At 41.8% G+C, this 236,403-nt stretch overlaps 3 protein-coding genes across 11 annotated transcripts; 2 read left to right on the forward strand and 1 right to left on the reverse strand.

Moving 5' to 3' along the window:
- Positions 1–25,668: 25,668 nt before the first annotated feature.
- Positions 25,669–148,755, forward strand: APC (APC regulator of WNT signaling pathway). Of its 7 annotated transcripts, none has more exons than XM_055340102.1 (17): positions 25,669–25,952; positions 77,152–77,304; positions 80,989–81,073; positions 82,262–82,463; positions 88,337–88,445; positions 91,031–91,144; positions 103,334–103,417; positions 111,237–111,341; positions 123,749–123,847; positions 126,319–126,697; positions 128,426–128,521; positions 129,819–129,872; positions 133,508–133,647; positions 134,180–134,257; positions 134,544–134,660; positions 139,041–139,255; positions 141,328–148,755. In XM_055340102.1, exons 2-17 carry the CDS (start codon positions 77,170–77,172, stop codon positions 147,902–147,904), a joined length of 8,589 nt encoding a protein of 2,862 aa, XP_055196077.1. In that variant the 5' UTR covers positions 25,669–25,952; positions 77,152–77,169; the 3' UTR covers positions 147,905–148,755. The 7 variants fall into 7 exon arrangements, with proteins under 7 accessions (XP_055196077.1, XP_055196124.1, XP_055196095.1 ...); XM_055340149.1 differs by having other exon boundaries at positions 126,622–126,697; XM_055340111.1 differs by lacking the exon at positions 25,669–25,952 and adding an exon at positions 60,456–60,549.
- Positions 148,756–156,829: 8,074 nt separating this feature from the next.
- On the forward strand, positions 156,830–162,191 carry SRP19 (signal recognition particle 19). 2 transcript variants are annotated; one of them, XM_055341698.1, is made up of 5 exons: positions 156,830–156,930; positions 157,233–157,308; positions 159,453–159,524; positions 159,633–159,744; positions 161,704–162,191. In XM_055341698.1, the coding sequence occupies exons 1-5, from the start codon at positions 156,890–156,892 to the stop codon at positions 161,835–161,837; spliced, it is 435 nt and encodes a 144-aa protein (XP_055197673.1). In that variant the 5' UTR covers positions 156,830–156,889; the 3' UTR covers positions 161,838–162,191. The 2 variants fall into 2 exon arrangements, with proteins under 2 accessions (XP_055197673.1, XP_055197679.1); XM_055341704.1 differs by lacking the exons at positions 156,830–156,930; positions 157,233–157,308 and adding an exon at positions 157,315–157,655.
- Positions 162,192–168,152: 5,961 nt separating this feature from the next.
- Positions 168,153–199,815, reverse strand: REEP5 (receptor accessory protein 5). 2 transcript variants are annotated; one of them, XM_055340752.1, is made up of 6 exons: positions 199,626–199,815; positions 199,081–199,174; positions 181,735–181,873; positions 172,909–173,077; positions 170,469–170,529; positions 168,153–168,573 (listed from the first exon to the last, which is right to left on the reverse strand). In XM_055340752.1, the coding sequence occupies exons 1-5, from the start codon at positions 199,741–199,743 to the stop codon at positions 170,480–170,482; spliced, it is 570 nt and encodes a 189-aa protein (XP_055196727.1). In that variant the 5' UTR covers positions 199,744–199,815; the 3' UTR covers positions 168,153–168,573; positions 170,469–170,479. The 2 variants fall into 2 exon arrangements, with proteins under 2 accessions (XP_055196727.1, XP_055196721.1); XM_055340746.1 differs by having other exon boundaries at positions 168,153–170,529.
- Positions 199,816–236,403: the final 36,588 nt, after the last annotated feature.

A 236,403-nucleotide genomic window follows, 5' to 3' on the forward strand; every position in this document is an offset into this window, starting at 1 on the left:
AACAGGTTTGTTTAACTTTTTAGGCCGGGTGCCCCAGGCGGTGGCTCCCCCCTGTAGGGCGCACACACCTGTTCAGTGCACACCTCCCAGCCTGTCACATTCAACATCGAGCAGGGAAGGAGATGGCTCCATCAGGCAGTGTCATAGGAGATAAATGTGTCCAAATCACTCGTCAACAATGCTTAGTGAGCATCAGAAGAGGTGGGTTCTGCTTTCCAAATTACTAAGCAGACTATTGAGAAGTATTGAAACATTCATTTTTCACTGCAGAGTGTTGACTAGAAGCCAGAGACGGCCCATAATGACGCCCACAGGAACCGTCTCCCTTCGGTATTCAACCCACTAAAAGGTGTGAGAGGATATGCATCATTTAGTGACCCTGACACCTCGGATGTGACTGACGAGTTTTATGCACAGAAAACCTATGGATCCTGGAAGCTCAGTTGTCTACTTTTTAGATGAATTTGTTTCAGTAATATCAACTTGTCTGGTTTTCTCTCAAGAAAAACGCTGAAATAAATTATCACCATCCGCCTATGTATGCTATGCATGTGTGTGTCATAGTCCCTATGTGTGCATCTTTCTGGAAGGCAGGGCCTAGATTTAAGCCATGATATACTTAAATGAGGTAGAATGGAGACCTCAGCCATCTCTCATGCACTGTTTTGAAAATGAGATCCAAGGACTATCTGCATCAGAATTATCTGGCTTTTTAAAAAAATTCAGATTTCAGGGCCCCAGGTAGGACCTAGGACCGTACCCCAGAAGATTCTGATGCCGGTGATCCCGTCATCTCTCAACTGAGTGACACCGCCCTGAGACCCAGCAGAGTCCTGAGAAGAGCTGAGCCCTCCTCTCCCCCTTGTTGTCCTTGGTGAAGGACAGAACTGAGCGTCTCTACTGCTGAGTATTTTACGAGGAAGTACTCATAAGAGAGTTAAGAGCAGTTAGTTTGACTCTATCAATTTCGCCATCTTCTTTTTTCATTCTGGTATTTCTTTAATTTTTCTCCACAATGAAATGAACCCTTGTACTCCAGGCATAGACCTCAGTTATCCTCTTTTATTTTTCACTAAAGAGCAGAGAATGATCCACCATGGCCACTATGTTGAGGGAATGATTGAATTATTATGATTATTTCTTTATTTGTAACTAATAGTGAGGGACTCTAGCTAGCTTTTTCCTTCTGACCACTATACACTTTGAAGAGAAAGTATACAGTAGGAGATACAGGAGAATATAGGAGGTATAGAACATTCTCTGAAACCACATCTTAAGGAACTTGGATAAAGGGATGCCTGGGGAGCTTAGCGGTTGAGCGCCTGCCGTAGGCCCAGGCTATGACTCCAGGGTCCCGGGATCGAGTCCCGTGTCGGGTCCCCGCAGGGAGCCTGCTTCTCCCTCTGCCTGTGTCTCTGCCTCTCTCTGTGTCTCTCATGAATAAATAAATAAAATATTTAAAAAATATAAAAATAAATAAAATTAGGATGACATAATAGCTTTCACCTATTCGATTGGCAAAAACATAAAAATCTTATAATACACTATATTGGTGGCATGAAGAAATAGATATTCTCAAACATCTCAAGAGAAGGTGAATTGGGACAATATCTATGAAGAGAAATTTGGCAATACTATCAAAATTAGAAATATGCATATTCCTTGCAATTCTAATTCTAGGACTTTACTCCATAGCTATACGAATACACGTGCAAGTGTACAAAAATGATGTTCATTGCAGTGTTGTTGGTAATAGAAAACTATTGGAAGTAACAAATTTCCACCAATAAGGGATTTGTTAAATAAATCATTGTACATTCATATACATAATGCAATACTCTGCAACTCTAAAAGAGAATTAGGAAACTGAAGATATGGAAAAGATTTCTAAGATATAAAGTTTTTTAAGTTGATGCAGAAGAGTATATGTTACAATTCCTGTTTTTTAAAAAGGGAATACAAATTTATATTTGATTATATTTGTATAAAATACATCCAGAAAGATACATGAGAAATTAATAATACTGATTGCCTCTGGAGACGTGTCTAGCCAGAAGTTGCTGCAGCCGAAGTCACAGAGGTTGCTGCCTGTGTTCTCTTCTAGAATTTTGTTGGATTCCTGTCTCACATTTAGGTCTCCAAAGGCAAGGGAAACAAAGGCAAAATGAACTATTGGGACGTCATCAGGATAAAAAGCTTCCACACAGCAAAAGAAACAGTCGACAAAACCAAAAGACAACCTACAGAATGGGAGGAGATTTTTGCAAATGTCTTACCAGGTAAAGGGCTAGTATCCAAGATCTATAAAGAACTCAGCAAACTCAACACGCAAAGAACAAACAATCCAGTCAAAAGTGGGCAGAAGACATGAACAGACATTTCTCCAAAGAAGATAAACAAATGGTCACAGACACATAAAAAAATGCTCAGCATCATTCGGCATCAGGGAAATACAAATCACAACCACAATGAGATACCATCTCACACCTGTCAGAAGGGCTAAAATTACCAAGTCAGGAAACAACACCTGTTGGTGAGGATGTGGAGAGATATGGTGGGAATGCAAGCTGGTGCAGCCGCTCTGGAACACAGGATGGATGTTCCTCAAAAAGCTAAAAATAGAGCTGCCCTATGACTCAGCAGTTGCACTACTAGATATTTACGTTGAAGGGGCACCTGCACCCCAATGTTCATAGCAGCAATGTCTACAGTAGCCAAGCTATGGAAAGAGACCAGATGCCCATCAATAAATGAATGGATAAAGAAGATGTGGTCTACATACACCATGGAATATTACTCGGTCATCAAAAAGCTCCCAAAATCTTGCCATTTGCAACAACGTGGAAGGAACTAGAAGGTATTACACTAGGAAAACTAAATCAATCAGAGAAAGACAAATACCACATGATTTCACCCCTTGTGGAATTTAATAAACAAATCAGAGGAGTATGGAGGAAAGGAGGGAAAAATAAAACAAGACATAATCAGAGAGGGAGACAAACCATAAGAGACTCTTAATGATAAGAAACAAACTGAGGGTCGCTGGAGGGGAGGGGGGTGAGGGGGTGGAGGAACTGGGTGACAGGCATTAAGGAGGGCACATGATGTGATGAGTACTGGGCATTATAGACTGATGAGTCACTGACCTCTACCTCCGAAACTAATAATAATAATAGTAATAATAATAATAATAATAATCTGAAACTAATAATAATAATAATCGAATATAATAAACTAATAGCTAATGATGCTAATTAATTGAATTTAAATTTAAAAAAATTTAAAAATATAGTAAATCTCTTTTAAAAAAATAGTGAATGCCTTTGGAAAGGGGAATTGGGTGGCTGGGAAAGGATGTCTTTCCACTGTATATCTCCGTTCATCAGGATTCTGCTGCAACTCCTAGAAACCCTCTGGCTAGTTTCAACAGAAGTGCCTTTAAGGTAAAAATTTAGATTCTTACAAAACCCACTGTAAATGCTGGAAGAGTAGACTCTAGAATAGACTCCCCCCAAAAAGCTCCCAGTTAAACACCAATAATGCTCCGGGACACGCTAGCTCTTCCACTATCGGGAAACTGGGGTGAGGGCAGTGGGGAAGAGAAATCCATGGGCCTGACTTCTGGTTCCTGGGCCATCCAGTGTTGCTCCATTGCACAGATCAGCAGCCAGAGTCAGAGCCACGACTGCTGACTAGAGGGAACTGGCTTAGCTGCAATTTGGCATCAACTAACACCATTCTCATCAGCAAAATGGGTGACTTCCATGCCATTTCTTTCCCCACATATTTCCAAGGTCACATTTTATAAAGCTCTATTTGATTTGTGTGTCTATTTCATATCTGAAACTCTACTTTCAAGGATCTATTTTTTTTGAGGTTTTATTTATTTATTCATGAGAGACACACAGAGAGAGGCAGAGACCCAGGCCGAGGGAGAAGCAGGCTCCATGCAGGGAGCCCGATGGGGGACTCGATCGCGGGACCCCAGGATCACCCCCTGCGTCAAAGCCAGGTGCTAAACCGCTGAGCCACCAGGGCTGCCCTCAAGGATCTATTTAAATGTAGTTTCCACTTTTCAGCTTGAACCCCATGGAAGGTTGGAGCACATGCTGAACAAGCCCACCTATTGGACTCACTACAACATTACTTTTTTTCTTTTTTTTCTTTTCTTTTTTTTTTTTACTTTTTATTTTCTTGAGCCACAAAAATGTGTTAGCTATTTTTAAAAATTAAATTAAAAATTAAAAGCGTACTAAGTCTGGCTTATGACAGCTTATTCATAATCACAAAAATAAAAACCACCCAAATGTCCTTGCATCAGTCTTCTGAGGCTGCTATCATCAAACACCGCAGCCTAGGTGGCTTAAACTGCAGAAGTTTACTTTTTAATAGTTTTGGGGTCTAGAAGGTCCCAGGTAAGGTACAAGCCAATTCAGTTTCTGGTGAGGACTCTCTTCTTGGTTTGTGGATCACAGCCTTCTATGTGCTCACGTGGCTTTTCCCCAGCCTGTGTGCTCAGAGAGGGAGCTCGGGTGTCTGTTCCTCCTATAGAGGCACCAGCCCTATGGATTAGGGGCCCACCCTTCTGACATCACGCAACCTTGATCACCTCCTAAAGGCCTGTCTCCAAATACTGTTACATTAAGGGTCAAGTCAACATATGAATTTTGAAGAGACACAATTCAGTGCATAGCAGTCCTTTATCTGGGCAATAAATACACAAAATCTGTTAAATCCACACAATGTGATACGACTCAACAATGAGAAGGGACAGATTATTGAGATGTAAAACAATGTGGATGAATCTCAGACGCATTATGAGGCTCTATGTACTGTATGACCCCATTTATGTGATGTTCTGGAAAAAGCAAACATATAGGAGCAGAAAACAGATCAGGGATTGTTCAGGCATTGACACCAAGGGATGTGAAGGAATTTTTTGGTGTGATAAGATTATTTTAAATCTTGGTTGTAGTGGTAGTTACAAGACTGTTTGCATTTGTCAACACTTCCAGAACTGTACATTAAAAAGGATGAAATTATAAATCATATTTAGTTTTCAAGATGAAGAAAATCCCTTTTCTGTGTCCTACATCCCATTAACCAGTCATCATATTACAATGTCTAATATTGATATAAAATAGTTCTTCCCGGCCAAGCATTTTTTATTTTTGCTTTTTGAATTTACTTTTTTATTCTTTTATTTTTTTTGCAAACACACGAGGGTTTATTTACAAGCTCGAGCTTGGGTCCAAGTGTACCCGACACAGCAGAGCAGGGACTTGGACCGCTTTTTGAATTTAATAGAACCTTCTAGGAGAAGATAATGACTTGACTAAAGACTGAATGTCAGTGAAAGTTTAGAGAAAGTGTTTGGTTTTGGTTTTGGTTAAGATGTCCTTTGTGATTAGATCCCATAAATAGAAAGTCACGTACATGGTGCCCAAGTCCATGAACTAGTAATAATCAAGTAGGAATCTGTGTAAACCGTCCTGAGCTTTCTTCCTTGGAGGCAGGTTTTTGAAAGAATGAGTGGGAAATATCAGAAAGGGAGACAGAACATAAAGACTCCTAACTCTGGGAAACAAACTAGGGGTGGTGGAAGGGGAGGAGGGCAGGGGGTGGGGGTGACTGGGTGACAGGCACTGAGGGGGGCACTTGACGGGATGAGCACTGGGTGTTATTCTGTATGTTGGCAAATTGAACACCGATAAAAAATAAATTTGTTATTTTTTAAAAAAGTCCTGCTCATCCATTTTTCAGAAAATTATCATTATTATCTATTCAGGAGGTTTGGATACATCTGAGTATGTGAGGCTATAACAGCAAAAACTTTTATTAAATATAAAATAAAATAGGGATCCCTGGGTGGCGCAGCGGTTTAGCGCCTGCCTTTGGCCCAGGGCGTGATCCTGGAGACCCGGGATCGAATCCCACATCGGGCTCCCGGTGCATGGAGCCTGCTTCTCCCTCTGCCTATGTCTCTGCCTCTCTCTCTCTCTCTCTCTGTGTGTGTGTGTGTGTGTGACTATCATAAATAAATAAAAATTAAAAAAAAATTAAAAATAAAATAAAATATGTTGCCACTCATCCTTCAAAAAAAAAAAAAGGCATCAAAGGGATTCAGAGAACGTGAACCCGACCCGCTGTGTCCTAGAGCAGCACCTGCTCAGAAGCAGAGAGCCAGGTTTCCATTTCTCAACTGATTCCCTCCCCTCCCTTCCCTCCATTCCCCTGCCATCTGCCCAGTGTCCACACAGTAACCAAATACTATTCCTACCATGTTTTACCATCAATAAAAGAAAAACAAACCAGTGAACAAAGCCTTTGTTATAGCAACATTAGAACAATTTTTAAACCTCACCAGACAGGAAATAACAGATGAAAACCACAGTCTCTAATGGAAAGAAAACAAGGAGTGCAGCACTGATGGCCTATCAGCTTGAGGACGTGGAAAATGTGCAGGCGAATTTCTGGCACATTATTCCCCAGACAGTTTCTCCATGTATTTGATATGCAGCGAAATTTATTTAAAATATTTTGAGGCCGTCATCCGAAAGAATCATCCAAGTAGAAGGGCCCGCCGACCCAGACGGAGAGCAAGAGCTCACACCTGTGCTCGCAGGTGCAGCACGCGCCCTGCTGCTGTGCGCTCAGGTGCGGCCCATCGACTCCAGGGGGTCGCGCTGCAGAAGGAGGAGAACGAGTCTGTTGCACAGACTTTCCCTGAGCCGGAAAGTTGCTTTGCAGAGCAGGTGGCAGTGGGGGTGGGGCTGTGCGACTGGGCGGTTCCTGGGGGACTGTCACCTGCCTTCCCTGTGGGAGCCGGGCCTGAGTCAAGGGCTGGACGCCCCTGGGTCTGAACTGCCAGGAGGCAGGTCGTGGCCGGAGTGGGCCTGCGTGTGCCGGGTTCCCATGGCTGCCGGCTAGGTGCTCCCTGCAGGTGCACGGCTGCACCTCGAGCATGGCCCTGGTCCCCATCAGGAGGCACAAAGGCCCACGTCATAGTTTCAAGACCAACGTCTGCTTTGCACAAAGCCACGGGCCGGAGACCACCGTCCCCCTGCCTGCTCCCGGGTGTGAGGAGAGGTCAGTGTTTACACTCCTGGGCCTGCGGACGGGCCACATCTGTTGTGGATCATAGAAGCGCGTGTGCAACTGTTGTGAATGTGACCGTGTGACCGGGTGGGGGACCCTCCGCTTCTTTCAACTTAGGATCGTTTTTAGTCGTTCAGCCTTGCAGCTCCCATCCTCAGCCGCCCCCCACCCCGCAGCAGCTGCTCTTGGGGGAATGCTGCCCGATGTGGGATGCTTGGGGAGAACCAGCTAGAGTCATTGAATGCACAGATGAAGTTCGTTTTATAGATATTTAAATTAAGAGAATGCCCACCTTAAAGAAACCCACTCGATCTTCCACAACAGAAACCATTTTTTTAGCATACTCGGTTTATTATGAACAATTTTTTTTTCCTGGTAGAAGGCGGCTCTGTTTTCCGTTTATGGGGAGAGCTCGACTGTGCCTGCGCTGCCCCGGGGTCCATCCTGCAGCCTGAAGCAGGTCACGCCCGGGGCCGCCCGGCCCTTCCCCCGACCGGGTGAGGCCTCCTCTGCGCAGTGCCAGGTGCTGCCACTCGGTGCTTCCCGGCCCCACAGGCGGGAGCGGAGTTCGTTGGCATTCGCTCGGCCCGGCAGGCCCAGGCCTCTGCGCTCTCTGGGTACAGACCAGGCTGGAGCCTGTTTGACCAGGACAGGAAACTATAGACAGATGTGTGATTCTGGGGGGGCAGAGGCACTGATGGGCTCCAAAAGCCCACCTTCATCCGGGATGTCCCACGCTAGCGCCCAACCCGGGGGAGCCACTGTCACCGTCAGGACTACTCCTCTCGACCTTACGGCCCGTGCACACTCGTCCCTACAACCTCCCGGCAGCGAGCTGTCCTCTGTCGTTTGCTCCTCATAAACGCTACAGTCAAATGTCCTCTAGCAGCTTTGTCCGTTTTAACACACTTTCCAAAAGGATCACTTTAACCTTCAGCCCCACCCACGAAATGATGTGAGTGTCCTGTGATCCGGGACAATCCACAAAGACCACGTATGCTTCGCCGCTGTGTGGCCGAGCAAAAGTATAATCTTGAAAGAACTACTCAGAGCATTTGCCTCAATTTTCAGAGTCGCTTTGATCCAGCTGATGCTCTGGTGGGTTTAGGTCTGGAGGACCCCTGCCAATGGCTCGCCAGGGGCCCTAAGTGCAACGAAAAGGCGTCCAGTGGGAGCTAGTGGGACCTGGGGGCGAAGCACACCGCACGGCCCTGCCCGCTGCCGCCCAGGACGGGAGGCCATCGAGGCCGCTCAGCCCCTGCGAGTCACGAAGCTCAGGGCAGCCCTGCCTGTCCTGATCCCTGGCATCAGGGTTGGTGGCTCCAGTCCGGAGGCCTCACCCGCCTTCCCTGCCCCGTTCCCAGGAGCAAGCGGCCGGATCACATCCCTCCCACCTGCGCCCCTAACAAATTCAACCCAGTTTTGTGCCCTTACTAAAGGTCAGTCTAGCGTCTTCTTCATTTACCCCCAAAAGGGCAGTTTGTGGGCGGGATCCGCAGGTGACAGACCGAGGAGCAGCACATCCCAATATCTCCTCCCAGGAGACTTCACCAAAAAGTGCTCCGTCACCCGTACGTCACATCCATGAGCTCATTTGTGAAATAAGATTTGGTTCCAAGCACAGTTCTTGGAAGTAAATATGAGATTTGATGGAAAATATTATGCAGCTTCCTCGGAAGCTTACTACTCGGTATCCCCTTTGCTATAGGTTTTTAAAGCTGTTGTAAAAATATCGTGTTTTGAAGGGAGCTTTGTTTTTTCTCAGCTCTTCCTCCCATCTGTTACTTTCTGTAACAAAGCCATAATCCGGTGTTTAGGAAACTAGTTGCTGTGGAGATTAGTTTAATGCTCTGCTATTCGTGTCTTACCGGGACAGCATGGATCAGGAGAGGGGTTTGAAACATAAGCATCAAACTACCGCGAGCATTTGGAAAAAGTAAAACGTTTATTTTATTTTATTTTTTTTAAAACGTCTAATAGTATCAATGTTAGGAATAACACGCACTGACCTCTGGCTCGCGTTATTGCTTAGTTGCACAGACACTGTAAGGGTTAGACCAAAGCAAATTCTGTGTGAAAAGACCTATTACTTGAAAAATGAAATTGCGTACACATGAAGAGGAGAGGCTGTTGTATTTTAAAGTGACATCCAAAAAAAATAAATAAATAAAGTGACATCCACCGCATGTGGCGGCGGCACAAGGTATTCCTACAAAGATAACCGACCTGTCCCCGGGAATCCTAGGCGACTAATGGGCTGCACGGTCACACAGATCGCTAGTGTCTCCGGGTCGGGGCGGGGCGGGGGGAGGGGTTTGATGCAGTGTCTTGTAAGACAAGACACTTCTGCCTTAAATAATAATTTTCTTAAAGCCTATTATTCCCTCAAATCGAGTGAAAGGAAACCATACGTGTCCGGTGATCCCAGTGAAGCCCTGGGATCCGGTGCAGATAAGCAGCCCAGGGGTAAGGCAGGTGTCATGGCTATCATGGGTCGTCTGCTGAGGGAGGAGGTGGGCAGTGGAGAAGGTGGGAGGAAGCTCCGAGTGCTGTGTGCCTCCAGCTATGGAAACCACAGATACTTCATGAGGTCCCCACAGAACTGCTAGCGATTAGGTGTAGGCTCTGAGGATATGGTTCCTGGGAAACTCGGCTCCCGGTGACCCTTGAGGGGCTTCCAGGCCACAGCCTGTGCATTCCTCCAGCTGAGTTGGCTTGTCCACTGTTGAGCAGAGGGCATCCTGCTGGCCTCAATACCCCCTACTAGCCCCCATCCCCACATACCAAAAGTACCCAGGACTAGTTTCAAGATCATAGCTTTCTGTTCCAGGAGCACCTTGGGGAGAAATTGCTTGGGAATGGATGGGTTAGACGCACTGGAACTATTAATGATCAAAGACTTGTCTACTGCTGGCCCTTAACCCATAGGAAAGAAGCTGAGACCAGCAAGAACCACTTGCTGCATGAGAAGCCCAGGGCTTCACTAGGATCACCGGACATGTATGACTGCGAGGATGGGCACCAAGGCCTGACCCCAGTGACTCGCACCTGAGTAGCTCAAGAGAGAAATTGTCAGCATCCACCTGTTGACTGGATTCATTATGTCCAAGGGAGAAGGCCCCTACTCTACACCAGCATGAGGGCTTCTGTCTGCAAATGGCAACAGAATCCACACCAGTACCCAACCTCCACCAAGAACGTAGCATCTAGTGACGCTACTGCTACTCTTTCTTATTGGTGGGACTTTTCTTTGTTGCCCATTCCCCTTGGCCTGGGGCAGGGCTCTCCCAATATTCACATCGAGGGCTGAGAGCACCGTCAACAGTCCCTGTCACAGGAGGACTGAGTATAGGTGAGAGTGAACAGCAGGTAGCCTGAACTCTTCAGGCAGGAGATGCCGTGCAAGGAAAATCCTCCGTGCCTAGCTTGGAACTCACCCGTCATCGGCAGCTCTGTGACATTGGAGACGGACTCTAAATACGTGTCCTCTGCCGAGTAGCGTGATGTTTGGTCTGCGGAAGGGCCTCGTCACCTAAGAGCTCATGGCCTAGTGGGGAGCACACGTGTGCACACACACAGACGCCTTCCCACGGGACACGGGGGAGATGGGACAGGGCGAGGACCTGGACAGGACACCCTGAGGTGTCCACGCCAGCTCAGCTGTATGATACACGTGGCCTTCCAAAGAGAAATATGGAGGCTTTCAGAAGACACAGTGAAGGAGGCTTAAGGCAGGCTCTCCTGGTTGTCTTCAGGAGCTTGAGCAGAGGACAAGCCGCCTTCGGTGAGACCCTCGCTGCTCTCCACTTCACCGGGCTCCCTGAAGGCGGCCGAGTCGGAGGACAGAAATTAAAGCCCAAGACTTGCAAATGAGCCATCACAATATAAGCCCACTCGTGCTGGTCGGGGATGTTGGGGAAACTTTGGATTCTGAATCCAGCTTGCTTCATCAGGCAAGGAGCAAAGCACCCCCCAAACCTCAGACTGTCCTTATCACCCTACAGCCCAGGATGCTTCACTTTCCCCCCATGGCTCGCTATCTGCCCCATGAAGGTGTTCCTGGGAGGTGACTCGACCCCGTTGATCAGTCCCTGTTCCTCAGTTTCCCATCTGCACAATCCCTGCTCTGAGTCTTAGGGGGTTTAGCGCCTTTCTTTTCTCCCCTTTGTACCACTATCCTTCTTGGTAGGGAGACTGGAAGAGGCATAATAAAATTCCTAGATGCATTTTCTTAAAAGAAAGAAACCCACTGTAAATAGTTATGGGGTAGAACTCATGAATGCATGAGTTGAGAATGAATAAAAATTTCAGCTACTCTAAATGTTAGGCAAATAGGTGCTTGTGGCTTGTGCTAATATTGCCGAAGACAGCTTCACGCAGAGCCTCAGATATGTATTTCACGTACATAGAGGTGCTGGTGTGCTCTGAAAAAACTAGGTTAGATGATGCAAGAAATGGATTCTGATAAATATACATGGGAAAAACTTAAGTAAAACTATGTCCTGATAAATAAGAAAAGAAAAAGCAACATTCCTAAATGTATATATCTTATTATATAATATGGGATTTTTTATAAGTAATTGTTAATTATAAAAAATGTTTTTTAATAATAAATTTATTTTTTATTGGTGTTCAATTTGCCAATAAAAAAGTTTTTTTTTTAAACAAAGAGAGATTTGACTGTTTTTTTTTTTTTTTTTTTTTTTTTTTTTTGTATCCCTGAAAGTATGTATCACATTCAAGTTGACCTAAAAAAGTCTTTGGAAATTATTTTATTGGAAAAAAATGGAGGATTTCCTTATATTCAGGATTGCCTTGTATTCAGATATATATGAAACCCAATCAGTAGGGTAGTTGGTAATCAACCAAAAAATGTGTGTCTTCTAGTTCACGGGAAAGCAAACCTAGTCCTGAGCCTTCCTCCAACCTTCCTGCTTCAAGAATTTCCTAAGCCCTGGGAAGATGAGGATAGTGTCTCTGGCCCTCGGACTTACTGCTTTTCTCCCCAGAAAACAGTCACTCATAGTCTCTGACGGAAAAGGCCTTACGTAAAAATTCTAACATAACCCATATACATACATAGAGTCAACTGTTTTTCAACAAAGATGCAAAGACAATTCAATGAAAAAACAATAGTCTTTCCAAAAATGATTCTGGAACAATTGGACGTACATACGCAAAAAAGATAAAAGAAAGAAAGCAAAAAAAAGAGAGAGAGAACCTCTCCTTTATCTTGTATCATATGCAAAAACAGATCAAGGCAGAAATATAAAACCTGTAACTGTAAAACTTAATGGAAAATATCATAGAAGAGTTTTGTGACCTTGGGTTGGGCAACATTTCTTATCTACAAACACTAAAAACATGACACAAAAAAAATAAAAAATAAAAGTAAATAAAAACATGACGCATTAAAAAAAACCCTGATAATTTGGACTTCATTAAGATTTTTTTTAAAGATTTATTTATTTATTTATTGGCGAGTGCTAGAGAGAGAGTGTGCAGGGGGCAGGGCAGAGGGAGAGTCTTGAGCAGACTCCGCGCTGAGCACAGAGCCTTGTGCAGGCCCCATTTCGCGACCCTGAGACCAGAACCTGAGCTGAAGCCAAGGGTTGGAGGCCCAACCAGCTGTGACACAGGTGCCCCCAAACCATGGAGACGATAAAACCTCAGGGGTGGCCGTAGCCTGCGGCGCAGGGATAATGCAGGATGGACTGTCAGAACCTAGCTCGTTAGGGCAGTGAAGGCACTGTGTGTAGGGTAGCGTCATGGATGTGGTCATTGCACATTTGTGCAAACCCAGAGACTATGCAACCCCAACGGTGAACCCGAAGGTGACCCATGGGCTTGAGGTGATTGTGACAGGGCCACGTAGCTTCCTGCCTGGTGGTAAAAGCACACCCCCTTAGTGCTGAGGTTGGTAGTCGGGGAGTCCAGCGAGGGGGGGCCTGGAGTATATGGGAAATCTCTGTACCGTCCTCTGTTTGGTGGTGTGAACCTAAAACTGCTCTTAAAAAATTGTGTTTTTGGACTCCCAGCTGCCTCAGTGGGTGGAGCATGTGAATCTTGATCTCAGGGTTGGGGGTTTGAACCCCATGTTGGGTGTAGAGATTACTTTAAAATAAAATCCTTTAAAAACAGCCTTTGAATAAATGAACAAACAAGCCAATTATTCCAGACTAAAAGCAATCCAAATGTTCTTCAGCCCAAGAATGGGTAACAAACTATGGTTCTGTAAACTGCAATCAGGTAGGGCAATAAAAAGAAATGAATGACTAATTCAACAAAAAAGATGAGCCCCAGAAAACTATTATATAGTATCTCCTCCGCCCTATAGATTAGCTAGATGGAAACAACACTAGCAACATAGGTAATAACAAAATGTGGTAAAACGATTAAAAAGTGATGAGTTTTGAGTATTTATTACCTTTGTTTTGAATATAATTTAATTGTAAGTTTATATCATTTAGGTTTTTTTTTTTAAGATTTTTATTTATGGGACACAGAGAGAGGCAGAGGGAGAAGCAGGGTCCCTGCGGGGAGCCCGACGCGGGACTCGATCCCGGGACCCGGGGGTCATGGCCTGGGCCGAGGGCAGCTGCTCAAGTGCTGAGCCCTCGGGGGCCCGTTTATGTCATTTAATTCTTAGTGATGACTGTGTTTGGTGACCAGCTCAGAGCTTCCCGAGACGCACCGGCCAGGCCCCCAGCCCTCCCGTAGCCCCCTCGCTGCCCAGGGTAGAGGGCACCAGCCCGGGGCGCCCCCGGGGCCACTACTGTCACTAGGCCACTCCTCGGCCTGGGCTCGGGGGTAACCGGCTTGGTGTCCCTCAGGAGGGTTCACCCACCGAAACACTCCATGGGGTTTGATGAGGGAGAAACACTATTAGGCCAAAATGCCTTTTACTTTTAGTGTCAAACGTGGGCAGACAGTCGTCAGAACGTGAATCTCGATGGTGATGTTTGTTCCTCCTTCTTGTGATTTTCTGTCGTTTCCAAAATTTCCGCAATAAATATATGACACAGCGGTAATATGAAAAAAATCTGAGGCAAATCTTGGGTAACTTGATATTTAAAGTGGCAGAGGTGCTGTCCTTTTAGAGACTAGAGGAATAGAGAGCATTTTCGGTAAAAGGATGCCCCGGGAACAGGCTCGCCGTGCTCAGCCCACTTGAAAGCCGGATGCCCAGGAGCTGGGCATGGAGCTGGGCATGGTTGATTATCAGTTTTCCCCCAGATGGAGTGTTTTCTTTCTTTCTGTCATTAGATGGAAAAGCCCAGCCTCTGCGGCTGCTTACTTCATCGCAGTCACTTGGGCTGGGAAGTCTCTATTTTTGACCAGGGCCAAAAGCATCGCTTCACAGTTGCCTCCAGCGTGGGGGCCACTGGAGCGTGGGGCACGTGTGCTACTTGTCACTCCGTGTGAACCGGGGGGGGGGGGGGGAGCGTGCAAGCTCTTACTAATAACCTTCTCCTACTTCTCTGCTAGAAACAAATAGAATTTATTATATTTTTGTGACCATAAGACAAGGTGTTAAACAATGTATTCTTATTGATTAAAGAAAGGTTATTAGCACAAGAATTAAAGTTTATTAGACATCAGCATCTTAATTTGCATAATGAGATGGAGTGGGGCATTTGTTGGGCACTGATTAATGTCACGCTTTGCCTCTGCGTGGCCTCCGGGTGGTGGATCACCGAGGGCTGCCTCTCTTCAGTGAGGTGGTGGGAGAGCTGTTGCAAAACCCCGAAACCTGAGCCCAGAAAGAAGAATCACCTTGACTCCTGATGCTGCTTTAGGGGAATCACTTTTAGAGACAGGCCACGTGAAACTTGGGAATCTGCAAGTTTCCGTACCCCGTTCCCTTACACGTAGTCTTACTCCCCACCTGTGCCAGGACGTGAAAAGGCTTAGGGAGCACTGGGTGGGCAGCACCGCGTGGAGCCACAGCTGCTCCGGAGCCCTTTGAGCATGGGGCCTCCTGCTACCGGCCCCGCTCACATTCGGATCCCAGGGTCTCCTGCACCTTAGTTCTTCCATCACTTTCTGTTTCCAGATAGTTGTCACAATCCTTCCTCAGTTGTCGGGACACTCTCCCGTTCCCCGCATTCACCGACATGTCCCGCTGGGAGCGGCACCAGCGTTGTAGGAGGCGCATGCAGGTGTTGGTCTGGAGCCTCTCAGGTGCGTTTCTGCATCAGCGGATAAGATCCTGTCTTTGCTTCTTTAGCCTATTGACATGCAAATCACAGTATAGACTTGTATGAATTGATTTTTGAATGTTGAGCCAGCCATGCGTACCTGCAACACATTCTGCTTGGTTATGCATATTTTTAATACGAAATTTTATAAAAATCCAAATAAAAATTTAATTAAAAGATACATTTTAATTGTTGGATTTGACTTGCTAACATTTTGTTGATGATATTTGCATCTGCATTTATGAGAGATGTTGCCCTGTAGTTTTGTTTTTTTTTATATACTGTTTTTTTCTAGTTTTGGTGTCAGAGTAACGCTGGCCTCACTAAGTAAGCAGAGAAATACTCCCTTCTCTTCTATTCTCTGGAAGAGACTGTATAAAATTGGTGTTACTGTTTCTCAAAGTGCTCAATGGACTGAGCCACCCAGGTACCCCCCCAGCATATTTTTTTTAATTGAAGTATAGTTGATATACAATATTATATTAGTTTGAAGTGCACAGCACAGTGATTCAGCAACTCTGTTCTGTACTATGCTCCCTACAAGCGTAACTGCTATCACCATGGAATATTATTATGATCCCAACGACTATCCTCTACACACACACACAGCATATGCTATCATATACGGACACACTTCTATAACACTTCTCCCCTGCATTTGGGGTGGGAGGTGTCTGGATGTGGGTTTTTTTGATTTGTGGATTTTTTTGGTCTGGATGTTTTTTAATTGGCTTTCCTTAGGATAGTGATTTTATTCTATCAAATTTTATAGGTTGAACAGAAAGATAATTCAGTCTTTCTTCAAGCATAGTTGAGCAAAAAAAAAAAACTGTTATTATGGATAGTTTTTTTTTCTTCAACTTTACAACTTTGTTATTAGTAGTAGCTTGTAATTCAAACAAATTGTATCTGAAACACAGCTTCCCTCTAGCTGGACCCCAAACATGACGACAGCCGCTGTAGTGCTACCTGACACGAGGAGAACTATGCCAGAGGGGAAATCAGAAGAGACAATGCCCTTAACCAATACAACCGAAATATATTGCTTTTTCATATTTTGTTTTATTATTTTTTTTCTTCTTCAGACTTTAAAAAAACTTGTAAATATGTGAGCATATTGCTAAGGCACCTTCCGGGACCTTGGAAAGCACCTGTGCAAGCAAGCGCCCTTGAAGTTTAACTTCCTCTAGTTTTGTGGAAAATTAAGCCCTACTGCTGGCATTTTAATGGGATGCAGAGAGAATTAAACTTGTTCCACTATCACAAAGGAGAGATTTCCTGGATTTTTTTTTTTGACTTTTTATTGTGAAAATTTCCAAGCAAAACCAAAAGTAATGAGAATAGGAATAATGGGTATTCATGGTACTCATTATTCAGTTTCTAGAATTATCAAATTTTGAGCCACCTGGCTGGCTCAGTTGGTGGAGTGTGTGGCTCTTGATCTCAATGTTCTGGTTTGAGTTCTACATTGAGCGGAGAGATTACCTAAAAATAAAATCTTAAAAGAAAATTACCAAATTTTGCTAATCTGGTTTGTCTGGATGCTTCCAGTTCAAGACAATGTGGGAGGATAGATTCAAAGATGAATGAGGGGCCCCTGGGCGGCTCAGTCGGTTAAGCATCAGGCTCTTGATTTTGGCTCAGGTCATCATCTCAGGGTCATGGGATCGAGCCCTGCGTCAGGCTCCGTGCTCAGCAGGAGTCTGCTTGAGATTCCCTCTGTCCCTCTCCCTCTGCCCCTCCCTCCCACTCTCTCAAAAAAATAAAAAATAAAAAAATAAATCTTTAAAGGAAAAAAAAAAGATGAATGAGATGTGGTCTCTGCCCTCATGTCTGTTCCCTGTGGAGATGAGGCATGAGTCCAACACACCAGGTCATATTGTCCAAAGGAGAGAACTCCGGACCATTGGAGAGACCACCTCCAGCCAGGAATGGCCAGGAGGAGGCCTCAAGGAAGAAATGGGCCATCGAAGAGACACATGCATATTTTTAGTTAAGTCTTTAATTTTGATTCCAGTATAGCTAACATGCGATGCTATATTACTTTCAGGTGTCCACTGCAGTGATTCCACATTCTGCACATTACTCGGTGCTCATGGGTAAGTGCCCTCTCCATCCCCATCACCTATTTCCCCCATGCCTCCCCTCCCCATAACCATCACTTTGTTCTCTAGAGTTAAGAGTCTGTTTCTTGGTTTGTCTCTCTCTTTTACCCCCTTTGTTCAATGAAACGAGTACGTGTTTTAACTGGTTCAAACCGAGGCAGAATTGAAATATCTGAAATACCTATTTCTAGCTTTTTTCTAGAGTATTTCTCTTGGCTTTGAGAAAGAGTTCAACCTCCTTACTGTTCATCTAAATCTCCACTAGATATTCAGCTTCAAGGAACATCTATTGAGTGCTTGTTAGCCGTTGTACATTTTCACACACCTTATTTCACTGAATCCTCACAAGCCTGGGACACAGATGTCATCATCCTCACTTCTGAACCTGAGAAGATTCCTAGAGGCGGCTTGCCTAAGGCTTCACAGATAGGAAGCCGTAACTAAAATGCAGGACTCCTAATTCCAATTTGAGTGTTCTTTTTTTTTTTTTTTAAGATTTTATTTATTTATTCATGAGAGACACACACAGAGAGAGAGGCAGAGACACAGGCTGAGGGAGAAGCAGGCTCCATGCAGGGAGCCCGACGCGGGACTGGATTCTGGGACCCGGGGTCACGATTGAGCCACAGGCAGATACCCAACCCCTGAGCCCCCCAGGCATCCCAATTCTAGTGTCCTTAAAGTTATACATACATCTACATGGTAACTTTCTTAAACTTTCCAAAGTATTTCCCCAGTTCAGAAATGGTCAATGACTCCCAGGAAGAGCACATTAAAATTAATAATAAAAGTCCTTCATTTTTTTTCTATAATCCCATTTTGGTTTTCATTCAAGTGTATCTTTCATCCACAAGATTGCATCCAAACCCCCTTCTCGTATTAGGGAAATGGCGTTCTTTATGAAGCCGAACCCACTTCTCACTGTGGAAATCACAAGTCTACCCACTTATTTTCTTGGCCTTCCTATTAGACCTGTACTGTCAAATATGATAACCACTGGCCACATAGCCATTGAACCTTTGAAAGCAGCTAGTGTCACATGTTGAAATGATAATATTTTGGAAATACTGGGTTAAATAAAATATATCATTAAAATTAATTTCACTTTTTTCTATGATTTTCTTAATGTGGCTACTAGGAAATTTAGGATTATGGATGCGGCTGGCATTATATTTCTATTGCACAGCATTGAGCTAGATGGTTAACATATGACTAGGCTGTGTTAATCATCTGCCCCCGGCTTGGGATGGAAAGCAAGTGTGGTTAAGTCACAGTGAGCCTCTGTCCTACTGAGAGCAGTGGCAGCAGATGAGACCGTGTCTAGCTTTCCAGGTGGGAGTGGCATCAGCCCGTGTCCAGGGCAAGGCCTAGTGTTGGTGGCTGTACCCCACAGTAGGTGCAGGGGTGGTTTCTTGGGACTGCTTGTGGGGCTAATGCTGAGGATCGGTCCCGAACACACTGCGGGTATCCAATAGTCTTCTAAAAAATCCCTTTATAAGCTAAGGTCCTTCATGAAGACTGTCTTCCCACCCCAGTCCACAGTGATCCTTCCTCCTTTTGATATCAATGGTGGATCAGGCCCCGAGCACGCACTTGGCGCTTGGCCTGTGCGACTCATCTTACACGGGAAAGGGCTCTGCAGCCAGACTGACATTCCCCAGGGCAGGCGGTAGCTGTTTCTCAGGAACTGTCAAGCCATCTCGGTCGCAGCACCTCTGAAGGAAGACTTGCTAGTTATCACTCAGATCTCTGAGGGAGGCAGAAGCTGTCATTACCCCTGTTCACACAGAGGAGGAGGCTTGCTCAGGGGATGGAGTGACCAGCCCAGGTCCTGCTGCTGGTCTGCTGCCAAATGGGGACAGTGGCCCAGACCTCCTCACTGTCCCCCTCCCCCCTCCAACATACCTAAGATGGTTTATGCACTTCTAGGGCTGCGGTAACAAAGAGCCACACACCAAGTGGCTTACAACAATGGAAATTTATTGTCTCACAGATCTGGAGGCTGTTGGTCTGAAGTCAAGGTGGCAGGGCCATCCTCCCTCTGAAAACTGGAGGGAAATTCTTGCTTGTCTTTTCCTAAGTTCTGGTGGTTTGCCAGCAGTCTTTAGTGTTTCTTGGCCTGTAGCTGCATAATTCTAGCTCCGCCTTTGTCACCACACGGCTTTCTCCCTGTGTCTCTTCCTTCATATGGCTGCTTCTCATGAGGACACTAGCTATTGGTCATCCGACTCCAGTATGACCTCATTTTAACGTAGTTAATTTTATATGCAACGATCCTATTCACATTCTTTACTACTAGAGTTTAGGACTCAACATTTCTTTCTTTTTTTTTTTTTTTTTTTGGTTGGGGGAGGCATGTTCAACTCATAACAGATGGTCACCATAGGAGGAGAGAATACCACAGAAACTGAAGATATCATCTTGTTTCTGGGATTTATTCCAAGGAGGAATTACACTACAGCGGGAAAGGTGAGGGAGTCTCCTCAGGTATGCATTCCCATTTGCTACTGGGCGTCCATATGGACTAACTGGGTTCAGTCGACAAGTGTGTATTATCAAGAGTTATCGTCTATTACTTCCCTCGTATAAGGACTGAATGGCCCCAGATATAAGACACCAGCCCCGTCCTTTCCTGTAGTTCTCCCCAGCTATCCCGAGGCAGCTATCCTGTTTAGAGGGAAATGATGGTATGTAATTCTGATGAGTAAATGGGGTAAGTGATTGTTGTGGTGAGCTGTCATTCTTTGCCAGAGAATTGTCTTGATGTGCAAAGTATTACTTGAGACCTGGATGAGAGAGCTAGCCATACGGGAATAAGCCTAACCAAGGGGATGCAGCTAGCATTTAGATACGCACCCAGATTTCTGGTATCTCTCTTTTCCTCTGATGAAACATATAGAACTTATTAATAAAAAGGAATAATTTTTTTTTAAAAAAACATGAAAAGGAACTGGTAAAATCAGCTCCGCTCCCAACCAAAAGAAAAGAATAACAGCAATTTCTAATCAGGCCCCTTGTTGAGAGCCTGCAAGAATAGCAACATGATCAGGATTTGTAAATGGCAGTAGCTCAAGTCTCTAATGAAAGCATGCTAATGATACAGAATCAAATCACCAAATAGGCTGTTTCCAAATCCAGTTTCTCTAGATGGGCAGAGCGTGGGCTTCAGGATTAGCATTATTTCTTAATATGTGACTTTGGGCAAGTGGCTTAATCTCTCTGAATTTTTCTATGTATCAAAATGAAGAGAACTATCTAGCAGGGCTGTGGTGAGGACTGAGGACCTAGCATTGTGCAGAGCACATAAAATAGACTCTCCATTAAATGGACGCCTTCCTCTTCCCAGTCTTGCAAACATATGCCCACTGCCCCACCATCACCTACTCTTCTCCATCTTATTCTTTCTCTCTCCCTCTCTCTTTTTAAAGTCCCTATTTGTAATCTAGTTGAGGAGATATATAAATAGGAAATGACTTGCATTTAATTTTAAAAACTAACAAGTGAAAAACAGTGTTGAATGTCACAGACTGCTTAGGTAACTGACAAACTTCCACATTCATTAATTCAGCCAACATTTATTGAGTGACTGCTCTTGCCAGGCATGGTGCTAGGCACAGGGTGTTCATTGGGAAACAGAATATCTTCACTTCTCATGGAGTTCACAATTTAATGGGACAGTGAAGAAACAATAAACATACAATTTAACAATATGTCAAACAGAAATGTGAGAGTGGACATCCTTGTCTTGTTCCTGACCATAGATGAGGAAAGGCTCTCAGTTTCTCAGCATTAACCGTGGGTTTTTCATATATAGCCTTTATCATGTTGAGCTGTGTTCCCTCTAGACCTACTTTGATGAGGGTTTTTATCATGAATGAATGCTGTACTTTGTCAGTGCTTTTTCTGTATCTACTGAGATGATCACATGTCTTTTATCCTTTCTCTTGTAGATATATCATGTTGATTGATTTGTGAATATTGAACTACCCTTACATCCCTGGAATAAATCCCACTTGATCATGATGAACGATTTTTTAATGTATTGCTGCAGTTGATTTGCTAACATTTTGTTGAGGATTTTTGCATCTGTGTTCATCGGAGATATTGGCCTGCAGTTTTGTGGGTTTTTTGTAGTGTTTTCATCTGATTTGGTATCCCGGTAACACTAGCCTTGTAGAATGAATTTGGAAGTTTCCCTTCCTCTCTTATTTTTTGGAATAGTTTGAGAAGAGGTATTAACTCTTCTTTAAACGTTTCATAGAACTTATTTGTGAAGCCATCTGGTCGTGGACTTTTGTTTGTTGGGAGATTTTTGATTACTGATTCAACTTCCTTGCTAGTACTTGATCTGTTCACGTTTCCTATTTCTTCCTGATTCAGTTTTGGAAGGTTGATGTTTCAAGGAGTCTACTCTCACTACTTCTATTCAGCATAGTACTGGAAGTCCTAGTGACACCAATCAGTTAACAAAAACAACAAAAATAAAAAGCCATCCACATGGCAGGGAAGAAGTAAAACTTTCACTATGTGCAGATTACATAACACTATATATAGGAAATTGAAGACTCCACCAAACAACTAGGATTAATAAATGAATTCAGTAAAGTCACAGAACACAAAATCAATATACAGAAATCTGTTGCATTTCTATACACTAATAATGAAGTAGCAGAAAGAGAAATTGAGAAAACAATCCCTTTATGATTGCACCAAAAATAATAAAATACCTTGGAATAAACTAATCAAGGAGGTGAAAGACTTGTACTCCAAAAACTATATAACATTGATGAAAGAAATTGAAGATGACACAAACACATGGAAATATATTGCATGCTCATTGTTGACTGGAAGCACCAGTATTGTTAAAATGTCCATATTACCCAGAGCAAACTACAGATTTAATGCAATCCTTATCAAAATATTAACATTTTTCATAGAACAAACATGTATGAACCACAAAAGACCCTGTATAGCCAAAGCAATTTTGAGAAAGAACAACAAACTGGAGGTATCACAATTCCAGATTTCAAGTTATACTATAAAGCTGTTGTAATCAAAACAGTATGGAAAAAAAAAACAGTATGGTACTGGCACAAAAACAGACACATAGATCAATGGAACAGAAGAGGCAGCCCAGAAACAAACCTACATATGGTCAATTAATCTGCAACAGAGGAGGCAAGAATATACAATGGGGAAAAAAAGGACAGTTTCTTCAACAAATGGCAGTGGGATAACTGGACAGCTACACGCAAAAGAATGAAACTGGATCACCTTCTTATACCACACACAAAAATAAACTCACAACGGATTAAAGACTTAAATTTGAGACCTGAAACCATAAAAATCCTAGAAGGAAATGTAGCCAGTGATTTTTTTAACATCAGCTGTAAAAACATTTTCTAGATATGTCTCCTCAGGCAAAGGAAAACAAAGACAAAATTAAACTATTGGGACTACACCAAAATAAAAGGCTTTTTACAGTGAAGGGAACCATCAATAAAATGAGAAAGCATCCTACTAAGTGAGAGAAGATTTTGCAAAAGACATATCCAGTAAGGGGCTAATAACCAAAATATATAAAGAATTTATACACTTCAATAGCAAAAACACCCCACAAATAATCCAATTTAAAAATGGGCAGGGGACTGAATAAGTATCTTTCGAAAACAAACATGCAGATGCCCGACAGACACATGAAAAGATGCTCAAGAAAGCAAAAACACTATTCTGAAAAAATAATGTGCCCCTATGTTATTGCAGCATTATTTACAGTAGCCCAGATATGGAAGCAACCCAAGTGTTCATCCACAGATGAATGGATACAGATGTGAGATATATATATGAAATGTAGTATTACTCAGCCATAAAAAAACAATGAGATCTTGCCATTTGCAACATGGATGGGCCTAGAGAGCATAACACTAAGTGAAAAAAGTTAGAGGCAGATACCTTTTATTCATGTGGAATTTAAGAAACAAAACAAATGAATAAACAAAGAAAAAAGGAGACAAAAAAACCAGATTTTTTTGTTTGTTTTTTGAAAGAAAGAGAGAGATAGTACATTCACGAGCGGAGAGGGGAGAGGAAGCCAGAGACTCTTAAGCAGGCTGCAAGCTGAGCACAGAGCATTATGCGGCCTCAACTGGGGTGAACTGGGGTGTGATCCCATCATCCTGAGATCATGACCTGGACCAAAACCAAGAGTCAGATCCTTAACTGACTGAGCCACCTGGGTGCCCCAAACCAGATTCTTAAATACAGAGAACACACTAGGTTACTGGAGGAGAAGCGGGGTGAGTGGATGGGTGAAATAGAAAAACAAAAGTGGAGGAAATGATTGGGTGCAATATTGGAACCTAATCGGAGAGCAGGAAGGAGATGTAGCTGAGGAACGATGGCCTTTCTCAGGTGGCAGCAGCGACGCTGAAACCTGAAGGATGACAAGCTAGACATGTAAAGGGTAGGGAGGCCTTCGAGGCCGCGGGATCAGCGAGTGCAGAGCAGTGGGACAGTCAGAAGCATCCGTACTTGAGAAGCGGTTGGAGCAGCGTCCACGAGGTGGCCCGGGCCTTGCAGGAAAACCCAACTCCTACCAGGGCCTCAACGCCCTACGTGACCTGACCCCCGCCTCTTCCCGTCTCTTCTCCCTCCACGGTCCATCCCACCCAGCGTCCGTTCCTCCCGGTCTTCATACCCAGCCCAGGCCTCTGCATTTGACGTGCGGGCTGCCCGGGAGGCTCTGCCCTGGCCCCGGCCCCGAGCTCAGCCCGCTGGGTCAGGCGTCCCCCTTGGAGCGCCAAGGCCCATGGCCGCGGGGCTCGCCCATCGCCTCGGAGATCGCCCATGGCCTCGGGGATCGCCCATCACCTTGGGGATCGCCCATCGCCTCGGGATCGCCCATGGCCGTGGGGATCGCCCATCACCTCGGGATCGCCCATGGCCGTGGGGATCGCCCATCACCTCGGGGATCGCCCATCACCTCGGGATCGCCCATCGCCTCGGAGATCGCCCATGGCCTCGGGGATCGCCCATCACCTCGTGGATCGCCCATCACCTCGGGATCGCCCATGGCCTCGGGGATCGCCCATCACCTCGGGGATCGCCCATCACCTCGGGATCGCCCATCACCTCGGGATCGCCCATGGCCGTGGGGATCGCCCATGGCCTCGGGATCGCCCATCGCCTCGGAGATCGCCCATCACCTCGGGATCGCCCATGGCCGTGGGGATCGCCCATGGCCTCGGGATCGCCCATCGCCTCGGAGATCGCCCATGGCCGTGGGGATCGCCCATCACCTCGGGATCGCCCATGGCCGTGGGGATCGCCCATCGCCTCGGGATCGCCCATCGCCTCGGGATCGCCCATCACCTCGGGGATCGCCCATCACCTCGGGACCGCCCATCACCTCGGGATCGCCCATGGCCTCGGGGATCGCCCATCACCTCGGGGATCGCCCATCACCTCGGGACCGCCCATCACCTCGGGGATCGCCCATCACCTCGGGATCGCCCATCGCCTCGGAGATCGCCCATCACCTCGGGGATCGCCCATCACCTCGGGATCGCCCATGGCCGTGGGGATCGCCCATCGCCTCGGGATCGCCCACGGCCGCGGGGATCGCCCTTTCCGGTCCTTACCCCCCCACACGGTGACCCTGCGAGGTCTTTCACTGCCCATTGTTTCCCGCTACAAGGTCAGGGCCGTGACTTCGTATTTCCTTCTACTATAAACCTGGAGCCTAGGTAACACTGTCAAGTACATAATAAAACTCAAATATTATTTGGTGAACTAATCTTGAATGAAATCACGCCAGAGGTAAAGGCGAAGGAACAGGCAGAACGGCGAGACACACGAGGACTGCCCAGAACACGTAGGCTTCGAGTTAAGATTGGGGGGAGCGCAGGTGCGCGCAGCTGCACCGGGATGCAGGGATGCAGGGCCGCACGCCGTCCCAGTCCCCTGCGGCCGGCCAGGTGCGCCGGGGCTTCGCCTGCGCCCGCCTGGGCGCCCACGCCGACCGAGTGACGCAGGGCGAGCAGGAGCGCTCTGTTCCTCGGCCTCGGAGCTCACAGCCGCAGCAGCCGGTCGCGCCACGCGGACCGCAAGCGCGGCGGGGACGGCTCCGTGACGTCACGGCCCGGGCCCCGCGACGTCACGGCCCGGGCCCCGCGGCGCGGCGCCTGCGCACTGCGGCCCCCGCGCGGAGCGGCACGCCGGCGCCCCTGGCGCACGCATGCGCGCTGCACTCCTCCCGCCTCCGGCAAGATGGCGGAGGCCAAGTAGCCAGGGGGCGGAGTGTGGCCCCCGGAAACCCGGCGGCTGCTGGGGGAGCGGCGGCCGCGGTGGCGCGATGCCGTGCCCGGGGGGCGCCGCGGGCCGCTGCTGAGGACGGGACGCGCGGCGCCGCCTATGTGCGCCTCGCTGGGCTCGGGTCCGGTCGCCGCTGCGCCTGCCTGTGGCCGCCCTGCGCCCGCGGCTCCCGGAGCCCCGGCGGCGGCGGCGGCTGCGTCCCGGCGGAGAGGAAGCGCCCGGCGGCGTCCGGCAGGTGAGTGGGGCGCGGCCGACGCGGGGGGGCTGCCGCTCGGAGCCGGGCGCTGGCGGCCCGACCCTGCCCCCCGCGCCTCCGCGGCCCCCCCGCCGGGGGACCCGGCCCGCCCCCTGTGACCCCCGCCCCCGTCCCCCCGTGACCTCCGCCCCCGCCCCCATCCCCCCGGGGACCCGGCCCGCGAGCCCCGCGGCCTCCCCCCCGGGTGCCCCGCCCCGCCCCCCGTGACCCCCGCCCCCATCCCCCCCGGGGACCCGGCCCGCGAGCCCCAAGCCCTCCGACGGTCGGGCGTCCCGGTGACCCCCGACTCCTCCCCCCGGAGACCCCGACACCCCCGTGCCCCCCGTGGGACCCCGGCCCGCGAGCCCCGCCCCCTCCCCCCCAGTGGGCCCTCCGAGTTGGGCGCCGGAGGTTCGCCCGGGAGGCTCACGGGGCCCCGCCCGGAGCGCCCCGAGGGCAGAGCGGCGGGGGGCGGGGGGGAGCGCGGAGCCCGACGCGACGTGGAGCTGGTCCGGGCGCCCCGGGGCGGCCCGCGCCCTCCCGGGCCTTCCGAGTCCGCTGTCCTGTCCCTGAGGCTTTGGCTTCCCGGGTGTACCAGCTCTTTGTTGTCCTTACCAAGGACGGGAATGGAGAAAAGGGTCTTAGACCCAGAACTTCCCCGACGTCTTGGATCCCCGATTGTTGCCGCTACTCGCCGGCCACGACGGGACTTGACACTGTGCGGCCGAAGGCGGTGGGCGGGTCGGCGCGGCCGGGGCTCCCCGCCTGGCGGGCAGGGCGCGGGGCCGTCCCAGCCCTCCCGGCCCGTCCTCCTGCGCGAGCCTCGTGGGGGCACCGGCTTCCCTCCGTGGAAAGTGGGCCGCCCGCGTACGGGTACCGATGACAGCTCCCCTGAGGCCGCCCACGGGCCGGCTCGCGGTGGACCGACGCGCGGGTCGCCCCGGGGCGGCGCTCGCCGTCCTTGCCCTCCTGCCCCGCGGCCTGCCGCGCCCGCCGCCTCGGAAGGGGTCTCCGGGTCAGCCCCCACCCCGCCTCTGGGCACGTGATCGGTGCTCCCCTCTGCTGCACGCTCGGACCTCTCCATGAATTGCCTTCTTTTAAGGTCTTAAATTTAGGGATAGGATTGTTTAGTTCGAGAAAGGCGGAGCGTTTCGAGGCTTGAGTCTTGTACGGGCTCGCGGGTTCCTTGTTTGTTTTGAGCCTTCACTTTTCTGCAGCCAAGGACAGAACGCTTCTAGAAGGGTTATCTCTCGGTTCTGTGGTTCTGGCTTAGGGGAAAGTAGGACTGCTGAGCTCCTGTCAGTGGCTCTTTGCCTCTGGCAAAATATCTTGAAGGCTTGCGTCCGAACACACCTCGGACCGCAAGCGCCCTTAAGCTCTTACTCTCCGGCTCTTAGGCTCTTAGCTAACGTGCTTGGTGCCCTCTCCCAGGGTCTCCCTGTTCATCCAGCCCGGTAGCCTACTGCTGATCTCGCTTGCCTCCGTGTGCAACCAGGGCCGCACTGTCATCAGGTTTCACTAAGCGCTCCTTGATGCCCTAGAATGCTTTGTTTTCTGTGGATTTTCCTTTCTAGTCCCCAGTCCAGAATAAGCCTCCTTGCTAGCTCTTTCAGCTTGACCCCTGAGATCCTGAAGGATAAAGAGACAGTTATGGGTGGATACCGGTTAGTTTTCATACCAGTTGGTGCTGTACTCTCCGCCGGGTCTTTAGTGCTGATTGTGTTTCTTTCTGTCTCATTTCCTGAAGGTTTTTATAGCAAGTAACTTGATCTCTTCCTTTCCTGAGAAAAAATCTCAACTGTCTGAGGTGTATATTCTTTTCTGTTCTCAGTATCATTTCCTTATTTACTGCTATCTCAGAGGAAGAACTGTCCTTCCTCTTTTGCAGGAGCAGTCCCCTGCAGATGTGTCCACAATCCTCCCTCCCCGCCTTCCTTTCTGTAGAACTGTCCTCTCTCATTCCTTCTCCAGCCTCTCCCTCCAGCCTACCTAGGTGCTCCTGACCTGGCTGCCAAACAGGGGGCTGTGTGCCATGCAACTCAAGGAACCCCAGTCTGGGTTTTGAGCCCACTGTGCCACTGCATTTTCATCCTTTAATTCCAGGAGAGCCTGGTGTAGTAGGAAGAACATTGACTTTTGAGTCTCTTAAAACCACTTAGTGGCTATGTGGCTGTGGGCAAGTTACTACTCACTCTATTCTTTATCTATAAAATAGAACATTAAACTTAGAGTCATAGTTGAAGGAGTTTAACACTTGTTAAATGTCCACCCGAGTGTTTGGTACGTTATGGAGTTCCTAATAAATATAAATAATTCTTTCCTTTGCACTCAGACTTCCTTTAAATTTCAACACTGAAGTTGCTACTCTAAAGGTCGCCTGTGACCTCCTGATCACCAAATCTGATGGCCTTTCCTCGGTTATCCTGGTTTCATAAGACCATATGTGAAATATACTCTGTAGGAATAAGATTATCTGATTCTCTCCCGTCTCTGAAAGTTTTTTCACATTTCCTACGCTGTTCTAACCCCCAAACGTAGTGGTTCCTACATTAGTTAGGATGCAAACTGGATTTGAAAGGAAAAATAATGTGTTGGCGTCTATAATTGGCAAGTGCATAGGTAGAATGGGCTTCAGGAACAGGCTTACATCATCGGGGCTGAAGTTCCATTTTTCTGCTATTATCTCAATTTTGTCCTCCTGTTTGGGCTTTGTGCTCAGACTAGCTTCCCCCCTAGTTTAAAAAAAAAAAAGTGGCTAATAACAATGTTTTTGATTTCCAAAGCAAGAGAGAGGGATTCTCGTCTAGCCTCTTCCCAAAAGCCCTAACCTCTATTCTGATTGAACCGATGGAGAAGGTCCTGCTGCCGAGTCTGTCACAGTATCTTTGTCAAGAGGGGTGGAATTATTTTAATTGGCCAAACTGGTAGATGAGCCTCATCTAAAATGACCATGGGTAAGGAGTATACTCAAGGATTTCTGTGCTTTTCATTGTGTTGTCTTGGTGGTTGTACCCTATTTTTAATGACCTGAATCACCATTTTTGTGTGGATGTTTTTCAGTTCTGTTAACTTGACTTCCCACCTACATTGCTTGCTCTCTATCTCTGACGTGTACTGTCATAAGCTTACCTCATACGAAACAGAATCAGATGAAGTTTGGTTTAGGCCACCTTCCCTCACCTAGTGTGTTTACATGTGCATGTGTGTATATGTGTTTCTCTTCCTTCTAATGTCTCTTTTGTAAACATCTTTCTCCTAGCCACCCACTCTAATCATGCAGTCATCTTGGTTCTCCCACTTTGAGCAGCTGTCAGATCTTGAATATATCTTATGTTAGTTTGGCCTTGGGTTACATAATAGCAACCAACAGTAAACAATATTTCACATAAAAAGAAGTCCAGAGTTAGAGGATTCCTGGTCATCCAGTGTAGCTGTACAGTGATGTTATATCAAGGATCGAGGTGCTTTTCATCTTCATCCTTAGTGTGTTGATCCTTGGGCTCAGGCTCTTCCTCTCCTTGTTGCACATTACTGTCTGCTCCAGACCTCACATTCTCACACAGTTAAACAAAGATAGGGGGAAGTTTGCCCTCCAGTCTCTTGATTAGGCAAGTGATAAACCTTTCACAGAAGCCCTATGTCAGATGTCATCCTGGCAGGTTCATGCCCTGCTTGCAGGGGGCTGGAAAGATCATTATCTGGCATTTCAGTCTAGGAGGAAGTTACGTGAATGGCTGAGGGTAACGTGACCGACAAGATCAGTGACGTATCTCTATCGTGTTTTATGGAGAAGTAAATGTAAATAAGAACTTTCCAGTAGTAGGAGCATACTTACAGCACTGTTTATCCCAAGAGTTGATTGAAGCTATATGTATGATTTTGGTCAAACATTGAGATAGTCATAAATGACTGATTAAAACTGGATTATGCATCCCTGTTCTTCTAAGGTTGTTGTTAAGTACACTTATGTGTACCTGGTGGAACCACTGAGGTAAATGGGTACATATAAAACTATTAGGAAATTGTTTTTCTCATTGGGATTGGGAGGAATTTGGAAAATATATGGGGACATTTTTGGTTGTCACAGTGGTTTTGCTTTTTGAAAGAATTCATAGACATTAACTTGTATTCTTAATATTGCAGGTGATAGAAAACCAAATTCAAGCTGCTTAAACAATAAAGGGAATGATTAGATCTTGTAGCTAAACTTTATCTAAGGCTTTATCCAGCCTGAAATCATCAAGGACTTGGCTCAGTTTCTCTGTGATTTGTTCAGCTGTGTCATTCCCCTTGTTTTGGTTTCACTCTCGGGCTAGCTTATCTCATGGTAGCAAATAACTATAGCTCTTTAAGACTTAAAACCCTCATTTCACATATAAAGTAAACAGAAGAATACCTTCTGTTATTTGATTTTGGGAGTATTTGTAATCATCACTGCTAAACGCCCTAAACGCCTACCTTAAAAATGTTGATTATATCCCCTGTTGCACTACAATTTTATAATCTATATTTGTATCTCTGGTGTATGTCATATCCTGTAAGTGTTATTTTTATCTACTCAATGCATTACTTTGTCTTATTTTTGTGTTCTTAATGTCTAGAATACTCTGGCTAAAAGATACACATTGACCATTTATTGAAAGAATTAATGAAGGACACAGGACGGAAGGATGTGGAAAGGGATAGAGAATTTTAAGAAGGCCCCACTCCTCAGTTGTTATTGAACCCTCAATTACGTACATCGTACTCCTTTTACCACCAAAGCATATATGTAATGCTCTTGTAATTAATAGAGTATAAATTCATTCGAAAGCCTTACTGAATTCTAGCAGTGTTTTTTCATTATTTTCTCAACAAAACTAAAAGCAGTTACCATCATTTATCCCGTAAATATTCTTGAGGGTCTGCTGTGTGCATATAATGTGGCAACAATGGTGAACAAAACCAGGCCCGTGCCTCTCTGAGTGTAAATGTTAGGGGTGCTGTCAGTAAACATTATCCATGTGAACACACACACACACACACACACACACACACACGGTAGTTAATGGACTTTGACATAAATAAAGCAGGTTCAGTGGGTAAAAGAGTAACAGCATGCTACGTTAGATAGGTTGGTGAGGGAAGGGCTTGTTGAGAAGCCCTTTGAGCTGAGAGACCTGAAGGCAGTGACAGGGGTAAGCCGGGGAGCTCTCTGAGGGGAAATGTTCAGTTAGAGGGAGTAGCACCTTCTGAGACGGAGTGTTTGTCACGTTGGAGAACAACAGGGAGGCCAGTGTGGCTGAAGCAGTGAGTGAAGGGGGGCGGGTGGTAGGACAGTTGGTAGGACAGGCGGAGGCTAGATCAAGTAGGGCACTGAAGGTCATTTAAAGATTCGATTTTACTCCAAGTGAAATGAAAATCATTGAAGTGTTTCAAGCATGGAAATATCCAGATTGAACTGGATGGTTTGTTTTGTTTTGTTTTAGAATTACTCTGATTATATGTTGAAAGTTGAAGGCAAGAATGGAAGCAGGAAAACCAGTTAGGAAAATTTTAGGATAACCTACATTGGAAATGCGCTGCTTGGAGAAGGTAGTAGTGATAGAGGAGCAAAGAAGTGGTCATGTTTGTGATATACTGGAAAGGAGAGGGGCGCCAGGGTGGCCCAGTCGGTTAAGTGTCCAACTCTCGATTCTGGCTCCGGTCAGGACCTCAGGTGTGTGAGATCAAGCCCCATGTCAGGCTCCATGCCCAGCCTTCAGTCTGCTTGAGAGTCTCTCCTCTGCCCCTCCCCCACTCACACCCTCTCCCTCCCTCTCTCTCTCAAAATAAAATCTTTAAAGAAAAAAAGGTAGAGTAATTAGGATTCACTGATGGATTAGATGTGTAGTGTGAGGGAAACAGAAGTAAAGGGTGATTCCCAAGGTTTTCAACATGAGCAACTGGGTGAAAAGTGGCGCATTTTACTGAAATGGGGGCTTTGGGGAAGGGAATAGGTGGAAAACGGGTTTGAAAATGTAAATGAGGGGTTTTGTGTGGGGTGTGGCCGTGTTTTTTTTTTAATTTAAAAACATATCTTTATTTTTATTTTTTATTTTTATTTTTTTTATTGGAGTTCAATTTGCCAACATTTAGCATAACAACCAGTGCTCATCCCATAAGTGCCCCCCCCCCTCAGTGCCCATCACCCAGTCACCCCAACGCCCCGCCCACCTCCCCTTCCACTACCCTTTGTTTGTTTCCCGGAGTTAGGAGTCTCTCGTGTTCTGTCTCCCTCACTGATGTGGCCGTGTTTAAGTGGAGACGTTGAATAGGCATGTCTATTAGGAGTTCAAGGGAGAGGTGGAGCTGGAGGTATATGTTTGAAAGTTATCACTGTATAGATGGTATTTAGGGTCATGGGACCAGATGAGATCACCTGAAGAGTGAGAATGAGATTCATGAAACATTGTGATAATAAAAATGACTGCTGACCTTAAAGATTGGAGGCCATTGGGTTGGATAATAATACTTACAGCATTCAGATTATGAAGAGGATAATGAGTAGTTCTCTGAGAAAGAAATGGAACTCAATCTGGACTTCAAAGAACAGAAAGATTAGAAAAGGCTTTTTCCTTCTCATTTCAAGTGCAGTGGCTGGCCTATGGTGAGAATTCTACAGATGCTGGTGAGTGAACAAAAAGCACTTAGGCTGGGGAGCAGCCTGAGCAGAGGTTTAGCAGCAAGGAAGGCTAGAATATCAGAGAACTAGGAAAAAAAGTTTGTGCTGGCAAGTAGTGAAAAGTAGGATTCGGTTAGTCTAGTCAAAGCTTTAAATTGTAAAATGACAGTTATATTTAACCTTGTGACCTAATAATTTTCAATTGTTTATGTTGTTTGCACAGGGCCTTTAGTTACTGGCCTCTAATAGATGCTCAGTAAATGTTGAATAAGTGAGTGTGGAATTCCCAAAGTGTAAGGTTTATCTCTGTTGTGTTCTTTCCATCTCATCAAAGTGTACTGGAATGTTCCAGACTGTGATAAGCATTAAACACATTTATACTTTATGATTGATAACAAGTTACTTTTGAGACATACCTCACAGCTGGTCAGAAAATACCAGGGTATTGGCACAACTGAGGTGGAAAATGGCTGTTCAAGAAAGTGAGGAGCTATAACCGTCTTTTATTTAGAGACTAACAGTTATTTTGCTTTTACAGAAATGACTGCTGGAAGCCTATTTATAAATCATTTTCTCTTTTAGTTATCAAAGAGTAATCTGGTTTAGAATTATGGCCAGAAATCTGGAGATGATATGTCTTTAGAGGTCTAATTATTATTTTTAATGTTATATGATTTAAAGCACTAAATATAATTAGAAATTATTATAAATAGCAAATTATAGACTTAACACGGCTTAACTGCTAGGAAATAATTTACTTGAATAAAATCACACTGAGATAAAAATTGACTGAAATTTTAGTTACATTTTGAAGTAATTAAAATAAGATACTTTGGCTTCTGATTATTTTCTTCAGTTCTTATATACCCAGTTATTAAAGCTTTATACAGTCATCACAGGAAGTTCAGGAAATAAAAAGTACAGATAATATCCATAAACTCATCATATAAAGAAAACCAGTAGAGCTTTTGTCTCCCCCATTCCCTCTCACCCGCCTTCTCATTCTTTTTTCTGTGCCTAAGACATATCCCCCCTTTAGTCATAGTATGTTGTTTGTGTATATTTCCAATTAAAAAAATTAGACTATGTACTTTGTTAGACTCCTGTAAATCATATTTTTATTGACTGTTTAATCCATTGTAAGAATTATTTTTAACTATTCCCCATGGTTGGTTACTTAGTTGTTTTCCATTTTATTTTCATGTGTGCAGTGAACATCTTAGCATATTACAGATTTCTTTTTCTCTTTATCTTGGCTTTTTTCTTTAAGATGGGTTCATAGATAATGGAGTTACTGGATGATCTAGGCTACAGACATCTTTAAGGATAACAATGCATGTTGCCAAGATTGTACAATGTCTTATAGGCCCAATAAATGTTCATTGATTTTAAATTAATCATAATGGGGGAAAAATTAGGACCTACAGAGTTGCTGAGCTTTAGTGATAGTCTTAAATCAGCCTTTTGTCCATCTCCAAGTATTATCCTTTTTTTCTATAACATATATTCCAGATTGTACATAAAACATAAAATAAAGGGCAGCCCAGGTGGCTCAGCGGTTTAGCGCTGCCTTCAGCCCAGGATGTGATCCTGGAGACCCGGGATTGAGTTCCACGTCTGGCTCCCTACATGGAGCTTACTTTTCCCTCAGCCTGTGTCTGTCTGTCTGTCTGTCTCTCTCTCTCATGAAGGAATAAATAAAATCTTAAAAAAAAGTAAAGAGATTAATATTTTATTGTAAACACACATGAAATTATTACCCAGGTTAAGAAATAGAACACTGCATCATCCCAGGGCTGCTCTCCCTGTCTTGTTCCTGATCTCAAAGAGAAAGGTTTTAATATTTCACTTTCAAGTACATTTGCTGAAGTTATGTTTTTTGTTTTTGTTAAAACCTTTATCATATTAAAGAAGTTCCCTTCTCAAAATCTGTCTGCAGAAATTTATTGCATTTCTATACACCAATAATGAAGCAGCAGAAAGAGAAATTAAGAAAACCATTGCATTTACAATTACACCAAAAATAATAAGATACCCAGGAGTAAACCTAACCAAAGAGGTAAAAGACATGTACTCTGAAAACTATAAAACACTGATGAAAGATATTGAAAACAACAATTAACATTCTATACTCATGGATTGGAAGAACAGATACTGTTAAAATGTCTCTACTGCCCAAAACAATCTACACATTTAATGCGATCCCTATACAAATACCAGTGGCATTTTTCACAGAAGTAGAACAAATAATCCTAAAATGTGTGTAAGACCACAAAAGACCCTGAATAGCCAAAACAATCTTTTTTTTTTTTTAATTTTTATTTATTTATGATAGTCACAGAGAGAGAGGCAGAAGCAGGCTCCATGCACCGGAAGCCCGACGTGGGATTCGATCCGAGGTCTCCAGGATCGCGCCCTGGGCCAAAGGCAGGCGCCAAACTACTGCGCCACCCAGGGATCCCGCCAAAACAATCTTGAAAAAGAAAAGCTAAGCTGGAGGTATCACAATTCTAGAATTTGAAATCATATTACAAAGCTGTAATAATCAAAATAGTATGGAATTGGCACAATAGACATATGGATTAATAATCCCACAAGAATATGGTCAGTTAATCTTCAACCAAGCAGGAATAGATTATGCAATGGGAAAAAGACAGTCTCTTCAACAGATGGTGTTGGGAAAACTGGACAGCAACATAAAGAAGAAAAAAAGGACAACTTTCTTACACCAAACACAAAACTAAATTCAAAATGGTTGAACGACCTGAACGTGAGACCTGAAACCATACAAATCCTAGAAAAGAACACAGGCAAGAATTTCTTTGACATTAGCAACTCTTCTCTGACAGCAACTTTTTTTCTAGATAGGTCCCCTGAGATAAGGGGAACAAACGTAAAAATTAACTATTGGGACTACATCAAAATAAAAAGCTTGCACAGCAAAGGAAGCAGTCAGTGAAACTAAAAGATAACTTCCGGAATGAGAGAAGATATTTGCACATGACATCTGATAAAGAGTATCCAAAATATAAAAAGAACACATACAACTCGACACTCAAAAACCAAATAATCCCATGAAAAAATGGGCTGAAGGTGTGAATAGACATTTCCCCAAAGAAGACATACAGATGATCAACAGACACATGAAAAGATGCTCACATCTCTCATCATCAGGGAAATACGAATCAAAACTACAATGAGATATCACTTCACACCTGTCAGAATGGCTAAATAGCAACAGGTGTCGGTGAGGCTGTGGAGAAACGGTGCACCCTTGTGCACTGTTGGTGGGGAATGCAAACTGGTGCAGCCACTGTGGAAAAGCAGAATGGAGTTTCCTCAAAAGGTTAAAAATAGAATTACCCTACAAAATCAGTGATCACAGTACTGGGTATTTACCCAAAGGATACAAAAACGCTAATTCAAAGGAATACATGTACCCCTGTGTTTATTGCAGCATTATTTACAATGGCCAAGGTACAGAAGCAGCCCAAGTGTTCATCCATTGATGAATGGATAAAGAAATGGTGTGTGTGTGTATATATATGATGAAATGTTATTCAGCCATTAAAGATAATGAAATCTTGCCATTTGCAATGACACGGATGGAGCTAAAGAGTATAATGCTAAGCAAATAAGTTTCAGACAAGTACCATATGATCTCACTCATATGTGGTATTTAAGAAACAAAACAAATGAGCAAAAAAAAAAAAAAAAAAGACCAACCAAGAAAGAGACTCTTAACTTTAAAAAATATATGAATATTTATTTATTCATGAGAGAGGCAGAGACAGGCAGAGGGAGAAGCAGGCTCCCTTTGCCCCGATGTGGGACTCCATCCCTGGACTCCTGGAACAGGCAATGAGCCAAGCGGAAGCAGAAGATCAACCACTGAGCCACCCAGGCGTCCCAACAGGCTCTTAACTTAAGAGAACAAACAAACTGATGGTTACCAGAGGGGAGGTGGGTGGGAGGATGGGGGAAATAGATGAGGTTGGGATATGAGTACACTTCTCATAATGAGCACTGGGTGATTAAAATAAAAACTAAAAAAAAATAAGTTCCCTCCTATATCTCATTTACTAACAATTTTGTGTCTTGTTCTGCTTGTTTGAATTTAATACTTTTTTATTTTACGACTTTTTATTACCATATGGATTTTCTCTTAGTGTGTTAATATATTGAATTTTATTTAACTGTTTACTGATAAACCTAATTTAGTTTTACTGTACTTTGTTTTCAAATTGTTCCTGGTTTGTTCAGTTTATTAATATTTTCCTGAAAGTTTGCATCAATGTTCAGGAATGAGATGGCCTACATTGTTCTTCTCAAGATTTGAAATCATTGTTGTGCTAGCCTCATAAGGTAAACTCACCCGTATTTTCTATTCTGGAAAAGTTTGTGTATGATTAGATTTATTTGTTCCTCAAATTTTTACTGCAATCTGGCAGAGGAGCCATCTGAGCTGAGAATTTTCTTTTTGGAAAGGTTTTGATTGATTTCCCCTTTCTAATAAGCCTATTCAGGTTTTCGGTCTCTTGATTATTTTGTAATTTTTCCCTTAAGAGGTTGTTTTTTTCATCCACATTTTTTAATTTACCTTCACAAAATTATATATTAATGGCTTCAAGAAAGAAACCCCTTCTTATGTCTGATATAGTCTATAAGATAACCTCTTTTTCCTTTTTCAGTCTTATCAGAGATTTAGTAGTCTTTCAAAAGAACTAAATTTTGAGTCTTGCTGATCCTTTTTATTGCATGTTTGTGTTCTTTTGCACTAATTTCTGCTTTATTTCCTTCCTTTTCCTTTTTTTGGGGTTACTTTTTTGTTCTTTTATTAATTTCTTATAGTTGACTACTTTCCAGCATTTCTTCCTTTTAATTTTATGCATTTAAGGCTAAGTGTTTCCCTCTAAGCACTGTTTTAGCTAGTTCTATTACTTAAATTATGATGTGTAGTATTTTTATAATTCACGTAAAATGTTTTCTAATTTTTATTGGTATTAAACTTTGACTTTTAGATTAGTTGGAAGTTTTATATTTCTTAATTTCTAAACACATGGAGATAATCTAGTTACTTTTTAATAATTTTTTGATTTCTAACAACTGTAAAAGGTAGAGAATACAGTGATTCAACAGTCTGTGGTTTCAGACCTTTAAAATTTAAGATCCCGAGTCACCTGTCCCCACCAAATTACCTAGATAACCTTCAAACCATCCTGAAAATCTACGAATTCGGCCTGAGATGTAAAGAGAGACCAGCTGGAACGCTACAGTGAGAAGAGTTCACGCTTCTATCAAGGTAGGAAGACGGGGAAAAAGAAATAAAGGAACAAAAGGCCTCCGAGGGGGAGGGGCCCCGGAGGAGCCGGGCTGAGGCCGGGGCGAGTGTCCCCAGGACAGGAGAGCCCCGTCCCGGAGGAGCAGGAGCTGCACCAACCTTCCCGGGCGGGCGGAAAGGGGCTCGCAGGGAGTTGGAGCAGGACCCAGGAGGGCGGGGATGCCCTCGGGCTCCCGGGGACACTAACAGACACCTGCGCCCCCGGAGAGTGCAACGAGCTCCCTAAGGGCTGCAGCGCGCACGGCGGGGACCGACCGGAGCAGCTCGGAGGGGCTCGGGAGCGGCTCCAGGGAGGGAGCTGCAGGGCGGGAGCGCGAATCCAACAGCGCAGGCCCCGGAGCACAGGGCGCCGGGACACAGCCCAGGATCCGGCCTCCCCCGGGACAGGCAGAGGCCGGGAGGGCCCAGGACAGCAAGGACGCTCCTGCCCCGAGCTGAGCAGATCAGCGGCCCCGCCCCGGAGCCTCCAGGCCCTGCGGACGGAGAAGCCGAGAGCCCCGAGCCCCGTAGTTCCTGTGGAGGCTGAATCCAGGCTTCCAGAGTTGCCATAGCAACTGCGGCTGATCCTCCTGGGGCCCAACGGGGTAAACAACCCCCGCTGAGCCCTGCAGCAGGCAGGGGCAGAGCAGCTCCCCCAAGTGCTAACACCTGAGAATCAGCACAGCAGGCCCCTCCTCCAGAAGACCAGCTGGACGGACCAGTGATACTCCCCCGTGTTCCAATACAACTTGTTTCTGGCCACTCTGCACTGAGCAAAATGACTAGAAGGAAAACCTCAACTCAAAAGAAAGAATCAGAAACAGCCCTCTCTCCTACAGGGTTACAAAATCTGGATTACACTTCAATGTCAGAAAGCCAATTCAGAAGCACTATTCTACAGCTACTGGTGGCTCTAGAAAAAAGCATTAAGGACTCACGAGACTTCATGACTGCAGAATTTAGATCCAATCAGCAGAAATTAAAAATCAATTGAATGAGATGCAATCCAAACTAGAAGTCCTAACGACGAGGGTTAACGAGGTGGAAGAACGAGTGAGTGACATAGAAGACAAGTTAATGGCAAAGAGGGAAACTGAGGAAAAAAGAGACAATCAATTAAGGGACCATGAAGACAGATTAAGGCAAATAAATGACAGTCTAAGGAAGAAAAACCTACGTTTAATTGGGGTTCCCGAGGGTGCCGAAAGGGCCAGAGGGCCAGAATATGTATTTGAACAAATCCTAGCTGAAAACTTTCCCAATCTGGGAAGGGAAACAGGCATTCAGATCCAGGAAATAGAGAGATCCCCCCCTAAAATCAATAAAAACCGTTCAACACCTCGACATTTAATAGTGAAGCTTGCAAATTCCAAAGATAAAGAGAAGATCCTTAAAGCAGCAAGAGACAAGAAGTCCCTGACTTTCATGGGGAGGAATATTAGGGTAACAGCAGACCTCTCCACAGAGACGTGGCAGGCCAGAAAGGGCTGGCAGGATATATTCAGGGTCCTAAATGAGAAGAACATGCAACCAAGAATACTCTATCCAGCAAGGCTCTCATTCAAAATGGAAGGAGAGATAAAGAGCTTCCAAGACAGGCAGAAACTGAAAGAATACGTGACCTCCAAACCAGCTCTGCAAGAAATTTTAAGGGGGACTCTTAAAACTCCCCTTTAAGAAGAAGTTCAGTGGAACAATCCACAAAAACAAGGACTAAATAGATATCATGATGACACTAAACTCATATCTGTCAATAGTAACTCTGAACGTGAATGGGCTTAATGACCCCATCAAAAGGCGCAGGGTTTCAGACTGGATAAAAAAGCAGGACCCATCTATTTGCTGTCTACAAGAGACTCATTTTAGACAGAAGGACACCTACAACCTGAAAATAAAAGGTTGGAGAACCATTTACCATTCAAATGGTTCTCAAAATATACCCTAAAAACTATAGAACACTTCTGAAAGAAATTGAGGAAGACACAAAGAGATGGAAAAATATTCCATGCTCATGGATTGGCAGAATTAATATTGTGAAAATGTCAATGTTACCCAGGGCAATTTACACGTATAATGCAATCCCTATCAAAATACCATGGACTTTCTTCAGAGACTTAGAACAAATTATTTTAAGATTTGTGTGGAATCAGAAAAGACCCCAAACAGCCAGGGGAATTTTAAAAAAAGAAAACCATATCTGGGGGCATCACAATGCCAGATTTCAGGTTGTAATACAAAGCTGTGTTCATCAAGACAGTGTGATACTGGCACAAAAACAGACATATAGATCAATGGAACAGAACAGAGAACCCAGAAGTGGACCCTGAACTTTATGGTCAACTAATATTCGATAAAGGAGGAAAGACGATCCACTGGAAGAAAGACAGTCTCTTCAATAAATGGTGCTGTGCATTATGGCCCAGTATATTATCTTTTGTTCCTCTGCAGTTGAGTGCAGTGTTCCATATGTTTTCACTAGGTCATGTTTATTAATCTTGTAATTCATATCTTTAGCATCATTAGTGATCTTTTTTTGTTTATCAAATATAAAGGTATGTTAAAATATATCCCATTATGATTGTGGATTTGACTGTTTCCCCCTGTAGTTCTCTCAGTTTTTGTTTTATGTATTTGAGGCTGTGCTAGTAGATGCATGAAAATGCACAGTAATTATATCTTCTTTGTGACTTATAGTATGAAGTGTTCCTATTTTATTTGGATGGCCCTTTTTTTGCATTTAAGTTTAGTTTAGTTTGAGAGTGCTATAACACCAGCTTTCTCTTCATTATTGCTTGTGTGGTGTATCTTTTTCTATTCTTTTACCTTCAACTTCTTGCGTTCTTATGTATTTGGTGTGTCTCTTCTGTGACATGGTTGGATTTAACTCTCCCATCTTACTATATATTTTATATTTGCCCTGCTTGTTAGTTCCCTTTTCTCCACTTTCTTGCCATTTAGACAAGTTGACTATTTTTTTGTTTCAGATTTTTTTTTTCTCTTACTATTTGGAAGTTAGTTACAACCTCTTTCTTTTTTTCTTTCTTTCTTCTTTTACTAGTTTTTACTAGTTTTTCTTTTTTTCTTTCTTTCTTCTTTTACTAGTTACTAGAAGTTTTATTTTGTCCTTTTTCATATCTACCGTGTCACTTTATATAGTTTTCATTTCCATGCAAAAATAGTCAAGCTTCACTTTTAGATCCTTGAATGTTGTATTTTTCAGTCTGTGTCTTTTTTTTTTTTAAGATTTTATTTATTCATGAGAGACACACAGAGAGAGGCAGAGACATAGAGAGAGAAGTAGGCTCCCTGGGGGGAGCCCGATGCAGGACTGGATCCCAGGACCCTGGGATCACGCCCTGAGCTGAATGAATGCAGAGACACTCAACCAGTGAACCACCCAGGGGTCCCAGTCTGTGTTTTGTAATTCCAACATGTCAGCTCTCTGTGGACCTAAACTGTTGTCTTTGCAGAAATAATTTGATGTATAAGGTGAAGTTAATTTTTCTCCAGAGATTTTCATTTGCCGTTGCTAAGTGCCTTGGAGTGTGAGACCATGTTAATCCAATTCCAAATCTTTTAACTTTTCTGGGCTACCTTCTGGTTCCCTCTTATTTGCCTTAGGATGCATCCCTGTGGAGTCCAAGCCCAAAGCCAATGATGTTTTTATTACGGTCTTTATCATTGGTGGGTTCCAGATTCTAACTTTTGTTCCCTAGTCCTGGAAGTCAAGCAACGAATCACAAAGTTCAGCCTCCTAAATACTTCTTTTTTGACAAATCCATGGAAGACAAAAGCTGAGCTCACCTTTCTGGGTTTCAACTTCTGGTGGATTTGAGCTGGTTATTCTCCCCTCACCATGTTGTTAGTTATTTGATGCTTTTAAGAAGATAATTTTAATATTTTGTCTAGTTTTTAAAATTGACTTCAAAAGGATAACTGTTTGAATTGCATAGTCTGCAATTTCTACAATCAAGTCCAAATATTAATTTGACTAACTTGTTCAAGGAGAACTTGACATTTCTACAGTAGTCATTTCTTTGTGTTAAGGTTCCTTTTATGTTACAAATGAGATATCTGGAAAAGGTAAACATGAAGGTATGCTTGCCTTTTAATGCTCAGCATTGTTTATTACATTAGTCCATGTCTTTGCAAAGCCCCAAGGGAAGGAGACAGAGGATATTTTCTTTGACTGGAGAAGTCAGAAATAACGTGTAATGAAAATACGTGTAACGTGTAATGAAAACACGTGTAACGTAGGTAGTACATTGGGATAGGAATTGTCCTTTCCATGAACAAGGAGATGTAATGTGAACATTTTTTGAAGTGGAGATATGTGAAGAGGGAGGGAAAATGCACTGAGCTGAGGAAGGACTGCAAACATCTGTCCTTGAGTAATTTTGTTGGAAGTGAGGTTCGTTTCTAGTAATTGTGACAGCTTTCTATATGCCATATGGATGTTGTGATTTCTATTTTATTTTCCTAAATAATTTTTGGTATATCTCAGGGACAGAATATGAATTTTGAACCTTTGAACCCACATCTATTTAAAGTATTATATATATAATTTGCATTTGTTTTGGAAATTGAATCGATTAAATAGGTTAAACACACAGGTTAGAAATCTTACCATACAAACTAAACTGGAGTAGTTTATATAAATTGACATTCTGTGGTTGGAGAGGTGTTGAAAATTTTATATAACATACCAATATATTTTTATTTTAAAGATGTTTAACTTGATATTAATCACAGCTGTTACCATGAAATGCCATCTGTCACTTTGTGATTACATTGATGCATCCACAAAATACAAATGCAGTTCTCTTTTAAGGAAATCTAGAATTCTCCTGTTTGCTTATTTTTTCTCCTAAAAGAAAATACAAAGTTTCTTGTTAATTATAATTCCTTTCACTTTCCCGGCTGTGTCAGATTTAAACAGCTTCTTTGTTTTAGATTTGCTCACTGCCCTTCAAAGAACTGAAGAATGAAGTGAAGTGACAGAGAATTCTAGCACTGGGAAAGACAAGGCAGTGAGTCTTTCATGTGCCCTCTGTTCCTGCCCCTCTCCCATTTTAAATATGTTAAAACAGAGGCTCAAGGAAGTCTGGGTGACTTGATTTGCCTAAAGTTGTACTGACCCAATATCCACATCTCTTCCTTTTTATAGTTTCTTGAGTTTCTTTTCAGCCATATGATGCTATAGCTATTCCAGACACAACTAAGACAATGATTTATTAGCAACTATTAAGATCTGATAAAATATTAAAGCATCTTGATTATATATTTATTACAAATGCAACTAATTTTATACTTTCTAAATTCAATTTGTGGAGTCTAGTTTTTAATTTCTTTGCTGTCATTGATTAAATTCATATGAATTGGTCTCAGCATTCAGTCTCAGCATTTGTTAATGTCTGTACTGTTCCTAAATTGGACTTTCATATGTTTTTTGAAGATTTTTATTTTGATAATGTACAAAGCAGCTCTTAGGTTAGAGTAAGTACTTCTAGAGTGTGTTGTAGCATAATAACACAGTGTATTTCATCAATATACTTTTTTTTTTTAAAGATTTTATGTATTTATTCATGGGAGACCCAGAGAGAGGTAGAGAGACACAGGCAGAGGGAGAAGCAGGCTCCCCACAGAGAGCCTGAGGTGGGACTTGATCCTGGAACCCAGAGCTCAACCAGTGAGTCACCCAGGTGCCCCTTCATCAATGTACTCCTTAACTCTTGGTTCCAAAATCTTGGAATCCTTCCACACCACTGTAACACACATTTTCCGTGTTATATTCTTTTGTTCACTAGACCTGGATTTTAGTACCTCTGTTCAATTAGGCCTATGACATTCTACCCTTCTTATTCTAATCTTTCATTTCTTGTCTTCTTTTTCTTTGTTATAGTTTCAGTTCAGAGACTCTGATATCTTTTCTAATATTTCAATAACATTTCTTTTATAGCTTCATGCTAACACAAGAGTTCTTCCTCTGTTTTCTTTAACAAACATTAGTTTACGCATTAGCATCCTTGAAAAATGATGTTAGCTATCAGTTAAAATAAACTTGGAAAAAATGTCACACTGGACAAAACCTACAAATTCTTGTGCTCATTTGGTTGAACACTCACTCATAGAACATATATTTTGACGAATTGCAGAGTAACCTAAGTTGAAACAAGTTTCAAATTCTCACAGAAAGTTAATACCTACTCATAAAAACTGAGAAATATCAGTTCTGTTATACCAAAGTAATGTATTATGTCAGTTTTAAATCCAATTATTGCTTCACTTTCATAGAAATTTATATGCTGTCTTTTGGAAGTACGTATTGGTAGGATTTTCCCACCACAACTTTATGATATTTTATGTTACCACATGCTATGATTTTATATTAGTTTTTATTATACTAATGAGATTTTTCATTCATTGTAGAATTAGGTCTTTGACAAAGTTTTGTATCTCAATTCAGATAACTGCCTGCTAGCACTGAGAAGACTGGACTTAAACTGTGACAATTTTCTTGCCAAAATGTTAAATGTTAGGAACTTTTAAGAGCAACTGAATGGGAAAAGAGTTCTCATTTTCTGTGACCAGTGTTTGGTATGCTGCTTTATATGCCCCCCAAAAGCAGATTATTGTATGGGGGGTGGGGGAGGGGTAATTCTATTCCTAATGTATCTCACTGTTACTGAGTAGCAAATTAAAATCTTTCGTTTGTCTTTTATTGGTTCTTAATGAAGTTACTGAAGGCCCTCTATAAACCTAGTAGTGAAGGCTTCTGCTTTTATTACTTGTGTTACCCATGCTCATCATTTAATTTTAATTAGGGTATTTAACCTGATATTTACATAGTACATATATCCTCATTATAGTTGTCCATTTTTTATTGAGGTTAAGGACCAACCAGTGGTATAGGAAGACATCTCTATTTTAAGATAAATATATTTAGATTTCTAAATCAGAAATAACTACTTTGGTTCAGTGGAGAATGAAACCTGAAGTCAAATATTTTGTACTGTCTTTAGCTAGATCAGGACAAATCATTTGATCTTCTTTTTTTTAAGTATTTGAGAGCTTTTGTAGCCAATCACAATTTTTAAAAAATATTTTTTTATTTGACAGAGAGAGAGAGAGAGAGAGAGAGAGAGCGCGCGCGCGCGCACACACGCACGCACGCACAAGCAGGGGAAGGGCAGGCAGAAGGAGAGGGAGGGAGAAGCGACTCCCTGCCCAGCAGAGAGCCCAGTGTAAGGCTCCATCCCAGAACTGGGATCATGACCTGAGCCAAGGGCAGATGATTAAACAGTTGAGCCATCCGGGCACCCCTTACTTAACCTCCTTGTATATAATGTCTGTGTCTACAAAATGAGGGCATACTATATTTTAACTATGTTTTTTAAAAATATTTTTCTGAAGTGCTGTAAGGAACAGCCATCTCAAACAACTATTCTAAAGCTGATCTACATGTGAAATTTAAAAAATCATATTCTGTTTTTATGTTGTCAAAGCCAGATTGTTTCTTGTCATCATCTTGGTTGTTCCCAGAGTTGTAAAAAAAAAAAAAAAATAACTTGCTTCTTGGCCTCAAACTGAAATGTAGACACTATTAAGATACCAAGATAATGTCTTACTTAGCCAACTTAAAAAAAGTAACGAGCATGGTTTTGAATAAGTACTGAGGTTGTTTTAGGTGTCTCTCATTTTAAACAAAAAATATAGCTTCGTCAGAAAAAGAGACTTTATTATCTTTGAGCAGATACTCCATGCATATAGCACCCATTTCAAAAAGTACAAGAGAGTATGTATGAAATGAAAATAAATCTAGCCCTGTCCTTCAGCCACCTGCATCCTCTCTGCAGAAGCAAACACTGTTGCCATTTTCTTGTTTAGTCTTTCAAAGTGGAGTCCACAGAAACCAAAAATTTTAAAAACATTACTTGTGGATGCCCTTTAAGAAGGCAAATACATATGCTAATATGGTAGAATGATTTGCGTTTTCATAAAAAATTAGCATTCTGCAACATGATATACTTAAGAATTTTAAATCATAATGATAACTCTTATTCAAGCTCCAGAAGAGGTTTTACTTTAAAAAGTATAAAACAGATACTGCAAGGGGATAAACAACTTTCTATTTAAATCTAATTATCTGATACTTCTGTGTGAAAATCCTGCTGATTCGGAGTTTAACAAATGTGGTCCCATGATTAAAAGTTAATTTGGGAAAATCTGACTAGAGTAGCCCTTTTGCTAACCACACAAAAAAGGTGGTTGCTTGGAATTTCCATTGTGAATTACAATAGAGTGGAAGAATCTGTGTGTTCTACTTATTTCTTGTCTACATGAGGAACATTTGTTGACTTTCCTGGGCCTAGAGGATCTGCTTCCAAGATCACTCACTCACTCACTCACTCACTCACTCACTCACTCACTCACTCCCTCATTTGGCTGACAAGTTGGTGCTGGTTTGGGCCCCATGTTGGCCTTTCTTTAGGTTTACCGGAGTATCTTCATAGCATGGTTGCTGGCCTCAAGGTGGAAGCTGCAATGTCTTTGGGGACCTAGCCTCAGAAGTCACTTCTTCACTATCTTATTGATCTACAGGTCAGATCTATTAGGCACGGGACAACAGCATAACAGGCTTGAATACCAGCATTTTAAAGATTATTGGGTTTAATATTCCTTGGAATGTGATTGAAGTAGTACCTCCCAACCATAGCACCTGGCTCCATTTAAATAAGGATTGGACCAGCACTCTTACATTTGATGTTTGTGGTAATCTCAAGGTAGAATCATGCAGAAAAGCCTAAGGCTTTCAGGACACTCTATCCCTTTTATTTATGTGCTGCTCAGGAAAATTCATGTTTGATTGACAAGCTTGTTGCAATAATTTTTTTTTATCATGTTTGTTGTCTGATGAGAAGAAAAATCGTGTAAATGGGGACTATCTAAAGATACTAACACTAGCTTCCTCTTAGAAATTGTAGGATATGTGCTTTAGCTTTAACATATTACTGAAATCTTTGCTATGTCATCTACAGATGTTATTACTTTAATCTAGCCCTTGAATCCAGGTGTCATCTGGAAATTGGAGTGGATGTAGGGCATCTTTCACTTACAAAATAATCAATTCTGATTATAATCTGCAGAAATGTAAGGTGTTGGCATATTTATGCTGCTGGAATGGTATGGAAGAGTAAGGCTGCCACTGTAAGATAAGACAAAAAAAATTACCCATGTGTAATGTTTGAGAGTCTTTAGAGGAGTGAGAACTTGAGGATTTAAGTGTGGCAGGCTAGAGGCAGGGAGATTTGTAAATCAAGTGTCTGTTTAGTTTAAATGTCTTGGACATCAAATGACATATGAGATAGTTGGATATTCAGAGGAGAGGATTGGGATGGAGATACAAATTTGAGGTTCAGCATCATACGGATATTGGGACTAGGTGAGAAAACAACATGGAATCTTAAAAATGGATTAGCATTAGGTAAGTGAAAAAGTGGGGGTGAAAATCTTCCAGGAGATAAAATAGTATGAGTTGGTGGTGGGTGCAGAGGAGTCGAGTTGGTTGGAGTATAGCTAGAGTAGTTGGATGGCCTGGAGAGGTATGAAGGGCTCAGATCGTAAAGGACCTTACATGTGTTGCTAATGAGCTTGAACTTTTGTCATCAGTTGAACACCATGAAAGGTGGAAAAGGCTAATCTTAGAGGGTCTTTGTAAAAGCTAACAGTTATGGATTTTTTTAAAAAAGATTTAAAAATACATAAATTATTTTTTCATGAGAGACACAGGCAGAGGAGCCCAATGTGGGACTCGATCCCAGGACCCCAGGATCACACCCTGAGCCAAAGGCAGACGCTCAACCACTGAGCCACCCCGGCGTCCCTGGATTATTTTTTGTTAGGTATAGCTTAGAGTTTTTTTGTTTGTTAATGTAAAAGTAGTACAGATCACTATTAAAAATGTAAATAGTAAAGGGGGTGCTAGGCTGGCTCAGTTGGTAGAACATGGAAGCCTTCATCTTGGGGTTGTGAGTTCAAGCCCCACATTATTCGTAGCACTTACTTAAAAGAAAAAAAAAAGTTTAAGCAGTAAAAATTAAAGCACCACTCAATTCTCTTCCCCAGAGGAAACCACTCTTAAGTTCCTTGAGTAGTTTTTAAAACATTTCAAGCAGCATAGTGTTCTCAATACTAGAGTAGTATGAGACCAAAAAAAAAAAAAAAAAAAAAACTATTTCAAAAGAAGTGGGAACAGGGTGAGAATCAATCCTCCAAGCTTCCAGGCAAATGATATTTTATATAGACTGTTGGCATAAAATAAATGGTTGATAAATCCAGCCCAAATACCTTATCACTGCATAGGAGACTTTTTTTTTTTGTAAAGAATTTTGCATTCTCTGTTGTAAAAGAATGAATATCAAAAAGATCTCCTTTTTATGAAAGTCTAAAGTGTTTTAATGAGCAGATCCAACTGTTTGAATTAAATTGCAGACCTTCTTTGGGAAAGATTAAGAAAATGCCTTGTCTATATTGTGTTAGGTACAGGCTGGTTTGGGACCAAAATGCTTATTGATTGGGACGCCTGGGTGGCTCAGTGGGTTAAGTGTCTGCTTTCAGCTCAGGTCAGGATCCTGGGGTCCTGGGGTCAAGTCCCATGGCATTGGGCTCTCTGCTTAGCGACAGAATCTGCTTCTCCCCCTCCTTCTGCCCCTCCCCCTGCTTGTGCTCCAACTTGCTCACTCTGTCAAATAAATAAATAAAATGTTTGTTTTGTTTTGTTAAAGATTTTATTTATTCATAGAGACACACTCACACACACACACACACACACACATACACACACACACAGAGGCAGAGAGAGAGAGAAAGGGAAAGAGAGAGAGGCAGAGAGAGACCCAGGCAGAGGGAGAAGCAGGCTTCATGCCGGGAGCCCGACCTGGGACTCCATCCCGCGTCTCCAGGATCAGGCCCTGAGCCGAAGGTGGCGCTAAACCGCTGAGCCACCGGGGCTGCCCAATAAAATGTTTTTTTTTAAAAAAAAGATGTTTATGATTAATGATGTATACTGAGAAAGGTAGTGGAATGTGAAGTGAAATTTAGTCCAGTTCTTAAGTTTTTTTATTTCAATAAAAGCTATGACACCTCAAATAATTCTACCCAATCTTGGATGACTTGGCAAAGTAAGTTTAGAAAGACTCACAAAGTAAATGTGAAGTTCTAGTTTTGAAATCATTATATTGAAAGAGGGAATTACATTTTTTTCATTTGCCTTGGCTTTCCTTTCTCACTTCTCTCTTAAAACATAATATTAAGTATTCATTTTGAATTCTTTTATTAGATAACTCATTATCCTAAATCTTAAAATGAATCGGTATGTTAGGTGCTGTTAGGGGCACTCTAGGTGACCAGAAGTTTGATTGATATAGTCCAATAATGCTAGGTAGATCTTTTTTTCATTTTACTTAACATGTTTTGATGATTTAGCTTATAATAGCAAATATTTATCCCCAAGTGCTCAGAAGTGAAATAATTTTATAGTCTGTACTTTGTTTTATGTGTTTAAAATTCAGCAAAAAGCAAGAGGAAGGGAATATTTTCAAAAAGGAAGCAAATAACATAGAATTAGACAATACCAAACGCAATAGGTATATAGGTTGTTGAAAAAGTGATTGTTTCCTCATCTAAGGTAATGATATGAGGATATTGGTATGAGAATAAAAATCTTTACTCAAGTATTTGGTTTAAGATTGTAATAAAGTAAGCGCCACTATTAGGCTGTAATTTATTCTGTTGTGTACACCGATTTTTTTTTTTGAGATTTTATTTATTCATGAGAGACACAGAGAGAGAGGCAGAGACCCAGGCAGAGGGAGAAGCAGGCTTCATGCAGGGAGCCCGATGCAGGACTTGATCCAAGGACCCCAGGGTCATGCCCTGAGCTGAAGGCACACACTCAACCGCTGAGCTAGGTGTCCCCAAATTTTGTTTTTAACATTAATGTGTATGCTATAAATTGATAAATGATCCGTCGAGTAATATAGGTATTTTATGATAATTTAAATGTTAAAGTGATATTAATTTTTAATTATGTTTTCCTTGAAGAAAGTCTTTTATTTATTTTAAGAATTTTTAAAGATTTATCTAAAAATAAAAAGGTTTATCTATTTGAGAGAATGAGAGAGAAAGTGCAGAGGGGGAGGGGCAGAGGGAGAGCATCTCAAGCAGACTCCCCCACTGAGCACAAAGCTTGCTGCGGGGCTCAATCTTACAACCCAGAGATCATGACCTGAGCTGAAATCGAGAGTCTGATGCTTAACCAACTGAATCAGCCAGGCGCCCCTAAAGATTTTATTTTTAAGTAATCTCTACATCTGACATGAGGCTTGAATTTGTGACTACCAAGATCAAGAGTTAAATGCTTCACTGACTGAGCTAGCCAGTAGCCCCATGAGAAAGACTATTTTAAAAAACTCATTTTGTGTGCTTCTTTTTCTTGAATTGACATTGATACCATAAACATTTGGTGCTGTTTTGGTAACTGAATTCCATTGGCTATTACTATTAAAATGTATCTTTATGAATAGGGTTTATACGTTGTATTTTGGGGAACAATCTTACAGTTTTTCCATTTTCGGTAAAGATCAAAGTTAACAACATTAAACAAGACATACTTTTTTTTTTCTTTTTTTTAAAAGGGAAAGCACAAAGTCTTGTTTTAAACAGTTAGTTTTTAGAAAATTGGTCAGAATTTTTTCCCCCAAGAGGATAGTTTAAAACACTGGATACTCTAAACCTGGAACTTTACCTGCTTAAGATATGTTAAGAATTTAGAAAACAGGGGGCACCTGGGTGGCTCAGTGGTTGAACATCTGACTCTGGGTTTCAGCTAAGGTCACAATCTTGGGGTTGTGGGATTGAGCCTTATGTTGGGCTCCACGTTGGGTAGGGAATTTGCTTGGGATTCTCTTTCTCCCTCTTCCTCTGTGCCTTCCCCTGCCAGCCCCCCGTCACTCTCTAAAATAATAGATAAATCTTTTTTTTTAAAAAAAGGATTTAGAAAACAAAATATTCCCCTCTTAATGTGCAAATATTTTAATACTGTATTAGTTATAGAAAATGGCTACCAAAGATGACTTTGTGGGATTTTTGTTGTTGTTTTATTAGCAACATAAAATTAATAAACAGTGTTGTCAAAATTGCTAAAATAACACCAAATAAAGGAAAACTAAGTTTCTTGTAGAGTATAAAGTTGAGTGTTTCTCCCTGCCATTATATTTTGCAATTGAATAAGTCTTTGGTTATTAAATTTAACTATAAATTAGTAGTAATATACATATAATTTCTGATTATCCTCTTGAGTAGGAACTAGAAACTAGTTTAATTTTTATGGCTCGTCTCTAATCGTGTATCCTAATTTATTTGAAACGCCTGTATTTTTAATCGCCCATAAGGCAAAGTTAAATTTTTTAACCTAACAGACAAAATCAAAATCTTAGCCCTGAAAAATTCCTAAACACCTTTCGAGTCTAGTTCTATTCCTATTTTCTGAAATCTTTGTTGGTCACTTAGCCAGAAATCATGTAATCCCTTATCCTTTTATACACGTTGCCTTGTATTAAAACTTTGTTGTAAATGTTTAGGTCCCCTACTTGATTCTAAATTGATATCTTACTCATCTTTATATCAACTACATTCATACATTCAGCAGTATGTATTGAATGTGTATTGTGTACCAAGCACGTTCTAAGTGCAAAGGAAATAGCAGTGCACAAGAATCTAAACCAGTAGTAGACATTATGTTTGTCCTCATGGAATTTATATTCCAGTTTAGCAAGCAATGAGGGAGACAGAAAAATAAATGCATAGGTACAGAGATAGTGCCGTTCAGATCCTAAATGATTTGAGGAGAAAATAGCATGTTGTGGTAGAAAGTTTAAGGACAGTACCAATGTTCATAAGGTAATCATAGAAGCTCTTTTTGAAGATGTGACTTTTATGCCAAGAGACAAATGATAAGATGGAGCAGTCATTTGAAAATTTGGGAGCAGAGTTCTAAGGCTGAAGGAAAGGCAATACAGAAGCATAACACAGAGCAAGGAGAGGGTGAGGTAGGGGAAGAGAGTGGAAATGGAAGCAGAGGTTAGTTTTATACACCAAAGTAAAGATTTTGTAATTTATTTGAATTTCATTAGGAAGTCATTGACTGCTTAGAAGCTTTTGAGGGCTCATTTGTGGGCCCACCCCAGGACCATTCTTAAAAAATTCCAGTTATAGCTCCCTATTTTAAAATCAGCTAATTAATAACCTTAATTATATGTGTCGTCCTTTTTACCATGTAATGTAGCATATTCACCAGAATAACACTAGGGCATATTTAACCTAGTACATAGTTAGCATTTTTTAAGTCATTATGAGGGCAATGAAGCAGAATTAACTCAGAGTAGCCATGATTGAGTCATTCATGGCTTTTCTTTATTTCTTTTGCCTTTACTGATGTGCCTGCTACCATGCACACTGCCTTGTATTTGCCATACTGCCACAAAACGACCCCAGAATTACCCATAATAGCCAAGATATGGAAACAACCTAAGTGTTTATCAACGGATAAAGACAATGTGTGGGTGTGTGTGTGTATACATACACACAATGGAATATTATTCAACCATGGGAAAAAAACCCCTGCCATTTGCAACATGGATGGACCCTGAAAGCATTATCCTAAGTGAAATAAGACAGAGAAAGACTTGCTGCATGGTACCACTTCTGTGTGACATCTAAATAAAAAATCAAACCTCTGGGCGCCTGGGTGGCTCAGTTGGTTAATCTGCCTTCAGTTCAGGTCATGATCTCAGGGTCCTGGGTAGAGCCCTGCGAGCCCTGCGTCCTGCGTCGTTGGGCTCCCTGCTCAGTGGGGAGTCTGCTTCTTCCTCTCCTGCCCCTCCCCCCACTTGTGCTTTCTCTCTTTCAAATAAATGAAATCTTTAAAAACAAGGCCTAGGCACTAGTATGTTCTACCAGGATTGAGAAGTATGGAGCACTACTTTAGCTTCTGCTGCCAGAGTTCCTACTGTACGATGGGAGGGAGGCCATTCTGAAACGCCGTTAAATTAGAGTGTTACATAGCTCTCTCCTTCAAGTGTGATTTCAAATTGTGTCAACCTTAGAAGTATTTAACTTTATTTTTTATTTTTATTTTTTAAATATTTTATTTATTTATTCATGAGAGACACAGAGAGGCAGAGACCCAGGCAGAGGGAGAAGCAGGCTCCATGCAGGAAGCCTGATGCGGGACTCGATCCCAGGTCTCCAGGATCACGCCCTGGGCTGAAGGCAGGTGCTAAACCGCTGAGCCCCGGGGCTGCCCAGAAGTATTTGACTTTAAAAGAAAATTATAGATAATATGTATTGTGATGTGTGCTACATTGTGGAAATTTTGTAAAATCAGAAAAACTAGAATTTCTGTATTCCTACACCCAGGGATGACAAACTTGATATTTTGGTTTAGCTTCTCATCTTCTCTGTGCACATATATATCATTTTTTTTTAAAGAATAAGCTAATTGGTATCATATTAAGCATGTAGTATTCTACATTTTCACTCAGTATTATATGAATTATATGATATTTTGCAATAAACATGGGAGTACAGCTATCTCTTCCATATCCTGTTTTCATTTCCTTTGGATATATACGCAGAAATGGGATTGCTGGATCTTATGGTAGTTCTGTTTTTAATTTCTTGAAAATATTGTTTTCCTTAATGGCTCTATCATTTTACATCCATACCAATGGTGCACAAAGGTTGCCTTTTTTTTTAATATTTTATTTATTTATTCATGAGAGACACAGAGAGAGGCAGAGACCCAGGCAGAGGGAGAAGCAGGCTCCATGCAGGGAGCCCGATGTGGGACTCCATGCCAGGACCCCAGGGTCACACCCTGAGCCAAAGGCAGCCACTCACTGAGCCACCCAGGCTTCCCAAGGGTTGCCTTTTCACTGCATCCTCCCAATACCTATCTCTTGTCTTTTTTGATAATGGTCATTCTAATAGCTGAGAGGTGATAATTGTGGTTTTGATTTACATTTCCCTGAATGGTGAGTGATGTTGAGCACTTTTTCATGTACCCATATTGGCCATTTGGATGTCTTCTTTGGAAAAATGTCAGTTTCTCTTCCTATTTTTTAGTACAATTATTTGGATTTTTTGTTTGTGTTTTTTTGCTATTCAGTTCTGTGAGTTCTTTATCTAGGTTGGGTATTAACCCTTTACTGGATATATATATGATTTGCGGATATTTTCTCTCATTCAGTAGGTTGCCTTTTCATTTTGTTGATGGTTTCTTTTGCTATGCAGAAGCTTTTTAATTTGATGTAGCCCCACTTGTCTGTTTTTGCTTTTGGTGTCAAATTAAAAAAACCATTGCTTAGACCACTGTCAGGGATCCTATCCATTCTGTTTTCTTCTAGGAGTTTTATGCTTTCAGGTCTTAAATTTGAGTCTTGTTTAATCCATTTTGAGTTGATTTTTGTGTATGGTGCAAAATAGGGCATTCTTGGCACATGGCTGTCCAGTTTCCTCAGCACCTGGACTGTACTTTTCCCATTGTATATTCTTGGCTCCTTTGTTGTAAATTAACTTGACCATATGTGCATCCACTTATTTCTGGGCTTTGTTTTCGGTTCCATTGATAACTATGTCTGATTTTGTGTGTGAATTTTGTAAAGTAATCTCTACACCCAGGGTGAGGCTCAAACTCATTACCCTAAGATCAAGAGTCACATACTGTACTGACTGAGCCAGCCAGGCATCCCTATGCATCTGTTTTTATGCCAGTACTATATTGTTCTTATTACTCTAGCTTTGTAATACAATTTGAAATCAGAAAGTGAAATCAAGAACTCCAGCTTTGTTCTTTCTCAAGATCACTTTGGCTATTCAGGGTCTTTTGTGGTTTCATACAAATACTAGGCTTGTTCTGTTTCTGTGTAAAATGCTATTGGGGTTTTGATGGAGATTACGTTAAGTCTGTAGATTGCTTTGAGTAGTATAGACAGTTTAACAGTATTAATTCTTAAACAATCTATAATCATGGAATGTCTATGTGTTTTCTTTAACTTCTTTCATCAGTGTCTTACAGTTTTCAGTGTACACATCTTTCATCTGTTTGGTTAAATTTATTCCTAAGTATTTTATGCTTTTTTATGCAGTTGTATATCTGACATAATTTTAATCCTCTTTAAGTGTACCACAAGTATAATTAACCAAGTGGTTATCAATCATTGAGGTTGTTTCTAATATTTCACTAGTGTAAACAGTACTGTCTTTGATTTACCTCTTGGGCATGTATCTTAATTGTACATAGGATGATTTCTTTTAACTGAACTTCTATAGGCATTTTATTTTATTTTATTTTAAGATTTTATTTATTTATTCATGAGAGATACACAGACACACACACACACACACACACACACACACAGAGGCAGAGACAGGCGGAGGGAGAAGCAGGCTCCATGTAGGGAGCCTGATGTGGGACTTGATCCCAGGACCCCAGGATTATGCTTTGGGCGGAAGGCAGGCGCTAAACTGCTAAGCCCCTCCCCCCCAACCCCTTCTATAAGCATTTTAAACATTTTAAGGACCTTTGAAACTACTACCTATTTTCATGTATCCTCACTGACTCACAATATTATTTTAATTAAATATCACCTAATAGGAAATTTTTCTCCTGTAAGCAGATGCCTCAAGCTATATAACACCCTAATTTAAAGGCATTTCAGAATGGCCTCCGTCCCATCATACAGTAGGAACTTTGGCAGCAGAAGCTAAAGTAGTGCTCCATACTTCTCAATCCTGATAGCACATTCTAGTGCCTAGGGCTTGTTTGTAGAGATTCTGATGTAATGGTGTTTTAAATTCTTCAGGCTCCTAAAGTGATCCTACTATGCAGCCACATAACTTTAGAATCTTAGTCCCAAGGCTGCATCACATTTTTCCCATCTGCAAGACCCAGTGTTTTTTATTTAAAGCATTCTGTGTCCTCTGTAAAAAGTTGCATTTTGCAATAATACTCATTTTCAGCATTTGCTCTACTTTCCATGAGAGTATCTTCATTGGATGCCCTTTGGAGATTAATTTTAAATCACTCCTTATACTAATATTTAATGGATACCTGCAATGCACAAAATACTGTGATACACACCATGAGACACACAAGATGAAGTCAAGTGTGATTCTTCAAGATTGTTATAGTCAGGAATGGGAAAGGAGATGTGCACACCAAGGCACAAAATGTGTTTGTGCCACAAAAGAGATAGTACCAGTGGAGGAGAGGGAATGGATTCTAGATTCTAGATGGGATGGTAGATTACTTCATGGAATTGTATGTCTAAACGGAGTGTTGGTTTGGACCAACAGAACAATGAGTAATCCTTTAATTTAAAAAAGTCTTTTATAATTTATAAAATTTGTTTAGAATTATGCATTTGATCCTTAAACAGCTCTGTAAAATAAGCCAAACAGTTATTCTCATGTTACAGATGAAAAAGTAGCCAGAGCTTAGAGTGGTTAAGTGATTTACCAAAGTCATAGAGCTACAGAAATGATTCAGAACTTTGAACCTAAGTCTTCCATCTCCATATGCTGGAACCTTCTACTGTATCATATTAGAATAAAAACAAAAGCCCTACATTTAAGGTGAGTTATAGAAATGGCTAAGTATTTAGTGTGATTGTACTATTATTAGGATGCAAGTTCTGAAATAGTTGAAGATGAAGCTGTAGTGTGGTAGGCACAATAATGGCTCCCCAAAGGTGTCCACTTCTTAATCCCCAGAACCCGTAAATATGTTTGATTATGTAACAAAGGGGATTTAAGGTTGCAGATGGAAGAAAGTCTCTAATGAGGTGACCTGAAAATAGGGAGATTATCCTGGATTGTTGAGGTGGACCAGTGTAAGGGTCCTTGAAGTGAGTTTTTAAAAGTCTAAGAGGGAAGTAGAGCAAGGGCCAAAGAAAGAGAGGACAGTAGCAGCAAGATCAGAGTGCTATAAAGTGAAGACTCGATGCACTGTTGCTAGCTTTGAAGATAGAGGAAGGAGGCCTTGGGCCAAGGAGTGTATTCAGTCTCTGGAAACTGGAAAGGACAAGAAAACAGAATTTTCCTTTAGGGCCTCCAGAAAGGTGGGCAGCCCTGTAGAGATATACCTTGATTTTAGCTTAGAGTGAGACTCATCTGGGACTTCTGAACCACAAAAGTGTGAAATAACCCATTTTGTTGTTTTAAGGCATGAACGTTGTGGTAATTTGTTACGGCAGCCATAGGAAACTTAATACATGTAGGAAGCCTTTTAGTGTAGGAAGACTAATTAATATGCCATTCAGGGCACTCCATGATTAAACTCCAAGTTGTCTCAGTGCCACTGTTAGCAGTGGAAAGCCGTGAAATGTTCTTTGAGCCGGAGTGTAAAAAACTATTTTGGTATTTGCCGATTAGAGAGGAGAAAGATTGGAGGGAGAAAAACGATGTTAGCTTTTAGTATTAGTGCTAGGAAATTTTATTTTGAGAAATTTTTGCCTCTTGAGGTAACACAATATACAGATAAATCTATCTTGTAGAAGAGTGTGATTCTGTCTCCCACTTAGTTTATACATCACTAAAAGTCCCATTGCCATTGCAACAGTTCATCTCCTTCCCATGTCCTGTGAAAAAATACAGAAAAGATGGGAGAACTGGTCTTCATAACCAATTTGGCCTTTGAAATCGGTCTCATTTTTTTCTCTTCTTATGCTTTTTTGTCTTACTGTCAACCCAGTATAAATCTAAAGACCTGAGGTGTCTAAATGAATCTGAGCTTTTTTGGCTTAGCACCTGGAGAACATAGATTTATACTAGTATGTGCTTTTTCAATACATAATTTTTATTTTTAAAGAAAAAAGCTCTTGTTGATAGCTACATAGGCATAGATCTGTTCTATTTCGATATATCTGAGGTATCTAGTAAAGAGAAAGAGTTAAATGTTGACAAAGCACAAGAGTGAATTAAGACAACAGAAAGGAGCACTAATTTTTACTTCTTTTATATACTAGTTAATAATGTTGCACATATTCTTCTTGTCAGGCTTTGAAATTATAAGCCTTAAAATTAGGCCAAATGTGTCTGTTAAAATGGAATGCAAGATTTAAGACTTTAAAAATTCTTTTTTTTGACATTAAAAATTCTATTCATTTATTTAGTCATTAATTTTTTAAGCTGCCGAAGGTTTAGAAAGTTTTTTTTAAAGATGAACCATGTGTTTGTAATTATAACATTTACTTACATTTACTGAAAATAGTTGCAATGATCATAAATGAACAGATATATAAAATCAAAGAAAGGCATGTTAGGTGTAGTCTTGCAATAGCTTTAACATACATTCATTTCTGTAGTGTTTCATGTTAATCATGAAAATATTTTTAGTGCATACGTATATATGTAGTGTAAATGCTAACATTTTTATTTAAATAGGGTTGGCAGGAGTTCTGAGATACATAACAAACGTGGTAGCACCAGTTAATGTTTTAATGATCTTCCTTGTGTTCAAATTTGGCCCAATACATTTTGATTGTGTATGTCTTTAATTATTGTTTTTAAAATAGCTAAATATATTTTAAAAATAAAATTCAAATCAAATTTTGTGGAATCCTTAAGGAGAAAATCTTAATAATTCAGTTGGCAATATTGTGAAATGTGAAGTTTTTAGATTGGCTTGTTTTTAGATTTGAATTATGGTTAACGGACATGTAATGGTCAGAGCCTTCTTGAAAATTTTGTCATGTGAATCACTGATTGACTTGTGCAATACATAACAGTAAAAATTTAGACAAATATTTTGGCTACAACCTAGTTTATTGAATAACAACTTGAATCATAGTCTGAGTCAAGAGTAATAGAATTGTTTCTTAGGATACTCAAGTTATTTTTAGGAGCTTCTAAAGTGTATTCTTTGATTTGAAGGATATTTTTTTCTTTCCACAAGTATAGGCCTTATGAGGAATTGTCTATTCTGAATTTGTTACAAATAGTGACTATATAAATAATTAAGTCTTGTTCAGTGAATCATGCACTTTCAGTAAGGGACAGTTGAAAGCCTTTTGTAAAACTAAGTCATCCTGACGAAAGGGCCATTTGAAATACAATCAAATTGATGCACATTTCCTTTCAAATATGAAGGGGAACTGTTTCTAAATATATTTAAACCTTTAAAATACAATTTTTCTAGTTACTAGTAACAAGTGGTCAGTGTTTGCCCATATGTTCACCCAACAAATATTTGGAGGGTGTTTGCTATGTATATCAGGCATTATGAGATAGACACAAAGAGAAAAAAATACTCAGAAGCACAAAGGAAAAAGAGAAAAACGCTAAAAATCCCAATTTCCAAGGATGACCACTATGAGCACTGGTTGTATGCACATCCATGAGCATTTTGCAGTGTCTATTACTTTTCTAATTCATATAATTTTTAATAAAATGGAATTGCTTCAAAAATACTGTTGATAGCTTGCTGCTTTTCATGTTATTAATTTAACAAGTAAAAGATTATGATAAATAACATTTCATTTAAAAACCTGAAGTTAAATATCCTTTTACATTTGAAATAGATCATGGACACCGGTCTCCTCCCATTTAAACCAAAATTTAAATCTATTTTAAATTCTTGGCAATTTGAATTTGCCCTTCCAACTTATAAAAATTAGTAAGTTAAGCTTCACTCGGTTTGATTTAAATAAAATGTAGCGGGGCACCCTGGTGGCTCAGTGGGTTAAGCTAAGGCTGCCTTCCTCTGCCTTGGCCTTGGGCTCAGGGTCCCGGGATGGAGCCCTGCGTTGGGCTCTCTGCTCAGTGGGGAGTTTGCTGCTCCCTCTCCCTCTGGGGCTCTCCCCACACTTTCCCCCCTTCTCAAATAAAAATTTTGATAAATAAATAAATGAAACACAAAATTCGCATTAAGTAATTTGTTTCAGGTTAGTAGCAGATGACAGCACCGCGTCCTTTGTATTAACCCCTTTCTTCCATGCTTCTCCCATTTTGCAGAGGAAGTTGAAGCCCTGCGCCCGGGAATGACTAAAGTGCACACAAGCCCTAAGCCGGGAGCAGAGGCTCCTCCCGCATCCGCACCCCAGCCGGTCTGCTGCCACCAGAGCTTTAGTGGTCACTGTGTTTTTCATTCAAACAGATTGAGTCAGCGACTTGTGATCTATAACTATTTGTCACAACGCACTAATAGGGCTCCTCTCCTCTGTGCGGCCCATACGTGAATCTCAGCACAGGAGATAGAATGTACCCCCCCCCCCCCAGCATCCAGCATCTCGCACTAGCCTATCCACCCTGCGGACACCCCCCCCACCCCCACCCCCCCCCCCCCCGCTGGTCCGGGTCCGCGGCCAGGGGGCCGGCCGGGAGGTGAAGGGCACCCCCAGGGGCGCGGGGGCGGGGCGCGGGGCGGGCCGCGGGCGGGCGGCGGGGTGATGCGCTGGTGCCGCCGGGCGGATTGGCCGGCCGCGCGCGCACGTGACCCACCTGGGCTGTCCTGGCGCAGCCCGCCCGGGTGTCAGTGGAGACGGAATGGAGGTGCTGCGGGGCTCGGAGATGGGGTAGGTGCTGCGGCGGCGGGGGGCGCGGGGCTGGGGAGGGCCGGAGAGATGGGGCAGGTGCTGCGGCTGGGGAGACGGGGACATGGGGGGCGGGGAGGTGGGGCAGGTGCTGGGGCCGGGGCGGGGGAGATGGGGGACAGGGGTCAAGGGGATGGGGTAGGTGCTGGGGCGGCGGCAGGTGGGGGCCTGGCTGGCCAGGGTGGGGGGCAGGGGCCGGGGCTCCCTCGCACCCGCTGCACCTGCACCTGCGGCCCGGCCCGGCCCGGCAGGCGGGGGCCGGGGAGATGGGGAGATGGGGCAGGTGCTGGGGCCGCGGGGGAGGGGTCCGGGGACCGGGCAGGTGCTGGGGCCGCGGGGGGCGCCGGGGAGATGGGGTAGGTGCTGGGGCGGTGGCGGCGGGGGCCGGGGCTCCGTCGCACCCTGCACCTGCACCCGCGGCCCGGCCGCACAGCAGCCGGGAGGCAGGGGCGTCTCCCCGTCTGGGTCCCGGTCCCCGTCCCCCTCCTCCCCTCCCTCCCCCTCCTCCCCTCCCTCCCCCTCCTCGCCCTCCCCCTGGGTCTCCCCCTCCTCCCTTCCTCCCCCTCGTCCCCTCTCCCCCTCCCTCACCTCCCCCTCCACCTCCTCCCCCTCCCCCTCCTCCCCCTCCCCTCCCCCGCGACTGCGGCGCCGGGGATGGATTTCCTGCGCGGCTGGCCTGGGCTCCCCGCCCCGGAGGAAGCAGGGGGGAGGGGCAGGACTGTCGGGGAGTCTGCGGAAGGGGCTGCTGCGGGGCTACAGGGAGGTCTTGTGTTCATGATGCTGCTGCCCGAGTGCAGTAGCAGTATCTAAGGAAACGGGCTGAGGACAACAAAGAATGGGGCATATTCAAGGCGAGAAGCAAAGCCTGCAGCCTGCTGAAAGGCCTGTTCCCTCCCCGGCCACAGGGCCGAGGCGCTGGTGGCCGGGAGGGGCGACGAGCTGCTGGCCACGGTGATGGGCCGAGCGGCCCCGCGGCTTGCAAGGGGCGGCGGGAGGGGAGCAAGGGCAGGCACCGCGCTGGGGCTAGGGGAGGGCAGCAGGGGCAGGCACCGAGTAGGGGCGGGGGGAGGGGAGCAGGGGCAGGCTCCGCGCAGGGGCGAGGGGAGCAGAGGCAGGCACCCCGGGGCGCGCGCGGCGTTGGGTGGACTGAGACCCTGGTCCCCAGTGCCGGTGTGGGCGCCCATGCACCTGCACCTGCACCTGCGCGCGCAGGGCGGCCGGAGGCACCGGCCTGGGCCTGGTCAGCGAGGCCCTCCTGGGCGCCTGCGGCCTTGCCCTGCCCCCGCTGGGCCGACTCCGCGCTGGGGAGGGGGAGCGCCGGGGAGGGGAGCGCGGCCTGCAACAGGGCTTGCCGCAGGAGGGGCAGCGGGGGGCTCCGGGCCGCTGGCCGGACCCTGCGTCGGTAATCGTAATCGCAACCCGAATAGGAGGGAAAAACATGCTTCATTTCTTTAAAGTAGGAAAACTACCAAGCTGTGAATGTTTTGACAGTGGAATGTATCGGACGCTTTGATTCTGCATCACAGGACAGATGTTAGAATTCTTCGCTTTAACATAAATCCTATAGGAAATGTTAATAAATTATGTATGAAGCAGTGTGGCTCTTTTCCTTTGTTAGTTAGCTTTATGCCATCAACTGGGTTATTCAGGAATAAGTCACGATAATGTCAATTACTTTATGAAAAATTATAGTGACAAATTTTTCATAGGTTTAATATTTAAGATCTATATGTAATTTTATAGTACTCTTTGGCTACTTTTACATATTATTGAATAAACTGGAAAGCCAAATATTTTAAATTAAAGCTCCAAGGTTTTTCCTTTAGATGTATTTCTGTTTAGTCAGTACTCATAAGATATACTATTCATAGTGTTTTCATTGCACTTATTTTTTCTTTTTCTTAAATGTCTAAAAAATATGTCTTCAGATTAAATACAGTTTAAAATACCTTGTCTTTATGCATATTATGGTGGCCAGCCTGCCACACCTCCTTTCTCCCTGAACTGGATGGCAGTGGCTTTGTAAAGCCCTCCAAGATCAGTGACAGTGTCTCTTAAATAGTGCTTATATGGTGGAAAGTCTTCTGAGAGCCTGGAATTTCGTTTCAGTAATTTTTTTTCCAACATAATAAGGAATTGGACTTGAATAAATTAGTCTATATAAAGTTTCCACGGATAAATTAAACCAATTTTATTCTTTATTTAAATAATTGTCTCTGGGCAGCCCAGGTGGCTCAGCGGTTTAGCTCCGCCTTCAGCCCAGGGTGTGATCCTGGGGTCCTGGGATCGAGTCCCCCCTCTGGCTCCCTGCGTGGAACCTGCTTCTCCCTCTGCCTGTGTCTCTGCCTCTCTCTCTGTGTGTCTCTAATGAATGAATAAATAAAATCTTTTTTAAAATTTAAATAAATATTTCTGCTTTAAGAATTATTTGATCATAGATGGATACAAGGGTTAATAGTCCTTAAGATCTCTTTTTTAAATCTGATGGAAAATGTAGCTAGAATTAAAGACATCACACTAAAGTTTCAAATGAAGTTTAATAGCTAATACCATTCAGTCCTTTGAAACTCAGTTCTTTGGGATCCCTGGGTGGCGCAGCGGTTTGGCACCTGCCTTTGGCCCAGGGCGCGATCCTGGAGACCCGGGATGGAATCCCACGTCGGGCTCCCGGTGCATGGAGCCTGCTTCTCCCTCTGCCTGTGTCTCTGCCTCTCTCTCTCTCTGTGACTATCATAAATAAAAATAAAAAAAAAAAAAGAAACTCAGTTCTTTGAGTCTCAAAGAGTTTATGGTTCTTTTACTATCTAAATAGCTCAGTGTAGCATTATTTTCATTTTAAATATTAAGAGTATTTTAAGTTATGTTCTGACTTTATCCAAGGTCACGTATTGTATAAGGATGTAAAGAACATAGAGCTATAAAACTATTTCATAATATGTCTCATTACATAATGCACAAAATGGTAAATAATAGAAATTATTTGAAGAGCAATAGAAGCCATCGCAAATTATTCATTAAATGAAAAATTGTACTTGGTATTGAGTTTTTAACCATGATATAATAAGAATGCCTTGTAAAATACTTGATGGCTAAGCAAGTGGAGAGACAGCAGTTTTCATAATGACATTCGTAACATATTCCTTTTTAAAGATCATCTCATTAATCATATCCACAGTTCTAAATAGAATAGCAATAGATTGCGGTATTTTCTGCAATTAAATAAGAACTAAAATAAGAAAAGTTGATTTCTTTTCCCTTTTATAAAATACATAATATAAGACTAAACTACTGGTTTTTGTGGCCTTTGAAATTGAACTATTAAGGAACTAAAAAGTTAAATGTTCTTAAGTATGTCTGTGGACTGAAAGCTATTTTATTGATGTTGTGTGGACTTTTGTCTTAGCATTTTTCTCTATTTTTTACTCTCATTATTTACACATAATTTAACCAGCCTTTTAATATATATTTATAATTATATATTATATTTAATTTAATTTTTTAAAAAAGATTTTGAGAGTCACACAGAGAGAGAGAGAGAGAGAGAGGCAGAGACACAGGCAGAGGGAGAAGCAGGCTCCTTGCAGGGAGCCTGATGTGGGACTTGGTCCCAGAACTCCGGGATCATGCCCTGGGCCGAAGGCAGCACTAAACTGCTGAGCCACCCAGGGATCCCTATTCAATTTTAGTACATTAAAATGTTCTTCATTTTGACCTTCTCCCTCTCCTTTTTTTCCTTTCTCTTTTTCGCTTTCTTTTCTTTCTTTCTTTCTTTCTTTCTTTCTTTCTTTCTTTCTTTCTTTCTTTCTTTCTTTTTTTTTTTTGTATTACAGTCTGAATGAAACATTAAATAGCACATAAGATGAGATAGGGCGGTTTGATACAGAGAAGATGAATAACACCTGAGAGTGTCCACTCACTACATTTTTGAGTACCTAATAAATGCCAGACCTGTAATATGTGCTAGAGAGTCAGATAAGACATGGAAACTTATTTCTAAGACACATAATAGAACTGAGTGAAATGTTATTGCTAAGTTAAACATTGATTTCTTTGGCTACTCATAGTATCTTTAAAGGTTTACATCATCTAAAATATCTTCTAGTTTAGAGGAATCTGGTAGTTTGCTATTTGAAACACTGTGCTTTGTAAAGTCAGCTTGGAATCACAGATAATTCTGAAAAGTAAATTACTTTGAAGTATTAAGGGTCTTGAATGTAAAATGAGAAGGTTAGATGAAAGGATTTCTAAATCTAGTTCTAATAGACAGTAACCTATGGTTCTTGACTTCCGTAGGGTCAACTTCCAGAAGGAAAGTTACACCAGCTCTTGATTTGGTACAAATGGCATTTCACATGTTTATGTATTAGATATGTTCTTGAAAATTGTTTTTTGTAAATCAGATCATGATATCATCATTCCATATAGGGCAAGCTTTATCCCCTTTCTTCTCATACCATACACTCCCTTTTTGGGCGCTCATTCAGATGTGTTCTTAAATATGTATCAGTTCTTGTGAAATATTTAGTGTAATTTTGTGTGCCTATTTTTCCTGTAGTTAATGAGAATTTTTATTATGGTAAAATACATATACCTAAAATATACCATCTTAACCTTTATTGAGTACATAATAGTTCTGTGGTATTAAGTGCATTCATATTGTTGTGAATGTATCCAGTCCATCCCCAGAACTTTTTCATATTCCCCAACTGAAAGTCAGTACCCATTAAATACAATACAATATTTGTCTTTCTGTGACTTATTTCACTTGGCATCACGTCCTCAAGGTTCATCCATGTTGTAACATGTTCAATAATTCCTTTCCTTTTTAAGGCTAAGTAATATTGTATGTATACCACATTTTGTTTATCTGTTCATCTGTGGATGGACTCTTGGGTTGCTTCCAAAACCTTTCGCTATTGTGAATAATGCTGCTGTGAATGTGAGTGTACAGATAATCTCTTTAAGTCCCTGCTTTCATTTCTCTGGGGTATGTATCCAAATTTGGTTTTTCTTTGTCGGGGGTGGGGGGAGGTGGTGGTAGGGGCAGAGAGAGAGAGAGGATCTCAAGCAGGCTCCATGCCCAGCAGGGTTCCATCTCACAACCCCTGTGGTCATGATCTGAGCTGAAATCAAGAGTTGGATGCTAAACTGACTGAGCCACCCAGACACCCCATCCTAAATTTGATTTTTAGACTATGCTAGACATACTCATATAACAAATTATCTCAAATCTTAGTGGCTTAAACAACAAATACTTATTAGAGTTTCTATGGAGCAGAAATTCAAGAATGCCTTAATTGTGTGGTCTGGCTCAGAATCTTTTGTGAAGTTGCAGTCAAGATGTCAGCTAGGGCTGCAGTCATCTGAAGGCTTGACTAGATGAGCATCCACTTCCAAGATGGCTCACTCACATAGTCTTTTTCTTTTGACTGTTGGCAAGAGGCCTTAGTGCTTTGCCATAGGCCTCTCCGTGCAGCTGCTTGAATATCTTCATGACAGGGCAGCTGGCTTCTTCCACTGATCCCGGAGAGAAAGAACAAGATGGAAGCCATCTATGATATAGTCTCAAAAGCCATACTGCTACCATATTTTCTTTATTAGAAATGAGTCATTAAGTCTAGTCTACATGAGAAGAGATAAATTAAGCTCTACCTTTTGAAGGAATAGAGTCAAAGAAATTGTTGATATATTTTAAGATCACCGCATGGCCAGTATGAAGTTTCAGTGGAATTTATTCCTAGGAGAAGGATCACTGGATGATAGAGTATTTTTTCCTATTGCTGTTGTAACAAATAACCACAAATTTGGTGATTTAACACAGCACAAGTTTATTGTATTAAAACCCTAGAGGTCAGAAGCGTGAAATTGGTTTTCACTGGTTTCACAAAATCAAAATAGCAGCAGTGCTGCACTTCTTCCAGAGGCTGTTGGGGAGAATCCACTTCCTTTTTTTCTGGCTTCTAGAGGCTACCTGTACTGGCTTGTGGTCCCTTCCTCTATCTTCAGTGCCAGCAGCATTCTAAATCTCTCTCTGGCCCTTTGCTTCTCTGACTCTGACCCTACCATCTCCTTAAGAAGAACCCTTGTGCTTACCTTAGGTCCACCTAAGTCATTCAGGAAAATCTTCCTGTGTGTGATTAAGTCAAGACCCTTAACTTAATCACACATACAAAGTCCCTTTAACCATGTAAAATAACACATTCGTGGGTTTCAGGAATGAGAATGTGGATGTCTTCATGGGGCCATTATTCTGTCTACTAACGGCACATGTATATACACACACACACACATACAGTAGTTCTTTTAGGCTGACGTTTTTGAGAGGTTTCTTTTGAGTTATACTTTGGTGAATGAATGTTACTTTTTTAGGTAAATTCGCATTTTCGTTTACCAGATTTATTTAAATTGTAGTATATAATGTCACTCATATGGTAAATATAACATTGAAGAATATTAAAATATATTTCCACCAGCTATTTTTAGAGTCTTGGTTTTATTATCACTTAATCTATGTCATTGTGTTAGCTACTTCTGAGATAGTTTATAATAGAAACTGAGAAATGTTAAAGTGACTTGGCCTTGTACCTTTTAAGCTTTTTATCCCATCATTTCTGTAGCTACTCTATCCAGACCTCCTCTTCCTTACATTGTGAAATCACCTAGCCACTGTGTGGTTCCAGTTCATATTTATGCTCTTTCCCCTCCCTCTTTTCCCAAATTCCTCTACACTGAATTTCAGCTAAATTAAACTGCCATCTACTCCACCAAATAGACATCATTTTTCCAACCTCTGAACTTTGATTATGCTGTTCCGTTTTCTGAACTACTATTCACATTTATTAGCAATTATGCCATCTTTCAAGTCCTTTCTTAAATGCTTTTACATTCTGAAAGCTTTTCCTAATTTTCTGAGCAAGGTGTAACTGCCACAGTATTCTACCAAATGTTTTTGAATACAAATTTACCTTTGAATTATAGGTAATTTGTATCTTAGCCTAGGTTCCCCTGTAAGTCAGAATCTTGAGACAAGGTCTTGGGTGAAATACTTTTTTGGGAAGTGACCCAAGAGTGGAGGGCTACAAGGGAGTAAAGGTAGGGAAGAGGGACAGCCAGCAAAAGCAAATGTTCTCAAGTTGGTCACCACTTTGGACAACTGTGGCTTGATCTGTCAGGACTTTCTGAGGAACCAGAAAGTCCATGAAGGATTGTCCAACCACAGGAAATAATTATATATACTAGCTTCCATTTCCCTTTAGTCAAGGATTGCTCCATCAAATGTTCATTCTTTTATAGGTTGCACATGCATGGATGTTGGGGACCCATCCTGGGGTATCCCTAGGACACAATGCAAAAGATAGCCAGCTGGTGCAGCTAATGTACTGTCAGTTTACACCTGCAGTGAGCTGATTGATGCACTAGTGACTAGAGTTAAAGGAAGCCAAGGGAATGTAAGGTGGGGCACAAGCATCTGATACATTTATGTACTGACCCAATTTACCCTTGCTACTGAAATATTACTCCTTGCTAGATAATAAGATACTTGAGAATAAGGAATGTGTTAACCTGTTAACTTAGTGCTGTCGCCCCTCCCCCCCGCCCCAGTCTTGAAAGGCTTTTGTGACTGAGTACCACAGACTGGTGGCTTAAAACCATGGAAATCTATTCCCTCACAGTTCTGGAGGCTACAAGTGCAGAGTCAAGGTGTCAGCAAGGTTGGTTCCTTCTGGAGACACTGAAGGAGAATCTGTTCCATGCCTCTCTTCCTAGCTTCTGGTGGTTGCCGGCAGTCTTTGGCATTCCTTTCTTGCAGCTGACTCCCTGCAGTCTTTGCCTCCATCATCACAAGATGTTTTCCCCAGGTCTCTGTTTCCATTTCTTTTTTTTTTTTTTAATTTTTATTTATTTATGATAGTTACACACAGAGAGAGAGAGAGAGAGAGGCAGAGACATAGGCAGAGGGAGAAGCAGGCTCCATGCACTGGGAGCCCGATGTGGGATTTGATCCCGGGTCTCCAGGATCGCGCCCTGGGCCAAAGGCAGGCGCCAAACTGCCGCGCCACCCAGGGATCCCTCTGTGTCCATTTCTTCACATGACTTTCCTTTAAAGGTACCAGTCATTGGATTTAGAGCCCACCCTAATCCAGTAAGACTTCATCTCCACTTGATTACATGTGCAAAAACCCTTTTTCCAAATAAGGTCACTTTTCAGAGATACTAGGGTCTAGCTTACCTGTGACTCAACATATCTTTTTGGGGAACACAATTTAACCTACAAAATCTCCTTATAACATTTGTATGGTATCTTGTTAATAATAAGTTCTCAAATGTTCACTGATTTGAATTGTATAGCCACAGAGAGACATCTATCATCTTACTATTTTAATGGAAAAGTCATCTTACACATTCTTTGAATTTGTACCCTCTTTTTCTCTTCTTTGCCTTCCATAGCTCATAAAGCACTGCTTCAGTTTATTCTTGTGTGTATTTGTCTTTTTGTGGCTGTCACAGAATAAACCATTTTGGGAATTAGAAAAGCTAAGTATTCAATAATAAACCTGTCTTAAAGGTGGAGAAACAAAGCTCACCAGAGTAAAATGAAATATTTGGAGTAAGTAAGCCAAGTTTTATGTTACATAGTCAGCAGGGAGACTCATTGGCTGGAGGAGACAGGAAGTTTTTAAGTAAGGCTACAGAACTGGGCCTTAAAGGACGGAGATAATGTTAGCAAAGTAGAGGAAGAAAGGATGAGGCGTTCAAAAAGGAGTTGAATTGTGAACAAAAGTACAAGGGACTTGAGGAGGGTTATATTGAAACCTAATAGAAAATAAGTTTGGAAGGTAGACTGCTATCAGGATAACAGGTCATGAAAGCCCACACAAAGGTAGTATTATGTGGTCTTTAAAAGCATGAGCGTTAGAAACAGGAATCTAAATTCTGACTTAGCAACTTGATGTGTTCCTTAGGAAAGTTATGTAGCATTTTGAAGTCTCATCTCCTTTAACCCTAAGATGGTAAGTGATGCATGCCATACAATTTTGAAGAGTAAATGAGATATGTATGTAGGGCACTTATACTACATAGCATATTGTAAATATGCAATAAATGATGTAGGCCTTCTAAATTTCACATACCAAATACACAGAAAAACACATATATAGAGGATTTAAATGGTAGAACTTTTTATACTTTTTCCTATTAAAATTTCAGGGAGATATTTATGGAAATTAGTCACCTTCTTGGCTACACGACAAATATTTTTTAAAAAATTTCCAAATAATACTTTTGTAGGCAACAGTCTCTAATCAGTCTAATAAACAAAAAAAAATTAGTGGCAATAAAAAAATGACTCAAAAGTCCTTTTATACACCTAATAATTAGGAAGGATCTTCCAGATACCCCGTAGATCAAAGAGGAAATCTATTGAAATTATAAATTATCAAAAAATCAAGAGGAAAACACTTCATACTAAAGCTTAGGGAACATAGCCAAGGCTAAAGTGAGAAGAAAATTAATATCCTTAAGTATTTGTATTACTAAGGTAGGAACTGATAAATGAACATGTAAATAAGGAAATAAATGAATTAATATTCACTTTAACGATGGACAAAATAGATCTGTGGAAAATAAGAGAATATAATTAGTAAAGATAAATACAGAAGTGATACAGTAGTAAACAAAGTTGTACAAAAGATACAACGCCAAAAGTTGATTTTTTTTTTTGGTAAAGGTCAATAAAATAGATGAAACCCTACAAAGTCTGATTAAGAGAGCAAAAGAACAGAGCATGGATGAGAAAGGAGGCAAATTTTTAAATGAGAGAATATGTACAACTCTGCGGTAATACTCAGTTGAAAAGCTACAGGAAATAATTTACTGATGAACTATTAATGAATCAAATCTATACAGGAATATAAAGAAAACATGAAAAGACTTAACCACAGAAGAAATTTAAAATACTTAAAAGTATTTTCCTCTAAACCTTCTGATCTGAATTCCAGCTGACTTTCAAAGAATAGATAAGTTACTTAAACTATTAGGCCATATGAGATTAAGATGAGAAACTTCCTACCAATTCACTTTATAAATTTACCATAAACTTAATTCAGCACCTCTCATTGCAAGATATAAATTTTTCAAACTATATACTTGTTTCTTATAAAAATTAAAAATTCCATATGCAGTGTTGAAAAATGAACAAACTAGTAAAGTCATAAAACATGAATAAGTATGGTTTATTGTAGGAATGGAGGAGGACAATGGGTCAAAATGAGAAAATCTTGTAATTGACAGCAACAAATTAAAAGAAAAAACTGTATAGGTAATATGTTAAAAGGTGCTGTAAAAGCATTTAGAAACTACTCCTAATAAAAATTTTAAATACCTAAAAAATATTTATTGAGGGATCCCTGGTTGGCGCAGCGGTTTGGCGCCTGCCTTTGGCCCAGGGCGCGATCCTGGAGACCCAGGATCGAATCCCACGTCGGGCTCCCGGTGCATGGAGCCTGCTTCTCCCTCTGCCTATGTCTCTGCCTCTCTCTCTCTCTCTGTGTGTGTGACTATAATAAATTAAAAAAAAAAAATTAAAAAAATATTTATTGAAATCTTATGAGTAAGAGTATAAATGGTGAAACAACCATTCCTATTGAAATCAGGTATAAGATCACTATTCAACATTATTTTGAAGTTTCTAGCTAACAGTTAAGAAAAAGGAATGAAGTATAAATACTGGAAAAGAAGAGACAAGATGATCTTTACTTAAAAATTACATGATTATACCCAGAAAATCCACAAGAAAAGCTATTAGAATTCATGGAATAATTTGAAAAGGTGGATGCATAAGGGGTATGTATTAAATAAAATCAGTAGCTTTTGTCTGTATTAGCAGTATCTGGCATGGAATGGTGGGGTTTATTCAGGGCAAATCAAACAACAACAAAAAGCACCCAGAAATAAATTTGACAGAAAAGGCATAGGACCTTCCCTTGAAAAACAAAACAAAACAAAACAGCACTAGAAAATTTGATTGAAGGACCTGAATTATTCATAACACAGCTAAGATTATCATAGAAATGTAACCTTTTCAATATAAACGTAATGCAGTGACGGTTGTAAGTATATGTGAGAATTTAGGATATGATAAGAAACATTTCTGTTCAAGGGAAAGGAAATGGTTTAATAAATAGTGCTGATGTAATTGGTTATCCATATGAGAGACAATAAAGTTAAAGCACTACACTTACACCATATATAAAAATAAAAATTCTGTATGAATTAAAAATATGTGAAAAGGTATGTATTTATAATGCCAGAGAGTGAGAGGGAGCCAAATAAAGATTGCAACAAATTTCTGGAAGACAAAGAAATGGAAATTAAAAATGATTGCTGAAAATTAATCAAGGACCTTAAGACTTCCTAGTTCTCTGCTCTTTCCAGCATAGCAGTTTACTTCCTGTTATTTAAAAGTGAAATACTAATCTTAAGAACTTTTCAATAGCCTTTAAAATTATTTGGCATACCATGGGGTGTTTATTTTTATTTTTATTTTTTTTCCATGGGGTGTTTAAAAACCAGAATTAGGAATTCATCCTCTGGGTCAGGGGTCAGCAAACCACTACTGTTTTTGTAAACTAAGTTATTATATTGGAACATGGTCGTGCCCCTTACATGCATGCAAGTGGAAGGAGAAGCAGAGGGAGAGAGAGAATCTCAGGCAGACACTCTGCTCAGTGCAGAGCCCAATGTGGGGCTCCAGCCCGGGACCCCATGATCAAGCCTAAATCAAGAGCTGGACACTTAATCAGCTGAGCCACCCAGGCACCCCTGGTCATGCCCATTATTTATATATTATCTGTGGCTGCTTTTGTGTTAAAGCAACAAAGGTAGTTGTGACAGACATCATATGGCCCATAAAGCCTATTTTATTATCTGACCTTTGCAGGAAACGTTTGCCAACCTTTGCTTCATATAATTCTGGTGGCCATCTTGGAGCTTGTCCTCACTTGGGATGGGCTAGAGTGGAGTCTAGCCAAATTGAGTAGCCGTTTACAGGATGTAAGGAAGGAAGAAAGAAATGGCAGGGATCCCTGGGTGGCGCAGCGGTTTGGCACCTGCCTTTGGCCCAGGGCGCGATCCTGGATACCCGGGATCGAATCCCACGTCGGGCTCCCGGTGCATGGAGCCTGCTTCTCCCTCTGCCTGTGTCTCTGCCTCTCTCTCTCTCTCTCTCTCTGTGTGTGACTATCATAAATAAATAAAAATTAAAAAAAATGTTTACTGTAGCTTTTTGGAAGCTTCCCTTCTGTTTCCAGTTTATTAAGAGTTAATCTTGAATAGCTAATGACATATCAGATGTTTTTTGTATATTGAAATGATATGATTTTTTTCTTTAGTATTTAAATGTAGTGAATGTCATATCTAATGTTAAACTATCCTTGCATTCATAGGATAAATTCAACCTGATTCTGCTATACTTTCTTTACTGTATAATAATATATTCTGTTTCCTGATCCTTTGTTGAGGATTTTTGCATCAATGTTTATACTATTAGCCCTTAATTATTTTTCACACTACCTTTGACTTTTTTTTTTAAGATTTTATTTTTTTATTTGAGAGAAAGCAAGAACACACAAGGAGGGAGCTGCAGAGGGAGAGGGAGAAGCAGGCTCCCGCTGAGCAGGGGGCCAGATGCAGGGCTCCACCCAGGACCCTGGGATCATCACCTGAACTGGAGGCAGTCACTCAACTGACTGAACCACCCACGTGCCCCTAACCTTTGACTTTTATATCATAATTATATTGGCCTCATTGAATGCTTTGGGGGACTATTTCCTATTTATTTCTATTCTTGGGAAAGTTTTTATAAGGTTGAAAGGATTTGTTTCTTAAATGTTTGTTTTTTTGTGTGTGTGTGTTGGGAGAAGGGTGAAAATATTTAAGTACTGCTCTAATTTTTCAATAGTTACAGAACGATTAAGGTTTTCTCTTTCTTCTTAAATCAGCCTTCCCCACCCTCCACAATTTTGTTCAAGTTCTGTGTTTAGTTTCTTCTCTGTGTAATCATATTTAGCCTTTTCAAAGAACCAACTTTTTTGCTTTGATCTTCAAACTGTACAAAAGGGTAATCAGTAAAAAGGAAGGCTGCTTCTCAGACCTTGACCTTTTTTCTAGAGGCAATGGCTGTATTTTTGTATATCCTCTTAATGACATTTTTTATCCTCACACAGTTCTTTTAATATAACAGGGTGAACCATATGAGATGTAGTGACCTGCACTCTTTTTATTCTTTTGCCCTCTTTTTAACATCAGCCTCATTCTTTTTAATACCAATGTAGTATTCCACTGCTTGGTTGTACTCTATTTAGAAGTAGTTATGCTTGTGTACCAAATAAAAACTTTCCCACTTGCTTCATAACCCAGTATTGATAACAGATACCATCACTTCACAGAACTTCTTGAAACAGAGTATATTCCATTTAAATATCTTTAATTGAAAAAACAAAACTTTTCATTATTTAAATGCCATGTAATGTTCTTAAACATTAAATCTCTGTTCCTTTTGCAGTTTACCTTAGTATTTAGTATGAGGAGTAGATGCAGTTTTATCTTTTTTCTTATGGCTGCCTTGTTGCCCAGTGCCACTTAGTTCAAGTCCATCTTTTCACGTGTATTTGAGATGCTACCTTCATTATGACTAAATCTACATATATTTACTTTGTCATTTGTGTGTGTGTGTGCATCCACGTGTTCCCATAGTTGACCTATTCATATGACAATATCATAGCTTTTAAAAACTTTGGTATTTTTAAAATAACTTTGGGTTTACAAAACAGTTGGAAAAACAGAACCGTAAGTTTCCCTATACCCTTCACTCAGCTTCCCAGCTTTCCCTAATGTTAACATCTTACATATCCACAGTACAAGTATCAGGACTAAGAAATTAAGTAATTGATACAATGCATTTAACTGTTTTATTTATAAAGGCTTTGTACAGTATTTTATTTTATTTTTTTATTTTTATTTTTTTTAATTTTTTATTTTTTATTTATTTATGATAGTCACACACACACAGAGAGAGAGAGAGAGAGAGAGGCAGAGACATAGGCAGAGGGAGAAGCAGGCTCCATGCACTGGGAGCCCGATGTGGGATTCGATCCTGGGTCTCCAGGATCGCGCCCTGGGCCAAAGGCAGGTGCCAAACCGCTGCGCTACCCAGGGATCCCCTCAGTGAATATTTGAATAAAAATGTAAATAACAGTCCCTTTGCTTTCTTCTTCCCTACTCTACTCTTGGGTGAGAGTCTCTGTAATGGGCATCTTGACACTACAGAAAAATAAATTGGGATGTTTGTATACTCTCATCAAAGTGAAAGATTCAGAGGTTTTCCCCATTTCATGAGATAAATTTTGATTTTTTTAATGTTGAGTGGCTTGTAGTTAAGATATATTTCGTATGAAATTCTCATGATTGCATAAAAGGCATTCTAAAGTAAGTTTGTGATTTCTCAAATTTTACATAAAGCAGTTGTAAGTTAGGGAAAGGTGGTTGCAACATCTTAAACGGATACAAAGAGGCATTATTCCAGGGAGCAGCATCTTTTTTGCCATCAAATTATATGAAATATCTTGCATTCTAGAGCAGAAATGACTTTAATGCCTGTGATTCTGGAGGAACGAAAAGATGTTCAAATGTTTTTGTCCATTTAAAGAGTTGGATTTTCCCCCGTCAATAAAGAGCACGTAGTCTTTGCTCATTTTGCCCATCTGGCTTTTCTGTGATTGTGTAAGCTTATAACCTCCGTGTCTCAACCTGTGTGTATCTGTCTCTTCCTCTGTGTTACTACCTTTTATGTTGTTTTATTATTTTAGTGCAAAATAGCCTGCTAAAACTATTTGGGGTAAAGAATTTCAGGGCTTGCATTATTATATTGTCAGACCCAATTCTGTTACATAGTTTGTAATGTGCTATGTGTTTTCAGACCTGCTTGTTACTGGGATGAAGTGGAGCGGATGATCAAACCTGTGGATTTCTCCTTCATTTTTGAGATGTCTCTGTCCTTTTCAAGTAGCTGAATTATTTCCTTACCTCTTGTCCCTTGGTCAGGGGAGAGCAACTTGTAACAACACGTTGACATTAGGTCTTACTAAGGAAGACACGTTACATGGTTATTTTGATAATATAACTTAACCTTTACATATCACTTTTCAACCTGGCTTTTCATCCTTAATTCTAACAGTATTCCTGTAAATCATATTTGTGCTAGTAGATAATCATTTTACAAATGGTGAAATGAATTAAAATGGAGGGGCAAAGTAAATTATAACCAACCCTGAAATTAAGACCTGTGTCTCCAAATATAAATCCATTTCTCATTGTTTTCAATATAAAGACTTCTGTGAGTGATTGCCCACCTCCAGGACTCACTTCCTCTTCATTAACTCATTGGAGAGTGGCTACACCTGAGTCCTTTGATTTCCCTTGTTAAAGGTCTTCCAGTTGCTGAACCCCGATAACTGTAGTGACTAGCCAGTGTTAAACCCGTCTGCCTTATTTTGTAGTGGATTTTATTCCAGATGCATTTTCTTGCGTCAAGATCTTTAAGTATTGTTTATGAGAAAAATTTTGTAGTACTTTTTTTAGCTCTAAAAGAATTAAGATAGGCAGAATTTTGTTTATTCCAAATTGAGTTTGGGATTAAACTAAAAAGAGAATCTGGGTCTTCTGAATTTGGTTAGTCTTAGTCTAACTCCTAGCATTCTCTAGTTCATGCTAAAGACTTCTTACTACCTGGCTATCTTCTATATCTTGCTTTTCTCCCCCTTCTTTCACAGTGATATAATTAATTGCCAAACTCTGCCTCACTTCTCTTTGACAGTCTCTGCTTCTAAACTCATCCATTTTCTTTACGTGTCTTTTGACCTTAGTCTGAGCAAGACCACATGTGCTATAGGATGGCCTATTATATTCACCTTTTTGAATAAATGTAGAACTTTATATTAGTAGGTCTTACTTATCATCTTCCTATCAAAAAGATATGAAGTCTCAATCTAATGCTGTTCTGTGTATCTATACTTTGTTAAATGGCTGCCTTTTTAATGAGTCTTTCTTGGAAGTTCAGAAATACTTTCCGATGGATGATATTTAAGACTAGCTTTCTATCAAAGTGATAGACTATAATACCCAATCTCATTAATTCATTCTGGCTTTAAAATTACGTGATTGTTGAACAAAATCCATAAATAATATTACCAATATGAATTTCTTATCAATGATTACATTTCAATACATAAATTTTACCTATAACACCAGTTAAAGTATCTTTAAAAACTTGAAAAAAATTCTAGCCTGACAAATCTCATCCACCTATGGAAAAGGCGAATGTTATTAAGCACTACTGAGGTTCTTCTATTTTAGTTATCCTTGTCTTCAGCTAAAACTCTCGTGTTTCATCCTCTTAGGCGGTGCTGCTTGAACAAACAGTATTGTTATTAAATGTCTCCAGAGTTTTGTTTCTTTATCCCTTTCTTTGTAAACAAGCAGCCACAATATTTTTAGTAGTGAATTTCAAAATCCTTTTTAACCTTATAGGTCCAAGGGTAGCCAAGGATGGCTGCAGCTTCATATGATCAGTTGTTAAAGCAAGTTGAGGCATTGAAGATGGAGAACTCAAATCTTCGACAAGAGCTAGAAGATAATTCCAATCATCTTACAAAACTGGAAACTGAGGCATCTAATATGAAGGTATCAAGACTGTGACTTTTAATTGTAGTTTATCCATTTTTATTCAGTATTCCCTCCTATAAAGTTGGGGTTAGATACTTCACTTACTTAAAAGTGTATTTTAAGTTAAGCAGCAATATGTAAACTCTTTCTTGCAAAGTTAGCATGTATATTTTGAACAAAATGTATTTAACCCGGCGAATCATAGAAAATAATTGTAAAAACCCGAGGGCTAGTTTGTTCTTAGTTATTTTTAAGCTTAAAAATAAGGGACCAGCTTTAGCATCACTATACTGAGGCTGGGTGTTCTGTGTAATTCATAGAAACTAGTTTCACTTTAGAGTATCTCTTACTAAATACAGGCTTTTTCCCCCCACTCTCCCAGATCTTGTCTCCACTTCAGTGAAGCAGTCAGTGATAAATGATCAAGAAAAATAAAATGCCCTAGTAGGAAGAGTCCGGAACTGAAAGTCAGTACCTTGTCCTATTCCTTGTTTTGCCACGAGCCAAGCTATATCACCTTTAGGTACCCTTCTGGCGTGTCTTATTTGGAAAATACAGGCATCGCACTAGCCTAGACCATTTCCACGGCTCTCTCATGTCCTGAAATTGGTTTGCTGACTAGCATTGAAAAGTTGTGATAACCTCCAAGAAAAGTTATAAAATATTCAGTCTGCAGTGGGGAAGATACGTTCTAATTTCAAAATAATTGAGGTTAAAATTTTAGCTATTTTAATTTCCAGGTACTTAGGCAGATTCCCTTCTCCCTGAACTTAATAACTTTACAGATTTGGAAAACATTAACAAAACTGTTAACCTCTTTCTCTTTTAAAAAATCTTTCTGCTTTGTGTTGTTTCTGCCTCTTGGCTGTTTTAGCATCTGGGTGCCTCACCCTGTTCTTCCTGTCTTTTCACTACTCTTATTCCTTATTCATTGCCTATTTTCTTATAGTTCTTTTTTGTACAGTTTGAGGTCTCCCTTATTCTTCAAGCCTCTATACATCACTGAACTATTTTTGCTCCTCCTTTACCCTTTATTGTCAATATCCTAACAGTTCAACCTTTTACTTGTATGTATTATTCTATCTATCCATAAATCTTTTCTACTCTAACTACCTATTTCTATGGTTAAAAACTGTCCTTGATGAGCACAGGTCTCTAAGGTACCTACCTCCAGTCCTTTTGGAAATAAGGTAGACTTTAAGCAAACATGTTTTCTCACCACAAATTGGGTGACCTCAAAAACAGCCAAATCAGTTATCTAGTATTAAAGAATAGTTTGCTATTTTAACACTGATTAACACAATATATCTAAAATTATTGTACATGATATGTGGTTTTAAAAGTTTAAAGATAACAAAATTAAAAATTCCCAACAGGGCTACTCTTTCATCTACTTTGGGAGGTGTACTTAGCAAAAAATTCCTCTTGGCAAGCCCACCTGGAAGTCCTGTCTTATAGTGCACAATTCTGAGATCCCTTTTAAATTTTGCTTAAGTCCTTGAGCAAATTCAAAATTTATTTTTGGGAGACATTTTAACCTACCCTGGAGGAATGTCTTGGAGTAAAAATACAATTCAGACCCTTAAGTCTCTACCGTGGAATATCAGGTTGACCATTTATCCATGTGGTGTATCATATTACACATTATGAATATTGGTACTTAAGATATGTCTGAATTCAACCATGAATTGATTATTATTCAGTAAGTGCTTCTGCAGACATCCTTGCAGAGCCATCCACATAGTCCTTTAAGATTAGTCATATGGTATCATAGCAGTTACAACCTTATAATGAAATTATTTATGTATATAAGCTGTTCAAGAGCAGGAGCCATGACCATTTGTTTTGTCATAGAATATTGATTTGTGAAAAGACGCTTGGCACTTCCCACATTGGATTAAAGTCAATCCAAAACATTGGTTATTTGCCCGAAATCACTTATTATTCTTTGGACTACATTACATAATCTTGAATCCTGTTTCCTGCTCATTAACCTATTTACCGAAGAAAGGCAAGGTGGATCTGCTTCAACTAGGTAATTTAAGAATTTCTGAAACTTATGCAATAGTACCATCTAGTGGCAAAAGGAATACTGCTTTGCTGTTGATTACAAGGTATTGCTACAAACTGTTAAAATACTTGGTGTGTGTGTATGTGTGTGTGACAGAAATATGTGTAAAACAGGGAAATGTACTGAGAGGATACAGGGCAAAAAACAAATTGTAGTGGCACAAAATGATAGTTCTGGACATTTACATAGGAAGTCCATACCATCCAAATGTAAAGCATCTGTCACTCAAATTAGGAAAGTGAATCTTAAGTTTGCAAGTGATCTTAGGATTAGAGACATACAATTTGAAGTTATCTGCAGAAGGGTAGTTGTTGAATTATGAGGCTAGGGAGTATAAGAAATAGGGATAAGATTAAAGGATCACTGAAAGAGTACAAGTAGTAGCAGTGGATGGATGGAAGGAGAATTGGGATCCTAAAAAAACACAGATAACTTAATAAATGATAGTCCTCAATCATATCAAATGATAGTCCTTTATGGAGGAGATGGTGTCCTGAAGTTTATAATAGACATTGTAGAGTACCCTACATTCATTCAAGGATGGTGTCCCTGTACAGATTGCTTTCCTCTCCCACAGATGTGATACATTTCAGCCATAATAACCCAAACATGAATTATCAGTCACCTCCAATGTGGTCTAGAAGGTCAGATTTTAAGGCCACAGGCTTTCTTGTTAACGTGGGGATTCTTTTTTTAATGCTAATAATGTCACTCAAGGTAAACCAGTAAAATTGTCTTTGTTGGACTTATTTTTTGATAAATTTCCTTTTCAATCTGTTTATGGATCACTTTTCATATTGGAGAATACTGCGCATAGTTATAAGATCATAAACAAAGTCTTGTATTTGGAAACCTGATTGGCCAATAAGGACTCTGCTAGGAACTCGAATGGAAGGCCCTGGAATATGAAAGATAAAAATACAAATTATTATTAACGAACATGCAGAAAAACTGGTGGAAATGAGTTTCCAACATAATTTGAGGGAAATTTATCAAGAGAAGGATTTAAATGGGAAAGGAAACAATGTCATCAAAAGTCAGGAGGCAGTGAGCGTACGGTCATTGCAGTACCTGCTGAATGTAAATCAATATGCTAGTAGACTGTACTGAGATATGGAATATAAAAGCTCAAATATGTAAAATTAAACAGCACATTATAATTGCTTTTTTCCATCGGTTTTTGTTTATTTAAGTTCAATTTAGCTCATATTATAATTGTTAATTTGGTGTTTTTCATGGTCATGTTGGTATAAGCTTCAGAGACATGGATTCTAAACACATAACTGGCTTTTGCAGCTTGGGCAGGGGCTTTGAGTCTTGCTTGACCCACCTGAAAAATGAGAATAATTCACCTTGTTGTATTGTTTTAAAAGTTAGGGATAATGTGTCTTATGGAGACTCTCTGTAATCTCCATTATCACAAAATATCACTATTGTTGTGGGATGTAATTGATTATTCATAATTAATAATAGGTAATATACGTAAAGTGCTTTACAGCTTAACATATATTTTCAGGTTGATCTGAAACTTTTTTCCCCCAGCATACCGAAATGCCAAGAAACTTAGAATCATATCTTCAAGAAGTTATTTAAAATTTTGTCATGGTAATATGTTGTGTTCTTTTTTGCAGGAAGTACTTAAACAACTACAAGGAAGTATTGAAGATGAAGCTATGGCTTCTGCTGGACAGATTGACTTATTAGAGCGTCTCAAAGGTAGATTTTTTAAAAGTGTTTTAAAATAATTTTTTAGGGACACCTGGGTGGCTCAGTCAGTTAAGCATCTGCCTTCAGCTCAGGTCATGATCTCAAGGGTCCTGGGATGGAGCCCCATGTCATGCTGCTTGCTCATGGGAGAGTCTGCTCCTCCATCTCCCTCTACGGCTCCTCTTGCTTGTGTTCTCTTGCACACACACTCTTTTCTCAAATAAATAATAAATAAAAATATTTTAAAAATAATGTATATCCAAATACAGCTTCTTTGAATGTTGGTTTCAGTTTTCCTGGTTAAACAACCTTGTCTATTAGGATTCAGTTGGTAAAATATGGGTAATGTAAAATGTCTACTTGCTTGTCATTCCTTAAGTGAAGCATTTAACTGACTTTAAATTATTATAGATTCCTTATTTGATTATTTTCAGCTCTTTTTAAAGCTCATTGCTCTTCTTCCAGTCACTGTATAGACCTTGAGTAAGCTGTGTGCCACAGACTGGGCCTGTTGCCTTACTTAAAGGAATAGTGTCCTCCTCTGTTCCATCCAGAATACAAGTGTTTGATCTTCCCACTTATGTTAGCTGATTATATGCCATTTTTCATAGAATTTTGAAAAAATAACTTTCTCATTTTGTTGCTTAAAAATTCAGGTATCAAAACAGGAAGAGTGTTTAATTATTATAGTTGAAACTAGGCTGAGAAATTACCTTTGCGTCCTAAAATATATTATTATTTAGTCGGAATTTAAGGAAAGACATTTTGTGTGATTTTTCTTTAATGTATTCCTTTTTCTGTGACTGAAGCTATTTTGGAGGGAAAATTTAGTCATTCTATTCCTAAATAATTGTTTATTCAATCATGTGTCTTTGTGGCCTCCTCTATCAGAAATGTAGAGTTGCAGTGAACACTTTTTTAATGATTTGATATTTGTATATAGAACATTAGCATTTGTGGTAAGGATTCTCTGTTTCCTGCATAAATTTGCTGCTCTATAGCTGCCATAATTTAGTACTCCTGCAGGCTTTATGTAATATATATAATATATATTCAATTATATTATAAAATGGGTTAAAATTTGAGGACTAAAATCTGAATCTAATATTTTATTTCCAAGAGAATATAATTGCATTAGCAATATTTTAGATCCCTTAAAGCAATTGTTATATAAAAACTTGTCTCTCTTCCATTTAGAACTTAACTTAGATAGCAGTAATTTCCCTGGAGTGAAACTACGGTCAAAAATGTCCCTCCGTTCTTATGGAAGCCGCGAAGGATCTGTATCTAGTCGTTCGGGAGAGTGCAGTCCTGTTCCTATGGGTTCATTTCCAAGAAGAGGGTTTGTAAACGGAAGCAGAGAGAATACTGGTTATTTAGAGGAACTTGAGAAAGAGAGGTAACTTTTCTTCATTAAATCATAAACTTGTATACTCCCAATTTTTACTATTATTTTGTCATTTTGTAATATAGGAATTATGAAGCATGAATGGCAGGTGATCATGAACACTTAAGAGAGCTGTTTACATTTATTAATTCAAAGGTAGTATGTTACTGATCACACTTATATTAAATCCAAAAATGTAGGGATCCGTGGGTGGCACAGCGGTTTGGCGCCTGCCTTTGGCCCGGGGCGCGATCCTGGAGACCCAGGATCGAATCCCACGTTGGGCTCCCGGTGCATGGAGCCTGCTTCTCCCTCTGCCTGTGTCTCTGCCTCTCTCTCTCTTTCTCTCTGTGTGACTATCATAAATAAATAAAAATTAAAAAAAAAATAAATCCAAAAATGTAATGAGACAATATTAAATATGAAAATGTAGAGCACCTGGGTGCCTAAGTGATTGAGTGTCTGCCTTTGGCCCAGGTCGTGTTCCCAGGGTCCTGAAATCGAGTCCCCCATTGGGCTCCCTGCATGGAGCCTGCTTCTCCCTCTGCCTGTGTCTCTGCCTCTGTGTGTGTGTGTGTGTGTGTGTGTGTGTCTCATGCATAAATAAATAAAATCTTAAAAAAAAAAAAAGAAAATGTAAAGGAGGCAATTCTTGGGATTCTAAGACTTGTACTTTGTTACTTAAATACTTCACGTGCCCTGTAGGTTGAATAAGACACATGATCACAGTATTTAGGTCAGGTTAAAATATGTAACTGATTTTTAATTGAATTTTTTGTTACCTTTTGAAATAAATTGAGTAACTAGAGAGTCAGTCTGAGGTAACTGTTTCCATTAGGGAAGTCCTATTAAAAGTAGCCACAAATATAACATTTCTTAATTTATCAGTTTCAGTATCTTAAAAAACACTGCTTGACGTATATTATCTAGTTTCTCACAGTTAATTTATTAATTCTCTTACCGAAGTTAAAATCTTACTACAAATACTAGAATATATATCATTATCAAGAACTTTATCAAGTGTTTTGTAAAAGGTTATGGAATTCCTTAATGCATGAATAACTCACCATTTTTATATTCCTAAAAGTTTTATTAAACATTCAAGCAATGTTAAAATGTATAAACATTACATATTAGCTCTGTAACCTTGGTCATGTCATTAAATTTTGTGTTTTCTCCTGTAAAATAGGGATATGGTTGTACCTTGCAGAGTTGTGAAAAGTGGTGGTTTATGTAAAAATGTCCAGCATATCTAACTGAAAGGCAAAAGACTTTTTGCGTGCTGTCTCTCTAGTTTGAAGTGTGTGCATCTATAAAAATAGATGTAGCACTAAGCTTTATTTCCTCTTGAGTTTACATGAATCTGTTTCACACCTTGAACCAAGACTATTTCTATCAGACAACATAGGAAACACTATTGTGAATAGGAAGCTAACTGGGTCCACAGTCTTCCGTCTTTGTCCCCTTTGAACTCTGTTAAGAGACACAGGATATGTGACCATGCCCCCTTTCCTAGGAACATACTTTGCTCCATGTAGATAAAGTCCCAAGTTTATTAAGTAGAGACAGAGAGGAGCGTACGTGTGTATGTACTTCTAAGATGTCTTGCGTCCTCTTGGTTTTCACTACGTTGGAGGAGGATGTTGGGTCCTTGCATATATGACAGAACCGTTACTTTGCTCTCATGCAGTTGATAGGTTAGAGAGGTCTAGGCTCAAACTCATTTTCCTTCTTCATAATCATTGTCTTTGATGAGAAATTTAATACGAGTCTGATTCTCATTCCCATGAGGGTTGCCATTTTTCTTCTGTAGAAGCTTTTTTTTTTTTTTTTTTTTGTAGAAGCTTTTAGAATGCCTCAGTATATGTGTTTTCTTCATCTGTCATGCTGGGTACTCACTGTGCCCTTTTAATCTGGAAAATTTATTTTCAAAATTCTGTCATGTAATTTCTTTGATTTTCTCCCCTGTTTTTTCTCTTCTTTCTTTCTCTCTTTTAAGTTACAGGTTCACTGTCTCTCTGTCTCTTTTTTTTCTTGTTTTCTGTATTGCCCAAGGTAAGTGCTAGAAAGTAGTCAAGCCAGGGCTCAAACCTAGCTACACAGCTCTTTAACCTTTTTGAACCTCAGTTTTCCAGTCTGAAGAGTGAGCCTAAGAATAACTACCTCAAAGGATGTTGTAAGGATTAAATTAGATTTTAAAAAAATACTTAGTGCTATGTCTAGTTCTTAGAACATTCAAAAAATGTAAGCTGTTGTCATGTTAGCTATTCACTCATTTAACAAATATTTATTAAATGCATAGTACATAATGTGCCATGCTCTTTTAGGTGACCCTGAGTCAGCTAGAGGACTAAGATGACATGAAACTTGCATTTTAGAGAAGACTTAACAATTGTTTAAAAAAGTCTAAACCCTAAAGCCCTACCTGCCTCTGAGTCTAGACCTGGTTTCAGTTCTGAGCCTTAATAAGCACTGTTGTCAATCACTATCATTTAACCACTTGTTAACATTTTGGCTCAAAACACTGTAACCGTGCTTCCCCATAGCATTTTACCATTGTTCCACCCTAAACTTGACAATAACAGCTTGTCCCTATTCCCCATAGCCTCCCCTCACTCTACTGCCTTTATTAACATTGGCCTATCAATATAAACACTTATAATGCCCAGCTCTTAGCCCATTTATTGGAGAGTAATCAGAGGAAATAGTAGCATCACTATTTGTTCAGCACCTAAGTCCTGGTAGGTCCTGCTAGTTCTCACCAGGGAGCACTGAAAAATATAATTAAATCTTGTCTTACAACAGCTTGTAAAAGGGGTTCAGGCTTTCTCTGGTGCTTTTTCCTGCTTCTGTTGTCAGAAATGGGAGGGAGGAGGCAGCTTCTCATTGGTACCAAGGTTGCTACATCATAATAAGCAGGGGCTTACTATCTCATGGATTCCCTCACTGCTGACATTGCCACATCAAAAATGAAGGCTTATTTCTTATATTTTTAATTGTTTCTCAGTAAAGGAAAGGGAATTTTAGCAAGAATATAACCTTCCACATACTCACATGCAAACATATTTTCAAAACAGTATAATCAAACAAAATTTTAAAGTAACAATACTAGAGGGGAACATCTCTGTAGATGAGCAAACTCCAGAAGTGATGATAGAAAATATCCACAAATTTGACTACAAAAAAAAAAAAAAATCAGAATCTTCTACATGACAAAGACATTGTAAACAAAGTTAAAAGACAAGTGATAAACAGAGAAAATATATTTATAACCCATATAACCAAAAGTATAATCATTCTTAATATAGATGAGGCCCTATAAAAAAGTAAGAAAAAGCTATAGGTGAGGAAATACAAATGGTTTTTAAACTTGAAAAAAAAATGCTTAACCTTACACTAAAAGAAATCAAATTAAAAACTTAGTGATACACTATTAAAAAAAAAAAAAACTAGGGGATCCCTGGGTGGCGCAGCGGTTTGGCGCCTGCCTTTGGCCCAGGGCACGATCCTGGAGACCCGGGATCGAATCCCACGTCGGGCTCCCGGTGCATGGAGCCTGCTTGTGTCTCTGCCTCTCTCTCTCTCTCTCTCTCTCTCTCTCTGTCTCTCTCTCTGTGACTATCATAAATTAAAAAATAAAAAAAACTAGATATGCAGAAATAAAGTTTGGTCAAACATTTATGTTGGTGAAAGTGGTAGGAGCATACATTGGTACAACATCTAATAAGAGCAGTAAGTTAAAAATTTACATACCCTAGGAATTTATCTTATATACATGCTTGCACATTTGTGAAATGGGACTATCTATAAGCATATTCAGTGTAGCATTGTTGATAATAGCAAAAGATTAGGAAGGCCCTAAATGCCCTTTAAAACAAAACTGGTTAAAAAAAAAAAAACTGGTTATAGTGTATCCCATTATGGACTCATGAATACTACGCAGCTAACAAAAAATACGTAGGACCTTTTTCTTTTCTGACACAGAATGATCTCCCAAGATCGATTTTTAAGTGATAAAAAGTTAATAGGGCAATACAAAGAGTAATAAACTATTGTTCGTGTTTAAAAATGTACATGTAAGTATACATGTAGATCATTGCATTTTTGTAGAATCTCTGGGAATATGCACAATATTTTGTTTTAAAGTTTCTGCAACTAATCTTTTTCTTTCTTTTAATTGTAATATAGTTAACTATATGTTAGTTTCAGGTATACAATCTTTGGTGATTCACCAATTCTGTACATTAGTCGGTGCTCTTAATGATAGGTGTACTCTTAATCCCCTTCACCTATTCCGCCTCCCCTCCCCCCACCAACCTCTCCTCTTGTAACATCAGTTCGTTCTCTGTAGTCTGTTTTTTGGTTTGTCTCTTTTTTTCTTTTTCTTTTTCTTTTTCTTTCTCTTTTTCTTTTTCTTTTTCTTTTCTTCTTTTTTATATTGGTCATCATTGTAGCCCTTAATTCCACATGAGTGAGATCATATGGTATGTGTCTGAATGACTTATCTCGCTTAGCATTATGTTCTTTAGATTCATCCATATTTTGCAAATGGCAAGATTTCATTCTTTTTTATGGCTGAGTAATATTCTATAGTTTGTGTGTGTGTGTGTGTGTGTGTGTGTGTGTGGGTGTGTGTGGGTATGCCTTTACACGTATATATGTGTGTGTATATATAAATATATATCAGTTGATAAAGCAACTCTAACATGATTCTTCACATTCACTTTATTTTCCCATTTATCATTTCAGCCCTAGCCGTATACATATATGTATCTATTCTTCTTTATCCATTCATCTATCGATGGACACTTGGTTTACTTTCATGATTTGGCCATTATAAATAATGCCACAGTAAACATAGGGGTATATGTATGTTTGTGAATTAGTGTTTTCATATTCATTGGGTAAATACCCAGTAGTAGAATTACTGGAGCATAAGGTAGTTCTATTTTTTAATTTTTTGAGGACCCTCCATACTGTTTTCCACAGTAACTGCACCAGTTTGCATTCCCACCAAAGTGCAGGAAGGTTCCTTTTTATTCCCATCTTCACCAACACTTGTTTCTTGTGTTTTGGATTTCAGCCATTTTGACAAATGTGAAGTGATATCTTACTGTAGTTTTGATTTGCATTTCCCTGATGATGAATGATGTTGAGCATCTTTTCATGTGTTTGGCCATCTGTATGTCTTTGGAGAAGTGCACAGTGACAAAATATTTCCTATTATTTTGAGAAGCTGAAAGCCACATCTGTGTCCAGGGCAGTGGCTTCCTATACTCTAGGTTTGTTTTTTGTGTAATTACTGCTTTTCCGTACTCTTTTTATTCTTATATTAATTTTGGGGTTTTGTTATATCTGTACTTTTTTTCTGCAAACCATCATGATATCTTTAGACTGTAAATAAATGTGAAGAAAGCCTTAGGTTGAAATGTAAATGTTCTAATAAGGATGTTGAGTATCTTATTTAGGTGAAAAAGTAAGAATTTTTTTATTTTTTATTTTATTTTATTATTTTTTTAAAGATTTATTTATTTATTCATTCAGACAGAGCGAAGAGAGAGGCAGAGACACAGGCAGAGGGAGAAGCAGGCTCCATGCAGGAAGCCCCATGTGGGACTCTATCCTGGGTCTCCAGGATCACACCCGGGGCTGCAGGCGGCGCTGAACCGCTGCGCCACCGGGGCTGCCCAAGAATTTTTTAATATTCAAATTTTAATGATTATAATATTCTAAGTCCCACCTTCAAAAATCCAAAATCAAAGTGTTCTGCTTATTCATTATTAAAACTTTAGGTTAAGTAGAGAACATTATAATTGCAGCTGATAAGAATTACTGTTATGTACTCTATTGGCATTGTGTAAACTTGTCTTTTTTTTTAAAAACAGATCATTACTTCTTGCTGATCTTGACAAAGAAGAAAAGGAAAAAGATTGGTATTATGCTCAACTTCAGAATCTCACTAAAAGAATAGATAGTCTCCCTTTAACTGAAAATGTAAGTAACTTAGCATTATGACCTATTTTAGACTTTAATAACTTTGATCTCTTAAAAGTACCTACGTTACTCATTTAAAAAATTCAAGATAAAAAAAACATTCAAGATAATTGCATTTTTAGTTATTTGTAAACTGTAATGTTTTATCTAACTTTAAACTCAAATATATAGTAATTAATGAATTTTTGTTTGTAAAGGTGATATAAACTTCATTATGCTCAAGCAGATATTTATTTTAAACCACCAATTAAGAAAATCTATTAGGTTTGCATTCTAAAGGACTCAATTCAACTAGGTAACTGGTTTTTTAATTCTGTCTGTTGAATTACCAAACATACTCTGAAAATGTTTATTACCATCTATCTTTTGAACCACTTTACATGCCATATAGTTTTTATAATAAAAGTGTCTTTAAAGATAATTTGAGTGCTATTCCAGTTATTATAAATAACAAAATCTTTTGGCCAGGATCTTAAGACTTTTTACAAGTACAAAAGTGTGTTTATTTGCAAATATAACTATGTGAAAAAGAACTTCATCTTGTCAGCCTTTCTTTCCCCAAGCTTTCCATGTCAGCTATTTTATTCATGGGATAACATGAACATTCTGAATGTTCTGGAATACATTAATAATTTTGAACAAGATTGTATTCTAACTGTTGTCCATAAATATTTTTTAAAAAGAGAAAAATAGAATAAAAGATATATTGTCCTCTGTTAGCTTAGAGTTTTAATTTTCTAATAACACTTTTGTGAGGATATAAATGAAAAACAAAAGTAGAAAGGAGCACTTTCAAAACATGTACTTTACCAGATTTCCTGGGTGGGCATTGTCTGGAAGGAGCTTAGAACCGGAAGCTTACGTGTGTAGTTTCCTAGAACAATCGTATAAGATTTTGAGAGGAAGAAAAGGATCCCTTTTCCTGACAATGTCCTTGACATCTTCCTGGGAGTTGAGGAGACCCAGATAGTAAAAGAACAGTTAATGGAAAGTTACTGGCATACAAGGATTAGGAACTCAAGAAGTTTTGGTGGGATTTTTACTCAAATAAAAAATACCTGAGCATAGTTTTGCTCACCATTCTCATTGATACTTAAAATATACAAAATTTAGAGTCCAGTTGTCTATATTAAATCAGGTTTAGGAAAGAGCTCAAGTGTGTGTGACAGTTAGAAAGCAGTTGGCTAATATCTGAAACAAAGAGGAGTTGTCAAATAAATTCTTCCCATATTTATTAAATAATCACATTTATTTAATAGGATATGTAAAACATTATAGGCCATTTCACAACAGTAGCAAATGTAAACTGCTTATATGTCATAAATATTTTTTAATTTCACAAATTATGTGTTTATATTGGGAAGCAAGTTAACACTTTCATATGTAAATACTTATCAAGATATTAGACATTGCTTTTAAAATATCAGATCTAAACCACATTATTGCAACATTGTTATGTTCAACTTTTTTTTTGCAGGGGTTTTTGGGAAATGGAGAATAAATAAGTGGAGCTAGGACTGGCTCATTGGGACTTAGAAATAACATACAGACTATTTCATCTGTATTGCAACCCATAATTTGGGTATGCTTATAGAAATACATTATCTGTGGAATGTCATCTGCATTATTGCAAGGGAAAAGGGTGAGAGCTTCCCTGATTTAACTGACAGTGCAGTTTAGAATCCTTGGACCTATAGAATGTTACTCTGAGTCTGACATAGGTCTCGCACAGCTTTCTTCTGAGTATATAGAGCATAAAAAATCTATACCACTTTCTCATTTCCTTCATGGCCCATTATAATTTTATTTAATCAGACTTTAGGTATTATTACCTCCTGGAGCATGCGTTTATAAGTTACATTACCTTGTCCTTTTCATCCTTTTGTATGCCTAGCAGTTATCTCAGTGCCTGGAATTTTAATTACAGAGTTAATTGATTAGAGGGCTAAATGAATTAACAACCCCTGCATGAAGAAGTACTTCTTGTTTATTTCAACTTTGTTTCACTTTTGGATTTTTACCAGAAAGTTTGTGTTGTTTTGCAATTTATGATTATCTGCAATAAATAGTTTTTCCTTATACATTTTCTTCATCTTATGAACGATTTTCTCTGTTCAGTATGAACATTTATAACAATCCTTAAGTTGAGGAATAAACTTAAGGATGATGAACTGCTTCTTAATTTTTTTATGTTGTCTACATTAATGTACTAATTTCTAACAAAGTAGGACATGGGAACTGAAGAAGGTTTACCTTAGCTGGGCCAATTAGATGTTTTAAATGAATCAGTACAATTTACATAAAAACATTTATGGCTATGGGGCAATAAAAGTGTTTCTTTTTCTTTCTTTTTTTTTTTTTTTAATAAAAGTGTTTCAACTCAGCATTTCACATGAGGGACCCAGACTGAGCCCAGCACCTATAATCAAATTTTAGGATTCCTTAAAATAAAAAATAATCTAGTTATGTGCAATAACGTACATATTTGATACTTATTTTATTTATTGGTATTTTTATGCATTTTGCTTCTACTGATAAACACATAACATGAGATATTAACATTTCAATTTAATTTGTGGTTTTAGTTTTCCTTACAAACAGATATGACCAGAAGACAATTAGAATATGAAGCAAGGCAAATCAGAGTTGCAATGGAAGAACAACTAGGTACTTGCCAGGATATGGAAAAAAGAGCGCAGGTAAATTATTTATTATTAAACTATAAAACAGCAGAGGCTAGAGAAGAGCTATTAAGAATGTAATGAATTATAGCTCTGTTAACATTGATTAAATATTATTAAAGATATTTATAAGTCTACTTTCACTTTGGCAGAACTTCACAGTAATAATTTATCATGGCTCCTGGGCAACATAACCAATGTTCAAATAATTTCACCTTCACCATATTTCATTTCTCTGATACTGTTCAGCTCTGCCCTGGAATTATAAGAGAGAAAAAGGGTTAGGTGCTGGTCATCTGGTAAGTGATGGCTAACTTCACAGATTTTTACTTCCTGTAATCTAAGTATGTGTAATGACATTCAGAATATTTCTCTGCTGTTTAAGTTGCATATGAAAAGGGAATTCCTCATTTAAGGAAAGTAGAGAGGAAACATAGAACAGTGAGAAAGGTAAGATGAGTTGGATGGAGAACATTCCCATATATCTCCCCTCAACTGATGTCAAGAAAGAATAGTAAATAGCTTCACTATTTGCTATGCATTTTCATACATTATTGAATTTAGACTTTTATATTTACACAAGTATATTACTGGCTAATGTTTTTAAGCCCTGAGGAGGCTTTGCTGTTTACCTTGTCTGTTTCAAAGTAAGTACGAACATTTAAAAAGGAAAAAAAAAAGGAAAGGAAAACTTTTAGGAGAAATTTGTTAAGAAAACATTATTTGAAAGATTTTATTTAAAGGAATAGTAAATAACAGGGAGAATATACATTCATATGAGTGGTATAAATACATTTTTGTATTCTAAAGAGTTTATTTTATAGTTTTAAAATCATTCATACATGACATTTTACATCCCCAAAGTGTAGTCTTTATCTTTTATATAGTAGCTTTCTAAACATAATATATATTCATTTTATGCTACAGTATGGAAGTAGACTAAGAAGATACTTAAACACCAGTACCATGGTGCATTTTATAGTCCGTACCTATTGGTTTCACGATGAAGCTAGAGACTCAACTAATATATCTATGTTAGTTATGTTGTAATTCGTATATGTAATACACTTTTTAATTTCCTCTCACCGCCCCCCCAAAAAAAAGGGGATCCCTGGGTGGCGCAGCGGTTTAGCGCCTGCCTTTGGCCCAGGGTGTGATCCTGGAGGCCCGGGATCGAATCCCACGTCGGGCTCCCGGTGCATGGAGCCTGCTTCTCCCTCTGCCTGTGTCTCTGCCTCTTTCTCTCTCTCTCTGTGTGACTATCATAAAAAAAAAAAAAAATTTCCTCTCACCCCTGTTCCATTCAAGTTAGTGTCTTAAATGCCAAAAGTAAAACTTTAAAAATAAACCTTTTGGGTGCCCGGGTGGCTCAATTAAGTGTCCAACTCTTGGTTTCGGCTCAGTTCGTGATCTCAGGGTCTTGGGATGGAACTGCACATCATGCTGCCACTCAGCAGGGAGTCTGCCTCAGATTCCCTCTCTCCCCTTCTCCCTCTGCCCCTCCCCCGCTTGCGCTCTCTTTGTGTGTGTCTCTCTCTCTCTCTCTCTCTCTCTCTCAAATAAATCTTTACAAGAATAAGCCTTTCAGTAGAAAACCATACATGAATATCTTTCTAATATTGGAGTAATAAAGGATTTCCTAAAAAAGACACAAAGCACTATTTTTTAAAGAAAAAAGCTGGTAAATTTCACTGTATTGGATTCAGAATCCAATACAGGTACCTTAAACATACATAAATTTTGGGAAGAATGGTAAGTAACTTAGTAAATATATAGGTACAACTAGCAATCTACGTGGGAAAAATAAAATTAGATCCCTAACTCACATATTGTATAAGAAAAATTACAAATGGATTAAATATCTAAATGTGAAAAGTAAACCTATAATTAATGGAAGAAAATACAGGACAACAAATGTAAATGTCATAAAATTTTAAAACATTCTGCAGAAGATAAACTAAGGGAAAATATTTTTGACACATAAAAGAAGAACGGTCATTAGTCCTATAATGTAAGAATTCCTACAACTAGTAAGAAAAAGGCAACTCTTTTTTTAATGGGTAGAGGATGTAATCAATTTATTGAAAAGAAAATGCAGATGATTAGTAAACACAGATGACTGGTAAACAAGGGAAATTCAAAATAAAATCCATTCTTGCCTATGCCTGTGTGAGATTTTCTGTCTCCAGCTATCTCTGCTAACAGTCTGGTTATTTACTTACTTTTTATTTGTTCAGCATATATATGGACACTTAGTATGATGGTCTCTACTTTCTTATATACCTGTAAGCAAAGGCTGGGGAAATGTACACCAAGTTGTTACTAGAGCTAACTTTTGGGGACTAGGGATTGGTAGGGTGAAAGTTCTTTACACTTCCATTTTACTATAATTTTTCGTTTCTTCTATATGTCTCCAACACTTGGAGTCAGACTCATAATTAACAGTTGGTGGGCAATGAAACATTAGCTTGTTTAACTTATATTTTCCTGAATACTACTGAAGTTGAATATTTTTTCATATACTTATTAGACTTTTGAACTTCCTGTTATTCATCTTTTTCCCATTTTTCTATTATGTTAAATGTCTTACTCTTAAATACTTGCAAGTTGTATTAATATTCTTTTAATACCCCTCTGTTATAGATAATGCACATCACAACCCCTCCCTGCAAAATCTATTGCCTATTTTAGCTTTGTGATAACAAAAATTAGTTTTGTTGTAGAGCTAAATTAATTATATTGTCATAGTTGTGCTTTCTATGAATTACTTATACATCTTTTCCTTTTCCTATCTTGAAATCATAAGTTATCCTTCTATTATTTCTAATAGTTTTAATGTTTTATTTTTATTATTAGGTCTTTAATTCATCTCCAACATGCAACTGTGTGTGTTTTGGAAGTAGGGATCTAATTTTACATAGATACCCATGAGTATGTATATATACCTAATTATTTAATATATAACTTACATTTTAAATATTAGTCTTTATTACTATATGAGCAATTATATGTAATAATATATACACAGAGATACATGGCATATTTACGTTTTTAACTAAATTACTCATTATCTTTATTTGATATTCCACTATTTCCCCATTGATTAGTAACATCATCTCTGGCATATGGTAAGTTTATATTTGCTGAATATTTCTAGATTTTGTTCCACTCATTTATTTTAGTTTCTCTGTGCCTGCACTGACAATACATTTGTTTTATTTGCAGTAGTTTTATGAATCTTAGTACCAGGTAGAGTGAGTTCTCCTCTTTTTGTTTGTAAAAATCTAGTTATATTCCAGTTCATTACTTTTTCATCTGAAATTTATTATCAGCTTCTCTAATTAAAAAAACAGCCTGATACATTTTCTTTAGAATTACATTGAATTTATAAATTGATTTGAGGAGAATTCGTATCTTTACAATATAAAGATTAGTTCTTGTTTGAAAGGATGGCCTGTGGAGCCTGTCCTCCTGGGTTCTAATTCTAGACAAGCTACTTACACCAAGCACTGATTTTGGGTAAATTTTCTGCCTCAGTTTTCTCATTGGTAAAATCTAATGCTAAACTGAATGAGTTAATGAGTTAATACATGTAAAAGTACTTAGAATCTGGCCCATAGTAAACATTCAGTATATATTAGGTGTTATTAATTTTATTTCTTCACTCTTTTAGGTGTTATTTTATGTCCCTCAATAAAGTTTTGTGGTGTTCTCTATAAAGATTTTATACATCTTTTTCAATTTATTCCTAGATGTAATATAGTTTTTGTTACTGTTATAAATGAGATTAACTATGATTACTAAATTACTTTTAAGTAATAAGTATCCAGGAACTTTCTTGAGCTCTTTTATTAAATTGTCTCAGTAGTTTAAGATTTTCTTGCATTTTCCACATAACTATCAAATATGACAGTTGGATTTTTTTGTATTGTTTGCAAAATAATGATAATTTTGTTTGCCCTTTTCAGTTTTTTTTTCTATATATATATTACATAAGAACTCTAATACATATTTGAATAAGAAGCACTGATACTGGTCTTCTCTGTCTTATTATGACTCTAAAGGGACTCCTCTTAAAATTTCACTGTTAAATGTGTTGTTTACTCAGTTTTTGGTAGATAACCTTTCTCAAGTTGAGGAATTTACCTTCTGTTCCCAGTTTGTTAATAAGACTTATCCTGACTCTGTATTGAACTTTATTATAATTTTTTAAAATCAGTTTTTTGAAAGTCACACCAACTACATAACCCTGAACTTTTAAGCTACTTATTACTAAGCATAATTTCATAAATATTCAAGGTTATCATATTAAAAAAGGAAAGAAATACTACTGACTTCATTTTCATTTTGAGAAACAAAAGCACAGAAGTTACATTATTAGAAATCCTCCATCTCAGTGGGTTATCAAGACATAGAATGACTTCGAGATTTACTGGCATATTGGCAATACAGAAATCAAGAGGAATATTAGATATAATTTCCTATTTTCATCTTTTAAATATTAAAAATTTTAATTTAAGATTTTATTGGTTGGCCCCCCACCCCACCCCCAGGCTATGCTTCTAAGGAGCCCATTAGGCAGCTTTAAGCCCAGCACTGTAGGGCTTCTGGCACTGCCCCCTAGCTCTGTGCTATGGGAGACCTGCTCTCTCCAATACTGTCTTAGCCAGAGCCTATATAGGACAGTGCTGCAGGCCTGGCAGTGTGTGGGCAGCCCCTACAGTGACCAGCACACTCCATAATGACTCCTACCCCAGAGAAAGGGAAAGATAACCATACACACCATTTCAGAGGAGGCCCTGGCAGCAGGCTGGAAGCAGACAAGTGGTGTGACTGCAGGTTGCACCCACCAACAAAAGCTGCTCAGGACAACACAGGGGAAGCACACAGCAGTTTGATGCTATAGCATCTCTAGGAAACACCTGGTCTGACTCAACCTAAATCCAAGGCATCCCCAGACTGGCCCACTAACACCATAGGAACCAGACACTGCCCACAACAGGGGAAAGAGAGCCATTGCAGATAACTAGACTGAAGGGAAAAACAGCTCAGCTACAACAGCAGGGCACACACATCACACATAGAAGATAGCCTTAAAGCACCACATTCTGGTAAACATAGGACTTTGCACAGCAGGGCACTATAGGACCTCTTCTTCATAAGGCCATTACATTGAGGTGCAGGAAACATAGCTGTCTTTCCTAACACAGAGAAGCAGATGCAGAGAGCTATACAAAATGAAGAGACAGAAGAATATATCTGAAATGAAACAATAGGACAAAATCACAGCAGGAGCCCTAAGTAAAACAGAGATATGTAATGTGCCTGAGAATTCAAAAAAATGATCATTAATATACTCACTGGGCTTGAGAAAAGAGTGGAGAACATCAGTGAGACCCTTAACAATGAGATAAAAAAGAACCAGTCAGAGATGAAGAACACGATAAATGAATTAAAATTACACTAGATAGAATAAATAGTAGAAGCAGAAGAAAGAATCAGTGACTTAGAGGACAGAGTAATGAAAAGTAATCAAGCTGAGCAGATGAGAAAAAAATTATGCAAAATGAGAATAGACTTAAGGAACTCAGTGACACCATCAAACATGATAACATTTGCATCATAGAGATTCCATAAGGAAAAGAGAAAAGGGGGCAGAAAATTTATTTGAAGAAATAATAGCTGAAAACTAACTGAATCTGGGGAAGGAAACAGAAATCCACATCCAGGAGTCACAAAGATCCCCTAACAAAATCAGCCCAAGGACATCCACACCAAGACCCATAGTAATTAAGGTGGCAGAAAGTAGTGATGAAGAGAGAATTTTAAAAGCAGCAAGAGAAAAGAAAGCTGTTACATACAAGGGAAACCTTATAAGGCCATCAGATTTTTCAGCAGAAACTTTGTAGACCAGAAAGGAATAGCATGACATATTCAAAGTACTGAAAGGAAAAAAACAAAAAACAAAACAAAACAAAATACTGTCTCCAGCAAGGCTCATTCAGAATAAAAAGAGAGATCGAGTTTCCCAGACACACAGAAAAGTAAAGGAATTCATTTCCACTAAACCAGCCCTACGAGAAAAGTTAAAGGGGACTCTTCAAGTGGAAAGTAAAGACCATACACAAGAGTAAGGAAATAGGAAGCACAAAAATAGTAAAAATAAGTATATTGATCAAAATCAGCCAAAGGACTTAACAAAATAAAAAGATGTAAAGTATGATACCATATACCTAAAACATGGAGAGGAGAGGAGTTAAGAATGGGTTCTACTTAAGCAACCTTCATTTTAGTATAGACTGCTATATACAGAAGATGTTGCATACAAACCCAATGGTAACTACAAATCAAAAACCAATAATTTGCAAAAATAAAAAAGAAAGGAATCCAAGCATATCACTAAAGCAAGTCAACTAATCGTGAGAGAAGAGAGCAAGAGAAGAAAGAAACAGAGAAAAACTACAAGAACAACCATAACACAAGCAACAGAATGACAATAAATACATACCTATCAATAATTACTTTGCAAATGGACTAAATGCTCCAATCGTAAGACATAGGGTGACAAATGGATTAAAAAATAAACTCATCTATATGCTGGGTCTCATTTCAGACCTAAAAATACATGCAGATTGAAAGTAAAGGAATGGAGAAACATTATCATGCAAATGGATGTGAAAGAAGCTGAGATAGCAATACTTCTATCTGACAAAATAGACTGAAACAAGAGACAAAGGACACTATATAATCATTAAAAGGACGATCCGGTAGGGAAATCTAACAACTGTGAGTATTTTGGCACCCAAATATTTAAAGTGGTTACTAACAAGCGTAAAGGAAGTAATAGGTGGTAATACGATAATAGAAGGGACTTCAACCACCCTACTTACATCAATGGGCACCCTACTTACATCATCTAAACAAAATCAAGAAGGAAACTGGCTTTGAATGACACATTGGACTATGTGGATTTAACAGATACATATTCAGGACATTCTGTCCTAAAACAGCAAAATACACAATCTTTTCAAGTGCCCATGGAACCTTCTCCAGAGTAGATCACATATTAGGCCACAAAACAAGTCTCAACAAATACAAAAAAATCAAAATCAATTTATGCATCTTTTCTGACCACACCACCATGAAACCAGAAATGAACCACAAGAAAAAATCTGGAGGGATCCCTGGGTGGCGCAGCGGTTTGGCGCCTGCCTTTGGCCCAGGGCGCAGTCCTGGAGACCCGGGATCGAATCCCACGTCGGGCTCCCGGTGCATGGAGCCTGCTTCTCCCTCTGCCTATGTCTCTGCCTCTCTCTCTCTCTCTCTCTCTCTCTGTATGACTATTGTAAATAAGTTAAAAAAAAAAAAGAAAAAATCTGGAAAGACCACAGATATCTGAGGCTAAATAACATGCTACCAAACAATGTATGGAGTCAACCAAGAAATCAAAGAGGAAATCAAAAAAATACATGGAGACAAATAAAAATGAAAATACAATGGTCTGAAATCTTTGAGATTCAGCAAAAGCTATTCTAAAAGGGAAGTTTATAGCAATACAAGCCTACTTCAAGAAATATGAAAATCTCAAATCAAAAAATCTAGCTTTTCACTTACAGGAGCTGAAACAGAAGAACAAACAAAACCCAAAACTGGTAGAAGGAAGGAAATAATAAAAATTAGAGCAAAAATAAACAAAATAGAAACTTAAAAAAACCAATAGAACATATCAATGAAACCAGGAGCTGGTTCTTTGAAAAGATCAACAAACTAAAGGCTTCATAAGCCTTTAGTGAGACTCAAAGAGGACTCAAAATCAGAAATGAAAGAGAAGAAATAACAAATGATATCACAGGATTATAAGGGTGTTATAAAAAAATTATATGCCAACAAATTGGACAACCTAGAAGAAATGAATAAATTCTTAGAAATAAGAACCTTCCAGATTGAATCAGGAAGAAACAGAAAATTGGAACAGACCAGAAATTGAATTAGTAATCAAAAGACTGCCAGCAAGCACGTCCGGACTAGATGACTTCACAGCAGAATTCTACCAAACATTTAAAGAAGAGTTAATACCTATTCTTCTCAAACTTCCCAAAAATAAAAAAAAAAGGGGGAGAGAAAACTTCTAAATTCATGCATTACCCCAACATAATATTAGCAAGCTGAATCCAACAATACATTTTAAAAATCACTCATCACCATCAAGGGGGATTATTTCCAGGGTGCAAGGGTGGTTGGATATTTGCAAATCAATAAACATGATGCATCACATTAATAAGAGAAAGGGTAAAAACCCTTCACAAAGTAGGTCTCGACGGAACATACCTCAACATAATAAAAGCCTTATATGAAAAACCCAGAGTTAACATCATCCTCAATGGGAAAAAACTGAGAACTTTTTCCCTAAGTTGAAAAACATGGCAAGGATATCCACTCTCACTTTTATTAACATAATACTGGAAGTCCTAGCCACAGCAATCAGATAAGAAAAAAGAATAAAAGGCATCCAGATTGGTAAGGAAGAAGTAAAATTTTCATCATTTGCAGATTACATGACACTATATAGAAAACCCTGGAGACTCCACCAAAAAACTACTAGAATTGACAAATTCAGTAAGATCCTAGGATACAAAATCACTGCATAAAAACCTTTTGCATTTCAATACATCGATAATGAAGTAACAGAGAAGTTAAGAAAGCAATCCCATTTACAACTGCAGCAAAAATAATAAAATACTTAGGAATAAACCTAACCAAGGAGGTGAAAGACCTAAAACACTGATGAAAAGAGACTGAAGATGACACAAAGAAATGGGAAGACATTCCATGCTCATGGATTGGGAGAACAAATATTAAGATATCTTCACTACCCGAAGCAATGTAACACATTTAATGCAATCCAAATACCAATAGCATTTTTCACAGAACTAGAACAAACAATCCTAAAATGTATATGAAACCACAAAAGACCCAAATACCTAAAACAGTCTTGTAAAAAAATAGACAAAGCTGAAAGTATCATAATTCCAGATTTCAAGTTACTACAAAGCTGTAGAAATCAAAACAGTATGGAACTGGCACAAAGACAGACACATAGATCAGATGGAACAGTATAGAAAGCCCAGAAACAAACCCACAATTATATGGTCAATTAATCTTCAACAAAAGAGGCAAGAAATGCAATGGGGATAAAAGAGAGTCTCTTCATCAAATAGTGTTGAAAAAACTGGACAGCAGCATGCAAAAGATTGGACCACTTTCTTAGACCATGCACAAAATGAATTCAAAATGGATTAAAGACCTAAGTGTGAGACTTGAAACCATAAATAAAAATCCTAGAAAAGAGCATGGGCAGTAATCTCTCAGATATGGACTGTAGCAACTTTTTTTTCAAGATAGGTCCCCTGAAGCAAGGGAAACAAGCAAAAATAAACGATTGGGACTATATCAAAACAAAAAGCTTCTGCACAGCAAAGGAGACAACAAAACTAAAAGCCGACTGAATGAGAAAGTATATTTGCACATGACATATCTGATAAAGGGTCAATATCCAAAATACATAAAGAACTTATACAACTCAACACCCAAAAACCAGATAATCCAATGAAAAAATGGTCAGAAGACACGAACAGACGTTTCACCACAGAAGACATCCAGATGGCCAACAGACACATGAAAAGATGCACATCATCACTCATCATCAGGGAAATGCAAATCAAAACCACAGTGAGATTGCATGTCACACTTATCAGAATGGCTGAAATCAGAAACATGAGAAACAAGTGTTGGTGAGGATATGGAGAAAACGAACCCTCTTGCACTGTTGGTAGTAATTCAGACTGGTGCAGCCACTGTGGAAGACAGTATGGAGCTTCCTCATAAAGCTAAATACAGAATTACCCTACAATCAAGTAATTGCACTACTGGATATTTACCCAAAGGATATGAAAACACTAATTTAAAAATGTGCCTCACTGTGTTTCTTGCAACACTGTTTATAATAGCCAAATGAAAGAAACAGCTCAAGTGTCTACCAACACTAAATGGATAAAGAGTGTGCATGTGTGTATATATATATATATATATATATATATATATATATATATACAGTAGAATATTACTTATCCCTAAAAAAAAAAATGAAATCCAACCATTTTCAGTGACTTGGTTGGAGATAGAGTATAATGCTAAATGAAATAATTCAGAGAAAGACAAATGTCATATGACTTCATTCACATGTGGAGTTTAAGAAACAAATGAACAAAGGGAAAAAAAGAGACAAACCAAGGAACAGACTCTTAACTATAGAGAACAAACTGATGGTTACCAGAGGCGGGGGTCGGGGGGTGGGGGGCGATGAGTAAAATAAGTAATAGGGATTAAGGAGTGTACTTATAATGATGTGGACTGAGCAGTGTGTAGAACTACTGTATTATACACCTGAAACTAATACAGCACTGTATGTGTCCTATCCTGAAATTAAAATTAAAAATTTAACAAAAGATTTTATTGGTGGAGGGGCACTTGTTAGATAGAGAAAGGGAAAAACAAGTAGTATAAAGCTAATTGTGTAAAGCTTTGTTTCATATAAAGCCAGAAAATGTGTATCATCTGGTTGTAGAGGTGTTCAGTCATCGTCTCAGTATCTTTGGAAAACTACCAAAAATAGGGGCATTTCTCCTTCAGCATGTTTTCATGAGTAAATTAGATGTGGAAAGTTTTGTTAGTTAGAGAATATTATTTACATTAAGTTCACTATTTTCATAATCACAATACATAATCAGCATAGTTCTATTATGGGGAAAGGGAGAGGGGAAGGAAGGACTTAGTTTGGAGGCTGTTTTTTGAGTTTTTCTTGTGGTTGCTTATTGTAACATTGGGTAATAGTAGCAATAAGTGTTTTTCCTGGATAATAAAATCAAAGGGACATTGTATTTAAGCAAAACTAGATATGATCAGTGAGTAAATTTTATATGTAAGTTTTTTAACTATTAACTTTTTCCGTACTTCTAGTATTTATCTATTGGTATATACACACTCAGGCATCTTTTGTTGATGGAACACATAATTAGAAATAGTTCAGAAATGACTCCATGTAGCCTCTAACACATTCCCCCCCATCAAAACAATTATTCTTATAATTTCTGATGCCTTGATGTTAAGATGTCTACTGTAGAATTACTACTTGTTTCTAAAAGCTATGTATTCGTTGTCATGGAGGTAATTAAAATAATTTGAGTTTGCAAGGTTTTCAAATACAAATGATTTGATTTTTCTTACTTCCACTTGTGCTCATTAAATTAAAGCAAAATCTAGCTTTTTTTAAATTTTTTTTACAGAGAGCATGAGAACAGGGGTGGGGGAGGGGCAGAGGGAGAGAGAGAATTTTAAGCAGGCTCTCCAGGGAGCCACTGAGCCCAGAACCCAATGTAGGTTTCAATCTCATGAGCCTGAGATCATGATCTGAGCTGAAGTCAAGGGTTGGAGGCTTAACTGACCTCCAGTTGAAGGCTAACCAACCAGGCATCCCAAAATCTAGCCTTTTGTAAAAACACTTTTCCCACAGTTTCAATTCCATGCTGCTCCATCTATATAGTAAGTGCTTTGTGTTCACTTAATAGTGTTAGGATAGTGGGAAAGCATAAGCTAACAGCTTTCTGATCCTAGTGTTGGGAATCAAAATAATGTTTCACTGTAGAAGGTATTTGGGAAAGCTACATCTGAAAGATACTACTACTGTCTTGTAATAGGAGTAACTCTTGGACAGGTTAATCCTATAGTTTAAACCCTGATGTTTACTAAAACAAATCAGATGCTCTTTCCCTTTGTATACTATGCTTTCCATTAATCTATTACATTATACTGGCATTTGGATTAGTATAAAGATCAAATTTAGGTATACTTTTCTCTTTGTTGAACTATTTTTTGAGGATAACTTAAATACCAATTTTTGTACCACATGCATCATGCAATTTGATATGTGACTTTTATTGGTGCAGTTTTTCTAAACTGTTATATGGAATTATGAGTATTAAAAAACTGAACTGTACCGATATGTCATCAGTGTGTGAACATATATACATATCTAACTTCTAAAAATGATTTAGCATAACCCTAAGCTGTTAAATGATAGCCATAGTAAGACTATTTACACTAATGTTTTTAATAAAAGTAGATCTAATTTGGTCACTTACTTTCTTTTAGCGAAGAGTAACCAGAATTCAACAAATAGAGAAGGACATACTTCGTATACGACAGCTTTTACAGTCCCAAGCAACAGAAGCAGAGGTTAGTAAATTGAGTGTTCTTTTTGTTGTTGTTGTATATACGTATAGTTATATACATATAGTTATTCTAAGAAAAGAAAATATGTATAATTAATGTGGTATCATTGAAATATAGATGTTCTTATAGGGAACTGAGACACTTCCTAAGTTTTTCCATGAAATTAAATGAATTATCAAAAAGCTTGATTATATTGATCTTTTAATAACTCCTACTCAATTAAAATTTATAGAGCCATAAATAGATACTTTACTTCAGTGATCAGATTACATAGAATCTTTGGCTATTATCAACTAGGAAATAAGCTATTACCTGTATGCATTTCATGATTAAAACTGATCATACAAACTTAATGAGGATTGCTTTACAATCCTCATTAAAATTACAGTAAAAGGATAAAATGAAAAAGACACAAAGACAGGAGAGGTGACATAATAAAATTGGGGAAGGTGGACAGCAGGTAAATGGATGCACTGTTTTAGCATATGATAGTGGATTAACCCTGTAGTCAGCAGTAGGAAGCCATGAAGCAACTCATTTTATACCATGGAGTCCTAATACCTTCCAAAATAAGCACCTCTGGATGTGAGGACTAAAATTTAATAAGAGGATGATTGAAAATTTGTCAAGAAGCAGGTGGAGCTTCCAGAGGCTGTCTTGAATTCTTCGTAGCCAGGTAACGTCTTTCTAATCCCAGCAAAAAATGAGAGTCTTCTAGAAAGGGTAAAAAGAAAGGGTCTTTAGATAGGGGTAACCCTAGTGTAACTGAAGTTGGGGTATCATACTAAAAACTGAAATAAGTAAAAATTTACTCATTGGATGCCAAAACCCTCACTGGCATCTAGACTTATAATACAGGAAAGTTCCTAGAAGCAACTTCTCTAGGAAATGTGACTAACCCAAGAAAACAGATCTAAAGGTACTGACATTGGAGGGTCCCTCAATAAAATAACCCAGCTGGGACCACCCCATACAACAGCCTTAGTTGCCAGTCTTCATCCCTCATGCATAGAGTGTCGCTTAACCTTTTCATAGGCAGCCGGCCTGTTGTGAAGTAGGGATGGACAGCTAAAGACTACCAGGTATTTTAAGAAATTTCCTAATAAGAAAGATATAATGGAAAAAGATACTCTGCAGAGAGAAGAACACTTTAAAACCTAAAACTAACATTAATATTCTCAGATAAAGAGATGGCATCCATAGTGGAAGGAAACAATGGTATGCAAAACATTCAGAAAATTCAAGAAAGCGTTCTTGGGAATTAAAAGTGTGGTAGCGGAAATGAAAACTCAGGTTAGAAGATACATTTCTCAGAAAATGGAACAGAAAGATAAGAGATGGAAAACAGAAAAACAGAAAATCAGAGAATCATTCCTGGAAGGTTCACTGTCCAAATAAAACGGAGTTCGAGAAGAAGAATGGAAGAGCTAGAGAGAGGAAATGTCACAAATAAAATACCCTAGAATCGAGAGGCATAGTTTTCCAAATAAAATGGTCTCTTAAGTATCCAATACCACCAATGAAAATAGTCCCACAGCAGGCACATCATGATACAGTTATCATTTCACTAGAAATAAAAGGAAAGCCCTAAAACATTCTAAAAAAGGAAACGGAATCAAAAAAAACCAGCAAAACAGGAATGTAAATGTCTTAAGCTGTATAAATAACAACTGGAAGCTGGGAAGTAAGAATACCAATTCTGCAATGTTGATTCTTAAGGACTGGGTTCTGGGGAAAAGAGAACCGTATCTCTGCTTCTTTGTCCATTTCACTCTACTGTTGTATGGCAGGCAGTATTCTGGGTGTTGCTACCCCTTTGGCTTTCCAGTTTAGTTTATCTTTTTTCCCCTTGATTAAGCTTACTACACTCTATTTTTTAAACTATTTTTAAAGAGGCAGGCTTCTGTTTTTATTGAGCAGCACTACATTTTATATTTTCTCTTATATTTTCTACTCTGAGTTTTTGCTGCTGTTGTTTTTCTCGTTTCTTTAGTTACAGTTTTTTTTTTTCTCTGTCTTTCTAATATCCTGATTATTTCTTATATCCTGGTTGTCTACATCTAACAGGTTCTTCTATATTTCGGAATGAATATTCATATGTATTTTTTCTGGTTGATTGAATCTTTTATTTGCATGAAATAGCTTTCACTATTACATTTAATGCTCTTCACTTTGAATTTCATTTTGTTTGCTATTAATATTGTTACACAAGCCTTCTGTTATCATTTCCCCACTATGACATACTCCCTGCCAGTATTTCCAGTTTACCACCAACTTTCTGACCTGTGGAAAGCCCTAAGAAATTGTCATTTGTAAATTGCCAGCCTTATTTTCCAGCGTGGTTCTAAGTCTTTTGCAGGTGGAGACTTGTTCGTGTTTTTTGTATTTATTCAAAACTTTTTATTCATGTCATTGGATCTGGGACCAGCTGTCCACCGTCGTGATGCAGTGTCTTCTTACTTTCTTTTGTTATGAAAATGATTAGGTTAGTCATAGCCTACAGTGGTTACATTTAGTCTGTGTGTTCAGCAAATGTAGATTAAAGGAAGGTACCATGTTACATTTAAGAAAGAACAAAAACCGTTTTCTTAAATTTGCTTTTCAAAGTTTCTTTATTATTGTTGTTTAGCTCATATAGCTAAGTGGGAGAGGCTGGAAAATGGAGAAAACCAGGATTTGGACACTCATAAATTAGTTTATATATACAGTGTAGACAAGAAAAGATAGCTGTAAAATAATTTCTTCAGCATGAAGCATAGTGCTTTGTCCTACATGTTGACAACTCTAGATGTAGTACGTAATTCAAGTGATGTGATTATTGCACATGATTCAAATATCAAAAATCACAAAAAGATATGTGAGGCAACCAGTTCTACCACTTTCTTGTGTATCTTTTCAGAAAAGGTAGGTTATTCACTCACAAGCAAATACATTTGGGGAGATCAAAAAGATAGAAGTTGTGAGAACTGTAGCCTGGTTGTAAAGAGCCAGTGAGAGAGCCAAGTGGCTCAGTCAGTTAAGCATCTGACTCTTCATTTTAGCTTACGTCCTGAGATGGAGTCCTGTGTTGGTCCACTCTCAGCAGGAAGTCTGCTGGAGGTTATCTCCCTCTGCCCCTCCTCCCACTCTCACTGTCTTGTGTGCACACATACATGCATGTCTCTTATTTGAGACAAATAAGTAAATAAATCTTTTTTTTAAAAGAAGCCAGTGGAAATATTTATTAAAATCATATGCAAAGTACTTTTGCAACTCATTAATAAGGAAACAGCTCAATTTAAAAATGGGCAAAAGATTTGAATAGACATTTCACCAGAAAATATACAGGAAGGACTGGTAAGCAAATGAAAATATGCTCACCATCATTAGTCATTCAGGAAATCAAAATCAGAGTCACAGTGAGATACTACTTTACACCCATTAGGATGGCTATGATCATAAAGACAGATAATAAGCCCTGAAGGATGTGGATAAATAAAAGCTACCATACGTTGCTACTGGGAATGTAAAATGTACATCGCCTTGGAAAACAGTCTCGCAGTTAAGGATATTAAACATAGAGTTACCATGTGATGCAGCAGTTCCACTTCAGGGAGCCTCTCCAAGAGAAGTGAAAACATATGTTCACATGAAGACTTTAACTTGAATGTTCATAGAAGTATTACTCATAGTAGCCCCCAAAGAAGAAACCATGCAAATGTGTATCAACAGGTGAATGATTAAACACAATGTGGTATATATATCTTTACAACCAAACACTGTTCTGCAATAAAAAGGAACAGATTGGTGATGCATACTGTAGCATGGGTCAAGCTCAAAAACAGTGTGCTAAGTAAGAGAAAACAGACATCTAAGTCCACATATGTCATGTATAAGAAATGTCTTGAAAAGTCAAATTTATAAAGACAGTAAGTCAAGCCAGGGATATGAGTAGGAGTGTGGATTAGCTATAAATGAGCACAAGGGATTCTATTAAAATGATGAAAATGTTCTAAAACTGGATTGTGGTGATGCTTGGTACATTTACAAATAACTGGTACGCTTAAAATGAGTGAATGTTGTGGTATGTAAATATCTCAGTTTTTTTTTATTATTTTTTTAGTCGTATGGTAGAAAACTGGCAAGTTGTGCAGCGACTCTGGAAATGAGGATGCTAGTTAGGATTATTCTTTCATAGGAATCAGCAACAGTTTCTTTGCCTTTGATGTTAGCATCAAAGAGTGCTCACTTCAGCAGCACAGATACTAAAATTGGACAGTGGTAAAGTGCAGGCAGGCCTGTAGCCTAGGGTCAGTAAGAGAAAAGGGAAAAAGAAAAGAAGGAGGAGGAAAGAAGTAAAGATAGTAAGTGGTAGGGATTAGTTTGGGTCCTGGAGTCAGACTTGCCATCCCACCTCTGGCTCTGCCATTTACTAAATAAATATGTGACCTAAAGCCAGATTCTTATCTTCTCTGCCTCAGTTTCTTTATCTGCAAAGTGGGGATGGTAATACCTACCGCACAGGGTTGGTAGGATTAAATAAGTCAGGAGATGCCAAGAGATTAGTGCATAGGAAACAGACTTTTTTAACTTTATCATATTCATCATCCTTCATCAAACAGGCCTGGTAATCCTTCAGGACTGTGTTTCTGTGGGTCCCCCATTCTCCTCCCCTTGGAAATGACTTTACTAATCTCCCTGTCTCTAATAATTCCATTTCCTCCTTCAAAGAGAAAAATGGTACCTGTCATCACAACTGCCTGTCCCTCCTATCAGGAAGCATTTTCCCTTCCTGCCTATGCTTTGGATTTTCAACTCTCGCCTTTTCAGAAACTTCTTACTCTTGTCTCTTTTTTCCTCACAATTTATCTTCTTCCTCTTCTGTGACACGTTTGCCTTGACATTTTTTTTTTTAATTTTTATTTATTTATGATAGGCACACAGTGAGAGAGAGAGAGGCAGAGAGACACAGGCAGAGGGAGAAGCAGGCTCCATGCACCGGGAGCCCGACATGGGATTCGATCCCGGGTCTCCAGGATCGCGCCCTGGGCCAAAGGCAGGCGCCAAACCACTGCGCCACCCAGGGATCCCTGCCTTGACATTTAAACATGCTTATGTCTTACCTTTTGAAATACAAAGTGAACCCTCCTCAATTCTGCCTCTCCCTGCAACCATGTTCCTTCATCTGCCCCCTAACCTCCTTCTTCCTCTTGCCATTCACCTGCCCAAAGTGGGTTTCGAGACTCCCAGGTCTGTATTTCTTCCCCACCATTAACCCTTAAAACACACCAATCCAGATAGTCTCTACTTCCATCATGACTTCTGTGTTATTAATTAAATTGATACTTTCAGTCTTCATCTTGACATTTTCTACGTTATTGAACACTGATTATTCCTTGAAATATTCTTCTCTTGGAATTTATGGTAACACTTTTTGCTTTTTTCCTACCTCTTTGGCTTTTGGACATTAATTGTACACATTCCTTAAGTCTTTATTTCTTTTATCTGTATTATCTTTCACTTAAATGATCTCGTTTTTGCTTATAGCTTCACTTACCTTTTATACACTGTTGGCTCTGAGATGCATTTTTCTAGCCCTGAGTTCCAGACTCCTAAATGTATGTGCCTTCTCTCCATGTCCACTTAGATGTCTCAAAGATACCTTAAATCCAGCATATTCAAACATAATTAATGGTCTTCTCTTCCTAAGTCCTTCTTACTATGCTGTCTCCTCCAAAAAAACCTCATTTCCTTAGTATTATCTTCTTTGCAAGTGGCACCATCATTATTTAGTTGTGTGAGCTAAGGAATGTAGGAGTAATTCTTGATACCAGATCTTCTCTCCATATCCAGTAATATCAAGTCCTTCAGATTTACCTCTTTGTCCCTAATTCTTTTATCCCTGTCGCTGCTTGTGTAGTTTCAAGTACCATCATCTCATGCTTAAATTAATACATTAGCTTCCAAACTGGCCTGCTCTATGTTTCTTACTTGCTTAGACATTTAAAATTAAAATTTGACCTTAAAAAATCAATTTACGTGAACTTTTCCCATTAATAGTCTGGTATTTGTTATGTGAGGGCAGGAGTGACCTATGAGAATCACACTAAAATTCAACAAAATCAGTAAGATTTTTTTTTTTGTTACCATCTTTTTTTCTACTCTCTGCACCATGATTTTTCTGATATACTAGAACAAACCGCCCCCCTCGTACCCCAGGTCCTTTGCATATGATCTGTTTACCTAAAACCTTCCCCTAACCTTTTCCCTTTTCCCAGAACTCTTATTCTTTAGATCTCAGTTATTTATTTTTTTTAAGATTTTATTTATTTATTCATGAGAGACACACACAGAGAGAGAGGCAGAGACACAGGCAGAGGGAGGAGCAGGCTCCATGCAGGGAGTTCGATGCGGGACTCGATCCCGGGTCCCCAGGATCATGTCCTGGGCCAAAGGCAGGTGCTAAACCGCTGAGCTACCCAGGGATCCCCTAGATCTCAGTTTAAACAGCACTTCCTAAGAGGGCTGTTTCCCAAACTCTTAGGCCATGTGATATCCCCCCTCTGCTTGTATAGTCTCACAGCACCTTATACTCTTTTTTTCAGTGTGCTTATCAAAGTTTTTTAACTTTATTGTTTTCTCATTATTTGATAGTATGCCTGATGAGACTGTGAGCTTGAGGAGCATGTAGAACCGTGTCATGTGTTGCCAACACTGTATTCTGTGCTGTACAAGTAATTAACATAACAGATGCTCAGTAATTACTTTTACATTGACATCCTTAATTGTTTCAAATCTGTGTTTTTAGTGGGTTTTTAATTCATTTTGTCTCTGTTGATTTTGTAATGTGTCTACTTTGATTGAATTTGTTGAATTTTATAGTGTGATTTTCAGATGATACCGTTTTTTCTTCTATTTCTGAATTATTGGGCCTACTTCATTTTTGCCTATATATAACTTATACTAGTTTACTGATGGAAATATTGCATACAAATTAACTTCTAAGTCACATTTTAAATGGCCTAGGAAAGTTTGATGTTTAAAGAAGTCCCAGTGGAAGCCATTTTATAATCTAATTATCCATTATAAAACATGTCACGTATTTTAAAGTGTAATTTTTATTTTTGAGTATCCTTTTCCTAGAGCAAGCACATTTGTGTTTCCATAAAAGATAATGGAAAATTATTTTACTATTTTGATACTGCAGTGGTATTTTTATAGAGTGACTGCTTTATACTGGGTTATAATCTATCCTGAGATGCCTGCTTTCACTGGATATAATCTATCATTTTCATTTCATATAACAGATGGTGGTTACATTAGAAAGGGTTTTTGGTTTTATTCATATCAGAATCTGAGAGCTTATTGATTTCATATGACTTTTATTAGCAGAAGATGTATATATATATATATATATATATATATATTCTTTGTATAAATATACAGAATGTATTTGTAAGCTTAGGTAATGGTTTAACTGTTACATTTGCAACACCATTAAATGCCAGAACCATGTGACCTTGCGAAAGAGACAATTATTTGTTGTAGTTGGGTTATACCCCTGATAGTGATGTGAGCACAGCTGGTGGAAGATGGTGTTTCTGTGAGTCTCAGGAAATCCTTTGTCTTGTGCAGCTCTAATGCTCAAGGGACATACTTCACTTTCCTTTCACTGAAATAGTCAACTGCCAACCATGCTGGAGGTTATAAAGTGCAGCTCCGAGCTTTTGTAAACCTATATAATTGATGCATCCAAAGCTTTAATACAGGAAAGGAAAAAAGCTGTGGGCTAAGACAGCATTCACCATTTTTGTATGTAATGATGTTAACTCCGTATTAACAGAGATCATCTCAGAGCAAGCATGAAGCCGGCTCACATGAAGCTGAGCGGCAGAATGAAGGTCAAGGAGTGGGAGAAATCAACATGGCAACTTCTGGTAGTGCTCAGGTAAATACATCATCTCACTGGTTTTCTTTTTAGTTAGCTATTTAAATATTTTTAAAGGAATATGGTGTGAGATAGTCCTCAGAGTGATCTGTGAATCTTACCAATTTCCTTAGTCCTGAGTGGTTATCTCCAGAAGCGTTCAGTGCCAGATTGCTGTGTCATTTTTATTACATCTAACAATAATGCTTTCAGATTGTCTAAGTATGTTTTCTAGCTCTAAATTGTGTGTTTCTGTTTAGGCTTAAATGATAAGCGTGAGTAGAGGGCTTTTTGAAAAATAAATGCTAAGCTGCATTTTGGTTATATGTATGATTTGACCTAGTTATTATTGCTTGCATTGAACAGATTTGCTCTTTCTCTAAGGCATTCTTTGCAAAGACATTTTTATGTTTTTAAAAGTAATCATAAGGACTTTGTTATCATTTTTGTTTTCTGTTGTACTTCAAGGCTATGTAAATCTAGAAATCCAAATTTTGTAATTGAAAACAATGATACTAATGCTCCTAAAAAGTAGAGACATAGCCTGATTGTTTAATCATTATCACATGGTTTTTAGCAAAATTGTGGAAGTCAACTTGATTTTTTTTTTTAAATGTAGCACTGTTATCTTGTTTTTCTGCATTAGTCTTCTGTTAAAGTTTTATCTGAATGCATCATAATATGACAGAATTTTTGGGGGGTGTTTGATCTTCTCCATATTTTTTCCAATATTTTTATATTGTAAATGATTTTTTAAAATAGAATTTTACTAAGTTTTTAAAGATAACTTCCCCACTATTGATATAAAATATTCCTGTACTGCAGAGTCTAGGTTATTTTTGATGATAATATATATTTTTAAAAGAGCATGGATTAAAATTTAAAGCTTAAAATGTCTCATAGTTGAGTATTTAAATTTATTTTAGTGAGTTAAAAAAGATATTTCATTTTAGTATTACTAGTTAGCATTATACTGGGGAAAACTCTGGTTACAGATTGGTAAGTTGGGGCAAAAGAAATTATATTTAGCATATTTGAGTTATTTCTTTTCTACCTTTAGAGGGAAGTTTATGTTTTCCTAAGAAAAGAAAAGTGTTCTTGACAGAAAAAAGCTATTTGCTAGGATTAGACCAACTATTAATGCTTTGGGTCATATCCCACTTATTATGTATTTTAAAGTCTCACTGATCCAGTAAACTGGCTATCCATTTAAAAAATAATAATTGAATCCTTATCACACTTTTTACATCAGAATTAATTCTGAGATTAGATTTAATGTCAAAATGTAAACTATTAAATATAAAAAGATTAGAAAAATATGGATATAATTTTTATAATCAGGAGGTGAGTGGGAAAACTTAAAAGAAAAAATCAGCAGCTTTCACATAAAAATGTAAAACTTAAGTACATCCTAAAGTCACGGCAAGGTTACAAGACAAACAAAAACTAAGATCTCATTATCTACAAATATTTATAATAAGGAAAAAGTTGCATTTCCAAATACATGAAGCTTGTAAATTAACTAAAGATCATTAAAACATAAACTAATGACATGACATGAACAGGAACTAAAAGGAAAAATAGAATGACTTTTAAACATATGGAAAGGTGATAATTTTATTAGTAATGATTTGTAAATACAAACTACAGCCAAAATGATATATATTTTTTCTTTTTGTATGCCATTGAGTAAGCAGAGATCAATGACATTCAGTATTGGTAATGGTAGGTTGACAGGCATTCCTATATTCTCTTTTTAGTTGAAATGGAAGCTTTCCAAAGAGCAATTTTATATCTGCCCTGTGGTTCACCATTACAGTATCTTAAAATTTTATGCTTACGGGGTAGTAGGTGAAAATCTTCAGACATGTTTGGAAAGATTCATCATATTATTTGTAATAGCAAAAATTAGAAATAACTTGAATATATTAATCAGTTTGTAATTGATTAAAATATCAGTCATTTGACTGGGATAAGTGGTTAAATGGCCCTGTAGATGGGGATTAATCCCACTCCCCTACTATCTAGCTAAGAGACTAATCTTGGACAAGTATAAACACTGAATCTTATGAGTGGGAAAAATTAGAGAGGGAGACAGAACATGAGAGACTCCTAACTCTGGGAAACGAACAACGGGTAGTGGAAGGGGAGGTGGGCGGGGGGTTGGGGTGACTAGGTGACAGGCACTGATGGGGGGGGGACTTGACGGGATGAGCACTGGGTGTTATACTATATTTTGACAAATCAAACTTCAATAAAAAATATATAAATATAAAAAAACTGAATTTTAGTGTTTGCTCTTTAGCAATATAAGATGGTAGAGCTCTGAGAACTAAATACAATATGTACTTAACACAGTTCTTGGTATATAGTAGATACTCATTAAACATAATAGCTTATTTTTAATAACTAATAATTATTTTTCAAGTTAATATTATCTGCTGGGTGCTGTCTTGGACTCTGGAGATAGAGAATAGAAGAGGACAGATAGTCCAAGGCCTCACAGAGCCTTCATGGTACATCCATACAAATGTTAGAAATGATCATTTATATCTCTGCTTATATAGAGATCTAACTTTTATTTCAGCCTTGACTTTTCTAGTATATTTTTCATATTGTAATCAGAGTGGTCCTTCCAAAACACCATATAACTTAGTTGTTTAAACCTTTCAGTGCCCATAGAACAAAATCTAGATTCTTTGATGCCTGCTCTCTGATGATTTGCCCACATTTCTCACACTCACTCACCCTCCACACTCCCATCACACTCAGGTCCCTTGAGTGTGTTCAGGCTTTCTACGTGATGTGCTCTGCCTGGGACTCTCCTCTGTTTTAGTTCACTTGTATGTGTCCTACCTATCCTTCCCCCTTAGCTTAAACACCATTTCTTCCAGGACATTTTCCTTGTCCTCACTCCCCTAGAACTGATACAGTGCTCTCAGGTACTCTCTATTTATGTTCTCATAGAATTGAGCACAACTTGTAGGTTTAATTGCCTGTCCTTCTCTTTAAAATCCTATTAGCTGGGGCAGCCAGTCCGCTAAGCTTCTGACTCTTGATCTCCCCTCACTTCTTGATCTCAGGGTCATGAGTTCAAGCCCCATGTTGGACTCCACACTGGGCGTGGAGCCTACTTAAAAAAAAAAAATTTAAGCTGAACTGTATTTCCATTGCTCACCATAACATTTTTTTCTTTAAAACAAATATTCTGGGCTGCCCAGGTGGCTCAGTGGTTTAGCGCCACCTTCAGCCCAGGGCCTGATCCTGGAGTCCCAGGATCAAGTCCCATGTCGGGCTCCCTGCATGGAGCTTGCTTCTCCCTCTGCCTGTGTCTCTGCCTCTCTCTCTCTCTCTCTCTCTCTCTCTCTCTCTTTCTATCTCATGAATAAATAAATAATCTTTTTAAAAAATAAAACAAATATTCTTTCATATTACACATATGTATACATGTGTACGTGCATAGACGAATGTCTGGAGGAATGTTCAAAATGTTACCAATGTTATCTCTAATTGTTAGGATTTTTGTTGTTTTTACATTCATATTTACATTTTTATGTATTTGAATTTTTTGTAATGAGCATGAGATCTATTAAAAATAGTGAATCAGAGGCAAGCATTCATTCATTCTGCAAATGGTGAATTCTGATAGTTCTGTAGATTGCATGATAAACATGACAAGCACTTTTGTCTGGCAATATCAGCCATAGACCTTGCCACCAAATCAGTGTTTGCATGGCACTGCTATTGCCATTTATTGGTTACTTTTAGTTACTGTGAAAAACAGTACTACAGCTGCTCCAAATCCTGATGTAGCCAAGTGATATATGCCCATGGGGACTGTGATTGAATTAGCTGAGGTTCCTTTAAGCTATCTTCATAGGATCTCTACACATGACAGCCTCTTGGGATTTGTTCATTTATTTTATTTTTTGCTCCAGAAATTAAAACCATTGAAATAACTAAAAATGAAAATGAGTCTCTGACTTTCTCAGGATCAAAATAGCATCCAGCAAAGCTCCTATCCTGCTGCACTTGCCACTACTGCTACATGAAAGTTCATCCTACACCCTCTCTCCCCTGGTTTCCTGTCTACATCCAATCTGCCAGAATGATCATTGCAAAGAGTAAATCACCCTCTTTGTAAAACTTTATTGCTTTCCCTTGGCTCTTAGAGTAAGATGGTGCTTTACTATGACCTATACAACCTGGCTCCCACGTAATTTGTTGGCTTTACATCACACTTGGCTCTCACTGCTTCAGCAACCCTGGCCTTTCAGTACCTGATATTTATTGGGCCTCCCTTTCCTGCAGCCTGTGCACAGTCTACGTCCCTTCTTTTACAGTGCTCTTCTCATCCCGTTTCACTCCATTAACATCAGTTCAGGTGTCTTTGCACTTAAGCATGACTTTCTAACAGTTCAAATCCCACTGTCATAGACTGTCCTAGAACATTCCGCTCCTTTGAAGAGTACCACATTTGCAATTTTACATTTATTTGTGTGATTATTTGATTAATATTGATTACTCCCACTAGACAATAGCTCTAGGAGGGCAAAGATTTCATCTAGTTTTCATATCCTCACAGTCCCTTGGTAATAGTTGATAACAGTAAATAGATGTTGGTTGGAAGGAAGATCTGGCATCCCTTCTAGAAACAGTGGGGGTTTTTTTTGTTTTTGTTTTCTAAGATTTTATTTTATTTTATTTTTTTTAATATTAATTTTTTTTTAATTTTTTTTATTTTTATGATAGTCACACAGAGAGAGAGAGAGGCAGAGACACAGGCAGAGGGAGAAGCAGGCTCCATGCACCGGGAGCATGACGTGGGATTCGATCCCGGGTCTCCAGGATCGCGCCCTGGGCCAAAGGCAGGCGCTAAACCGCTGAGCCACCCAGGGATCCCTCTAAGATTTTATTTATTTGAAAGAGAGAAAGCGTGAGCAGGGGAAGGGGTTGAGGGAGAAGCAGATGCTCTGCTGAGCAGGAAGCCCGATTCCAGGACCCTAGGATCTTGGCCTGAACCAAAGGCAGATGCTTAACCGACTGAGCCACCCAGGCGCCCTAGAAATAGTGTTTCTTGGTCTGTGATTAATCTCCCCTGGAAATTAAATGGAAAGACAAAGATGGAAATAAATTATACAGGTCAGATCCCTGCTTTCTTAGTATATAACTACATGTGTAATTCATTTATGAATTAGTTCTTAGCTTTTCTATTTAAAGTTTAAAACCGATCTCTCGTGATAGCCAGTAAGTAGTGATGAAGTTCAGCCAAGAGTGGGAAAGAAATGAAATGATAGAACCTTTTGCTGCTAATAAGTGTTTGAAAACTTTTTACTATTAAAATTTTTCAAACATATACAGAGGCAGATAAAATAATAGAGTAATCCTCATATACCCTATTCTACTTTGCCCTCCTATTTTATTTTTGAGAATGATCTGACATTGTCATCAGTTCTTCCATAAATATTTCACTCCATATTTCCAAAAAATAAGAACACTTTTTAAAAATATATAACTGCGGGGCGGGGGGCACCTGGGTGGCTCAGTTGGTTGAGAGTCAGACGATTTCGGCTCAGGTTGTGATCTCTGTGTTGTAGAATAGAGCCCCAATATGGGCTCCACACTCCCATACTCAGCAGGGAATCTGCTCTAGATTCTCTGTCCCCCTGTGCCCCTCCCCCTACGCATGCGTGGGCATGCACACGCTCTTTCTCTAAAATAAATAAGTTTTAGAATATATTTTATATATATACACACAAAGCTGTTGGGGTGCCCTGTTGGGGTGCCTGGTTCAGCTGGTAGACCACGCGACTTGATCTTGGGGTTGTGAGTTCAAGCTCCAGATTAGGTGTAGAGCTTACTTTAAAAAAAAAAAAAAAAAAAGAACTAAAAGTATATAACGACACTCCCAAAGGAACTAACAGTAATAGCATCAATATCCAGTCAGTATTCAAATTTGGAATTGTTTCATAAATGTCATAATTTTTCAGTTTATTTGACTCTTTCCAGGTAGGGTTCATGCTTTGGAATTAGTTAATAAATCTCCAAATTTAGTCTACAGATTCTTTTTTGGCTCTTTTGTTTTCTGGATGTTTATTTGTTGAAGAACCAATTTTGAATTTTGTTTGTTTCATACAATTTTCCATAGTCTGGATTTCACTGGTAACATCTCTGTGGTGTGTAGTTTGACATTTTTCTCTATCCCCTGTATTTCCTATAAGTTGGTATTTGGATCTAGAGATAAAATCAGCTTTGGATTTTCAATTGTTTTCTGAACAAACTGGTTTTTTTTGTTGTTGTTTTGAGTTTCCAGTTCTTTTTCAGAGTGGCATTGTGGTCTTTTGGTCTTTAATCAGGAAATACATAATGTCTGGTTGTCTGTCTTTTTGTGATATTAAGAGTAACTGATAACTTATGCCCAGAACTATTAATTCATTAGGGGGGCACAAAATTAGCTGGGAAACTTCTATTAGAAATTTCTTGCATACTATTTGATTACTTCCACATACAATTTATATGGAAGGAAAAAAGGGTAAATGCTTGCTTCTTTCCTCCCCTCAGGCTAGGTCTCACAGTAACTCAGACTCCCACTGCCTGTGAAATAGAACCCCTGGAGTCACATTCTAAAGTGAGTAAGCAGGAGGAGAAAAGACAGAATCCAGAGCAGATTACCTGCTGAGTGCAGAGCCCAGCTGTGCTAAGTGCAGCCATCAGGCATAGACCTTCTGGGCCCCCTTTGTGAACTTTTGAGTGCTCGTCTATATTGACAGTGGATTTAAGGATGAATAAGCAGAAAATAAAGAGTTGTCACCACATACACCCTTCCTTCAGTTCCAAACTCAACTATCTAAGGGCCCAAATGTATTGGTACCCATAAATGTTAAATACACAGCATCCTGGAGAGTTGTGTTATTTTCTCACATGCTCAAATTTCTCAAATACTACTCAGCAGTCTTTATCAGGGTGTAGAAAAAACAGTGTTTGCAGGCAGGTGGGATGGAATAACCATGGAGTAAAGCTATTGAAAACTAGCAAGAACATTTGTTTATTTTCACTCCAAAGTACATGGCTCATTGGAGAGAAGGTGCAGGGAGAAGGGGTTTTCCCTGAGAGCCAGGTTTCAGGTAAGGCCAGGAGTAACACAAGAAACAAGTGACAAGTTGAGGGTTTGTGCAGCATGGAATCTGGGTTCCCCAAGGAAGGGTGGCAGAGAGAAGACAGTGAGGAAAAGCACTTCAGGGCTGAGAGTTGAGAATGAGGTAGAGAACACTTGCATCTTGAACAGCGAGCAAGGCCAATTCCAGAGATGTGCAACACGACTGCTTTAAATGGGTCTTGAGTTTGTGAGAGTTAATCACACTTAAGTTTCTTCAGAATTTACTCATGAGTTGGGTAGAAAACACTTCATAGAAAGTTACCATTTCTTATGGGTTATCATCTCTAAGTCACTCTGAAAGATGTTGGCACAGGTCTAGTAATAAAAGGGCCCAGGGAAGATTCTCAAGGCCCAAGTTTTAGGGCCATGTGTGTACTGGAATGTTCTCTTGGTATCTCTTTATAATACATCTGAATTTCTAGCTAGATAGATTGGAAGAAGAGGAGGTGTTCCAAAATCAAAGAGCTGATTTCTTTCTGTACAGGAAGATACTAAGATTGAAGCTTAAAGGTAATTTGATGTCTACACTGAAATGAATGTCAGGGACATGTTGTATTATAGGAGGTTTTCCCTTGTTTTGTAATTTAGTGCCTTCTTTCTGTTTTGTTTCAAACGGTGTTAGTTAGCTACAAGTGTAGTAGCTTAAAACAGCAGATGTTTATTGTTGTTTCTGTAGGTCAGGAATCCTGGTGCAGCCTAGCTGAGTGCTTCTGATTCAGGGACTCTCATCAGGCTACATCATGGCGCTAGCTCAGAGCACAGTCATTTTTAAGGGTTGACTAGGAAGATCTGCTTCTGAGCTCACCCACATGGCGTCGGCAGGCCTCATGTCCTCATTGGTTGTTGGCCAGAGAAATCAGCTCCTTGCCACCTGCGCCTGACCATGGAGAGTTCACAACATAGTAGCTGAGAGAACGAGAGAGAGTACTCACGATGGAAGCCACGGTCTTTGTAACCTTATCTTGGAATGACTTCTCACCTGCAGCATTCTCTTCGCTGGAATACAGTCCCTAAATCCAGCCCATACTCAAAATGAGGGGATTATATTACATAAGGGCATGACTGCCAGGAGACAGGGATCATCGGGGGTTCTCCTACAGCCTGCCTACCACAAACATCAGATAGCCTCAAAATAGTATGTTTGCTTCAGGATAAGGAGTTATTCATCTTTTCTTGTAGACCAAAAAAGGCCCCTTGCCTGAATTAATTAATTATTTTTAAAGGTTTATTTATTCATGAGAGATCGAGAGAGACAGAGAGAGAGAGAGAGGCAGAGACCCAGGCAGAGGGAGAAGCAGGCTCCATGCAGGGAGCCGGATGTGGGACTTGATTCCGGGTCTCCAGGATCACACCATGAGCTGAAGGCAGGTGCTAAACCGCTGAGCAACCCAGGTGTACCCCCTTGCCTGAATTTAAAATCTAAAAAAAAAAAAAAAAAAAAATCCCTGACTATTTTCTATCCTGAGTCTTGGTACCTCAAATCCATCCTCTTTATTACTACTGGAGTAAGCTATTTGTTTCCAAATTTATTTGCAGTTTTGTCCCCCTCCCACCCCCGCCACCGCACACCATATTCTTTCTTACCTTTGCTTGATGCTTCTGCCTTGGGCTGCCCCTCCTTTTTTTATTGGCTAAACTCCTCATGGTTCAAGTCCAAAATCAGACATAGGACTCCCCTTTAACTAAAAGTAGTGTTCCTAAGGCAAAAAGGCCTAAACCAAAGAAGCAGTTACCATTTATTTGTATGAAAAAAATTTCAAGCATTCCTAGACCTAAAAAAATAATCTCTCTCAGGCTTTTCTGATATCTTAGGACACATCTTGCTCACAGATGCACAAAATAAATCAAGATAGAGCACAGGTGCTCATTGACGCCGTTCAGAGCAATGGCAGATCCACTCGCTGCCACTTGCTGCTCAGGAAGCAAAGTTGCATTACACTAACTTTCTTCCGGAAGTGTGCAATACCTGCATCACCTTTTCTAGGAAGCCCTCACTGGACTCACAAGAGCGAGTATGTATTTGCTTTCTGTGTATTCACGCAGCCTCTGCCCAGGCCCTTCACTCTGCATCTACGTGTTGAGCTCCTCGTCTAGAGGCTCTAGGCAGTGAGGGCGGGAATGTCTCTCCCAGTTATGTCCTTAAGGACTAGTGCTGTACCCAGAAAGTAGCAGAAGCTCATAAATATTTATGAATTGAAAAGCCATTATAGCTGGCAGCAGTAGAAAGAAATGCAGGATGAATCTTTCTCTCCTGCCCCTTCTCCCTGCCCTCAGAAGTGTTAACCAGCTGCTCCACATTGAGAAGTATCCCTAAAGGGCTCATCAACATAAAGCATCTAACCTCCAATGGGGGGGGAGTAGAGACGGGAAAGGGGCCCCTCTGGGACTCTACTGGTATTCTTATTCCAACCCTAGATTTCCCTATGTGGGTGTGAATAAGTGGGTCTTCATGCTTTTATATGGGGAGACATAAAGCCCACTCAAGCTGGGACTTTTTTTTAATGTTATTTATTTATTCATGAGAGAGAGGCAGGCTTCCCGTGGGGAGGCCAATGTGGGACTGGATCCTGGAACCCCGGGATCATGCCTTGAGCCAAAGGCACATGCTCAACCGCTGAACCACCCAGGTGCTCCTCAAGTTGGGACTTCTTAAAGTCAACTTTGTTGAGGGAAGTTTAACGTACAAGAAAATGTACCCGTTTTAAGAATAGAATTGAATGAGTCTTAGAGCTTTTTTTTAAGACTACATTTACAAATGTAATTTTCTTTTAAAAACATTATTATGAATGATAGTCTAAAATAGCTTTTGTGGACTAGTCATAAAAGCTTAACCTCGGCTTATTATGAGGCCTGTAGCAGCAGGCCTTTGAAAAATGAGCTTTAGAGTATTACGTATTTAAGGACTTTTTATAACAAATTCCAAAGTCTCTGTATGAACATTGAACTGTTACTTATTACAATCTTGACTAGTCACTTAGAAATGATCATTAACAATTTTCTGTGTTGTCTACCAGTAGAAATTAGCACACAAACAGTTAAGGTTGCTAGCTAACAAGGAAGTTTTTAACATCACAAAAAAACTTTATACACAAAGGAAATTGCAAGGTGTGTTGGTTCCAAAATTCAGAAATACTGACTTACTCCAACAACTCTTTGTACCTTCCGGGGTGGAGATAAACAATGTACAGTCCTCAAACCTGTGTTTCCCATCATGGTTTTCTCTTTGCCACACCCTCTTCTCACATTAGCCAGAGCAGCTACAGGTGAAAGAACCGGCCAAGGTGTCCCCTCCCCAGATACTCTTAGACTTTAGCTAGCTCCTCTTCATAACTCAACAAATAGTTTGCGGATGCCCACTGTCAACTTACAACTGTCCTTGGTACTGAGAATACAGCAGTGAACAGGATAAAGTTTCTGTCCTCAAAGAGTTGACATTCTTCTCCTTTTAAAAAATTAAGAATTTCAATAGAATACCTGCCAATACTGCTTTCTAGTTGAATGTTATTCTTATAATCCTTATTCTTAATCATGAACGAATGGCTTTAGCTACGGCCTATATTTTGATAGGTCTCACATATTTATGTGTATCCCCTACTCTTGTCCAGAGTTGCATTTTCAGATACCCCTTGAGTATTTTTACAGGATATTAGTATATTGAATGACTATCTCATTTTCCACACTGATTAATACCTGCATTATCCACCCATTTATCCAAGTTCAGTGCCTCCAAGTTGGGCTAGGCTCCCAGCATCTCTTGACTCATACCTGGTCAGTTAGCAAACCAATTGACTCTGCTCTCTAAATATAGGGTATCCCCAGTTCCCTGTTCTCACTTCTTTACTTTGTGCCCTCATGACTGTTCAGCTATTGAAAGTACCCACGTCCTGATTTCACACCTGTGATCTCTCCATCCTGTCTTTTACACTCTTTTAAGGATGTAATTCTGTGGTTGTCTGGCTGTTTCAGTCAGAAGAGCATGCAACTCTTGATTTAATAATCTAGTAATCTAGTAAAATTTAATAAGTTTAAAAAATGAATTTAAAAAGGTATAAGTCAGGTTGTGCCATCCTCCTGCAGAAAGCAACACCCACAGCTTGAAAGCAACATCTTTAAAATGACTCATGTGTTAATAATATAACACAACCTTTATCTCCCACCATACACCTTGTGTTCTGTCCAATTAAGCACTTCGTGCTGGCCATACTTCTACCTTTACGCAGACTGTTCCATTTGTCTCCTACCTTAGGAAAATTCAAGGCCTACCCTGAATATTACATATTTAATCCAGCCTGTATTTATTTACTTTAAAATGTATTTATTTGACAGAGAGCACAGACAGAGGGAGAGGGAGAAGCAGGTTCCTGCTGAGCAGGAAGCCCGATGGGGGGCTCCATCCCAGGACCCTGGGATCATGACCCGAGCTGAAGGCAGACAGACGCTTAGCTGACTGAGCCCCCAGGCGCTCCTTTATGCAGCCTTTAATAGTGTCTTCCTGTTTTCCTCCAATATTTTATTATTTTTTCCCCTCAGTATTTTATACATTTTTCTATTATGCTTATCATGTCCCACTGCAATTATTTATTTTATTCATGTCTTTCTCTAAAAGAAGTTTTATTTATTTATTTTTTTTTTAAAGGATTTTCTTTTTTTTTTTTTTTAATTTATTTATTTATGATAGAGAGAGAGAGAGAGGCAGAGACACAGGCAGAGGGAGAAGCAGGCTCCATGCACCGGGAGCCCGATATGGGATTCGATCCCGGGTCTCCAGGATCACGCCCTGAGCCAAAGGCAGGCGCCAAACCGCTGCGCCACTCAGGGATCCCTAAAAGAAGTTTTAAACAGACCTTTCTGCACTGTGAGCTTCTGGAGAACTTGGGCTATACTGTATCCCTAGTTAGTTTTGTGGTAGTTTAGAGCATTTCATTCATCAGTAAAGCTTTCTATCAATAAATTTATCTTTAACTGAATGTGCTTTCATGTCTTTTGATCTGTGAAGAAATACCAGTCTTAGAATTTCTTCAGTATTTAGTTACTTCCACACTGTATTTAACTATCTTTTGTAATAAATCTCCTTTTCTTCAGGTTTTTTTTTTTAATCTACTTAGGTTCACAAGTAAAAATACTCATTTTAAGCAGTTAAAATGTCCACGACTTTTAATGCTGTATTTAGCTATTTATCCTAAAGACAGTTCATTTGTGCACCCTTAACGTGAAATTAGCTCTATTTATCTATAATCTAAATTATACTATCCATAATTTGCTTAATCTCTAGGGTTCAACTGCACGAATGGATCATGAAACAGCAAGCGTTTTGAGTTCTAGTAGCACACACTCTGCTCCTCGAAGGTTGACAAGTCATCTGGGTACCAAGGTAACAGAAGATTATAACCTCTAGTCACTAATACTATGATTACTTTGCTAAAACATTCTTCACTCATCTTTTAAATTCAACTAGAGGAGAATTCTGGTTCCATCACCACAGTCTCTAATTCTTAAAGAAGCATCTTTTTATACAAAAGAGCGCAAAGGAAAAATGAGGATTATAAAAAGAGCCGATTTACCTAGTTTTTGTTTTTGTTTTTTTTTTCCTTCTGAGCCTTACTATTCACTTCTCTGCACATATCCTAAGCTTCAGCCACCCTGGCTTCTTTACTGGTCCCCAAGAATCCCCTGTGACTTCCTGCCTCTTACAGTGGCTCACACCTCCACTTTCTTCGCCACCACAAATGGCTGTCAGCGTCCACGTCAGCCCTCAGAACTCTTCGTTCTGATTCCCAGTGTCCTCTTTCCTCCCCATGTGGTCTGTCTACCTCCTTTGAATCACTGCAATTTGCATGAAATTCTCTTGGGGAATAGGGCCTTTAAAAAAAAAAATAAAAATCTTCTTTGGCATCTAGCACAGCCTGCACATAATGAGTGTTTAATAAATTTATTTAAGTAGGTGGAGAAATTACTGAAATGGAATATTACTCATTGCTGATAAGTGAGTTTTCTTGGTCTCTCAGATATTAGCAAATATTTTAGGACTTGAGAAATGGTGTGTTTAAAAAGAAAACAGTTATTTTATTGTAGTTTTAAAACCAGAGTCTTTAATATTATATTGACAAAGATGAAATTCTAATATTACTAAATAGGATATTTTCTGTTAAATATAAATAATCCCATTAACTGTTCTCACAGCATAGCCCACTTTCTCTTTCTTTAACAGTATAATGGCTCTTATGAAAACCATTACCAAAATAAGTAATGTTGATTTAGAAAATGAATTTAATCAGTGGTATTAATCCTTTTAATACCTCAGAATAGCTGCTGATAACTCACCATAGCATCCTCTGGTAAGCCAATAACTGTGCTAGAAGTTGTATGTACACTTTCTCTGATCTTCTCAAAAACACTGTGAGGTATTGTTGTGCCTCTTTTTTAAATGAGAGAACTGAAACAAAAAAAAGTTCAGGCAGCTGTTGCATATTTAAATTAGACCTCAGCCCCAGGTCTGTCTAACATCAGCGTATGGTTCTTACTCTAAAGAAAATCTAATATTCACCAGTACTGTTGCAGGAATACTGGGGCTGGAATAGCGAGGATACCTTTGCCTCTTGAAGTGATATATGAATGATAATATTAAACTGTACTCCATTTTTGAATGCCAGCTACTATCCTATTCCTGTATTATTTCATTTAATCTTCACAGAGAAAACCTTGTCAGGTAAATTTGTCCATTTTGCAATTGAGAAAATTGGGACTCAGAGAAATCAAGTAACATGGTAGTGTCACGCAGTTTATTCCTGATTGGTGGAGCCAGAATTTGAAAACCCAATTTGTCCACAGTTCTGTACTGTCTTCCTAAAACATTAATATCTAAGAGTAGTGCATGTTTATTTAGAGTTTCTCAGCCTCAGCATTTTTGGCTGGATAGTTCTTTGTTTAGTGTTAAGTTTAGCAGTAACCCAGGTCTGGTAGGTGTCCATAGCACTTCCTCTCATAGTTGTGACCACCAAAAATGTCTCCAAAACATTACCAGAGGTGTCCTGGGAGGACCTAAATTGCTACTGATTTATAGAGATGATACGCTCCTTGTATATAATAGCTTCTGCTTTTAGGTAATAGCTCTGGCTTTGAAATAAGGCTAATAATCACAGTCGAGGACAACTGAGTACTGTTTCCAGTTTCTAATCTGCTTCTGAGTAAACCCTTAGAATTTATGGTCAGAGAGTAATTGATGCTTACTGGATGCTTTAATTTTTTTTTTTTTTTTTTTTTTTTTTTTTTTTTTTTTTACTAAGAATCCTGGCCTCTGTCCTCCCTATATGATCATGGCATTCTTTTTATGACAAAATATTTTTCTATGTATAAGGGAGAAATCACGTACTTTTAACAATACTATAATCTGGTAAGGGTTAGTGATTGTCCAGAACTAGTGCTTAGTAAATAATAATTGTTGAAAAGTGTTTTCTATTTATTGATTACAGTCATAAATTAAAAGAAGTAAAATAAACTTTTAAATTGTGTAAAATATTTAAATAAACCACATTCCAAAGTTTGTGTCTGTGTGTATGTATATCAGTTGTCACTCCTATAATCAGCTGATCCAGACAAACATTGAAGTATGTGAGAACTACTTTCTCTTTCAACACTGTATGCCACTGCTACTTCTGTTTACTCATATAAACAAATTGGTGATGATTATATGGGTTTTGAAATCATGCTCATTACTTCATCCTAGAAAGGGGTTTTGTTTTTCTTTTTAGTGAGTTACAATAAATATCCCATTCATCACTTCATTGGTGTTAGCATTTGGATATTAAAGTCATAATTTTGTTTCTAAACTCATTTGGCCCACAGGTGGAAATGGTGTATTCATTGTTGTCAATGCTTGGTACTCATGATAAGGATGATATGTCGCGAACTTTGCTAGCTATGTCTAGCTCCCAAGACAGCTGTATATCCATGCGACAGTCTGGATGTCTTCCTCTCCTCATCCAGCTTTTACATGGCAATGACAAAGACTCTGTGTTGTTGGGAAATTCCCGGGGCAGTAAAGAGGCTCGGGCCAGGGCCAGTGCAGCACTTCACAACATCATTCACTCACAGCCTGATGACAAGAGAGGCAGGCGTGAAATCCGAGTCCTTCATCTTTTGGAACAGATACGAGCTTACTGTGAAACCTGTTGGGAGTGGCAGGAAGCCCATGAACAAGGCATGGACCAGGACAAAAATCCAAGTATGTTCACTATAGTGCATGTTACAAAGTAAATGTAAGAGCTTTCTAAATGGAAACTTTTTTTAGCCTGTATGTTGTCTTTATGAGTAGGAGTGGGAAACGTATAGTAGCCACCTGCATTGCTAACATAGCTTAAAACTTAAGTCTGTATTTTTCTAGAAAAACTGTAATAAAGGAAAATGTTACATGCAGTCCTATGCAAGCAAAAAAGAACAGGAAATCAAGAGAGATTTACAGTCATAGTGCAGTAGATCTAGAAAAAACTTTGAGCAATTATGTTTCCATCCCTTCTATTTTATAGATTAAGCTCAAGAAAGTACTTTGGTTCCTTCCACTGTTAGTGCCAAGCCATAATCTACATTTGCACAACACTGCTCAGTGGATACAGAGCTGTGTTATATTTGTTCTGTTATTTGAGCCTCACAACAGCCTCCTCAAGTAGGAAGGGAAGGTATTATCATATTCATTTTACAGATGAAGAAACTGAGGCTCAGAAAGGCTAAAAGACTTGCCTGTAGCCTCACAGCTAGTGTGTGGTGGAGCCAGGACCAGAGGCCAGATCTCCTGACTCTCAAGCCCGTGCTCTTCTCACTGCACCATCCTGCTTCAGGCGATGATGGGTCCTAGTTGCTGGGAGTGATCACCCGCTCAGCTCTTTGCTGAGGGAGAAACCCTGGGCTACTAACCCCTCTCCATCAGGAGCAGGGACGTTGGGAATTGGGACCCTTGGGGACATAACTTACCTCATTTCTGTAGCAAGAGCCAAAAGCAGTAAGTATATAAGGTAAGACCTTCCTTTGACCTAGTAAGAACACACGCGCGCAGAGGACAGGGGACGATTGTATCACTGCTGATTCAGGGAGAGGAGGAAGGGTAGTGACGAGAACACCCATGAAGCTTTAGCAGATTTTTTTTTTAGCTTAGGTATAAAGGTGAATTTCTTTAAAATTCACAAATTTTCAAGAATAAGAAAATAGCAGAAATAGTCCTTTATAATATCTGTCCTTGGGAGAAGGAAAACTAAGATACTTAACTGCGAAAATATTGTTTTTCTTTTCTGGATTTTTTTTCTGTGGGTATCCACAATTATGTTATAACTTGTATTTTGTGATCTTAATAACTATTCTCAAAATAGTTAAATAAAATTAATTAATACTACTTCTGAAAAATAGACTTTTTTACATTTTTATTTCAAATAATGAGCTTTGAAACTGTGTGCACAGTATTAAATGTGGAGGTACATTTTCTTGGACACCTCTTTAGGTTTTTGTTTCCTACCTAATCTACATGGTAAGCTTTCTCAACTAGGTTTGTGCCAGATGTCTTTGCTACATTTGTACACAAATAGGTGCTTTTAACCCTCACTCAATGACAACAGTTTAAATAGAAACTTAACAAAACAGCTTTATACCAAAGTATTTTTAGTCTTTTATATATTCAACATTATTTTAAATTATTATTTGAGTTATGGCATAAACCTGCAAAGGATTTATTCTAACAGTTAAAGGCAGATAAATAGTAAACATTTTTCCAGAACCAAGAAAAACCCTTTACTCATATTTTCTTTTTCATGTTGGTAGTATTTATTCATCTACTCAGCAAATACTTGTTGATCTACTAAACTACTCACATTAGATATATATTAGTGAGCCCTGCTTTTTTTAAGTATAACAAACATTGCTTTTGAGAAAATAAAGGATTATGGTTTATGTCCATTCTATTTTTCAGTGCCAGCTCCTGTTGAACATCAGATCTGTCCTGCTGTGTGTGTTCTAATGAAACTTTCATTTGATGAAGAGCATAGACATGCAATGAATGAACTTGGTAAGACAAAAATGCTTCTTAATGCCATAGAAGAGTACTGAAGATTTTTCATCATTGTTGAACTGGATATGAGGCCACTAATTTCTATTTACCACCTGCTTCCTCCTTGCAGCAAATGATTATACTCTGGTTTCCAGAGGAGAAAAGGTTCTTAATGATAGAAACCGCTGCCCTGTATAAACTAACTTGGCTTTTCAAAACCTTAGCCAGCAATTAGAAAAACTACAAAATGGGCCGGTCCTTGCCCCTGTTGCCACAGTAGACCCTATGTGATAGTTGATGGGGAGGGTAATTTATATTGTTTTGAAATACAGAGCTGGTGATTGTTCTTGAACTCAGCCACTTCTGATGGACACCAGGAGAAATTATAATAAAGATTCTCATTTACCTTCATGGTTATCAGTACTTTACTATAGATTTTCGTGATAAACAGCACGGTATCTTTGAAAGTGGTTAATGAAGAAAAGCATTATGCTCTAATTTCAGTTAGAAAAATTCCACTGATTTTGGAAGGATTACTCTTTTATGTATGTGTTATCATACACTCTAAACCTTTTATAACCTGCATTTTTGTGCACCCCATTTGTCATGTAACGGTTTTTCTTTGATTTCTAGGTTCATTTTGCACAAGTGGTATTTATAATTGCATCATGCTGAGCCATCTCATGTGAACTGGATCTCTCTAGTTGTGCCACAAGCAAGAACCGTACACTGAGTTCCCATCTTAGTGTAGCTGTGCCCTTGCTTTTTGTGCTGTTTATTTTACGTTACATCCCAGCCCCCACTTTTATTCCTACCACCCTCATCATTATCATTCATCATTTATCTTAAAAGTCACAAAGTCATGAGACTCTTAAATACAGAGAACTTGCAGGGCCAAAAATGAGTGTTGTCTCCTTCAGAGTCATCACTTTGGGGGCTACGTACTTTGTGATCTCAGGCCTGCCCTCCAGCCATGCTTTTCTTCCCACAGCCCCTTGTGGTTGGCCCATCTGATTCTCTTTCCTTCCCCCACCCCCAGGCTCCTGAGTGTGATCTTATGAATTCTCCCCTCCTCAATAACAGTTTCAGCGTTTGTGAAAATGTTATGGTTGAGTATTTTTTTATGCTAGTTAATAATGGGAAAGGGATAAAAATCATGAATGAACAAGAAAAATAATCCAATTTTAAACTACTGCAAAGGTTTTTCTGTAAATGTCCCTGTGTTCCAATGAACTGTAGACTAGGACTGACACATTAATCATCTGAATTTCAAAGTAAAACCTAGACTCAGTATTTGTTCCTCTTCCTTCTTCAGGTAGGAAGGCTACCCGGGGCATTTCATCACAGGAGCTAGGGCAGGGGCTTTCAGGTGAGGAGCAGGATGGGGCCTCTGGGGGTGTGACTGTTGGGGACAGAGCCACAGGGGATTACCTTCTTCTCATTCCTAGCCTCGGACTCTGCACAAAGCAAAAGAAAAATCAAGGTTTGTGGCTTGTAGGGAGATGGAGTAAGGAAGCACAAGGTATCTGACAGTAAGGGATAAGGAGGAATGAAGTCCCAAATAGACGAAGGGAAATTCCTAAGCCCAGTGAGCTGGGACTGTCATTTGTACACACAGGAAGATTCTACAACTCATCAAGGTCATTTAGGTTTGCACTATTAGTATGACAGGTTTTAGACTATACTATCTTTGATGTGTACATTGGTGAAGTCCCAGCTCTGTCCAGAAACTGTGCTAGGCACTACGTGTGAAAATGGTGAAGATACGGTCCTGGCTTTCAAAGAGCTCATGATCTATTTGTAGTAGTATTTCCAAAACTAGATGATAATCACCAGAGACATGTGTCAAACTGCATCGGTTCTCTGGCCCTGTAGCAAGGCTTGGGGCGATTCTCCTAGGAATCATTTAATTAGTGGCCCAGGTGATTCTTAGGATCAGGAAATTTCATGAAACACCAGTATTTTATGTTGGGTCCCTAATATTTATTTTAGAGTAAGGCATTTCATGCTAATGGTGACTATCTAACCCGAGGAAAAGTAAAACAATGTACTCTTTAAAACTAAATGTCATCTTTCTATTATCCTTTTTATATATATAAATCTAAATTTAAGGGTTCTGTTGAATGGTTTCTGTTCAAACCATTGGTCCTCTACTAGCTCTGAGGTTATGAGATCACACATTGGGTAATATCTGGTCCATCTGGACCACTTTTTTTTTGTAAACACACTGAGCAAACTGTGAAAGGCTATGCTTATTATGCTTATCACCTCTGCGTATTACCTTGAAACAGCCTTAGTTTTCTAAGGGCAACCTGTTTTTTTATTGTCAGTCATGAATTCACATTATATATTTGTGAATCCATTTATAGTTTTGACATGAATTGTATTGGTTGCCTTAAAATTTACAGAAATGTTTCTTTGTATTGGCCTGAAATCATAAAAAGCTCTCTCTTTTATCTGATATCCTAAATTTTATCAGATGTTCTTTTTTCTCCATGCTTTTGTTGATACTGACCATATCCTTCTTTAATCTTTGTTTTCAGGTTCAAATCCTAAGGGTTTTAGTTTTTATTAAAAAAAAAAAAACTGTTCATTTAGTACCTTCTTGAGACCTTCTTTATTATTAGATCATTTCACTTTCCTTAAGAAAGTATCACAGATATTGCCATACGAGGCAGGATTTTACATAGGCACAAAGCGCAGTATGTTTTGCTTTGGTATCAATAGCCTGCTTTATAAATATGCTCAACATCTAGGTGACCCTGTCATTCATTATGTAGGGCCACGGTCTTTAGATCATCAGTCATTCTCAATTCAATTCCCTGAGTCAAAAGCCCTCAGTTCTTTCATTGGCTCCTTTTCTTTTACTCAAGTATTAAATGGTGGGAATTCCTCAAAGCTCTGTCCTAGGTTTTCTTAATCTCTCCCTAAACAATATCCTCCAATCTACGGCTTCAGTTACAGTGTTTTTCAGATTTACATTTTAATCCATGTTCCCTCTCCTGAGTTTGAGACACATCATCACATTCTTCGTCTGATATCTTCACTTACGTGATTTTTCAAGCATCTTTAAACTCAGCTGCCCCAACTGAATTTGTTATGTCCTTCAGCCCCAAATCTCTGTCTCTTCCAGATTCCTTTTTCTCAGAAAATGGCATATGCCAGTCAGCCCAGTTCCTCAGGCCAGAATCTCAGAAGACATCCCGTAACTCTATCCTCCTTATCCCCTGCACTGAGTAACTGAATACTTTAATTTTCCTTCTTAGATTTATCTCAAATCATTGCTCTCCTTTTCAGCCCCAGTTCAGGCCACTATTATCTCTCCTACTCTGCACATCTTTGTCTTACTTGGCTCTGCACTTACAGGTATCCATTCTGCAACCACAGGAATCTGTTTAGGATGTATATTTAATCATTCCTTCCTCTGGCTGAAATCCTTGGGGTAACATATAAAGTCTTACATGATACGGCCTCTACCCATTTTGTAGCCTCACCGTGAGACCTTCTCATAGTATTTTAGGCTCACTGGCTCTTGCACATACTGTTTCATCTGCCTAAAATGTTTTTTTTTTTTTTTAATTATTCCTGCCCCACTCATCTTAGATACTCATTCATCCCTTAAGTCTTTCTTAACTTAAACATTATTTCCTCAGCCTTTTTCTAGGTACTCTCAATCTAGGTTCAGTCCACCTGTTACCTTTCCCTGTGTTTCTACACAGTCCATTATATGTAAATTAGTTGTTCAAGAATCTGCTTTTGTTCTAATGTATAAGATCCATAAAAATAGTGACTGTATTGTGTTCACTGGATATGTATTTTTCCATCATCATGGGTGGATGGAGGAAAATCTTCCTAAATACGGTTTGGGCTTTCCTTAACCAAATTATTTTTCACTTATCTACATTTAAACTTATCTGTCATTGCTGCTAGTCCTAAAGATTTGCACCAATCTTCCTACAGTTAATTCTCCTGGCTTGGAATTCTTGAAGCCAGAACTTGGAATTCTCCAAGTCAGAACTTTGCTTTGTGAACTTGCAGATTCCTCTTCTAGATAATTCATGAAAATACTAAATGTACAGGTCCTCTTCCAGATTAATAACCTGGCTGTTTAGACTTAGAATTTCCAAAAATCACCTGTTTATGTTCATCCTTCTTTTTTCTGTCTAAGCCACTTCTCTGTGACAAAAATATTTGCCCAGTCCCATGATGATTAGTACTGATGATAAATAATATTTTGAATAGCTTCCATATCGATTTTTATTTTATACATTTACTCACCATTTTGCTTTACCTTTCTTTTCTTGGTTCTGTTTTGTTATTACCCTTTCCTTTCTGTCTTTCCCTTTCCTTTTCCTTTTTCTCTTTGCCTTCCTAGTGTTGACCACTGTGGGAATTGTTGAGCATACCCAGTGGTGGGAATCCAGGGGAAAGAAAGTACTAAATTCTAGCGTAGTTGGTATTTGACACTTGAGAGTATCAAAGAAAAGTAAGAAATTCTTTAAAATACTTAAATAATAAGTGGTTTTATAGAACTTAGTAATATGTTGAACAGATAATTCTTCATAAAAAAATAGGCTTGCTTCATGCACAGTTTTCATTTAGAAGTTTGAGGATTTCTAAGGTGGAACATTGGAGACTGTCTGTAAAGTTGTAATAATAAAAATAAGTTACCTTTCTTTGCCTTGTGCAGGAAGACCTAGTGTTAGAACATAGCCTTCTTCATCAATGACAAGATATAGTATACGTGTAGTAAATAAAGTATAATGCTCACATCACTCAGTAAGGCAAGGGTGTGGAGGGTGGAGAAGACTGGCAGAAAATATCAGTTGTATTTTATGAGTATTACACAGAAGTTCTTTATAACATTTTTTGTAGCTTGTAATTCTAAAGATGTTTTTAAACCGTATATCCTCATTCTTTGAGATTTTTTTCCTAATTTTTAAACTAGGTACCACTTGTTTTGTTTTAGATTATTGTCTTTTTCCTCTTGCCTTTTTAAATTAGGGGGACTACAGGCCATTGCAGAATTATTGCAAGTGGACTGTGAAATGTATGGGCTAACTAATGACCACTACAGTATTACATTAAGGCGATATGCTGGAATGGCTCTGACAAACTTGACTTTTGGAGATGTAGCCAACAAGGTACGTTTTATAAGATCCATTTCTTATGTATCTCTGGTATGAGTTAGTTTTGTACAAACTGCTTTTCACTAATTTTCTTTTTCCACTCCTGATTAAACACTGATTTAAAAAACTGAACTTCAAACACCACTGCATATTTTTACTCATCTGATAGTTTTATGCCTAAACAAAGGCAAAATATGGAACACAGTAATGGATTGATATAATTGCTTTAAAATACTATTCCCAGGAATGAGAGCAAAAATCTAAAAATCCTATTGACAGATGTGTTATACATATATCCCTTCCATCCAAGTAAGAGACTTGACCTTAAAACCCTTTGCCTATCATTTCTTTTCACTTACTCATTTTACTTTTCCAGTTTACTAAGAGAAGAACAGATCACAAAGGACTTCCTTTCTGTAAATTGGTAAAATATTAGGCTGATTAAAATGAGACCACTAAAACTGGGTTTGAAGTTTATTAGTCAAAAATAGAGCACAGCTTCAAGTTGCCTTGTTATTGACCCTCTGTTCCATTTCTCATTTTACAGGCTACACTCTGCTCTATGAAAGGCTGCATGAGAGCACTTGTGGCCCAACTAAAATCTGAAAGTGAGGACTTACAGCAGGTACCAGTTAGAATTTCAGATGTTTTTCCTGGATATTAGTGGATTAATACCTTGACTTAGTTTAATTCAAGCTGTGGCTGAGTATTCAGTATCTCGTGTTTCAATTATGGTTACTTTAACTCCAGAATAAAGGAAAACAATTACATTGTACGAATTCCTTTTGGCACTATATTAACATTTAGGAGGAATTTATTAGTAGACTTCTACTCTTACCACTAGCATTAAAAACAAAGCAACCGTATGTTATTTTATGTTCAAATTATTCTAGAATTAATTTCATTTTCAGGTTATTGCAAGTGTTTTGAGGAATTTGTCTTGGCGAGCAGATGTAAATAGTAAAAAGACATTGCGTGAAGTTGGAAGTGTGAAAGCATTAATGGAATGTGCTTTGGAAGTTAAAAAGGTACCTTTGAAAACATTTAACATTCTAATTTGCATTTCATTTTGGGTTACTTTTTTGCTACCCTTTCCCACCCTTGAGATTCCCTAATTTCTGACCTGCTTATCTCACCAGTTCTTAGACTTAATCCAAACTCATAAAGTATTAAGATGGAAAAGATTGTACAAAGCAGCCTAGGATAAGTCAGGGCTTTTCAGGTTTGACACTGTTTGTATCTTGGACCAGATAATTGCTTGTTTTAAAGGGACTGACCTGTGCCTTATAGGATGTTAAGCACATCTTTGACCTTTGCCCACTAGATACTAATACACTTCCTCTCAGTCATGACAATGAAAGATGTGTCCACATATTACCAAAGGTGCCCCAGAGGGGCGAAGGGGAAAAACCACCCCAAGTGGAGAATCACTGTGTATGTGGTATCATTGTTACCTCCGTGCTCTCCAGAGTCCTCAGTTCTGATAGTCACCTTATCAAGAGGTAATCATACCCAGGGGTAAAGATTTCTTCAAATAATAATTTGTTGACAAAAGGAAATATCATCAGGTGGCATATCTACTTCAGAAACTAAGCTAACTTAAAAAGAATTAAACTTGGAATTTGGGAGGGACTAAGCAGATCTTCTTAGCTAATTTGGGCTTCCTTTCACCCAACCAGTCCTGCTAGACGCTGCATTTTTTTCTTCAAAATTTCCTTTTTAGAGAAGGCAAAGAATTTTTTGTTTTCATTTGTTTATGTATTTTTGTGAAAGTATTTTATACAAGGAAAACCCAAGAAAATCAACTGAAAAATCATTAGAAAATATTCAACCTAAAAACTGGTTGTAATAATAACATTCAAATATACTTAGGGTCTACATAAAAATACCTTTAAAACACTCTTGAATCGGCAGAATAGTATTTCTTTCTTTTTTGTTGTTGTTGTTTTTAAGATCTTATTTAGGAGCAAGTGCGCAAGCAAGAGAGCACAAGCGGGGGGAACAGCAGAGGGATAGGGTGAAGCAGCCCCCCAACGTGGGGCTCCATCTCAGGATTCCAAGATCGTGACCTGAGCTGAAGGCAGATGTTTAACCGACTGAGCCACTCAGCCACCCTAGAACACTTGTATTTCTTGCAGGAAAGAAGGTAGATGAATGGCCCAAGATACTTGAAAAGATACTCAACACCATTAGCCATGAGGGAAATACAAGTTAAAACTACAGTGAGATACCATTATACAAATTATATTGGTTAAAATGTAAAAGATTACCCAAGTGTTGTCAAGGACATTAAGCAGCTGGAATTCTCATGCACTGCTGGTGGGAATGTAAGATGGTATGCCACTTTGAAGAACATTTGGCAGTGTTTTAAAGTTCAACATACACTAAGCACACAACCTAGCCATTCCAATCCTAAGTATTTACCTAAGAGAAACAAAAACTTGTATTCACACAGTCTTAAGCACAGATGTTTGCAACAGTACTTCTTTGATAGCAAAAAACTAGAAGTAATTCCAGTGCCCATCAACAGGTGAATGGATAAACAAATTAGGGGAGGTCCACAATGGCATACCATTTGGCTATTTTAAAATTGGACTATCCGGACGCCAGGGTGGCTCAGTGGTTGAGCATCTGCCTTCGGCTCAGGTCATGACCCCGGGGCCCCAGGATCGAGTCCCACATCAGGCTCCCCTGCATGGAGCCTGCTTCTCCCTCTGCCTGTGTCTCTGCCTCTCTCTCTGTCTCTCATGAATAAATAAAATCTTTAAAAAAATAAACACTTTCTAAAAAATGAACTGCTGATACATGCAATAATCTATAATGACAGAAAACAGATCTACAGTTGCCTGGAGCTGGGAGTGGATTACAAGAAGGTACTAGGAAATTTGGGGGTAATAAATGTTATCTTGATTGTAGCAGTGGTTTCCAGGTATACTCCTACATCAAAAGTGATCGTACTGCACATTTGAAAAATGTGGTTTATTGTTCTCCAATTATACCTCACTAAAATTATACCAAAAAACTAGAGTCCACACTTTACGACTCACTAATCAAGTGTGTGTGTATTTTCAGAAAGATTTAACGTGTCTGTATGAAAACAGACATGAGAACTTGTACTCTTGCTAAGAGCTCATGACTTTGTTTCAAGGACCTCAAAGGTCTTTATACAAATTTGTTGCTACAAATTGAGAAATCTAGATTAAAAGGCTTATTACCCTACTGAGAAATGCAAAAGAAGACCATAATGAATGGAAAGACATACCTGCTCCTTTAAAAGCAGCATTTTAAAAGATCATCATCTATAAATTTTTTTTCATCTGTAAAATTTTTTTTTTCATCTGTAAATGGAAAGCCCAGTCTTGGAAAAACTGGCTCAGCAGAAATTTAAATATCCGGTTCTGGTTTGGGCCTGCTTCTGGTTAACAGTGTTAGAATTTACCTTTTACTTCTTTTTCTACATTCAATGGAATAGTCATTCAGAACATTCTCTTTTTAATTCATCATCTCTTCCTTTTCAGCTTCACTACTAATGAGCAGGAGAGTCAGAATTACCTTTCCAATCCCCATGCACTGCTCATTTTAAGCTCACTGGGCTCGCCCCTACTCTCCTCCACAGAACCTTTCCTTCCCTGCACTCTGTGCCCCAAGCATTGCTGTTTTCTGAAAGCTGTGAGTCCCTCACTCCTGTCTTCTGTATCTTCTCTACTGGGTATAGAGATGGCTTTTTTGTTTCAACTCTGTCTTTAAGAAGACCAGTATTTTGAAAACAAACAAACAACCCTTATCTGTTGCTTCTTGTAACTCCTGCAATGTTTCTCCCATTTCCATAGCAACCAAAACAATGAACAAGTCACCAGCCCCATTTCTTCACTGGCCATACCTTCAGGTCCTTCTAATTTTGTTTCTAACCAAATCTAGGTTTATAGATTAATTTGGGATTTCTTTTCTACCTGCACCTATATTTTGGATCACACACCTTATTGAAACTCCTTCCTTTGTTTTTACCACCTATACTTAGCAACTTCTAATCATTTCTCATCTCCTCTAACTATAAAGCTTTGAAACAAAACCCTCACCTCTGATCTCTGGGCCATTTGTAATTGAGCTCACTTCACACCGCTAAACTGTTGCTGTTTTCTCTGTTCTCAGGATACTCTGAATGTCCCATCTCTACCTCAACCACAGTGTAACTAAAATTGAGCTCCTAACCTTCTCATTTCTCCATCGGTGAAAGCACTTCTGCCCTGCCTCCTGATAAACAGTACTTGCTCTCCTAAATTCTCTTAATTTCTTGATGAAGAGGACCCAGCAGCTGTTTACTGGGTTGAGGCCAAAGTGTTTGCCCTGACATTCAAGGCCTTCTTTTACTGTCTCCCCTCACCTGGACTTGGATCTCCTCTGTGTCGTCTTTATATTCTTCAGTCCTCCCTTGCTGATTCCCACTTCCATGCCGGGAGCAACAACAGGTCTTATCTTCTACAGAGCTGCTTTCCTCCATGAAATATTTTATTTGTTCGATTAAATTCAAATAGCAGTAATCTTCCCTTAGTTTATGTATGGTTTTGCCTTTTTTTCCCCCCTAAGTAAATTATTAGCAGGTGTCAGTTTGCCACATTGGTATCCTCTGGAGTGCCTCTAGTCACAGAGTAGATTTTTAATGAGTGTTTGTTCTTGGTTGATTTATAGTAAGAAAAACTGACATCAGGATCTTGGCGAGTTTTAACCAGATATACTTAATTATATACTCAGTGTTTGGTTTTTGTAGCAATTACAAGTTGACGGTTTACTGGTTTATTACTGGTTTACTACCTATGATGTTTTATGCCAAGGAAGTTCTGGTTTCTGGAATTACTTTGTTTCTGTGGGAGTTAAGGACTTGGGAGTTTTTCCAATATGCTTACTTTGTAATAAGTTATATTGTTACTTTTGAATCAGCCACAAAGAAGCATATATGTCTGCTTTGTATACAAACAGAATATTGTACATATGCTCTGCAACTTGCTCTTTTTATTTAATAATATGTCTTAGACATTTTTCCATATCAGCATGTAGGGTGGGTTTTTTTTTCTGGTTTCTATTATCATGCAAATGTTATCTTTTCAGAATGCACATCAGTTATGTTTCATATTCTAAGATGAGCTTTTGTAAGATACGTGTGTATCTAAACACTTAGAATAAAGTTCAAAACGGTCATTAATTGAGTATCCTGCTTGTTCTGTGGGGAATCTCACTAACTTAAGTTCTGTTGGGTGTTTTATCAGTTTTTCTAAATGTGGAGCACCTGATACGTTGCCTGTGAGCGGCAGGGGAGATACTAACAGTAACAACTTACTCAATAGAAGTAGGCATAGAAATTGTAAGAGGCATATTCCAACTCTAATTAGATGACACATGTTGTTTCTTAACAGGAATCAACCCTCAAAAGCGTATTGAGTGCCTTATGGAATTTGTCAGCACACTGCACTGAGAATAAAGCTGATATATGTGCTGTGGATGGTGCACTTGCGTTCCTGGTTGGCACTCTCACTTACCGAAGCCAGACAAATACTTTAGCCATTATCGAAAGTGGAGGTGGGATATTACGGAATGTGTCCAGCTTGATAGCCACAAACGAGGACCACAGGTAAATACAGAGTTTTATATTACTTTTAAATGAATTAGTGTAGAATTCGTACCCTCAGGAAGACCTAGTTGTAAGCACTATTTTGTGTAATTGTGCAAGTGCTAAACCAAATTTATTACAGTGAAAAGATAGCTATTAATCCCTAACTTACTTGTTAGTATACTTATTCTAATAAAAGTTTATAGTATAAAGATGTATAGAAATAAACAAATAATAGTTGGTAGGTATAATCCATATAATGGGGGAAAAAGTCACGAATGCTACAGAGAACGAAATCCCATTGTTTATGTTAGTATGGCATAAAGGAATATAAGGATTATAAAAAAAACAATCTATGGATATGATCCAGAGAATCCAGTAGTTTAATATTTTTTTAAGATTTATTTATTTATTTGAGAGAGAGCTGGGGGAGGGGTAGAGGGAGAGAAGCAGATTCCCTACCAAGTGTGGAGCCTGACACGGGGCTTGATCCCAGGACCCTGAGATCATGACCTGAGACAAAATCAGGAGTGAGACATCTAGCCAACTGAGTCACCCAGACACCCCCAATAGTTGACATTTTTCTTAATAGTGTCTTAATATCATTATTATATTATGGAGATTATATTAAGTAATCTTAATATTATTTAGCCAACAGCCATTCATCTAGGGCTGTGAAACCTAAGAAAGCATCTCAGATACACGGCACACATTTTCAGAACTTGGGTTCTGTGTTTTGTCAACTCAGGTCATGATCTCAGGGTCATGAGGTGGAGCCCCGCATTGGGCTCTGATGGGTGTGGAGTCTGCTTGAGACTGTCTCTCTCCTCCTTCCTCTGTCCCTCCTCCCCCTCAAAAAAGTATATGTTTGGGTATTTTCACAGCGTATTTATTTATTATCCAGTAGTGCTTGTCATTTTCAGAAAGACCATGAGTTACTGTAACAAAACTTGTAAAGAATGTGAACATCTTCTCTTGAGGTTTTTGATGCACAAACAAGCCTTATAGCCCCCTCTGCCATGCAAAGACCTCTTAAACTCAGTAAGCACGCAGGTGTCTGTTGGGCTGCTGAGAGAAGAGTGTCATATTAAAGCTCATTGTCCACCGTTGCCCATCCGTTTTAAAGCCCTCTAAAGTTCTATCATTAATCTTAAGTTGACCATGCATTAAATAAGCTACAGCTCTTCCAAGTCCCAAATTGCTAACTCTCAACCTTTATTTTTATAATTATCTTTAAATTTTAAAAACCTTTCTTTGGAAGTAACAACTACACAGTTTGGCAGAGCACGCTTCTAAGGAGGAGGGCATTGTCACAAAATCCATCCAGGAGCATAGAGGTTATTCTGAAAAGTCAGTTTGCCAGTCTCGGAGCCTACAGTGTGCTCCCTGGCTATGTGAAGATCGAGCGATCGATTCCGCCATCCCTTCCAGGATGTCTTTGTAGTCAGCCCTGTGGCACCCGTCCATAGACTGAGTTACCACAGTGACCTGCCCAGCATAAGAGTTTATGACACATTCATCGAGGAACTCTCACTATGTCAATAGAGCAAATGTATCTGCTCAGGAAAAAAAAATTTTAATTTTATTTTAAGGTTTATTTAATTATTTTAGAGAGAGTGCATGTGCACATTGCTGAGTGGGTGGGTGGGGGAGCAGTAGAGGGAGGGGGAGAGAGAGAGAGAGACAGAGAATCCCCTAGCCAACTGCTCGTTGACTGGGGAGTCCGACGCAAGGCTCCATCTCAAAACCCTGAGATCATGACCTGAGCCAAAATCAAGAGTTGGATACTCAACTGACTGAGCCACCCAAGTGCCCCAGGAAAAAAAATTTAAAAGCTATTGGGTTGGAATAGGAAATGCAGAATAGATTACACTTTTACTTCTTTCAGCCTGACATATGAGTACTTTTAAAAAATTAACATTAAATGAACTAGGAACAAAGGGAGATGTGAAGTGCTTGAAATTTGTAGTATAATTTGGTGCAGTTTTATTATGCCTATTAATCTCTTTAGATTTAAATTTGTTCTCTCATCTCTTATTTGTTATAATAAGCAGATTTTTACCTTAATTTTGGATCTCTTATTTTTATTTCAGGCAAATCCTAAGAGAGAACAACTGCCTGCAAACCTTATTACAACACTTGAAATCTCACAGTTTGACAATAGTTAGTAATGCATGTGGAACCTTGTGGAATCTCTCAGCAAGAAATCCAAAAGACCAAGAAGCATTATGGGACATGGGGGCAGTCAGCATGCTCAAGAACCTCATTCATTCAAAGCACAAAATGATTGCTATGGGAAGTGCCGCAGCTTTAAGGAATCTCATGGCTAATAGACCTGCAAAGTATAAGGATGCCAATATTATGTCTCCTGGTTCAAGCTTGCCATCTCTTCATGTCAGGAAACAAAAAGCCCTAGAAGCAGAATTAGATGCTCAGCATTTATCAGAAACTTTTGACAATATTGACAATTTAAGTCCCAAGGCATCTCATCGTAACAAGCAACGACACAAGCCAAATCTGTATGGTGACTATGTTTTTGACACCAATCGACATGATGATAATAGGTCAGACAATTTTAATACTGGAAATATGACTGTCCTTTCACCATATTTAAATACTACAGTGTTGCCCAGCTCTTCTTCATCAAGAGGAAGTTTAGACAGTTCTCGTTCTGAAAAAGATAGAAGTTTGGAGAGAGAACGAGGAATTAGCCTAGGCAACTACCACCCAGCAACGGAAAATCCAGGCACGTCTTCAAAGCGAGGTTTGCAGATTTCCACCACTGCCGCCCAGATTGCCAAAGTCATGGAAGAAGTATCAGCCATTCACACCTCCCAGGAAGACAGAAGTTCTGGGTCTACCACTGAGTTACACTGTGGGACAGATGAGAGGAACACACTAAGAAGAAGCTCGGCTGCCCACACACATGCAAACACATACAGCTTCACGAAGTCAGAAAATTCAAACAGGACGTGTCCTGTGCCTTATGCTAAATTGGAATACAAGAGATCTTCAAATGATAGTTTAAACAGTGTCAGTAGTAGTGATGGTTATGGCAAAAGAGGTCAGATGAAGCCTTCCATTGAATCCTATTCTGAAGATGACGAAAGTAAATTTTGCAGCTATGGTCAATACCCAGCTGACCTAGCCCATAAAATACATAGTGCAAATCATATGGATGACAACGATGGAGAGCTAGATACACCCATAAATTATAGTCTTAAGTATTCAGACGAGCAGTTGAACTCTGGAAGGCAAAGCCCCTCACAGAATGAAAGATGGGCAAGACCCAAACATATAATAGAAGACGAAATAAAACAAAGTGAGCAAAGACAATCAAGAAGTCAAAGCACAACTTACCCTGTATACACTGAGAGCACTGATGATAAACACCTCAAGTTCCAGCCACATTTTGGACAGCAGGAATGTGTTTCCCCATATAGGTCAAGAGGAGCCAGTGGTTCAGAAACGAATCGAGTAGGTTCTAATCATGGAATTAATCAAAACGTAAACCAGTCTTTGTGTCAGGAAGATGACTATGAAGACGATAAGCCAACCAACTATAGTGAACGTTACTCTGAGGAAGAGCAACACGAGGAAGAAGAAAGACCAACAAATTATAGCATAAAGTACAATGAAGAAAAACATCACGTGGATCAGCCTATTGATTATAGTTTAAAATATGCCACAGACATTCCTTCCTCACAGAAACCACCATTTTCATTCTCAAAGAATTCCTCTGGGCAAAGCACTAAAACTGAACACCTCTCTGCAAGCAGTGAGAATACATCCACGCCTTCATCCAGTGCCAAGAGGCAGACTCAGCACCATCCCAGCTCAGCACAAAGTAGAAATGGCCAGACCCCAAAAGCCAACTCCTGCAAAGTTCCCTCTATCAACCAGGAAACGATACAGACGTACTGTGTAGAGGACACCCCAATTTGTTTCTCGCGTTGCAGTTCACTATCCTCTCTGTCCTCAGCTGAAGATGAGATCGGATGTGACCCGGCACCACAGGAGGCAGAGTCTGCTAATACCCTACAAAGAGCAGAAATCAAAGAAAACAGTGGGACAAGGACAACAGAAGATGCTGTGAGTGAGGTTCCAGCAGCGTCACCGCACATCAGAACCAAATCCAGCAGACTTCAGGCTTCTGGTTTATCTGCAGAGTCAACCAGGCACAAAGCTGTTGAATTTTCTTCAGGAGCCAAATCTCCATCAAAAAGCGGTGCTCAGACCCCTAAAAGTCCACCAGAGCACTATGTTCAGGAGACTCCGCTCATGTTTAGCAGGTGTACGTCAGTCAGTTCGCTCGACAGTTTTGAAAGTCGTTCAATTGCCAGCTCTGTTCAGAGCGAACCCTGCAGTGGCATGGTGAGTGGCATTATAAGCCCCAGTGACCTTCCAGATAGCCCAGGACAAACCATGCCGCCAAGCAGGAGTAAAACCCCTCCCCCTCCCCCTCAGACAGTTCAGACTAAGCGAGAGGTCCCTAAAAACAAAGCCTCTGCTGCCGAGAAGAGAGAGAGCGGCCCTAAGCAAGCTGCTGTGAATGCTGCAGTTCAGAGAGTCCAGGTTCTTCCAGATGCTGACACTCTATTGCATTTTGCCACAGAAAGTACTCCGGATGGATTTTCTTGTTCATCCAGCCTGAGTGCTCTGAGCCTTGATGAGCCATTTATACAGAAAGACGTGGAATTAAGAATAATGCCTCCAGTTCAGGAAAACGACAATGGGAACGAAACTGAGTCTGAGCAGCCTGAAGAAGCAAATGAAAACCAGGAAAAAGAGCCCGAAAAGCCTACTGATTCTGAAAAAGACCTGTTAGATGACTCAGATGATGATGATATTGAAATACTTGAAGAGTGTATTATTTCTGCCATGCCAACAAAATCTTCACGCAAAGCCAAAAAACCAGCCCAGACTGCTCCAAAATTACCTCCCCCTGTGGCAAGGAAGCCAAGTCAACTCCCCGTCTACAAACTCCTTCCCTCACAAAACAGGTTACAGGCGCAAAAGCATGTTAGCTTCACCCCAGGAGAGGATATGCCGCGGGTGTACTGTGTCGAAGGGACGCCTATCAACTTCTCCACAGCTACGTCTCTAAGCGATCTGACAATAGAATCTCCTCCAAATGAGTTAGCTGCTGGAGAAGGGGTTAGAGCCGGGGTGCAGCCAAGTGAATTCGAGAAACGAGATACCATTCCTACAGAAGGCAGAAGTACAGACGAGGCTCAAAGAGGAAAAGCCCCGGCGGTGACTATACCTGAGCTGGATGACAGTAAAACAGAAGAGGGGGATATTCTCGCAGAGTGCATTAATTCTGCTATGCCCAAAGGAAAAAGTCACAAGCCTTTCCGTGTGAAGAAGATAATGGACCAGGTCCAGCAGGCGTCTGTGTCTTCATCTGGAACTAACAAAAATCAGTTAGATGGCAAGAAAAAGAAACCTACTTCACCAGTAAAACCTATACCACAGAGCGCCGAATACAGGACACGTGTAAGAAAACACACAGACTCAAAAAATAATGTAAATGCTGAAAGAACTTTCTCAGACAACAAAGATTCAAAGAAACAGAACTTGAAAAATAATTCCAAGGACTTCAATGATAAGCTACCAAATAACGAAGATCGAGTCAGAGGAAGTTTTACTTTCGATTCACCTCATCACTACACGCCCATTGAAGGAACTCCGTACTGTTTTTCACGAAATGATTCTTTGAGTTCTCTAGATTTTGAGGATGATGATGTTGACCTTTCCAGGGAAAAGGCTGAATTAAGAAAAGGGAAAGAAAATAAAGACTCAGAAGCTAAAGTCCCCAGCCACACAGAACCAACCTCTAACCAACAATCCGCTAATAAAACCCAGGCTGTTACAAAACACCCCGTAAATCGAGGTCAGTCTAAACCTGTGCTGCAGAAGCAGCCCACGTTTCCACAGTCCTCCAAAGACCTACCAGACAGAGGGGCAGCAACTGATGAGAAATTGCAGAATTTTGCTATCGAAAATACTCCAGTGTGCTTTTCTCGGAACTCCTCTCTAAGTTCTCTTAGTGACATTGACCAAGAAAACAACAATAACAAAGAAAATGAACCTCTCAAAGAGGCCGAGCCCCCTGACTCCCAGGGAGAACCCAGTAAACCTCAGGCATCGGGTTACGCACCTAAATCCTTTCACGTTGAAGACACCCCCGTTTGTTTCTCGAGAAACAGTTCTCTCAGTTCTCTAAGCATTGATTCTGAAGACGACCTGTTGCAGGAGTGTATAAGTTCTGCAATGCCAAAAAAGAAAAAGCCTTCAAGACTCAAGGGTGATACTGAAAAGCATAGTCCCAGAAACATGAGCAGCATATTAGCAGAAGACTTAACACTTGATTTGAAAGATATACAGAGACCAGATTCAGAACATGGTTTATCCCCAGATTCAGAAAATTTTGATTGGAAAGCTATTCAGGAAGGTGCAAATTCCATAGTAAGTAGTTTACATCAAGCCGCCGCTGCTGCCTGTTTGTCTAGACAAGCTTCATCCGACTCAGATTCCATCCTTTCACTGAAATCGGGAATCAGTCTGGGGTCACCATTTCATCTTACACCCGACCAAGAGGAAAAACCCTTTACAAGTAATAAGGGCCCACGAATTCTAAAACCCGGGGAGAAGAGTACATTGGAAACTAAAAAGATAGAATCTGAAAATAAAGGAATCAAAGGAGGCAAAAAAGTTTATAAAAGTTTAATTACTGGAAAAATTCGATCTAATTCGGAGGTTTTAAGCCAAATGAAACAGCCCCTTCAAGCAAACATGCCTTCGATCTCTCGAGGCAGGACAATGATTCATATTCCAGGAGTTCGAAACAGCTCTTCAAGTACAAGTCCGGTTTCTAAAAAAGGCCCACCCCTTAAGACTCCAGCCTCCAAAAGTCCCAGTGAGGGTCAGACAGCCACCACTTCTCCTAGAGGAACCAAGCCATCCGTGAAGTCAGAATTAAGCCCTGTGACCAGGCCGGCCCCCCAGCCAGCTGGGGCAAATAAAGGGCCATCTAGATCAGGATCGAGAGATTCCACTCCTTCGAGACCTGCCCAACAGCCATTAAGTAGACCCATGCAGTCTCCAGGGCGGAACTCCATTTCTCCTGGTAGGAATGGAATAAGTCCTCCTAACAAATTATCTCAGTTGCCAAGGACTTCATCCCCTAGTACTGCGTCAACCAAGTCCTCGGGGTCTGGGAAGATGTCCTATACGTCTCCAGGCAGACAGATGAGTCAGCAGAACCTTAGCAAACAAACGGGTTTATCCAAGAATGGCACTAGTATCCCAAGAAGTGAGTCTGCCTCCAAAGGACTGAATCAGATGTGTAATAGCAATGGATCCAACAAAAAGGTGGAACTTTCTAGAATGTCTTCAACTAAATCGAGTGGAAGTGAATCCGATAGGTCAGAGAGACCTGTATTAGTACGCCAGTCAACTTTCATCAAAGAAGCTCCAAGCCCAACCCTAAGGAGAAAATTAGAGGAATCTGCTTCATTTGAATCTCTCTCTCCATCTTCTAGACCAGATTCTCCCACTAGGTCCCAGGCACAGACTCCAGTTTTAAGCCCTTCCCTTCCTGATATGTCTCTATCTGCACATCCGTCCATTCAGTCTGGTGGGTGGCACAAACTCCCACCTAATCTCAGTCCCACCATAGAGTACAATGACGGAAGACCAGCAAAGCGCCATGATATTGCACGCTCCCATTCTGAAAGTCCTTCGAGACTTCCAATTAATAGGTCAGGAACCTGGAAACGGGAGCACAGCAAGCACTCGTCATCCCTTCCTCGAGTAAGCACTTGGAGAAGAACTGGAAGTTCATCCTCCATTCTTTCTGCTTCATCGGAATCCAGTGAAAAAGCAAAAAGTGAGGATGAAAAACACGTGAACTCGATTTCAGGAACCAAACAAACTAAGGAAAACCAAGTATCCACAAAAGGAACATGGAGAAAAATAAAAGAAAATGAGATTTCTCCCACAAATAGTACCTCTCAGACCACTTCCTCAGGTGCTGCAAATGGTGCTGAATCAAAGACTCTAATTTATCAAATGGCACCTGCTGTTTCTAAAACAGAGGATGTTTGGGTGAGAATTGAGGACTGTCCCATTAACAACCCTCGATCCGGGAGATCCCCAACAGGAAACACGCCCCCCGTGATTGACACTGTTTTGGAAAAGGGGAACCCAAACGCTAAAGATGCAAAAGATAATCAGGGAAAACCAAGTGTGGGTAACGGCAGTGGCCCCGTACGCACCGTGGGTTTGGAAAACCGACTGAACTCCTTTATCCAGGTAGAGGCCCCCGACCAGAAGGGAACGGAGGCAAAACCGGGACCGAGTAACCCTGTCCCTGCACCAGAGGCGAACGAGACTTGTGCAGCCGAGCGCACCCCGTTCAGCTCCAGCAGCTCAAGCAAGCACAGTTCCCCCAGCGGGACCGTCGCTGCCAGAGTGACCCCCTTTAATTACAACCCGAGCCCTCGGAAGAGCAGCGCGGACGGCACGTCAGCCCGGCCGTCCCAGATCCCCACGCCAGTGGCCACCGCCACGAAGAAACGGGATTCCAAGACTGACGGCTCCGAGGCCGGCGGAACCCAGAGCCCTAAGCGCCATTCCGGGTCTTACCTCGTGACGTCCGTGTGACAGCCGGGATGGTGGCACTCGGGAAGCTGTCCGTCACAGCCGCTGTGTAGAAATCCTGTTTCAGACGAAACTTTAAAACTGAAAAATTGTGTAAATAGGTTTGATTGTTGGAGGGTTTGTTCTGGAAGCCATATTTGATAGTATCCTTTGTCTTCACTGGTCATATTTTGGGAAGCGCCCTTGGTAGTTAGGAAGAAGGTGGTAAAGCCAAGTATATTTGTACAGTCTGTTTGCCACGTATTTAAGTAGCATCCCTTCCCTCGCCCTTTAATTATTGCTTGTCCTAAAATAATGAACACTACAGATAGAGGGTATGAGATATTGCTGTCCTCAATCATTTCTAGATTATAAACTGACTAAACTGACATCAGGGAGAAATCTGTGTTTATGCAAAAAAACATTCTGTTTTAGTCCTCGTGAGTCCCTCTAACATCACGATTAATCATGTGGCTGTGAAATTCACAGTAATATGGTTCCCGACGAACAAGTTTACCCAGCCTGCTTTGCTTTGCTGCATGAATGAGACTGATGGTTCACCTTCCGAAGTAACGATTAACAGTTCTGTGGTCACATGTGCATAGAGATAGCTGCGTTGTAACACGCTACACTATTTTGTGCTCAAAACAAAAAAAACAAAACAAAAAATCTGTGTCACTGTAAAGCATTGAATGAAACTATTTTACCTGAACTAGATTTTATCTGAAAGTAGGTAGGATTTTGCTATGCTGTAACTTGTTGTATATTCTGGTATTTGAGGTGAGATGGCTGCTCTTTTATTAACGAGACACAAATCGTGTCTCAACAGAAACTAAATGAACATTTCAGAATAAATTATTGCTGTATGTAAACTATTACTGAAATTGGTATTTGTTTGAAGGGTCTTATTTCACGTTTGTATTAATAATTGTCAAAAAGGCCTCTTTTAATAGCTTATATAAAATTTTCTTCAAATTCTATGCATTAAGAGTAAAATTCCTCTTACTGTAATAAAAACAATTGAAGCTAACTGCTGGCACTTAACCGTTCCTGAAACTTACTTTTCATATATGGGTTTAGCTTAGCACTCCCAATAGTTAGTATTTTTTCTTAGTCCACTGGAGTGGATTTAAGACAGATTCGTATACTGGCAGCGTGAGCTACCCAGCGCAGGACCGGACACTGAGCATCATAGATCCACACGGAATGTCTCTTTTTTTCTTAATAGAAAGAATTCTATACTTGAAAAGTTGATTATTCTTCGGTATACGTAGTGTCTTCCGAGGCCGCCCTGGAGTGTAACGTCTTGCCTCTTCGCTTCCCTCTGTCGCCCCTCCCCTGGAAGGAGCCCCTTTTCTCACCCTGTACCTTAGGGCAAAATTCCAGCAGCCAGAGGCCTCAGCCTCAGAAAATACAAATCATGTGGAACCTCGGAGGTAGGTTTAATACCATTAAGGTACTCAGAAGAGCATCTAAAGTCCCCTGGGAGTTGAGGAAGGCTTGGCTGTGGTGGGCAGAGCTGCCGGCCGTGTTCAGGTGCCCCCCCACCCCCCCCAGCGGGAAGGCGTGGACGGCTACAGGCGTCAGCAGGTAATTTATCTTCCTAGAATTCGTCCCGGGTGGCCAGAGGGTGAGAAGGGTAGATGCTCACGTACTTGTTGGGTACGTGATTACATTCCTGCACTCTGCATTTGGCGAAGGGAAGAGAGAGTGGGTGCAGTGGCCACGGGGAAGGGCTCGAGGAGTAAGCGCGTCCCTGCGACGGGGAGCCTCCCTGTCCCTCCCCGGTCCTTACCACTCTGCAAGCACCTCGATTCATGGATCTGTCAACATTTAAATTTTTGCCGTTTTACCTGAATGAGATCATCCGTGAATAATAATAATTTATGTTTTTCTCAAAGGCTGCTTTCTCTAACAGGGATACGTGCATAAAGGTCATATTTATTTCCTCTATTTTTCAGAATTAACTGCATGCCATTTTTTTAGGAGCCCTTCAAATACTTTAATGGAAAGAGATGGGATGTAAGTCAGAATAAAATTGCCTTTTCAAGTAAGAAAAACACCACTATCGATGCTGGAAATGAAAAATAAGGTGCCTTCCACACACCAGAAAACTCAGGAATTTCTGTGGGCCCCCCTCCCTGGGGGGACAGGCCCCACTGCCCACTGGGAAAGTTGTTGGGGACTCGAGGCAGCGTAGCTCTGAATCGGCCAAAGGGCGAATCGCAGCTGTACTTCCAGAAGGTCACCGGGTGCTGCGGAGAGGGACACGCGCGGGCCCAGTGTCGCCCAGCGGCCCGACGGCTTCCCCTTGGCAGCAGGGCCCGAGCACTGGCCCCGTCCGGCGCTGCTGCCTCCCCCGCCGTGGACCTCAAGCTGGTGAGGTGTCCCCGCAGGCCGGCGCCCCGTGTGGACGAGCCTACCCGACGGGGGTCGATTGCAAAGACGGACTTTTTGAGACATTGGTTGATGTTCAGACTCGGGACAGTTACTGCAAAGGCAAATTTCAGCAAACGCCTAAACCAGTAATTCTGTCCTCAGAATCAATTCAGATGAAAATGCGCCTGATTTGCTGATACGCAGTGGGACTAAGAACCAATTAACTGTGGCATAAACTTTCCAAGTTACCTGAGTACTAAAGGGAAAGTCAGTGACAGGGAAGTAAAGATAAGCCCAAACGGAACAGAAAGTACGTTAAAATATTTTTTTCCATAAAATATAGAGCATGTTACCCCAAGGTTAAGTGAGGACGATGCTCTTGCTGAGGATGGCAGCCAGCTGCACATCTGAATTTATCATGTAGTTTCTTTGTATCTAAAATAGGAAAAGAACAGCAGCGCGCCAGAAACGCAAAAAGGAAACTGCTGAGAGCTGGAGTATTTGAGTAGTCAGATCATCAAAATTTACCAAATAGAAATGATTTTTCAAAAGTCACGGTGGTTGAAATAGAGTATATAAATTATTTTTAAACTTCTAATTCCCTCGTACTACACGGACCTTAAAATACTATGTAATGTCACAAACTATGGACTGTACCTCCTGTAAACACTAGGTTGTTTTCCTGCCCTTCTCCGGTGGTGTGGGCTATGAAACTAGATCCCGGTGTATGTTAGGCCATTGATGCTTCTTCCAACCTTGTGTGCTCTGTGTGTGATATTGTTCTTGGTGCTAAATACACTTGCTTTCTTCTGATATTCAGGATAATTCTCTACATTTGTGACTACTCACTCATTTTCCTAAGTTATGTGATTTTTACTTTAATTAAAAATACTCAACATCGTGTATACTGGTGAAGGGGACCGTTAACATAAAGCAGCACTAGTGAAGAATAACTGTTAGGAGCGAGGCCAAGCACTACCTGGTCCCCCTACACCTCCCTTCGGCATCTAACCAGCCCCACGGTTGGTCGCTGATCCGTGCGCCCGGGCTTTCCGGACATGCCTGCTGGCACCTTGACACGGCAGAGATTCATCGCCAACTAGCTGGTGACCAAAGACTTGCCTGGCTTAAAAAAAAAAAAAAAAAAAAAAAAAAAAAAAAAAAACAATCAACCTGAAATAAGAGTCAACCTGAAATAGAGTCCCAAAGGAAACTTCTGGTTGGAGATTGAGTGCTGGAACTGAACGATTTTTGTAGCATTAGGCTGAGTTGAAGAACTCAGTTAGACACACCTCCGGTTCTTAATTTCAAAGAGAAAACTTTTCTGAAAACATCTGTGGGGAATAGGCTGCCAAAAAAAAAAAAAAAATCAGGTTGGTATCAGCTTTGCCTGCAAAAAAGCAAAACAATGGAACCATATGTACAGTGTTTGGAAGGGACTTGGAGGTGCCACCTGAGTGCCGCGAGCAACCGAAGTAACACTTGGTTCACCTGCAACAGCTGCACCCCTGGGACCTTGCAGCCGTCACAGCCGCTCAGCGCTCGCAGGACGCAGGAGGCCGCAGAGGCTCACGGGCAGGCTGGACCAGGGAGGGACGAGCCCGTGCGGCTGGCTCGGCTGGTGCCAGGCTGGGGACGGGGAACGGGGCTGCTCTGACTTGTTTCCCCCGAGGAAGGGTCTTATGGTCTGGAACGCTCCAAGTCCCCAAGCAGCCTTCCGAAGCAGCGAGCAACCAGATGCCACGAAAACTTCCTGCTGCCCAAACGATTAAATGTTAAAGTACTAAGGAAACAAAGTTTGAGCAATAAAACTTTTAAAGGTGAATAAATATGTTAATGATTGTGATTAATCTGATCATCACAGCGTGAATGTCTACATAACTGAAAACTGAAAAGATGAAATGTTTGATAATTTTCATGATCTTAAATTCCAGAGTATTCTAACCCAAATTGGAAAATGAGTTACGAGGGGAGGAAAGATGTAAAAGTATGCTAAATTTCTAGTTTTATTTGGCAGTGTCAATAATGTTTTAACTTAAATAAAAAGCAAAACTTCAATTATTTAGTTTAATGGTAACCCCAAAGTTAAAAAATAAAATTTTCCACCTAATTCACTAGCCAAAGACAACAATTCAGAATGCTTGGTGGAGATATCAAAGAACGGGAGAAATAAAGGGAGAATTAGCCACAAAGAAGCATAGCATGACACAGTAATACCACGGAAAAATGGATTAAACATATATAATAAAATAATGACTCTCAGATTGGAATCAAATAGGGTCCTCCAGCCGCACTACTGTTCCTAAAAGACACACTGCAATGATCCAGAACGGCCAAAACTAAAAGTACAACCACACTTGCAGAGACGAATGCAAAGAAAGCAGTTAAGGCAAACTTATGTCCGTCCCGACTGGGGACAAGGCATCCGGCATCATGAAGAAGGGGATGAACATCGCAACGGTCCTTACCTCTCAAATGACTTAGCATCAAACACATGAATCAAAATTACAAAGTATTAACAAAATCTGGGGAACAAGGGAGCCCCGGTGTTTGACAGAGGACTCGGTCCTTACAAAACAAAAGGAGCCGTTTTTACTTGAAGCCGCAAGCTCCCTCCAGACACCAGGCCTTTGCTCAAGGAAGGTTCTCGAGGTCCTTGCTGTGGCAACGGTGTGGCCGGCTGCTGGGCCACAAAGCCAAGCCGGGCACTGAGGGCGGGAGGCACAGGAGAGGTCACCGGCCTGCTGGAGGGAGGCAAGGTCGGGGGACTTGGGACACCCATGAGGACGAAGGACAAGGAGCCCGCAGAAGGGGCGGTTGCGGTCCCGAGAAACTGGAGGTGCAGCGGCGACGGCACTTTAGAAGCAGGCTGTTGGGGCTGGAAGCCTACGTGCTTGGCGAGTCCGGCTCCAGGATCCACATGCTCCCCTGGCTCTGATTCGCAGGATCCTAACACTCGCGGTTCGCTTCACCGTCATGTTCTCCTCCGTTTTCAGGGTTTACCAAGTAGCTGGAAGTGTCCACGCGGCTCCTTGGCCGCCTCGCTGCTCCGTCCCCAGCCCCGTGGGCTCCCACAGCTTGGCTTCAGCGCCGCGTCCCTGCAGCCACCTGTCCCTGGTGAAGCAGGTGGGGACCACCTTCTAAGTCCGACAGCTGGGTTAAAATGGTTTTCTTGGGGCGCCCGGGGGGCTCGAGCCATTAAGCATCCGACTTCGGCTCAGGTCATGACTCGGGCTCCTGGGACGATCCCCGAGTTGGTGTCGCCACTCAGCGAGGAGCCTGCTCATCCCCGTCACTCTGCGCGTCCTCCTCCCCGCGCTCGTGTGCACGTGTGTGTGCGCTCACTCGCTCGCATAAATCATTAAAGTCTGTAAAAATCCTGGTTTGCCATTACACCAAGGATAACTGGGGTCACAACCCCGCTCACAACCCGTCCGTGTGCGCTGTGGCTAACAAGCTCAAGTAGGAGTCCAGGTGTTTCCGTTGCACACAACTTCCACTTCCCATCTTGGTGTTCGTAGGGTTTTACATTTGTCCTTGGAATACAGGAATGGCACCGGCCTGGGTCCAGCTCGGTCTTTCTTCCATGACTCTGACTTGATCGCAAGCCTTTTGGCCCCGAGTCTTCGGGCCGGTCAATGTTCTCCTGTGACCCACGTTCCTGCCGCTGCGCCGGCGTCGCCGCCTCTGTCACCTTGCAGGAGCAGAAACCACGCCGTGATACTGTCCCGACACCCATCTGGATCAGCTGTCTGTCCCTGGAGGCGACCCCGGAGCGGCGCGCGTGGCCGGCTGTCGGGAGCCACTCGGGTCCACACGCTGCGCTGCGATCCTCTACAAACGGAAGCAGCGCCCGTCGCGGCTTGTGCGCAAAGCCTTAAGGGACTGTCAATGAGACAGTTTCATTAAAGGGGATTTTCCTTCGAGGCTACTGGCCCGGCCCGGCTACAGACGCTGCGCCAACGGGCTGACGCCTCAGCAGCGTGTCGTGCCGCCCCCTGGTGCTGGGAGCTCGGTGACCGGGCCGGTCGCTGACCCCGGCGCTCGCGTACCCGGGCCAAACCCTGTCCCCCGCAGGAGTGACCTCCGGGATCCTGACGGCTCGGCTCCGATAAGCGGCGGGACTTTAACTTCAGTCCCTGCCTCGGCCTCAGGGTTGGGAGTTCGGGCCCCGCGGCGAGCGCCTCGCTGGGCGTGCAGCCTATCTGAAAAGAAAAAATAGAAAACTGTGACTTCTGATTCTCTGGTAGGAATATCTTCAAAGATGACACAGTTGGGCCGTCCCCATCCCTGTCCCCGAGCTGCGTCACAGGACACACGAGCTGACGCGGGCGCCGGGAAGGTTGGGTGGCCTCCCCGGGATCCGCAGCCGCGGCCACGGGCCCCGAGGCACGCACAGGGAGGGAGGACCCGGGTCACACATGTGGGTGACCGGGTAACGGGGTGCACGGCCCACCTACCGCGAAGCCCGACGCCCTGTGTCACTGACCCGGCCGGGATGCCTGTGCAGCTCTGCGGCCGTGTCCCCGGGACAGGCCTGCAGGCCGCTCCGCACCCGCCTTCACCCGGGGCAGGGAGCCTGGGCCCTGACCTGGGCCCATCCCCCACCCCCGCCCTGACCTGGGCCCGCTGCTGCCCGCCGCCCGCCCTCCTGCCCCTTGGTGCCCTCCCAGAGCCACGGCGACCCACGGCCCACGCCTCTGGGACCCGCACCAGCACCCGACGCAGCAGGCTCCCTGGGCGCCGGCCCGCGGGCGACACATGGCAGCGAGGCCCAGGGCCCAGCGCTGCGAGCATCGCTCCGAGGCCGGTCGTGGAGGCCACCGCCGGGGGCTTGGTGGTTATTCATTTGAGAGACGGAGGGAGAGAGACAGAAATGGAGAGACAGAGAGGGAAAGACACAGAGACAGAGAGAGACAGAGACGGAGAGGGAGAGACAGGGAGAGAGACAGAGACGGAGAGAGACAGATAGATGGAGAGTGACGGAGAGAGAGAGGGAGAGAGACAAGGAGACACAAATGGAGACAGAGAGGAAGAGACAGAGAGATGGAGAGAGACACGGAGAGACAGAGACAGACAAAGGGAGAGGCAGAGAGAGAGACAGGGAGTGAGCACGGGAAGGAAGAGCCCGGGACACCAGGAAGAGCGGTGGCCACCAGGACGCTGGCACCAGGCCCCAGGCTGAGGCAGGCATGTCACCACCTGGAGCGGCCGCGCACTGAGGCGCAGACTCGGGGAGGCTCCGCGGGGCCGGGCACCACCCTAACCGCAGCCCTGTGGGGAAACCAGGCTTTTACAGCCTGCGCGTCCCCACGTCCCCACGTCACCGGCCCGTCACACCCTAAGGCCACCAACAGGCTGAGGCCGGCAGGAGCCGCACCGCAGTGCCCGAGGCCCCTCGCCAGCGACACACGGGACCACAGGCACCTTGTGACCTCGATCTGCATCCCGAACATTTGTTGCAGTGGCTGCAGCAGCTTCTCCAAGTGTCCTTGGACGCAACGGAGACATCAGGCCACTTGCAGCACGGACGTCATCACTTCTTTAAGACAATATTTCTTTACTCATGAGACACAGAGCGAGGCAGGGACCCAGGCGAGGGAGAAGCAGGCTCCCCACGGGCACCCCACGCGGACTCGATCCCGGGGCCCGGGGTCACGCCCTGGCCGAGCACACACTCAGCCGGGCGTGCCCCCTCGCCCTGACCTGTGGGAGCGCGGCCCCTGCCGGACACCGCCCCCGGCGCTTCCCTCTCTTCCTCCTGCTTTCAGGTCTCACGCGACGTTCTTGGAAAACGTCCCCCTCGGTCCCCGCCCCGAGTCTCGAGCGCCGGTAAGGGAAGGAGGCCCTTTGCAAACCCGGCCCGATTCCCGAAGGCCCCGCATCACCTTCCGTTCTCCGGTCCGACCTCTCGCCCCGAAACGACCTCCGCGGCCTCTGTGCTCCCGCGGCACGTACAGCAAGAGGCCGCGCCAATGCCCGGTGCACCTGTTCCACCTGCGCTCGGGGACCAGCACCCGCGGGGCCGCTCCCAGCCTCACCTAAGGTGCAGGGTCGGGGCGAGGCCGGGGCTTGCTCGGGCAGCGCCCTCAGGTGTGTGCAGAGCCTACCTACTCCACGGGCGAGCGCAGCCCCCCGGGGGGCAGCGCCCTAACCCTGACCCCGACGCGCGGCCCGTCACGCGGCGCGGTGCTCCCGCCCCCGGGCCCCCCCACCCGGGCCGCCGATCCTGCACCGCGCAGGTGCGCCCCGGACGCTCCCAGGTGCAGCACACCTGCCCCGCACGTTCCGGCGATGCGCACCGGCGCCCGGGGCGTGGGGACTTGAGCGCCGGCGGCCCCCGAGCTGACCCCGCGCCGCGGCCGCCCCGAGGGTGGGCGGAGCCCGCGGCCGGCAGCTCGGCGCGGACACGCCCCGGGGGGACAGCGGGAGGGGCTGGGCAGCCTCTCGCGAGAGCGGGCGCGCGGACGCCACGTCACAACTGGGGGCGCGGGCGCTGAGCGACAGGTGCCTCGGCCGCCTAGCGGGCGGCGGGCGGCGGGCGGCGGGCGGGACTTCCGCCGGAAGCCGGGGTGGTCCCGACCCTCTCCGCGCGCGCTTCCGGCCCGCGCGCCCCGGTCCCCGGCAGAGATGGCGTGCGCCGCCGCGCGGTCCCCGGCCGAGCAGGACAGGTGGGTCCCGGGGTCCTGCGCGCCGCTCCCGCCCCGCCCCCGCCCCCCCGGGCCCGAGGCGTGGCGAGTCCGCGGCCCTGGGGTCTCGGGGGCTCGCCGCGCGGAGCGGCCCCGGCGGCCCGGCCTGGTGGCTGCCGACCCGGGGCCTGGCCGCCCGGCGAGCTGCGCGGGCCCAGGAGGTGGTTTCCGTCCCAGGCGGTGGAGCGGGAGGGGGACGACCCGGAGGGCAACGGCGTCCGCGGGGACCGGGCGCCGGCGACCCCGACGCCGCGGGTGTGGACGCCGCCGTGCTTCCTCCGCAGGTTCATCTGCATCTACCCCGCGTACCTGAACAACAAGAAGACCATCGCCGAGGGCCGGCGCATCCCCATCAGCAAGGTGAGGGCGGCCTGCGCCTGCGGGCCCCTCCCTGCGTCGCCCGGCCTGGCGGGGCTGTGGGGGCCGGAGCCCGACGAGCCCGCGCGGCAGGGGTCGGCAGGCGGTTGGCTGCGGGCTGCCCGGCCCCCGGCGGAGGACACCGCGCGGCAGCATCGTGCCCGGGGGCACTCGGGTCACGGAGCCAGACCCGCAGAGAGCTTCTTTTCCTGAGGAGAGAGTAAGGGGGCGGGGGGTGCGGGGAGAGACCCCCCAGCAGGCTCCCTGCTGCGCGGCCCCGCATGGGCTGCACCCCGCCGCCCGGAGACCGCAGGCTGAGCCGGAGTCAACCAACCGTCCGATGCCACCAGGTGCCCCGAGACGTGCAGAGCTTAGATCTGTTGACATGATTTTACGGTTTTATGTCTCTTGTCTGTTGTGTGGTTTTTTTTTTTTTTTTTTTGGAGGGGTAAAGGTTAAAATTAATACTTATAAAAAGTAGGGTGTCACAGTTTTGAATAATAGGATTTCTCCCTTGCGCTGTTTGGATGGGAAAATTCAAGTTCTCAGTTGGCCTGCTGGCCTGTGTGCAAGTGCCTAATGCCAAGTGATGGGGCTTTGTAGCTGCTGCTCTTTTTTTTTTTTAAGATTTTATGTATTTATTCCTGAGAGACACAGGCAGAGGGAGAAGCAGGCTCCACGCAGGGAGCCCGACGCGGGACTCGATCCCGGGATCTCCGGGTCACACCCTGGGCTGAAGGTGGAGCTAAACCGCTGAGCCAACCGTGCTGCCCACTTCTTACTTTCAAAATTAATGTCATGTTGCTTTTTAAGAGTTGCTTAGATTTTGTAATCTAACAACAGATCCGAGGCAACTTGGCCTGAAGCAACGCGCTATTTTCGTGTTAATGTCTCCTGTTTTGCTACTTAAATGCGAAGGGAAATGTGCTCTGCTGCCCCGGGTGGGAGAGCCACCAGGGCCCTGAGCCAGGGTAGTGCCCAACGTCAACCCCCATGACGGGCCTCTGCCAGCCAGCTCTCACGTATTTTGGAGAATAACTGACTTGGTTTTAACTGCATTGATGTACAGCGTACATACAGGTGTGTGTCTTGATTAACTTTTACAGACTGAATACACACGGGTAACCAGGTACCCAGATTAAAAAAAGAACGTGATTGGTACCCAGGAAGATTGCTCTGCCTCCTCCAGTCACTTCTCACGCCACATGTACTCCCAAACGGGGATAGCCACTGTCCTAACTTCCAACACAATACATTACTTTTCCTTGTTTTTGAATTTTATGTAAAAGGCGTTGTACACTATGTATTTCAGTGTCTGTCTTTTTTCACCAAACTTTAAGCTTAAATTTGTTCACGTTTATTAGTGTGGCTTATTAATTCCCATTGCTCTGTAGCAGGGTTTCTCAGCAGCAGCACCACTGACATCTTGAGCCAGATTAGTCTTCGTTATGGGGTCTGGTCTGTGCATCTTAGGTTGTTGAGCAGCATCTTTGGCCTCTACCCACTAGATGCCAGTGCCTTCCCTGACTCCTGTGACAAGTAAAAAACGTCTCGTAGCATTGCTAAATGTCATGGGGCAAAAATGCCTTGCTGAAAACCACTGCTCTTTAGTGCTGAATTGTATCAGCGTATCACAGCCCATTCTACGGTTGATAGATAACCGGGTGGTTTCTAATTTGAGGCTATTATACATACCCGTGCTTTCAACATTCTTGAGCTTGTCTTCTACAGAACATGTTTTTTATCCTTGGATGCGTACCTAAAAGTAGAATTGCACAGCCATAAAGAATGCACGTGTTTAGCTTTAGTGGATACTACCAAACAATTTTCTTACGTGGTGGTACCTGTAATAGTTTGATCAGTATTCATTGAGCACCTACTATGTTCCAAACATCACGCCAGATACTTGGGAATCTACTGATAAACCAAACCGGCCCTGCCTTTGTGATGTTCATGTTCTGTTAGAAGGGAGATGGACACACAGTGTGAAATCAGTGTTATTCCTGCAATATTAAAAATTACAGTGGAAACAGCAGTCTAAGGTTTTGGTAAGTGTTGTGATCCTCATGTTTGAAATGATTTACGCAACAATATAGCAGCATCTACTTAAGGTTAGCTGTTGAGTGTTGTTGTTTTTAACTGTTCAGGCTGTTGAAAATCCTACAGCTACTGAGATTCAAGATGTGTGCTCAGCAGTCGGACTTAATGTATTCCTTGAGGTAAGAGGTGGTTCTTCCTTCACTATTTTTCCTACTTAGTCTCACTGGTGTAACAACTTTTTAAAGCCTGTTTTTTGTGTATGTTTTGTTTTGTTTTGTTTATGTTAGAAAAATAAAATGTACTCTAGAGAGTGGAATCGTGATGTTCAGTACAGGGGCAGAGTCCGGGTCCAACTCAAGCAGGAAGACGGCAGCCTCTGTCTCGTACAGTTCCCATCACGTAAGCTTTTTTTAATGAACGAATAAAGTCTGGGGACAGGTTATTCCTCTACTCTGCAAAAAAGGTTCCAAAACTGACCTTTTAAAAGGTAACGTAATTTGCGTTCTGCAGGTGAATTTAAGAAAGGACTACTGCTGAGATAAAGGAAAACAGTGGCTCTTGCTTTTAAATAAAGGACCTCTGAGAATGTGATCAAACCTACTGATCGTTTCTCAAAATTTGTTTTATGAACTTTTTATAAACCTCTGGAAATCTGTCATTATTCCCAGGTTAAGAATGTAAGATTACTGAATGGTCAGATGTTAACTGCCGTTTCAGATCCTGGAGGCCTTTGAGGTCTGTTAATAATTTCTGTCATTAATCTAAAAAGCCATACTGAGTTAAAACAGCAAAAGAAATGCATGGTGTGATACCACTGTGGTACATTTAAAGACAAAATGTTACTGTTTATTTACATGTATATATAAAATGCTGTTTATTGATATTGTATATGTAAATTTTTTAAATGGACTGAAAGAAAACCCCGGTCTTAAAATAGAAGGTAACCTAATGATGAGCAGGGGGTGGGAAGTGGGGTCACAGTGATGGTGGTTAGAGAAGACTAATATTCTCTCTATAGTGTTTTCTTTATTTATTTTTTTGAAGATTTATTTGTTTGACAGCACAAAGCAAGGGGAGCAGCAGGTAGAGGCAGAGGGAGAAACAGGCTCCCCGTGGAATAGGAGCCTGATGTGGGGCTTGATCCCAGGGCCCTGGGATCATGACCCAAGCCGAAGGCAAATGCTCAACCAGCTGAGCCACCCAGGCACCCCTCTAGTGTTTTATGTCTTTTAAAAAAAAAAAAAAACTAAACAGAACTGGACATCAATATTCCAAAATAACTATGAGTTTTGAGAAGATGAATCTTTTTTTTTTTTTGCACGTAATTCTTCTCTGAATTCTTTATTTCTAAAAAATTTAACTTCTTAAATGGAGCTGTTAATTTTTTTCTTGTCACAATAACCTCAAACTGACAATTAAATGACTTTTAGTTTAATTAAAATAGATTGGGGTTTTTTTGTGCTAAAACCTGTCCAGATAGTTAGATACTTCTAAAAACAGGATTCTGACTCTGTAATAACAGATAGTATATTCTAGTATATTTCTACTCTTTGACATCTTCCTTTAGTATCTCTTAAAAATCAAACGACAGGTGAACTTGGGTTTCTCAGTTCGTTAAGCATCTGCCTTCAGCCCAGGTCATGATTCCAGGATCGTGCTCAATGGGGAGCCTGCCTCTCCCTCTACCCCTCTCTCTAGCTCATGCTCACTCTCGCTCACTCTCTGAAATGTAATCTTTTTTAAAAAATGCGAAAGACAACAATCAAGAGACAAAAAAACTTTTGACCAGTAAATAAAATATAAGTAAAAATTACAGTTGAAAAATGTTGCTGTGTCCAATAAGAAAAAGAGAAAGAGTTGAGGGGCTCAGAGTGTGGAAAAGTAGCTACTAGATCTGGAGGAGGTAGTTGGTGCACAGAGCAGGGTACCCGTGCACAATAAATCATCTGGGTGCATGAGTAACATCTTTTGTTGCTGGATGACTTTGGGTTTTTGTTACAAGATTGAGAGGCTGCATGTTCCTTTAGCTTAAAATCAATGATACCATGTCTCTGGTTCCAAATTGTTGTATTTCAACTTCTTTGATCTTCAAGTCAACTACTAGAACCAGGACCAAGATTTGCATTTCAAATAAAATGTTTAAAATTTTTATTTTGTTCAGTTTAATATTTCAGTATTGTTCTTAGCACATTTTCTCCAGGAAAGCTCCCACTTGAGTAAGTCCTGTCTTTATATATATATATTTTTTTAATCTGTCATTTTCCTCATGTGGTGACAGTTTCTTTATGATTTTCAGATTAATGAGCTTATAGGTCTTAGTCCTTAGAGTATATACTAAGCCTAACTTCTTGTTCCCAGGTAAGTCAGTAATGTTGTATGCAGCAGAAATGATACCTAAACTAAAAACAAGAACACAAAAAACAGGAGGTGGGGACCAAAGTCTTCAGCAAGGAGAGGGAAGTAAAAAAGGAAAAGGAAAGAAGAAGAAGTGACCGCGTATGGGAGCCACATCTGGTACTACTGAGAGAGACCATGAACGAAGGCTTCTAATTTAAGAGAAACAGAAGCTTTTTATTTGCATCATTTAACCGAACTATGGACATCTCTGCCCCTCAGCTTCAGCATCAGAGTTGACAGTGAAGTAAATTTGCATCAGAACTCTGCATCTAGCCTCTTACGCAGTATAAAAGAAAATTTTGTTTGCTTTTCAACGCAGTTTTTGTGGAAGAAAGAAGCATACTTTTAAATGGACAGTGAACTCTACCATAAGTTACTTGAAATCCTGTATCTGTCCTGTGTGTAAACATGTTTTAGATAAATGAGTTTAATTAAAGATTCGAAATACACATTTTCTTCAACATATTCTTTCTTTCACATATTCTTCAAATAAAATTTGAAACTGACTTTTGTAGCTTTTGCTCCTTTGCTTGTGAATCAATGCCAGTAGAGGAAATAATTTAAGAGAATAAATGGGTAGTGGAAGCTTAGTGTGAGCTTAAAACTAGAAGAAAATGGTTAAATCCTCTTGGACCTTTATGAACAGCCAGCCAGTCTATAGCTCCTATTATTTTAATCATTTGTCATAATTGAATGTTCAATTGCTAGTTTTTTTGATGTATGGAAAGTCCTGGATTTTAAGCTTTAGATTTGCTTACTTTGTAGGTTTAAGAACATTATTTTAATTGGAATTCTAAAATTATCCACACTTTAACACCTTGATATGTACTTTTTTTTTTTTTTTTCTTCAAGAAACTGAATTGGATTGGTGATTCTGCCTTTATTCCAAAGCACGGTTTCTGAAAGTGGTAGTTTTGTGAAAGTTCCCATCCAGCCATTTGTCTGCTGAGTGTCATTTGGGGAACTGCCTTCTCTGACTCCATATGCTTCTGGAAGGGCTGTTAATTACAGGGCTGCCTCTTGAACACAGAGTATGACCCCAGCCAGGCCAATGCTTTATTTCTCAGGAATTTAAATCTGGATCAGAAACATGGACATACAGGTGATGGCAGCTAACATACGTAATGGTCTACAAATATCTAAGTTCTTGAGGCTCTTCTGTGAATTCTATGAATTGTACGTTATATCCTTCTAGTAAATCCCATTTTCTGTAAGTTTTTATTGCTTGAGAAATTCCACTTGATTACAAAGAAAGTGAACCCAGAGTTTTAGATGGACTTACCCAAGTTTTATGAAGATGATCCAGGACATGTAAGGAGAGATACTAGAGTCTTTACTTCTTTTTCCTCTAATAATTTGTGTTGTTAACATGTCTTAGAGTGAACATAATAGTATAGCAGTTTATATATTTGACTTAAAAATATTGGGGCAGTATCCAAGCAGCCCTCTAGAAAATGTATCACTTATGAATATGTTTGTGTAACAAAACAATGAGGATCTTAAGCAGGAATTATTTTTTTGGGAAAAGCCTGAAATCCAAAGGTTGTTATGAATGTTCAGCTGCTCAGTGATGCTCTCTCCTTTATTTCCATTCCACTATCCATGGTTTCCAGCATCCCTAGGATTGTTGTCTCAAGTTTATAACAGGACTGATGGAGCATCAAATGTCACATCAGAGTTGAAGGCAGAATGAAAAGATAACTGTGCCAGCCACTTTGCCTCCCCCCTTAAAAGGAAAGCTAAAGATTTCTCGAAATCCCTCCCAGCCAACTTTCATGAAGTCCCATTGTGGAGAACTGTGGCTCAGGTCCATCTTCAGCTGCAAGAGGTGCCAGGGGAGGGACTATATGGCTTTTTCAGTAATGAAAATAGAGGCCAAGGAAGAAAGTTGAGACTGGGTATTGGGGGCAGTCACCTTAAAAATTTGTCACAGAAAGATGAGTCTAAAATTACTTTGGTTATGGGGCAGTGAAGGTTGTCAGAAAAGGTTTCAGAACTCTTGCTGCAACATTGTGTTGCTGTTTCTTCACAGTTGGATTCAGTGCATAATTGAACCTTTCTTAGTCAAGTCAAAAATACAATCTTTTCTAGTGAACAAGACTGAGCATTTAGTCATGTTTAAATGCCATTTGTATTCATTTCAGTGATTTCTATTCACATCCTTTGCCTACTTTTTAAGAACTCTATTACCAATATGATACATAATTTAAAGGGCCAGCTAGTTTTAATAATTTCAGTTTTGGGCATTAACTTACATCTATAGAAGAGGGTGCTTTAGTTTTCCTTCCTTCACCCCTAATGTATACTTCCCATCCTCCCTCCTAACAATAAATTTATTTTAATCACTATTCATAGTTTATCCTGTATTTCATTCATAGCTGTACTTTGCTACTCAAAAGTATGGTCAGGGGCCCAGCAGCACTGGTCTCCCCTGTGCTGTGAAAGGAGATTGTGAAAAATGCAGAAACTCTGGCCCCCAGCCCAGAATTTAAAAGATTCCCTACGTACAACTATGCACATTAAAGTGAGAAACACTGAAGTATGCTATTGTTTTTGTTTTCTGGATTTGTGTTTTCCTCAGATTTTAAAATTCATTCATAAATTATCAGTTATCAAAATGTCCTTTCAAAACGTTTGTTCACCACCTGGGCGCTGCAGTTAAGCATCTGACTCTTGATCTCAGCTGAGGTCATGATCTCAGGGTCATGGGAGCGATCGAGCCCCGACTCAGGCTGCGAGCTCAGCATGGAGTCTGCTTGAGATTCTCACTCTCCTCTGCCCCTCCGCTTGTGATCTCTCTCAAATCTTTTTATAAAAAAGTTTGTTCAAGGGCACCTGGGTGGCTCAGTCTGTTGGGCATCTGATTCTTGATCTCAGCTCAGGTCTTGGTTTCAAGGTCTTGAGTAAGCCCCGTGTTGGGCTCCATGCTGGGTGTGGAGATAAGTAAGTATGTAAGTACCTAACTGTTCACATCGGATAGTTTAATTTCACCTTTTTAAAGAAGTTTCTTCTGGAACCTTTTACCTGGCTCTAGTCTCTACCTATTACCCTGTAGGCCTAGTGCACAGCTTCACTCTGGGTTCTCTTCAGTGACTTGCTTTACTACTTTGCTGTTTTGTACATCCTGTATTATGATATCCTATGCATTCTTCCTTGGGTCACTTGTTTGGAGCCCATCTTCCAGATCTTCCTGGGGAAAACGCAAGGGAGAGATAAATGTCCTTAGAGCTCGTACAAAAGTGTCATGATTCTACCCCCACACAGATTGGCTAAGTATAGAATTAGAATTGGAAATCATTTTATTTCAGAAGTTCAAGGACATTTCTTCATGGTCTTCTAATGTTACAGCTGCAGGGAAGTCTAAGCCATTGTAGTTCATGATCTTTTGTCACCCACATTTTTCTTGTTGAAACTAACCACATCTCGGTATTCTAAAATATCACAATTGTGTGCTTTGTGTGGGCCCTTTCGTTGTCTATTGTACTGGGTACCTGATGGACCCTTTCAATTTGGAAACTTGTATTCTTCAGTTCTGGGAATTTTCTTGAAAATTTCATCAATGGTTTTTCTACCATTTCTGATCTTGGGACTCCTTATTTGGATATTAGATGTGTTGGACTGTTTCGTAGTTTTCTCATTTTTTTTTTCCATTTCCATTTCTTTGCTTATTTATGTTCTATCTCCTAGAATTCCTTAGCTCTTCCAGCCCCTCTGTTGAACTTCTCATTTTTCTTGTATTTTCAACTTCTCCAAGCTCTCGTCATCTGAATATTTCCTTTTTCTAGCATTTTTTTAAAAAGATTTATTTATGTATTTGAAAGAAAGCACAAGCTGGAGGAGGAGAAGGAGAGAGAATCTGAAGCAGACTCTATACTGACCATCAAGCCAACCCGGGACTCAGTTCCACAACCCTGAGATAATGACCTGAGCCAAAACCGAGAGTCAGACACTCAACTGAGCCACCTAGGTGACCTGATTTCTGTTAATTCATAGGTGTAATCCTTATTTCTCAAAAGATATGGTTCATATTTTTTTATTTCCAGTTTCCTTTTTTGTTTAATTTTGATTCCTGATAGGTTGCTTTCCTTAGACTCACGAGTTTTTTGGTTTTATATTGCTTTACACTGATGGCTAAATTTAAGAGTAAAAAACATAAAAGTTGACATTCTGAGCACATAAGGGGTTTGTAGACTGTCTCCCTAGAGGGGTATCTGGCTCCAATATCCTTTTAGGGAAAATTTCCAAGATCAGAAATGTTGCCTCAGCCTGATCTGTTCCCTAGAGGAGTCCGGCAAGCTTCCAGGAGGGTAAGGGTCTGGGAGCCCAGTGGGGGAAGATGGGGCGAAATGGGTCTCAGCGATGAATCACTCAGTCCTGCTTTTAATACAATTTCCCTCCCTTGACTCTTCCTAGGTCCTCCCACTCTAAAAGTACTCACTGTCTCTGGAGGACAAACTGCCAGTCTTCCACTTGGAAGAGGATAGGTATTTCTTCATTTTTTTTTTTTTAAGTTCCCTCCCAATATTAAGATTTCTCAATGGAGTTATTTGGATTTTGGGGACCTTTTTTTTTTTTTTTAAGATTTTATGTATTTGTTCATGAGAGACACAGAGAGAGGCAGAGAAGCAGGCTCCCTGAGGGGGAAGCCCGATGTGGGACTCGATCCTGGGACTCTGGAATCACGCCCTGAGTCGAAGGCATATGCTCAACCGGTGAGCCCCCCAGGTGCCCCAAGATTTTGGGGACTTTATAATGAAGTTTCTGTACCAGAGATTAGAGATTAGGTGTGGTAGGCTGGATAATGTTGTCCACCTCCCCCCACCCAAAAAAAAAAAACCCTTTGTAAATATTACCTTCCATGGCAAAAGGCCTTGCAGATGTGAAGTATCTTCAGCTGGAGAATGTAGCCTGCTAGGATCCTTCTAAAAGGCCAAAGTTGCAGGACTAAGGGGCCACAGGCCAATGAATGCGAGCAGCTTCCAGCTGAAGGAAATAAGGGGAGAAAAGATTCTCCCCCTATAGTCTCCAAAAGGAACGCAGCCCTGCACACTTTTTTGATGTCTCACCTCCAGAACGGTAAGCTACTAAGTGTCTACTGTTTTGAGCTATTATACTTGTGGCAATGTGTTAGAGCAACATCAGGAAGCACACGCCTGGTGAACTAATGAGCTAAGACAAACTCTCCAGACCTTGGGATTCTTGACCTCGTTAGTGTGTGTGAGCTCTCAACCCTAGCTACAGACTAGAATCACCCTAGAGCTTTAGTTTTTTTTTTTTTTTTTAAGATGATTTATTTGACACAGTTTGAGCATGCACAAGGAGGGGGAGAAGCAGCGGGAGGAGCAGTCTCTCCGCTGAATAGGAAGCTCGACATGTGGCTCCACCCCAGGACCCTGGGATTGTCACCCAAGCTGAAGGCAGACGCGTAACTCCTTGAGCCATCCAGGCGGCCCTCATCCTAGAGCTGTAAAAGCATAATGATGCCTGGGTATATAGTAGATTAGTCAGAATTTCTGGTAGTGGGAGCAGATACCAGCATTTTTGGAAAGTTTCTCAAGCGACTGTAATTGCAGCCAGAGCTAAACCACTGTCTACTAAGTAAAGACAGCATTTACCCAACCCAGTGGTTCTACCTCTAAGTGTGGTTCCTGGACCATCTGCATTGTCTAGGAATTTATTGGAAATTGCAAATTTTCAGTCTACCCGAGACCTACTGAATCAGAAATTCTGGGGGATGGGATCGCCAATCAGTTGTAACAATCCCCTCCCCCACAGAGAAAATGCAGCGCACACTCCAGTTTGAAAACCAATGATTTAAACAAAGAACCTCCTTATTGCTCTTAATCCTGAGGTTTATAAGATTTTATAAGCTAATATTGCCAGTAAAATGTATAAGGTCACTCTCACATATATTTACTTTCCCACTGTACTACATAGAACTTAATACGGGATGGCTAAGGATGTGAACTCTGAGAGACACCACGATTCTAGGTATACAGACGTGTAAAAGCCGACGCTGAAAAAAAAAGCTGAAGCAGCTCCACAAGCAGGTATTTTTAATAAAATTATCAAGTTCCCCCTTCCGTGGTCTCTCTAAAGTACAGAATAATCTGGAGGCACCTACAAGAAGTGTTTCCTACATCAACTTCTGTGAGACGGTGTATAACATGATACGCAGTAGAAGGCACTTAGGTTCCTTTTAAACCTGATAATTGCTAGAAACTTCATAATTGGTATGTTCTCCCTCGGAGGTCCTTCCTCTGATAGGTAGTGACCACCAGGGGAAAAGCTGAGTCCAGGTGAAGAATGGGGTGAGAAATAGCAGGTTCATTTGTCTGGATTTACTTCAGACTTTGCTTAAATGATTCTAAATTTGTTTAAAGCCCCAGAACATAAAAATGAAACCAGACTTCAATGAGATAACAGTTTTATTTACATCCTTTTCCATTTAATATATCACATCTTCAGGATGGGTGGTAGTAGTAACCTGTTTAAAGGCTTTGCTCATTCTCCTCAGGCTATGGTTAGAAGATCCCAGAGTAGCAGAAGCTGTTGGTCTGAAAGCTTTCAAGTGGGGGAAGAACCGTGGAGATCGTGGAGATTCTTTGACTTGACGTACCCCTCAAACACCATTCATACACAAATAAGTGCTTGTCTTCTAGCTAGACACAGGCTCAATTAGTTTTTCAAATACTCGCCCTGGCAATATGTTACGTGGGAAATCTGAGAAGAATTTCTCAACTCAGTCATTAACTTCTGTCGTCAATATGTACACCTTGACTGCCAAAAACAGCAACTTAAATTTCTTACAGAATGCATCATAGGAAAAAGCTAAAAGGACAAAAGAAAAAAAATGCATTCAGAATATGTTTTCTTACCGTAATAGTTTCTAAACTGGTATCAGCCTGTAAGTAGTTATGAGCAATAGTAGCATTTATGTTTCCCCCTCTTGCCTGATATTTTGTATACAGTGAGTCGTACATTCTGTATACTAACAATCGGATTATACATTCTGTACGATAGAAGTTGCTAATTTTCATTCTTCTGCCACCAAGAAAAGTGTAATTTATCATTGGGAAAGGGATTTAAATACTCGTAGAGGTACTTTTTTTTAATCTAAGGCCTGATTTTCTCCTGATAACCATTAACTGCTTGTTTTCTAAAAGTTTTTTTTTTTCTTTAATAAGATGCCTTATGATCACCACCGTGTCACCAGGAAATAAAGTGCCTTAATCCATATAATAATATTTATGTGACATTGTCCCAAACTTTTGATATCTTTCATATTTTTTACATGATAAGACCTCATTATGGTCTTGCCTGTTACCCAAAGGAGAACTAATCCTCTCTTTTTCCTTAAAAGGCATTTTCCAGGCTGGGTATTAAAACTTGTTAGTTTTGTTACACTCGGTTTTGTTTTAGTCAGTGTAGTCTAATTCAGAAGGATCCTAGCAGTCTGGTTGGTGTGAAGTTCCATTCTTCTAGTCCAGACGAGTTGTCAAGGTTCCTGTAAGCTGGCTAATCATGGTGGAAAGCTTAATTTTAACTTTTTGTTCTGTACTTATACTAGTTATCTGCAGTCTATCAAAACGAAGTACAGAGTACTTCCAAGTACAAAGATAAAAGCATTTAAATGGACCACAAAAGATCCTGACTTGTAAACTGGGGAGGCTTCTTGCAATTGACTTTAAAGGCCAGAGAAAGAAAGTGATAGTTTGACTTCACTGCCAAGTAGATTATAGGTTGTATCGTGGTTTCATTCTCCCAGAATTGCTCTTGAAGCCTGGTGTCATCATCAGCATGTAACTAATGATACAAACAAGGACACACATGTCACTAGAGATGGGCAAGTCTAGAGGTGCCTTTAACTGGTTTAAGAAAAAAAAAAAAGACTAGGTACGAAACAAGACTAAACCAACTTGTTGCTCAGCTTTGAAGGAGAAACCAGGGATGGTTTCCATTACGGCATCTTGGAAACAGACAAATCTAAACAGGTTTTCTGGAAGGCCACCAGACAGTGTTCCTGGTTCTTCAGGGAGCTGAGTGCTTCCTGGTGTGTCTGCACCTTTCCCCACTTGTCACTGAAGTGACTGCCTTACGCAGCTATCCTGGTGTCCAGGTGCTACGACGTTAGGGGAACAACCAGGCCAGTGTCCACTCAAGCTCGCTCATCATTCAACTATTCACCGGAAACATCAGTCATCTGCACTAGTTCTCTGAAGTATTTAACATCACACCAGCACACTAGAGCCTTTAGGTTTTGGCGGGTGCTCCCTACAAGCATACGTGTCACCGTCAGGCAGTAACATTTCCCTACATATATGTATGCACAAATACATTAAAAACATTTAATACAAATTTGTACATTACATGAAATAGAACCTTAAAGATCACCCTAAAATAGAAGTACAGAGGAAACGCATGCAGAGAGAGCCTGCACAAGTACAAAGCCTGTGGGACAAATAATTTCCAGTCTGTGTTTCCTGCAGGATAGTAACACGTCTTGTCCTACCCAGAGGCAAAGTTTATTTTCCAAAATTTGGACACTGCCCACTGCATTAAATGTAAATGCTCCTTGTGTATATAGACAGTAAAAGTAAGCAAGAAACCTTAACACATTCTTTTTTAATATATCAAAAATGTTTCCAAGGCAACATTAAGATGATTATAGCGCGGTCCCTAATGCAACACGGGCGCTACGCGGAGGGCAGCGAGGAAGGTCTCACCGGTCGGTGGCTTAGGTGCTCTTCTTTTCGTCACCAAGCAAGGTCACTGCTGCTTTCTTGGCTGTGAGAGGGAAAGAGAATCGTGTCAAGGCGACTCGGGGCCCGGTGTGGCGCCTCAGCAGGAGGGAGGCCACGGGAGGCCGAGGTGGGGGTGTCCAGGGAGCGGGCCCAGGCGGCCCACAGCACCCCCACAGCCGCCCAGGAGCCTCCCGCCGCCCTGCTTCCCGCAGCCCTGAATCCGTGGCCGCCCGGCCCGCTGCCTGGAGCGGCCCAAGGCGAGCTCCCTGGAGGCCCCGCCACACGCACTCGCCTCCCGGGCCACGCCCCCGTGTCTACGCAGCAGAAGCCAAAGCACAGAGGCCACGTCCACGGCCGGTGGACGGACCGAGCAGCTGCTGCATGCGGGGATGTGCATGCGGGCAGCGGCCACGCCACCGGGTCACAGACAAAGCATGTGCTCTCACGCGTGCAACGTAAGGAAGAACAGCTGAGCAAACGGGAAGGGGGAGAAGGCGGCGCCTGTATGAGCCTCGCACCAAGGGGAGGCAGAGGAGGTGGGCCAGGCGCCGGCGATGAGCGCGGGGCCGGGTATCTAAGTGATGAAGCACCGAATTCTACCCTCGGAACCCACACCGCTCCGTAAGCAGACTGCCTACCCCGGACCGCGCCTGCTTGGACTCGAGATCTAGCTCCTCAGGGCTAATCAAGGACGGGGTTCTAGAACTCCCCTCACTCCCATCAGTTCTTTGCTCTCTACCAGGCCATTCCCACTAACTTCCAAACATATGTTGTTCCTTCTACCTTAAGAAGAAAAATAACAGCCCCAGGACCCTAGCGCCTCTTCCCAGTTGCAACCCCATTCTTCACCTTTTCCAAGGAATTTCCCAAAGGCTTCTCTTTCCCCCACTTTGCCTCCCCTCTCCCACACCCCCTGGGACCAGGATTTCAGCGCCTTCGCTCCGCAACCTGTTTTGCCAAGACCACTAGGGCCTTCCTGGCCACCAAGGGTCATGGCCGGTTTTCAGCTGCCCCTTACAGACGACCTGTCTGCAGCGGGTGACACAGCCCCTGCCTCCTCTGGAACACTCCCTTGGCCCCGAGGAACCAGTCACACGCGCTCCGGCTGTCACAACTGGCCGCTCCTTATCAGTTTGCTTTGTCTGTTGCTACTCATCTCCCCAGTGTCTCATCACCGGGGACCCTGGCTCAGTGTTGGGCCTCAGCTTTCCTAACTACATCCATTCCCTTTGTGATCTCATCTGGTCTCATGTCCAGAACTGAACTCCGTTTTCCCTTCTAACCCTAGGACACCTAGTCTTGCCCAGCTCCGTGGCAATTCTATCCTCCCATCTGTTCTGGCTGAAAAGCTTGGCTTCATGCATGACCCAGCTCTCCTACTCCACACCTGATCCATAAGCAAATCCTACTGGCTCTACCTTCAGTGTGTCAGACCCCAATGCCTTCTAGTCTCCTACTGCGACTATTCTGACCCAAGCCACCTCTCCAGCCGGGTCACTGCAGGCAACTTCCAACTGCTCTCCTGAGTCCCTCCCTGTCCCTTCAGTCTACTCTTAACACAGGACAGATCATGCGGCTCCCCTGCTCAAAGTCTCCACCAGCACCCATCTCAGAGTTAAACCCAAAGCCTCCACAAAAGCCTAGGAGGCCTTCCGTGACCTCTCTTCTTCAGCCTCTGCTACCCAACCTCTCTGACCTATCTCCTCCTCCTCTTCGGGATCACCCCCTTCCAACCACACCGTTCCCACCTCCACTCTGCACACGTAGCTTTCTCTGTCTGGAACATTCTTCCCTGTGGTTTCAAGTCTGATTCAGTATCGCCTTCTTGGTGAGGATTCCCTAAATCATTCTATTTAAAATTGTAACTTCCCTTCAGCTCCAAAACTTCTCTATCACCTGTTAACTATATAACTTCTAAAACTTCTAAAACTTTACTCTCTCTCAACATGAGTGTCGTCAGCTTCATGAGTTCGAGTACTATGGTCTGTGTGGCTCAATGGCCCAGTCCCAGGGCTAGGAACAGGCTTGGCACGTGTTACGCGCATCAATAAATGTTGCATAAACGAATGAGGAGAACTGGAAGGACATTCTCTTGACCTATAACAAAAACAAACAGTTCAACCTGAAATGAGTGAGACAGTTCATACTTGTATATGATTAGACAGTTCTCTAAGATGTCTGCCCACCACAGGAAAGTCAGTTTTCCTAACACACTGACTGAACCGTGCCTTAAATGGGGCCTGGAGGGAGAATCTCGGGAAAAGTAAAGGGCAACAGGCAAAGTGTTGGTAAAGAAATCGCAGAGTAGCCTTGGCATTTAGCTGAGGGCAGCTGGCAGGGGAGGGAGAAGCAGCTTGTTACCTGGGCCCCAGGCCTCCCAGGCCCTCCTACCTGCTTGCCCTCAACCGCCCCAGAGTCTTACCTTCTTTCGTGATGGTATCCACAGTCTCTTTGGCTTTGTCCTTGAAGTCATTCACCATGGTGTCCACCTGGGACTCATGCTTCAGGAAGACAGGCTGGATGACGCGCCTGTAGAGCAGCTCGGCCCCGTTAGAGGGGCTCGGGGCCATGCACCACAGCAGGAAGCCGCACTGCAGAGACAGCAGCACGGCAGCCTTGGTAAGGGGCCATGGCCCACCGCTCCCCCGTCTCTGCCCAGGCACTGCCTCGGCTGCGTTCTCCAAAAGGATTTCCAGTGCCTTCTCTAGGCTACAAGGGCGCTCTTGTCAGATGGGAAAAACACCCAACACGGCCTAGTGAGGAAAGGCCAAGACGGAAAACACACCGAGTCCTAATGTTCATTTCCTTCCTAACTTGGATCACTTTTTAGTTTATAGCTCCAAAAGGTTTTAGCCATCTCTGTCTCTCTCTCTCTCTTTTAAACATTTTATTTATTCATGAGACACAGAGAGAGGCAGAGACCCAGGCAGAGGGAGAAGCATACAGGGAGCCTGACGTGGGACTTGATCCCGGGACCCCGGGGTCACACTCTGAGCCGAAACCTAGAGTCGGACACTTAACTGACTGAGCCACCCAGGCGCCCCAGGACTCCTGGTTTTTAATATCCAAACATTGTACGATGTTTTCCATTGGTTGCTTACATACATACTCAAAACTCTATACAACAACTTAAATAAAATGATACGCAGGAAAAGGAAAAACCATGTTCTTGGCATTAAAGTAGAATTGTGGATATTTAAAGAATATGCCGAGTATTCAGGGAGGTGTGCTGTGTACTACTGCCTGTGAAGCCAGCAACTTCTTACCAACTATGCTGTTTGGAGAGCTTGGTGTGTTGCATATTTGTTATTTATATGGGGTATTTTTATGTGTTTGACTAATAATTTGGGAAAACTGGTATGGAGTCTTAGATTTACACATCTTAATTTTCGCCATTTAAAAGTGTAGGAAATAGTCTCTTGGCTGGTTCCTATGCAGGATGTTTAATCTTCAGGAATGGATAGTGATGCAGAGATGGATGCCCGTATGTAAGCACAGGCATCGACGTGACGTGGAAATGACGCACTGGGTTAGCCGTCAGCTGATTACCTATTTCATCTTGTGACTTGAGGTAAAGTCATAACCTCTCAGGAGTCAGTTTGCTCTTCTGTATTATTGTAGGAAAATCACAAATTAAGGTAGTTGAAGAAAGTATGTAAGAGGGATCCCTGGGGGGCTCAGTGGTTGAGCGTCTGCCTTCGGCCCAGGTCGTGACCTCGAGGTCCCGAGATCGAGTCCCCCGTGCGGCTCCCAGCATGGCTCCTGCTTCTCCCTCCGCCTGTGTCTCTGCCTCTCTCTGTGTGTCTCTCACGAATAAATACACAGATTCTTTTAAAAAAGTATATAAGATGGCAGTAGTATTACCAAGTCCTACAGTTCTTACGCTTGTTGAGAACCTCTGAAGCACGGTCTCCCGTGCAGACGGCCACCGTCGGCAACCCAGAGGAGCTCACTCACTCGTCCCTTCTGGATGAAGGCGAGACCACTGGACAGAAGCAGAGCTGAGCGCCTACAGTCTCGTCCCTCGTCGACGTCACCGGCTATCCTCTGCTCTGCTGCTGGCTTCCCGGTACCCTCTTGGGACCGTGGCATAATTACTGCTCTCATTAGCGTTTTCCAGTTTTCAAATGAAATAGCTTACGCGTATGAAAGAATAAAGATAATTACTGTTCAACTCTCACGGTGATTCAGCCACCAGCTTTTATAGCTCACTCCCTTCTCTCAACCTGCGTAAGTATTCTAGGGCTCAGGAGTACCCGAGGTACACAGATCTGACCATCGTTTTATTATGTTTTTAAAGACTGCATTTATTTATTTTTTTGAGAGAAAGAGAGAGAGGAGCAGAGGGAGAGGGACAAGCAGACTCAGCTGAGCAAGGAGACTGATGTGGGGCTCAATCCCAGGACCCTGAGATCATGACCCGAGCCGAAATCAAGAGTCAGCTGTTTGGGCCGCCTGGGGGCTCAGGGGGTGAGCATCTGCCCTCAGCCCAGGGCGTGACCCTGGGTGCCAGGATCGAGTCCCACGTCGGGGTCCCCGCAGGGAGCCTGCTCCCCGCTCTGCCTGGGTCTCTGCCTCTCTCTGTGAGTCTCATGAATAAATACATAAAATCGTTTTTTAAAAAAGAGTCAGATGCTTAACTGAGCCACCGAGGCGCCCCCAGTGGCCTGTTAGTTGAGCTGCCCTCAAAGCGGCAAGGCCGACGCTCGCACAGCACACCGAGCCCACTGTGGCCTGCAGTTTGGGGGACAGCCCTGCAGTTGGGGATCGGCCACCCGAGTTCGTGCCAACCCCACGGCAGCCACATTCCCACCGCGACCCGCTGTCAGGCCCCGGTCGCCTGATCAGAAACAGGCTCAGGACACCTGGCAGGGGGCCGCCCAGAGTGCAGGCATCCAACCCAGAGAGGTCGGGGGGGATAGGTGACAGTCGGGTTTACTCAACCTTGTTTCAAAAGTCTAAGAATGAGTCTAGGAAATGACCCAAGGGGTAGAGAGGAGGCGTGACGCCATGGCCTGCAGGCCCCAGGCCCGCTCGGGCACTCGGGCCGGCCGTTGCCCCCACGGTGGGCAGGCGGGCAGACAAGGCTGGGCTGCAGGATGGAGCACTGCCCGTGCATGTGTGTGTGTGGACCAAGCACACCCGGGCTCCGCGCGGCCTTGTGGCCGGGACTGACACACACACAAAAACCAGGACGACAGAGATGCTAAGGGCAGAGGGGCTGTAGGCACTGCTCCCTGAGCGCACAGCGTGGACCTGAGCCCGGCCCGACGGGTGCAAACGGCCCGGCAGCCACAGGCTTCCCTTCGCCCAAGTACGCCCTGACCTATGGCAGATTCTGGCCCTAGACCTAGAGGGGCTAAATAAATATCCTTGTTGCTTCCTTTTTAAATATTTTATTTATTTATTCACAAGACACACAGAGAGAGTGAAAGACCCAGGCAGGGGGAGAAGCAGGCTCCCTGCGGGGGGCCCGACGCGGGACTCGATCCCAGGACCCGGGGTCACACTCTGGGCCGAAGGAAGATGCTCAACCGCTGAGCCCCCCAGGCGTCCCTAAATACCTTCTGAATGAAGAACTGAACATTTCATGATCAGAGGAGAAAAAAAGGGCTTTTACATTTCTTTTTAAAGTCTTCTGCTTAAGGGACACCTGGGCGGCTCAGTTACTTAAACATCTGCCTTCAGCCCAGGTCATGACTCAGGTCCTGGGAGGGGGCCCCACATCATGCTCCCTGCTCAGGGGGACTGCTTCTCCCTCTCCCTGCTGCTCCCTCTCTCAAATAAATAAATTTTAAAAACAAAAAATAACCCCCTTCTGTTTAATTTTTTTTTTTTTTTTTTTTTTTTTTTTTTTTTATGATAGGCACACAGTGAGAGAGAGAGAGAGGCAGAGACACAGGCAGAGGGAGAAGCAGGCTCCATGCACCGGGAGCCCGACGTGGGATTCGATCCCGGGTCTCCAGGATCGCGCCCTGGGCCAAAGGCAGGCGCTAAACCGCTGCACCACCCAGGGGTCCCCCCCCTCCTGTTTAAAGACCGACCCCAGAGTAACGCTCTAGCCGAAGAGACTGTACGTTGTCAACTGATCTTTGATGCCTAATGATTGATTCCTCTTATTTTCCTCCAATCCTCGGCTGCTTTAAAGATTTTATTTTATTTTTTGACAGGGCGTGAGTGGAGGGGGAGGCACAGAGAGAAAAGCAGACGCTGCTGAGTGCGAAGCCCAAAGTGGCGACTCTAAGATTGTCACCTGAGCCAAAGGCAAAGGCGCTTAACCGAGGGAGCCACCCTGCCACTCCCGGTCTTAAGCTGCTTTATAGGAAATACCAACAATGTTAATTATACAAAAGATAAATATTAAACTCGTCGTTACTCAGGCCTCTTTTCCTACTTCATACATCACCAGGTGATTGTAGCAACTGTGGATGCCCTATGCTAGCTCTTTTCGGGGGGCCCCTTCGGCTCAGGTCATGATCTCGGGGTCCTGGGATGGAGCCCCGTAACCGGCTCCCTGCTTGGGGGGGGGGGGCTGTTTCTTCCTCTGCCCCACTGCTCTGGCTTGTGTGTTCTCCCAAAGAAATAAATAAAATCTTTAAATAATAAAAAACGGGGGGGGGGGGCACTTTCCTACCCACTCTGCAGTTCTAAGGCTTTTTCTCAGTCTGTTCTCTGCAGCCACTCAGAATGTGCACTACTTAACGAAGAAAGCATTTTGATTGACAGCACAATCAATTTTTAATCATCTCAAGTACATTACCAATTTGGAACGTGCAGGAAACTCTCTCCTCCTCATTGATGCCACAAGACTACTAATGGATGCACATTTGTTTTACTATTAGGCAAGAAAATTTTGCTGCAAAGCCACTTTTGTAACGTCCTTCAAAACCAAATATAAATGAGTTAGCACTTATCTCTTATTTGGGATCGTCTCTGTACCTGTGGCCTCCACTAGCAGAGGTGATCAGGAGCAAGCTGGGGTCACGTGCTGGAACTCTGAGGTCAGCTCCCGGGGTGTGACAGGGCCCTGGGCACTGCAGCAAGCAGGGGCAAGGCCCAGCTCCCTTCCCTAGAGACTACATTATGACGTCACTACCATTAAGTGAATCTTCTTGAGGACTTGAATATTGTTTGTAGTTTAAAATATGTGACACCGAAATAAGATTATAAAAATATTTCTGTAAACGCTAAATGTCTCCGTATAACAAAAACACACAGAAAACCCAGCAATCTGAAAGCTTAAATCTTACCACAGACCTTAAAAAAGTTTGTCTTGAAAATTCTTCAGCCATCTTACAAGGCATTCTGTGGTTGTATCACTCAAAATTAAGAATTATAGGGTGCCTGGGTAACTGAGTGGTCTGCCTTTGGCTCAGGTCATGATCCCAGGGTCCTGGGATCAAGTCCTGTATCAGGCTCCCTGGTGGGCAGGGAGTCTGCTTCTCCTTCTCCCTTTGCCCCTCCCCCTGCCTGTGCTCTCCCTCTCTCACTCAGTCTCTCTCTCAAATAAATAAAGTTTTAAAAATTTAAAGAAATTATAATGGGCGTATTTTCATTTAAATTTTTAACTATTTAAAAAAATAAAAATTTTAACTATTTAGCTTTTTGGTTGTTTTTTTTTTTGGTTTTTTTTTTTTTTTTTTTTTTACCATAAATGGTACCCTAATATGTAATGTTCCACAATTTTTTATAATTGCTGAATAATGCAAAATTTCTATAGATATAGATCATTTCATTCCATTTAACTGCATATGGATATACTGGGTTTTTATTCCTATGTTGTTTTCTCTTGTCTTTTTTTAAGATTTTATTTATTTGAGAGAGAGAGGGAGAGAGACAGCACAAGGGTGGGGAGAGGCAGAGGGAGAGGGAGACACAGGCTCCCCCGTCTGCAGGGAGCCCTACGTGGGGCTCCAACCCAGGACCCTGAGATCAGGACCTGAACTGAAGGCAGACACCGGACCCCCTGAGCCACCCGGGTGCCCCCCTTCAGTCTTTTTTGTCTAATGGCTGTTTAGTCGGCAACGTTATCTGAGGCTCGGGTATACCACAGTCATCCCACAGTTACACGTACTACTCAAGGCCAACCACGTACAAGCACGTCTGTCACCACTAAGAGTTACCACGGTAGTAACCAACTATATTCCCTAGGCTGTATTTTTCATCCCTGTGACTTATTTACTTTATAACTGGAATTTTGTGCCTCTTAATCCCCTTCACCCTCCTCCCCTCTAGCAACACCAGTTTGTTCTCTATTTCTGGTTTTTATTTATTTTGTTTTTTAAATGCTTCGTATAATTCACATATGGTATTTGTCTTTCTCTGACTTACTTCTCTTGGCCTAATACCCTCCAGGTCCCTCCATGTTGTTGTGAATGGCCAGATCTCATTCTTTTTTATGGCTGAGTAATATTCCAGTGTGTACACGTGTATGTGTGTGCGTCTTTATCAATCCATTTATTGACGACATTCATGTTGCTTCTGTACTTCAGCTACCATAAACAATGCTGCAAAAACCATAGAGGTGCATGTATTTTTTTGAATAAGCAGTTGCGTAAATGCCCAGTAGTAGAATTATGGGATCATATGGTATAGAATTTTAATTTTGAGGACCTTCTATACTGTTTTCCATAGTGGCTGCACCAATTTATATTCTTACCAAAAATACATGAAGGTTGCCTTATCCCTACATCCTCACCAACACTTGCTATTTCTTGTCTTTTAGGCAATCTGGTGTGAGGTGATACCACAGTGTGGTTTTTGAGACATGCACTTACCTGACGATTAATAACGTTGAAAAGACATGTTTTCATGTGTCTCTTGGCAATCTGTCTGTCTTCTTTGGAAAAATGCCTACTCAGGCTTCCTGCCATTTACTAATTAGATTTTTTGGGGTTTGGTTGGTTTGTTGCTTAGAGGTGTTGAGTTGTATGAGTTCTTCATATATTTTGAATATTAACCCCTCCATAGATACATCATTTGCATATATTTCCTCTCATTCAGCAGGTTGCCTGTTTTGTTTTGTTGACAGTTTCCCTCAAAAGCTTTTTATTTTGATGTAGTCCCAAGAGTTTACTTTTTGCTTCCGTTTCTCTTGCCTAAGAAGACAGATCTAGAAATATATGGCTAAATTCAGTGTCAAAGAAATTACTACCTATATATTTTCTTTTAGGAGTTTTATGGTTTCAGGCCTCACATTTAAGTATTTAACCCATTTTGAGTTTACTTTTGTATATGGTGTAAGAAAGTGGTCCGGTGTTCCTAGCACCATTTATCGAAGAGATTATCCTTTCCCCAAGGTATATTCTTGCCCCCTTTGTCATAGGTTAATTAATCATAAAGCATATTCCTGGGGACTCTATTCTGTTCTTTTGATCTGTGTGTCTATTTTTGTGGCAGGGCCATACTATTTTGATTGGCAGCATATCACGAAATCTGGGATTGCAAGACCTCCAGCTCTGTTGTTCTTTTTCAAAACTTCCTTGGTCATTCGGGGTCTTCTGTGGTTCCATACAAACTTGAGGAGTATTTATTCCAGTTCTATGTAAAATGCCCTTGGTATTTTGATAAGGAATGCATTGAGTCTATAGATTACTTTGCAATATATGTGTACGTGTGTATTTTCGATCTTCCCCTCTAGTTTCCCAGTTTGTTCCTTCTGTTATTTATGCAATACAGTGTGTTCTTTATTTCAACTCTTTCCCTATCTCCTATTTTTCCTTGGCTCTCTCCTATGTTTTCCTGTTCCTATTTCATATTGCTATGCCTCTCCTGCTAGCAACCTCACTTAGATCTTGGCTACTCGGTTCTAGTATTTCTACTGCTGACAGGATTCTCTAATTGATAGTGCTGTCTTGCTTCTGAAACGGCTGTACTTCTCAAATTTATCTTGTTATGGTGGCCTGTAAGCTCGCTTTCCTCCAGGAGTATCAGCTAGTCTGTTAGGCATGGGATGGAGGAAAGCCATATGCCAGTCCATGCTGGTCCCAGTAGGCTGTGGGAAGGAAGCCCCAGACACTAAAGGAACCAGCGTTCCTCACCCTTCTCCCACTAAATCGTCCCTTGGGCCAAGGGAGCACCCTCCGCTCCCCCAGCAGCATTAGAAGGAGATGCTGGTAAGTTGTAATGCTCAGCTCAGGGGGCAGAGCCGGAGGGGATGGGGAGGAACAGCCCTGGCTACTCAGTTCCACTCATTTTCCTTGGCGCCTCAGCAAGGACAGGACTTCTATGCCAAAACCACTGTTCCAGAAAAAAAAAGTACAGGAAAATGTTCTTAACGTGGAGGTACAGAAGCGAGGCAAACTGTAGAAGTCACAAAGAGGGGCGCCTGGGTGGCTCAGTCGGTTCCACGTCTGCCTTTGGCTCAGATCGTGATCCCAGGGTCCTGGGATGCAGCCCTGCATCATCATCATCATCATCATCATCATCATCATCATCATCATCACCATCGGGCTCCCCGCTCAGCAGGGAGTCTGCTTCTCTCTCTCTCCACCCCTCTGCACCACTCATTCTCTCTCAAATAAACAAAATCCTTTAAAAGTCACACAGAGAAAACACTTAGTAAGAGTATTTAAGGTTTCCAATAGACTGTGCACCGTAGCTACTGAAAGATGCTAACTTTCTCATTCAGAATCGATACAGGTGCCATTAGGAATGAGTTTCAACTTCCTAATCCTTTTCCTGCTGCGGTGGTCACCAGGGTCAGTTCTCTCCCAGACACAAGGTGTGGTGGGGCGGATCCCTGGCTACCACACCTGCGACGTTATCAAAGTGACTTCCCCAGAGAGTGCATTTCACATCTTTCTCTGAACCTATATAAGAAGTAAGTACTTTTTTCTTCTAGAAACAATGACTCCTGCACAGCAGTGTACAGGATAACCAGTGAATAACCAATGACCGGCCAAAATTTGCAGTGCTTCCCCTCAAACACGGACAATTCCGCTTACAGACAGGATCCTAGTAAGCAGGGATGCTTGTGCTAGGTCACAGTGTTTCCATCTTTGATCATCAAACACATCTTGAATACACAATTGCTTTGGCTGTTTCCAGGATGGTATACAAAGTAAGTTAGATGTCTCAAACTCAGTCTTCCTGTTTCTAAGGGGAGGCAGAGCCACAAATGTTCAGCATTTAAGCATCTGTCCCTATTCCTCTATATAGACTCTGAGTGGAGTTTATTTTAGTGGTTGGACACAAAGCAAATACATAGATGGAAAGAAAAAGAGCAGTTCAAGAGAAGCCAACATACCTTCAGCATGTAGTAGAAGGGGACCCATGAGAGGAAGAGGTCGGAGAAAAATTCAGCAATGCTGAACACCCCATACACGACCCAGTAGGTCAGCCACTGGGTATCATCTTCTTTGTTGGGACTCTCTATGGCTTTAATTCTGAAAGGCAATAAAAAAGCACATATAACAACATGTAACGTCAATGAGACACTTTCACACAGTAGACTGTGACAGCCTACCCTCCAACACACGTAGGAAACTCAGGCAAATGTCTGCACACGCCCCTGAGATAAGAATACAACAGAAGGAAGCGATGTGGAAATAAGACAAGCCATGGTAACCACTGGTTACGTGTCTTCTGGTCACCAAAGAAACCAGCACTAGCTTCCCCCCCAGATTTCCACCCTGCCTGTGCCTCCCTCCGGGCACCAGAGATCCCACCAATGACCGAGAACCCCCAAGCAGCATCCTGCCCCAGGGACACATCAGGGATTCTCTCGTGGTAGGGCGCCGGGCTGGCTCAGTAGGTGGACTACGCGACTCTGGATCGTGGGGTTGTTGGTGTAGCCCCATGTTGGGGGTAGAGATTACTTAAAATCTTCAAAAACAAACAAACATAATTCTCTTGTGGTAACTTAGCCCCTACATGCTTTTAATAACTGAGGTGTATTATGGGTAAGTAGAAATTTCCGTAAAGGAACTTCTGGAACACAGTCCAGATACTGCTGAAGTCTACGACGTGCTGCATAATGCACAGGCGAAAACCAACGTCATGGCATCCGTTTGCTTCTGACTACTTCATGGGGCCTAGAATGGGGGCTCTCCTCCCCTCATCTTAACATCAAGGACTCTCTCAGCAGCAACTACTGCTCAAACAAATTCCATTCTGCAAATGAATGGAAATAAATTTAAAATAATCTTTTACTTCTGAATCACAGAAATTTCTCCCAGGCCTACAAATTTCTTCATTCTTCAGAATTCAGGTAAACCTGAATTCCATATTTTTTTACCCTGTCCTGACATATGTCTGGACACTTATCACAACTGAGTTGAACTAAACTAAAATAGTAAACCGGAAGAAGTATGCATCTGGTTACCTATGAGATGGGCTAACTCCTGAGAACACCTGGTAGCACGGGCTCCCCAAGGAGGCCAAGGGCAGCCGCAGGGATGAGCACAGGGCGGGAGGGCGGGAGGGAGGCCACAAGCCGTGAAGCCCACGCTCGCAGAGGCAAGGGCCGGCAAGAGGTCTGTTCACACAGGAGGATGGGCGAGTGGATGCAGAGCCCGGGGAGGCGTCGCTGCGCCGCGTGGGCTCGGGCTTCCGCTCTCCTCTGGGCCGTGGAGTAACGGAGGCCCAAGGACGCGCAGAGGCAAGCGCGCCAGACACCTAAGAGCGGCCCCACCTTCCTCGCATCTCTACTGCAGTGCATCTTTTAGGTTAGGAGCGTGATAAAGATTTCTCACACGTCACACCTGGGCAGAAGGGGTGCAGTTCTAGCTCCCGCGTGGTCCTGCTTTTAGGAACCAAAGCAATTCGTGACTAGGTCCAGAAGCCAACCCACATGCAAACAGAAACTGAAACAAGCATTCCACGGAAACATCCTGATATTTTTCAATTCCATCTGTGTCATCACTTTTAAGAGGTTAGTCAAGATCCACAGATTCAAAACCAGAAAAGCCACTCCAACAGTTCAAGGTCAGTGCTTCAAGGAATAAAAAAAAAAAAAAAAAATGGTGAGTTCTCTAACCCACGAGCACTGCACATTCAAAGCTTCCATGTTAACATACTCAGAACGCCGTGCAGAACGCTGGAGAGACCAAAACTGACCTCGCAGGCTGACCCCGGCTTTGGAGAAAACCAAGGCACATGAAAGAAGACAGGACAAGACCACAGAGTCTTATTACTATTATTATTAAACATTTTATTTACTTATTCATGAGAGGCGCGGAGAGAGGCAGAGACTCAGGCCGAGGGAGAAGCAGGCTCCCTGCCAGGGACCCCAATGCAGGACTTGATCCTGGGACCCCGGGGTCATGACCTCAGCCAAAGGCAGATGCTCAACCACTGAGCCACCAGATGCCACCCCCCAGAGTCTTATTATGCTGAAGAGATTTTTTAATAGAATCATTTGATTGAACATTTAATTATTGTTTTAATCTAAAATAGCACAAAGTTCACATGAAAATGTCTACGTGTCATAACATCATAAATTAGGCACAAGAAAGAACGTAAGAGGTAGTCTGCAGGTGCCAAGCCTGAGGCTCAAAGAGACGAAGCGCCCCAGTCTAGTTTGGGGAGGGAAGAGAAGGGCTTAAAACTGCTGCTTCCTGGGGTGCCTGGGTGGCTCAGCAGGTTAAGCGTCTGCCTTCTGGTCAGCTCACGATCCTGGGGTCCTGGGATCAAGCCCCAAGTCAGGCTTCCCGCTCAGCAGAACAGTCTGCTTCTCCTTGGACCCCTCCCCCTGCTCGTGCTCAGTCTCTCAAATAAATAAAATATTAAAAAAAACAACTGTCATTTCCTGAATGCTATTTACTTTTATACTTCGTTTTCCAAGTGAGTGGACACAGGTGATACTCGGCAATACACTCTCCTGCCTCGTACATATACGGGGTCACATCCCAACCCAGGCCACCCACGAGGAGGTGGCAACTTCTCAGGCCACATGGGGACTCATCTTAAATCTGAAGAAGCACTCTGTGCCTTTAGGTCATTTCCATTCTGCTCAAAATGGCACAAAGACTGGAAGACGTAGGAACCAGTAATTTTCCCCCAACGTCATTTGCTGACAAGACTATCTCTTCCCCACTTCAAATTCTTGCCTCCTTTGTTGTAGAGTAACTGGCCACATAAGCATGAGTTTATCTCTGGGCTTTCTACTCAGTTCCGTTGGCCCGTGTCTGTATTTGCGCAGATACCACTGCTTTACTGCAGCCTCGTAGCAGATCCTGGCATCTGGGACTGTGATACCTGCAGCTCTGTTCTTCCTCAGCATTGCTGTGGGATTCCATACCAATGTTAGGATTATTTCCTCAAGGTCTCTGAAAAGTGCTATTGGCTTTTTGATAGGGATTATACTGAATCTGTAGATTGCTTTGAGTTAGTCTGGACATTTTAACAATATTCTTCTAATCCACGAGCGTGGGATCTTTCCATTTGTGTCCTCTTCATCAGTGCCTCAGAGTTTTCAGAGTACAGGTCTTTCACATCCTTGGTTAAATTTTACCTAATAATTATTTAACTTCATATTGGCCCTAGGAAATAGGTACTGTTACTTTCATTTTTGAGGAAAAGACTGAGGCGTAAGGAAGAAAAAGAACAGGTGCAGGGCTCCTAGCTACAAGAAGCAGAGATTGGGGGTACCTGTCAGGCTCAGTGGGTAGAGCAAGCAACTCTTGATCTCGGGGTCATGAGTTCAAGCCCCCGTGTTGGAGGGAGGAAGGAAGGGAGGAATGGAGGGAGGGAAGGAGGAAGGAGGGAGGGAGGGAGGAAGGAGTGAAGGAGGGAGGGAGGAGGGGAGGGAGGAGAAGTAGCAGAGATTGGATTTATACCCAAAGTTAACCCCAACAAAGCCTGTGCCTGTTTCACTATTCCAGGCTATTTTCCTAGTTTCCCTGTTTCCTAGAACAACTCACCACCAGGCTGTACAACACTTAGCAAAATGTTTGGTACCAAGTAGGCATTTAATAAATATGTACATGAATATGAATACAAAAAGAGTTCATTGTCTTCCTTTTGGAAGAGACCACAATGATCCAGTCTCATGCTAAAGAAACCCAAGGCTCAGCAGCGGTAAATTGGGTCACAGAAGACAAACAAGAGGCAATGTCAGTCTCAAGGTCCAGATCCTTAGAGAGCCATTCCACCCTCCACCCTGCTTACCTAGGTGGAGGGCAGGGAGAGCAACTGGAAGGACACAGGACAGCGCTCTGAGGTGACGCCCTAGTCCACTGTTGCTCCAGCTACAGAACTCATTAGACAGACACATGCCTGTGGCCTTTTCAGACCTGGTACTCCGGCTCTGGCAGGTAGAGCACAGGTATACGCTTTAAGGAAGTTGTACAGGTGATCCTAAGGCTGAGCCAAGTTTCAGTCCTGCCAATCAAGGCTGAGTCTCAGCTGTGGCAAAGGGTAGGCAGCTACCCCTTTCCAGCAATGAATGGGAGGCCAAGAGAAAAGAAAAGGTAGAGAGGGAAGGCAAACTGAATAAAGCCTCTGCTACAGTCAGGATGAGTCACTCTATGATGATCTAGAATGCCCACCTGAACATTCTCAAGTTTGTAAAAGAATTCAAAGTAGGGATCCCTGGGTGGCGCAGCCGTTCGGCGCCTGCCTTTGGCCCGGGGCGCGATCCTGGAGACCCGGGATCGAATCCCACGTCGGGCTCCTGGTGCATGGAGCCTGCTTCTCCCTCTGCCTGTGTCTCTGCCTGTGTCTCTGCCTGTCTCTCTCTCTCTCTCTCTCTGTGACTATCATAAATAAATTTAAAAAAAAAAAAAGAATTCAAAGTAAAAACATCTGCTAACCAAAACTCTTTGCTAAAATTTCAAAAACAACTAAAAGTCCTCTATTTGTTTGGCTAGAACACTCACCTCCCCCAGGGTTTTCAATCCCCAGCTAAACCCTAGAGGAGCTCTGGAACTGTCCCAAAAGCAGCTGGGAACAATTCCAACCACTCCCACAGGCCTCGGCCACTGTCTTAAATGGTCTCTGTTTTACGTTGCCCTCGGGTGGGATACGTTCGTTGCACCACCAACGCTGAACCTGGTTTCAGAACAACTTCTGGGGGAACACACTTGTAAAAGACAGACATCATGGTCTTTGCTCTGTGCAGACTCTTACTGCCATGTTCTCACCACCGGCCCTTTGCCTGGCCACTCTCGGGGCTTTGTTCTCTCTCAACTCAGCCACCTGCCATGTTCCTGGGGCAGGGCTTGGCCTACCGGGAGCAAGTGGCACAAAGGAAAGGAGGCCTGAGTGAGCGGTAAGGACATGGCCAGGCTGCTGAAGACGACAGTCAATACTAGGTATGGGAGTGGCCAGCAGTTCTAAAATTTCAGACAGCAGAAACTGTACAACGTTGAGTTGGAAGCTATCTTCAAGACCAACTATTCCTACTCTATTTTATAGGCTGAAATATGAAGCTCAAAGAGGAAAGACGGATACTAAAATGAACTTCAACTGAAAATAAAATACTGTTGAACTTCAACTTCAAAATAAAATATTACAGAAGCATAGGTCCACACGCTTTTTAAGGACAGCAACGAATGGTGTGATTATATGCCGGTGGGTCCACACAATGAAATATTCTGAAGCCTTTAAAAAGGATATTAACAGAGAATGTGCCCAAGATACAGTGCTGAATGTAAAAAGATCACTACTTTTGTGTCTTGAAAAGAGGCAAACACATAATCTTTTGTGTTTACAGACTAAGAATGGTGTCCAGAAATATAAATTTCAAATTGTATAAAGTTCATCCTCGGCATCGGGATTGCGGAATTTTTTAAGATCTTTGCAATGAGCCTGTACTAATTTTTTGTAACAAGAGGAAGGAAAAAGATTTCTATATGGGAGAAAAAAAAAAATGAGCACCAGACTTTCTACAACTGCTTCCTCCTTTGAGACTAGCCCTCTCTAGGGCTTTGTTACAAACTGAAGTGAGCATCAGGAACATTCATTTAATTTCTCTCTTGAGGAAACAACTCAAAATTCTCTAAACATGATGAGACACACTGCTGTATTTTAGAGCATTAAAAGGCCTTCAATACACACATAAATACCGAAAGAACAGAGTCCAACAGCCCATCACACGGGACAGACTCATTCTAATCTTCTATTAAACTATCAAAAATTACTAATTACACTGGACTGTGGAATCACCAGGTTTTCCCCTTCACTCCTTCCCAATGCTCATCTGGCTTGGCATCAGTTCACCATCCTTGGCACGCACCTTGTAATCTGGTTCTACCACTTAGTAGCCACAGGACCTCGAGCAAGTTATTTTGGGCCTTCGTGTCCTCATTTGTCAAGCAGGAACGATAAACCTTATCATGTTGTTATGAAGATTAAATTAATACACATAAAACAGAATCAATGACAAACCAAGTAAGCTCTCGTTAAATATTACCCTAATAGATAAATACTTATAACCTGGTAGTAATTTATTATTACAGGGAAGTAAGAGACTGAAAAGAAAAGCAAGTGCTAAGAATCCTCCAGTCCTCCTAAGTAGAATTGTAGAGGGTTAACAGCATTGTTAATAAGCCTACAAGGGGATTAGAGAATTATCCATGGATTTTAATTATCCCCCACTCTCCAAATCCCAAATGCTACAGAGAATAAGAGCTGAAATCCGCAGATCCCATCTGCAGGCCAATGGGAACTTGGGACACTGCTGAGAACAATTTTCAGGCCCATGGAGTGAAGGTGGACTGGCAAAAATTCTTTATGTTCAGGGCGCCCGGGCGGCGCAGCAGTTGAGTGTCTGCCTTCAGCTCAGGGCGTGACCCCGGGGTCCCAGGATGGAGTCCCACATCGGGCTCCCTGCAGGGAGCCCGCTTTTCCCTCTGCCTGTGAGAAGGCAGCCTCTGCTGCCTCTGTGAGGCAGCCTCTGCCTCTCTCTGTGTGTCTCTCATGAATAAATAAATCTTAAAAAAAAAAAATTTTTGTGTTAGCATTGCATTGGTATTGATGCACACAGAGCCCCCTGGCCAGACCACCGGGCTTCAGTGACAGGTACTGGCTGCCTCCACCAGCCCTCGTGGCCCATCTGTTTATGCCTTTTTTATAAAAATTTTATTTATTTGAGATAGAGACCCAGAGGGAGCAGGAGTGGGGGAGGGGCAGAGGGAGAGCGAGAGCTTAGCAGGGAGCCTGACATGGGGCTTGATCCCAGGACCCCAGGGTCATGACCTGAGCTAAAGGCAGATGCTTAACTGACTGAGCCACCCAGATGCCTCTTTTATCATTTAAAAGTTCAATGACATCAAATTAATCACAACTATAATTCAGTTTTCTTCTTTGTAGGTTAATAAAAGTAACCACCCTTAATTAAGCACTTACTGATTATTAGATTCCGTGCTGTTTGACATATACTACCCACCTCTTTTACTTTAAGGAAATTGAGGTTTATGAAATTTAAGCTATTTGCCCAAGGGTTAATAGAACTAGGAATTATCAGATCCATATACATACACTTCTGATCATTCACACCAAAGAAATTCCAGTACATGCCACCTGTACTGTACATGGTTCACATATATTCAAATTAGCCAGGTAACATAAAATTAAGTAATATATTTCTTCAAAGCACGGGCTTTACTACTAAAACCAGTTGTAGCCATCGAGAGAATTCTAATTTTAATGAGTCAACTATATTGCCAGACACTTAATTAAAAAGCCCTATAATAATAAACAGCTTTGAGATATGCTGTTGGTAAAGAACAGAAAGAAATCTGCCTGGGATCCATTTGCTTTGTTTTATTTCGAATGTGGTAAGTCCTATTTAATAGCAAGTACTCTAGAGTTTGAGGTAGATTATTGAAGCTTGAATATGAAGACTACAGACCGTAATGTTTATAACCCTTTTTGATACAGCAGACACACAGCATGACCATCCACAGCACCTAAGAGGTGTAGGGCTGCTTCTGCTGTGTTTATCAGAGTGTGATGTGGGAATTCCTGAGACTTCAAAATGGTTTTCCTATTTTTTATTACTTTGGTTTAAGAGAATGCCATTGCAAATGAGAAGGAAAAAAATTGCAAGGAAAAAATTAAAAGAGAAAAATATTACACATTTTAAGACACAAACACTAATTTGTTTCCATGCTTATAAAAAAAAGACTTGTCTTCTTTGTGGAAAAAAAAGAAGGTAAGAAGCTATGGGCAAAGTTACACTTGTTTTACACCACAGAGCAGTTGCGCCTTCAAAGCAAGAGAAAGGATCCTGTACATACAATAAAACCATTTTACTTATTTACCGTTTATATCATGCCCAGCCTTCCTCATTCAAAAAAAAAGAAAGAAAAAAGATATGAGCTAGCTAGCTAGATAGGCCTCCTAAATATGTAGAAAAGTATCTTCTGAGGTGACTATACAAGGACAATGAAAAAAAACACCATGCTCATTTACTCTTTAATACGGGGTCCTCCTATGTAAAATGACTAAGTGAAATACGTAAATAAGCTAAATTCGCAGGCAAATACATTTGAAGATGAGTCTATAAAACATCTCTAATGGAGGATGAATATTACAACAAAAGCCGTCATTCATTAGTCAAACATTTTGGTGTTTAATTACAATGGTCTTTTTTACCAACTGTCCACCATTCTGTGTCTTAATGCAAAATGAAAGATTCAGTCAATCTAATAGAGAACATGAGGAATGTTAAAGTGTGCAGGCCAGAGAATTCCAGCATCCCTACACCTACACCTACGCCTGACTTTGCCCCAAGAGACCCGTGACCCAAGTCCAGTAGCTCGTTTGTGGTCTTCCAATCTGTGAAAGGTGCCTCTCCCCCCGCAGCTTCATCTCTAGGACCTAACCTAGCTAACTCCACCCAACGTGGAGCCCAACATGGGGCTCCAACCCACAGGCCCAAGACTAAGACCTGAGCTGAGATCAAGAGTTGGATGCTTAACTGACGGAGCCACCCAGGTGCCTCTAACATTTTATAACTCAAAACTGAATGCCTTACAGTATGTGACAGTTAAAAAACCTATGCCTAAAGCAATAAAACAGCAGATGTGAATCCTACTGGAACAACCTTTGTCACTAAAACTGATGGCTCTGTAAATATGATATCTGTGTCAAATATAGCATCAGCAAGTTTCACTGAGGCTCTAGTGCAACCTGGACAAGCACAATCTAAACCAACCTTTCCCAAAGGGGGCCACATGAAGATAGGCTGGTACAGCCTCGAGTAACCTCGAACGTGTAAGCAATCCCTTCACCAGATCACCTGGCCTCCCTATCAGAGGCCGCTGGACGTACACAGTGGCCACGTGGCTGAGAAGGGCTGAGAAGTGACTCCTGGGAGCCAGGAGAGTGTGCGAGGGGTATGACAGACTGAAGGCAGAGGAGATTTCTACAGCACCCACTCACACTTCGACTGCTACAAAAAACCACTTCATGAACAATTTTTGAAACTGTTTTTCAACTTCTATATTTTTTTAAGATTTTACTTGACAGAGGGGGAGAGAACACAAGCAGGGGGGGACCGGCAGGCAGAGGGAGAGGGAGCAGGAGCAGTAGACTCCCCGCTGAGCAGGGAGCTGGACATGGGACTCCATCCCAGGACCCTGAGATCACAGCCTGAGCTGAAGGCAGATTTAACCAACTCAGCCACCCAGGCGCCCCTCAACTTCTATATATTAACTCACTGTTCCTCAAAATTCATTCATTGGTAATGTTGTCAACAGTCACAAAATACCTTAAAATGTTCTGTATGTATTTCTAGTCGTTGGAAATACCTTAAGAGATGAGGAATATTTATTTAAAGCCAGTCCTGACAGAGAGAACTCCAGGATGGGGTAGGTAAAAGCAGAAGGACAGATAAACTGTATCTCCAGGGCCCTCATACACAGGGGGGGAAAAGCATCACTAAAATTCATAGGCACATTCTAGAACAGAGCATTAGGAATGCTCTCCCCACAACTGCTTTTGAGCCACAAAGTAGATCATGAATAAGTAATTTAAATCATTCATCTTACTTGCTCCTTAAGACTTTCTTTTCTCTTACAGCACAGGCAAGGGAGGAAAAAAACTGACCAAAATGCTGGCTGTAATCACCCACAAAAGTAGTGACATGCTGTTATAAGGACATTTTATTACTTTTCCTAGTTTTTTTCCCTACAACTCCATCTTAAAATAGTTCAGCAGTATTAGTAGTAATACTAAGTAAAAAACCAGTAAAAAAGCTGACAAAAGTAAAATGTTTAAAAGTCTAAGATCTCAGGATACTCAAGACAAAAATTTGCAAGATGCCAGTTACCGATCCAAGTGTGGGGTTGGCCAGAACATGCACGTGCGTCACGCTACCCAGAGCAGTCAAAGTGGGGACATCCGCTGCTCTGCTCGTAAGCACTCAGAGCTGCAGATGGCAGAGCTAGTGTATGAAGAACATCAGCAACTCAGTGGAAAATATAAATAAATAAAAAAGAAAAAAAGATATGATTACAAGTTCTGGCATCACACACAGACACAAAGAAAACAAAGCCCCTTACTAATGAGTCTGAGAACCACAAATACACATTGTGCAGTGCCACTGGGGAAGCCGGATTGTGCTTCAAACGACTTGCTTTTCTGAAACAAGTGGTGCTCAACTGCCAGTCACGCCAGGGCCACCTTCTCCAAGTCTCCTCTGGGTACCGAACCTCCATCTAGGAGTCCGACACTGCAAATCTTAAATGAGGAGGTTTCAGGCCTTTGTAACCTAAGCTCCTGCACCTTGTGTGCTGTGAATCATTAACGAAGAAAATGCTGTGGCTTTTACTTGTGGTTAATTATATTACAGTTCTTTTTTTCTTTTTTTTAAGATTCATTTATTTATTCATTCATTAAGAGAGAGAGGTAGAGACACAGGCAGAGGGAGAAGCAGGCTCCTGCGGGGAGCCCGACGCGGCACTCGATCCCGGGACCCCAGGATCATGCCCTGAGCCGAAGGCAGACGCTCAACTGCTAAGCCACACCCAGGGATCCTGGATTACAGTTCTTAGTTATTTTGACAGTGTGTTTTCCAAATTTACCCCCGTCACCATCCCCTTTCTGATCTGATCTGACCTCACAGGAGTCATCCCCAAACATCTTCTCCTTGAGACTGTTTGCCTCCTGATAGAGAACCAAAGGCAGGGCCCCGCTCCCTCAGGAAATCCAAGTTAGTGAGCACCTTCAGACGGGCCTGCCTGGGAAAACAGAGCAAGTCTGCAAATAACTACTTATGCTGCTGCTATTATAAACCAATGCTACGTAACAAGCGAAAGAACTTGTTAGCAATACATTCTAACTCCTGTTCACAAAACACTGCAAATGGCTATGTGCATGCAGATATATGATTTGGGAGGGCAGGACCCTATCTGAGAGGAAAGACACACCACCTGCAGACAAGGTACTGAGAGCATCATACGGAGGAGAGAAAGTGCATCAACAGCTCATGTTTCATCTCCGCCTGGGTATGGCGTGGGTCCGAGATAGCCGGAAGGCCACGCGGAAATCAGCGTAACAGAAAAGTCAGAACGTGGACTTTGGAAGCAGAGTCCCCGCATTTGTTCGGTTTATTTATTTATTTAAATCATTTATTTGAGAGAGAGCGAGAGGAAGAACGGGACTCGATCCCAGCACCCGGGGACCACGACCTGAGCTGAAGGCAGTCGCTTAACTAACTGAGCCACCCAGGTGCCCCATCTATTAATTTTGATTTTTTTTTTTTTATTTATGATAGTTACAGAGAGAGAGAGAGATGCAGAGACATAGGCAGAGGGAGAAGCAGGCTCCATGCACCGGGAGCCCGACGTGGGATTCGATCCCGGGTCTCCAGGATCACGCCCCAGGCCAAAGGCAGGCGCCAAACCGCTGCGCCACCCAGGGATCCCCCCATCTATTAATTTTAAAGGTAAGCTCTATGCCCAATTTGGGGCTTGAATTTATAACCCCCAACATTAAGAGTCTTCTGCTCCATGGAGCAGGCCAGCCAGGCTCCCTGGGTTTATATATAATCTCACCATCTACCGGTTGTGAGAAGCTGATCAAGTTATTTCCTCTGTTTCCTCATCTGTGAAATGGGAATGGAGTACTTACGTCATCAGGGTGCCGTGAGCGTTAAATGCGCTGTATTTGTAAAGCACTTACACAGGGATACACAGGTGTCTGGGAAACCAAGTGCCACACAGGTAAGCAGCCACGCAAACAGCTAACTGGCCTGGTGGCACAGTTTAACGTGGGCTGGTGACGACACAGAAGATAAAATGACACCTCAATGAAGGGGGCATGAGATTTCAAAGGTGCTGCCAAACATCAGTCTGAATACAGCCACCAAATGCTGGACTCACATTTAGTCTTTTTGAGCTTAGTACTAAAACCCGCCTAACTGCGTTTTCACACCCCTGAGTAGTAACTGGGTCTCGGTGCGACCTTGGGAAACGTACTCTACCTCCCTCTGCACCCGGATCATTTGAAAACGAAAGGAAGTAGATTACATGCCTGATCTCTACAGCCCAACTCTGAGAGTCCCAGGAAGGTGGTGAACTGGGGCGCCCGGGGGGCTCAGGGGGTGAGCGCCTGCCTGTGGCCCAGGGTGTGACCTCGGGGTCCCGGGATCGAGTCCCACATCGGGCTCCTCCCAGGGAGCCTGCTTCTCTCTCTGCCTGTGTCTCTGCCTCTCTCTGTGTCTCTCGTGAATAGATAAAACATATTTTTTTAAGTAGGAAATAAAATGAAAAATAGCTTTTGTTTTTGTTTTTTTTTTGTCAAATTGTTTAAAGTTGCTGGACAGGATGAAAAACTCTCCTTTCCTTTCTCAGCAGGGCAAAAATCAAAATAGAAAATAAAGTCATCAGACTTTCCCTCAAAATTCCATTTGACCAAAGCAGCAAGGACAAGACTAGCACCCAGTCAGGGACCCCGGTGGGGGCTGCCTTAGGTCTGTGGCAAGGGACTCTGCACAGGAGGGCACAACACAGAACCCGCTCCTGGGGGTGTCTCTCAGACTCTGATCTGTGCAGCAGGGCTGCACTGGGAAGAAAGGCCACGTTATAGGATTCCGCAGATACGGACTGTCCAGAAAAGGCCCACCCACGGGGATAGAGAGCACTAAGCGGTTTCTGGAAACTGAGACACAGGAGAAACAGGGAGTGACTGCTAACGGATCCAGTCTCTTCGCGGGGGGCGGCGACAAAAACGTGCTGGAATCAGGCAGCCCTGATGGGCTGCACAACTTTATGAATACGCCACACATAGAACCGCACACTCTGAAAGGGCTGCATGTGAATTATAGGTCAGCAGAGAAATGGGGCAACATGGAGTGGTGTACCGTGGTGACGGGGGTTCGCCCGATGCAGGGGCCCTCCTTCTCGGAAACGGAGTGCGGCAGGGAGGACGGCGACCCTGCCAACAGCTCGACAGGAGGCGGCTGGAATCAGGCTTCAGATACCTGTACAGTCTGGCCAGAAGGTCTGCAAACAGGTAGAAGATCAAAGGCTCTGCCCTCCAAGGGAAATGACAGCACAGAAAACAGGTGTGAGCAGCAGAGGGGCAGCCTCCCGAGGCGAGAGTGGCAGCCACAACGCCGGGTCCCCACTGCCGGTCCCCGCTGGCCGCGCCCTAACCTGAAGCCAGGTAAGCCAGATCTGGCCGCCGTCTCCCGGGGCTCAGCCCTGAGACGAGCGCCGACCCAAGGCACGGCGGCCCGGACGGAGGCGGTGACCACGGCCTGGCTGGTGACACTGGGCCAGGCAGCTCGCCACAGCCCCGACCACCGCAAGACATAAGTCCTAGCATGTCACCCACTTAAAACCCAGCCGAGGCGACCCGAAAACCTGCAAACTCCCTACAACCACCCGGAATACATGCGCACCGACCCCCCCCCCCGCCGCGGCCCCCGCACGATGGCACCTGCCCCCGGGCTCCTCGCCTTGCTCGGCCCGGGCACACGCGGTCCCGCCATCCTCCAGCCGAGCTCAAGCAGGAGCTCCCAGAAATACCCGTGGGGACCCTCCCGTTGCCCGGCAGCCCAGCTCCCTGCCGATCTTCCCCACGGCTCACGGCCTCGTGGCACCCACCGCCCGCACCTCCCCGCTTACTGCCATCGCTCTGGTCCCTTCAGGGCACGGAGCGCGCGGCCACCATGGGCCACAGTGCAGCTGAAGTGCTGCCCCCCACGCCTGGAACGGGCTGGACTCGATTCCTCCTAAACAGATAAACCCAGACTTTTCAGAAGAACTAACAGCACCATTGTCAACAATTTCCCGGCAGTCACACAATTACCCTGGTTAAGCAATGAATGAACCTGATGAGACTCATGTTTAACACTGACTGCCTGAAGGCTACTCAGTGGGGGGCGGTCTGCTTCTACTGTGCACAGTCCCATGCCACCCTGGCAAAGCAGAGGTCAGGCGGGGTCCCAGGGGCAGCAGGGTGTTTCCCCATCCTTCACTCCATCAAGCGTAACACGCACCGGTTTCTGCTGCCGCTCGACATCAGGGTTCCAAGACACTGGCTGATGTTAGAATCCTTTACAAATTAAAAGATGGAGGAGACTTAGACCCCCAAAGCCCAGGCTGCACCTCAGACCAATTACACCAGAATCTCTGGAGGTGGGGCCCAGGCATTAGTATTTCTGAAGGCTCCTCAGATAACTCCAATGGGCACCCAGGGCTGAGAACCACTGTTTTAGGGAAAAGTCCAAGTACCCACAGAGAGCAATCTTCACTCCATTACTTTCTTCACTCTATATGGTCAGAGAATCGTATCTTTATTTTAAAGGTGAAAAAGTTGGGTCTATAAAAAGAAGCATATTTACTATAAATATATACACATATAATTATATGTTACTATAAATACTCCAGAGATACTCGCATCTAGAGATACTCATTATTTCCTGAATTTCTGCTGAAATCATTAATTATAATATTACATTTCAGCACTTCTCCAGCTCCTGGTATAGTGTAGTACATATATCACTTTGTCTCAGAATATTCAAATAGAAAAGTATATATATTTAGTGAATGGAGTAATTCCAAAACATGAAAAACCCACATACCTGACCCACTTAGAAATATGAACGTCTCTATCATTTCCCAGAATCCCGAGCAATAGACAGGAACATTTAGCTTCTTGGAAGTAAAAAGATGCAATACTATTCAGTTGACTATGCAGAGAATGAAAGAATGACCACAAACAAATGATTTAAAACAAAACGGGGGCAACTGGGTGGCTCAGTGGTTGAGCGTCTGCCTTTGGCTCAGGTCATGATCCTGGGGTCTGTGCCTCTCATGAATAAATAAGTAAAATCTTAAAAAAAAAAATAGGACTGAAAAAGAGATTCCTGCTAGAATTAATTCACTTCAGGTGAAGGAGAAACATACTGGAGTTCTGTCTGCGGTCACATCCACCTCTGCACACGCCTGGACTTGCATATCTCCCCAAGAAAAAGATTTTTACTGTTCTAAAGCCCACACCAATGACATCACACCAACAGAGAAGGTTATTTTTCCCACAGGATTATGTACCAAATGGTACTGATATAGAAAAAAGAGTTTTATGCTACTCAGTATTTCCAAAAATCCATATTCCCTGCTGGTTCAAAATAGTTCGAGCAGCTAGGCAATTATTAAATTGCCACCCAAGATTTGTTCAAAATGTGCTCAATAACTTCTAAAAGCCCAAACCTGAAAAATCCTTCAAACTCTTATTAAAGGAACTCTTGCAAGCAGAATACACAATCAAAATAAAAGTAAAGGAATGTACTTTAATGTTATTTTGTCTGATGGCACAGACACGTCGTGTGAGCCATTTGAATCACTGTTAACTACAAACTTTTTTTTTTTTTTTTTATTTATGATAGTCACAGAGAGAGAGAGAGAGGCAGAGACACAGGCAGAGGGAGAAGCAGGCTCCATGCACCGGAAGCCTGATGTGGGATTCGATCCCGGGTCTCCAGGATCGCGCCCTGGGCCAAAGGCAGGCGCCAAACCGCTGCGCCACCCAGGGATCCCTGACTACAAACTTTTTATACACACCGTATTATCAGTCAATAATGGAAAACCGCTATTCTTGTACCTTTTTTCAGGGACCCGAAAGCCAAACAAACCAGTTTTCCTGGTCTGCCCTTCTTTGGTACACACATGCAACTTGGATGGTGCTTCAGCGGGTAATGCCGGAAGAGGGTAAATGCTTTTCTGAGCATGAAGACAGGGGCTCCAAATTCCTAACAAGTAGCATCCTAATGTAGCCAGACTTTGTGGAGTGCTAAGTGTCTGCAGGAGACTAATACAGTAACTACTTATGTAACTTCAATTTAATTATTCAAATCGCAACTTCTAAAACATGTTTCCTCCTTTCTAGTCAGATACTAAAATTCTAGCTTGTCCTGTAATAGACACAAGATGCAATAAATGCGTCATCTGTTAGCCTCCCAGCTGAAAATTCTTTTTTCCTTTATCTTTACGGTTGAGAGAAGTTGCAGAAACCAATTCAATGAAAATAAAACCCACCAGCTTTCTTAGAGCTACAGAGTAAAACAGTTCATTTGTGGCGAAGAATTCTGATTTAAATGAATGAAAACATGAAACTGTAGAATATTTTTCAAAACAAACATTGTAGGGGCCCCTAGGTATCTCAGTGGTTGAGGGCCTGCCTTCAGCTCAGGGCCTGCCTTCAGCTCAGGTCCTGATCCCAGAGTCTGGGGATCGAGTCCTGCATCAGGCTCCCTGCTCAACTTCTCCCTCCGCCTGTGCCTCTGCCTCTCTCCATGTGCCTCTCATGAATAAATAAAATCTTTTTTTTAAGATTTTATTTATTTATTCATGAGAGAGAGAGAGAGAGAGAGGCAGAGACACAGGCAGAGAGAGAGGCAGAGGGAGAAGCAGGCCTCTTTCCGGGAGCTCTACTGGGATTTGATCCCAGGACCCTGGGGGCATGCCCTGGGCTGAAGGTGGTGCTGCTCAAGGGCGGAGCCACCCAGGCTGCCCAAATAAAATCTTCAAAAAAAAAAAAAAAGGGAGAGAACACTGTAGAGTAAAAACGTCAGGTACTAACAAATTCAAAACCTAATCTGCTAAGATTCATTTTTAAGTGTAATTACATAAATGAGAAATTTATAGAACCAAGGAGTTATATATTAGGGATACATCTTGTAAGGTTATTTTTGTTTTTATAATAGGGTAAATGTTTTCCATTTGCCTGTAGTAAGCGGCCAGTCTTTTCAAAATGAAGCAGGCAAAACTGTCCCCAGAATTAACTTTAATTCTGAATTATGGAAGTCTCATTTGATGGGGTTTACTGTTATGCACGTAAGTATAAGGTGACTTATATCGTAAGATAATCATTGAGGAGGAGGGATCAGTTCTGCGGACCCGCTGAGGCCTCCCCAGCCCTGCAGGCGGGACTCCGGGGCCCTCTGCGGCGCCCGCCTCACCCGGCACCGCCGCCCCAGACTGCGAGGCGGAAGGCCCTTGGGCTTGTCATCAGGGGAGGCTCCGAAGTGCGTGACCTCGGGCAGTGTGTGCCCTCTGGTGCGCGGCCGCTCCCCCGGGAGATGGGGGTGCGCAGGCCCTGGGGCGGGTCGGGGAGGAGAGGGGAGGGGGGGGAACGGGGAGGGGAACGGGGGTGGGGAGGGGAAAGGAGAGGGGGGAGGGTTGCAGGGGCCACTTACGAGACGTAGGCTGGGTAGCCGAACCCTATCAAGTTGCAGAGGAGAGAGGCTCCGTAACCGAACACCAGGTACAAGGCCAGCAGCCCGACGGCACCTGGGACAAGAGGGGAGAAGCGGGCCGCAGGGCCCGGGTCCTAAGCCGGGCGCCCCGCGCTCGCCGCCCCGCCGCGCTCCACCGGGAGCCTTAGAGCCCCCTCCCCTCCCCTCCCCTCCCCTCCCCTCCCCCTTCCCCTCCCCTCCCCTCCCCCTTCCCCTCCCCTTCCCCTCCCCCCTCCCCCTCCCCTCCCCCCCTCCCCTCCCCCCTCCCCTCCCCCCTCCCCCCTCCCCTCCCCTCTCCCCGCCCGCCGGGAGCGCCCGCCCCGCCCGCAGGAGGCCCCGCCGCCCGCGCCCAGCCTGCGCGCAGCCCCCGGGACTCGGCGCTCGGCCGCGGGGACCCACACGTCAGCGCCGCCGCCCCCTCCCCTCCCGCCCCCGCCAGCACGGGCGGCCCCGGGAGGCCCCGGGACACCTCCGCCCCCCCCCGCCCCGCCCCGCCCTGCACCCACCGAGCGCGATGTATCTGCGGTTCACGCCGCTCCGGGCCTCGAGCCTGGCCAGCAGGTCGGTCACGCAGTTCTTCTCCTGCAGGAACCGGTCGAACCTCTGCCTCACGGCCGCAGACATGGCGAGGCTGGCGAGGACCTGCGCTCCGCCCGGGCTGCTCCGACTGCGGGGGCCGCCGAGCGGGGCGGGGACGGGAGGGGGGCGGTCGGCGGGGGCGGGGCGGGCGGGGCGGACGCGCCGGTGGACGCAGCCCCGCCCCCCGCGCTCCGCCCCTCGCCCCGCCCCCGCCCCGCGCAGCCTTTCCCCGCGGAAGGTCAAGCGAGCGCGAGCAGCTCGGGGCGGGGGGGGGGGGGGGGGGGGGGAAGGGGCGGGCACCCGAGGCCGAGCGCGCAGCCGTGCTGGGCCCGAGGCAGCGCCGCGCGAGGCCTGCTTCTCGCGCGGCCGCACCTCGGACCAGCCTCCTCCGTGGTCTCGGGATGGCCCTGGGACAGGCTGTAGGCCCTCGGGGTGGAGGCCCCTCGGGGTGGAGGCCCTCGGGGTGGAGGCCCTCGGGGTGCAGGTCCTCGGGGTGGAGGCCCCTCGGGGTGCAGGTCCTCGGGGTGGAGGCCCCTCGGGGTGCAGGTCCTCGGGATGGAGGCCCCTCGGCGTGCAGGTCCTCGGGGTGCAGGCCCCTCGGGGTGCAGGTCCTCGGGGTGGAGGCCCCTCGGGGTGCAGGTCCTCGGGGTGCAGGTCCTCGGGGTGGAGGCCCCTCGGAGTGCAGGCCCCTCGGGGTGCAGGTCCTCGGGGTGGAGGCCCCTCGGAGTGCAGGCCCCTCGGGGTGCAGGTCCTCGGGGTGGAGGCCCCTCGGGGTGCAGGTCCTCGGGGTGGAGGCCCTTGGAGTGCAGGTCCTCGGGGTGGAGGCCCCTCGGCGTGCAGGTCCTCGGGGTGCAAGCCCCTCGGGGTACAGGTCCTCGGGGTGGAGGCCCCTCGGGGTGCAGGCCCTCGGAGTGCAGGTCCTCGGGGTGGAGGCCCCTCGGGGTGCAGGCCCTCGGAGTGCAGGTCCTCGGGGTGGAGGCCCCTCGGAGTGCAGGCCCCTCGGGGTGCAGGCCCTTGGGGTGGAGGCCCCTCGGGGTGCGGGCCCTCGGGGTGCAGGTCCTCGGGGTGGAGGCCCTCGGAGTGCAGGCCCCTCGGGGTGCAGGTCCTCGGGGTGGAGGCCCCTCGGAGTGCAGGCCCCTCGGGGTGGAGGCCCCTCGGGGTGCAGGTCCTCGGGGTGGAGGCCCCTCGGGGTGCAGGCCCTCGGAGTGCAGGTCCTCGGGGTGGAGGCCCTCGGAGTGCAGGCCCCTCGGGGTGCAGGTCCTCGGGGTGGAGGCCCCTCGGAGTGCAGGCCCCTCGGGGTGCAGGTCCTCGGGGTGGAGGCCCCTCGGGGTGCAGGTCCTCGGGGTGGAGGCCCCTCGGGGTGCAGGCCCTCGGAGTGCAGGTCCTCGGGGTGGAGGCCCCTCGGAGTGCAGGTCCTCGGGGTGGAGGCCCTCGGAGTGCAGGCCCTCGTGGTGGAGGCCCCTCGGGGTGGAGGCCCTCGGAGTGCAGGCCCCTTGGGGTGGCCTTTCCGAGGAACTTCTGCACTCCCTGAACCTTTCTGTGTGGTAGGCTATGACGATAGCAGGTACCCTGGGAACACTCCCCACCACCCTCCCCTCCCGGCCCTGTGCCCCCGCAGAGAAGCCGGTTGTCCCACCTGCCAGCAGTTACTCCAGCTGGTAAAGCCACACTCCGGGTGGGGCCGCCCTGGGCCCCCGCAGCCCGGACCCCCGCACCCCAGACCTCCGCAGCCCCGACTGGATGGATGCTCCTAGCATCTAGCAGGTAGTGGCCAGAGATGAGGGCACACATCCTCCAGTGTGCAGGACAGCCCTCCCGGGAGATGGTCCAGCCCCAAATGTCCATCGTCCGGGTGTGGGGGAGCCTCTTGTAACTGAAGAGCTCCAGGTAACCCCGTAACTGGGTCCTCTCACTTTGCAGGTCTTTGCTCAAATGGCACCTCAGCGGGACCTTCTCTGACCCTGAATTGTAACCCCCAGTGTCTCTACCCCCTGTCTGGCTTTATTTTTCTTCATAGCACTTAGTATGTCTGACAGTCCACATGTTCTACTTTTTAAAAATATATATTTTTTAAATGATGTTGTTTTATTCATTTATTGTAATTCCAGCATAGTCAGCATACAGTGTTATGTCAGCTTCAGGTATATAATGTGGTGATTCAACAGTTCTGCACATTCCTGGGTGCTCGTCAAGATAAGTGCTCTTGGGCAGCCTCCAGGGCGTGATCCTGGGGTCCTGGGGTCGAGTCCCACATCAGGCTGCTTGCAGGAAGCCTGCTCCTCCCTCTGCCTAGGTCTCTGCCTCTCTGTGTCTGTCAAGAATAAATAAATAAAATCTAAAAAAAAAAAAAAAAAAAAAAAAAGACAAGTGCTCTCCTGTATCTCAAACACCTAGAATATTGCCTGGTACTTAATAGGTTTTCAGAAACTAGTTTTTTGAATAAATGGATATGTAACACACATTGTACTACCCAGTAATCTAAGTGCTACATGTACTAATTCATTTAATTCTCATGCTAGCATGGGGCAGTTACTACCTGTTTTACACTCATATAAGGGAAGGAAATCAGATGTAGCAAGGTGTCATGACTAATAAATATCAGCTAGAATTCAGACCCAGTCTCTTACCCCTATATTATGCTGCCAGTATGGGTTGAATTGGTCCTTCCCAAAAAAGATATGTTGGAATCCTAACCCTCCATACCTCAGAATGTGACATATTGAAGAAAGGGTGTATACAAAGGCAATCAGGTTAAGAGGAGGGGATTATGATGGGCTCTGATCCAATAGTTCCTTGGTGGCTCAGTCAGTTAAGCACCTGACTCTTGATTTTGGATCAGGCCATTGATCTCAGGGTTGTGAGATCGAGCCCAGCATGAGCCTGGATGTGGAGCCTGCTTAAGATATTCTCTCTCCCTAGGGGCACCCGGGTGGTGCAGTTGGTTAAGCCTCTGACTCTTGGTTTCAGCTCAGGTCGTGATCTCAAGGTAGTGGGATCGAGCCCCACATTGGGCTCCATGCTCAATGATGCGTCTGCTTGAGTTTCTCCCTGTCCCTCTCCCTCTCCTCCTATTCTCTCTCTCTCTCAAATAAATAAATCGTTAAAAAAGTTTTTTTAAAGATTCCCTGTCTCTCCTTCTGCCCTTGTCTTCCTTGCATGTTCTTTCTCTTAAAAAAAAAAAAAAAGAGGAATTTGGACGCAGAGACAGATACACAGAGGAAGAGTGTGAGACACACAGGGAGAAGTCTGCTGTCTCTATGCCAAGGAGGGCTGGAGCAGATCCTTTTCTCACAGCCCCCAGAAGAAAGCAACTCTGTGGAAACCTTGATCTTACACTTCTGACATCCAGATCTGTGAGATGGTAATTTCTGTTATTTAAGACAATCATTTTGTGGTACTTTGTTATAGCAGCCCCAGCAAACCATCATAACTGCTTACAAAAATAGCTGAATTTGGAACTTTTAAGCCAGTTATAAGTTTGTTTAATTACCTACTAAATGAATACAATAATTATTACTTACCTGGAAGTCGGGGTCATATTTTTAAGTGCTTCAAATGATTCACAATTTGAAATTTTTAAGGTCTTTTAGCCAAGGAGCCAAATTCTTTTAAGTTATATATTCAAATCAGCCTAGATTTTTATCACTATTTCATACAGTGTTACCATTTGTACTATATCAATTATGCATGAAGTATCTGGAAGCATACTATTCATTTGTATTTCTTTTGTATAAATATTGCTCCTTCCTCAATTTTCTCCTGACTTAGATTCCAAATTTTTTCCTTCCTTCAGCACTCTACCTAGTACGAGTAAGACAAAGCAGCACAGTACGGTGTAGTTTGTGGGCCCTGTCTCTGGATCCAGCTTGGATGGGTGGCGGCCCAGCACCACCATTTAGCTGTGTGACTTTAGGGAAGTTACATAAGCTCTCTGTGCTTCCATCCTCTCATCCATAAAATAGGGATAACAATAGTACCTACTTTCACAGGGTCATCATGATGGTTAAAAAAAATCACAATTTGCAAGATTTTCAGAAGAGTGTTTAATGCAAAATCAGACTTAAGTAATTTAAGAAACAAAAAAGCACAGCTAGATACTAAAATTGAGATAGAAGAATATTACATGGTTCTTTCTTTTAAGAAATACAGTGTGGGGGGTGTGAGCCCTTTAGGTCATCCAGTCATGTCTACAAAGCGTAGACCCTTGCATGATGAGAAAGCGATGCAGAAGATGAGAACTTGGCCCTACGTCTCAGGCTATTCACTCACCTGCATCTACACGGTGTATCCTGGCAGCAGACCCGGAACCGGACAACCAGGTCATTGCCAGGAAGGCCGCGGACAAGGCTGGCCCGAAGCAGGTTGACTTCGGCAGTTTCTAGGGCGGAAGCCCAACCGACCCGGGATGATGCAAATGTTATTACTGTATTGTTCATGGGCTCCAGAAGAAAACTCTGCCGAGGATCTGTGCTCTCTCCATAACCTGTCTCTTCGGGTTAAAATTTCGGAACTGTCTGAAGTCATGATTCTGTCACATACGTCAGGAAGAAGACGTGCATACCCTCCTAGGTACTCTCTCTATTAACCCCCCAACGAACCCACGTGCCGGCGGCCCTGGCTTTTGTCGGAGCCTGGCACCAATGAGGCAGCCGCTTCCCAGTCGGGGGACCCCCAGGCCCTGCAGACACAGCCCTGGTGGCACAGCCCCTCATGCTGCCAGAGGATGGAGGGAGGTGTGATGCATAGAAGGGAGAGACAAAGTGAACAAAACCCGAGACGCTGACTTGCCAGGCAACGGGAGGGCAATGTAGCCTGGGTGCAACTTAGGTAAGAGAGTTCAAGGAAATAATACGTGAACATTACAGGGTTTCACTGAATGCATTTGAGCTATGTTTTGTTTTTTTCATTTTTCTTAATCCCTTTTTTTAAAATAAGACTTTATTTATTCATGAGAGACACACAGAAAGAGGCAGAGACATAGGCAGAGGGAGAAGCAGGCTCCCTGCAGGGAGCCGGATGTGGGACTCAACCCCAGGACCCCGGGGTCACACCTGGAGCCAAAGGCAGACGCTTAACCACTCAGCCACCCAGGTGCCCCTCTTTTGTCTTATTCTTAAACCTTTTCTGCTAAAAACGTAAACAAAGCATTTTATTACCATTGATCAAACAGGAAGCTGAATTTTAGAAAATTACTGCTCATAATTGCAAATAAATCAACCTAGGAATATCCTTTTCTTTAGCAAAGTATTTCTATTCTAAAATCAAATGCCATATGTCATTACAATTGCACATAAATCCAAAATCTTTCACCAGATATAAAAGTGCGCTCTGATTCACCCTTTCACTCCTCTAATGGCACCTGCTCAGGAGACAGATAGAAAACAAGTCCCTGAGAGACGATGTCTCTAGGTTTGAGACCAGTTAATCCAGTTCTGGACAAACAATGGCTTTTAGACCCATACTAGGGTGGTCTTGTGTCCACTGCCCCTGAGATATGGTTAAAACCACAGAGAACAATCCAGATTCGCCTCATACATTTTCGATTTTCTATCCATGTAAGAGAAGGACTAGAGTCACACAATTTTGTGCATTTCCTTTCTTGTCTAGGCATTAGGGGAATTTAGTTAACTTGAATAAAGGAACTAACCAGCTATTAATTTCCTATTGCTGTTGCAACAAATTACCACAAGGTTGGTGACTTAAAATGGCAAATGTTTATTATCTTGCAGTCCTCGACATCAGACATCTGACACAAGTCTCACTGGACTAAATCAAGTTATCATCAGCAGGGTTGCATTCCTTTTTAGAGGCTCAGGGGGAGATCATGGTTTTTTGATTTTTGGTTTTTGGGGGTTTTTTTTGTTTTTTTGTTTTTTGTTTTTTTGTTTTGGTTATTTGCGGTTGTTAGCAGAACTCTGGTCCCTGTGGGGGTAGGACTGAGGTCCCCATTTCCTTCCTCATCTTCAAAGCCAGCAGCAGTGGGTTGAATCCCTATCATACTTGAAATTTCTCTTCCTTTTTTCTTTGGTCTCATCTCTCTGCCCCAGTGGCTGACTTCCACTTCCATTTTTAAGGTCTCATGTGATTAAATTGAGCCCACCCAGATAATCCAAAATAATCTCCCAATTTTAAGGTCCATAGCTTTAATGACATCTGCAAAGTTCCTTTTGCCATGTAAGGGGACAAACTTACAAATTCTGGATTCTTGGGTATAGACATCTTCAGGAGGTCATTATTTTGTCTATCACACCAGCCTTAGATCAGGGATCCATAAACCAGCATCAGGGTCCCTGAAAAAACTGAACATGTTGAGATTAATCAACTGGTAGTCCTTTCCCTCACAGTGAGAGCCCACTCAGGACATGGCACAGGCTAAGCATGGGCCCCACTGCAGATGTCCTGGCTCCATTTCTTACTCACTGTGTCATTTTAGGAAAGTTCTCAACTTCCAAACCCCACTTTCCTCAGCCTATAAAATGAAGCTAACGTTAGTTAGCTATCAGTTCACTGTGTGTGTCGTCCCCAAATTCACATGTTGAACCTAACCTGAAAGTTGACCATACTTGGAGGTGGGGCCTTTAGGGAGTGACTAGGTCATGAGAGTGGAGCCCTCATGATGAAAGTAGTGCCCTTTTAGAAGGGACCCCAGATTGCTTCCCTACCCCTCCCACCCTGTATGGACACAGAGAAGGTGGCTATCTATAAACCAGGACGTGAGCTCTCACCAGCTCCCGAATCTGCTGGTATCTTAATCCTGAATATCCCAGCCTCCAGAACTGTGAGAAATACATATTAAGTCACCCAGTCTGTTTTTGTCATAGCTGCCCAAATGGACTAATATATTACCTCATAGGGTTGTGGGGGAAACGACATATTCCATGTAAAGCACTCTGAAGATTGCCTGGCCTCATGGAGTGTGCTGAGGTGTGAGCTATCCCAGAAGGCCCATATACAAATGAAGCTGACAGTCTCAAGAGTTAAAAATTGCTTAAAATTCCTCCCTCTTGTCTCATTCTGTGGATTCCAGGATTTGGTATCTGTGAAAATAAAAATAGAAGAAATAAAAGCACATTTTCGTCAGTAATTTGTGGCAAAGGAGGAGGAAAACGAAAAATTATCCTGAGCATCTATTTTGTCTTAAGCAATTTGTGTGTGTGAAGAATCTGAGAACACATTTTAATGAGGTGGAGGCACCAGGTGCTTGAGAATTAAAGGAGTAGGCTTTCCCAAGGCACACGGTAGTACAACAAAATTTCTAATTTCCTAGTTTTGTCTAGGACCCTTTGACTAATCAGTGGCCAAGGGAAATGGACCCTCCAGTCCTGCACAGATAGGAGCAAGGAACTGACCCTACAGCGTGTGTCAGGTCAAGTCCAGCTGGTCTCTGCAAGCTGATTTATGCAGCCCTTTACCACTGAGTAGTCTCCAAATGCTCCCTCCTTCTCCTTGGTCTCTGCCTTTCAGCCTTTTTTGGATGAGTTCTGGTTCAACATCTTCCAGCTCTTAGACATCGATCATGCTATGTTGACTCAAGGACATGCTTCTTCCTTTGAATACACAAGTAACTTTTGCTTTATTATGAGCAGGGCAGTACAATTAGGTGGGAATGACTTGACCATGTGGCCTTTAGCTTATTATCCAGAACATTCTATTTAAAATCATTGCTGTTGTAGATTAATAACAAAGTTGTATTGGAGGCTTTGGAATATGGTTTTGGAGTGGGGGGCAGCTTGATTTCTTTTTTCACACCTTTGCTTGTAACAACTCTACCTATTGGCCACCATAACAAAAACTGCTGAAAGTGAGAAATTATTAGTTTAAGAGATCGTGATGTAAACTAACTCCAAAAAGCACCAACTGTTGTGTAATTGTAGCCAGCTTTATCAAATTTACTGAAAATGTTGATATTTTTAATGATTGTTCTTATGGAAACAGCTGGAACTTGAAAACATCAATCATTAGAACTGTAACTTCTGATTTTATAAATAAAAACTAAATTTATGTTGAACTCAATACCAAAATCTGTATCACGTGTATATTTGGTATGTTTCTAGCTCCACACAGTGGCATATGAAATGGATTAAAGGAGGCGTTTCTGTTGCTGGATTCTCTGGGGATGTGATTACTCACAACTTGTGTCTTTAACGTGCAGGAGGACCTTTACACTTAGTTTGCTTCATATTAGGTTCACAACTTCTATTTGATGTGAAACAATGCCACAATTTGGACTAGATGCAGATGTCTTAAATAAGCCACAAAAGATTTGAGTGCAAAATTAAGTGAAGGATAGGCAGTTAATCGTAATTGACGGAAAGATAATATCAGCTCAATTTCAGAGTAATCTTTTAAAAACAAATTATCTTATAGAGTTACTTCAAATCACTTTCTCTAACTCATATTAATTCACAGGAGAATAAAGGGAAAAAAGTCAGCTTAGACTGAAAACCTGCATCAATTGTTTAGCGTGACTTCCTTTCCCTTGCCTTAGATCGCACCTACATTGACAGACGAAAGTGGAGAGTTAAGCATCTATTTTAGGATTTTGCCAGTAAAATTATATGAATAATTACTCGTTATAGACAGCCTCAGGTTAAGACCTTTCAACAGAGAACTGGACTTGGGTAGATTTTTCTGGGTGACTTAGTTTGAGACCAAGGAATGGTCAGCACTCTTTTGTCAGGCATAAAATAGATCCCAGAATACACTCCTCCACCCTTGAAGTCCCTTCCCAATTATTTAAATTTAATTTGTTGAAGGTTTTCTACTCATTTTCAGAAGGATAATGAATAATAATAATAATGAATCATCCATTCAACAGCTATTTACAGAGTACCCACTATCTGGTGAGCGCTGAAGGTTCATGGGAACCAAGATAGACAAGGCCCAAGCTTTGTGAATCTCACAGGAGATAAATGCCATAGCAACATTTGGTGTCCATCACTGAGGATTTGAAATTAACTTTAGCATCTTAACACAATGTATTTTTTCATCACCAAAGAGAAAATTGTTATCAATAAGAAAAATCTCAATTTGGCTATCACATGATCCCATTTCTTCGCTTTCTACCCGGCATCCTCTCCTGTGCTAGCAGCAGATGCTCTCCTGCTCCATCAGCTTTCCTCCCGTTTCCTCAGATCCAACCGGAGCTGGGGGACTGGTGACTCCGGGGTTGAGCCATCGTTTTCTACATTACATAATAAGTTCATAAACACCAACGGTGGGAAAAGATCTGTTGTTTATTCCTTGTCTCCTGGTCTCCTCATACTTCCCGAGTGGAGTCAGTATTGAAATGATCAGACCCATGAGGAGTGGGAAGGAGAACTAATTGTTGACTGACCAAATATCTGATGATCATCATCTCTTCACTCTACACGGAGGCATTTATCCTGTAAAAGTAGTCAGCTTACGGGGTTACCTCCACGCAGGCTGTGTTAGCAGTCAGCGTTTGTTTGTTGTAGCAGCGAACAAACATCTGTTAGCAATGAACATCTGGCATCCCATCCTGTATGAGTAATTCTGAGGGAAGGAGGTCAGAGTAGCAGAGCAAGGGGCGCCCCAAAATAGCCCAGACACTGCAGCTTTGGGCAGAACAGCTCAGAGGCAAAGCTGTGAAGTGAGCAGAGCTGTCCACCCTCTGACTCACCCGTTTTACACACATCTGCGCGGTAACTGTCCTGTGCCAAGTGGTACCTTAAGGATCAACAAGATGCATTTCCTGCCCAAAGAAATTCAGAAATTTTAGCTTCCTTCTCTCTGTTTTTTTTTCTACCTCTACACACCCCATATGTCCAATATCCCTGTTCTTTGCTCTTGTAATTCTCTTCTCAAAAACCCTTCCTAGGTAGCTGCAAGTTGGGAAGCAACTGATAGGGAATTCATACAAGGGTGTCCCAGACTGTCGCGGCTGAGCATGTAGTGTTCTATCACCTTTCGCAGAATTGTTTGCATATCCAGAGAAAGGAAGCCCTTAATCCGAAGCGGTGAAATCTGAATCTTAATCCTAAGCATAGCTGCCACTTCCTCCTCCGAGTACCTGTGATCTCCCCGGGTGCACCACGTGTGGTTTAGTGACAGGGAGGCCTGGACTCCGAGTCACTTTGTAATATGAGCCCTAAGCAAGCCAGGTTGGCTGCTTCTTTTATGTTAGTATAATTAAACTCAGCTATTTCAGATATTAAGGCACGTTGCTCCCTTAGCCTATAAAGCTTTCATGGCTTTTAAAAGTTTATTCTGTTTTGCACTTACTCATTCAACAAGTGCTTGTTGAATACCTACAAAATGTCAGTGATACTGCTAAGCAAAAATAAAAATTCCCATTGGCATTAATTAACACACAACATAAAATAGATTAGCAAAAGTGTGACAAGGTAAGTGATGGACATATTTGAAGGAAACTATATAACTTGACTGAGGAACATAAAAGATTTGGGACATATTCAGTATTATAAATAAGTTAGTTCTCCCCGAATGTACCTATAAGTTTAACACAATCCCAACATTTATGATTTGACAAAAGGTTTCCAAATTTCACCAAAGAATAAGCATGCAAAAATAACTAGTAACATTCAAAAAAAATAAAAGTATGAGGAGAGATTGCCTTAGAAGGTATATAACTATGTCAGTTGAAACCATGGATCCTGGTACAAGAATGGACAAACCAGAGAAGTAAAACAACATAGGGACAGACACCATTATATATATATATATATATATATATATATATATATATATATATATATGAATACATGAAAAAAGTGAAGAAGAAAGGCAAAAAAAGAAAAAAAGCAAAACAAAAATCTAAAAGCCAAAAGGCATATCTGGAAAAGTATTTCATATATATATCACAGACAATGTTAATAACTTTATATGTAAGCAGTTTATCTAAAAAAATAGGAAAATTTCAAGAAAAGTGGACAAAATACACGAATATTACAATTCATAAGAAAAATACACAACAAGCTTGGGAAACATTAATCCCACTTATAATCTAAAACTGTGAGTTAAAATAACGAGATACTATATTGTTTAATGGGTTAAAAAAAATACTAAAACTGATAATACCCAGGGCTGATGAAACACTGCAGATAGCACAGATAAGGATATCAAAATCACTTTAATACCAGAAGATGGGAAGCAGCTTAAAAACCCGTAAGTAGACAATGGGCTAAATGCTAATTTCATGCTACAGAATAGTATAGAACAATTAAAAACGGTAACACAAATAATTTTAATTAATGTGAAAAGCTATTTGTGATGTGTACCTTTATTAATTTCTGAAATAGTACATGCATTTTTGGAATAGATAATGCAGACATATATAAAATAAAAATGTAATGTTTCTTTTATTTACTCTTTCATCCCATTTCCTGCTGTTAAAAATTCAGTTTGTACCTTGCCAGATCACTTCCTGTGCTATTAAAATCATGTTTCAGTGTATCTAGATTTATATTTATATCTAGATATAAACTTATAAAAGTCTTTTTCTTTTCCATTTTTTAAGATTTTATTTTTAAGTAACTGCTACACCCAACATGGGTTCAAACTCACAACCCTAAGATCAAGAATGGTTGGTGTGCTCTTCTTATAGAGTTCTTAAAGAAAATATGAGTCATACTTGAACGTATATATTACTCAGTCACTTCCTTTTTCATTGTACAATATATCAGGAATATATATGATATATTAAGTAAGAAATAAGGTTATAAAACAACATGTTTAGAGTGATCTTGCTTTTGTAAAATGTGTGTGTGTGTGTATGTGTGTGCCCATGTGTGCACATATGTACAGGCAAAGGTATGTAGATTTCTTGATTGAGAGTACAAGTGACTTATAGTTTTTTGCTCTTTTTTTTTTTTTTTTAATTTTTTTTTTTTTAAATTTTTATTTATTTATGATAGTCACAGAGAGAGAGAGAGAGAGAGAGAGAGAGGCAGAGACACAGGCAGAGGGAGAAGCAGGCTCCATGCACCGGGAGCCCGACGTGGGACTCGATCCCGGGTCTCCAGGATCGCGCCCTGGGCCAAAGGCAGGCGCCAAACCGCTGCGCCACCCAGGGATCCCCTGTTTTTTTTTTTTTTTTTTAGTTTTTCCTACTTTTTCTACTGTTTAAGTTTTTAAAGATTTATTTATTTATTTCAGAGAGAAAGAAAGACAGCATGACGTGGAGGGGCAGAGGGAGACAGAACCTGAAATTCAGACTCTGCTGAGCATGAAGCCGTTGGGGGCGCTCCATCTCACAACCCTGAGATCATGACCTGAGCCAAAACCAAGAGTCAGATGAGCCACTCAGGCACCCCTCTAGTGTTTAAAATTTTAAAATAAGGAGTTTGTATTACTTTTTTTTTCTGAAGCATCTTTTAAAAAATATTTTATTTATTTATTAGCGAGAGAGAGTGCATGCATGCACACAAGTGAGGGGAGCGGCAGAGGGAGAGGGAGAAGCAGACTCCCCACTGAACAGGGAGCCCAAAGAGGGGCTCAGTCCCAGGGCCCTGAGATCATGGCCTGAGCTGAAGGCAGATGCTTAACTGACTGAGCGACCCAGAAGCCCCTCTTTTTTTTTTTTTTTTGAAAGATTTTATTTTTAAGTTATCTCTGCTCCAATGTGGGCCTCAAACTCATAACCTAGAAATCAAGAGTTGCACACTCCACTGACGGAGCCAGTCAGGCATCCTTCGCAGCATTTTTTTAATGTTTATTAGTCCATTATTTTAATGTGTTACTTTTTTTTTTTTTTTTAAATTTTTTTTTTAATTTTTTTTTTATTTATTTATGATAGGCACACAGTGAGAGAGAGAGAGAGGCAGAGACACAGGCAGAGGGAGAAGCAGGCTCCATGCACCGGGAGCCCGACGTGGGACTCGATCCCGGGTCTCCAGGATCGGGCCCTGGGCCAAAGGCAGGCGCTAAACCGCTGCGCCACCCAGGGATCCCTAATGTGTTACTTTTTAATATTACTTTTATAACTAAGATAAAATCCATTTTTGTTACAAAGAAAAAAATCAGTATTACAGGAAAACTTATGAGACAGCATTTGGCTGAGATTGTACTGCTAAATGTGGATTATTGCTCTGATGACCTTCTGTCCTCTCAGTCTACAAATTAATGTCAATAATCTCTATCCTTATAAGTCAAAATATAGCCAAAATATTATTATACAATTATTATATAATATATAAGTTTGTATATAATGTAATATTCATAAACTATATATATTTAAAGTGAATTGTGGCTGCGTTTGGGATCCATCATTCTATATGAGATAGGGCTTATAACTTTTTAGTTATAAAGTTATTTCTAATAAATAGTTATTGGATAGTTATTTCTAATAAATCCAGTAATAACAGGACAAACTGAAGCTTCCACAAGGGGAAGAAATTTAAAACCATAGTTTTGTTGCCATTTTTGTTACTGTTGTAGGTGGTGAGATTGACTTCCTTTTTGCATCCGGAGAAATGAGCTATAAATGAACCTTCCAAGGTGAACAGAGAGCACACATTCCGCATCCTCTGGCATCCGTTTGTGACCCTGCCTGCCTGCAATGAAAGGGGAAGCCTGGCCTGTCATGTCAGCACTCCCGGCCAACCCGGGGGTTTGCTCAGGCACCTCTGTGGCAGGTACTCCTCTGTGGCAGGTACTCCTCTGCGGCAGGTACTCCTCTGCGGCAGATACTCATCTTTCACTGTTATTTTCCTTACAGAATCTGTTCTCAGAAATGTGGTTATAAAGTGTCACTTCAGCCCGGGGTGTTTGAATCCACATGGGAACCAAATTTTAGGGCAAACCTAGGGTCTCCAGACCTTGACTTACGGTCATCTGAAAGGGGAGCTCCAAGAGAATATACTCCTGTCTCTACACAGAGGCATGAATCTGTAGCAGTAGTAAAGGGTTTTACTCCATGAAATTCTGGCTTTGGGATGTGCATGCTCCTTTATCCCTTGGTGGGTGTCTCTCTCCCCATGTATTATCTTCAGCCTTGCCTTCTGTGATTCTACTTCTTTTTCTCTCATTTCCTTCCTTTTGTCTTTACTTTTTTCTCTTAATTGGCCATACATAGGAAAAAATGATTTTGCTTATTGACTTTATCAACTAATTATTTTTTCCATATATTTTATGTTAGGAGTGAAACTCAGTTGTCATTTATTTAGAGGTTTGGACTCAATCACACTTTGTATTTTTTTGAGCATTTATCACTAATATCACTGACAGTCGTGGTATTATACATTTATTGGGTTATCTCTCCCAATACGATGCAGACTCCCTGAGAGCTGAGGACTTGGTCTTGCTCTGTGCTCTAACCCAAGTGGGTCCATTCCCCAGGCGCTCCAGACTTCCTTCATTTACCCTGTCCCAGGCCCGATGCACTCCCTTTCACCTCAAGGTAACCACATCTTCACTTATATGGTCTTCATTTGCTTGTTTTCTTTATACACTATCACCCAAGACATCTCTAAACCCTATGATTTAACTTGATTTTTAAATAGTATACATCTTTCAAGATTCTTCCAAATCTCCACCTTTGCCTCTCTCCTCCACCTTTCCCTTTAGAGCTTAGTTCTGGAAGAAACTGGGTTGTTTGATGTGTCTTGTATGGCCTCTCACATCTGGATTTTGCTGATCGCATTTTCATGTAATTTACCCAGTTCTGTATTTACTATTAACTGGTAATGCATTTATGAACTCGGTCAAAATCAGGCATAATTTTGGGTCCAGCTTCTTTGTAGGTGGCATGTAGGAGATCTGTAATAGCTAATTATCTCTCTGTGTGATATAGGCAGCCAGTACTAAATTAATTCACTACAAAATTCAAAATGGTGATATTCAAATGTAATTTTTACTTCTTTATTTAGTTGGCAAGATACTTCCATAATGGAAAACTCCTCAATTTATTAGTTACACTTAGCTCTATTGAAAGTGTTCAATACAACTGGAAATCTTTATCCTTCTCTTTCCCCAACTCCTTATATATTGATACTGTGGGGTAGAAGAAAAGTGCACAACTCACCACCCCTCTTCCCTTCCCCTGTGCATTAAAATCCTTTTTTTACCCTTTCCCCCTTTCCATTTCTTCCCACTCCTTTTCTAGCAAAAAAAAAAAAGGAGCCTTTTCTCCTCTTTGACCCTAATAACATACTGCACAGGGGAAATTGCCACCATCTGGACCTGGTTCCTTTCTTGATTTCTCTTGTTCTCTTCTGCTCTTTTCCTGGCACTCTTTTTCTTGGTGGGATGTGGGTAACAGAACAGCCATGGACTCTGGGGGACCTCTATTTTTGTTGTTGTTTATAAAAAACACTAAATATTCAATTCTAGAGAAACCAAAATCCCACCATATTACTAAGGGGCATGTCTTTTGTTCTATCTTTCCTGTTTTTCTTTCTCTCTTGCTAATTCTTTTAAACACAAGTGAGTTTTTTGTATAAATAAGGTTTTAGAAGTGTGTAAAAAAAGGAAAGGTAGCATAAATGCTTGGTGAAAATACATACTTAGAAAAAAAAAGAAAAAGAAAATACTTAGAAAGACAAAATATGCAAAAAGATATACAAAAATAAGAGAACTTACTAACCACAGACCTATTAAAAGGTATACTGCAATAGGAAGAATAGCTAACCTAGAAGGAAGAAATTAGATGGAAGAAAAAATAGTGAGCTCAGATAATGATAATTTAGATAGGAACACATGGGTAGCTCAGTTGGCTAAGCATCTAACTCTTTCTTGGTTTCGGCTCAGGTCATGATCTCAGAGTCCTGGGATCAATCCCGGCATCTGGCTCTGCACTCAGCATGGATTCTGCTTGAGATTCTCTCCCTCTGCCTCTCCTGCTCATGCTCTCTTTCTCTATCTCAGTCTCTTTCTCTCTCAAATATATCTTTTAAAAAATGATCACTGGGCAGCCCGGGTGGCTCAGCGGTTTAGTGCCGCCTTCAGCCCAGGGGGTGATCCTGGAGACCGGGGATCGAGTCCCATGTCAGGCTTCCTGCATGGAGCCTGCTTCTCCCTCTGCCTGTGACTCTGCCTCTGTGTGTGTGTGTGTGTGTGTGTGTGTGTGTGTGTGTCTCATGAATAAATGAATAAAATCTTAAAAAAAAAAAAAAGATCGGGATCCCTGGGTAGCGCAGCGGTTTGGCGCCTGCCTTTGGCCCAGAGCGCAGTCCTGGAGACCGGGGATCGAATCCCACGTCGGGCTCCCGGTGCATGGAGCCTGCTTCTCCCTCTGCCTGTGTCTCTGCCTCTCTCTCTCTCTCTCTCTCTCTCTGTGTGTGTGTGTGTGACTATCATAAATAAATAAAAATTAGGGATCCTGGGTGGTGCAGTGGTTTGGCGCTTGCCTTTGGCCCAGGGCGCGATCCTGGAGACCCGGGATCGAATCCCACGTCAGGCTCCCGGTGTATGGAACCTGCTTTTCCCTCTGCCTGTGTCTCTGCCTCTCTCTCTCTATCTCTCTGTGACTATCACTAAATAAATAAATAAATAAATAAATAAATAAATAAATAAATAATTTTAAAAATGTTATTTTAAAAAAAGATCATTTATGGGATGCCTGGGTGGCTCAGCAGTTGAGCATCTGCCTTCAGCTCAAGGCATGATCTCAGGTCTGGGGATCAAGTCCCACATCGGGCTCCCTGCATGGGGCCTGCTTGTACCTCTGCCTGTGTCTCTGCCTTTCTCTGTGTCTCTCACGAATGAATAAATAAAATATTTAAAAACATTAAAAATGATCATTTAAGTAGGTAAACATACTCAACTATTATAAAAAATAATTTGAGGTTTAAAAACAATATGAGAGTGCTTAACAAATAGTTAAAACATGGTTAACTTTGTGTCTTGTTTAGGAGAAAGAAAAAAATGTTGAATAACTTAAGACTTTGTAGGAAAAATGTAGAACTAAATATGTTGTTAAAAAATAGAAACAATGCATCGCTTTGAAATCAACAAAGGAGGAAAGAGATTATAGAAAACTTTGTCAGCCCTAAAGAAGAGAGAAAAGGAATAAAAATAAAGGAGAAGGATAGTAAAGAGAAGACCCAAATTAGATGGTGGAATAAATTGAAATACACCAGGATCATTGTTTCAGTTCCCTGGATAGAACTCATTTACTAAAAAAAATAATCCCATTTGGTTAATAAGCAAGCAAGCAAACAAAGAAATAAAACTGTATCTAGTTCAAGAAACACACTTAAGGGGTGCCTGGCTGGCTTAGTCAGTAGAATATGTGACACGCAACTCTTGATATCAAGGTCGTGAGTTTAAGCCCCACATTGGGTGTAGAGATTGCTGCATACATACATAAGAAACACACTTAAAACTATCCAGAAATTTGAAAATAAAAGGAAAATTGTAACAATCAAATACAAATGAAAAAGAAAAGCATGCAGAAGAATAAGAGCATTTAATGGAATTAATAGCAAACAAATGGAATTTAAGATAAAAAGCATCATTTGGAGTTACAAGAAAAACTCTTTGATAAAAAAAAAGAATAATTTACCAGATGATAGAGCAATCAAGAACCATGAAAGGATGTTTAACCAAGTCATAATCAAGAGGGAAGATCTTACCATCCCTTTAATTAATAGATAAAGCTGGCCAAAAGAAATAAAATTGAAAATCTTGATTGAATTGATATATAACAAAGGAATGAGAGCTTTCCATCTGGTGGATCACAAGATATTGTTCCTCAAAACTATACAGTGGTCAGGGCAAGGCTTGTTTTATTAAAGTCTGTGCATTGTGACAGACCAAATTAACACAAATCAAGGAAGGATATGAGGGAAATGGCACTTTCATTTATTGTTGGTGGGAGTCCAAATGCTACAACCATTTTGGAGAGCTATTTATCAAATGGGGGCATTATCAAAATTGATATGCTTCTCCAGCAATTCCATTTGTTAGGTACATACCACAGGCAAGGTCTTGTGTATGTACATAGGTAAATATGTACAAGAACATTCCCTGCAGCAATTTTTTGAAACTAGGGAAAACTGGAAGTAACTTAAATGTACATCAACAGGAAAATTGGTTTGTGAAAATGAAATTCTAGATAGTTTAGTGATTGAGAGTTACCATATTAACATGAGATAAATAACAAGTATATATTATGAAGAGGAAAAAGGGAAGTTGCAGAATAATAAGTGTATGACAGCACTTAAAACTTAAAGCATGCTGTTATATATATATATATATATATATATATATATATATATATATATTTCTTTTCTTTTTTAAGTAAGCTCTATGCCCAATATGGGGCCTGAAGTCATGCTCCCAAGATCAAGAATCACATGCTTTACCAACTGAATCAGCCAGGTACCCCTAACAATGGTATATATTATTTATGGATGCGTAGTAGTATGGTAAAAATAACAAAAAAATTCAGGGGCATGATATACACCGACATTTATAGAATGATTGTCCAAGAAAGGGGGAAAGAGGCTTCTAATACTTTAGAATAAATAAACCTACAGAGTGATTAGTGACAGTAAGTATCATATTCTACAAATATGCATCTAGAATGTGGGTAGGCTCACGTAAGTTCATACAAGTATGAGAAAAAGGTCTGTAGTCCCTAGGATGTTACCACAGGTGTCTGCTTTCCATTTTCAGAATTGCTGCAGTTATATCACCAAGGCAATAATCCATATTCCTTGGGAAATGTGGCAGATGGGAACCACATGTTGGTTTTAGATGAGTTGTCCTTCAATTTTTTTATGGTTTATAAATACACTCAACTTAAGTCAGGTTTATATAACTTAGGTAGAAGCAGTCATTCAATAGTTGCACCTTTATTAGGTGTTTTATCCACAGGGTTCTTCGGAAATTCAAAATAGATATAAAATATTTTCTCAAAGAACTTAAAAACTCATTCTAGCATTAAGACAGAGAACAGTATAAAACCAAATGTGGGCTGATTGTCTTGTTTTACAAACATTTAGAAAAATGGAGATCAGGGTGAGCTCTGGTAGCAACTGATGACACTTCATGAAGTAGAACCTGAGTTGGGTTTTCAAAAATGTGAAGAATGTATCCTGAGAGGGAATTTAAAAGCAAGACTTTCCTGACCTTACTTGGCTGTGCTCTTATTCCAGATCTAGGTAAGCTTCACTTCTATCAACCATCACACTGAATTTAAAAGCAGCTGAGCTTACAAAACACTGGTCCTGCGGGGGAACTTTGGTTTGGTGACTGAGTGCTCAGCTCTTTACTGGGTTGGAAACTGAATTGAGAGCAATGATTATGCCATCCTTCTTTCTGTCCCCTCCAATTGTGCTGCAACTTAGGGCAAGTAGCAGAAACCCACCCAAACATGCAGAAGTAAAAACAAGAGCTTATTGAATCCAAACTGCAGTTTAATAGACACGAACAGTCAAGATTCAAGGGGCTTGTAAATTGGAAAGTCAGTCTTGAAATCTACTTTCTCTGTCTGTCCCATTCCTTTTTTTTTTTTGTTTTCCTGTCTCTGCCTCTGTTGTCTGGCTCCCACTGTTCACTCATCTTGCGTAAAGCTCAAAATGGTAGCCTAAACTTTAGATGTACATTCCCTTTGCTTTGCAATTCCATTTCTTGGAATTTATACGTAGATATGCAAGTGAGTGGCAAAAATAAATGTGTAAAGATTAAAAAAAAAACAGAAGCAATCTAAATGTCCATAAATAAGGAATTACTTAAATAAGTTATGGTATGCCCAGTCAATGACACATGTGGTTGATATTACCAGTCTTCCCAGTATTTCTTGATTCCTTTTCCTTCTGGGTAGGTGGAAGGAATACATGTCTGCCCCTTTGAGGGTGGGCATGCTGATGTGATTTGTTTTGTCGTCTGAAAATTTTAAAGGATTTTAAGAGTCCACGTGAGGTTCCCCAAGCTCTTCTGGTGCAGCAATTGTGGAAACACACCCCAGGAGGGAGAGTCATGAGACAGAAGCAGCCAGACCACTGCGCCTTCATAAGGAGGACAAACAGATGTCACATGCACAAGAATTCGCAGCATTAAGCCACTGAGATTCTGGTATTTTTGTTATCATGGCGAAATCCAGATCATCCTGACTGATACATTACTATGTAGTCGGTGAAGGGAATGAGATAATACATATGTACTGAAATGGAACATTAGATTGGTAAGGGAAAAAGATAAGGGACATAAGTATAAATAGAATTTTATATTTGTGATTTTATAAAAATATTATCTATAGAAAAACAAAGACTGAGGAACTCTTCCAATTTAAAGGAGACTAAACAGGCATGACAACTAAATGCAATGTGTGATCTTGGATTGGATCTTGAAGCAGAAAACAATTCTTTTTCTTCTGCTATAAAAGACATTAGTAGAGTAGTTAATAACATTTGAATAAGGTCTGTAGATTAGATAATAATATCAAATTGATGTTACTCACTTGATTTTTATAATTATACTATGTTTATAAAGGAAAATGATCTTATTTTCAGGAAACACAGATATAAATAGGCATTATATTTGCAATCCAATCTCAACTTGTTCAGAAAAAAAGTGTGCATGTGATACGTATGTGTGTATGTGTGTATGAGAGAGTAAGAGAACACTTATATAGAGAGGAAAATTATATTTATGAGAGAAAGAATAATAAAACAAATGTGGCAAAATGCTAACATTTGAGAAGTTTAGGTGAAGGGCATGTGGGATTTTTTGGTACTATTTTTGCAAATCTGAAATTATCAAAACAAAAAGGCAAAAATTTTGTTATTTACACTTAGAAATCTTTTTAACGGTAAAATATACTTATCTCTGGGTAGGAGGATGGGTAGATGGTACTGGATCCCTGGGACAGAAAGATTTTACTTTTCTTGGGTGCCCTTTTATTCCATTTGAATTCTCCAGAGATGATCCATGCTTGTTATTTTCAGACACAACATTTTGAGGTGATTTTTTTTCAGCAATAGATAATGAATGAACCAGATGACTCCTTACAGAATGCAAACTGCTGTAGGAGAAAGATGACAGCTTGAGCCATCTACCAAAAAAAATGGACTTTTTAAAAAAGATTTTATTCACTTATTTTGAGAGAGACAGAGAGAGCACAAGTGAGGGGGAGGGACATAGGGAGAGCCCGATGTGGGCCTGGATATCATGACCTGAGCTGAAGGCAGACACCTAGCTGACTGAGCCACCCAGGTGCCCCCCAAAAGTAACACACTTTAATAAGATTCAGTAATAGCATAAAAGAGAATATCTGAAAAAAATTAAGCATTATTTTCTCATTTTACTGGTTACTAGATAAATTTAAAGAATGGGACACATGGCTGGCTCTGTTGGGAGAGTGTTTGACTTTTGATCTTGGAGTTATGAGTTTGAGCCCCACATTGGGTGTAGAAAGTACTTAAAATAAGTAAATAAAATTTTAAAAAATAAAAATAAAGAAAAGATGGTAATGTTGGAACCTGAGTAAGTGGTGGAAAGTGGAAAAAATATTTCAAAATACAGAGGAAAAAGAGCAATAGAAATGGTGAAAAAAATCAAGACGCAGAGGACAGATGCAGGAGATGCAAGATTACCAGAAGGAGAAAAAGGAATAGATGGAAGAGAGGCAATAATGGAATAAAAAAAAGGAAGAGAAATTTTCAGAGCTAAAGAAAAATTTGAATCTGGAGATTGAAAGGCCTTACTGAATTCTAGTCAGATTGATTAAAAGCAACAACAGATATACCTACTTAAACACAAGCATGTTCTGGTAAAATTCCTAAGTTCTAAGTGTCGAAGTACTGATTTTATTTTATTTTTTTCAAAATACTAATTTTAAAATCTATTGGAAAGAAAGAAGAATTTACTTAAATAGGAAAAATATCAGCCTGACATCATATTTTGCATTAAAAATCTAAAACTAGAGAGAATAAAATAAAATGCCCACGCAGTTCCAAACAAAATAACAAAAACCCTACCCAAGAAACTTCGCCCAGCTTAGGTACAGTTCACCTGTTAGGGTGAAAGAAAGGTCTGTGTGCATCTGCAGAGAGGAGGGAAGCCCAGGAGCCCCCATGGGTGAGAGAGACATCAGCTGGACCGGAATGGGAGCAGGGGGTGGCACACTCACGTCCTGGGAGGCCCCAGGCTCCTGACCCTGACCCAGAGCTTCTCGTGTGTGCATGTGAGACACAATTAACAAAGATGAATATTTAAAAAAACAAGTTACTTCTTCCGAAGATGGGATCATGGAGAAGAACAATATCTGTGGTTAGTGGCAGCAGTGGGGAGTGCAGGAGGACAGGGGAGGGCCCACTCACACACTACACTGGGAGCTATGGATTCCATCCACATCACCGCCAGTGCAATCTGGCAGGACCTATCTGGTCCAGTGTATCATTTAAAGCTCTCGTTTCTTTGGAGATGTTGTGCTTAGAAGACCTATTGAGGGTAGAAAGAGCTAGATTGAAGTCACCAAGTATAAGTGTATTATTATCTAAGTATTTATTCACTTTGGTTAATAATTGGTTTAAGTATTTGGCAGCTCCCACATTCGGGGCATATATATTGAGGATTGTTAAGTCCTCTTGTGGATAGATCCTTTAAGTATGAGATAGTGTCCCTCTTCATCTCTCACTGTAGTCTTTGGGGTAAATTTTTGTTTATCTGATATAAGGATGGCTACCCCTGCTTTCTTTTGAGAACCATTTCACAGATATATACAGAACTTTACATCCAAACTCAAATGAATACACATTCTTCTCAAGTGCACATGGAACTTTCTCCAGAATAGACCACATACTGGGTCACAAATCGGCTATGAACTGATACCAAAAGATTGGGATCGTTCCCTGCATATTCTCAGACCATAATGCCTTGAAATTAGAACTAAATCACAACAAGAAGTTTGGAAGGACCTCAAACACGTGGAGGTTAAGGACCATCCTGCTAAAAGATGAAAGGGTCAACCAGGAAATTAAGGAAGAATTAAAAAGATTCATAGAAACTAATGAGAATGAAGATACAACAGTTTAAAATCTTTGGGATGTAGCAAAAGCAGTCCTGAGGGGGAAATACATCGCAATACAAGCATCCATTCAAAAACTGGAAAGAACTCAAATACAAAAGCTAACCTTACACATAAAGGAGCTAGAGAAAAAGCAGCAAAAGATCCTACACCCAGCAGAAGAAGAGAGTTAATAAAGATTCGAGCAGAACTCAACGAAATTGAGACCAGAAGAACTGTGGAACAGATCAACAGAACCAGGAGTTGGTTCTTTGAAAGAATTAATAAGATAGATACACCATTAGCCAGCCTTATTAAAAAGAAGAGAGAGAAGACTCAAATTAATAAAATCATGAATGAGAAAGGAGAGATCACTACCAACACCAAGGAAATACAAACGATTTTAAAAACATATTATGAACAGCTCTACGCCAATAAATTAGGCAATCTAGAAGAAATGGGCGCATTCCTGGAAAGCCACAAACTACCAAAACTGGAACAGGAAGGAATAGAAAACCTGAACAGGCCAATAACCAGGGAGGAAATTGAAGCAGTCATCAAAAACCTCCCAAGACACAAGAGTCCAGGGCCAGATGGCTTCCCAGGGGAATTCTATCAAACGTTTAAAGAAGAAATCATACCTATTCTACTAAAGCTGTTTGGAAAGATAGAAAGAGATGGAGTACTTCCAAATTCGTTCTATGAGGCCAGCATCACCTTAATTCCAAAACCAGACAAAGACCCCACCAAAAAGGAGAATTACAGACCAAGATCCCTGATGAACATGGATGCAAAAATTCTCAACAAGATACTAGCCAATAGGATCCAACAGCACATTAAGAAAATTATTCACCACGACCAAGTAGGATTTATTCCCGGGACACAAGGCTGGTTCAACACTCGTAAAACAATCAATGTGATTCATTATATTAGCAAGAGAAAAACCAAGAACCACATGATCCTCTCATTAGATGCAGAGAAAGCATTTGACAAAATACAGCATCCATTCCTGATCAAAACTCTTCAGAGTGTAGGGATAGAGGGAACTTTCCTCAACATCTTAAAAGCCATCTACGAAAAGCCCACAGCAAATATCATTCTCAATGGGGAAGCACTGGGAGCCTTTCCCCTAAGATCAGGAACAAGACAGGGATGTCCACTCTCACCACTGCTATTCAACATAGTCCTGGAAGTCCTAGCCTCAGCAATCAGACAACAAAAAGACATTAAAGGCATTCAAATTGGCAAAGAAGAAGTCAAACTCTCCCTCTTCGCCGATGACATGATACTCTACATAGAAAACCCAAAAGCCTCCACCCCAAGATTGCTAGAACTCATACAGGAATTTGGTAGCATGGCAGGATACAAAATCAATGCCCAGAAATCAATGGCATTTCTATACACTAACAATGAGACTGAAGAAAGAGAAATTAAGGAGTCAATCCCATTTACAATTGCACCCAAAAGCATAAGATACCTAGGAATAAACCTAACCAAAGAGGTAAAGGATCTATACCCTAAAAACTATAGAACACTTCTGAAAGAAATTGAGGAAGACACAAAGAGATGGAAAAACATTCCATGCTCATGGATTGGCAGAATTAATATTGTGAAAATGTCAATGTTACCCAGGGCAATTTACACGTTCAATGCAATCCCTATCAAAATACCATGGACTTTCTTCAGAGAGTTAGAACAAATTATTTTAAGATTTGTGTGGAATCAGAAAAGACCCCGAATAGCCAGGGAAATTTTAAAAAAGAAAACCATATCTGGGGGCATCACAATGCCAGATTTCAGGTTGTACTACAAAGCTGTGGTCATCAAGACAGTGTGGTCCTGGCACAAAAACAGACACATAGATCAATGGAACAGAACAGAGAACCCAGAAGTGGACCCTGAACTTTATGGTCAACTAATATTCGACAAAGGAGGAAAGACGATCCACTGGAAGAAAGACAGTCTCTTCAATAAATGGTGCTGGGAACATTGGACATCCACATGCAGAAGAATGAAACTAGACCACTCTCTTGCACCAGACACAAAGATAAACTCAAAATGGATGCAATCTGGCAGGACCTATTAAAACAAGAAACATATATCCCTTTGCCTTGATCATCTTTTTCCTGCTGGTCCTTGCAAATAAAGACACTAGTACAGGGCAGCCCAGGTGGCTCAGCGGTTTAGCGCCCCCTTCAGCCCAGGGCGTGATCCTGGAGACCTGGGATTGAGTCCCGGTCGGGCTCCCTGCAGGGAGCCTGCTTCTCCCTCTGCTGTGTCTCTGCCTCTCTCTGTGTCTTTCATGAATAATAATAATAAAAAAGGACACTAGTACATAAAAACATGTGCTATTTTATTGCAGCACTTTTCGTAGGGACAAAAAATTGGAAACAAAGTGTATGACCATCACTAAGGAAGTAATTGACTCAATGGAATATTCACATCATCGAAGATTAGGCAACACAGACTATTATACAGACTGAGCAATCCTTCAAGCGACTTGGAGAGATTTCCACTATGTATTTTTACCAAGAAAGGGAATGCAAGGAATTTTATAATCCTCCCTTTATTTTGTAAAACAGTGAGGAGGAAATACCCACATATATGAGTTTGTCTAATTAAAACAGTAGGTAGAGGGCCCCTGGGGAGCTCAGCGGTTGAGCCCTGACCTTCGGCTCAAGTCGTGATCCCAGGATTCCGGGATGGAGTCCCACATCGGGCTCCCCGCATGAAGCCTGCTTCTCCCTCTGCCTGTGTCTCTGCCTCTCTCTGTGTCTCTTATGAATAGATAAATAACACCTTAAAAAAAAAAGTACAAAGTGTGCAAGGGCACACAGAGGTGGCTAACTAGCTCAGAGCAGGGGGGTGGAGTTAGCCGGGAGAAGGGAAGAGAGAGCAGTAAGCAGGACCAGGGATATAAGCTTAAGTGAGAATTCATGATAGGCATAGCACCTGTAGAGAGTTGGCTGATGCTTTGCAAATAAAGCTTTAAATTTGTAAAAAACTAACATATGTTTTTTACAGGTACATAGCTTTATACATAGCTTTTATGGTTGTTTTCTAATTATGGTGTGCTAGCAGGATGGGTGTTTTACCCAAGTTAGGTGATGCATAGTATATATTTCAAGTTTAGTGATGCAAATTCTCTTCTGTAGAAAATTAAATAAACAGTCTTTAATGTAAGTACCAAAACGAGGCCAAGCCAGCAGTTCTTAAGAAACCTGGCAGTCGGCCTGCTCATCATTATTTGCTATTCTTTCCCAAACAAATACCTCTGAAGAAATGGCACTCCAAAGCCAGAAGTAGATAATCTTTAAGACTTATATAAGTTTGGAAACTATAAATTTATGGTTTATATGCTTCGCTGTCATGAAAACAATATGTATATAGGCAAAAGTATGGAAATTAACAATCCATTTTTGCATATTAATAATATAATGGCTTTGGCTTTTTATCCACAAAAATTACATGTTATTTATTTCCAGCATGATTCCTTCATTGATTTGCATGGACTTTTCATTTTCAAAGTTAGGAAAATTAACTTTTAGAAAATAATTTACTAGTAGAAACAATGTAGCTCTTTTAAGTAATAAAATAGAGGGCACTTAAGTTTTGCTTAAAAAAAGAAATTTCTCAGTAAGAATGTAAATATGAGGGGTAAAGTTTAACGTGTTATCCTCTTCATGGATGTTTGCACTTTTTAGGACAAAGGAATTTTAAAATAGTCATTTTAACATTAATGAATATGGCTTTTGCCCCTAGTGAGCAGGGAACCTTCTAGCATGTAAAGGATTAGAACCAAAAATAGGGCCCTGTTCCTATCTCCCAGCTCCCTGCGCTTAGACCAGCTCCACTCCTCAGAGGCCAGCCAGCAAAGGCTAGGCTGCAGCCCCTCCCAGGCTGATCAGAACAATTACTAAAATGTCTTTGTTCATTTCCAACTTAATATTTTTTAATGATTTATTTATTTATTTATTTATTTGGGGGACACGGACAGAGGAGCAGAGGGAGAGGGAGAGTCTCAAGCAGACTCCCCACTGAGCATGGTGCCAGATGGGGGGCTCGATCTTAGGACCGGAGGCCAAACCAAGAGTCTGATGCCCAACCAACTGGGACACTGGGTGGCCCCCAACTTGATCTTTTATTACTGTGTCTATGACTCAGAAAGTGTAGCCTCCTCACCCAAAACCCCTCTTCCAATTCCATACCCTTTCCCCAAATTCTGATTCTGTTTAGGACCATCCAGATCTGAGACTCGGACTTGGCCTCTCAGCTGTAAGGGTTTTTTTAAAATTATTTTATTTACGTATTCATGAGCGACATAGAGAGAGAGAGAGAGGCAGAGATACAGGCCAAGGGGGAAGCAGGCTCCCTGCAGGGAGCCCAATGTGACCCCAGGGTCATGCCCTGAGCTGAAGGCAGACGCTCAACTGCTGAGCCCCCCAGGGGCCCCCCAACTGCAGTTTGAATTTGTCCTCCTTTGGTTTTGCTGTGGACTCTGCCTGTCTCCTAGGGAGGGCCCTCCCTGCATCAGCCTTAATAGTGCTAATGGGAAGCTACATCAGATGTGATATTGTCATCTTTTTTTTTTAAGATTTATTTATTTATTTATTTATTTATTTATTTATTTATTTATTTATTTGAAAGAGAGAGCATGTGCACAAGTTGGGGGAGGGGCAGAGGAGGAGGGAGAGGGAATCTCCAGTAGACTCTGTGATGAGCCAGAGGCCAACATGGGGCTCAATCTCATGCCCCTGAGATCATGACCTGAGCTGAAGCTAAAAGTTGAGCTGACGGAGGCACCCAGGCATCCTGTGAAATTTTCTTCGTGTTGCTGGAAGACTGTTGAGTTGACACAGAGCCTCGGCTGAGTGACACTGAAAGGGTAAGGGTCTATTCAGTGCCATTATACGAAGTCCTGAAAGCAGACGGTCAAGGTGGCTGCTCAGTGCGTCTTCAGTCTCTGGGACTTGGAGAGGCAGCGCCAGATTCAGCCTCTAGGATCTCTCGCAGGCTCTCCCCTCCATGCCTTGTTGACTCATTGTGCTTTTGAGAGATGTAGAGGACGCTAGCCAACTGTCTGATTCAGCTCTTTCCACGTGGACCTGGGAGCAGTTTTCTGATGATATCATATTTCATTCATGATATATTGATTTTATTATTGTAACTGGAACATTCCTGAGTTCTTCAGCTTTCTGAGACTGTTCAGTGCCAAAGGAGCAGAGCCTAAGTTCCCATTTCCACCCCCAAGGTTACCCTCTTGCTTTGGGCTATTGCTCAATTACTGTCAATCTCTTATAATTTTTTTATGCTGCTCTTCTCTCCATGTGTTACATAACACACAGAATCTCAGGGCTTATGTGCCAGCACTTTAGCAAGTTGAGCAGAAAGAAGGTGATTCTTTCCTTCCCATTAAGCCCAGCAAACATCCAGCATTGGGTCTTTGGACTTGGCTTGGGCTCCTAGCATATCCCTTAAATCCCTTAAATAATCCCTTAAATAATCACTGTGACGAATGCTCTTGGAGACCGAGCCAGAATGAAGGGGTTGGGGATGGGGAGTCAGAGCCACCCAAACACAGGGAGGACAGTGGGGGAGAAACAGCCCCTGAAGGAAGATATCTTCATGCTACCAGGGTGAGATTGGATGCTGAGAAGTCAAACGAAACAAAACAAAACAAAACAAAACCAATGTTCACTGTGCTTTAACATGAACAAAGAAAATTACTGAGCAGAAAAGGAAAAAAAAATCCACTTTAAATTAATGCATACTGATTACCCTGGTCTGGATCCATCCCTGCAGAGGTGCTACACTGGCTGTCACCCTCCTTTGGCCCCTGCTGGCAGGGACATCTTTGAGAGAATAGATGACACGTAGGAATCCCTGACCCTAAACTCTACCCTATACCTCGTTTCCCTCCTAAAATGAGGGGAACCTGAACCCTCCTGCCTTTTCCTTTCTCTACAGTCCTAACCCTTTCTCTGCTCAAGGGAAGTTCCAACTCTGCATCATTCTGCAGAGCTGTTTACCTTCCAGTGACCTGAAAATCTTCTGTCCAGAATCCTTTGGGGCCTTGGATTTTGTATGATCAAAAGGCCTATTGAAATTTTTTTTCCCCAAATCCATAGAGCAACCTCAAGCCTCAAATGAGAATGGTCTCTGCCTCTAGATAAGAAGACCACCCACCTTGGTTTGGACTACTGTCTGCATAAAACAGAAAATAGCCCAATATTGGCTTAAAGAAAATAGAAGTTGATCACTCTTTCAGTAAAAGGAGTCTAGAGTTAGGCCCTCCGGGGCTGGCTTGGTAGCTCCCAGGTCTTCGGAGACCACAGAATCTACTATTTTGCTTCTCTGCCAAGATGATCACAGATTTGGCACAGGAAGGAACAAAGAGAAAGGAGTGAAGAAAAGTCGGCCACTTTTTTTTTTCTGAGAATTTCCCGGAAGTCCTAGGCTAGCGACCCTGTGCTCACATCTCCTTACCCAAAGACAGTTGCCACATCTCGTCATGTGAGGCTGTGAGAGGGCCAGAAAATGAGGCTTCTCAGCAAGCCCTTTGAGGGGAGGAGGAGAATGGATGGTGGAGGCGGCAGCTGGCACTAGTAGGGTCTGTCACACGGTTGGTGACTTCTGGTCACCAAAGTGGCAAACGCTGACTGCCCGCCTGCCCGCCTCCCTCCCCACTGTGCTGCTGGGGGGGGGGGCAGAATTCCCAGATGCCTGTTGCTACCCTGTGCATTGCTCTCAATCCCTTATTTGAGGTTATATTCTGCTAGTTCATCTATGGCACCTAAAATTTAGTCAGTACAATTTTAGGATTATGTTTGCAGTATGTTTGGCAGCTCTGAAAAATAGGTTTTGGTCATTTTAGGGTGATGCTCTTCAGCAAAGCTGAGAGGAAGACACATAAAAGTCATAGAAAGGTTTTCATTTGGAATATGTCATAACACTTGACACCTAGACAACATAAAGGGCAATGAAAATGTGGTTTGTCTTGACTGTGTCCTGTCAGTATGCTGGTTGTGATAATATGCTATAGTCTTGTAAGATGTTCCCGTCTGGGAAACTAGGGAAAGGGCCAACTGCGTCTCTTGTCTTACAACTAGATATGACTCCACAGTTTCTTCAAAATAAAGTGTTTTAATTTTGTAAAAGTCAACAGCATTTCATTGTAAGTTATCTCAATAATTTTTTAAAGATTTTATTTATTTATTCATGAGAGACACACAGAGAGAGAGGCAGAGACATAGGCATCCTATATCTCATTAATTTTTAATTCGATTGCATTTCAAACTGGTACATTTAAAAATGCTTAGTGATCCCAAGCACAACAAACAAGGGAGACATAACTCCATAATTTCAAATTACTAAAACTAGTAATTTCCATGTGCTGAAAAAATGTGTAGTCCCTGATTCCTGGAAATGGGAGTGAGAGGGGAGACAGACACAGAGAAAGCTACAGGGCAGGGATGCAGATGCCCCCCAAATCTCCATCCTAATCCCTGGAATCTGTAAATATGTAAAGGAAAAGGAAAAAAATAATTGGTGCTGGAGTTAAGGTTGCTGCTTGGCTGACTCTCAGATGGGGAGCTTGTGCTGGGACCTCTGGGTGGGCTGAACGTCATCACAAGGGTCCTTAAAGATGGAAGAGGAGGTGGGGTGAGTCACAGAGAGATGGGATGATGCAGGTCAGAGTGAGGAGATGTAAGAGGAATCCACCTTTGTCCTGGCTTGGAAGATGGGGGAAGGGGGCAGGAGCCAAAGAATGCAGATGGTCCCGGGAGCTGGGAAGGGCAGGGGACAGGACGTGGCCACAGAGCCCCTGCAGGAGGACGCAGCCCTGCCGACGCCTGTCTCAGTCCAGTGAGATCGTGCTGGGTTTTTCACCAAGAGAACCCTAGGATAATATGTGTATTGTTGGGATGCCTGGGGGGCTCAGCAGTTGAGTGTCTGCCTTTGGCCCAGGACGTGACCCCAGGGCCCTGGGATCGAGTCCCACCTGGGAGTCCCCACAGGGAGCCTGCTTCTCCCTCTGCTTGGGTCTCTGCCTCTCTCTCTGTCTCTCTCATGAATAAATAAATAAAAGTTTAAAAAAAGTAAATGTGTATTGTTCAAAAGCTACCAAATCTGTGGCAGCTCGTTAGAGCTGCAATATAAAACCAACATACGGAGTGAGAGAGGGTCAGCACTGGGCAATTCTAAGGGTTCAAGGTCTTGTTACGTAGGAAAGGGTTTCTTCAGAGACTGAGACATTTAGCCAGAAAATAATGTGATTACACTACCTCCTTGGAAGTAGGTTCCTGGGGATAGCCAAAGTCAGCCTGTGCTATAAAATTTAAAAATGGGAAAAGGGAACGTCCACCCCCTGCTGGTATAAATATAAAAACAGGCTGTTGGTGTTTGGGATTCTGGCTTCCTCATATGTTCTGGGGAAAGCGAAGGCCGCCCTGGGCCTGTCACCGGTGGCCTCTGTCTGCAATATCCAAACTCTGAGCCCCGTGCAGACTCTAGGAAACTTACGGAGCCAAACTGAGCTGATTATTTTCAGAATGTGTGGTTGGAGAAGTACCTCTTTAGATCCGTTTGCTGTTTCGACAGAACCTTTTCTTTTAAAGAATTCAATGTTACAGATGCTATGAGACAAACATATTTTCCCAGTTAAGATGCTTGCAAGTTCAGTTAAAGAAAAACAAGCCGGCATCTACCATGCTTACAACATTTGTTCAAAGACCCAACATAGTAATTAGTGTGTTAGTTACTTAGCTTCTGAGATTTTAGTCAAAAATAATCCCTTCATCCAGGACAAGAAATTAATAGGAGAATTTTTTTAAATAAATTAATTTTTTATTGGTGTTCGATTTACCAACATACAGAATAACACCCAGTGCTCATCCCGTCAAGTGCCCCCTCAGTGCCCGTCACCCATTCACCCCCACCCCCCGCCCTCCTCCCCTTCCACCACCCCTAGTTCGTTTCCCAGAGTTAGGAGTCTTCATGTTCTGTCTCCCTTTCTGATATTTCCCACACATTTCTTCTCCCTTCCCTTATATTCCCTTTCACTATTATTCATATTCCCCAAATGAATGAGAACATGCACTGTTTGTCCTTCTCCGACTGACTTACTTCACTCAGCATAACACCCTCCAGTTCCATCCACGTTGAAGCAAATGGTGGGTATTTGTCGTTTCTAATGGCTGAGGAATATTCCATTGTATACATAGACCACATCTTCTTTATCCATTCATCTTTCGATGGACACTGAGGCTCAGTAGGAGAATTCTTAAGAATGGTTATAGAGATCATATCTCTGACTTTCTTGAATTAAGAAATTATTTTTTAAAGGAATATATATTTTTTAATGATGTTATTTATTTATGCATGAGAGAAACAGAGAGAGAGAGAGAGAGGCAGAGACCCAGGTAGACGGAGAAGCAGGCTCCATGCAGGGAGCCCGATGCAGGACTCGATCCCAGGACCCCGGGGTCACGCCCTGGGCCAGAGGCAGACGCTCAAGCACTGAGCCACCCAGGTGCCCCTGTAATAGGCTTTTACATCCCACCACCAACTCCTCAGTAACCGCAACACGTACTTGGTGATTCCTTACTCCTTAGCCGAGGCATTAATGAGCAACTGTTCAGAGAGTGCCCACCACACAAGGACACTCTCTGCACTGGGGATTCAAAGCATAACTTAGAAAATATCTCAGCTTTTGTGCAACTTATGGTATAGAAACTTATGTTTCTCAAACTTCAGTATGGCTATTTTCCGTTGCGCCTACACACTACTGTTGAGATAGGTTAAATATTCAATTACATTTTAACCAAAAAGGAAAATAACAAATGAATTTGTTGAAGAAAAAAAACCCAAACTATCATAAGACATGTGTGGAGGCACAATGGACATGTGCTGTACAAAAAGGCTAGGTTAGGGGTAGGGATAGGAGTAGATTAAGAATAGAGCAAGGCATAGTATAAAGTTTAGGGGTAGGTATAGGGATAGGGGTAGGACTAGATGTAGGGGTAGGAGGAGGAGGAGGTTTACAGTAGGGTTGTGTAATGGTTAGGAGTGGAGGTAGGGAAAAGGGTTAAAAGTATGGGTAGGTGTTGGGATAGAGGTAATAGTAATTGTAGGCTTAGGGCTAGAGGTAGAGGTAGGCATAGGTTTAGGGGAAGGGAAAGTGTCAGGATGAGGGTTACGGTTAGGGTTCAGGTTCAGGTTAGGGTTCGGGTTAGAGGGTTAGGGGTTAGAGTTAGTGTTAGGGTTAGAGTTAGGGTTAAGGTTAGAGGGTTAGGGCTAGGGTTCAGGTTAGAGGGTTAGGGGTTAGGGTTAGGGTTACTGTTAGGGTTAGAGTTAGGGTTAAGGTTAGAGGGTTAGGGTTAGAGGGTTGGGGTTCAGGTTAGGGTTCGGGTTAGGGTTTGGGTTTGGGTTAGGGGTTGAGGTTCAGGTTTGGGTTAGGGTTAGGGTTCAGATTCAGGTTAGGGTTAGGGCTCAGGTTAGGGTTCTGGTTAGGGTTGGGTTAGAGTTTGGGTTTGGGTTAGGGTTCAGTTTAGGGTTTGGGTTAGGCTTAGGGTTAGGTTTAGGCGTTAGGGTTAGGAGGTATGGTAAGGGTTTTTGTTGGGGTTCAGGTGAGGGTTGAAGTTATGGTTGGGGTTAGGGTTGGCATTAGGAGTTATGGTTTAGGGTTATGGGTTAGGTTTAAGGGTTAGGGGTTAGGGTTGGGGTAGTGGTAGGCATGGTGTTATTGTTAGAGTCAGGGTTGAGTGTGTGGATTAAGTGCTAGTAGTTAGTGTTTTGTTTTCAGTTAATAATAGGTCTAGTGTTACGCTATGTGAAGGTTAGGATTAAGATTAGGGTTAGGGTTATTGTCTGTATACGGGTAGAGATTGGATCTGGTCATGTGCCTGGCACTGGGACCTCCAGTATCTTCATGGGTTAATTCTAAGTGTTTTGTTTAGGTTTTGGGTTAGGGTATGTGCCTGGCATTCCTCCATTCAGAGGCCTCTCCAGAGAATCAAACCCCAGGCTTCTGCTGGGGTCAGAATAGACATGGCAGGCTTCTCCTGAGCTGGGATGAGGAGGGGATTTGTAGCTCTGAATACTCTTTATTTGGATGTTCAGTTGCCTTTCTGATTTTACCTCTTGTTGTACCTCCATTTCATCAATACTACCAATTATCATTTTAAAGTTTTACTTGAATTCCTGTTTGTAAACACAGTATAATATAGCTTCAGGTGTACCACATAGCGATTCAAGCCTTGGATACAATGCCTGGTACTTGTCACAGGTGCCCTCCACTATCCCCATCCCCTGATTCCCCATCCCCCCACCATTGCTCCGGTATTTATTCAGTTAATTCTCTGTGGTTAAGAGTGTGTTTCCTGGTTTGCTTCTCTCACACCCCCCCACCCCGCCCCTTGCCAGTTTGTTTGGTTTCTTGAAATTCACACGTGAACGCAATTGTATGTATTTGTATCGTCTTACTCTGACTGACTGAGTTCATTTAGCATAAGTGCTTTCCACTTCTCCCACATCATTGTCAATGGCTTCATTCCATCCTTCCTGATGACCGAGTGATGTCGCAGTGTGTACATTACCACCTCGTCTCTGCCCGTTCGTCTGCCGGTGGACATCTGGGCTGTGTCCACCGTTTGTCTGTTGTTGATAACGCTGCTACAGAACCTGGGCTGCGTGTCCCACTTCGAATCTACTAACTACTTTGTATCCTCGGGGCAAATACCTAGCTGTGCAATTTCGGAATCGTAGGGTAGCTCTACTTGTAACTTCTCGAGGACCCTCCACACTGTTTTCCACAGTGGCTGCACCTGTTCGCATGCCCACCAGGAGCGTAAGGGGGCTCCCCTTCTCCATAGCCTCACCAACACCTGTTGTTTCTTGTGTTGTTAATTTTAGCCATTCTGACGGCTGTCAGGTGACATCTCATTGTGGTTTTGGTTGGCATTTCCCTGATGATGGGTGACGCTGAGTGTCTTTCCGTGTGTCTGGCGGCCATCTGGATGTCTTGTCAGAGACAAAGTCCATTCATGTCTTCTGCCCATCTGCAGTTGGATAATTTGTGTTTCGGATGCTGGACATTTATATTTGCTTTATGTATTTTGGATACTAACTTTATTGGTTGTGTCGTTTACAAATATCTCCTCTCATTTTGTATGTTGCCTTTTAGCTTTGGTTGTTTCCTTCACTTTGTGGAAGCTTTTCGATTTGATGAAGTCCCAAGGTTATTTTGCTTTTGTTTCCCTCGCCTCAGAGGCATATCTAGAAAGAAGATCCAATGGCCAATGTCAAAGACGGTGCTGCCTATCTTTTCTTCTTTTTATGGTTTCAGGTCTCACATTTAGGTCTTTAATCCATTTTGAATTTATTTTTTACATACATGGTGTAAGAAAGTGGTCCAATTTCATTCTTCTGCACGTGGCTGCCTAGTTTTCCCAACACCGTTTGTGTTGAAGAGACTGTCTTTTTGCCGTTGGATATTCTTTCCTGCTTTGTTGAAGATTAATTGATCATAGAGTTACAGGTGTGTGTCTTGTTTCGGTTTTCCATTCTGTTCTATTGATCTAAGGGTCTACTTCTTATGCCCACACCATACTCTTTGGATCACTAGAGCTCTGTAATATAGCTTGAAGTCTGAAACCCCAGCTTTGGTTTTTTTTTTTTTTTTTAAGCTGCTTTGGCTATTTTCAATCTTTCGTGGTTCTATACAAATTTTAGGATCATTTGTTCCAGCTCTGTGAAAAATGCTATTGCTATGTTGATGGGGATCGCATTAAATGTGTAGATTGCTTTGAGTGGTATATAGCCTTTTAAACAACAGAGCAGCCTGGGTGGCTCAGAGGTTTAGCGCCACCTTCAGCCCAGGGTGTGATCCTGGAGGCCTGGGATGGAGTCCCATGTTGGGCTCCCTGCATGGAGCCTGCTTCTCCCTCTGCCTGGGTCTGCCTGTTTCTCATGAATAAATAAAATCTAAACAAACAAACAAACAAACCAATATTTGTTCTTCCAATCCATGAACATGAAATGCCTTTCTATTTGTTTGTGTCATCTTCAATTTCTTTCATCAGTGTTTTATAGGATTTACAGTACAGGGCATTCACCTCCTTGGTTAGGCTTAATCCTATATATCTTATTGTTTTTGGTGTTAGAATTTCTCTTCCTGCTGCCTCATTATTGTTGCATAGAAATGCAACAGATTTCTGCAAGTTCACTTTGTATGTCTGAGTTCCCTAAGTCTGCCTCTGTGGTCCATTACCTTTCTTGATTTTATGGCTTCCACTTGGGTTGCATCTCAGTTATAGCATTTTTAATGTTGGCCTGACTAGATTTTAGACCTTTTATTTCTACAGTAAGGGATCCTCTAGTTTTCTTCTGTGCTCTTTTTCCAGCCCAGCTGCTATCTTTATAATCATTGTTTTATTTTTTTAAAGATTTATTTATTTATTCATGCGAGACAGAGAGAGAGGCAGAGAGAGAAGCAGGCTCCATGCAGGGAGCCTGACACAGGACTCCACCCCGGGTCTCCAGGATCAGGCCCTGGGCTGAAGGCGGTGCCGAACCAGTGAGCCACCCGGGCTGCCCTAATCATTGCTTTAAATTCTAGTTCAGACGTCTCATATCTGTATTGATTAACTCCCTAGTTGTACTACCTCATGTTCTTTTTTTGAGGTGAATTTCTCCACCTCATCATTTTTTCCTGAAAAGAAGGAAGAAAAAGAAAAAAACAAGAAAAACAACAATAACTGCCCCCCCCAAAA

The sequence above is a fragment of the Nyctereutes procyonoides genome, unplaced genomic scaffold (genome assembly GCF_905146905.1).
Source record: "Nyctereutes procyonoides isolate TBG_1078 unplaced genomic scaffold, NYPRO_anot_genome, whole genome shotgun sequence".
Lineage (NCBI taxonomy): Eukaryota > Metazoa > Chordata > Mammalia > Carnivora > Canidae > Nyctereutes > Nyctereutes procyonoides.

Coding starts and splice junctions, on each gene's coding strand:
- APC (XM_055340102.1), top strand. CDS start 77,170: ATGGCTGCAGCTTCATATGATCAGTTGTTAAAGCAAGTTGAGGCATTG. Junction 128,522..129,818: donor ACATGCAATGAATGAACTTG/GTAAGACAAAAA, acceptor TTCCTTCTTCAG/GTAGGAAGGCTACCCGGGGC. Junction 133,648..134,179: donor TTGGAGATGTAGCCAACAAG/GTACGTTTTATA, acceptor CTCATTTTACAG/GCTACACTCTGCTCTATGAA.
- REEP5 (XM_055340752.1), bottom strand. CDS start 199,743: ATGTCTGCGGCCGTGAGGCAGAGGTTCGACCGGTTCCTGCAGGAGAAG. Junction 173,078..181,734: donor CCTTCTACTACATGCTGAAG/GTATGTTGGCTT, acceptor CTGTCTCTGCAG/TGCGGCTTCCTGCTGTGGTG. Junction 170,530..172,908: donor GGATACCATCACGAAAGAAG/GTAAGACTCTGG, acceptor TCCCTCTCACAG/CCAAGAAAGCAGCAGTGACC.
- SRP19 (XM_055341698.1), top strand. CDS start 156,890: ATGGCGTGCGCCGCCGCGCGGTCCCCGGCCGAGCAGGACAG. Junction 156,931..157,232: donor TCCCCGGCCGAGCAGGACAG/GTGGGTCCCGGG, acceptor CTTCCTCCGCAG/GTTCATCTGCATCTACCCCG. Junction 159,525..159,632: donor GACTTAATGTATTCCTTGAG/GTAAGAGGTGGT, acceptor TGTTTATGTTAG/AAAAATAAAATGTACTCTAG.